The 219,882-nt window shown below is 36.3% G+C and overlaps 3 protein-coding genes across 8 annotated transcripts; 2 read left to right on the top strand and 1 right to left on the bottom strand.

Annotated features, from left to right (window-relative positions):
- The first annotated feature begins 1,354 nt into the window (after window positions 1-1,354).
- On the top strand, window positions 1,355-95,976 carry BRD10 (bromodomain containing 10). Of its 3 annotated transcripts, XM_079112991.1 has the most exons (8): window positions 1,361-3,437; window positions 23,558-23,758; window positions 49,140-50,557; window positions 60,714-60,793; window positions 69,684-69,773; window positions 84,993-85,108; window positions 88,135-88,322; window positions 91,019-95,976. In XM_079112991.1, the coding sequence occupies exons 1-8, from the start codon at window positions 2,848-2,850 to the stop codon at window positions 94,657-94,659; spliced, it is 6,324 nt and encodes a 2,107-aa protein (XP_078969117.1). In that variant the 5' UTR covers window positions 1,361-2,847; the 3' UTR covers window positions 94,660-95,976. The 3 variants fall into 3 exon arrangements, with proteins under 3 accessions (XP_078969119.1, XP_078969117.1, XP_078969118.1); XM_079112993.1 differs by lacking the exon at window positions 23,558-23,758 and having other exon boundaries at window positions 1,355-3,437; XM_079112992.1 differs by lacking the exon at window positions 69,684-69,773.
- Window positions 95,977-104,902: 8,926 nt separating this feature from the next.
- On the bottom strand, window positions 104,903-120,077 carry MLANA (melan-A). Of its 2 annotated transcripts, XM_079113107.1 has the most exons (5): window positions 119,924-120,077; window positions 118,346-118,447; window positions 113,600-113,696; window positions 108,132-108,245; window positions 104,903-106,637 (listed from the first exon to the last, which is right to left on the bottom strand). In XM_079113107.1, exons 2-5 carry the CDS (start codon window positions 118,420-118,422, stop codon window positions 106,569-106,571), a joined length of 357 nt encoding a protein of 118 aa, XP_078969233.1. In that variant the 5' UTR covers window positions 118,423-118,447; window positions 119,924-120,077; the 3' UTR covers window positions 104,903-106,568. The 2 variants fall into 2 exon arrangements, with proteins under 2 accessions (XP_078969233.1, XP_078969234.1); XM_079113108.1 differs by lacking the exons at window positions 118,346-118,447; window positions 119,924-120,077 and adding an exon at window positions 114,881-115,174.
- A 53,991-nt stretch (window positions 120,078-174,068) lies between these two features.
- On the top strand, window positions 174,069-217,779 carry ERMP1 (endoplasmic reticulum metallopeptidase 1). Of its 3 annotated transcripts, none has more exons than XM_079113036.1 (15): window positions 174,069-174,497; window positions 175,923-176,224; window positions 180,564-180,691; window positions 181,311-181,416; window positions 191,410-191,556; window positions 192,241-192,333; window positions 194,137-194,349; window positions 195,823-196,043; window positions 198,966-199,140; window positions 199,602-199,792; window positions 202,582-202,734; window positions 204,634-204,836; window positions 205,346-205,461; window positions 214,960-215,123; window positions 215,203-217,779. In XM_079113036.1, exons 1-15 carry the CDS (start codon window positions 174,163-174,165, stop codon window positions 215,368-215,370), a joined length of 2,715 nt encoding a protein of 904 aa, XP_078969162.1. In that variant the 5' UTR covers window positions 174,069-174,162; the 3' UTR covers window positions 215,371-217,779. The 3 variants fall into 3 exon arrangements, with proteins under 3 accessions (XP_078969162.1, XP_078969164.1, XP_078969163.1); XM_079113037.1 differs by having other exon boundaries at window positions 174,070-174,497; window positions 215,206-217,779; XM_079113038.1 differs by lacking the exon at window positions 192,241-192,333.
- The last annotated feature ends 2,103 nt before the right edge of the window (window positions 217,780-219,882 follow it).

Genomic DNA, 219,882 nt, shown 5'->3' with positions numbered 1-219,882 from the left:
GGGTGGGCTCCAAATTCTTGGGCTTTATTAAAGGAAATGAAGAAGTCCAGTTGGACCCATGTTAGCTCCCTAGTTGCTGAAGCAGGACAGGTCCCTGCCCTTTTTGCCCTGCAAACTGAAGTATGTCTCCAGCCTCTGAGGAATGGCTAATAAATTAATGTCTGATTCACTAAGAGGGGACCTTGAATACCAGATGAACATGTGAGTGTGTGTGGAGGAGGAGAGTGTAAATGCCCTAAAAACTCAGAAGTTTTCCCATTTCAGAATTCATATTTGACTGGCTGGACCCCCACCAAAAAAAATGTGTTTTAAATTTTATCAGTCCTTTAAACCTCACATGAGAAGTAAACAATCTTAAAGGTCAGACTGTCTCAACATTTATTCATATAATTTTACTTTTAAAATGCTTGATTTCTATAATTTTGTTTTTGTACTTAAATCCAAGTTTTAAACGAGTTCTGTGTAATTAGAAATGGTATTAGGTATATCTTTCAAACAGAATGTCAGAAGGTAGTAGTATCTGCTTTTGGGAATCATTAACTCCCCCACACAAACTTATTTTAAAAAACATGTAAGCTAATATAAATTAATGAGAATGTCCATTTTCTAGTATTTAAACAGTAATTTTAAACTGTGTAATGAGGCTGTAAAGTCACGCCAATGATTATTTAATGCTGTACAGCTTAGATTTGAAATAAGAGATGGTTTTTTAGCCTGAAGGATTATTTTTATTAGAGCATTATAGTTATACACAGTAGTTCATTTTGACAAAATCATATATTCATGAAATTTGATTTCAAGATTTCAATCCCTAGTCCCCCTCACTTTCCTCTTTCTCCCCCTATTCTCCTTCCTTTACTGATCTTCCCTTGCTCGTTTATTTATTTTTGATGGGTACTTTCTACATATACTAAAGGTGAAATTCCATGTGGCATATTCATCTTTGGATATAACAATTTTGTTAAATTCATTTCATACTTCCTCTCCGGTCCTTCCTCCCTCTCGATCTCCCTCCTCTACTTCACTGATCTTATCTGTATCCTTCTCTCTCTCTCTCTCTTTTTTTTTTGGGAGGGGGGCATAGGGGATTGAACCCAGGGGCGCTTAGCCACTCAGCCACATTTCCATCCCTTTTATTTTTTATTTTGAGGCAGGTGTCTCGCTAAGTTGCTTAAGTATATTGCTGAGGCCGGCTTTGAACTAAAGATCCTCCTAACTCAGCCTCCTGAGGCCTGGCTCCCAATATCTTTTGAAGGATTTCTTTCTCTTTTCTTTTCTTTTCTTTTTTCTCCCTCCCTTCTTCCCTCCTTCCCTTACTCCCCTTTTAAAAGAAAGTTCCATTGCCTGCCTTCATTCTTAAAAGATCTCAAGAATATATCTGGGCTCGGTGGCGCACACCTTCTATGCCAGTGATTCCGGAGTCCGAGAGTCCGAGGCAGGAGGCTGATGAGTTCAAAGCCAGACTCAGCAATTTACCGAGACCCTGTCTCAAGACAAAATATAAAAAGGGACTGGGGATGTTGCTCAGCGGTTAAGCGCTGCTGGGTTCAATACCCAGTAAGCCCCCCCCCCCCGCATCCCACAATATAGAAAGGGCGGTGATTCTTTTTCATTTTAATGGAAAATATAGATGTTTCCAAAATATGAATTGGTGTTATGAACTAGTAACAGTACTTTCAAGAGCTAGAGTTGTATGAATCACCTCCTTTTCTCTTAAATGTGAACGTATGGTCGAGTCCTTGAAATTCCTTTGTAAACTTTCCAACTCTTAGCTTTATTTTTAAAAAGGGGGGGGGGGTTGCGAAGGGGATGTAGGTTTTACAATGAAGAGGATTTACCCTTGGTGCTTTCTATTTTCCATTAACAAAGTTATCTAACAAATTTCTTTAAGATAAGGTTTAGTTTTTAGGGCTAATATATTCCGTAAAAGAAGTAACCTATCGAAGACTTGCAGGATCCCGCGGCCAATGCTGCTGCGCAGGCGCTCTGGTTCCCTCCATCGCGCCCCTTACCGTCGTCTGAGAGTTGATGACATCATTGGTCCGCGCCAAAGCCCAGCCTCTGGGCCTGTAGCTGAGCTGAAGTCCTCTCTTTCGCAGAGCGGGGCGGGACGCGAGGGGGGCGGGGGATTGTGTCTTAGTACGCATGCGCACCCGGGATGGCGACTGCGCTTCTTTCTTTGCCTTTTTCCACAGCTCTCCCCGGCCGGGGGGGCTGAGTGCCCTCCCCTTTCCCTCCCCGCCCCTCCCCTTTCCCCCTCCCCCCCGCCCAGCGGGGCTTCTAACTGACAGTTGTCGCCGGGCCCCGTCCGTGCGCCGCCTCCTCCTGCCCGGGTCCCCCACAGGTAGAAAGGGGCGGGAGGGGGTGTGAGGGAGAGGAGGAGCCGGAGCCGCCGCGGCCCAGTGCTGCGGCCCACTCCAGGGAGGCAAGAGGAGAACCCCCTTTACTCCTCGCCCCCTCCCAGTCCCCCGCCGGTCCGGGAGGGGGTGGGGCGCCAAGGCCGCGGCCGCCCGGCGGGGCCTGGCCGGTGAAGAGCGGGAGGGTGAGGCGCGCAGGGGTGAAGCCGGCGAGGGCCGCGCGCGCCACCGCCGGGGGGAGGGGAGAGGAGGGCACCTAGGCTCTCCTCTTCTCTCCCCCCTCCCCCGCGCGCCATGTAACCCCGCCCCGCCGGCGGCGAGCTTGAGACCCCCGCACGCACGGATTCGAGCCGGCGGCTAAGGAGACCGAGGCTCGATGCGGCAGGGGCTACGCGGCGCGGCCGAGCCGTGAGGAAGAGGTCCGCGATCACGCGTCCCCCGGCGCCTCGAGCGGCCGCGCCGCACAGCCCAGCTTGGGCCTGCCGTGGGCATGAGCGTGCCCGAGACGCCGGGTGAGATGGAGCCGGCCGGGGAGGAGGAGCGGCCGCCGCCAGAGGCCGAGGAAGAGGATGAGGAGGAGGTGGCAGTGGCGGCCCCGGCCTCAAGGCGGGCGCGCCGGAGGAGTGCATCCTCTCTGGAGGACGCGGACGAACAGGAGGCGGCGGCGGAGGCGATGGTGATCGCGAGCGGTGGCTGCAAGGAGCAGGAGCTGACCTACGAGCTGCAGCAGGGCTACCGCATCCTGGGCGAGTTCCTGCAGGAGAAGCACCGGGGCCTCACCGCCCCTTTCCTGAAGCCCTTGGGGGGCGTTGCCACCGGGGAGGAGGAGGTGGCAGAGGGGCCGCGTAGCGGGGGCCGGGGCAGTCGCACCCTCCTGCAGCACCCGGGACAGGGCATGTGTCTGCTGAAGATGGAGGAGAAGTTCGCCAGCGGCCAATACGCGGGCATCACCGAGTTTGTGGCGGACTTCAGGTTGATGCTGGAGACATGTTACCGCCTGCATGGAGTAGACCACTGGATCTCCAAACAGGGCCAGAAACTGGAGATGTTACTGGAGCAAAAGTTGGCGCTTCTCTCTCGGTAAGCGAGCCCGGTCCCCGGTGGGATTGACAGACTGACACAAACACACCCTCACACGTGTCCGAGGATGGGCTGGGCCTGGGGCCGGGGGGCAGCTCTGATAGGTGCTGAGTCGGGGCTGGAGAACCCCAGGAGGAGGAGCACGCTAGGCCGGGGCCCAAAGGGTTGTGGTGGGTGTGGGCTGAACGCTGCTTACACCCAGCTGAGAAAGAAGCCAAATCCACCGTGCCTAAAACTTTTACCAGAGTCTATAGAGTTTGTAGACGCGAAGTGGAATGGTTCCTGTAAGAACACGTGTAGGCGGAGGAAGAGCTTTGTGAAATCAAAGTTGAACCCACAACTTATAGACTGTTTTAGCAATGCCGTACTCCAGACACTTTCTCTTCGTTTCATCTGGAAAATAATGTTTGCAGTAAGGAAATACATCAGTACAACATTTTAAATAAGTTTAGACATTCGTGTATGTCTTTTCCTTGCTAAACCCAGGGGCCTAGCTAATGCTAGCCAAATGCCATGCTACTGAGAAATCTCCAGCCCTTAGGTTTTTGTGTTTGTGTTTGTTTTTCTGCCAGAAATCATAGGCAGTTAAGATAGTAATGTGGTTTTGGTATACACCACCCATAGATCCAATTCATTTACTTTAGCAAACGAAAATAAACATAGGCGCATACTAAAATAAATGTACTATCTTAAAATTGGTATATAGTTGATATAAACCAAATAATTTCTTAAGCAATGGAAAAATAATTTAACGTTGTTAGAAAAAGTAGTTGAAGTGGAATAAAATTTTACTAGCTGAGGGGATCCGACCAAATCATTTTATCTTTTTGGCTTCATTATCTGTAAAATGGTTATAATAATGGTACCTACATACAGTTGTTATGAGGATTAAATGAGTTTAAAAATGTAATGTCAACAGTGTTGGTCACATAACCCAGTGTAAGTGTTAGCCATAATAGTAGTGGTGGCGGTAGTTGAATTAAATGAGAATATACCTCCTTATCTGACCCTAGGCATTTTACTTGTTCTTTGTGGAATAGGTCCTCAAATTGTGTTAATTTTTTGGTCCTTGATGTATAATTTTAATTTTCAAATAAGAGAATCTCTGTCACTGACCTCCCATATGCTGTTTTCAAGCCTGCCAGTGACTTATTTCACTAAAAGGTTAATAGTAATTTACTTATTAAGGGGAACTCTTTAAGGAACCTCTTCTTTTTAAAAAAAAAGATTTTTTTTTTAGTTGTCTATGAACCTTTATTTATTTATGTGTGGTGCTGAGAATGGAACCCAGTGCCTCACACATTCCAGGGAAGCTCTCCACCACGAGTCACAGCCCAAGCCCAAGGAGGCTCTTAAGTTCTTTCATGAAGTAGAATTATTTTGGTAATAGAATATTCATAAATTAGATTTGTAAATTACTTTTAGTACTTTATTTAGTGAGTTAATACTTATTGTAGTATGTTTGTTACTTATCTCCAAAGTGCATTTTGACTGTGATTCATAAGAAACAATCCATTTACGTTATTATTTTTAAGTAGTAAAATACACTCAAATTGATGTCACAAGATTTTAGATCTGGAAGGAACCTTAAAGTTCTTCTGGTCCATCCAGGTTTACAGTTTTGAAACAGATTTAGAATAAGGCAAGAGAATCACTGAAAGGGCTAAGAAGTAGTGTATAGATTTGACTGAATTATAGATGTTTTCAAAAGCACTGCATTTTAGCAAATCTTAGTCTTAAAAGGGGGCAGGGTGACTTTATTTTTTACATAAAGATTAATTTTTAAATGTGTGGAATCATTTCCAGTGGCTCATGCTCAAACACATTCCCATGTGATTTATTAGTCCTCATAATTAGGAATTGAACTTATTAACATTGCATAGTTGACGTTCCTAGGTGAAGAATGATAAAATTCTTGTATTTGTAAGATGCTAAATTGACTCTTGTTTTCAAGTTTTAGAGATAACTTTATTGCTGCTTTGTGTATTATTGAACCTTCTAGTGAGCAATAAATGAGGTATATTAGGTAAAGAGCATGCCACACTATTATTAGAGAGTAGCCCAATGGCATTAGAACCTTGGACACATTGTATATCTTCAGTCTCAATTACATCTACATGATAAGAGGCTACATTAGTGAACTGTACAAATATTTAAGTATCTGGTTAAATATTTGCTCAATGAATTCCATATTGAGCTAGATGTATTCATTTTTTTTTCTAAAGTGACGCAATATTTTGAAGGGTCTGACACATCTTTTTAAAATTTTAGTATTAAAAATACAGTTGCTAACTACCCATTGCTAAAGATGCTGCTTTCAATTTATATAGCATAACTATTCTCAGAAAGTTACATTTTGAAGGGATTTCATTCATTTATATCAGGCAGTTGAGAAACTACAATTAGATATGGAGAAAATCGCCTAAGTGAAAAGGAATAGAAAGTAATAGGAAGTTATGCACAGATAGTTAGAAAATATCATATATTAACAAGAATTTTAACCTCTTCCCAAATTGCTTTTAAGATGCATATGTTTTTGAAAACTTTAAGAATATTGCTATGTAGCTGGGCCCTGTGGCACATGCCTGTAATCCCAGCTGCACAGGATGATCCCAAATTCAAAGCCAGCCTCAGCAACTTAAGCAGTATTAAAATAAGAAATAAAAAGGGTCATGGGTTGAGGTTGTAGCTCAATGGTGGAGCACTTGCCTAGCATGTGAAAGGCACTGGGTTCAATTCTCAGCACCACATATAAATAAATAAAGGTCCATCAACAACTAAAAATAATTAAAAAAACAAAAAGGGTCAGGGATGTGATTAGTGGTTAAGCGTCCCTGGATTCAATTCCTGGTACAAAAGAAAAGAAAAAGAATATTACCATGTAGCCAAAGGATGTTTTTTCCTGGTTTTAAAAGGTTGTTATAAAAGACACTAAAAGAGCTGAATTAAAATTTTAAGTTTGGCCATTTAAGATAATGTTTTGGTGAAAATAATCTTGAGTATCCTTGTTAAAAATTATTCTTGATTTTCCAGTTAAATTGCTGTTAAAAAGTGGCATGGGTGGGCTAAACGTTCTTTCTTAAAATACAGTTGAATATTAGTTCATAATTGATTTTTAGTGGGCAGACTTATTTTTGCTGGGGATGAGAATACAATGCATTCTTATGAAGCCTTAAAACTAAAAAAGTAGAGGTATCCATTTACATGTAGTAACTGAATAAGAATAATTCTGTAGACAGATTTGAATCCTCTCCTAAGCTAAATTTACATTTTTATTGACTTGCTTACACTCACTTAAGATAAAAACCTAGAAATTAATTGGAAATTTTAGCAAGAGGTTTATTTTTCCCAAGTAGTCTAATTCCTCCCAGCTCCCATTAGGTACTGTAATTCTGTCTCCTTTATATAAATCCTCAAAAATTGGGGACCTTTGTTAGTAGAACTGATTTGCCTCTTACTCAGAACTAGAGAACTACATGATATAAATCCCATATAATACCAATTCTTAACAACAAAACAGTGTTATTTAAAGAAGGTTAGAGGAGTTCAATTAATAAGATATTTATTGAGCACTTGGTTTTTAGGATTTAGGGGACAGTCCCTGTTCCCAAGGGGCTTAAAGGCTGTTAGGAAGAAACATTATACAGGTGTGTTAACAGTAAAATGCATTAAGCTGGGCCCAGTGGCATACACCTGTAATCCCAGTGGCTCGGGTGGTTCAGGCAGGAGGATTGTAAGTTCAAAGCAGCCTCAGCAACTTTGAGGCACTAAACAACTCAGTGAGACCCTATATCTAAATAAAATACAAAATAGGACTGAGGATATGGGTCAGTGGTTGAGTGCCCCTGAGTTCAATCCCTGGTACAAAAAAAAAAAAGTAAAATGCATTAAGACTGTGATTCTTGAACTTGATTCATTTTAAGACTACCTTGGTGTCATGGTACTGTCTACACAGCACCCTGAAACATTGATAATATCTAGCTGTATTAGAGAATTTTTTGCTAAAGGGTCCAAAAGATTTAAAACAAATTATGGGAGGAATCCCTTAATTTAAGTGATTTCATCTAGCACCCCCCCACACACACACACACATGAATTGGGGAAACATGATCACTGTTGAATCTTTTAGAATAAAACTTGGTTCAGCTTATAAAATATTTGTTCCAAAGGAGCATAATCTGAGGACTACTGTGATGAACTATGTTATACAGTATTAGGAGAGTATAGATGGATGATGTATAGATGGGAAGAGCTGAGATTTTAATTTTTGATTAGATTCTACTCAACAGGTTATAGTTTTGGAACTAGGTTTTGAAGATTGGATAGAATACTGATAGGTGAAATTGAGTTTATTGAACAGTTATTTGAACTATTCTGTGGTAGGTAATATGCAAAGCCCTAGAGATAGAATGGTAAGCATGACCTATCCTTTACTTAAAGGTGATAGGTAAATAGACACACACTTGAAGAAATAGAAGTAGGAGAGTACAGAGCATTCTGGAGGAATGGTTCATTCCCAGTGTTTAGAGTACAGGATGAAGAGGACAGAGAGTGGCAAATAAGTCTAGAAAGATAAGTTGAGGCTAATTATGGAGGACTTTGAGTGCTTGTGAGGGAATTTAGGATCTAGGCAGTGTAAGTCTATCACAATTTTGATTTAAGGGAGTGACAGGATGATGTTACTGGTATTTTGAGGTTTGAAGTCAGAAATGAAAGAAGGAAATTAGTTGAGTTTTGAATTGATTCCATCAGGAGATAATAAGCAGTAGGAATAGAAAGATTAATGAGGATACAAAAGAGAATTTTTATCAGTAGGTACATGTGGTAAATGGCAAACTTGGATATGGGGTGTGAAGAAGAGGATGATGTCCAGATAAATTGGATCATTTGTATCAAGGTAGTTATAATGCTGAGGGAACATGAGGCATTCATTTGAAGATATCCAGCTGAGAATCGTTAGAAGGATACATATGGAACTCAGCATAGTGATGAAGACTAGAGATGATTAATGAAGGGTTAACCTGCAGAATGATGGTGATTGAAGAAATGAGATTGCCCAGGACAGAGTCTAATACAAGGGGACCAAAAGCAAAACATTTTATGAGGTGTGTCTTCAAACTGGAAAGAAAAAAAAGATTAGAATAATTATGATTAAACTGTTTGTAATGTACATTAAAAGTTAAACAACTCAATTAGAAAAAGCAACTAACGAAGCTAAAAAGTTTATTCTGGTATAACTAGAAGGCATTCGAAAGACTATAAACTTAACAGACTTTATTAAAGGATTTATTTCATTTGAAAATATTAAATGATTTAGATTGCATATGAAATAAAAATGTCTTAATAGGGTCTAACGCATTTCGTCTCGTAGTCTATTTCTCATTGTATTTGTACCCTTGGATTTATTTTTTTAATGCAGGAAAAAACTATGGGGGATCATGTTTTTGGAGAGAGAATTCAGTGCCTTTCATAGTTGTACTTTGGCTTTCAAATCATCTTTATGCTATCTACATAAAATTAGATTTGCCCAGAATAGTCATTTTCATTTCCCAGGAACTTGTGTGATATTATGAATCTTTAAAATTCATATTACCTGAGGGTTTGATCTTTGTTTTGTTTTTAAGGAGGAAAGACTAATAAGCCCCAGTGATAATATTATGTATCACCAAACCTTTCATTATGTTGTGTTGTTCCACCTGGGACCTATGGATGTAACAATCATGCTTAAAAATCAGGATAGTAAGTATGTACATTTTGAAAAATGACTAAGGAAAACCAACAGACTTTTAGTAGTGGTTATAGCTAAATAGAAAGATAAGGGGTAGATTTCATTTTCTTTATCTTAGATCTTCTACAATAAGCATATTACTTCTATTGTAAAATCAGAGTTTCATTGAAAGGAAGTTAATATTCACAATTTTGAGCAAACTATATAGGTAGAAAAATGACTTAAAACTATGTATCACTAAGTCTATGAAGTAGTATGCCCATATGTAATTAGATAGTGGAACTGTAGAAGATTTTTAATTTTTCCTTCCACTCTATACTTCTAAATTTTTTATGCAGTGATCATGTATTGCTGTTATTTTTATAATTCCATTCAAAATATAAAATCCACACATTTTCTAGGTGTGCTTCTAACTTGCAATAGCTAGTGCTAAGAAATCACCCCAAATTTTAATATTTAAACCTTTTGAGTACAATCATCTGAAAAGAACTTCAGACAAAAGACTCTTCTGATAGCATCTTTTCTGTCTTTTTAAATGTCACCTTGTCTTAGTATTCACATCTGTTCATATCTGTGTAGGTATCCCACTAAAAGATAGAAAAGGTGAAGATACAAAAGATAAGCTAGTTTAAGATAAAACTGCTTGACCATATCAACCTCTTGCTGTGCTAAATACTCTACTAATGTTCTTTTGTGAGAGTTTGTCTTCTGTGTTAAAATCAGTGAAAAAAACATTGCCAGAATATTATGCAGGAAGTGTTTGAGTTGTTATTTAGCGCATGAAATATTTTGGTTATCTTCTCTAAAATATAACTCCCTCCTTCAGATGCATCTCATTTGCTAGATATAAATTTTATTTCAAATGATAACACCCCAATTTATAGTAACTACAGTTTTAATCTACAAAAGCTTTAAAAGTTAGCAGTTTTTAAAAGTAATTATAATTTAGCACAGTACACTGAGTTTTATGGTAATGCATATTCTCAGTCTTTTGAGGTAGATATCAAAGAAAATCTCTGCCACAAAATATATGCTCAAGTAGAATATTATTTCCTAGTGGCATTTCATATTTTTTGTTTTTAAAACTGCTTTTCAATGTCAATGGTAGTTTGCCTAGCAAATACAGTAAGGGATTCCAAAATTTTGCTAAGTGATTCCTAGTGAGGTCAGGGGGTTTCCCTCATATTTGTTCTAAAAATAAAAATAGACTCCATTTTACTTGGAAGGAAATAGACAATCTGTAAAACTTTACATAGAAACATTTTCCATAGAAGCAGTTATAAATATAGATTTTTTTTATATGTTGGTTCACAAAATTTTTGAGGTATCTGAATTTTTAAAATTGGAAGATAAAAATATTAGAAAGTCATCAATACACAAAATAATATACCTCTCATTGGTAATTACCTATCCACTTTAACCTCTTTTGTTTTTCTTTATGACTTTTATTGTAACTAAATATATACTGTACTCCCTCAATGACATTTATGCATAATAAAGTTTGAAAACTGATGCTTCATGGTGTAGTACCTCTTTCACACTTGATTTCACTTTACAATTTAGTTTTCTTTTCATTGAAGTATATTTGTAGCACTACTTTTATGATTGTCAGTCCTTAATTACCTTTGTGTTTTGGATTATAGTTGGAATGGAGGAAAGGTGGAAGAGAAATGAAAAGCAGGTATCTTCATGTGGAGCAGAACTTGAAGTAACTGATAAATAGTGAGGGACAGTGTTTTTAGGTGTGTAAGTCAGGAGATGTGATATGAGATATACATTTTATTCAGGAATTTGGCATAGGCTATGACACAAAGCATTCTGTATTTTTAGAGTGGTTTTACATTGTTCAAAACATTTTTTAGAGAATTTTGAACATATTTTAAAAAGACAATATTTGAACCTTCCTGTATCCTGTACCTAGTCCCCAACAATATTTATGACCAATTTTGCCCCATCTACTCTTTCTGTGTATTTCCCCTGTTGTGTATTTGAAGCAAATCACTGATAGCAAATGATTCTGTAAATGCTTTAGATTATAACTCTCAGATGTGAGTACATTTTCATTTTAAATACAACTGCAATATCTTGTTACACCCCAAATATTTTTCTTAGTAACAAATATACAGTTAGTGTTTACATTTCTAGTTGTTTAAAAAATTTTATTTTTTTATGTATTTCTAATCACAATTTCTAAGGCTACATATAAGTGATTGGTTCGTGTCTTTTTAATACTCTCTCCCTCCCTATCCCTCTCTCCCTACTACCCATCCTTTTCTTGCAACAAAATCATGTTGAAGAAACCAGGTTGTTTATCTAAAGTTTCCTATAATCGTAAAGATTTTGCTGATAGAATTCTGTTTGGTTGTCCTCTGTTTTTCCTACCAGTTGATTTGGTTCTAGAAAATTCACCAAATTAAGGATCAATTTTTGGAGGGAGAGTGGTGGGCAGGACTACTTCCTTAGGTAAGGTTGTATTCATTCTTCAGTTTCTGGGTTTACATTTTAAATCAATTATTAGATTTAACATGATGATGTAATTTTTCTAAATGTGGTGAAATGAAAGGTGAATAGTGACTTTGTAATAAGGTTTTCATTTATTTTTATACAGTTAAAATTCACCTGTTGAACTATATGGCAAGTAATCTTTTCATAATTTCATCCTCCAGTGGAGTTTAGAACATGAAAGTAATTTTCATGGCAGGCTGTTTTATTTATAATGTGAGAAACTGATTTTAATTTAGAATCATATCAAAGCATTACTTCTGAGTAAATCCTGTTACACAGAGGGAATATGTTAAAGACCATTAAAAAATAATAAAGGGAAGCCTTAGCTTAAACTCAAAGATACCAGGCCTTATACTTTTATCCTTTTAAACTTACTTATGTGATCTTACATATTAACTGTGAGTAATAATACTACTTTCTGTTTTTCTCTTTTAATTTTGGGGAGTAATGAAAGAGGCTCAGGGTTAACTGTCATAGTAATACTTTTGCACATTATCAGGCAAAGTTTTGTTTTTTTTTTTTCTTATTTCTGTACTGAGGATTGAACCCAGGAGTGAGCTACATGCTCAGACTTTTTTTTTTCTTTTTGAGATGGGGTCTCACCAAGTTGCTGAGGTTGCTCTCAAACTTAAGATCCTCCTGCCTCAGCCACTTGAGTTTCTGGGATAACAGGTGTACAGCACTGTACCTAGCTTATCAGGCAAAGTGTTATATTTATTGGCTTCAGAGCCCTTTGGATGATTTTTAAATTTTGTGTTTCTCTTTTATAGTTCAGTATGAGTTCCAAGTCTATATGTCTTAAAGGTGTTTATAACCCTTCCTCCCCCCAGATACAGTACACAGTAGTGTGTGTGTGCGTGCGCATGTGCATACATGCACATTTTAATTTTTCTAGAGTGCATATACAAAACATTATTAGGTTATCAGAAAGCCACAGACTCAGAAAAAGTTAAGAGTCAAAGGTTTAGTCCACAGAATTAACAAGTGTATAGTCATGATGATGTGTGGTTACAGTGGAGAAAATTCCATTTAACTAACTGAAGAAGAAATTAGGCCTTTAACAGAAATAACAGAATGTGAATAGTAACTGAAGATAAATATTCTTATATTATGCACATGATTATACCATGAGCTGTTTAGAAAGAGGTTTTGATTCTGACCTTTAAGTGATAGTTTTGCTCTGCATTGTTAGAGGGAAAAAAATTCAGAAATAGCCCTCTTGGCATTCTAGAACTCTGAAAGAATTAATATATGATGTTTTATACTCTAGACATGATACCTTTTTGAGTAAAGTGAATTTAATTTGTTTTGCCAGTGACACTTATTTGTTGAATAAGATAGTGGTTTTCTCTAGAATTCCATTCATTGGCCATTAACTTCATAATACACAAAACAATTTTACATTTGAAGTGTCCTCTTTTCTACTTAGAGCCCCTTTACTTTTTCTTCCTATCTGTAGGTGAATTCTAATCATTTGAGGTTCAACTCAAATGTCACCTCTTCAGTGGAGCCTAATACAGAAGGAATTGCTTTACCCCCCCGCCACACACACACTTTGTACTCTATGATTCTTTGTTTTGCATCTGTTTATAGCACTTAAAATCAAAACACAAAACATTGTATTAGGGGTCAGTCTGTTGATCTATCTGGATTGGAATCTTTAAAGGCAGATGGTATGTCTTATTCATTGTATCTTTTAAGGTTTGTGGAATACATAACATGAAATAGTATTACCATATTAGACCCACATTCCTGCATGTTGTTCATGACTAAACAGAGTTGTCATCTCCTCAGGAAAAATTCTTTGCCCATTTCTGCTTTTCAGCATAGGTTAGGTGTACTCCTTTGTTTATAGAATCTACCATTTGAATGCATATTTGTTTTGAAGTTTTAAAAAGTGACACTGAAGTTGTATGTTTACATTTCTCTTTGCCTTGCTACGTTTTAAGATTTTCTCATACATTTTTATATATGTAGAAACTGAAGTGCAAAGGAGTTCAATAGATACTCCTTGAGTTGAATAGAGACATCATACCCTCCCTTAAAGGGTGGATACAGTGTTCAACAACATAATAGAAGGTAGTAGATGGTTAATGTGGTAAGATAGGTATAGTTCTTATATTCAGCATATTTACAATGCTTATTGTTTTATAGGCACTCTAGGGGAATGGGGAATTCAAAGATAAATATACAAAGACAGGAGTTGATAATTAAGTTAATTGGGATCATTCTGGACAACAACAGTATATTCGAAAGTGCAAAGGGAGAACAGCCTGTATATAGTTATTACTACTGTATATAGTTAGGGAATAGCCAACAGTTAACTTGGCTAGTATAGTTAAATATAGAAGAGTAGTGATAAGGTGTGACTGGGAGGACCAGATCATGGAGGGCCTCCTGTGCTGTGCTAACAGTCTGATATTCCATATCAGAAGTTATTGTATTAAAAGCTTTTAAAGTGGAGAATTATAAGGAGCACATGTGAAATGGAGGAGAAAACTAGCATCAGTTTGGTATTTTCTCATCCCTTAATTTTCAGCATATCTTATTCTTTTGAATTACAAATTAAAAGATTTGCATTTGACTTTCTTAGAATTTGGTGTAGGATTGTGTGTGCAAATGTATCTGGAAATTTTTGTTTCATATATTGAAGAAATCCTGGAGTAGGGATAGGAAAAAAAGGAAAGACTACTTTCCTTTGCTGAAATAGGCAATATGCTAAATTCACATCACTAATTTAGGTTGAACTTAATGGTTTTGTTTCTTTACTTGAATAATTTTAGTCTCAGAAAAAAAAATGTTAAATACAGAATTTTATGAATCTAAGATATTCTATCTGGTTATTCTGTTTACCAAGTTATTTTTCAAAAGCTTTGCCAATAACCAAAAAAAAGGATTATGGCAAAAGGATCGAACCCAGGACCTTACACACACTAGGCGAGCACTCTACCACTAATCCACAACCCCAGCCCCTATAGTTTATTAATTTAAAAAATAATGTGTGCATCTGGTGGCAAAAATTAAACAGTACAAGAGATAATTCAATAAAATATAAATATCTTTACCAATTCAAAGTTTCCTGCTGTTAAGAGGCTACTATTTTTAATAGTTTCTGATATTCAATTAGGTGTCTTATTAGCCATCTCACTTTTAACATGTTGAAAACTGAACTTCTGGTTTGTTTTATAGTTTTTTTTTTAATCCTTAGACAACCTTATCTTAGTAGATTTTACCAACTCCCAGATGGTTCTGGCCATAAAGCTAGTGTTTTTCATTGATTCTTTTACCTTATTTCTCATATGAAGTCTGTCAATTGTGAGCTTTCTGTCTCCAAAATATATTTTAAATTTTGTGTATTTCAGTGGTTAGAGCATGCACTTAGAAAGCCCAGGACCCTAGGTTCTATGCTCAGCACCAAAAGTAAATAATCGTAATTCAATCAGTCTTGTATATTTTTCTCCACTGTCACCACTTGAGTGTAAGCCATTATCATCTGCCTGGAATACTGCTGTAGTTTCCTAACTTATTATCCTGCTTCTCAGTTTTCCTCCAATTCTGTTTTCTACTGATGAGCCAGAGTGGAATTTTTAAAGTATACATTAAAAGAAGTCAGTACTCATCTTAAAACTAAATGCTTCATTAACACTTAGTAAAAGGACTTTGATTTTCTCTTCTTCCTACATACCTGCTAAACCATTTCTCATATCAGGGCCTTTATACTTACTCTTTTATCTAGAATATTCTGTTCTTAAGGTTTTTTTTTTTTTTTTTTTTTTTTTTTTTTTTTTTTTTTTAAATGATCAATTGCTCCTCCTATTACTTCCTCAGAGTAACTTCCTAATTCTTGACTATCCTTCACAGAATGTAACAGTATATAATTTAGGACTTACATATTATGGCCACATTTGTTTACTTGCATTTTGTATATCTTCTTTATTGTCATGTAAACTCAGTAAGAACAGGAGTGGTGCTTATAAATGTTGATGCCAACACCTAGCCCGCTACCAAGGGCTTAATATTTAATGAAGGAATGAATGAATGGATCTGTCTAGAATTTGGGTCCAGAAGTGACCCAGATTCAACTTCATTATTTTTCTCAAATGTGCATCCAGTTGTAACATTACTTTTCTCCATTGTTTTGAAATATCATCTTTAGGATATGTTCCTGGTGTATTTGGATCTATTTTCAAATTTTCTCCATTGTGCTCTTGACCTAAGTATTCATTTTCTGATATTAAATATTTTTATTATTTTTACTTTAAAGTTCATTTTAACATCTGGTAAAGTGAGTCCTCTGTTAAAATGTTCCCCCCAGTTTTTTTCAAGTGTTTATTTTATTAAATATGAGGCTTTTTAATAAAGTAGTAGAATCAACATTGTTTCACCAATGTTTGATCACTGGCATAAAAAATACATGAGAAAACACTAGAAAATACAGATTTGTGGGGAATAAGGATGATATTCTTCCTATTCATTAAATGAGAAATGAAAAGAGAAGTTGGTAACATTACTTTCTTTCTATGGACACCATAACATCCACTTGCCACATCCTCCTGATTTCAAGTATGCCTTTAGCTCTTGCCAGATTTCAGTATCTCTTTGTTAGGATCTGTTATTTCAAGTAGACAGGGGCAAGACTCACCCTGTCTTCCCTGGTTTTCCTCTTTGTGCCATTGTGTGAATCTTAAAGTGTCCTGAATTTACAATTTACTATTTTAGAGCCTTACCTTAAATTTTTTGGCAGATATATAGAGGAGTTGGCCAGAAATAGGAAACCAAAGATATCTGCTTGTCTCCTTTGCACACTTATCACAACTTTATCATCTTGTGAGAAACATGAATATCTGGACAGTGAGAATAACATAGGGAAATTCTGTTCTGCCTGTTCCTCAGAGCTTGAATTTTTCTGTGTGACAAGGTATAGCTGTAGCAGTAATAATAATGTTGAGCAGAATACCCTAACTCAACTAAAAATGCTTACCAAACTTGTCAAAGTTAGTAAGGCACTTTTTAAATACCATTTCTGTGTAAAAAACTTTACATTTACCTTGGTGCCTTCCTTAAATTCAAAACAAGAAAATAGGGAAATAAATATATTCTAAGCAATATATTTGATTTTAAAAAATAGTTCTGATAGTCTTCATTTATTCATTTGGGCATTATTTATTTGATGCCATGTCAGAAATGAACAAAGACTTTGAAATGTTGTTTAACTCCTAAGATTCTTTGCCCTTAATCTCTTACTAAAGTTGTCTTCTTGAATTTTACTAATGAATACCTTTTTGCTCAATCCTTTTCTTTTACTTCATCCTTCCTCATTCTACCTGGAAAATTTAACCAGTTTTGATCACATTAGTACTTAAAACTCTTCTCTTTTGGCCTCTGTTGTGCCATTTCTTTACTTATATTATTCTTTAACTCATCTTTTTTAGGCTTCTTCTTTTACTGTGTTCTTTCTTGTAACTCTCAATAACCCCTAAAATTATATCTTTATATATTATATCCCTGTATTTATTACTCTAGAGATATTTTTTTATCGCCTTCCTTATCACTAACACTCCCAAACCAATATTTTAAGTCCTGTCTTAGTGTTTCACACATCTTTTTTCTTTTCATTTCTTTTTCTTTCTTTCATTCTTTTTTTTTTTTTGTAGTTGTAGATGGACAGAATGCCTTTATTTTATGTTTATTTTTATGTAGTGCTAAGAATTGAGCCCAGTGCACACGCTAGGCAAGTGCTCTACTACTGAGCTACAGCCCCAGTCCTTTCATATTTCTGATGAACAGAAATACGAAACAAGGACTGGGGCTTTTCTAGGCTGTTGTGTAACTCTTACCTCAAAATGTTAAAAATGAAGTATTTCTAACCTAAATATTTCCTAATTTTTCAATTTTTTTTCTACTTAAAAGTTTTCATCAAAGGTAGTGTCATTGTTTCAAGCCAAATATGCTAGTCATCTTGGATGTTCATACTTTTCATTCCATTTGTACAAACTGCCATCATGTCCATTGCTGAATTCCTGTTGCTCAGTCAGTATATTAAATGAATTAATTTATTGTCCAAATGGAAATTTTTGTCTTTATTTAGTAACTTCTCTCTTTCTGCTTACCTAAAACTTTTTTTCTGCCAAATCTAGCACAAGGTCTTAACAAGAGAATGATCAGATGTATAGAGAGGTTGAGTAAAATAAAAGCTTAAAAATATTCCTGGGAATTCATAACTGGGAGATTATTTGGGGAGAATGATTTCAGTAGAGTAGGTGCAAGCAGATGCCACATTATAGTAGATTGAGAAGTGAATGAAAGGTGAAGTGGATCAGCAGTTCAGATGTGACTCTTTTCAAGGGGAATACAACTTGGACATGCTTATATGCTAAAGGCACCTAGCAGTTAGAGAAAGAGAGATTGAAGATGCAGAAGATATTTAATGAAATATAAATTCTGACGACCTGTGAAGTGATTAGTTTTTGATCAGAAGATTGGAGGCACATTTTGCACTGAAACATAAAGTAAGGTTGAGCCTATATTCAGATAATTTTGTGTTTTGAAAAGCAGAAAGTTAATGGAGTTCTTACTTGGGAATGGAGCTCTTCCTACCATTTTTTTTTGTGTACGTGAAATAAATAATGGGCAGAGTCAACTGCCAAATGATGATGGGTAATATGTTGAAGCTTTTTGAATAAGGGTGGTATTAGAAATTGCTGTTCTGGAGGGAAAAAAAGGGAGTTGACCACCTTCAAAGAACTCTTCTTAGGCACAGTTAAGCCCAGTCCTGTGTATAGTTAGAAAACAGACTGCAAGGTGGTTTTCACTGTAGTTCTTAATAATGGAGTTAAAGGAGTAAAGAGACTGAACTGAGATGTAACAGAAACGCTAAATACCTGAGATAGAAAAAGATAATTGGTCAAGGGAGATGAGATAAGTTAGTCAAGTATTGAGTTTCAGCCATTTAAATACATGAATAGCTATAAGAGGCATAATCCTGTTACAGCAAATGAGTCAAAGAAGGAGCTAGAGATGTAGATGAGGACAAAGAAAAATTTCAGAGGTAATAATATCAATTGGAAGAATAGAAGGTAAAGATCTTCTATTAGGTAGAAGGTAGAAGTTTAGTAGTTTGTGATAAATGCTTTTTTGTGGATATAAAACTTTTTTTGGTTATCTGGTAGCTATAAACTACCTGATGAGAGCAATGGTTTCTAGACTTTTAGGATCTGGCTTCCCAAGCAGAAAAAAAAAATTAATATGTATTCCCAGTGCATGAACATTATTTATAAAGTATATATAGGTACTTCTATAAATGTTACTTTTGGCAGGGGCATTGTGATACTTTACTAATTTTGGAAATCTTGGTTTACTGCCTGACTGAAGAGATGTTTGAAAGACTTGTTAGGTTTATTTGGATAGTTTGTTTTAATAACTACTATAGCTCAGAGGTAATAAAGGTAAATAAATCTAGATGGAAGAAGTGCATCAGACTAGGTTGACTATCAAAATGCAGAAATTTTTGTTGCAATCTACCAGTAAAATTTTTGTCTTTCCTAATTTCCTTTAGTTACTCTTGAAAACTATACTAAGGTTGAGGTGCTAATAGTCTTCATTTGCCCATTCATATGCGTTCTCTACTCTTGTACCTTGATTTCTAAGGACTGTATCAATTGGTCTGCCTTTGACCTCTCATTTCTGACCAGGTTCAGACGATGAAAGGTATTGACAGAGAAGTAGGAGTATTTATTTTAATAACTTCATTTTTGCTGGTTGTCAGTAACTGTTCCATCCTCCTATGGTTACAGCTCTGTCCATTGCGCTATTGGGCCTAGAGTGCTAACAGCTCTCTTCTGTGGCTAACCTAGGAGTACTCTCTTCCTAGTTTCTCTTAGCCTTGCCTGCATATTTGTAAATATCCCATCATAAACATCACTGCCTTTTATACATAATCCCTTTCTTACTAGGACCTTGAGGACTATAGGACCATATACATTTTACTATTTTTGAAATTAATGGGTGAACACAATGATTGAAACTCTTCATTTAGAATATTTTTAAGCAGATCAGATAATTGTTTCCAAGTTTTAATTGTGCAGATATAATTTTGTGTTTTTGTTTCTTGGGGATTGAACTCAGGGCCTTTTGCATGCTAAGCATGTGCTCTAACACTGAGCTATAGCTCCCACTCAAAATACAGCCTTTATAGGTGACATAGTTATTTACATATTGTTTTCGATAAAAACAGCAAAATAATGGAAACCTTCCAAAACATTTGTTTTTAATAGGGAGCCAGTGTTAGTTCATGTGTTAACTATAAGTAAAGCTTAGTATCAGTTCACTTCCTTGTTAATACTTATTTTAATAATTTTAAGTAGAATGTAGCCTCTGAATTCTGAAATTCAGAATCTGTTAACACAGAAAAGACTTTTCATGTTTGTAAGAAAAAAGATAGAAATCATGACTCTTAACCTCAGTGAGTCATCCATATTTACTACTTAGTTTTTGTTTATGGTTGGCAGTGTATTTTTCAAAGTATTATCAGGTGGATTTCATGAAATAATTTTCCTCATACACGTAAAAGCTTGAGTTTTAGAAGGGAATAGTCAGTGTATTTATATGGTCATTGATTAATTATTTGACATTTCCTATTTGGAGGTTAGTTGAGATTTGGTTTTTAGTCCTTTTTATTTTCTGATGAATTAAAGAATATTTAACCAGAATTATTTTACTATGGAAAAAATGGTCAGAAACTTTTGTGCATAAGTGAAAAATAAACAGCTTGTCTTGCGTCATACCAAATATTTCCTTTGTGTGTGCATCCATGCGTACACATGCACACACTCATACACACACATACTATAGTTTGGAATCTGATCATACAGTCAATAAGGAAACAAAGTTCCTGTCTTCCTGGAGCTTTTGTTCTGGTTGTGTGTTAGATAATTTAACAAATAAATGGATAATTATATAATGTAATGCCATGATGAATAACATGAATACAAAGAGTGACAGGGTTTTATTAAATATTATGATCAGGAAGTACCCTCAGATTTGGTGGAATTTGAAACCTGAATGAAGGGATAGTGCCTGGCTATGTGGACTATGTGGGGAAGAGTATCTTATAGGAGAGAAATTAAGTGCAAAGATGCTGGGAAATTGATGCATTGGTATAACTGAGAATAACAAAAAGACTTCTGTGGATGGAACACAAAGAGCTACTGTTACAGTGGCAGAAAATGAGGTCTAGAGATGAAGGCCATATTACATTAGGTCTTGTAAGTCATAGAAAAACTTTAGATTGTATTCTAAGTATGACTGGAAGATTTTGGAGAGGACAAGGCAGGGTAATGACATGCTCTGAGTAACTTTTTAAAAGTATTATGTGAGTTGTTATATGAATAGGCTGTAAGAAGATCAGAGTAGAAGCAAAAAGACCTGTCAAGAAACAGTTGCAGTAGTCTAGAGAGTTTGAATCCATATGTACACAAATACACACTGCTAAGATGCTACGTATGTGTGTGTATGTATTTGTATATGATCCTTTTGGTTTAGAAAATATATTTTGTTCAGAAACCTTTTATATTTAGCAGTGTAATGTGGACATCTTTTATAGTGAGTACATACACATGTACCTGCTTCCTTTTTATATATAATATAATTATATATAATATAATATAATTACTAAACATAATTACTATAGATAATCTGTTCTTTATCAAATGACATTTATATTTTCAATATTTTTAATAACATGATACTCTGTGTTTTATTACTTATAGAGGTATGTCTATAGGGTAAATTCCTTAAAACATGAGTAAAGGTTATGTGCATACTAAACCTTAGTGATTATTACCAAATTGACTTTCAGAAAGACTGCTAATGTATGTATATATCCTCTCACGTATGAGAATTTTTCTTTCCTTATACCCTTTCCAACACTGAGTAATAAAAGTCTTTCAAATCTTTACATGTTGATAAGAGAGAAACAGCATTATACTTTTGGGTTTTTAAATTGTTTAATAAATATTAAAGTTTATAAATTTTTATTTCTGATAATAAAGGACATTACATTCTCTGTTCTGAGAAAGTAATGTTTTTAAAAAGTTTGTAACTTTTTTTTTTTTTTTTTTTTTTGGTACCAGGGATTGAACTCAGGGGTACTCAACCACTGAGCCACATTCCCAGCACTATTTTGTATTTTATTTAGAGACAGGGTCTCACTGAGTTGCTTAGTGCCTCACTCATGCTGAGACTGGCTTTGAACTCTCCATCCTCCTGTTGAAGCTTCCCAAGCCGCTATCTTATCCAATTATAAGACTGAATTAGAAGGGTAAAATACCAATGTTGTTTCTGACTTATTCCTCAACTCTCCTTATGCTCAATGTTCTATATACTTACTGGGTCACTATCTGCAGTTCGCTACATGCCTAGTGACCCTCTGAGCTGTCATCACTGTTCAATGTAATATTGTTGATTAATGTTCTCTTCCATTGCTATTGATGAAGAAGTAATTAAAATTACAGAGCTAGTTGGGTTACCTGGTAAGAAGATAACAAGATGAACTTGAAGTTCATCCATTCAGTATCTCTTTTTGGCAGTCAACTGTTTTCCTTTAGCCCACAATTCCTTACTTCCAGCTCTTTTAGCTATCATATTGTTGTATGCTATTGTGCACTAAAGGATCAGTCTGAAACAGGACACCAAATTAGCCAGGATTCTTCAGTATTAATAGAAAACTAGTTTAAAGTTCTTCCCCTACCAAAAGCTGAGTCAATTATAGTGTTACATCCTTATAATAGAAAAAACACAATAGTACTACAGTTCAGTGGAATCTATTCATGGGACCCAGATTGCAGAGAGGGTAAGATTGTTATGAAGTTGTTCTGATTTAGAGTTATACACTACTGTGTACATAGTCTAAGGAGGGCAGGCTTTGTATTTTATGCCATAAAGATTTATGTTTTAGTAGAACTTTAGACAATTTGTAGGAAAGCAGGGAAATACAAGGTCAACATTTAATTCATGTAAATTCCTATCCAGTATGTTGATTGCTTGCTTTGAGTATTGACTTGATTTTGTCACTGTAGAAACAACATATACAAAACCTTCAGAGGCTCTGGCATATCTCACAAAGGTGGAAGAACAGATGTTTTCCCCAAAAACATCTTTTTATAATTAACCCTCATATAATAGATGCTAATTCAAAAATTAGTATTTAGCATGGCTTTTAAAACTTCCCAAGATTAATGCACTGTTTCTTTTTCCATTGTAAATGGTTTTAATCAGTTATTTTAAATTGAGTAAGGGAACTCATGAACAGTTAAGCAAACTTCTAAGAAACTTTTTTATCATTATTCTTAAGCATTAGATTATAACTCAGTACATTAATGAAAACAGGAGACTTTTGTGAGGGGATTGAAGAAGAATTCTAGATTCCTAGATTCTTTTAGTTGAAGGGTTTCCAAATTTCAACCTACAATCATATATTGTAATGTTGTATTTGTTTATAATTTCCTCAAAGTGTTCATGTGTCATGGTAAATTTTCTTTTCCAATATGTTTTTATTATACTTTTTCTCATACCAATGTAGTATGAAATATATCTCAAATAATCTTTTTTTCCATTAAAGAAATAGTATAGTACTTTAAGTCTGAATTTTAATACTTCAGTTTTAATATTTTTTAAATATAGAGAAGAGACTTACAGACCAATTATATGTCATGAATAAAAGAGTAAGAAATTATGTGGGAAGGATAAAAATCTGAATCATGGCTAAGTAAGGTTTTTAACTAAACACTTTTAATGTAGTGAGCAAATGAGATTCTTAAGATGCTGATAAAGGGGGTTTATTGCTTATCACAAAGATTTGACCTTATAAATTGACTTATTCTTCTCCAAGGCACTTGAGAGAAAAGACAACGATAGCAGTTACATCTAGAGGCTATTATGGATTGGAGGATGAAAAGGGAACTGCATGTACTTCAACAAGGCGTCGGTCAACACCTCGAAGTTTGGCAGGCTTGACAAGTGGAGTTTTTGAATCTATAATGGTTCAAGTTTTGAGACAGGAAGAACAGCTGAGAGCAAAAGAAGAAAAAAGGTAAATGTTAAAAAAAAAATGAGTTTCATGATGTTCAGATTTCCAGGAATTACTTTTCAAAGAGGAGTTTGCATAACTTTTCTGTGCCCCTATCAAATTCCTGGGTTCATTTATGTAGTACTCCAAAATGCATTGTCGCCAAAGTATAAATTCATAATGAAATAGCACAGTGAAATTTGTTTAAAAATATAGTTTTACATTTTAAAACAAATTACCTTGAAACTTATACAAAAATAATTTCTATAAAAGATTTCAGAATACTTTCTAGATTTCTCAAAATATTCTCAAGGGAACATTAAATTAGATGAATTTTATGTAGATTTGTAGTTTTAGAATAGAATCACAGACCTTTAAAATTAGGAGAAACTTCAGAAATTGTGTAGTTCAAGAATGACGTATAAAGTGACCTCTGCCAGTTCCTCCATTAATATTATTTCCTGGATAACCTAGCTTATTTTGGATTTATCAGGAAAATGTGTTACACTAAATTAGTGGTACCTTCTAGGTACTGGGAGCATAGAGTGATGGCACTTATATAACATTTTATATACAACAAAAGGAAACTAGGGCCTAGAGAGGTAAGTGAAACTCAAGTTTCTATAGTTGGCTTGTGATTTTTATATCAAATCAAATCTCAAACTATGTTTGGAGTGATTGCTGATGGAATAGGGACTAGCTAATATTTGTCAAAGGCAATTTATAATATTGTGTTGCTTTTCTTTTTTCTTTCGTTTTTTTTTTTTTTTTTGGTGGAGCTGGGGATCAAACCCAGGGCCTAATGCATGCCAGGCAAGCACTCTTATCTTTGAGCTATATCCCCAGACCCAAAGGAAATGTTGCTTTTCTTAATAAATGTAGCTTGCTTTGATATTTGTAGAATTAAAACTCAGCCTTGAAACTTTCTACTATCATACTTTTTACAGCAGTTATTAATTTTGGAACCCTCTATAAAATATTTTATTTCCTTCTGTAGAGCCCCATAGAACTTTCCTGCTGTAGGAAAGGGGAGCAAATAGAAAGGGATAAAAATCTGACAGTAGTATATAATAGATTGGACTGGGAAGAATTGGAAAAATAAAAGACTTATAAGAAGTTTATAGTAATCCTGACCTTTGCTATGGGTTATTGGAAATGGAGAAGTCTGATTGTTCTGGGAACGATTAGCAGGATTTGGGTACCTTCCTTGATATAGGGAGAACAAAGGAAGAGACAACAATTTCTCTGAAAGTATTGATAATAATAATAGTAACAAGAAGATAAAATAATGGTTAACATTTATTTATTAAGCACAACTTTTGGCCAGTTTAACTCTAAACACCTTACATGTATTCAACATTTATCCTGAGTCACACAAAGACAAGTAACTTGCCCAAGGTCAGGCAGTTTTTGAATGGTGAACTTAAGATTGGAACCCACCTTCTAGTAGATCTTGTGCTCCTAAACAGTATACTTTCCTTGTGACTTGTAAAAAAGGGAGAATAGCAAAGAAAATGAAAAATCTTGAAAATGTGAACACATTTTGAATAAGTGTTTTGAAGTGATTATGGAACTATTTAAGCATCTTAGTAGGAATGGCTAGTAGGAAACAAGAAACTTAACTAAGTCTTCTTAAATATATTTATGTGTGCCTTGACATCAAATAAACATGGGAAAATAAACCATGAGAGAAAAGTCCTCCACTAATGTCTTAACAACTATGATAATTTAGTGGATTAATATGAATTGAGCTCTTTTTGTGTATAGTGTTGACTTTTTATTTTTTAATTGTAGAATATTTTAAACATAAAGAGTGATAAATAAGATTATAATAAAACTCTGTGGACTCACAATCCAGCAGTTTTAAAAGAAATTAAGCATAGGTATAAACAAAGCTCCCTATTCTTTTCTTCTGCCCAAGAAGAAACCAATATCCTGGATTTTCATCATTCCTGTGCATTTTATTATTGAATTGTAAAAGTTCTTTATATATTCTGGATTCCAGTCTTTTGTCAGATGTATATGCCTTATAAATATTTTCTCCCATTCATGGCCTGCCTGACTTCGTATTTTCAGTGTTTTTCAAGAACAAGAAGTTTTTACTTTTAAAATTTAGTTCATCTCTTTGAAAACACAGCAACCAACCATTGAACTTTCTAGGACTTTTGTTGTTTATTCTGGTGATAAGTATATTTAGGATATTAAAATTTGGTGAAAAACAAACTTAACAGATTCTTTCACAGACATATGCCTAATGTAATTGATGTAATTTCCTTCTTACAGATCACATTTTGGGGAATATAAAATATATTCTAAAATCAGAGTGCTGAAAAAATATATAATATGGGAAAAAGCTAAGACCCCAAAAAATAATCTGATTACTCTTGTTTTGTTATTTGTTATGAACTTAAGTCCTGGAAGTTATATTTTCTAATGTCAGTGTTTTTTCTACTGTACTTGTCCTGTCTTTAACTTAGGGGACAAACCAAACATTTACCATTTGTGGGGGGGGAGTGTTTTGTGTGATTTTTATAAGAGATTCTAGCTTACCTGGCCACATGTGGTATTGCACACCAGTGAAATGGGAGGCTGAGGCAAGAGAATCATAAGTTCAAGGCCAGTAGCTAGACCCTAAACAACTTAGTGAGACTCTGTCTCAAAATAAAAACACAAAAGAGCTGGGGATGTAGCTCAGTGGTTAAGCATCACTGGGTTCAATCCTGGTACATGCCTCCCTCCACAAAAAGAAATTTAAGCTTACCCAAAGTTATAAAACCCCCTTTTTTTTTTAGGGATGGGGTACCAAGGACTGAACCCAGGGGCACTTGACCACTGAGCCATATTCCTAGCCCTTTTTAATAGTTTATTTAGAGACAGAGTCTCGCTGAATGGCTTAGGGCCTCATTAAGTTGCTGAGGCTGACTTTGAGCTTGCAATCTTCCTGCATCGGCCTCTCAAGCCACTGGGATTATAGGCATATGCCACTGTGCCTAGCCATAAAAATCATTTTTAACCAGACATATCTAAGTTTTGTTTTTTATGGTTATATCTTTCATCTGTTTGGAGTTAGTTTTTGTGTGCAAAGTTCACTTGTCACCAGTTTTTAAAATATTTTGTGTTTTTATGAGCAACATAGGATTTTTTGGTTACCCAAGGTTATGAAAATCTTTTCTCCCACCAGAAATTTCTAAATTTCAGGGTTTTTTTTTCTTACTTTTTATTTTTTTTTTAATTGTAGATGGGCACTTTTTATGTGTTGCTAAGGATCAAACCCAGTGCCTCACACATGCTAGGCAAGCACTCTACCACTGAGTCACAATCCCAACCCCTAAATTTCAGTTTTTATGGTTCTATCTATTATCTATTTAAAATTAATTTGCTTATGTGGTATGAGGTTAGGATAGAAGATTCCCCCCCCCCCCCTGCCCAGGGATATCCAGTATCATTTGTTGGGGAGAAGGGGAAGACTCCCACTGATTTACCTTTGCATTTTTTGTTGAAAATCAATTAAACATATATATGTGAATCTTTCTATAGGTCTGTCTTTATGTTGATAATACTTTTTATTTAATTACCATAGACTTATAGTAAACTTTGAAATTATGATATGAGTCTTTATTTTTTTTTCCCAAATTTGTTTGGCCATATTAAGATCTTCAGGGCTAGAGATGTAGCTCAGTTGGTAGAGTGCTTACCTTGCACGCACAAGTCCTGAGTTCAATCCCTAGCACCACCAAAAAAAAAAAAAAAAAAAAAAAAATTTAAAAGAATAAAAGATTGCAAAGACAACAACAACAAAAAAGATCTTCACAGTTTCTTGTAATTTTAGAATATTATGAATTTATACAGGAAAAAATAAGCCTAAGGGACTATTGATTAAGAAAATATGTGTATTACTGCTTAATTTCTGAGTAATTGTTTTCTTTAGTTTCTCTCAGCAGTATTTTATAGCTTTCAGTGAAACAGTTTTTAGTATATTTTGTTAACTTTTTCCATGCAATTGTTAATCACTTTAAAATTTAATTGGCAGTTATTTATTGGTAATATATACAGAAATACAAAAATTTTAGTGTAGTGACCATTTGTCTATTTTTTTCTCTCAATTCTGTTAGTTTGCTTTATTTAATTTGAAATTCTGTTAGACACAGACATACTTGTGATTTTTTTGTGTTTATTACAGTATATGCTTTAATTTAGTGCAAACATCAGCTTCAAATAATGATACATTCGACTTCACAGTAAGCTTTTATTTCCCACTTCCCATCCATCATGCTGCAGTTATCATACATTTTATTTGCACATGTGTTACAAACCCTCAGTACAGTTACTGTGTGTGCTTTTCAAAGTCATTTACTTATTGAAGAAATTAAGAATGAAGAGAAAAAGCATTTTGTATTTATCCATACACTTACCCTTTCCAATAGTCTGCCTTCTTTTGTATTGATTCTTGATACCTGCTGATATGGTTTTCCCATTGCCTAAAGAATTTCTTTTCATCAGTAAATCCCAGCCATTTGGAAGGCTGAAGCAGTAAGATTGTGAATTCAAAGCCAGCCTCAGCAACCCTGTGAGACCTTGTCTCTAAATAAAATATAAAAAGGACTAGGGATATGAATCAGTGGTTAAGTGCCCCTGGATTTAAAAAACAAACAAACCAAAAGAATTTCTTTTAACATTTCCTGTGATTTGGTTCTATCAACAATGAATTCTGGATTTAGAAGACTTTTTTCTTTGTCTAAAAGTTTTTATTCTGCCTTATGTTTTGAAGGATTGAAAACACACATATTTATGACTCTAGGTTGAGAAATTATTTTCTTTTTTTTTGAGATTAATTTCTATTCAGCCTTGAAACATGACAATTTTATTATGCATTATTTTAGAGAAGTCTGCTGATGCTTCTTCTTTTAAATATTTTTTAGTTGTCAGTGGACCTTTATTTTACTTATTTTTATTTAGCGTTGAGAATCAAACCCAGTGCCTCACACGTGCTAGGCAAGTGCTCTACCACTGAGCTGTAATCCCAGCACATGTTGCTTCTTATCTTTGTTCCTCTGTATGTAATGTAGATCCTGTTTCTCTAAGTGCTTTTAAGTTTTTCTCTTTTATTATTTTTTAGCTATTTGTGCTGTGCACTTGGTGTGGGATTATGTGTCTGTGCATGTATATTGCTTGAAATTCAGTTTACTTCTCTGATCCATAGGTTTTTCAGTCTTCCTTTCTGAGTTAGATTTTAAGATTGATGATCTTCTGCATTGTTCAGTCCAGTGATTTTTAAATTTCATATGTATTTTTTCATCTCTAGAAGTTATCTTTAGTTTTATATATGTGTATGTGTGTGTGTGCATCTTCATTTCTCTCACCACTGTATTCATTTTATGTTTATTTTAATGTTCTTTTCCACTAACTCCATCATCTAGTGATTTCTAGGTCTTTCTACTGACTGACATTTCTTTTGGTCTTACCATACTTCGTGGCATGTCCAGTAATTTTTATTGAAAATTAGACATTGTGAATGCTTCTTTGTTAAGGATTTGGATTTTTTATATGCTCCCTTTACAGAGAGTGGGCTTTGTTCTTTCAGACAGTTAAGTTTCTTGTGGATTGGTTTGATAATCCTTTGAAGTTCAGGTTTTAATCTGTTCCAGGGTGAGTCTAGAATAGCTTTTACTCTAGTTCATCTCTACTACAGCATGATCCTTCTGAGATCTCCACTAAGGGTCCCTTCCATAAGTGATGACAGGTCATTTTTGCCAAACTTCGTAGGGTTTTATGCTATTCAGTCATAGGCTAGTACTCAGCAAAGTCTCATGGGGACCCTTATATAGATATATGAAGCTCTTTTTCTGTTTGTCTTTCTTCGTTTTGGAATTATCTCACAACTTCCAAGTGCTTTGTCCTTCCTGATATCCATCCCTGGAACTCAGCTCCATTGGACTCTGTGTTCCCCTCCCTGTACATAGTCCGAAAAGTACCTTACTCAGAAAACTGGACAATTGTAATGACTGCCTCATGTATTTTACTCATCTTAATGATCACAGTTCTGCTCTGTTTCAATATCTGAAAACATTTGTTTTATGTATTTTATTCATTTGTGGTTGTTTATAGTTGGAGGGTAAATTTGATCCAGTTACTTCATCATGGTCATTTCCATGCACGAAAATGATCGTTTCCATGCATTTCTTATGTTTTGACTACATATGTATATATTCATAGATAATATATAACATTGCTTGCATGTCTTCAATCATTGTATAAATGACAACTGTGTTTTCATTCAACATTTATGTATCTGAGCAATATCCATATTAAACTATTACATTTATTTCAAGTGCTGTTATAATAGTATTACATTATGAGACTGTATCACTGTGTATCTATTTACCAGATGAGATGGACACTTTGGATTTTTTCTGATATTTTGTTATTGTAGAATACCACAATGTGTATCCCTTAAGAATGGATATAGAGATAGATATATCAATGTGTATGTTTGTGTATGTGTGTGTTTTCATACTGGTAATCATGGTTATGACGAGTTCTTTAATGTTTTATGGTATGTTGCCAAAATAATGTGATCTTAGAGTTGTGAGGAAGTTGTACTGATAATGTAGTTACCATCACGTGTTCTGTATAAAATGTTCAATAAATTATAGCATTAAAATGTTTTATTATGCATCTTTGACTTGAAGAGTAAACATATCTACTTTCTTTCTTGAAAATATATGAATCATTGAACTTTTTAAGTCTAGTTACTCATTAGTGCCATTGTTGTGTAATTCCATCTTCTTCTTAACTGTCTAAATGTTGCCACATCTCAAGTTTTTGTCACAGGATCTCCTTTTCCCATGGAGACATATCTTTTGCCCAAATTTCTCCTTTAAATTTCTGACCTACTTGCTTCCCTTCTCTGGATGGGCTATCGGTGTCATATCAGTATCTCACATCTGTCAGAAAACATGTATTCAACTTAGGATAATTCAAGGTTTATTTTTAAAGGGGTTGAAATATAGGCGAACATTAAGAGGTAAGACTGTAACCAAGACAAACAGACGGAATAGTTACTGGTACCCAGAAGAGAGTAACAAAAGAGACTGTTTTGAGAGAATTGCCTTCTGCACAGTGCAAGGCAACCTCACAGAGAGTAAACCCAAGGAATATATACTTCACCTTATTTTCCTGTCTGTCTCTGATCACCTGCCAGGGCTCTCCATTGACTGAACTCAAGGAAAACCAGAGGATGAGTTGTCTTTTGAGACAGATACATTTATACAGTGAAGGGAATAGAGAGTGGATTTGGAGGCAAACACAAGATGTTTGGTACAGATATGTTCTTCAAATTTATCATATCTAAAATTAACTGTGAATATCCAGGGTTTTCCTTTAAGACTTTCTCTTACTTCTGTGCTCCCCGTTTTGGTAAATGGCATCACCATCAGTTGAATTGTGCAAGGTAGAAAACTGGTATTCATCCTTGATGTCTTCTTCTCCCTCATATACGTATCAAATCTATCCTCAACTCCTGACAGCTTTATTTCTTACATCTCTCTTGAATCTGCGTGCTTCTCTCTGTCTTCTGTTTTCATCCCATTTCCTTCACCTCTCACTTAGATGTTTGTGATCACTTAATTGATTTAACAGTGTCCATGCTTGCCTCATTGAAACTAGAGTAAATTTTTTGAAATGCAGATGTGATGTTCCACTTACCTATTAATTATCACCTCCTCAAAACAAAGCAAACTCATACAGAAACTTTAATGACTTAATAGTTTATAAGACCCTACTTTGCGCCTTTTGATCTCTGTCTCTCTAATGTTGCCTTATGTCATTCTGTCCTTCATTCTTGCCATAGTGGTCTAATTTCCCTCTCTTCCATTTCAAGAGAATGTTCTAGATTTTGCATGAATCCAAATTTGGAGTTCACATAAAAGGGCATATATAAAATGGGGACTAGGGTTGTGGCTCAGTTGTAGAGTGCTTGCCTGGCACATGTGAGAAACTGGGTTCGATTCCCAGCACCACATGTAAATAAATAAAATAAAGATCCATCGACAACTAAAAAATATTAAAAAAAATATATATATATATGTAGGTGACAGTTTTCTTTTAACCTGTATGTTCTAATTTTTCTAAAATGAGCATGCTTTTCTAATTGAAAATATACTCTTAAAATCTTAAAATTTGTACAGCGCCACCTAGCTAGTGGGATAGGCAGTTCGGTAAATGTCCTTGAGTCTGTTGTAAGATTTCTTTTGTGACCTCAGAAGAATGTGACATCTAGGCAGCAATTTGTGGTTCGATATATGGGAATGCTAAACAAAGCCTCCCTGCATGTATACAATTACCCTATCATCTGTTGTGGTACCTGAAATTCTGTTAACCTATCAATTCTAGCAATCTCAAGTCAGAAACTAGCTGAAAATTATAGATATACATTTGGATCTGAAAAGAACTTTTCATAGGAAATCATAGGAAAGGTCATATTGGAAAACTGGGAGGTGTCAAAGCTCTTAAAATTACTGTAGTTGTGCTTTAGCCTTGGCTTTTTTTTTTTTTTTTAATTAAAATCTTTGGCATAAGAAGTAAAAGAACAAGTTTTCTTCTTGTTAAATAGGTTAAAATCCCTTTAAAAATTTAAGATCAAGATAGCAAGCTGAACAATTTTTATACAGATGTTAAGATTTAAATATGAGAGCACTTTAATTTCCTTATTGGCATCTGATAATTTTTAGCTGGTTATCTGAGCATACACAAATCCAAAAATAAATTATTTTTAAAAATCTTCCAAGTCCAACAGTTTAGTCTAATGAACAAATTTCTAGAAACATATGATCTTTAAAATCAAACCAGGGGGATATAGAAAACAAACACACCAGTAACAAGCAGTGAGATCAAAGAAGTAATTTTTTTAAAAGCCTTCCAACAGAGAAAAGCTCAGGACCAAAGGGATTCTTAGCTAAATTCTACCAGACCTTTAAAGAAGAACTAATGCCAGTGCTTCTCAAATTATTCCATGAAATAGAAAGGGGTGGAACACTTCCAATTAATTCTACGAAGCCAGTATCACCCTGATACCAAAACCAGATACAGACACTGCAAGGAAAGAAAACAACAGACCAATGAACATAGATTTTAAAATCCTTACTAAAACATTAGTAAACCGTATTCAACAACATATTAAGAAGATTGTACAATAATAGAGTTGATTTCATTCCAGGGATGCAAGGGTGGTTCAACATATGCAAATCAATAAATGTAGTTCACCACACAAACAGAATTACTGGAAAAAAAATCACACAGTCAACAAATACATAAAAAGCCTTTTCAACAATATTCAACACCCGTTCATAATAGAAACACTGGAGAAATAATGATAGGAGGAGCTTACCTCAACACTATAACAAACCCAAAGCCAACATCATAATTAATGGGGAAAACTGACTGCATTTCCTCTAACATTAGGAATAAGACAAGGTAGTCTACTCTTACCACACTCCTACTGAATATAATGCTTGAAATTTTAGCCAGAACAATTAGGCATGAGAAGGAAATAACAGAAATACAAATGGAAAAAGAAGTTAAATTATTATTGTTGGCAGATGATATAATGTTATGTATAGAAGATACAAAAAGCTCCTCCAGAAGTCTTCTAGAACTAATGAACAAGTACAGAAAAATGACAGAATACAAAATCAGCGTTCAAAAATCAACGACTTTCCTATACAACAATAATGAATCCACTGGAAAAAAAGAAGAAATTTAGGGGAAAAAAATCATTCACATAACCTAAATTAAAAAAAAAATAGGAATAAAATTAACCAAGGAGGTGAAAGCCCTCTACAGAGAAAACTATATAACACTGAAGAAAGAAACTGAAGCTATCAGAAAGTAGAAAGACCTCCCATGCTCTTGGGTAGGCAGTATTAGTATTATCAAATGACCATATTTCTAAACACATACAGATTCAATGCAATCTCCATCAAAATACCAATGACATTCTTCACAAAACTAGAAAAAAAATCCTAAAATTCATGTGGCAGGATAAAAGACCTAAAACAGCCAATGCAATTCTAAGCAATAAATCACAATGTGGGAGTCATCACAAATACCTGATTTCAAATTATACTACAGAGTAGTGGTAGCAAAACCAGCATAGTACTGGCATAAAAACAGATACATATAGACCAATGGAATAGAAAAGACAGACTCACACAGATACCGTCATCTGATCCTTGATAAAAACTTCAAAAACCTACAATGGAGAAAATACAGCCTTTTTAACAGATAAATGCTAGAAATCTTGGTTATACATATGTAGGAGAATGAAACTAGAGCATTTTCTTACCCCCTGCGCAGAAGACAGCTCCAAATGGATCAGAGACCTAGGAATTAGTCCAGAAACTTGGCTTCTGTATTTTTGGAAAATAAAAGCTAGCTATGATTAAGTTATTGATTTCCAGAATCTTGTATAACACAAAAATAATAGTGGCTTAATGAAATAGACATTTGTCATTTGTGCCCACCCAGCATTTTGGACAGCTTTCCTACCTTTTGGTAATTTCCTTATTACAAATCCTGACACCACAAATTAGATGCCAAAACATTTATATTCTCATACCCACAGCTGAAGTGGAGGCATATAACCCAGGCAAATACTTCTTACTTGGAATTACGTGGAAACAGTATCAGTGGCAATAGTGGGCAAGAGAGTTTGTCTTTTGATGAAGGGAGAAATAGGAGTTTGTGGTTGTCCTAGGTTCTTAGTATCAGAGGTATTGGCTATCTGGTCTTTCCTGGAGAAGTTCCTAAGTGTGATTGGGAGCATTTTCTGTCTTCGTGTCTTCTAAATTTGTTTCTCTAACCCTTAACAGAGCTTCTATAAACTCCTTAATAATCTTTAAATTACTTTTCCGTTTTAACTAGGAGTTTGTTGGCAGATAAGAAATTTGACTGACAAACTTGATATGAATGGTTGATTTGCCTAAAATATAATAGTATGTATAATAATATGTATTATTCATTTTAGAAAATATAAGTAAATGTCTTAATTTCCTTTTTTTTTTTTTTTTTGCTTACATTGTATTGTTTCCTCAATGGATTATTGTGGATTAAAATCTTTTCTAGATTATGCTCTCTTGTGGGGTTCATGTTTTCTCACTTTTTTGTATCCTCACACGTGGTAAATGTTCAATAAAAGTTTATAAAACTAGTAAGTTAGGAGACTTTAAAGTATAACTTTTTCCAAAGCTATTCACCCATTAACCGTATGCCTGCTGAGTTATATATGACCAAAATAACCTTAATTATAGCTTCTATTCATATTTTACGTAGTGACAAGTAAATGTTCTCTAAGCCAGTAAGGAACACCAAGATGGTGCTCTTCATTTTTTGAGAACTTATGTATTCTATATATTGTGTACTAAACAAATGAATCCCAATTTATAATATCTAGTCTCTAGATATTGAAGAGGCTGCCATATGATAAAAGTAGTCTAGTAAATTAACACATTTTTTACACCTTGTGTTAAAATTCATATAAAGTCTTCCTTCTAAAAAGGACTTTTGGAAGTGAAATTATAACATTACCATGCTGCTAAGGATCAGGAGAGACTCCATATTCCTTTTTCCAAAGGGCTTCTCTGCCTTGGTAGCCTATATCAGTCTTGTACTTTTTCTTTCTCACACCACACCTCTTTACTACCCATAGTCTAAGGCTAGATTACATTATTCTTTCTTGAAAGGCACAGTTTATGAGACATAGCAGTGTGAATAGCAGCCTTTAAGTAACTTGAGGTAGTGCACATAGATGCCAGCATCACATTTTGACTGTGTCATGGTCCTTTCAGGCACCTAACAGAATGTGTGTATTTTATCATTGCCTAATATTCTTCCTTTCCAAGACTAAGCCAATTGGTATTAACTTTGGCCTACAGGCAAACTGTGTATTTCCAGCTTTTACACTGACCTCCTATGAAAGTACAGTGAAGTTATCTTCTCACTCTTTTTCATGTTCTTAGTGTATCTATGACATGATTAGTTTCTGAAATACCAAGTCACTAATCTGCAACGCTCAAAGGTTGCTTATCACTGCTTCAGGCAAAAACAAGTCCATAAAAGTTTTTTCATTTGTGTCAACTTCCCCTTTCATTTTCTTCCCCAAGCATTAGTTACTTTTTCACCTTTGAAAGAAGAAATACTCTTCTCTGTCAGAACATCAAAGTACTTCATTGATATCAGTCATTATGCATTGCCTTTAGAAGCCTAAGATGATTTTTCATTATCCTTTTACCCACTTAATGCTGACTCTTTGTATCTTTTCTAGTATTTGGTGCTTCTTAATAGGTTGAACATCCCTGATTCAAAAATCAAAATGCTCTGACATGATACCAACAAAAGGAAAATTCCATATCTGGTGGAATTTGCTGAGGTAGGAGGATGGAAAGCTCAAGGTCAGCCTGGGCAACTTAGACCCTGTCTCAAAATAAAAAAGAAAAGAGATGGTGATGTAGCTCAGCGGTAGAGTTTGCCTGGCATGAGGCCCTGAGTTTAATCCCTAGTACTGCAAAAGAAAAAAAAAAACTTTAATCTGTGTGTGTAAGTTATACATGAAACATAAATGAATCTCATGTTTAGAGACGGGTTCCACCCCCAAGATCTCTCTCACATATGCAAATGTTCCAAAATCAAAAACACTTCTGTCTCAAGCCTTTCAGATATGGATACTTGACTTATACCAATGAAATCCTACCATTCTATGTATAAAAAGTCTAGAGAAACTCAATTTAATGGCAAGATATGTATTATCTGTTATTCTAATATAAATAAGAACTTTAAATCACTTGACTAATATTCTTTCATTTTTGAAAAATTGATTTAAGGATTTTTAATTTTACAGGCTGTTAAAAGTAAAAGTTAGAAGTTATACAATGCTGTTAAACCTTCTAATAAAAGATAGCAGTCTCATTCCAACTGAACTTCAAGCCCCTGATTCAGAATAATCTATCTTAACTCTTACCTGTTTCTTCTGGTAATTATTTTCACATTTCTAAATAATTACTTATGTTACTGTTTCTTGATTTGTTTTTATTTTTTAGTTTGGCATTATCTATTGACATCAATCTGTGGAAAATGGAGATTTAGTTCTTTTTACAACTGTTTCCACTGACACAGAAGTTACATGCTTTCTTTCTGTTATTAATTTTAGTATCTTTTGCCTCATTCATCTTATATATTTTTATTGATTAATCAATAATTCAGCTCTCATTTTTTTACTCCCAAACTAGACATTACCATTTTTTGTTAATGTAATGTATATCCCTATTTACTCATATAACTAATGATTTGTTTGTTCTCAGTCCTCCTTGTATCTTTCTATGATTATTTTTCTTCCTCAAGTATATCCTCCAGAAGTATTTTCTCTATAGGTTTCAGTTTGAATAGTTTTCGCTACTTTCAAGTTCACTAACCTTTCTTCTTCCATGTCTAATCTGCCTCTAATCTCGTTCTATGTGTTTATTTTTAGTTGTAGATGGACACAACGCCTTTATTTTATTTATTTATATGTGGTGCTAAGGATCGAACCCAGTGCCTCACATTGTGCTAGGCAAGCACTCTATCACTGAGCTACAACCCCATCCCATTAATTCTGAAAAAAATTTGAGATTTTTAAAATCTCAAACATTATAGTTTTCATCTCTAAAAATTCAATTTGGGTCTTTTGTAAATATCTTCTAAGTTAAGTGAACTTTTTTGGCCAAAAAATACTTTAATCAAACAAATTAATCAGCAAATTAATACTACTTTAATATATTTGCTAATTCTAACATCTGTGTATTCTGGGTCAGTTCTGACTGGTTTTTCTCATCAGGAGTCATGTATTGCTGCTTCCTTATATGCCTAATAGTCTTGGTTTACATAACAAACATTGTAAATTTTAACCTTTCTGAGTACTGGATATTTTTGAAGTCCATACATCTTTGTGAACTTTTCTCTGAAATGCAGTTGTTACTTGGAAACAGTTTAATAATTTTGGTTTTTTTTTTATAATTTGTTACTTGGATTCAGAGCAATTCTTAGTCTCCTTCTAATTATTCTCTACTTCCAAAGCAAGTCTTTCCTGAATGTTCTACCCATCACCCTATGACTTGTGAGTCTAGTTTTCTAGTATGACTTATGGGAACAGGCACTGTTTTCTCCAATATTTTGTATTTTGTATGGTTTTCCCTCACCTTACTTTGGATTGTCTCTTTCTCTCTCTTTTTTTAATTATCTGTTTACATGCATGTATTGATCAGTACTCTGGATACTCCAGAGGTGCAGACCCTTTTTGCATCTCTGGTGTTCTCTTTTATGAAGCTGTCTCCTCTTTAATATTAAGCTACTTTGGTTTCTCTAGACTCTTTGCTTCTCAATTCAGAGGGTTCATGGGGCTTTGCCTGGTTGTCTTTTTTTTCTCCTTTTTGGCCTAGAAACACTCTCAAGGCAATGTTAGACTGGGCAATTGATGGACTCACCATGTCTGTTTTTCATCTCTCAGAAATCACTATCCTTTGTTTGATGTTTATGTTCTTATTTTGTTGTTTTCTTGTGTCATTTTATGAACTTTATTGATTGGTGTATTAGTCAGTTTTAGTATTGCTGATGTTCAGGTTCTTGAAAACCAATTTCCATGTATTTTACCCAGCTTTTTGTTTTCATGTTTTTGTTGTTATTTATTTGTTTATTTGTTTCAAGAGGGTATGAATTTGGTTCCTTGGGTAGAAGCAGAAGATACTATACAATTATTTTATTGTACTTGGAAATGTCTTTCTTTTCTTTTTTAATTCTTTTTAGATATACATGACAGTAGAATGTATTTTGGCGTACATACGTGGATTATAACTTATTCTAATTAGGATCCCATTCTTGTGGTTGAACATGATGTGGAACTACCACTGGCGTGTATTCATATATGAACATAAGAAAGTTATATCTGATGCATTTTATTGTCTTTCCTATTCCCATTCCCCCCTTTCCCTTCATTCCCCTTTGTCTAATCCAATAAACTTCTATTCTTCACCCTCCTCCTTATTGTGTGTTAGTATCCGCATATCCAAGAGGACGTTCGACCTTTGATTTTTTGGGATTGACTTTTTTCACTTAGCATGATAGTCTCCAGTTCCATCCATTTACGTGCACATGCCATAATTTAATTCTTTATGACTGAGGAATAATTCATTGTGTATATACCACATTTTCTTTATCCATTCATCTGTTGAAGGACATCTAGGTTGGTTTCATAGCTTAGTTATTGTGAATTGATCTGCTATGAACATTAATGTGACTGCGTCACTGTGGTATGCTGATTTTAAGTCCTTTGGATATGTAGCAAAGAGTGGGATAATTGGGTCAAATGGTGATTCCATTTCAAGTTTTCTGAAGAATCTCTATAACTGCTTTCCAGAGTGGTTGCACCAGTTTGCAGTCCCAACAGCAACGTATGAGTGTACCTTTTGGAAATATCTTTAATTACCCTGATCCATGAATGATACTTTAGCTAGTTATACAATTCTAGTTTGATAATGATATTAAAACAGCATTTAAAGATACTCTTCTTGTTTCTGGTTTATTTTGATGCTATTGGTAAGCCTCTCAGTTTTGTCTGTGGTTTATGTAATTTGTCCATTATTCTCCCTCAGGAAATGTAAAATTTTCTCTTTGTCTATGTTTTATTATCATGGGATCAAACATGGCATTCTTAATTTATTTATTTTCTTGGGCTTCCAGAATTAAGAATTTGTGTCCATTAGTTCTGAGAAGTTCTCAGCCATTATCCCTTCAAATATTGCCATCATCAGTACCCTCCTACCTCTCTTCTTTATTCTTATTTTCTGGAGGTCCAGTTGGTTATATGTTAGATATTAATCTGTCCTTTGAATTTAATATTTCTTCCTTATATTCCATAGTTTTGTCTTTTTTTGCACTGAATATTTGGAAAAGTTTTTTAGCTCTGCCTCTTCCTGTGTACATCAGCTATTTAACCATCCAATTTAGTTTTTTTTTTTGTGTGTGTGTGTGTGTGTGTGTGTGCTTGTACTTATTTCTCCGAGTTCTTTTTCATATCTACCTTGACCATTCTGATGCTTTCTTGATTATTATTTCCCAATTTTTTTAAAAAATATTATTTATATTATATTTTGCTTCTAATAATTTTATTAACTGAAATTAGGTGAAATCTTGCAGTGAAGTCTTGAGGATCTCAGTTTTTCTATGTTAGGAAATTTTTAATTATGTATTTTCATTAATATACGATTATTTAGATTTTCATTCTTTTATCAATTTTGTTAATTTGTGTTTTTCAAAAATATTGTCCATTTAATTTAAATTGACTCTTGGCCTAAGGTTGTTCATAATATCTTTATAAAGTCTGTATGATCTATTAAAAAAACACCTTTTTATTTTTTTATTTTTTGGTGCTGGGGATTGAATTTAGGGGCACTTACCCCACTGAGCCACATTCCTACACTTTTTTTAATTTTTATTTTGGGACAGGTCTTGTTAAGTTGCTTAGGGCCTCAATAAGCTGCTGAGGCGGGCTTTAAACTTGTGATCCTCCTGCCTCAGCCTAAGTTGCTGGCATTACAGGCGTGTGCCACTATGCCTGGCCTCCATTTTCATTTTTGGTATAGGTTTTGTGTGTGTATGCTTTCTTGAGCAGTCCTGCAGGGGATTTATTAGTTTTATTAGTGTTTTATTAGTGTTTTTTGAAAACCAACTTTTTGGGTTTGGTAATTTTTTTGTTATACATTTGTTTTCTATTTCATTGATTGGCTGTGTTTTTTCTACATTTTATAAAAATAAACACATATTGTATTTTTAACTTTTATTCTTTTCTAAGTATACTTTCTTAATCTATAAATTTAAAGGACTACTTTAGTTATATCCAAAACTTCTGACTACAGTATCCTCATCATTATTTTAAATATATACTGCTTTTTCTTTTTCTTCCCATTTGTCCTGTATTTTTTTCTCTTCCCTACTACCTTTTGTTATTTTTACCTTCCATGTTTCCATCTCTACTAATTTGAGTATGTCATAAAGTCTATTTTAGTAGCTAACCTAGAAATATTCACATTCATTGTTAACTTATCAAAGTCTGATTAATATTTTTACCTCTCCCTAATTAATAGGACCTTGAGATGCTTTCAACTTTATAATCATTTTTTTCATCCATTTGTTTGTTGCTGTTGTAATGTTTTTTAATTCTTTTTAAACTCTGCATTTTTATCATTTTATGCTGTCTATATAGTTTAACTTATTTATTACTGCTTTTCTTCTCTTTCCCCTTTGCTCTTTAGTCAGAGATCACTGTCCTTCACTGAAAATAGATTCTTTAGAATTTCTTAGATAAGGACTCTCTTAGTCACAAATATTAAATTTTTGTCTGAAAATATTTTTATCTATCTTTTGAAGATGATTTTGCTCTGAATGGACATTTATGTTGGCAGTTATTTTCTAATTATATTAAAGATATTCCATAATGTGATATCTTTCACTGTTTGCTATTTAGGAGTTATAATAAGTCTGTTCTTTTTTTTTTTTCTTATAATTTCTGGAAGTTCTTTTTAGTTTCTCACTCAACACTTCTATGATAGATACAGTTTTCCTTGTAGTCCCCTAACTGAGGATAGGAGGATGGAAATGTTGTTTCTAGTAAAACCGTCTCCTGAGTGTATGGGCTTTTAGAATCCTAGCTGTGTATGGGAGAAGCCAAATTCTACCAGTCTCTTACCACTCCCAATAGTAAAAAGTAAAATTTCTCAAAATTGAAAGCAGATTTTTAAAAAGTCAAATTTTATTAGGAATGCTTAGACTTGTTTATATCTCAAAATCACTGGTAAAACTTACTTGATTTTATTAATCTTATGTAATGAAATAAGACTGCCTGCTGTATCTAATACGTAAAGTAGCTCCTAACCAAAGTAAAGTATGACCTCCTAACCAAAAACAAAAAAGTTGGCTTGTTCTGTAAGACAGAAAGTCTCAATATTTGCTAAAGTAGTGTTCTTACCATGTATTTGTCTTAATGGGTAACAATAGAATAGTATAGGAAATGTCCCATATTGATTTGTTTACACTTTGACTATTAAGAGTAATACTGTGAACATCCATGTAGAAGTTTTTGTGTGGACAAGTGTTTCCATTTCTTTTGGTTGTATACCTCAGAGTAGAGTTGCTAGATCACATGATAAACCTGTGTTTAAGTTCTGGAGAACTACAGTTTTCTAAAACACCTGTACCATATACAGTGTATGAAGTCTTCATTTTCTCAACTTTTTCACCAATATTTATTATCTTTTTTCTAACAGCCATCCTAGTAGATATAGAGTGATATCTTATTGTGGTTTTGATTTGCATTTCTCTAATGGATAGCACTGTTGAAAGCATCATTTTATATGCTTGATCATTTGTATGTCTTTGTAGAAATGTCTACATAGTTTCTTTTGCCCATTTTTAAGTTGGGCTATTTCTCTTTCTACAAATAAGCCTGTTATTAGATACATAATTTGCAAAATTTTCTCCATTCTGTGGGTTGTCTTTTTAACTTTCTTAATGATATCTTTTAAAAGTACAAGTTTCTGGTTTGGATGGTGTCCAGTTTAGGTGCTTTTTTCCTCTTCCTTGTGTTTGGGTGTCATATCTAAGAAATATTGCCCAATCTAAGATCACAAAAGTTTATACCTTTATTTTCATCTAGCTTACTTTTTTAAATTAGGAAGGTTTTATAGAAGTGCCAGTAAAGAAAATTTTGAAGGAAAAAAAATCATTCATAACCTCATTATCTTACAAATTATGTTTTTTCAATACTATTGTCTCCTTGATCAGCGTTCGCTTATTTTCATTATTACTATTATTTGCTAAATAGATGCTCTGTTGTGTTCTGACATTTTCTGTTTATATGTAATAGTCATAATTTCAGTTTTTAAGACTACCTAGTATTATAACCTGTTTTTTCCCAATTTTTCTAATGTAGTTTCTTTTCTTTCTTGATTATTTTATTTTATTTTTATTATTTAAACAAATGGGATACATGTTGTTTCTCTGTTTGTACATGGAGTCAAGGCATGCCATTTGTGTAATCATAAATTTACATAGGGCAATGTTGTTTGATTCATTGTTTTTTTTTTTCCTTTCCCCCCACCCCTCCCACCCCTCTTTTCCCTCCATACAGTCCTTCCTTCCTCCATTCTTACCACCCTCCTTATCCCTAAACCTAAACCTAACCCTAACTCTAACGTAACCCTTCCTACCCCCCATTATATATCCTCATCCGCTTATCAGCGAGATCATTCGTCCTTTAGTTTTCTGAGATTGGCTTATCTCACTTAGCATGATATTCTCCAATTTCATCCATTTGCCTGCAAATGCCATAATTTTATCATTCTTCGTGACAGAGTAATATTCCATTGTATATATATGCCACAGTTTCTTTATCCATTCATCAACTGAAGGGCATCTACATTGGTTCCACAATCTGGCTATGGTGAATTGAGCAGCTATGAACATTGATGTGGCTGTATCTCTGTAGTATGCTGATTTTAAGTCCTTTGGGTATAGGCCAAGGAGTGGGATAGCTGGGTCAAATGGTGGTTCCATTCCAAGCTTTCTGAGGAATCTCCATACTGCTTTCCAGAGTGGCTGCACTAATTTGTAACCCCGCCACCAATGTATGAGTGTACCTTTTTCCCCACATCCTCGCCAACACTTATTGTTGCTTGTATTCTTGATAATCGCCATTCTAATTGGGGTGAGATGGAATCTTAGGGTAGTTTTGATTTGCATTTCTCTTATTACTAGAGATGTTGAACATTTTTTCATATATCTGTTGATTGCTTGTACATCTTCTTCTAAGAAGTGTCTGTTCATTTCCTTAGCCCATTTGTTGATTGGATTATTTGTATTCTTGGTGTAGAGTTTTTTGAGTTCTTTATAGATTCTGGAAATTAGTGCTCTATCTGAAGTATGAGTGGCAAAAATATTCTCCCACTCTGTAGGCTCTCTCTTCACATTACTGATAGTTTCCTTTGCTGAGAGAAAGCTTTTTAGTTTGAATCTATCCCAGTTGTTGATTCTTGCTTTTATTTCTTGTGCTATGGGAGTCCTGTTAAGGAAGTCTGATCCTAAGCCAACAAGTTGAAGGTTTGGACCTACTTCTTCTTCTATAAGATGCAGGGTCTCTGGTCTGATTTCAAGGTCCTTGATTCATTGTGAGTTGAGTTTTGTGCAGGGTGAGAGATAGGGGCTTAGTTTCATTCTGTTGCATATGGATTTCCAGTTTTCCCAGCACCATTTGTTGAAGAGGCTATCTTTTCTCCATTGCATATTTTTGGCACCTTTGTCTAGTATGAGAAAATTGTATTTATTTGGGTTTGTGTCTGTGTCCTCTATTCTGTACCATTGATCTACCTGTCTATTTTGGTGCCAATACCATGCTGTTTTTGTTACTATTGCTTTGTAGTATAGTTGAAGTTCTGGTATTGCAATACCCCCTGTTTCATTCTTCCTGCTAAGGACTGCTTTAGCTATTCTGGGTTTCTTATTCTTCCAGATGAATTTCATAATTGCTTGCTCTATTTCTGTAAGGTACATCATTGGGATTTTAATTGGAATTGCATTGAATCTGTATAGCACTTTAGATAGTATGGCCATTTTGACAATATTAATTCTGCCTATCCAAGAACATGGGAGATCTTTCCATCTTCTAAGGTTTTCTTTAATTTCTTTCTTTAGTGTTCTGTAGTTCTCATTGTAGAGGTCTTTCACCTCTTTTGTGAGATTGATTCCCAAGTATTTTATTTTTTTCGATGCTATTGTGAATGGGGTAGTTTTCCTAATTTCTCTTTCTGAAGATTCATCACTTATGTATAAAAATGCATTGGATTTATGAGCATTGATCTTGTAACCTGCTACTTTACTGAATTCACTTATGAGTTCTAAGAGTTTTCTGGTGGAATTTCCAGGTTCCTCTAAATATATAATCATGTCATCAGCGAACAGAGATAGTTTGAGTTCTTCTTTTCCAATTTGTATCCCTTTAATTTCTTTGGTTTGTCTAATTGCTCTGGCTAGAGTCTCAAGGACAGTGTTGAATAGAAGTGGTGAAAGAGAGCATCCCTGCCTTGTTCCAGTTTTTAGGGGGAATGCTTTCAGTTTTTCACCATTTAGAATGATATTGGCCATGGGCTTAGTGTAGATGGCCTTTACACTGTTAAGGAATGTTCCCACTATCCCTATTTTTTCTAGTGTTTTGAGCATGAAGGGATGCTGTATTTTATTGAATGCTTTTTCTGCATCTATTGAAATAATCATGTGATTCTTAACTTTAAGACTGTTGATACAGTGAATGACATTTATTGATTTCCAGATGTTGACCCAACCTTGCATCCCTGGATAAAACCCACTTGATCGTGGTGCACTTTTGTTGAGAATTTTTGCGTCGATGATCATTAAGGATATTGGTCTGAAATTTTCTTTCCTCAATGTGTCTCTGTCTGGTTTAGGTATCAGGGTGATATTGGCTTCATAGAATGAGTTTGGGAGGGTTCCCTCCTCTTCTATTTCATGGAATACTTTGAGGAGTATTGGAATGAGCTCTTCTTTAAAAGTTTTGTAGAACTCGGCTGAGAACTCATCTGGTCCCAGACGTTTCTTTGTTGGTAGGCTTTTGATGACCTCTTCTATTTCATTGCTTGAAATTGATTTATTTAAGTTGTGTATGTCCTCCTCATTCAGTTTAGGCAATTCATATGTCTCTAGAAACTTGTTGATGTCTTCGAGGTTTTCTGTTTTGTTGGAGTATAGATTTTCAAAATAGCTTCTAATTATGTTTTGTATTTCAATCGTGTCTGTTGTGATATTTCCTTGTTCATTCCGAATTTTAGTAATTTGAGTTTTCTCCCTCTTTCTCTGTTAGTGTGGCTAAGGGTTTATCAATTTTGTTTATTTTTTCAAAGAACCAACTATTTATTTTGTTAATTTTTCCGATTGTTTCTTTTGTTTCAATTTTGTTGATTTCGGCTCTGATTTTAACTATTTCCTGTCTTCTACTACTTTTGGTGTTGGTCTGCTCTTCTTTTTCTAGGGCTTTGAGCTGTAGTGTTCAGTCATTTATTTGTTGATTTTTACTTCTTTTGTTGAATGTGCTCCATGAAATAAACCTTCCTCTAAGTACTGCTTTCATAGTGTCCCAGAGATTTTGATATGATGCGTCTTTGTTCTGGTTTACTTCTAAGAATTTTTTAATTTCCCTCCTGATGTCTTCTGTTATCCATTCATCATATAATAGTGTTTTATTTAATCTCCAGGTATTGGAGAAGTTTCTGTTTTTTATTCTGTCATTTATTTCTAATTTCAATCCATTATGATCTGATAGAGTACAAGGTAGTATCTCTATCTTCTTGTATTTGCTAACAGTAGCTTTGTGGCATAAAACATGGTGTATTTTAGAGAAGGATCCATGTGCTGCTGAGAAGAAAGTGTATTCATTCCTTGTTGGATGGTATATTCTATATATGTCAGTTAAGTCTAAATTGTTGATTGTGTTATTGAGATCTATGGTTTCTTTATTCAGTTTTTGTTTGGAAGATCTATCCAGTACTGAGAGAGGTGTGTTAAAATTGCCTAATATTATTGTGTTGTGGTCTCTTTGATTTCTGGAATTGAGAAGGATTTGTTTGACCTACATGGATGAGCCAATGTTCAGGGCATAGATATTTATGATTGTTATGTCTTGCTGATTTATGCTTCCCTTAAACAGTATGTAATGTCCTTCTTTATCCCTTCTGACTAGTTTAGGCTTGAAGTCCACATTATCTGAAATGAGGATGGATACTCCAGCTTTTTTGCTGTTTCCATGTGCACGGTATGTTTTTTCCCATCCTTTCACCTTTAGTCTATGGGTATCTCTTTCTATGAGATGAGTCTCTTGCAGGCAGCATATTGTTGGATTTTTCTTTTTAATCCAATCTGCCAGTCTATGTCTTTTGATTGATGAGTTCAGGCCATTAACATTCAGGGTTATTATTGTGATATGATTTGTATTCCCAGTCATTTGACTCATTTTTGTTATTTGACATGATTTGGTTTCTCCTTTATTTGGCTATTCCTTTAGGCTAGTTCCTCCCATTGCTGATTTGCATCGTTTTTCATCTCTTTCTCATGGAATATTTTGGTGAGAATGTTCTGTAATGCCAGCTTTCTTTTTGTAAATTCCTTTAGCTTTTGTTTATCATGGAAGGATCTTATTTCATCGTCAAATCTGAAAGTAAGTTTTGCTGGGTATAAGATTCTTGGTTGGCATCCTTTTTCCTTCAGGGCTTGGTAAATGTTGTTCCAGGCCCTTCTAGCTTTAGGGTCTGGATTGAACAATCTGCTGATATTCTTATTGGTTTCCCCCTGAATGTAATTTGATTCTTTTCTCTCGCGGCCTTTAAAATTCTGTCTTTATTTTGTATGTTAGGTCTTTTCATTATAATGTGCCTTGGTGTGGGTCTGTCGTAATTTTGTATATTTGGAGTCCTATAAGCCTCTTGTACTTGGTTTTCCATTTCATTCTTCAGATTTGGGAAATTTTCTGATATTATTTCATTGAATAGATTGTTCATTCCTTTGGTTTGTTTCTCTAAGCCTTCCTCAATCCCGATAATTCTTAAATTTGGCCTTTTCATGATATCCCATAATTCTTGTAGATTCTGTTCATGATTTCTTACCATCTTCTCTGTTTGGTCAACTTTGTTTTCAAGGTTAAATATTTTGTCTTCAATGTCTGAGGTTCTGTTTTCCAGGTGTTCTATCCTATTGGTTATGCTTTCTATGGAGTTTTTAACTTGGTTTATTGTTTCCTTCATTTCAGGGATTTCTGTTTGGTGTTTTTGCAGTATCTCTAACTCTTTATTGAAATGAGCTTTTGCTTCCTGTGTTTGCTCTTTTAACTGTTGATTGCTGTGATCATTTAATACCTGCATTTGCTCTTTCATCTCCTCCTTCAATGCCTGCATTTGCTCTTTCATCTCCTCATTTGCTTCCCTGATTGTTTTAATTATGTACATTCTGGACTCCCTTTCTGACATTTCTTCTGCTGTGCTGTCATTGAGTTTTATTGATATAGTATCTAGGTTTGTTTGGGACATTTTCTTCCCTTGTTTTATCATATTGGTCAGATGTCAGTGGGACTCTGAGATATTGCAGATTTCCTCTATTGTCTTATAGTGTCCCTGTAGATTTCCAGTGTATCACCTCCCAGCCTTCAGTAGCCTGAAGTCTTGGAGTAACTTGATAATGCAGTGCTTCCGAAGAAAGCTGCCCCGAGCCCGCTACTGGTTCCAGTGCTTGGAGCTGGCTCTGTGTGGAAAGGCTCTCACTGGGGGGCCTGCTCCGAGAAGCTGGCCATATGGGCTGAGCCCACCGGCGGAGTGCGCAGGGCTGCCTGGGGAAGCTGCCCTGGCCTACTCTGCCTCTAGCTACCCTGGCCTACTCTGATAAGCCGCCCCTATTGGGCCTGGGTGGCAGGCCCAGCTTCACCCATTGGGGGATACTCACCCCGTGGCTCTATTTTAGTCCGAGTCTCTCAGTGCCTCCCTTTCTTGAATCCTGGGTTCTGGAGCGACTGGAGATGCAGTCTCCCTCTAGTCCACCATCTTGGATTGCCCCGTGGAAAGAGCCTTGGCCGGAGGGGGCAGGGCCGCCTAGAGAAGTCTCTGGCTGCCCTGCCCTGGTGCCAGAGGCTGCTTGCGGGTGGGAGCTCTCCACTGGTTCAGGGACTTGTGGCTGGCTGGCTCTGTGTAGAAAGGCTCTCACTGGGCAGTCTGCTCCGCGAAGCTAGCCTTGAAAGGCGCCTCTCACTGGAGGGAGCCAGGCTGCTTGGGGAAGTCCCTGGCTGCCCTGTCCTTGTCCCTGAAGCTACCTGCGGGCCGGAGCTCGCCGCGCTGGCTCCGTGACTTGGAGCTAGTTCTGTGCAGAAAGGCTCTCACTGGGGGGCCTGCTCCGAGAAGGTGGAGAAGCTGGCCATGTGGGATGAGCCCACCGCCGGAGTGGTCAGCGCTGCCTGGGGAAGACTCTAGCTGCCCTGGCCTACTCTGATAAGCTGCCCCTATCCGGGCCTGCTGCCCAGGCCGAGCTTCACCCGGTGGGGGAGACTCACCCCGTGGCTCTGTTTTAGTCCTAATCTCTCAATGCCTCCCCTTCTTGAATCCTGGGTTCTGGAGAGACTGGAGATGCAGTCACCCTCCAGTCTGCCATCTTGGATCCGATAATTTTATTTTTTATTGATATATATTATTTAACATTGATAAACATAACCTAATTTAAATTTAGTGTTTTATATATTACTTTCTACTTTAAGTAATAGTATAATTCGTTACTTTTTCTTTAGGCTTCGGGAACAGGAAAAAAAAGAAGCAGAAGAAGCTTGTCAAAAGGAAATAGAAGAATGGGAAAGAAAACTTCTAGCTCAAGCAGCTCCAACTTGTATGGAGAACATGTGGGAAATTCCAGCCATTGGGCATTTCCTTTGTTTAGCCCAGCAAATTCTAAACTTGCCAGAAATAGTCTTCTATGAATTGGAACGTTGTCTTCTGATGCCTCAGTGTAATGCTTTTCTATCAAAAATAATGACTTCTCTATTAAGTCCTCCCCATCGTAGACCTACCTTACATCGAAGACCTACTTTGCCTTATAGGGCCTGGGAAGCAGCACTGAGACAGAAAGTGCAGCAGTGGTACACTGCTGTAGGACAGACTGAAAATCCTGATAACTGTGCTGAAAAACTTGGGTTGTGTCCTCAATTTTTTAAAGTTCTTGGAGAAGTTAATCCATTGGAAGAAAAACCTTTTCACGAACTACCATTCTACCAAAAAGTGTGGTTACTTAAGGGTCTTTGTGACTTTGTTTATGAAACACAAAAAGAAGTTCAAGATGCTGTACTTGGACAGCCTATACATGAATGCAGGGAAGTTATTCTTGGTTATGATTATTTGGAGAACGCTTATGTACATTTTCCACAGTTCTGTGGTGCAGATGTACGGATTTATAAACAGAGACCTTTTCAGGCCCCAGAATTTCCAGTTCCACCCATTAAAATACAAAGAGTACCTCGTATTAAACTGGAGAAATTGAAGTGTGACTATATTAGTACAAGTATTGGAGATTATAAGTGTGGTAGAGAAGGCCTGCCCTCAACCTTCAAGAAAGAGCAGGAAATTAATTGTGATCCAGCTTGCTGCCCTGCTAAAATGAACTTTGATAATCATGACATCTCTGTTGAAATGGAAGTAAAGTCCAACTGTGAAATTAGAATTCACAGGCCCTGTGAAATTAAAAAAACTGATTGTTGTAAAGAAAATTTGGAGAAACCAGGGAGTCCAGGGGAAGTTACTGGCTTTGGAGAGCCACTTAGTCCAGGTGAAATAAGATTTATAGAAAATCAGGAAAAATATGGTGAAACTTCCAAAATAAAGACTGAACCCACTCCATTGAAAGAAAATGCTCTAAAATCTTGCCAGATACACGTGAACGGAAGTCACATTGATCATCCAGAAATTAACTGCCACAAAGTTGTAAGGGATATCCTATTAGAGCAGTCACTGCAGAGCCACAAGAAACTCAAACTAACTAAAATGAGGGCAAAAAAGAAGAAAAAGAAAAAAAAGAAATTGAAAGACGTTTTGAATGAAAACTTACAGAGAAAGCGTGAAGGTCTTCATTCTCTTGCTTTCAAGTCTTATAAACCTGAGATCCAGAATAAGTTATTCATCATCAAAAAGAAAGCAAAACATAAGAAGCACAAATCTGGTAAGCTAACACAAATGGGTAAGAATTGCATTTAAATATAATTCCAGTTCTTTCAGTTACACATCATGGAAGTGCTGCTTGACAGAATGAAATCACATTTGTATGTGTGTAAGGGTAAAGTTTTATTTATTTCCCATGATTATAAAACCCAGAGTAGAAGAGATTTTTATACACTAACAAAAAAATTGGTGTAGTACATTTTAATTTCACTTTGGATTTGAACACATATGGACTTTATATTTTTACATTTCTTTCTATCAGTTTCTCTGCAGTGCTTGCCATCGTTTATGGTAAATGTTTGGGGATTTTTTCTAAGTTAAAGACAATACAAATGTAGTAGAAAAAAAACACTGATATCAGAAGATATCATTCCCAGGACTCAAGTTCATGACAGCTAACAAACAAGGGTAGTAGTCAGATTATCTGAGTCTCAGTTTTTCCCATATATATTTTCAGTATCTCTGTTTTCCATATATATTTTATATCCCCAAAAATGTGAACTCTAAGAAGGCAATTATATTAACTAATAAGGCATTAAGCATATGTCTGTCAAAGAATTCATAAATCTTTCATCAAATTTAAATATCCTATATACTTGTCACCAGCATATTTAAACAACAAATATGGTATAAAGTCTTCAGTGGTTGGTTTCTGTACTCAGTGTTTTTGTTTTTCCTGTTGTCTGTCTTTAAGTCAGTTTATGTCTCATCATTAGGATAGATAAAAGCATGTGGTCAACTTTATTAACCTTAATAAAAAATTGGCTGTATTGAGGAAAGAATAAGAATTGTTTACCAGAATGACTTGTGGTTCATCAGTATTTGTGGATTTTAGGGTTTTTTTTCTTCTTTAAGTAGCAAAGTTAATTAAGATTTAACAATAGTTTGATACAGAATTGGCAAATGAGAGAGTTTTCGTTGGGCTAATAATGTAATTAGTACTCTACTATAGTTACTTAAGTCATTAAATATACTTCAGTATGTCTTAAAACATGCATGTAGTGAATCATTGGCAAAGAAGTACTATCACATTTATTACCAAAAACAGACAATTTGTTAGAGTGAAAATTTCAAAGTGTTCATGTCAACCCCTAAGATAAAAAGTTAGTGTTTTTAAAGTAACTTTCAAAAAGAAGCCTTTTAAATTATACAAGTAATCAACTAGATTTTTATAAATTTAGTTTGATCTGTTTTGCTAGTTCACTTTGAAATGTTCATGTCTATGTCTAATACATTAAATAATATTTTAAATTTTGGAATTTTTAAAAAATTCTAAAGTATATAGTATTGTTTTATTAATATCATTATCACCTAAAACCTTTTGTTAAATGTTTATTATATTGCCATTCATGTGTTCAAAAGCAATTATAACGTCATTGTGTAAGATAAAGTAGTTTTCTTCTACATATTATAAAAGGCCATAAAAATGCTAAATAGTGGGTTAAAATGAATTTATATTGTAAGCAAATAAAATGTTACATTTTTAAAATTAAAGTTCAGGATGTTTGGAACTCAGAGAGAAAATGTATGAGCTTTTCATGACCAGTTCTAGACAAGTGAATGAAAACACTTGGAAGGCGAATATAGCAAGTGCTTGCATGTCCCCTCTGAGCCTTTAGAGAAGGCTCGCATGCATAAACTACAAGAAACTTATGTACTTGTTTGTATACTTTGATTTTATCCTCAGACCAAATTTTAGAAAGTTAAGCCTTCAGTGACTAAAATATTTGGATCTGATACATACAGTTTTCCCTCACTCATTAGTATGGGGTGAGCATAGGCCTATTTCTTGTTGTCTTCAAATATTAAATTAACTCTTAACTAATATAACAGTGTTAAAGTGTTCAAATATACCAACAGTGTGCTTGCTTTAAATAATTTTCAGGCCACTTTTCTTTCTGAGAGTTTGCCCTATACTCTTTGATTAGGTGTTGAGACATTGTGACCTATTTTGTAGTCAGTTTAGGACATACTCTAAAACAGTGTTTCCTTTCTCACAATTTTTTTTAAAAACTGAGTTCCCATGATCATGGGTGTGAAAAATGTACCTCTTATAGATTCACATTGTGTATTAGTACAGATTCACAGTGAATTTTGAGAAATTCATGTAAGATTTGTTTTGAAATTCAAAAATCTTAAGGTTTTAAAAGGGTATTGTGATGTATATACTATATTAAGTAACATCCCCAGTAGTACTTCGGGTAACCGCCCCCCGCCCCATGTAATCAAACACAATTTCTACAGAAAAATATATGGATAGCTGAGGGTGGCAGCACATGCCTATGATCTCAGCAGCTCATGAGGCTGAAGCAGAAGGATTGCAAGTTAGAGACCAGCCTCTCCAATTTAGTGAGACCCTGTTCGAAATAAAAAGAACTGAGAATGTAACTCAGTGGTAGCAACCCTGGATTCAATCTCCAGTACCTGCCCCCCACCCACCCACACACAGTATAGTCAGACTAGATGAAATGAAGATAATTTAAAAACCTCATAACAATTCAGGACAGATTTTGTTACCATATAAATTACTTTTAGGATTTTAATTTTCAGAAATTTTTGGACTTGAGAATTGTGGATAAATGATTTTGGATCATTAAAGAGTCTGAAAATCTTAAAGAAAACTGTTCAGTTTTGTTTAACCTAGTATTTTTTCACGTTTATTTTTACACAGAGCATTTTTTCATGTAATTATTACCAAAAGCCCATGTATTCTGTAGAATGTACTTTTGGATGAACTGTGTCATCCATGACTGATTTATAAATTTGCACTTAGAGTAGATTAAAAAATCTACATGTGATTATTCTGGTTCATTTTATGTTGATTACTACAGGCTTTAATTTTTGGTGGTATCTCTAAATTTAGTAAGATACCTTAGAGTATTGGGAGATGCTTTTTAGTAAAAGTTACAGAGACAGATTGGTTGAAAATGATGTGATAATTTTAGTGAGCTCTGAAGCAGTTTTGTAACTTTTAAGTATTCTAATCTATTTTCCAAAATTAGGGTTTCTGTTTTTTAAATTTTGAATTGATCTTTAGTCATTTAGGCCTTTTACTGTTGGAAGCATTATAGAATAAATAGAAATCATTGGAAATAATGTAATGTCCATCATCTTCTGCTCTATCTTGTATGATTTATTCAGTGCATTAAAACAAGAAAAATACAATCTGGTGATTAGAAATTTTTTCTTGGTGATTTATTTACAAAATGTAAAATTCCTGAAAACTTTGTTATTTTAAGCAAAGCTAACTAGGTTAACTGTGTTTGTAAAAAGAAAAAAAAAAGAAGCCTAAAGTTAAAAAAAATTTGACTCATTTCTTTTATTGCTTTTTCTTATTATAAAAGCAATACATTTTCTTTATAGACTACAGAGCCAAGCTGGAATAGCCCTTTCCTTACCACCTAGTAAATGCTCATTTTTTAATTATTTCCCCAAGGAAATCTCCCATTATCTATTTAAATATTCCATGTTGTGTGTACTTATAGCACCAGGCACTTCTCCTTCATAGTACTTAGTTATTGCATTTATTTCTAGGTTATCTTGGTGGTTTTTGGCCCTCTGTAACATTCTTGAGAACAGAAGGATTATTTCTGGTTTTACATTCCTAGCACTTAGCTCAGTAACTGACACACTGTGTAGGAATCTTTAAATAACTGAACACATATAATATGTTTTGTCCAGATATAACTAAGGTTAGCCCCTTAGTATGTGTCTTTTATATCTTTTTCAAGACATAAATATTTTTGAGTAGAATACTATTTTTGTATACAATACTGCTTTGTTCCCACATAACAGTATATCATAAACAATTTAGTGCAATAGATAGGTCTCTGCAGCATCATTTTAAATGACTGCATGGGATTCTGTTGTTTGTATTTTGTAGTTCATTGAACCAATGTCCTTAGTAGATATTTTGGTCATTTCAATAACATATTTTCATAGACTGCATAGAGCAGATAGAGTTGGCTAAAATTAATTAGAAATGTTTAAATTTGGAGACTTATTATAAAACCTGAAAAAAACAGACATATGATTAAAGATGCATTCACATCAATAAAAGGTTTATGATATTTAAGTTATTCATTTCAACCAGTTTGCTTTGGAGCTTTTTCACCCTCTCATTATTTTCAACCAAATCATTTTATAGTAGTGCCTCTAAACTGATTAAAATAGGAAAGACAAGTGGTCTTATTCTCTTCGAGGTTAAGAAAAGCTAAGGTTCAAAGTGTTAAATAGCCTTCTCAATTTAATAATTGTTAAGTATAGGTAAAGATAACATAATAAAAGGTCAAGTAGAAGAAAAATCAATATACAATGATAGTCTTAGGAGGTTTTACAAAGGATAAAGGACTTTGAAGAGTAATGGGAATTCGATAGGAAAAAGATGATTAATAACAAGCAGAAGCATTGAGATATAATTAAGCTAGGTGTGACTCAAACAATTAGCACAATAAAAATTTTTCATGGAAAAGTTGAGGTTTTAATAGCAACAGAGTGATGAGAGTATGCCATTTTGGGGATATATTTCTAATGTGGTCCTATTTTAAATAACTGAATCAAGAGCCTAATACAAGTACATGAACTTGAATAAGATATATCAGAGGGCTGGGGTTATAGCTAGCAAGTGTGAGGCACCGGGTTTAATATTCAGCACCACATAAAAGTAAATACATTGTGTCCATCTACAACTTATATACAACTTAAAAAAAGAAGATATGTCAGATGTGTAAAAATCAGTGAACTGCTTATTCAAAAATGAATGAGAAAATGTTATTTATATTTGACTACTTCCAGGTCCATATTTGTGAAAAGCTTGTAGTATTCTATATGGACGGCACTTTAGAACTATGATTATCTTTATGAAGGAAAACTTTTGAGTACCAACTGGAGATTCCAAGATATGAGTGAAAGAATTGACTATATTCCATCTCCTTTTATTATTCAATCCCTTCTATTCCCCCCAATATTATATAATGCTTACTGTGTGCCAAGCACTGTTCTAAGCCTTATACATATTATCTCAATCTTCAAAAAACTCTAAAAAGTAAATGCTATTATTATTCCCATTTTATAGATTAAAAAAGTTGAGGTACAGCGATTTATTTACTTTTCCAAGGTTACACAGCTAGTAAGTGGCAGGATTAGGAAAAAAGATCTCACAAGATAATGAGGATGCCATTAAAGAACTATGAAAAGAAATTGGCAGGGCTTAAATGAAGAGATAGAAGATAATTAGGAAGAAGAAATTTAAATTTAGATAAAGAACGATAACTTTTAAATCCATGTAAGGAATGTGACTATTTTATCACATTGAAAGAAGCAAATTCCATTTTAAGAGAGATATTACAACAAGTAGCAGAATTTGGCATCTGTTTTAGTCAACTGTTTCACTGCTGTGATTAAATGATCTGACCAACACAATTGTAGAGGAGGAAAAGTTTTATTTTAGGGCTCACGGTTTCAGAGGTCTTAGTCCATAGACTAAGCCCATTCCTCAGGGCTCAAGTGAGGCTGAACATCGTGGCAGAGATGTGGCGGAGGGAAGCAGCTTGCATCATCAGGAAGCAGAAAGAGAGAGACTCCACTCTCCTTATACAAAATATATACCCCATAGCCCCATCCCGATTCCTACCTCCTCCAGCCATACTCTACCACTTCAATTAATTCCATCAGGGATTAACTGATTGGGTTAAGACTTACAACCCAGTCATTTCTCCTCTGACCCTTCCTTCATTGTCTCACATGTGGCTTTTGGGGAACACCTCACATTCAAACCATAGCAGCATCTGATTAAATATTTAAGTTAAAGGTGGGAAATGGACCACCTTTATGTTATGGAGTTACTGTATTATGTGATAAGGTTGAAGAATTACCAGTATGATGAAAAATTTGCTTATCGACAGGAATAACAGAGAAAATCAACTGTTTTATTGAGATCAAATAGCTTATTAATAGAACATTCCAGAAATTTCTACAGAATGTGTTAGCTCAAGGTATGCACATTAGTAAATAGGGTTAATTATAGACTCCAGTGCTGTGGCTTCCCATCTCTGGCAATTCTCCAATTCACTATTTAATAATACAAGTGCCCTTGAGTTTTTAACAGTAATATCTTTTTAAACTACTTGCTTATTAATATTTCTAAAATAAAGACACTGAGCAAGTGGTGACTGTATTGGGATAATTCTAAAACACTGAAAGCTAAATATCAGGAGGCATTGAAATGGTGGAAGTCTTTGAGTAGCCCCACAGACTGAAGAGTGAAGACAGACAAGGGAAAACAGGTAGAGTCTAGGAATAAAAATGAGAAATAAAGTGAGGAAAGAGAAGTTGAAATGAAGATGATAAGTACCTTCATTTCTGTAATACAAGGCATATTTCCAGATTTTAGAAGTCTAAGGTTTTGTGCCTCAGTTACAGTATAAAATATATTCTTAGCCATGATTTCTTTCAGGTTAGCCACCCTTTTGTTGTAAGCATAGTGTTTAGAAAGCTTTCTTAGGTGTACTTTTGTAACATTAATTACTAAGTTTTTTAATTAATTATTTTAGTCATTAAGGTTTTATGCTTTCCCAAGTACAAGTTGACACTTTTTGAACATTTATGTTTTAAGCTTAAGAGTGGTGTGAGGCTAAAACCTCAAACCTTATACCATTCTTGAAATTCTTATGTTTCAAACTGTTCTCTGATTCCACCACAATTCTAGGTCTGAGAATTATATTCCATTTTAAAGGAGCAGGTGACTTACAGCAGTGGGAATAGAAGACCTAGGGTCTGATTAAGGAAATGGTGGGGTAGTGAAAGCCCACTGGGGGGCAGTATGTATCTTGCCTAGCGTATGTCTTGTCCTGAAACAAAACCAAATTACCAAATAAAGGTTGTGTGATTTTGTAATGTCCCTGTGCTTCATTTCAAAAATAATATTTAATAAAAAGTAAGCGCTGATTTTTACAACAAATACAGGGAAATTCAAATTCAAATTATTTTTGTTTTTTGAGGCTGTAGACTGAAGGTACAACGAATATGCTTTTCTTCTATCCCTAGTCAATAGGAATACTTCGAAGTCAGTTGGAAGCAGTTTGAAAGAATATAGTATTATCATCAAAAAGCACAACTTTGAAGTGAAGACAGATCTAGATTAAAGTATATGCTTTACTGCATATTAACTACAAGTCCTTCATTAATTCCTTTACCTGTTTATAGTTGGTTTCTTTATCTGTGAAAAAAAGAGATAGTATAGTAACCTGTTTTGCTATATTGTTATAAGTGTTAGAATAGCAAATGCTTACAACCTTGCATGTATAAAGCCTGGTATGTGATAGGAATTGAATTGGTCAGGAAATGGTAACTAGGATTTTTGTGAAGTAGAATTATGTAATGGAAGGAGCTTGGACTTTGGATTTAGAATTCCTGGCTGTGGTGCATACTTACTGTGTGATGCTTCAGTACATTAATTAATCTTTTAAATTTTTGGTTATCCCACTCTTCAATAAGGTGTCTCACCTACCTTGGAGGGTTGTTTTGAGAATTAAATGAGATAATTTATATAAATCACTTTAGTAAGTGTCTGGCACACAGTTGGCTCTCAGTAAATGTTCGTCTTCCTACATCCAGTGGTAGGTCATGTTGTAAAACTCTGGTAAATAGTGTAAATTATTTAAGTCATTGTTAAATGTTGTCCTCACTATAAAATGGACACAGATAGATGCAAAGAATTGTGAATAATTATCTTTTTTTTCCTATCCCTAGGCAGGCAAAATTTCTGATAAAAAGTGGGATTCTTGTATTTAAAGAATCACGTCCCAGAATTTATTGTGAGCCAGATACAAAGTGAATAATATGATTTCTATCACCAGTAACTTACAACATAGCAAGGAAGACCAAGATTTAAATAATCTCAAAACTCTGATTAAATGTTACATTCATTGATTTGTGTACAAAGTAGAGTGATAGCACAGAGGATGTATAAGCAAGAACTACAATAAAGGAGTAAGAAAAAAGAATTGAAAAGTTAAGAGATTTTCTGCTTACATTCTTCTTACCATAGCTTAGCTAAAATAGAAACAATAACTTATTGATCATTTGCCATGTGCACAGCAGTATCCCAAGCTCTTTGCATGTTGTAACTTGTTTAATTCTCACAGATTAGGTAATATTATTCCTTTTCTGCAGATGATAGCACTGCATAAAGAAATGAAGCAGCTTGCTCAAGGTCATTTGACCAGTAGGTGGTTATAGCAAATATTCAAATACGTGTAATTTAGTTCCACAACTCAGTCTTAAAACTACTACATAATAATAGAATACTGCCTCTAGTAACTTAATAGTTGAAGTATCCTAACACTGTGGTGAACTAAAATAAACACTTCAGCTTCTGAGCCTATTAAAATAGAGTGGCCGATAGAGTCAACTGAGAATTTAAAGTACCTGAATTTAGTGCCTATGTGACAACAATAAGAAATTCGTGGGACTATCAAGAGTGTCTTTTACTTATAAACAAACACAGAATCAAATGATTTTTAAAAGGTAATTAGAGCAGTACTGCAAGGTCAGGGGGTGCATTGAAGAATTTCCTTTTCTTCAACAGATTGCTATTTTGATTAATTCTTTTCAAACGTAGGTCATCAAGTTCACTAAATCTTTTCCCATATATTTTTTTAAAATGATAAAGGTGGTGTATAGTGAAAAGGTATCCTGACATTCAGATTCCTGAGTCCCCTCGAGACAGCTGTATCATAGAGACACCAACAATTTAATCACTTCTCCCTGAGTATTGCTCCTTTAAGCAACCCACCCATTTACCTATTTTCATACAAGTTTAGTTTTATAATAGGCACAATGTAAGCACAGAAGCAAGTAACAGTGATGAGAAAGGAAATATATGTTGAATTACTTTATTTTAAATTAATTAAAAGCAAATGTCAAATGACAAGTTGATACTTATAAACAAGACAGTAAAATTTAAATTATGTGAATCTCAGCAGATACATTTTGAATCTAAAGTTGGCAATTATTCAAATTATGGTTCTGTGATATGATTAAAAAGGAGTACAGAAAATAGCATGATTATATTGATAGTGGAGTTTTATCAATTGTGTTGAATAAAATTTGCAATAAAATTAACATCTTTCATCTGAAATTGTATCTATTTAGGAAAACTGAAGCTTTAGAATTATGCACAGAAAATTTACTGTTTACTCCTTTTCCCTTTTGAAAAAGTAACTTTTAAGTTGATTTTGACCTACAAATAATTGTGAGCCAATAGAAGCATCACTTAAATTTTTTATGCCCTTGTTAGATTATAAACTCCTAGAGGACAAGGCCTTCATTTTATAATTTCTGATTGTATACATAAATTTTAGTGTACTGTATCTAGTATTTGTTGAATAATTAACAGCAATTTATTATTTAATTTTTCCTAATTACAATGTAGAAAAACATGAAAAATAGATTTTATGTATGTATCTTTTCTGTCCTGTTAAATACAAAGAACCAGACTTCAAATGTATGCTACAAATTGGATTTCTTTAAGAATATGACATTTATTTTCCCAGTGTTTTCTGATTGCACAAATTACTAGGTGCATTTTAAAGGGGGATGTTTACCTTCTTTTTAATCTATGAACATTGAATACTGCCAAGGGAAGCCCATTAGGTGAGTGCAAAGCTAAAGGAATAGAAAAACGTTGTTTCTTAAGCTACTGAGGGGATGTTCACATTAGGTTGACTAGAGACCATAATCTTCAAATATAGTTCTTATGCAAGTTCCTGACTGCAGAAGTCATTATTGAAGGTAAGGTTTTTTTCCCCAGTGTCATCATATTTTAAATTGTGAATGTAGATAGTTACTGAACAGTAATAATGTGGCTTTTTTTCCTTAATCTTATTGCAATAAATTCTGATACTTATATAACACATTGGGGATAGTAATAGTTTGGTTCTTATACAAACAAGACAGCATTTGTTAATGTGTCTGTTACAGGTAGTTATAGTTTAATGTTTGCTTTTGCTGGGCTTGTTTGATTCATCATTTTTATTTGACTCACTAGCAGCCATCTGTTAGTTATAATTTAACTTTCAAGGCTCTATGTAATTTGGTTTTTGTTAATGAAGTGCTGTAAACAGCATTATGAAGCTTTTCTCTTTTAATCTTGAAAGGAAAAAAATCCATATCTAAAAAAGCAATCACAAAGAAGAGGAAAACTGTCACAAAGTCACCTACTGTACCAGAATTTCAGGTAAAATTTTTAACTTTGTCTCAAATTTTTGGTTTAATTTTTTGTTTCAGTGTTTATATTATTCCTTGAGAGATTGGCTGAATTTCAAGAAACTGTAACATACTTTTGAGTGTTTCTGACAATGTCTTTTTCTTTGCAAGTACAGATATGTAACCAAGATTTAATCTGCTAGTATATCAGAGCTTTTTACCTTTTTTTGGTTCTTGATAGTCAAAAAAAACTGTTTTTTAATATATTAACCTATACTACATTTCATAGAAGTAGTTTAATAGAAATATATGTATACATCTGTATATGAATACAAGTACTTTTTCTGCATATGTATTAAGCAAATATGAAAGTGAAAGTCAAGAACAAATCATAACTTGTACACGATAATATTGCCTAGGTAATCCATTCTTATTTCTTTGGGCAATATGGAATAGTTGATTTATTAACTTGAAACACAAATATTTTAATTCTTGACTGTATATGAGCTTCAAAGAGAAAAGTAAAGGTTAAATGAAATGGTCTTTAAACTTTTCAAAAAATAATAATTGTATGTACTGCCATATGAATATATGAAGTTTTTTGTTTGTAGCTGATAGTAAAGATAACCAGAGAATTGTGCTTTAATAAAATATGCTTTTATTTTCTATTTTATTAAAAATGTGTTTTTTTCAACAAACAAGTTTCTTAAAAAATTTCTTTGTTGTAGTCTGCCTAATCCATTTCCTAAAGTTTTATAAGCTCATACCTTATTACCAAAAGATAATGAATGCTGAAATGAATTTATGGGTCTCAAGTCAATTAGAAGTAAAAATAAAAAGGCAGTAAGTATGAAAATATTGATAATATTATGTGAGTTTATCAGTTACATATATTTAGAAAATGTGGACAGCTTTTTAAAAAAATTCTATTCGGGAGAAGTTGCTAATTGGTAAAGATGAAATATATTTAAATAAACAGTGAAAGAAAATAGACTATTTTATTTTTAATTTTTCAATTTTTTTTTCATTTTTTATAGTACTGAGAATTGAACCTAGGGCCTCACTGATCTAGAAAAGTTCTCTACCACTGAGCTACATCCCCAGCCCTAGACATATTTTTAATCTCAGTATTTTAGGATAAAGTATTTTAATGACTTTAAGAATATAGTATTTTTAATATTTGAATGAATTACAGATATTTCTATAAAATCTTCTTATATATAACCTTGGTTCCAGCATAGTCAATAAAAAATATGATTTTACTGTTTACTTAGAATCCTTTCTACCATTGATTGCTTATAATATTTAATGCCCTCGTGCTCTATCATTATGCTTGCACTTATGTCATGCTGCCTTTGCTATTTCTCCCTTTTATGTTTTCCTCAATTCCTCAAAATATTAATCCCAGAAATATAGATCTTAGGATACATCTGACCCAATTTTGGTATTTTCTCCATTTGTATGTTGGTGGGTAGATGTTTTTACACTTAATAAGTGACATAGATTGCATAGGCAATGCTTTTTTTAAATTCCAAGTGGTATTTTTTTTAATGATTCATGAAGTCAATGCAGTGGATTGCATGACCATTATTTCTCCTTTAAGCTAACAGAATTAAAATAGAAATTATCAGTGTATTGTACTTAGTGTGTCACATGTATTCATGTAAATATGTATAGTTACATTGTTTTATGAAACTGGTTTTAGTTATGTGTGTGTACACAGTGACATGCATTGTAAAATATATTTTTTTGTTTATAGGTCATGGACAAAAAATGTTTGAAAACCAATCTTTTAAGTGATGCTTTTAGTTATTGTTCTTTTGCTTATTCTCAGCAACTAAAGGTCAAAAGTACAAGTTTTTTCTAGATTGAGCTGTTCAAAATAAATAGTCTCCTTCCTGATTCTTAAGGTTGGGCAGATAGTAGGGAAGGTGTGCGTTTGACTGGCAGACTGGCTGGCTGACTGGCAAGCAAGCTGAGGTGGGGAATAATCTCTTGAGAACAAGACTTCTTATGCTGAATTTACAATATGAGTGCCATTAAGAAAATTTGGCAACTATCTCCTGTAAGACCAGGTCATTTGCTTCAAATAAACATGTTAATAGAAAATGGTATTAGTCATAGTAAACTTTGCAGACTGCAAAACTTTTACCCTCATATTAGAATACCAATTATTATTGATAAAGAAGTGAATTTATCCTTCTCAAAAGCTCTAGTAATATGATATTTAGAACCTCAGATTATACTAAGGACTCATTTTAGCTGTTATTTTAAATAGCTCATTTCTACTATTAAACAAAAATATAGAAATATTTAACTAGAAGATTTCCTTTGTACTATCCATCCTAATTTTTTTTTTTTTTCTCATTGTGGGCGCTGGGGATGAAACCCATGGCTTTGCATATTCTAGGTGAGCTCTTTACCACTGAGCTGTATATCCCCAGTCCTCTAAAATATATTATTGCTTATTGCTGAAAATAATGAAACTGTTGGTGAATATATAGTAAATCCTGATACTCTTTGAATTGACAGAAAATAAACTTAGGAACAAGGGATGAAATTAGGAAGTTTATTTTAAAATCCTAATACGAAATAAAACCTGGCTGGGATGCATGTTTGTAATCTTAGCTACTGGGAAGGCTGAAGGAGAAGGATCACAAGTTAAAGGTTAACCTGGACAACTTAGCAAGACCCTGTCTCCAAAACAACAACAACAACAAAAAACCAAACGAAACAAAAAATGGCTGGGGATGTAGCTTAATAGTATTGCACTTGCCTAGCGTGTTCAAGACCCTGAGTTCAATCCCAGTACCACTACTACCACCCCTCAAAAAATATAAGACCTGTTTTGACCTCATTTTGAAAATGTTTTTGTTGACTTTTTAAAAGTTAGAAATCAAACTTCCCTGCTTATTTGCTTTAGGAAGAATTCATGTTCATAAACACACCTAAATCTATACCTCATTTTAAGAAAATAATTATATCACTCCTATTTAGATGATGGATTGGATTTATTTATTTATTGTGTGTACTGTAAAGGGACTAACAATATTCATACTTTCTCCTGAGATCTGTCAGGGGTTCTCAAAACTGAAGTAATATAAAAATAATCCAGAGCAATATTAAAAATGAAGATTCCTGTTTTTTATCCTCCAAAGACTGTGATTCTTTGAATTAGATGGGTACCAGTAATCTGCGTATGGTTGAACATATGATTTCTGGAACCAGACTATTCAAGTTTGAATGCCAGCTCTACAGCATACTTACTAACTCTAACCTTGAGTAAGTTAGTTAACAACTCTGTGATTCCAATTCCTCATCTGTACAGAGGTGGATAGTACTTACTTTCATAGAGTTGTGAAGATTAAATTATATAGCTAACTATTTTAGCTATTCTTATTATTTATTTTTTTAAATAAGCATGCCAGATGCTTCTGATGAAAAATGTTGTTACAAGTTTGAAAATCAATTAAGAATTGACTTAAGAACATCTGTTACTGACCTTAGCACTTTTTCCAACTAATGACCTTGAATTAAATCTTGGATTTGGTCTTTAAAATTTAATGATCTTTAAAAGATTAAACAGTGAAAAAACCAATAATTTATTTGACCACATAGTAAAAACTTACGCTTATCTTTAGTGTTATGATAAATTGTGAGTTGGAATGTAGGGGAAATTATTGGGTGTTTTTAGTCAACAGTGATTGCAAAAAATAGGAAATATATTCATTTTGAATGTTTAGGATATTGGTGGTTTAGACTTTTATAGCAAATTAACAGTGATGATTTTGTTATATTGACTATATTATTTCATTATCAATTTCTAATATTAAAAAATTACACTGAAAAGTAAATGTCAGTTTTCCTAATAAATTTGTTTTTATTTATCCCAAATTATTTTCTTTTAATCAATCTGTTTAATATTTGAGAAATCTAATATGAATTGTTTTGTATATAATGATGACAGAATGTCATAGAAAGTATTTTATAAACTTAGTGTATCAAGTCCCAAAAAGACAAAATTTTTCAACTTATTAATGACTTTATTTACTGTGGTTCTATTTTTCATTGGTAATCAAATATATATCCTTGATGCAATGTGTACCCACTCCTGTTCCATAATATGTTCCATATTATTCTAAATGCTAATTTGCAGAGGAAATCCATCCAGCTGCCAAAACTTATATAGTAGTGTTATTTTCAAACATCAACTCATAGATCCTTAACATACCTCTGAAAAAAACAATATTTCTTCATCTAACTAATGGAGGAACTAAAGAATAAGAAGTAAAGTACTACCCTCCATGTAACAAACTGGACTAAAAATGAAATTAGAGTTTCTAACTATTTCACTGTGTTAAGGGCCTTTGGGTTATGTCATTATTTTGAATTGCTACCTCTTAAAATGAGTATATTTGATTTCAGCTTTTTGTTTCACTTTCAACAACAGGGATTTTTACTTACCTCTTAAAATGCTTCCCATTTTTAAAATACAGTGCATTAAAAGAAACATCAGGTCTTGTTTGTGTGGGGGGGATTGAACTCAGGGCCTCATGGACACTCAGCTAATACTCTACACCAAGCTACATCTCCAGCCCAAAACATCAATTTTTAATCATGTGGTAATAAAAAGTTATTTTAACTTGTTTGTTAACAAGTTTAATGCCACAGTGATATCCTTATTTGCAGGTTTGTATATTATTATTGCTGGTATGGTGCTCTTAAGAAATATTTTCCTGTTTCATAGTTCTTTTTGTTCTTTGGTTTGTTTTTTGGTTTTTTTTTGTTGTTGTTTTGGATTGGTTTTTATTTGTTTTGGGGGTTTAATACTGGGAATTGAACCCAAGGGTGCTTTTATCATAGCTCCAGTTCCCCACTACCCCACCTGCCACTTTTTTTTTTTTTTTTTTTTTTTTTTAAATCGTCTTTTTCAGTTCCCCAGGCTGTCCTGAAACTTGCCATCCTCATGCCTCAGCCTCCCAACTCACTGGGATTACAGGTGTGCACCACCATGCCCAGCCTGTCTGCATAATTTTAAGAGAGATTAATATAATTTTAATTCAGATACAGTGTAAATTTTGAATTTGCATTACACATGTAGTGCTTACCATTTTTATAATAAATGATCTTTTTATTTAGAATGGAAACAAGTGTGATCCATTTTGTTTGGATATAATTTTACTTTACATGGTTTTCCTTTTGCTTTCAAATAAAATCTACCTTGTTGTTTGTATTTTTGTGTGCTACCTTATATTCCTTTTGGAATGAATAACCTTTAAACCTATTGAATTTCTACCCAAAGGGCATAATTTAAGTAATTTAAGCAATAATGTAAGGAATTATTTATTATATAATTTTTCTGAGATGTGATCATGGTATTCATTTGATCTCTATAGGACTTCTCCCCTATCATATTCAATTACTGTTAGATATTTTTGTTTATTTTGTTTCATTTAGAAAAACCCCTGAAAGAGCCAGGGGTGCAGTGGCACAGCATGTAATCCTAGTGGCTCAGGAGGCTGAGGAGTTCAACGTCAGCCTCGGTAACTTAGGCCCTAAGCAACTCAGTGAGACCCTGTCTCTAAATAAAATATAAAGAAGGACTGACAATATGGCTCAGTGGTTAAGCACCCCTGGGTTCAATCCCCAGTTCCAAAAAGAAAAAGAAAAACCCCTCAAAGAATATAACAGAATAGAAAGATTAGTCTTGAGTTTTGTAGTTTCCTCTACTAGTGTGTCATCATAATGTGAATTGGAGATAACAACTTTTTAGCCTAGGCTAAGACTTGGACCAAATTTTGTATTTTTGGTCTCTTTCAGCTCTAAGATTTGTGATTGTCAAGTAAAAGGTTTACTTGAGAGACAGTGTGAGATTCTTCTGGGGATTCTGTAACCTCTGCAGTATAACTTGAAACCCTCCTCTCATCAGTGTTGGCAGTGTGACTTGACTGTAATCTGAGCTGCTGTGGAGCCTTTCTTTTTCGCCCTGGAGGTTCTATACCTGAGTTATATTTTTCAAATTCTAGCTAATGAGGAGGTATTTATAAAGTATTTTGCTTTGTTCCCAAAATGCACCTGTTCTCCTTATTAAGGTGAACTTTACTTATTTGATTCTGTTTTTAAAATACCATTCCAAATTGTGTTGAGTTTAAAGGCCACATGTATTCCTTATTTTTTAAAACAGAGGGAATAGAGTTGCATATGACATAGGACTGGCATAAATCAAATTAATTATGTTCCTATATAAGAATTTTCTACTTGATTCTATGTATCATGTGTTAGGTATATATTAAATATATTTATAGAGAGAATATATATTAGCATATAAACAAATTGCTATGTAAATAACAAATATAACAATACAGATATATAAATTGTTATGTAAATATTAAGCCATTTTAATATAGCTTCAAAGTAAATATTGTTAAAAACATTTTGGCCCTCAAAAAGAGTCATGTCATTTATTTTAATATTTGTCCTGTCATTATGCACTTAATCCAATATGCCATCCCATATTTGGAAGTTAATCTTCTCAAATTTTCCTATTCATTAGCTCCATAGTACCACAATGTTTCAGTAGCCATATTGACTTATAATTCATAATCATTTGGTACCTTACTACACAAAAGTGTGATCTACAGACTATACCTAGGAGCTTGTTACATTTGCAGAATGGAAGGTCTCACTTGAGACCTACTAAGTCAAAATGGTGTTTTGAGTTCTATGTACAGTGAAGTTTGAGAAGCACTGATTTAGTACATCTTATTAACTCCGTAAGCTACTTGAAAGTGTTATTTTGTATAGCTGTTAAGATAGCAGTGCTGTCTGTTCCTTTGATGGAAGATAAATACTTGTTGATTTCGTGATTGAGTAAAATGTCTAAACATTTTTTTAGGATGTTTACTTATACGAGTACATTTCTATTGTTCCTGTAAGTTTCTACAAGCTACATGTAATATAAGCCTTTATTCCTTGTATAATGAAGCAACTAAGATGTAAGTAAAAAAATTCTCTGAGCTTCTATGTGCAAGTGAGAAATTTATGCTATCATATTAACTAGTACAGCAAGTTCAGTGACGAGATAGAACCATCTGCAGGTTCTGAGACAAATTTGACTTAATCATCATAATAAAAGATTACACTACAAGAAGTTTAGTCCTCACTGAGTAATTACTAAAAGCCTGCTGTAGGGCCAACTTATTCTATGCTTTTATTGATATGATAGAAGTTGAAGACATTATCCAGGTCTAGAGGTGCTTACTTAATTGGCCCATCCACTGCTTGACCATTAACATTTCTTTCACAACCAGATTTGGCAAATTGGAATATGTGGTTTTTAATAAATATCAGCTGTACTTTCCTACTACATTAGTGTGTACTGTTCTCTATTCTAAAAGTGTTTAATTTGTTTTTCAGGGGGGGTTGTTTGTTTTCCTGTTTGGGTTTTTTGTGTGTGTGTGTGTGTGTGTGGTCTTGGGGATTAACCAGAGCTTCTTATGTACTAGGCTAGTGCTCCACCACTGAGCTTCATCCCCAGCCCTGAAATTTTTTCATTTGTATTACTTTAGTACATATTTTCCCTACTTTGTTAGGTGTGTGAGTTTGAAATTGTATAGATATTTCTAATAAATAATTATTAATACTAGTTATAATGATATCTGTGACAATTTTTTTAATCTATGAGGTTGAACTGTGTAGCCATTTTTAAGATTAAAAGTTTATCAGCAATTATATGCTTTAACCTAATAAATAATAAAGGGAATTTAAGGAGCTTCCTGTATCCTATTTCTGTCATTCTGTAGCCAATAGGAATTAACTTGTTGTAATCCGCTTTTGTTGTTTTGTTTGTTTGTTTGTTTCTCTAATAATAAAGTATGCCTTTTAGGAAAACAGTGCCCTTACATAGAAATTAATGGATGTAACAAAAAAGTTTATGGTAAAATTAATAATTTATTAGTACAGCATTTAAAAAATTATTACATAATATAAACATTACAACAAGACTTTCTTTAATCTGAAAATTTTCCTCTCTATGGTTGCAGTTTTGTTTCAGAGATGTTCTATTTGTTTTTCATATCAGATGCTTTCAAATGGCTTAAATCACTTTGGGGAAAAAAGTTAAATATATTGAACTAATGAATAAACTCATAATTTTTACAAGAACTAAAATGTAATTACTAATATTTTTGTTATTGTTGCTGACACTTCTCTGTATAAAAGTTCAGTAATTAAACCCAGTTAGTTTAGTTTTTAGTAACTAAGAACTAAGAACTTTGGCTATTTGCCAAAGTTATCAAGGTAAAACAAAACGAGCCACACAGTTATGAAAAGAAATAGATGTTGTGAGGGTGATTATTAAAAACTACTAAGTTTATATTAAGAATGTGTGTTTAATATTGTTTACATCTTTGAATATGTTACACGAAGTAGCAGCCCTTCTTCACAACTACTCCCAACAGCAGTAACTAATGTTTGTCAAATTATATAGTTAGCAAACCAAAGTAAAGTTATAATGACAGTTCTCCAGGGGTACATTTAGTCACCTACCCAGAGACTGCCTGATGAAGTACTTCTGAAAGGTGATTCAATAACCTGTGAAATGTAGGGTGAGTTTCCAGATCTTTGTCATTCTGGGCTGAAAGTTAATAATGTTTAGGAAGTGTCTGGATTATAATGCAACCTGAGAGGTGGGGATATGGGATGAGATCACTAATGTTGAGATTTCAGCTTACTTTATACTAAACCTGAAGTTCCTACATCATAATAAGTTAATATCTCTTAAAATATAAACTGCAGAACTTTCACTATTGCAGAGAAAAATAATTTTGTGAATTCAGTGTGTGTTAAAACAACTTCTGTTACCACATTTTGGGTGTTTTATATTATGTGTTATCAAGCTGTGTTTTTGTGTTTTATTTTAGCTTATTTGCACTAATCTTGATGAACTCAGGGAATTAATCACAAAAATCGAGAATGAACTCAAAGATCTGGAAAACAGTAGAAAAAAATCGGTAGGTGTTAATCCGAAAGTTCTGTGTATTATTGTCAGCGTTAAAATTTATTCCTGCCTTTTTTCTAAAGCCTTTTTAAAATTTTGTTCTCCTGGATTACATGAAAATTTGCAATGAAAGATAGAAACATTATTCTTTTATTTCTCCTGTGGTCTAGTTTTCATTTTTAATACACAAAAATGGTGCCGGGGCAAGTAAATTAATTTTGTTTGCCTGGTCTATACCAGGTGTAGATTTAGATAACTCCCAATACACTGATTGTTTTCTAACTGATAGTGTTTTAGATAATGCTTATCTTGCAAAATTGTTAATTAACAATTATATGCTTTTAATGGAAGTTTATTGCAAACTTTTAATTATGGAACATGAAAATAGGTGTAAATTGTTTTAATTGGGCCTCAGATAGTTTTGATTCTTACCAATGTGACTTTTTAAAGAACCTTTATCAGCTGAAGGTTTTTTAAAATTAGCTTTCACTACATATTCTAAATAATCTTTACTTTCTAATTTTTTTTATTTATCTTAAGAAACTACAGTATAAGGGCATTATGTTTATTTTCCCAACTTGGTAAAACACTTGTTATTTATTAAATGAGTAACACCTATTTAACTGGAATTTACTTTTGGATTATGTCATAGATTTGAAACATATACCAATAAATAAATGGGGAAGGTTTTAAACATTGAAGAAAAGTAGTCATAATTTAAACAAACAAACAACAAAAAAAAACCTTTAAGTCTTAGGAATGTCATGAAATCTCTTCTGTGTTTTTGTTTAGAACCTGTTAATGTAAATATGTATAAAATATGGTTAATGATTCAGCAAATAGGATATCAGCAGATTTGTAGTAATCACTTTCCTACTACTAGGAAAACCATATTGATAGTCTGAAGGGAGGAGACTGAAATGCCATAAAAGTACAACCTTTTGAGTTATTTAATATTAGAGTGAAAGAACCTTAAGCATTTCAGAAGTCTCTCATGGGATACCTCTGAGAGTATTACTTTAAGAGGTAAAATAATCTTTATAAGGATAATCATAAATTAGCAAGAAAACTGATATACTGAAAATGAGAAAAACTGTATGCTACATAAATTATTTCCATTAAAAATGGTTTAGACCCTTGTATTTTCATATATACTTTAGGTATCTGGAAAGTTTCTTGATGTAGAGGACTGTTTCAGTAAAATTAAATTTACTGCTGTGATATATTCCTCAAAAAAAATTTTGAGAATATTTTCTGTGCAGCCAGAGAAGTTTTTAATGTATTTCATGTTTTATATTCATAAAAGACTGATTATTTTCTGTAGTAGGAAACAATAGTCTCTAGTAGGAAAAAGTAGTCTCTTTTTCTAGTAGGAAAAAATAGTCTCTTTTTAAAATGAGGGTATAATTTGTAGTTTTAGTAGAAATTACTTGTTTTTAGTTGTCCATAATTCATGACTAAACAGAATTCTATTAAACTTGCTAAATTATTTATGCTGCAGTTAAACATAACTTTAATTTATTTCCACATTATAATTTGAGTTTTTATTTGTTTTTAATGCATAGTTTTAAGCATACATTAATTACTTATTTATAGCATGTTTAGAAGAGAAAAAGACTTGAAAACATCCTAGAGTTTTTCTATAAAACCATCCACTTCATTTCATTGGTGAGGTACAAGTGAAGTATAAGCATGTTGCCTTACTTCAAAGACTCAAGTACAAGAAAAATAAGAGGAAACAAACTACAAATACTTGACACTGTAGTCCTTGAGGGCATGTTTATCAGAAAATTAAATAACATATGGAGTGTAATTGATTGGCTTTTGTGTCTCCAAACAATTTATTCATGGCCCCTCGTACTTGCAATATTCATTTTAAAATATGTGTTTCATCATTTGAGAAATAGAAATTCTTGGAACTATACTTAGCAGGGATAATTTTATTGAGATTACCAACATGTGAGCTGTTTCCCTTTGATGTAAACTTCCTAAAAGATTATTTACAAGAACAGATTATTTCAAACAATGTGAAATGGCCACATAGCATAAAGCAAATAGGCTATAAAAGTTGGATCTCAGTAGTATTCCCTATTTTTTTTTACAGAATCTAATACTGAGTTCGTTGTAGGAGTTAACTTTATTGTTTATGTTCATATTTAATACCAGTTTGGCATCATTTGGAAATAAGGTATTTCACTTAACTGAATTTTCTAAATAACTGAAACTTAAACTTTCAATACTAAAATCTTTATTTCAATCACTTAACTTCTTTGCTTCTTTGTACTATGTTGAACACAATGTAAGCAAGCCTTTCTTGATTACTAAAGGTCATCATTATGAATATCAATTCTATAAATTGATATCAGCAGGGCTCTGTGGCGCCTGCCTGTAATCCCAGCTATTGGGGAGGCTGAGGCAGGAGGATCACAAATTCAAGGGCAGCCTAGGAAACTTAGACCTCATCTCAAAATTTTTAAATTATAAGGTTTAGGGATATAGCTTAATGGTAAAGCACCCCTAGGTTCAATCTCTAGTACAAAAAGAAGAATAAGAAGAAAGAAAGAAAGAAAAAAGAGAGGGAAATCTGTTGATATCAGTAGCTCTAATTCGGCATTCATCAAAAGACTTTTATCCTGTGTATTTTAAAGGATTTTGTATGTCTCCATTTTTGGCTTTTGTTCTGTCTTTCTTCATTGCCAGACTGTCTGTCAGTTGTCATCTCTTGTTGAGTATATATATTTGCCCTAACTGATACAGACTCACAGTGAGGACCCTGAGGAATTTTCTTAATAATAAAATGTATTAACTCAGTGATAGGAATAATTGTTTTGACTGATTTCCTGGTCTTGTGGGCTTCCTATACTATTGCTAAATAAATGAAGTATTAATATTGCCCTTCATTAGAGAATATCACTGTCAAAACTAAAATACTATTTAAAGCTTAAACAATTCTGTTATTCATTATCACTTTTCATATCTGTAATAATAGCACCAAAAACAAATAATATATATTCCATATAAATTTTGATTACAGATGTCATTATTACAGATAGAAATTATACATGATTGAGAATTTAATAGTGTCATACAAATAACTAGCTACTTCGGGGGGCTTCTTTTCTGCAGGGCCTTTCCAGATAGTTTTTCCTACCAAAGCAACAAGGAAGAATGATGCTGTTTTCCCTACCAGGTCAACATTCCGTTTAAAAAGTTGTCTTTGTTTTTTCATTAACAGACTTTACATTTTAAAACAGTTTTATGTTAACATTAAAAAGCTTTTTTAACCTCTAAGAAACTTTGTAATGGAAGATGTACAGTTTTTTAAAATCTAGATTGTTTACTCATTCTTGCAAGATGGCTAATTCCTTTTATGGTTAATCATGTAAAGAGAGAAAAATGCTATAATTTTGTTTGAGCTTACTCAGTTAACCTGATCACATCACTTAATTCAGAAATGACTCAACATTCTTTAGATCCTGAAGTGCTATACTTGATTATCTACCTGAGAAAAAAATGAAGCCTCTGGATGAGGTAAATAAAGATATTGTGACAGAGTCCTTTAATTTTTCTCATCATTCTTTAGATCAGGAGTCTTCAGATATCTAAAGGATAAATCACGTTTTTTTGTTTTAATTGAAATAAAATTTGAATTTTGCTTATTTGGAAAATATCCTTTTCCAGTCTAGGAAATTTTTTGTTTCCTAGAAAGATGGAAAACTAAGGTATTGATAAATTTACGTGATGCTATTGTGTTTGACATTTATTAGACATTATTTCTTTATAGATAGTAAAAATTGGAAGATTTACCAAGCTTTTATTTGTTTTGCATGTGAGCTTGTTTTTCATCTTATCTGCTTTACATCATAGTTTAGATTTTCAAAAAGTTTTCAATCTTCTTTTCTTCAATAAGGAAGGATTCACGTAGAGATTGGTTGTAAAGAAAGGTTAAAATTTGGCAACAAGAAGATGTATTTATAAGAGAAGAAACCATGTCTGGATCACATAATGATAATGAAAGTGTAGATATCAGTATAGATAAATTAAGATTTTAAATATCAGACCATATCTTTTCTAATACATCTTTTAACATTCAAGGACCTCAACTTTGAATGGTATTTAAGGCAGATTATAATTATTTTTAAATTTTATTATCAGTATGTTAGAAAAGCCACAAAACTGCCTTTGCTTTTTGATACTGTGATAATACTTGGGATCTAATTCTATTCTTTGCATTTCTTCCCTCCCACCCCCAGAAGTAATATACACAGTGATGTTTAACAAACTACCTTTAATAGTGGAAATTTGGAAATATCCCACGTGTCCAGTAGTAGGCAAATGATTAACCAAACTATAATATTAATACAGTGGTATATCATATAACTAAAAAGATGAAATATAGGTGGGACATTGTTGCTACATGAAAATATTTGTGAAATGTGGTATTTTAAGAACATACAAAATAATATATGCATAATGATTATAGTATGTATGTAGAAAAGTATGTTAAAAATTAAGGATTTCAAATGAATAAAATTAATATTACATTCTTAAAATAATTTAAGTTCATAAAACAGTAAACATTAGAGAAGTTAGAAGATTAGGTAAGAAATGGTGGCACCCATTTCTTGATCACAGAGTTCTGTGTAAGCCAGCAGTTATCAATTAGGGATGAACTTGCCTCCTCCCCTCACTAGGAGACTGTTGGCAATGTCTAAAGACAGTTCTTGGTCATAGCTGAAGAGGTGGTACTGACCTTTAATGGATAAAGGCTAATGATACTGTTGAATATCCTACATAATGATCCTACAATGTATATGACATTCCCCCACAACAGAAAATCATCTGGCCCCAAATGTCAGTTGTCCTAAGGTTACAATACTGTAGTATAATCCTGTATTTGCTAAGTACCCTATTCTTTCATTCTCTGTGTTGCTGTCAACTTATTATGGGAAGATAACAAATTGATGTTAGTTTAAGTTAGGCAGTAATCAGTGAAATAATACCACATTTGCGAATGAGAGTATTCTATTACATCATGTACTTCCAACTCGTATTTGTATTTGATGAAACTTTCTAATGTCAATATTATTTTTTTTTTACTCTTCATGTTTCTATAAGATAGTTTAGAGGGATTCTTAACCTTAGCTGTCTTCAACCCATTATAATTTATGACAAATAAGTTCACTCTTTATCTTTTGGTTTCCTTAGTAGAGGATTCATACTTATAAATAATATGATTGTATATGTATTTTCTTTATTCATTTTTAAAATATGGTATAGTTAAAAACTGAAAATGTAGTGAGGAATGATACACAGGTAAGAAAACTATTGTCAAATTATGTTAAACTCAATTACATGAATTTATATGCACTCAACATGTAGTATACTATTACATATATGAAAAGCCTGATATAAGACAAGGAATTATCAAACATTAATCTTATTTCCTATCACATAAAAAAATTTTAGCTCTATTATAATGAAGGATTATGAGATTTTCCCCTTTATATTATATATATATATATTTTTTTTGTATTGGGGATTAAACCTGGGGTGCTTAACCACTGACCCACATCACCCCCCTTTTAAAAATTAATTAATAAACTAATAAATTAATTTATGTACTTGTTTATTTTGAGACAGGGTCTCACTAAGTTGCTTAGGGCCTTGATAAGTTGCTGAGTTTGGCTTTGACCTTGTGATACTCCTACCTCAGCCTCTGAGCCACTGGGATTACAGACATGTGCCACCACACCCAGCTTATACATTCCATTTTTATGTAGTTAGGCATCAAATCAACATTTTGTAGAGAGTACAAAATCTATTTTACTACAGTGTAAGGAACTTTTAAGTACAATCACAGTCCTCAAAAAACCCTATTGACTTTATTTAATGACTTTGGTTTTAAATGTGGTTGCAGTAATTGCTAAATTATTCTTAAATTTGTTTTATTTAAGGTTTCTTTGCATTTTTTTTAGTTGTAAATGGACACAATACCTTTATTTTTATGTGGTGCTGAGGATCAAACCCAGTGCCTCATCCATTCTAGGCAAGCAGTCTACCACTGAACCACAACTGCAGCCATATTTAAGGTTTTGACAGTTACTTCACTGTGTATAGTATTTTCTTATTGCAGCTCTTTCTGGTAAACTAGTTAATGGTTAACAAAACCAAAAGCCATCTCAGCTATAGGAGGAAATCACTTTGTCTTTAGTCATTTAAATCATCCCAAAATTTTAAAATTACCTTTTGGAAACATTGCACTGCAGATAAACTAAGTTTTCTTACTTTAGTTACAGATACTAGTCTTATTCACTTGGCAAATATTTCCTGAATATCTTCTGAGTTTTGTATAGTATAAGGAGTTTGATAGGAATCTAAAGATTAAAAACAAATCCTTATCTTCAAGGAATTCACTTATAGAGTTTAGGATTTTATCTTAAACCCTGGGGATGAGTTTTTAATTTTAATTAGGGTTACTTGGTCTAGTCCCTGTTCTATTAATTTTTTTCCCAGTAGACAGTGTTCTACTGTGTTGCCCAGGCATAGCTTGGACTCTTGGGTTCAAGCAATCCCCCTGCCTAAGCCTCCTGAGTACCTGAGACTACACGTGTGAACTACTGTACCTGGTTCCCTGTACTTTTAATAAGACTTAATTTTTTTGTTTTCATGTTGTGTTTATTCAGAAGTCACTAAACACCCTAGTCACTTGTTCACTGCCCTTAATTACCTATTTATGTGTTTTGATGGAATGACCAGTAAGCAGATGAATTTTATGAACGATCAAATTAACTTACATGTTCAAAATTATAGAAAGGAAAGCTAGATGACATGAATTGTCAAGCAAATGACTGGCAAGGAAAACAGAATTTTAATTAACTCGTTACAGAGTGATTTGAGCATGCATTTTCTTATTTATCTACAGTAAGTCTTGCTTTGGGGTATTTTTTGACATTTAATAACTACCCTGTTCAATTAAATGCCAGATTTTAACCTTTGTTAATAGAGACCACTGTTACCACTTACTGCAATTTGCCATAGTTTAAAGTAAATGGATGAAACTGGAGACTCTCATGCTAAAAGAAATAAACCAGTCCCAGAAACTCAAAGGTGAATGTTTTCTCTGATATGTAGAAGCTAAACCAAAATGAGGGAACTGTGGGGTTAAAAAAAACAGAAGAAAGATCAGTGGAGTAGACAAAGGGGAATGAAGGAAAGCAAAGAAGAATGGAATAGGGAAAGATAGTGGAATGAATCTGCCCTAACTTTCCTATGTACATATATGAATGTACCACAGTGAATCTAACCATCATGTATATCCACAAGACACTATTTAAAAAAAAAAAAAAACCTAAGTAAATAGAAAGATCAGTAGAGTGAAAGGAAGGGAACAGGGAAGAAAAGGGGAAGTAGAACAAATTATATTGCATGCTTTTATAATTATGTTTAAATGAATCCTAATGTTAGGTATAACTAAAAAGAACCAATAAAAAGAGAGAGGAAAATTATCATGAAAATGACACTCAGAAACCTTTTTTTTTCCCCCAAAGAAACTTCCAGTTATAAGGAAAGGAGATTGTGTGATATTACATCAGGCAGAGACTAAATGCTGTATATTCCCAGCTTGAAAAAGGTTTGAGAAGAGTTGATCCAGGTGGCAGATACTTTTGTAGGATAGAGCTTTATAATGTGGCTCTTAAAACTTTCATTAACCCCATCTGAATTACTAGTCACACACACTTATTAAAATATAAATAACATCTTAAATGTTGTTTATTTTTCAAAGTTCTAATAAATTTGAATTGTAACAGTTGCTTTATTACCTCACTGTTCTGAAAGTTTTAACTTAAATCAATGGGAGTGTAAGGCCAGAAAATGAACTTCACATCATTCTGACATTTTTATTATAAATGATGAGAAAATTCATGGAAAAACCTTTTATGAATTGGGAAATAATATAAAAAAAACTGAGAGGAGTTAACACTAACAAAATTTTCCTACCATTTTATCAGACTTTTTAGAAAAAGAAAAACTGCTGATACATTGTAATATTGAAGCAAAATTAACCCAGAATCCAGCAAAGAAACAAAAGGATTCTAAATTGAGTGTGGTGTCCACATGTAGATGTTCTAATACCTTAAAATAGAAAATGGCTTCCATGGAACCAGTTTCTTTTAATGTAGTTGTGATTCTAACAAGTAGTAGCAGCTGCTTTTAATTAGGACAAGCGATACTTAAAACAGATTTATAGATAACATGAAACACTGATAGTTTTTTAAGGACTTTAAAAAAACTACAAAAACAGATCTTAGAAGTCTAATTTAATATAGGAATAAGGGTAATAACACAAGAAACCTTAACAGTGCCTGACAGTCACTGTGGTAAAACATAACTTGTTCATAATGATGACACAAGTCCATCAAGAGTTAAATTATATGCATTGTTGCCAGGAAATCTGAAAAATATGTTTTAGGAACACTTTGATCATTTAAAAATCTTTTGTATCTAAGAAGCACACCTCAGGTATCTAAGGAATTTATTTACGTAGTTGAATACTTTTTATGGTAGACATTGTGATAGAGTATAAGAAAGTAAAACTAAGTAAGACACTGACCCTGCTTATAATATCAGGCCAGTTGGGCCTTGTGGTGTACATGTGCAGTCACAGCTCCTGGGAGGACTGAGGCCAGAGAGTCATAAGTTTGAGGCCAATCATGGCAACTTCTGGAGACCCTCTCTCAAAATAAAATGAAAATGGTTGGGGGGTGTATCTTAGTGGTAGAGTACTTGCCTAGAATGCAGACGGCTCCTGGGCTTAATTCCCAGTACAGCAAAAATCCACATTTCACTTAATGTGGAATTTTCTGTCCAAATAAGCATAGCTTTAGTGATTTAGTGAGTTGATTGAGAGTTGCTTGAGAACCCACCTTGCTAATAACATGTATAGGTTTGATAAAATCCATCAACTTTTTTACTACATTATCAGTTTACTGAAAAAGATCGAACAAATTTGTGGTTAATTTCTAGCCCAGGTTTCTTTGTTCTTTATAAATGAAAATGGTAGTTTATCGTGTTAAATGAGTATTGTTAGATTTTCTTCTCCAATAATACTGAATTACCTCACTAGGAATGTGATGTTACCCAGTTTTTTCCATCACACACAAAGCCAAAAGACAGGGAAACTTGCAGTGTTATCATTATAGTGCTAGTTGTGTGCCTTCATACATTCTATTTCAATGCTAATTAATAAATATAATGGGGCTGGGATTGTAGTTCAGTGGTAGAGTGCTTGCCTAACATATGTGAGACCCTGGGTTCGATTCTCAGCACCACATATACATAAATAAATAAATGTCCCATTGACAACTAAAACAATTTTTTAAAAAAGAAATATAATGGAAATATTATACATATTATCCAGTTTAAGAAATATAATAGAAGAATTGTACATGCTATTTAGTGTATTCATTGAGATACTTATAGAATAAAATGCAGATATTTTCCTACTAATGTGAAAATTGGTGAGGATAGCTCAAGAAAAAATAATAGCTTATTGTAGTACATGTTAGAACCTCTGAAAGTGTTAAAATGCTTTTTAACTTTTTCTATATTAAATACAAATATTTCAGTATACTGTCAAAACTAGCACTTTTTCAAGGGACTATATACCAACAAGATTAATGCAATGTTTTATCTCCTAAACTGTGAATATGAAGAAGTATGTGAATGTGGTAGTAAATTCTCTAGGTAAGAAATTAAAAAAGAAAAGGTAATACATATTAAATATAGTATTACTTTCCATTTAATATTATTTAAACTAACAGTGTCAAAGAGTTTATTAAAATACTTAATTCTCTTTGTATTATTTTTTTGTACACGAATTTAGATTATTTACAAGTTGCCTTTGGATGTTATTAGTGATTTTAAATGAGATATTGTGTAGGGATCATCTTAACTTTCCTAAAAGCTATTTGTATTTTATTTGAAAAGCATAATATATTGATATTTAATCCCTTCTCACCACAGGATTTATGTGTGTGAAAAGAAGCAAGCCTATTTATAAAAAATAATTTGTTTTGTGATCCATCTTTTTGTGCCCTAACATCTGTAAACAAAAACATAGGAAAGTAGCATTTATATTTTTATAATATATGTCATATTTGTATACTGTTATTTTTATTTTTTCCAAATTGTTAAAATGATATAATGTACATCATAATGTTCTTTTTCATAAAATATATTTACCATATCCACATTAATACCTTCTCAATTTAAAAAAGTATTTTTTGTGTATTTATATATGTATGATTTTAATTTTGTCAAATAACTGTTGAGAACTATTTTATTTAACTATAACATCAAGAAAATTTGTATAAGTAACTAGATGGTTTTTTAAGCAAATGACACAAGTTTAACAAACAAAGCATCTAAATTTATTAATGTACAAAATATATCTGTGCTGATGAGACACTTAATAAGTCTAGAATTTATTTATTTTCCTCTTTTTCTTCCTTTTAGGTGTCCAATGTCCCCAGCATCAGTAGGTTGCCAGCTCTCTCTCTCTTTGCAACACCCTCACCAGCATTTTGCTGGTGCTGTCATACCCATCCCAGATTACTGCAGCAGAATGGAGTTGTTCTTTAGTTACAAGGTAAGTTCCCCCCACACTCATTACACACTTATCAAGATGAAGTTTTTCATTTTACAATATTGTGTAGTTTTGTAAGTTTTTTTCCCTTATAACTTCTTATTAATTTATCATACCCCAAAACTTACAAAACTGCATAATATAATAAAAGACTTAATCTTGTGATCATAGATCAGCTCCTTTTTGTAGTAATCCCCATGGGGTTATAAAACCTCCGTGGCTTAGTTGGGGCATCTAATGGAAAGGGAGCTGGCAATCTGCAGCTGCTATGGACATTGGATGAGAAAGCAATGAAAGGTAAGCTTAAAATTTAGAATATATTGGATGCTTTTGGTTCCATGGTACATATTTAAAATCCATACTTCGTTGAACGTTTTAGTAGATTGATAAAAGTACAACTTTTCTTTAAAGTGACCTTTGATAAATGTTTGTTTAATAACTATCAGGTTCACATAATGCATTGAAATTATCTTAGGAAGATATTTTTATCCCTGAAAATGGTGAAAAATCTAAAGATAGTTGATTTGTCCCCATATTCATATACCTGCTTGTAAAGTCAGTACTAAAATTATATGCATAAAAATTATTAAATATATTTTATTAAATTTATTTATAGCACTGCTTTGCAAATGATTTTTACTAATTACCATCTTTATCTTTAATTCTGTATTATTGTAGATAAATTTTGTAAAAGTCTTTCTTTTATTATGTCTTTTATGTTTATTATATCAGTATTCTTTGTATTTGAAGATGGAGCTTGCTGTTTCCTTTTGTTTTAATTCACTTTTAAACTTTAGGTCACTACAATTTTAATTACTATTGTAATTTTTAAATAAAATAAATTTTAGAGATTTTGATTCTTGCATTAGAAAGATATCCGTAAGTAAATATAGATACTTACACAATAATCTATTTCTTCTTTAGGAATTGTCTTTGTGGGGTTCAAGAGCAACAACATTGTATATTAGAGGGAGAGTGACTTTTACCATGCAGAAGGTGTAGAATTCTGGTCTAAAGTCTATTTCTGTCCATGAGTAATAAAGTCTATTTCTTCCCTTTGTGACTTTAGACAGTTTTCTTTTAGAAAATTATGCCCTCTGAGTTCCCCTTTAACTTCTAATAAATTCATCTAAGAAAAAATACAATGGTTATTCTTGGTTTTCCCCTTATCTGTGTATGTAAGTAAAGTTGATCAGTCACTTTAGGTAATGACCTGCTTTAAAGTTCAATAAATATTTGTTTGGTTTTAAGTAGATATTTGTATTAAACCCACAATAAGGCAGATAGTTACCAACTCTAATTTGTTTTTAAAATTCACAACTTTTCTTCTCTTTACTTTAGTTCCATTGTATACTATGAAACTCTGAGATCACAACTTAGTAGAAAGGGACAGTGTCATCATTTTAATTCCATTTGGGTTATAAGCATCATGTTTTGACCAAAGAAGATGATACATGAAACAAGCAGTGTGAGTTTCCCTTTTACTATCAGTAGTTAAAGCACCTTGCCTTAAATACTAGTCTCAGAGCAGTGATTCTCAACATTTTTAAGCATATGCACCCTTTAAATCAAAATAAAAATATGGACTCACATACCCATGGCAGGCCCAGGGTGCCCTTGTTGAGGTCATAATATTCTTTTTATGTATCTTCTGGGCAAAACATTTATCTTTATCAATTTTTACTTTCTATAATTTGTGTTACAGAAATAATAAACTTTTTGGTTCATTTTTCCAAATACAGAATGATAAATGTACATTTTCAGATTATAAATGATACCATATCATCACTACCTTGAAGAGAGGATAACATAAAATAAAGAGAGGGAAGAACCAGAAAACATGTAAAGTTAGGCCATAGACATTTCAAAACAGGTGGATCAGACAGTTATGTGAAAGATAAAACTATATTCTCGAATTAGGATTTAAAAATGCCTTCTTGCATGTAATATAGTCTGCTGGTTCAGTAACATATTTTCTAGATGTTCGGTTAATTAAAAATTAACCAAAATGTGAAATCTTGATTACTTTTTAAACTCTTTTCTGCAAAAATTAATTTTGTAATTTAGCAGAAACACAGCTACCTCTGGCATATGTCTTGAGATGACATTGTCCAGCTACAAATAGTCTACCCTTCCTATTCCTCATCTACCCAGACCTAACTAAAGTCTTCTGCATCCCCTACCCCACCACCACTATGCTAATCCAGATGGTAACCATACAGCCCAGGTTAATTCTGCAACTCTTTTCCTCCTCATAACCCTCAGTAAAGAATTCAGCATATTTGTTGCTTCCTGGTCTTCTTTCTTTCTCTTTCTTTCTTTCTTTCTTTCTTTCTTTCTTTCTTTCTTTCTTTCTTTCTTTCTTTCTTTCTTTCTTTCTTTCTTTCTTTCTTTCCTTTTCTTTTCTTTTCTTTCTTTCTCCTTAGTCTCTTTTTTTTCTTTTCCAATTAATTTTACCACAGAGGATAGTCTCCCTACCTTTGTACCTTTCTTCTTTTTTCTCTTATCAGTTCATCTTTTTGAGCCAAATGATAGTTGAGGAGTAGAAAAGGTTATATGCCTTCTTGAAGGGAAAAATCTTACTGAATTTAGGATGGCTGTCATCTGTCTGCCTTTTTGTCTTCCTCAATTGCATTATGCTCTCCCTTAATAAAGGTTATTTCTTGCTCAGTTTTATTGGGTATCAATTTAATAGTTTTGTTTTTATGGATTAGAATAAGCTCTTTATATAATCTCGTAAAATTTCTTTGAGAAAAACAAACTTTTAAGGTATGACCCTTTGTTAACTTAGGGTCAGTGTGTACATTTAGAACACATTTAACAAGAAAGAGGTCTATTTTGCTTAGTATATTATATGAAATGGAAATTACTTTCCTTGAAAATTTTTTAATATTATAAGTTATCATGCTAATAGTTAGAAGACAAGAAATAATGAGTAGATTTCATATTCATTATGCACACATGCACATATATTCCATATCTTATTATCCTTTTAATAAGTAATTCTCCCCAGCAATTTAGCAAGGCCCTATGCTGCATAGCAAGACCCTGTCTCAAAAAACAGAAAGAACTGAGGATGTAGTTCAGTGGTAAAGTACCCCTGGGTTCAATCCCCAGTACCAAAAACAGAAAAGGAATATGGCTGTTTATGTTTATATGTATAAAAATTCTGTTAGTTTAAAGCACAGAATTTTTTTGAAGAAACTCTCCTACTAAACACTTGGGCTTATGTATGATGAGATTTTCTGTGACTGAAGTATTGAAGGTTTTATATATGTAAAACAAATTCATGCACACATTTAGAGTGTGCATTTTGCTCTAGATAGAATTTTTCTTACTCTTCTGTATATGTGCCAATTGACTCACTGTAACAGTTCCTTATAGGATAAAGTCTAATTTTATGCATGTTATCCATATGTGATCCATAACATATATAATTGTGTGTTTTGTTAGAAATAAAACATGTGAATTGTATGGTATGTGGATTATCTTTCAAAGCTATTATAGAAAAATTTACTATATGGTTATGTTACAGTAAATGAGGTGATGATGATGATGATGATAGCTCTGCACTAACCTTGTAGAGAAGCAGAGGTTGACTTAACTGCCATAAATTTGTTTCTATGGCATTCATTTTTCATATACTGGTGAGGCATATCTCACCAAATCTTTTTATAACCTACATCAGGTTATAAATTTATGAATTTCTGTGATGCAGTTTTTTAAGAGGTAGTAATACAGTTCTAAGAGCTTGGACTTAAGAATCCAGCAGCTACAGGTTCAAGTCATAGGACCCTACACAAGTCATTTGATCTCTCTGAGCCTCACTTTCATCATTTTTAAAGTGAATATAACAATATACACACCAAATGCTAGAGTCAGTGTCTCTTGTGTCTTTCACTCTCTGTCCCTCTCCTTCTCCCCCCCCCCATTTATAGGTAGATATGTAAAATACCTAAGATAATATTTTGCAAATGACTGGGTGTCAGTGATTATTAATTCTTAGTGTAGCATTGTGATATTGAAAACAGTTGACTATTATGTTTGCTTTTTATACTAGTCTCTTAAAGTAATTGTAAATTTTCCTAAGAAGTTTATGAAGAAGACAGCTTTTAAATATAATAACCAACCTAGCTTTTCTTACTTTTTTCCTTACTCTTTGGAAAAATTACAAAAACTTTATTAGATGAATCATATCTTTTATTTATATAATGAATTTATGTACATTCTGCATCTTTTATGATTTTTGTTTTGTTTTGTGGCACTGGGATTAAACCCAGGGTCTTTACCAGTTTAGAAAATGATTTATTAAAATGTTTACAACTGACACAATTAAAATTTTTAAAAACTTTTTGTATCCTGGTTGGATGAAATGGGTTTCAGGTTTCACCTGTAGAAATGAAAATTATTAAATATAATAAATAAGATTTATTGTAGGATATTTCCCCCTTTCTGCAATTTGAGAAAAAATAATTTTTTGATGAACTATTGGCATTTTGTTTTATTTTTTACTCAGAAGATAGAGCTTGACATTGACTTTCAGACTAAATCTAAGGAATTTACTATAAATTTTTGTGTTTTTAGGGCAAATGGTATCAACGGAGGCAAGCTGTAAAAGAATTACATAGCACATTGATACGTCTTTTAAATGAATTGCTGCCATGGGAACCAAAGTTAATGAAGGCTTTTCAAAGGAACAGGTAATTAAAGCTTTATAATCTGTTTTAGGACTTTTAATTTATGATTTCTGGGAAGATTTCCTGGAATCACTTAGTAGTTTTCCATTCATATGTAATTCAGCAGATAATTTTGGTGCCCACTGTGTGCAAGGCACTTCCTATCCAGAAGAAAAATGATAGTGCAGTGCAGATACCAATGAGTGGCTGGATCCTGTATATGTTTTGAAAGTAGGAATTTGCTGAAAGTTTGAATATGGGGTATAAGAGATGAAAAATAAAATCAGTGTGCCCAACATTTTCACTCTAAACAGTTAGCATTATGGATTTGCTATTAAGGAGAGAATGACAGAGCAACAGATTTGGGAATAATGGGGATTGAGTAGTTTGGATTTTAACACATTGAGTTTGATATACTTTCTAAATATCTAATTGTTGATATTAAGTAGGTAGTTCAATGTATGAATCTGATTTCAAGGGAGTCAGCCAGACTGGTGGTGCAAATTTGGGAGTTATCCATGTACTGATTATATTTAAAACCTAGAGACTGGTAGAAGTCATGTGAACACTGGACATTCCAACATTTAGAGGTGAGATATATGAGTAGGAATGTCTCAGAAGAGATTCTGAAGTAGTACTTAGCAAGATAGGAGGATAACCAAGGAAGAAAGGTGTCCTAGAAACCAAGTAAAGAAAATGTTTCAAAAAGGACTGCTCATGATGTGTTGTAGAAGATAAAGAATAAGAGTTCATTATTGAAGGATTGGGAATATAGCTTAGTGGGAGAGCACTTTCTTAGCATTTGCAAAGCCCTGAGTTCAGTCTCTAACACACACACAAAAAAAGGAATTCATTATTGAAACATGGATAAAAATCTTAAGAGTTTATTCAAGAGAATAAGTGCAAAAGAACTAAAGAGTCCTCATTCATGGTATTTTCCTGTGAAGAGGAATAGAGAAAAAGGGCAGTAACTGGAAGGACATGTTTGGATTAAGAGAGGAGTATTTTGGTTTTTGTTAAGTTTTATTAATGGAGAAATAATGTTTTGTAATTGATAGGAATGATCTAATAGAGACAAAAAATCAACTCAGTGAAGGAAGGTACATTTAATAGAATGATCCTTGAATAGAGAAGAAAGGATGTGTTAACATATAATCAGAGGTATTCACTTAGATAGGGAGATGGAATATGAGTACAAATTAAGGTATGTTGCAGATGATGTGAGCAAGTAAAATTTTTCACTTACTTTCATTTTCCATGAATAAGGAGTAGTCATTAGCTGAGATCAAAAGAAAGAAGGAAAGCACTTCATATTACCCCCACATAGATATTCCTCCATTCCAATCTTTTGTATTGAAAGGGAAATTGATTTTATTGTTATATTTTGGTAACGCATTCTAGTATCTCACAGCCCCATAAAATCCTTGGGCAATAATTCAAAATCTAAATCAATTTAACTAATATTCATGTGCCACATATACTGTGAGGGTAAGTACTGTTATCATCACCACTACACAATTAATAAAGGGATGCCCTAGATTAAGGAATTTTCCCAGTCTTAGAACTAGTAAGTGATAGAAGTAGTACTTAAACTTTAACATGCACAAAGAAAAATTTGTAGCAAAAATAAATTGGAGAATATATGTTCAGATTTCTACCCCCTCACTCCCCCTGCAGTATAGGTAGTCAAACCCAATAGTCTCCCAGTGAGCTCCATTCCCAACTCTTTTTGAGACAGAGTCTTGCTGAATTGCCTAAACTGGCCTTTGTGAACCTCCTGCCTCAGAATCTCAGGTACCTGGGATTACAGGCATATGCCACTTATACATGACTCCGATTTTTTTTTTTTTTTAAACATAGAAATTGAGGGTAAAATAGAAAATTTGGTTGAAAGCAAAAGGAGAATAATAAAGGATCTCTAAAATACCACATAATCATTTGAAAATAGTTTCTCCATAGTTTCTCAGAATTGTAGCTAAAATTTCTGTGAAAGTTATATTACTTTTAAGTTTTGCTGCTCTAAGCTTAATGGAGTAATTCTAGTAAGACACAGACACCTATTATTTCCAGTATTAATTTATTACAATCTGTATAATAGTCACAATAATCAATTTTGTTGCTTAGAATTTCTTAACTTCTTCAAAATAATCTTAAACTATAGTACAATTAGTAATTTTAAGACTGTCTCAAATCCATTTTCCAATTCATCTAGGAAAAAAAATAGCTTTCTTTCATTTGATAAGCCTGACAGCAGCCTTTACAAAGACAAACAAGGTGATTTATTCAAATGGTATTCAGAAATTTGCACATATTACCCTTTAAATTTCTTATTCTTATATCCCAAGTTTCATCTTCTTGAACAATTTATTTTTGGCATAACTGAACTAAGCATCTTAGATACACTTAAGATTAAAGCATTATTTTTAGTGACAACTAAAAAATATTTCAATACATAGCTTAAAATGTTAAAAGTTAGTTTAGCATGTTTGCGTTAGCACCACATATGCTAAAATTGGAACAATACAAAGCAGATTAGTATGGCCCCTGCAGTATGACTGGCAAATTTATGAAGCATTCCATATTTTTTGAATGTTACTTCTCATATGTGGAAGCTAGAGAGAAAAAAAGAAATAAAAAAGAGTATCTCATGAAAATAAAAGAGAGGGCAGCAGAGTAGAAGTAGGGAACTAAAGGTGAGGGAGGAGGGGGAGGCAAAGGGGAAGCACTGGGGAATAAAGGTGTCTAACTTATGTGCATGTTTGAATATATCACAGTGCATTCAAGTTTTATACATAATTATGATGCATCAATTAAAAAATAAATAAAAAGAAGGAAGACCAATAAAGTAGAGGGAGGAATCTGGGAGGAAGGAGGGAAGGAAAGGAGATTGTACTGGGGGCTGAAATGGAGAAAACTATTTTATATGTATTTATGAATATGTCAAAATGAACCTATTATGTATAGTTATAGTGCATTAAAAATTACAAAGTTAGTTCAGCTTCCAAGAGTCGAATATGTATGTATTCATTATTTTGGATATTTTATTTAAGGAGCCGCCTAAAGAAAGACTATGATGATTTCAGAAGACAACCTGATCATGATAAATTTACTAGAGAACTGTGGACTACTGAAGAATGTGAAGGAGATCTTGGTAAAGAATCTCCTAAAGTAGAAATCAGTAAACCTATTGACTCAACAGAGCCTCTAGATATCCTGGAAAAAGATAACTTTATTTCAGGTATGCATTAAAACTTTTCAAAACCAACATTAAGTGCACAAAGAAAAGTTTCTGTGTTTGTTGTTAAAGGAAAACATAATCTGGCCATTGTATATCATTTGGGGAAATCTGGAATGTTCTGAAGAAATACTGTCCAGGTCTTTACAAGAAATTTCTTGGGAGTGATTATTACATTTCTAGATGTTTCTGGAGCCAATTCCTGACTCCAAATATAGGCATATCATTGCTATTGCAGACCATACATCCTTAATCTGCAGTCCCTTTGAAATTCTTTCATTCTCTTATTTTTTTTTTATTTATTTTTATTGTAAACAAATGGGATACATGTTGTTTCTGTTTGTACACGGAGTAACAGCATACCATTTGCGTAATCATACATTCACATAGGATAATGAGGTTTTTGATTCATTCTGCTATTTTTTCCTCCCCCCCCACCCCTCCCACCCCTTTTTTCCCTCTATACAGTCCCTCCTTCCTCCATTCTTGCCCCCTCCCACCCCCCATTATGTGTCATCATCTGCTTATCAGTGAGATCATTCATCTTTTGGATTTTTTAGATTGGCTTATCTCACTTAGCATGATATTCTCCAATTTCATCCATTTGCCTGCAGATGCCATAATTTTATTATTCTTTATAGCTGAGTAATATTCCATTGTATATATATACCACAGTTTCTTTATCCATTCATCAATTGAAGGACATCTAGGTTGATTCCAAAGTCTGGCTATTGTGAATTGAGCAGCTGTGAACATTGATGTGGCTGTATCTCTGTAGTATGCTGATTTTAAGTCCTTTGGGTATAGGCCAAGGAGTGGGATAGCTGGGTCAAATGGTGGTTCCATTCCAAGTTTTCTAAGGAATCTCCACACAGCTTTCCAGAGTGGCTGCACTAATTTGCAGCCCCACAAGCAATGTATGAGTCTACGTTTTTCCCCACATCCTCTCCAACACCTATTGTTGCTTGTTTTCTTGATAATCGCCATTCTAATTGGGGTGAGATGGAATCTTAGTGTAGTTTTGATTTGCATTTCTCTTATTACTAAAGATGGTGAACATTTTTTCATATGTTTGTTGATTGCTTAAGATCTTCTGTGAAGCGTCTGTTCATATCCTTAGCCCATTTGTTGATTGGGTTATTTGTATTCTTCATGTAGAGTTTTTTGAGTTCTTTATATATTCTGGAAATTAGTGCTCTATCTGAAGTATGAGTGGCAAAGATATTCTCCCACTCTGCAGGCTCTCTCTCCACATTGCTGATAGTTTCCTTTGCTGAGAGAAAGCTATTTAGTTTGAATCTATCCAAGTTATTGATTCTTGCTTTAATTTCTTGTGCTATGGGAGTCCTGTTAAGGAAGTCTGATCCTAAGCCAACAAATTGAAGATTTGGACCTACTTTTTCTTCTATAAGATGCAGGGTCTCTGGTCTGATTTCAAGGTCCTTGATCCATTGTGAGTTGAGTTTTGTGCAGGGTGAGAGATAGGGGTTTAGTTTCATTCTGTTGCATATGAATTTCCAGTTTTCCCAGCACCATTTGTTGAAGAGGCTATCTTTTCTCCATTGCATATTTTTGGCACCTTTGTCTAGTATGAGAAAATTGTATTTATTTGGGTTTGTGTCTGTGTCTATTCTGTACCATTGATCTACCTGTCTATTTTGGTGCCAATACCATGCTGTTTCTGTTACTATTGCTTTGTAGGATAGTTGAAGTTCTGGTATTGCGATACCCCCTGTTTCATTCTTCCTGCTAAGGATTGCTTTAGCTATTCTGGGTTTCTTATTCTTCCAGATGAATTTCATGATTGCTTGCTCTATTTCTCTCATTCTCTTATTTTTTATTACTACTATTTTTGAAACTGTGTTTCTGAAGTTTGCTTTAAATGGAATTTGTCACGTTCCTAATATTATGAAGTTTTTGTTTTTGTTTTTGTTTTGTTTTGTTTTGTTTTTAATGAGGAAAGACCAAGGCTAATGAGACCAGAGTAAACACATCATTCTAATAAGGCTGGGTGGTTGGATCAGATTAAATGTGTTTCATTTCAACTCTAAATGTAGTTTAGTGATTTTCTTTAATTCTATAAAAGATTAATATGAAAGTTTGTGGTTAGAGATGTATTAACCTGTTTTATTCAACAACATAGAATAGAAAACTATCTTTGTTATCCAGGTTTCTCTGTGTAGAGGAAGAGAACTAGTAGACTAGATTCCTTTCCATGTTGAACTCTAAGCTCTAATTGTTGTCTTGAATATCTCTTTAAAAGATGAAAATTTTCCTTTTTTACTTATGTTTGCAGCAGAATTAAAGAATTAGACCAAAAGTAATTTTCTCAGTAACAGGTTGTTATTGGGCATAGTTATGATATCAGTATTACCATGTCAGGGGTCCCCTTGCCTTTTATCTCTATCAGTGGTGCTGAAGCATTAGAACCATCCTACAGATTTCTTTTTTTTTTTTTAGTTAGTTGTAGATGGACACAATACCTGTACTTTATTTATTTATTTTTATGTGTTGCTGAGGATCGAATCCAGTGCCTCTCACATGCTAGGCATGTGCTCTACCACTGAGCTACTACCCCAGCCTTAGTAGAGTTAATAAATTTCCAGCTCAAAGATTGACTTTCATCTTTATAATTGGTGCTGTTGCTGTTCAGCTGCTACTTTCTATAAACAAATTACTTTGTTTTTATAATTTTTCAGATGATATGAAATTGTCAGAAGTAGATTTTCCTATGGCTAGAAGCAAGCTGTTGAAAAAGGAATTGCCTTCAAAAGAGGTACTGAAGACACTGCCTAAAACACTTAAACGACAGTCCAAACAAACTAGTTATCTGGATGATAGCACAAAAGAGCTTTCCCCAAGAAAGAAAGCAAAGTTAAGCACAAATGAAACAATTGTTGAGAATTTAGAAAGTGATATGCAGATTGACTGTTCGAATGAATCAAGGAATACAGAGCTACCATTTCCAGAGTCGTTTGCCTCAGTGGATTCAGTACCAATGTCTACTCTCCAGAAAGGGACCAAACCTATTCAGGCCTTGCTTGCAAAGAATATTGGGAACAAAGTGACCTTAACAAATCAGCTGCCCCCTTCCACAGTTAAAAGTGCTCCTGCTGTGGAAAAACCAGTTATATCTCCTCCAGAAGCAAGCCCAGTAAAGCCAGCATTGACCTGCCTCAACAGTACAAAAAGTCCTTTACAGATGGTATACAAAGTGCCCTGTACTCAGTGGTTGCCAATAGATGTTCACAATAGCTCTGTGAAGATTCAGGTGCAACCTATGGTGGATCCTGTAACAGGAGAAAAACTTATGCAGCAGGTTCTTATTTTGCCTAAGAATTTTGTGATTCAGCACAAGGAAGGAAAAGCAGTTGCAAAAGATAAACCACCACATCAACAAAAAGGTTCAGAACAACATTATTCATCTTTACCACAGACAACAAGTATAAACTCTTCTTTATCATCAGTTCTTGTCAACTCAACAACTGTTTCTGCCCAACTACCTATTTTCAACAAGACAATTACACCTTTATCAAATGTGAGTAATGCTAGACCACAGCCTTTGTCACCTGTAACCTCAGTAAGTAATTTATTAACACCACCAGTTAAGACTAGCCAGAGTGAGGCAGGAAAAGTCAAAAATGCAGTTTTAACAGCCACATTCCCTCAGCCTGTTGCTTCGCCCATCGTTTCCTCAACAGTAACAGTTCAGCCTCTCTTATCAGCAACGACACTAAGTGTATCTACAGATCCTGGTAGTTCCCTCAACCCTTCTGCACAACAAATTGCTGATTCTTCTGAAGCAAAGCAAGAACTGAAAACTGTGTGTATAAGAGACTCACAGTCAATTCTTGTTAGGACACGAGGTGGGAACACTGGAGTTGTAAAAGTACAGACCAATCCAGATCAAAATTCACCCAACAGTTTATCTTCAAGTTCAGTTTTCACTTTTGCTCCTCAATTTCAGGCATTTCTGGTGCCAAAATCAATAACTTCATCCTCCTCTGCTTTTTCACAAGTAGCTGGAATGACTACTACATCTAGTCTCCCACCTTTCAGCCAAACACCAACTTCTGTTTCCATTCCATGTGGCTTTAATTCACCCATAGGTAAAAATCTCAAACTTACCTTAGGCCAACCTTCCAGCAGTGGTAATATGGGCCACATGAGAGAGAAAACTTCACATATGTCCTCTTCCCCCTTGAAGTCCTCTGTTTCTTCCAGCACTCTACTACCATCAACAACAACTAGTTCAGTAAGTGTAATTAGCATATCAACGGGAAACTTTGGACAAACCAATACAAATGTTATTCATACTCCAACTAAACAGCAACAAGTAGATTGTATCACAAAAAGTTACCCTGTTACAAGATCAGAAGCAACAACAGCAACAAATGGAGACGTCATCAGTGCTACTCCAGTTCAAAAACTTATGCTAGTATCAGCCCCATCTATTCTTCCTTCTGGCAGTGGAACTGCAATTAATGTGACACCTGCACAGACATCTACAGGTGTTTCTACCCAGAAATTAGTTTTTATTAATGCTCCAATTCCTAGTGGCACTTCAACCCCAGCTATTGTTGGAGAATCATTAAAACAAACGCTACCTCCCACCTTGAATAAGACATTTGTAAAGACTCCAGAGCAACCCCAAATAGTACTAATTCCATCTACAGTGGGAGCACCAATAAAAATAAATGCTTCACCAACTGTGTCTCAGATAAAAGATGTGAAAATTGGACTAAACATAGGTCAAGCAATTGTAAATCCTTCAGGCACAGTGCCAGCTATGCCATCAATTAATATATTGCAAAATGTAACCCCAAAAGGAGAAGACAAAAGTAGCAAGGGCTATGTTTTGCCATTGTCATCAAGTGGTAATTCAGTTCCAGTAAGCTCAAATTTTGTGAGTCAAACTATTACTCCTGTTAATGAATCAGTGGTTTCTGCAGCAAAAACAATAAACATGTTTTCAGTAACAGGAGCAAATGTATCTTTGGGTTCTCTTTCAGTGACCTCATCCTCTGGTTCAGTTGGGACACGGCCTCCTGTTTTAGTCAGTGGAAATGATACCTCCTCAAGAAGTATGCCTATCTTGTCAAATAGATTTGGCACATCAAATCTAGGAAACACTGTGGCTATATCAACTGTGAAAACAGGACATCTTGCATCATCTGTTTTGATTTCAACTACACAACCAACAGTGTCTCCTAAATGTTTGACATCAGCTTTGCAAATCCCTATTACTGTTGCCTTGCCTACACCTGTGACTGCATCCCCCAAAATGATCAGTACAGTTCCACATTCAGCAACAGTACCAGGATCCACACGTTCTGTATCTCTTTCTAAAAGACAATCTCGAACTTCCCTTCAGTTTCAGTCGCAAGGGATTTCAACTACAGTGCCAACAAATGTAAACACAAATAAACCTCAAGCTGAATTGTCATCTGTTTCACCAAGTCCAAGTAAAATAATTAGTATTTCCAATTTTGCTTCTCTTCCAAACCAGCAAATGTCCCCTGCTTTAGTAAAATCAACTCCCAGTTACAGTTCTGTTCCAGGTGGCTCTGCCATTCACACTGCTACAGCAACATCAAATGTAACTAGTCCAGTAGGGGGTCCAATTAGTGAACCTTGTATTCAGCAAAAAATAGTCATCAACACCAGTACACCTTTGGCACCTGGCACTCAGATCATGATTAATGGAGCCCGGTTTATTGTTCCACCACAAGGTCTTGGAGCTGGCAGCCATGTTCTCCTTATATCTACTAACCCAAAATATGGGCCTCCCTTAGTTCTTAATAGTGGCCAAGGCATCCAACCTACACCCATAGATAATGCTGTGCAGAAGATCACACTAGCATCAAACAATTCTTTAAGTGGGCAACCTGTAAAACATTCTCTAAGAAGCTCTACAAAGATTGTAAATTCTCTCGGGAATGTAAGTTGCCTACCCACAATTCATACGACATCACAAATCATAAACACAACTGCTAAAATTTCTGTTCCACTTCCTGCACCAACAGTGTCATTGACTTCAGTAATTAAGCCTCCACCAGCTTCACATTTTGCTAAGACATCTTTGGTTTCTGCCATTTCTTCCAGTAATCCTCCACTGCCAAGTAGCACTTCAGTATTTCATTTGGACACATCTGTCAAAAAATTGTTGGTTAGCCCAGAAGGAGCCATTTTGAATACCATAAATACTCCAGCATCTAAGGTTTCTTCCCTCTCTCCATCTCTTTCTCAGATTGTTGTATCTGCCAGTCGAAATCCAGCTTCTGTCTTCCCTGCTTTTCAGTCATCTGGTTTAGAGAAGCCTGACACAGCTGCATCTTGAATTTAAACGAAACGAGCCAGTTTTTAACTAATGGGGCATTGTTTTAACTCCCATAAAAATTTTAACTGTTTATTATACTGTTGAAAACATACTATACATAGGTGTGTGTGTGTGTGTATGTGTGTGTGTGTGTGTGTGTGTGTGTGTGTGTGTTTTAATGTATCTTTTCATTAGCTTGCAACAAGACTTTCTTGGGGAGGGAAAAGTGTGTTCCATTTCACTCATTGGTATGAGGATGTTTTCAAAAGTTCTTTGTTTAAAATACATGGTCAAGATTTACCTGTCTGTATCACATAATTTGAACAAAGTCAAGTTTGACTAGTTTAGAGTAAGCTAGCCTTTTGCACAGTTACATTGACATGTTTCTTGAATTTGGACTATTGCAGCGTGTCTATGCTATAGCATTCTGTGTCATTAGTGAAATCTTATTTTTGTTTCTGTAAAAAGAAATATATATATATATATTTATGCATTGTGAAAATGCAGTCAATGGTGTAAAATTGTACATATTCCTAAATCCCTAACAACCTGTACTAAATATATGTACAAAGAACTATGCTGTCTTATTTATGTTTTGTTTACATAATGTATAGTTTTTTAAGTATTTTAGTAATTTTGGACCAGTGAACTGTTAGCAACAATGCAGAAGAATCTGCATGTAATAAACTGAGTTGCTGTATTTCTTTGTTTGAATACTATTTTTAAAGTGTGTTCTTGTTCCATTAAAAGAATACATGATACAAATGAAAATAGTCCTTTAAAAAAAGGAATTAAGGCTGGGAAATTTGTATTACTAATAACTAGTGTTTGCACAAGGCCTTACACTTTCCAAAGTTTACTTGCATATATCTCTTTTGTTACTTTCACAGTATTCTTGAGGAGTTCAGTGATACAACCAAGGTTACCCAGCTAATCTGTGGTAGAGCCATTCCTTGAACCTCATGCTATAAATCCTTTTCCCACAGTTCTACGTTACTTTTGTTAAAAAATTTCTTTTTTTCATTCTAGATTTATGGTTTTAGATTTCTCTTAGAAATTCACCACCAAATTTTCACATTGGCCAAAATAAGTGAATTTTTTTTCAGACCAGTATACTTGGTCTGTCTATATACCCCAAATACATTTCTTAAAGCTCTTAAAATTAGTTTAGGTTCACAGGAAGTTGTAAAGATAGTACAGGGAGGTCTTATGTGCCCTTCTCCTTGCTTACCCTAGATGTTTAATATTAAGTTGAAGTATTGGTTCATAGTGACTGATTTTCTAAAATGATATATAAGAAAATGAATTTTTTTAGTTAGAATAAAAAGTGTATATGGACACCTGTCCTCTTTCCATTTGTTTTTATTCCATTACAGAGCAATTACTTATATTCTGTTGTAAAGCAAATTTGGGGAGTTCATCTGAGTCTCAGGATTTGACTTTGTAGCATTTCAAAACCTGCCTCATTTTAAATAAAAGGTAGCTTTTATATTTATTGGATCTTTATAACTATTATCTTATTTGAGACACCAATTGTATGTACATTTTATTCTTATTGTTAAACCTCATCTCAAGGAGTTATAATTTGAAGCTGAAGATGTTAGGAAGAGTAGACCTAAAGATTTCCTTTGAAACTAAGTCAAAATGATATTATCAAAGTGAGAAGGCAGTGGGAGTATTCCTGAAAAGTTACTCCAAGCTCTTAAAAAATGTATATTTGTGCTCTAAGACCATACTTTTGCCAGTAACGTCTATGCTCTACTCTAGTCTCTCCCAAAGCCCAGATTTTCCCTGGTTAGTTTAAAAGACGCTTGGATTTCAGGGGTGAGTGATAGTTAAAGTGCATTGTGTAGCACATAGGGGTGCTCAATGTAAATGTATACTCAGCCTTTAAAACAATGTAACCTAGAGCTGTTCACCTTTGGTCTCAAAAGGATTCTCTAAACCACTTCCAGAAATTAATTTGCTGAATTGCTCATGACCTAACTTTAATCCCAGTGAAGGACCTAAACTAAGTAACCACTAATTCTGTTCTAACTCCTAAATTCAAAATCCTAATGAAGTCTTCAAAGCTCTGTGTGAGCTGGTGAACCTTTAAGAGTGAAGCATCCACTTAATGTTTTAAAAGCTCTTCAGTCTGTTCCTGCCTTCATTTTAGTCTACTCTCCCCACTTGTTCAGGGCACTTTGAGACACATCAAGGTCTTCACCCAATGTCCTCTTGAATTTAATGTTTCATTATAGTTACTCACTATATGTCATAACTCTCATTGCCACATCCAGCCAGCAATATGATGTAGTCACCAATTGTGAGGAGGACATAGCCCTTCTTCACCCCTGTAATATAATTATTTGTTTGCTTACTTAATACTTAGGTTACTTACTTAGGTTACTTAGTACCTATCTTTGTTTTGTTTTTACAACCTTGTCAGTCATCTTTATCATCCCAGCAGCTGGTGCGTGGTATTCAATATATATATTTGCTGAATAAGTGAGTGAGAAATCTAGATAGCTTCTTGTATTATTTAAGGTCTAGTTTACTTAAAAACTAATAGTCCCTATTTTTCACTAGGAATTTAAATTAATGAATGTACAGATTGAAAAAGCCAGATTTTTTTCCTTTGTCTTCAGTTTTGTAGATCATGTGGAGCTCTGGGGTCTTAGTTCAAGAGTACAAAGCCTAGAATCCCAGTTCTTTGTGCCCAGTGTTACCATTAAGTATCATTAAAAGTCATCTATAAAGACATATATATAAAGGAAGAAAAGCCACCACAGTGCTACGTAAAAGGGTTTATAGTACTAAAGGTCTGTGTTTCTACACTTTGTGTAGAATTATGCCAATGTGAATGTCTCCCATTTTAAATACTAAGTTAAAACATGCCAATTTATGATGTGTTAGCTCTTCACTTTCCTCTCATTTCATATATTTCTAAGTGACTTTTTAGTTCCCTGTTCCAATTCCAAGCCCTCCAAGTCTCTTGTATTTAGTAAGTGACATCAGTAGTTTTATGATTAAAGTAATGATGACTATAATATGTACACTAAGGTCAATGAAAATGTTTACTTATTCCAGTAGAACATTTAACTTATAAAATACTGAATTTGGAAAAGTTTAATATTAAAAGCTTGAGAAGGTGGCAAGTTCTGAAGTAAGCTAAGAAATTTGATGGGGATTTTAACTATCCAAACTTAAACTGTTATAACTTTAAGATGATAAACCGTTTACCATTAAGTCTTTCCAGAAGCCATTTTACCATCATCTGAGCCTGAAGCCTTATTGTGGCTATAGAACTTTTAATTATCCATTTATTATTCCTCATTTATTCAATAGGTATTATACACGTCATGGTGCTTAGAGAAGCTCAAGGCATGGAATAGTTTTTAAAGGTCCTCTTTAACTTAGAGAAAAAGATCTGAATGTGAACAATCTCTACAGTTAAAAGTAATATGAAGAAGTGCTAGAGACTCAACAGGGTGTATTTTTATGTATGTAAAAACATCATTTTTAAAATAACAACGTATTTTCCAAAATTTTAAAGTCATTCTACACATTTACTGAGAACTACATAATGCAGAAGATACTGAAGGAACAATATAAATGAGTAAGATCCCATTCCTGTACCCAATAGGAAAGAATAAAAAAAATAAAAAGTTAAAAGTAAATATCAGAGGAATGAACTACAAGAGTTCAACAGTTAGTTGGAATTTGTGATGGGACTGAAAGTTTGTGCATAACTGAACCTGCAAAGACAGTCTCAGAAAAACTCGAGGAGCAGAGGCACAAATCATTGAGATTGAATGGAATACTATAGGTTAAGAGTGCCAAAGGGGAATGATTGAAAAATAGAGTGAATGATAAAAGACTAAAAAATACTCAAAAGTAATTACAAAAGCTACCAAAATTTCTGAAGAAAAGGTAGTAGCATTTACATACAAGATGGAACAAAGTAACCTTGCAATGTTGCTATGAGGATTAATGGTCTTTACTGATGTACATGTCTCTCCCTTTACTGATTTACTTTTAATGGATGCTTAATAACATTGAAATGAGATAATTTATGTAAAATAGTTGGTTCAGTGCCTAGTAAATAATAAATGGTGGTTCTGTCAGTCACCTGACTGGGGACAGGGAACCTAATTAGGATGTCAGGTGTGAAGACTTGATATATGGTAGTGGAGAGATGAAGAAAAAATAAAACTTAAGAATAAGGATAGAGAAAGAAATTTTTAAAGGAAAATTTACTTTGCATAAAATTTAGAAATTTTTAAAATGTCAATGAGAAAAGTTATCTCCCCCTAAAATTAACATATGAATGTATCACTAAACTTATAAAATATGAATAGATTTAGTTGATATTTGTTTTTGGTGGGGTTCTTGTATTGTTTTTTAAACCAAAATTTATTGAGATAAATGCTAAGTTGATTTTACAGAGCTGTAACAGTTAATTTAACAGTTAATAGTACATATAAATAATTTTATTGATTTACATCTCTCCCTGATCATAAAAAATTCAGTTATGTGTAATAGTAAGAAATTTAGTTCGAAGTATAATACTTACATGGATCTAATTCTGAGAATCTAATGAAATTATCTAATCACCATAAAAATTTTTATTAAAACCATATAGAAGCTGGGTGTGGTGGCCCATGTCTGTAATCCCAGTGACTTGGGAGGCTGAGGCAGGAGGATTGCAGGTTTAAAGCCAGCCTTGGCAAATTAATGAAACCCTGTCCCCAAAAATAAAAGGGCTGAGGATGTAACCTAGTGGCAGAACACCCCTAGGTTCAATCCCCAGTATGGGGGTGGGGAGGGGGCGCATATAGATTCACCATCTACCATTTTAGGAATTATAATTCTATCAGACTTCAATTTAAGCAAATTTAGTACCAGTTGAGAAAAAACAGTAAAACCAAAAAGATTACATTATATTTAAAGAAAGAAAAGAGATGTTCTCCAGTTGATATTGGGAGTTGGTTGTAAACATCAAACCTGCAGTGACCCAAGCACCTGAGCCCTCACAACTTAACCCTACAGCTTCCTTGAGGAACTGATGATCTAAGGAATTCTCTAATGCTTTGGGGTCTCTGCCCAAGGCTTCATGTGGAACAGCAGGGACCACTTCATGAAACCTGGAATATAAAGTTTGCTTTAGCCAATTTTCTCTTGTAATCATTTGCTTTTCTTAGCATATAAGCTTTGTCTCAATCAGTTAAACTGCCAACAACTTTCTTCTGCTTTATTTCTCATGGGAGATGATATTTGTATACTTTTATGATGTTTTGATTCATGAATATACTGGGTAGTGATCAACTGAGAATAATTAATATATCCTTTATATTAAAGTGTTTTTTTTTGTTTTGTTTTGTTTCTGGTGCTGGGGATTGAACCCAGGGCCTTGAGCTTGAGAGGCAAGCACTCTACCAACTGAGCTATCTCCCCAACCTAAAAGAAAGGATTTTTGAATGTACTCATTGTAAGGCAATAAAACTTTAATATAGGGGCTGGAGATATAGCTCAGTTGGTAGAGTGCCTGCCTCACAAGCTCAAGGCCCTGGGTTCAATCCCCAGCACTGCAAAAAAACAAAAAAAAAAAAAAAAAAAACAAAAAAAAAAACCCTTTCTTTTGAGGTAGATGATGCATTATTGTTAATTCACCTTACTGTGCTGTAGAACACCAGAATTTAATATCCATGCTAGATAAGGAACTGAACTCAGTAGCAAAACAAATAACCCAGTTTTTAAAAATTGGTTAAAAATCTAAATAGACATTTTTCAAAAGACAAATGCAATTGGCCAACAGATAAATGAAAAGTACTCAATATCATTAATCAATAGAGAAATGCAAATCAGAACCACAGTGAGATAGTGCCTCATCCCAGTTAGAATGCCTATTACAAAAAAAAAAAAAAAAAAAATTTAAAACTAGTAGGAATGTGGGGAAAGGGGAACACTGTTGAGGGGAAATGTAAAATAGTACAGCCATTATGGAAAATAGTATGACGTTTCCTCAAAAAAAAAAAAAAAAAAGCTAAAAGTGGAACTACTCTATGATCCAACAATCTCACTCTAGGAATATGCTCAAAGGAAAGAAAATCAACATGTTGAAAAGACAACTACCTTCCCATGTTTCTTGCAGGACTATGCACAATAGTCAGGATGTGGAATTACCTAAATATCCATCCACAGCAGAATAAAGAAAATGTGGTACAGCAAGGCACGGCAGCTGAAGAGGCTGAAGCAGGAGAAATGAAGTTCAAAGTCAGCCTCAACAACTTAGCAAGGCCCTAAGCAACTTAGAGATTCCCCATCCCCCAAAAAAGAGATGAAGATGTGGCTCGGAGATTAAGCGCCCTTGGGTTCAACCCTCGGTACAAAAAGAATCAAGAAAATATGGTACATATACCATATACACTACAAGATACTATACAGCCATTAAAAAAAAAAAAAGCCTGAAATCCTGTCATTGCAACTTGGAACTGGAGGATGTTAAGTTAAGGGAAGGAAATAAGTAAATTCCAGAAAGATAAACACTGCATGATCTCACATGTGGAATCTAAAAATGTTTATCTCATAGAAGTTGAGAGAATAGCAATTATTAGAGACTGGGGAGAATAAGGAGCTGGGGAGAAGTCAGTCAACAGGAATATAATTTAGCAAGAAGATGTTCTGGTGTCAGATCTAGATTTAAGGGCCCTTGCACATGCTAGACAAGTTCTCTACTATTAAGTTACACCCTCAATCTGGAGTCATACTTCTGATGCATACATCTAATGTTTTCATGCTTTGGGAGATTTTTTCTAATTTCTAAGCAAATTCCCTTGATTGATTTCATGAAAATTTGCATTACAATTCTCCACGTAGTTCAAGCAGTAGTAAAATTTTAGAATCTCACTTTTTAAAAAATATACATGTTCCATATGGTTTTTCTCCCCCCAAAATTGTGAGGAATTCTTTTACGTTTTTGCAAATCTCTTTAATGTTTGGGTTAATAGAAAAGAGTTAGATTCCCATATTTTCTTCTGCATTCAATCTGTTGTGATATGTTGTTTTGACTGAAGTACTGTCATTCCTACATTATCTGTAGGGGTGTAGTTCTAGGACTTTCCCCAACTCTTCCCAGTGGATACCAAATTCCGTGGATGCTCAAATACCTTATATAAAATGGTATAGTATTTGTATATAAAATACACATTCTCCATGTACTTAAGTCATCTCTAGGTTACTTATACTTCATAAAATGTGAGTAGTTATAATGTATTATGTAGGGAATAATTTTTTAAATTTTTATTATTTTTAAATAGTACAATCTGTTTTGATATATTTATACAAACATGGAATATATCTTATTAGGATCCCAGCCAGTAGATGTACATGTTGTGGAGATTCACTGTGGTGTATTCATGTATGTACATAGGAAAGTTATGTCAGATTCATTCCACTGTTTTCCTATTTCTAACCCCACTCCCTTCCCTTCTTTCCCCTTTTTCATCCAATGAACTTCTGTTTTTTCCCTCCTGCTGCCCCTTCTTCTGAGTTAGCATCCACATTTCAGAGAGAACATTTGTCCTTTGGTTTTTGGGGATCGGCTTATTTCACTTAGCACAGTAGTCTCCAGATCCATCCATTTACAGGCAAATGTCATAATTTCATTCTTTATGGCTGAGTATATTCCATTGTGTATGTATACCACTTTTTAAAATTCATTAATCTGGTTTTAAAAAATATATTTTAAGTAGTAGATGGACACAATACCTTTATTTTGTTTTCGTTTTTGTTTTTCAATGGGGTGCTGAGAATGGAACCCAGTGCCTCATGCATGCCAGGCAAGTGCTCTACCACTGAGCCACAACCCAGGTCAAATCCATTCATCTATTGAAGGGCACCTAGGTTGGTTTGATAGCTTAGCTATTGTGAATTGAACTGCTATAAATATCGATATGGCTGTGTCATTGTAGTATGCTGATTTTAAGTCCTTTGGGTATATGCCAAGGAGTCAGATAACTGGGTCAAATGGTAGTTCCATTCCTAGTTTTTTGAGGAATCTCCATACAGCTTTCCAGAGTGGTTGTAGCAATTTGAAGTCCCACCAGCAATGATAAATGTACCTTTTTCCCACATCCTCACCAACATTTATTGTTACTTGTATTCTTGATAATTACCATTCTGACTGGAATGTTGTGAAATCTCAGTGTAGTTTTCATTTGCATTTCACTAATTGCTTGAGATGTTGAACATTTTTTCACATATTTGTTGACTGTATTTCTTCTTTTGAGAAGTGTCTGTTTAGTTCCTTTGCCCATTTATTAATTGGGTTATTTGTATTTTTTGGTGTTAAGCTTTTTGAGTTCTTTGTATACACTAGAAATTAATGCATTCTCTGAGGTGCAGGTGGCAAAGATTTTCTCTCATTCTGTCGGCTCCCTCTTCATGCTCTTGCTTGTTTGCTGTGAGGAAACTTTTTAGTTTGATATCATTCATTTATTGAATCTCCTTTCAATCAAATTCTTTCTAGAAGTTAAGCTAGTCTGAGTAACTTAGTGAGACTCTGTCTCAAAAAATAAATAAAAGGGCTAGGGATGCAACTCAGTGGTACAGTGCCCCTTGGTTCAATTCCCCCATACCAAAAAAAAAAAAAAAAAAAAAAGGTAAAGTAAACCCTTTGCAGTCTACAGTGACACTTACTCAGTTTGGAAGCCAACTGTGATTCACTTTATTTTCTTGACTTTTTAAATAGTCCTTATTTTTCTCCCTCAAGCCTTTTCAAGGAAACATTTAACAGCATCAATGTATTTCTTCAAATTGACTTGTTTGGCAGCCCCAAGGCTCTCAAATTTCCGGTTTTCTCTTGGTCTAATTTCAAGTTGCCACCAGCAGTGTAATTTTTTCTAAAGAGGGCAGGCAGATTTACCATCTTTGGTATTTTCCCCCAGCCACTGTAAAGGGCTCTATCATTTACTTGATTCAAATTTTCAAGTTGTCGGGCTTTCTTTAGATTTTTCTGTTCCTTAATTTTCCACACTTTTTCTTTCTTCTCACCGTTTCTTGGGATAGCAGTTTTAGATTTTCTTAAAAATGAATGTTTTCATTTAAACCATCCAAGAGGAAAATTCCTCTGAAGTTCTGAGATACTTTTTAAATGTTCTTGGCATCACTTGAGATTGAGGAATTTTGGATGCCTCTTTAAGTGACTGAGCCCTTGAAGTGAAGTCATGAAATGAAAGTTTAGGGGATTCCTTTCTGGTTCTTTTAGGAGAAAGTCTGCAGGATTCTCAGTGGACCTGTCCAGATATTTACTAAATGCTGCCAAACTCAGTGATTATAACTTCAGAAGGTAACTTTCAGGTATCATCAGTGTGTTAACTAGTCTAACTTTACTGACTTTAATTTGGGAAGAAAGTCTTTTGGCTAGTTTTTTCCCCTCCTTAAAGTATACCTGCTGTTTACTATTATAATATTCACAAAGGCTACATCAGTGTCTCCAAGAGAAATCCAAAAAAAGTCTGAGTCTTTATTCTAGCATCAGACAACACCACTGAGGGTGATGGAGGAGGGGGCAAATTAAGTTCTATAAAACAGCGCTAACTCCTTTCTGCTAACTGCACAGATAGAAAGTGAGATTTGTACAATGCATTTGGGCAAGTGGAAAATGCCAATTATAGGCAGAGGAAGACCAATCATGAGTTCTGATCATATTGGTCCCCATCTGGCCCTGTAGGAGGCCCAGAGTATTGCCATGTAATCCCCATTCTCTGCCCAAAAGCATGGCAGGGCAGAAAGGTGGGCATTGCTGCAGTTAAGGATTCCTGTACCCATGTGTATAGGGGAGGCTCATTTCTGAGTTCAAGTTTCCTTCAACAGGGAAACTTGATCCTACCTACAAAGGTCACAAGGATCCCCCTTCCATGAGGACTGCCCTCCTCATTTCTCTTGTCTGAGTTCAGCAGCAGGCATAGAGCACTAAAGGGCCTCAACAGATGTATAAATAGCCCTGGGTTTCCATATTAGAATGTCAATGTCTGAACTTTTCAAGAATTTTCTGTGAGACCAGTTCATCTCCTGCTTCAATCCAATCATTCCTGGTTTAGGAAGACTCTCCTTCAGTGGTCACTACCAGGCTCCTTGCATCATGCGACCTTTCCATCTTTAGCTTGTGCCTTTCAGGGTTGGTTGCCTGGGGCTGCCTCTGTGAGGAGAGCTGGTCTTTCTGAATATTGCACTTCCTTTTCCTTCCAACAAAAATCTCACTCTCCTAGTTTTTCTCTGGCAGACTCAGCCTGGTCCTCCATGTCCATCGCCTGGAACACTGTTTAATGGACTCTATAAGACCTTCCACTTGAAAAGGAGTGAACCATTGGTGGGTGACGGTCTGGGAGTGCTGGAGAGGGCTAAGGCTCAAGTCACAAGTTCCTCTGTAGATGTGGGGATTGAAGCTCGGGTGAGGGCTTGCAATGAGGGGAGGAGGTGGCCAGATGCCTGATGAAGTTTTCTCCATTTGGAATTTTTATTTTTTAAAGAGAGCAGGAGAAGAGAATATTATTAAGTGATAAGATGACAGAATCAGGAATAGTTGGAAACATATTTTCATATTTGTTGAATGTCATTTTTTTATTCTGTTATTTTCCCTCAGTCTAATTTCTTTGGTGGAAAATAATGCAGTTAATGTTATGTTGTGTTTCCAGTGACACAAGATGATTTTAGGTTAGCAACTCAACATTAAATAACATAATGTATCACATAGTGAGAAAGCCATTGCTTTAAAACTTGCAAGCCTTCTGATTATGTCAACAGGAGCATGCAAATTTTCTCTGATTTTTGCTTATCTCCCTCTTTGGCCAAGAAAGCAGGTCTCAGGTTCACAGCGTTCTACAACCATCAGTGTCTTCCTAGGTTTTAATAAAAATAATCTGCTTTCATTATCTTCATTTTTATAGTTATCCTCTGCTTATGGAAAATGATGCTGGTTTTCCATTTAGAGTGATGGGTATAAATTTTAACCAGATATTTCATTGATTTTTTATTTTGTTTTATTTTGGCCAAATGTTTTATTTAATGAACTGACTAAAAAAATTAGCTAATAAGTAGTGTAAGTGATGTGGATATGTAAAAAAAGCAAATTGCACTGTTTCTATACAAACAGTGATACAGCTCCAGAATCTCTTATCCTTTATGGTTTCTTCTGTATATTCTTGTGGAAGTTATTGGAAACTGAAATAGCTAAACTGCCATGGGGAAACTAAAAACTGCATACAGACATCAGTCAAACTTAGTCACTTTTGCTTTTTAAAATCCTTATACCACTTTCTGGCTTAAGAGAAGATTATTATCCTTAATTATGATAATATTGACCCTTTGAGTAAAATGTAATTAGAACTTCATTATATATATCACTGAAGGTACAGGATCTCTAGGGTATATTGTTGTAGTATCACGGAACTTGAAAATGAAGAGGTATGATTGACATGGTCCAGATCAGATAAATAAGACTATTGACTCTTAGTTTTAAGCTTATAAGTGTCCTTTGTGAGCAGTCTAACACCTGCTACAATTCTGTATACAGTTCATGATGGTCAAGAGACTGCTACTTTAAAAATCTAAATAGAAGTTTATAAGTTAGCCACATTTCAATTAAAAAGGAATCAGATAGTTCCAGAACACCCACTTGAGTTCTATTACTCAGAAAATTATGAATTTAATAGCATTATTACTAGCAGAGACAGAATGAATTATAAGGTTCATTGATGAAGTCTTCCCATTTTAACATTTCTTGTCATTAGTACTGCTAGTTGTCCTGTTAAGAATGTAACACTGGCCTATTGTTAGAGATGTACATTGTTGTACTTTTCAAAGTGGAACATTAGATTTCAAACAGTAAGTTAAAGCAAAAGTGTAAGGGAAAGCATTTTAGCATTTCTCAGGTAGCTTGCTGGCTCTCAGGGTGAGTAAGGTGGAGGTGACTGTCCTGCAGAAAGTCTCTCATAAGCAGGTGGAGCCTCAGGGACCTGTGAGGATGAGAAAGGAAGAAAGTGGGCTTTGGCAACAATGTCTATGTTTCTGGGGAGGCATTAAGTGAAAAGAGCATCGTGTTTACATGTTTTATTTCTACCATAGACTGAAACTTCTGAGTGTTCACATCTAATTTCCACCATAAAGGGTAGCTGTTAAATCTCACAAAAGTGTAAATTGAAACATTGTCAGAGGGAAGGATAGAAAAAAAGTAGAACTAAGGGGTTTTCCAAAACCTAAAAGTGTGTTTATACCTGGATAGTTAATGTCAGTAGAAGTCCTGAGGCCTAACTAATAAATTCTTGAACCCTGTTTACAGACAATATATACTACATCTTTGCTTCTTAGATCTTTGTAGTTTTGTCTAAAGGTACATTTATATATCAACTGGGCACAAATGTGTCAGTCCTTTATTTCATGCTCAACATTCTAGGAAATGCTGCAGAGTGGGAAACTGAGGCACAGAGAAGTTACTCATGCAAGATCACACAACTATTAAGACATGAAGCTAAGAATCAAACACAGTCATTTGGCTCCAGAGTGAGTGCTTTCAACCATTATGTTCTGTTGCTTCTATACCAGTGCCATCCAATAGAAATACAGTGCAAGCCACATATGTCATTTTAAAATTTCTAGTAACTACATTTTTAAAAGACAAGTAAAAATTAATTTTAATAAAATAGTTTATATAACCTACCATATCAAAATATAGTCATCTCAATATGTAATCAATATAAAAATCATTAATGAGTTTCAAATACATTTTGAAATAGGGTATGCATTATAGTAGCCTAATTCAAATTACTATTTCAAACGTTCCATTACAATGTGTGACTAGTGGCTACCCCATAAACATAGCACAGCTCTATACAATTAATAATAGGTACTTTTTCTCCTCCCTATATATCTACATTAATGAAAAGGGCAAATGTAACTAAAAACACAACATACAACAAAAGGATATTATATCTAAAACCAAGTTCTTCCTTTGGATTTTATGTGTAGGGCTCTCATTATTGACCCTGGAAAATCTGAGTATGAAAAGATACAATTTAGCCAGGCATGGAGGGGCATGCCTGTAATTCCAGTGGCTCAGGAGGCTGAGGCAGGAGGATCTCGAGTTCAAAGCCAGCCTCAGCAACTTAGTGAGACCCTGTTTCTAAATAAAATATAAAAGGTGCTGGGGATGTTGTTCAGTTGTTAAGCACCTCTGGGTTCAATTCCCAGTACAAAATAATAATAATAATAATAATAATAATAATACAACTTAAGGAAAATCTCTGTGTGTCACTTGGTTTTTGTTTTTATGATTATTTTTATTGTGGTAAAATATCTTAACAAAATTTACAATTTTGACTACTTTTAGATCAACAGTCTAATAGCACTAAATATGTTTACTCTGTCCTTGCTTTTTCAGTAGAAATCATTTTGTTCAGTTCAGCTAAAATCAGCTATCTGTGAAAATATCCAGATGCATGAACTTAGCCTACCTGAGGGTCACCGTTTTGGTTTTGAAAAGACAGTTTGCTGTCCTGATGACCAAGCCCCTCACATGGGCATCTTTCCCTTGAGTTACTTCGAGTTCCAACATGAAGATTTTTGTCCTGAAATATAAATTCATAAAAGTGAATGGGTAAGATGAAATAACTGAGTCCATTAAAGAAAAGATGAGGCCAAATCTTAAGAATAGGTTTTAATCTAGGTTATGCAATTTACTTGCTCTGTGTCCTCAGGCTAGCCATTTTACCTCTCTGAATTACAGTTTTTGCATCAAAAATAGGAAAATAATACCACCTCTCTCTCAGAGTGGTGGAAATTAACTAAAGGTAAAGTACTGGTGAAGTGCTTGGCACCAGGTTGTTAATAGATGAATATTTTTTTAAGGAAAGGAGAAGATTGAATCTATAAAATGAACCTCTTATGAAATTATCTTCAAAAATGAAGGAGAAATAAAGACTCCCTCAGGCAAATAAAAGTTGAGGGAATATGTTGTCAACAGACCTGCCTTGCCAGAAATGTTGAATTCTTTAGAAAGAAGGAAAATACAGACCAGAAACTCCTATCTACATAAAGAAAGTGTTACGGTTTAGATGTGGCGTCCCCCCAAAACTCACATGTGAGACAATGCAAGAAGGTTTGAAGGAGAAATGATTGCGTTATGAGAATCTTCACCCAATCAGTGAGTTAATCCCATAATGATGGGATTAACTGAGAGAAAACTGAAGTGATAGGGTGTGGCTGGAGGAGGTAGGAATCAGGGTGTGGCTTTGGGATATATATTTTTGTCTAAAGAGTGGAGTCCCCTACCCTCCCTCCCTCTCCTTCCTGACGATGTGAGCTGCTTCCCTCTGCCATGCTCTTCCACCATGATGTTCTGCCTTACCCGGAGCCCCAAGGTATGGAGCCAGCCTTCTATGGACTAAGACCTCTGAAACTTTGAGTCCTCAAATAAACCCTTCTTCTACCATAATTGTGCTGGTCAGATCATTTGGTCACAGCAGGAAAAAAGCTGACTAAAACAGAAAGGAAGAACATTGAAGAAAGAATAAATGAAGATAAAGTAAAAACTTTTATTTTTCTTATTCTTAATTGATCTAACATAGTAACTAGTTAGAATAATAATATATTTAATTATGTATGCTTATATATAAGTGAAATGAATGACAGCAATGATGCAGAGAATAAGAAGGAAGAACTAGATGAAGGGGACTAGAATTAGTTGTAAATGTGTATTTTAAACTAGAAGGCAACCACTTAAAGTTAAATTTAAAAAGTATATGCCAAGAAAAGAAAGAAAATGAAGTCCTATAAATTGTTCAGTTAAAACCAATTAAAAGAGTGGAAGACAAAAATAGGAATAAAGAACAAGGGCAAAAAATATATAAAACAGTACAAATATACTAGATATTAATCCCAAATATATCAGTAATTGCTTTAAATGTCAGTGGATTAAGAAATGCATCAGTTAATAGATGAGATTGTCAGAGTGGGTCAAAAACAAAATTCACTATAAACGACGTATGTACATGAAAAGTAAATGGATGAAGCGAGATATACCATGCTAACACTAATCAAAAGAAAGTGGGAAACTGGAAATAATGACAAATGCCTGTAAGTCCAGCAAATCAGGAGGCCAAGGCAGGAAGATCAACAAGTTCAAGGCAGCCTTAGCAACTAAGCGAAGTCCTAAGCAACTTAATGAGACCCTGATTCAAAATAAAAACTAAGAAGGGCTAGGGATGGGGCTCAGTGGTAAAGTGCCCCTGGGTTAAATCCCTAGTACTGGAAAAGAAAGGGAAGGGAAGGGGAAAGGGGAAAGAAAAAGAGAAGAAAGAAAGAACATGGAAAACTGGGAATAAAGGTACACACCCATAATCCCAGGAACTCCAAAAGCTGAGGCAAGAAGATCACAAGTTTGAGGCTGGCCCCAGAAACTTAGCAAGACCCTGTCTCAAAATAAAAATAAAAAGGCCTATGGATGTAGTCCAGTGCTAGAGCACTCTTACCTACAGGTACAAGGTCCTGAGTTCAGTTCCCAGTACCACAAATAGAGGAAAGAAAGTGGACATTCCTATGTTGATTTCATAAAGAGCAGACAACACAGTAAAGTCATGGATAAAAAGGGACATTTTGCAATGATAAAGGGCTTCATTCTCGAGAAGACATAAAACTTAACATGTGTACACCTAATGAGAAAGCATCAAAATACACAGGACAAAAACTGATAGAACTTCAAGGAGATTCCACTGAATCCACTATGCATTTAGAGTTATAGTTGGAGACTTTAACATTCCTCTATCAGAAGTGGATGGTCCAACAGGCAAAAAGTGAGTAAGGACATAGTTAAACCTACCAAAACTGTCCACCAAGTAACTATGATAGAGGTTAGATGCTACTATATGCTCTTGTCGTCCAACACAGCAGAATACATATTCTCAAGCTCACATAGAATTCACCAAGGTTGACCTCATTCTGGGCCATAAAACATATCATAACAAATTTAAAACAATAGAAATAAGGAGCCAGGCATAGTGACACACACCTGAAAACCCAGCAACCCAGAAGGCTGACATATTGGATCTCAAATTCAAGGCTAGAGATCCTGTGTCAAAATAAAAAACTAAAAGGGGCTTAAAATGTAACTGAGTGGTAGAGTATCTTTAGGCTCAATCCTTAGTACCACACACAAAAACGGATAGAAATCATGCATGTCTCTCTTAGATCTAAACAGGATTAATCTAGAAATCAGCAACAGAAAGCTGAAAAATCCCCCAAATTTATTTACTTGAAGAATAAACAACACACTTCTATGCAGCACATGGGTCAAAGAACTCTCAAGAGAAATTTTTAAATATTTTGAACTAAATGAAATTGAAAATACAACTAATCAGTTTGTGAGATGCAGTGGAAGCAGTACTTAACTGAAAATTTATAGCATTAAATGCATACCTTAGAAAAGAAAAAAGAATCTAAAATCAATCACCTAGGCTTCTACCTTACAAAACTAGAAGGAAACCAAATTAAATCCAAAATAAGCAGGGGGGGAAAAATAAAAGTAGACAAGAAATCCATGAAATTGAAAAACATGAAAGAAATAGACAAATCTTCTCTATCAAAAGCTGTTTCCTGGAAAAGATTGATAAAGATAACCCATTAGCCAGGGTAAGGAAGAGAAAGAGAAAACACAAAGAAAGAGGACATCACTAAAGATTCCATGGGCTGTAAAAGGATGATCAGGAAATACTGAGAACCACTCTATGCCCACAAATTTGAAAACCTAAACAAAATGCACCAATTCCTTGAAAGACATAATCTTTGGATACTCACACAAGAAGAAATAAACCATGTTAGGCCTATATTCATCATAAAAATTGAAAAAATAATTAGTTGCCTTCAATAATAGAAAGTAGCCCAGAGGGGTTCACTGTTGAATTCTACCAGATATTTAAGAAAGAAATTATTTCAATTCCCTACAATCTCTTTCAGAAGACAGAAGCAAAAGGAATATTTCCTAACTTTCTGTGAGGGCAGCATTGCCTTAACACCAAAGCCAAAGATATAACAAGAAAAGAAACTAGAGCTCATGAACATGGATTCAAAAGTCCTCAAGAAAATATTGGCAAATCAAACTCAACAATAAGTTAAAAAAAAAAAAAGTCAGACACCATAAACAAGTGGATTTACCCAGGTATACAAGCAAGTTGATTCAGTTCATGTAATCCAACACATTAAGAGGCTAAAGAAGAAAAATCATATGGTCATATCAGCAGATGTGGAAAAAGCATTTGACAAAATTCAATCCCCATTCATGACTGAAATTCTGAGTAAACTAAGAACAGAGGGAAACTTTCTCAACTTTGCTAAAGAAACAAAAAAACACAGCTAACATTATACTTAATGATGATAAACTTTAAATTTTCCCACTGTATCAGAAATAAAGTAAATATGTCCTTTCTCACCACTCTTTTTCAACATTGTACTGGAAGTTCTAGTTAATGCAACAAAAAAGGGAAATAAAAGGCATACTGATTGGGAAGAAAGGAAGAAAATGGCCTTCATCAATTATTGATTTTTTTTTCCTTCTTCTAAGTCCCTCACCTACCATAGAATAGAAGTGGGGTTCACTCTCTCAGTTCACTATCAATTCTCTGCATATCATTCAAACTCAGTGTGCATGTTAAAATGCAGACTCCTGGACCCCACCACCACAGATGGTCCCCAAATTTGCATTTCAGTGAGAATCCCAGATGATTCCAGGTGGGTCCGGATCATGCATTGATACCTTCTCCTCTTTCCCACTAAATGTGAACACACTAGAGGGCTCTGCTTGGTGATGTCAGCCCCCCAATTTGCCCAGTTTTTCATGGTTTGTATTTGGAAAAACGTTGGTAAGAAAGGTGTTAGGGAAAAGAAGATACAAAACTGCCCAGTGTCTAGGCAAGGAAGGAAAACGTTGGAACGTGCATCTCTTACTTTCTCCTTTTCTTTAGCCTGCCAAGCTGTAGACCTCCCCCAACACACACCAACCCTAGACTCCTTTACACAACCTTTTCTGAATGAAGTGTTTGCTGAATGAAGAATGGGACTTTTCAACATCTTCTGAAAAGACAACATTTTTCCAGAGCTTCCAGATGTATAACAAGAGAGGGAGAATTGCAATTCTTCTTTCATCTATCACAATGAAGAATGCCTTTGGGTGCTACCTGGTTTTGAAGAAAGGTTGCTAGAATCTGTAGTTTTTATAGTGTATAGACTCAGTTGATGTTGCCCACTCATGGAAGAGGTACCCAGTGCCAGAAGAGTGGACAGGTTGTTGTGTTAGCTTCCTGCTTCTTTGGGTAAAGAAGAAAAAGAAAATATTAAACCAAATTGATCACCTAAAGAGAATGGAACTTGTTAAAAATAAATAATAAAACAGGGATGCTTTGAACGGCTGAGAGGAGTATGATCTTCTCACTGCACTGATGTCCAGAGGGATTTTGGATTTCTGGGCTATGTAGTAAGAAAGTTAGAAGAACGTGGAATTTCCTAGGATGAAAGATGTAAAAGAGGCAAGGTGGGAAAATGGGCCACTACAGGAAGTAACAACAGGAGAGAATCTCCAAAGGCACTGGTAAAAGCTGAGGAGTCTAATGTTCTGCTGTTAAGGTGATCACAATCTCTTTTCCATGGGCATCACCAAACACCGGTACTGAGCTACACATGGCAGCCAGATTCTCAAGTTTGCTTCAAATAGTACCAAAGAGATGGGGCAAGTTTCTGGTTGGAATTCATGCCTGGGCAGAAGCAAAAGAAAAGTTGCCAAAAGTGCAATGTATGGAAAGATTTATCAGAAGCAGGAATCAAAGCTAGAGATGATTATGAGAATATTTTATCCCCTTCCCCAAAAAATTCAGAGAAAGGAGCAGATAGGGAGTCCTGGATCTGAAAGAATCCCAGCAATGGGAACTCTACCAACCGTCAAGGTTCTGTATCCACTTCGTCTTCTACAATACCAGCAGCCGATGAGCAGTGAAATTCCCAGGATCACTATCAGGATGCCAATCCCCGCAGCCCTGGCCCAAGAGATAGACAAGTCCAACTTGGCACAGAAACATTATTTCAGATTAGAATAAAATGTAAATCACTCTTTTTTCTTCATATGGGCTTTGATAGCCCAGAGAAACACCTCTTGGTCCTCAAGTAGTTTGCCATCCCCTACACAGGGCACCCCCACCAGACCTCCAGCTCCTGTATCAGGGACCGGGCGGTCCAGTCTGGGAGCCTCTCAGCTGTGTTCCCACAGGAGTGCTGCTAACTGCACAGCCCACACACCCAAGTTCCAAGCGTAGGAGGTGCCCTAGCAGTTATTCCTCATGTGGACAGTATGCTTATTGAGGCAGAATTATCTTTTCTTCTCATCAGAGCTGGTTTAAAGCATTTCCTCCAACTCAGTCCAGAAAAAGGGAATATAAATTAGCATTGACTAAACATCTACAATAAGCCACATGCTGCACTGAACATCCTATGTGCATTAACTTTTATTATTATTATTTTAGTTGTTGATAGACCTTTATTTTGTTTATTTTTATGTGGTGCTGAGGATTGAACTCAGTGCCTCACATGTGATAGGCAAGTGCTCTACCACTGAGCTACAATCCCAGTCCTGCATTAGCTTTTTATAATTTTTAAAATTCTCATAATAACCCTTTAAGGTAGATGCCACTTCTCATCCCTGATTCATAGGTGAGAAAATAAATGCAAAGTTTAAATGACTTGCCCATTGTCATCCAGAGAGAACAAAAGACAAAGCTAGGATTTGTACCCAAGGCAGAGACATCTACCCCACACCCTCCCCTCACCCGCTGTGGCCCTGGGGAGAGGGGTCTAAGCTAAGCCTAGAGCAGAGCTTCGTTGCTTATGGAAGGATCTGATCCTAAGCATAGAATGTCAATCTGGGATTCAACTAGCCTGTGGGCCCTGAGTCCAGTGACCTCCAGGAACCATTACAGTTACCACAAAGGCAGTGGAAACAGGGCCTGGGGTTGTGCACTGCCTGCATACATTGTCAGTTAGCTAGTAGCCGCTTGATTTTTGACACTACAGCATGATCAAAGTTGAGAGTACTGTGTGTTACTTGTGGTTATAAACTTGCTAGGAAAGTCTCTGTGGATCCGGTGATTTGCATAAATTGAGCAGCTATAGGAGGAGGAAGGTTAAACAGAGGCTTCTGGAGAGAGTTTTTCCTAGTACCTCCTACCTGGTCACCTCCAACTCCAAGTTGCTGGAGGTATCAAGCATATCCTGTCCATCTCCAAAAGGGATGCAGAGAACCATACAATTGCAGAACTAGACGCAAGCTCTGACCCAGTTATGGAGGCCAATCCACCCTTTTTCTAGATCATGAAACTGAGACCCACCAAGATCTCTCAGCATCACTGCCACCCTAGTGACTCCTCTACCATCCATTGAGCGCCAGTTTGTGCCTGGCTCTATGCTAAGCACCCTGCAAATATGCTTTCCTTTTATTCTCACATCAACCCTCTGAGGTAAGTATGACGTTTGTTTTACAGCTAACATCAGGCTGATAAAATGCCCAAGGTTGCACAACCAGTAAGTGCCAGACTCAGCAGTCACAGTAACTGGCACTAGACACCCAAAGAAGGAACTCTAGAATTTGGGCCAGACCCAGATTTCCAGTCTCTTAGGCCAGTATTCTTCCTGCAGAAATCACTTTTTCCTAAAATGAAGCTGTCACAGGAGTGTACAAAGTGCTCTCGTGACTGGAGGCAGCTGATCAAATTCCCAGCGTGTCTGTGCTCTAACTTTACCCTGTGGTTTCCCCTAGAACATCCCAAAACAGACAGAGCTCTGTTCCAGCTCTTTATACACAGTCACACTGTACTCACAACACTCCCAGGTGACTGAGAGCATAAAACAACAAGGAACGACAGGAGAACACTGCTTAGCAGGGCTCCCAAGTGTCACCCAGATGCCACCACCTGTAGTAGAATCACCCGAGATTAATTTAAAAGCAAACTCTGTAGAGAGCTTATGCCCACTCAGTTGTGAGAACTTTTGTCTACTGAGGTTTCAAAGAAGTAGTTAACACTCAAAGCAGGTGGGTCGCCCTTTCAGGTTTGCCCTACTTCACATTGTTCTTCCTCATTCTGTCTAGTGGTAAGATTGTGAGAAGGATAAATATTCTCGGAGAATCTCAGAGGTGTGTTGCTCCAGTACAGCTATCTGTATTTCCCTACCTCCATTCACCTGTTTACATGGGAGGTCAGCTGAGCAGGGACCTTTCATGAGAGGGTAAGTCTGACGTTGGTGGCCTTATGCAGAAGAGATTAGTCTTTCACTACCCTGCACAAAATCATGATGTTCTATGTACTCAAAGGTTCCTACCCACACAGACTGAGGTTAAGAGAGTCACTTTGTGGGAGCTTTGGTCATCTGAACTTCATACAGACAGCAAAATGTCAAAGGAAATGACATTCTGCTTGTCAAGGACCACTCCCACACATACGGGTCAAATGGGGTTTTGGGGGTTTTGTTTGTTTGTTCATTTGTTTTTAGTGCTAGAGCCTGGAGCTCCCCTGTGTTCTCATGGAAGATGCCAGAGAATCCACCCAACCCTGCATTAGTGCTTTGTTCAGGATGCAAGACAGAAAGCTCAGGCCTTCAGTCAGGGACTCCTTCATATGATGATGGTTATAAACTCTATATGCCTTTTATTAAGCTATTGTTCCCTAACTTCAAAGCCATTTTCTGTGCTTTGCTCTGGGGTGCTGGTTTTGAACTCTACAAAGTCCACTTCTCTTTTGCTCAGTGGCTCCCATTAGCACCTAGAGAGAGTCCTCTAGACTGAAAGAGGGAGAAGGAGATGCTCCCTCCAGTCAGTATAGCCCCAGCAGCGGTTCTTCACACCATCAGTCCCATTTATCAGCTCTACTTCTGGCACCCCAGGACCAGCCTTGTTATGCCCCTCACCAGCTGATCAGTGCCCACCACAAAGATCTGAGCATTTAATCATAGGCCCCTCCTCTAAGCTCCTGAAGCACCAGGACCAGCTAAGCAGAAATCCTTCCTCAGAACTGTGGGTCCCATTTCTGTGGCGTCCCTTCTCTCTGCTCCAAGTTGTGATGGTCCCACACTTCCCTTTCTTCACCCAGCCCCAGGGGTGGGAGCAGCCTCCTGCAGTTACTGCCTCTGGGTGCCCTCTGGGTCTCCTTTGCTTCCTCAGGCCCAGTTCCTGGTTAACCACCTCTTTATACCGAAGTTGAAATGCCCACTTGGTTTCTGTCTTCCTGATTAGACCCTGAGAGCAATTCTGTTTGGGCTGTGGATGCCACCTGGCCACTAGCTCCCCCAGCTGGGAGACATAGCACTACACAGTAAAGAACAGCTCATTTCCAGCCTACTGAGCTACCCATTTCCTGCCTCCAGCCTTTGGCTTCATGGTAAACATTCTGATCTCTGCCCTAGCCTCTTGTTGGATGGGATTGTGCAAATATTTGTCTCTGCTGGCCTGCAGCATAGTGCCTCATAGGCAAACAAACCTGGATTTAAATCCCAACATCATGTTCAGCTGCACATTTCCAATTTTCTCTAAGTCTCTCCTCACTTACAGCACAGCAAAGATGATACCCAAAAGGGTGAACCACGTGGGGTGGGGGGTGAGCAGAGAATGCCTTTCACTTGAGAGGAATGGCCCTAGGCTTCCCTTCATCTCCCCCTTTCTATTGGTAAGACAGAGATGATGACACACCATTTTTAATCATGTAGACAAAAGCAACATCCAAGGGGAGTAACCAGAGAGAAGTACACCGATCAGCTTGAATTTCCTACTACGTGAGACACTAACAGAATTACATTTTAAAGAAGAGACCCGGGCACAGTGGGGCATGCCTGAATCCCAGCGGCTCCAGAGGTGAGACGGGAGGATCATGAGTTCACAGCCAGTCTCAGCAATTTAGCAAGGCCCTAAGCAACTCAGAGAGACCCTGTCTCTAAATAAAATACAAAACAGGGCTGGGGATGTGGCTCGGTGGTTGACTGCCCCTGGGGTTAATTCCCCAGTATCAAATAAAAAAAAAAAAAAAAAAAAAGGAGAAGAGGCTGTCAAATCATCTTAAAGCGGCTGAAACAATAGCCTAACTAATTCCATGTGCAATTTACCTTCTCCACCCTCCACCTCGCACTTGGAGATGCTAATCATATAAATACTTATTTTTAATTAATGCAATACCAAGCCGCTTTATGTAGGATAAGGCCATGATGCAAAGGTTATGGCCACCGTCTTCATCCTGGAGTCAGTCCACACACCTGCCCTTCATCCTCATGGGCTCTTTGGCAACTCAACTTCATTCTGCCTGCAAAGCACCTTCAGGAGTCTGAGTGGAGTTGACAGAATAAGATTTGAGGAAAAAAGCATCTTGATCCTGGACAGATGTTTTTCAGTTTGGGAACCTACAATTAAGACCCAGTGACCCAGAATATAGACAAGAACAGACAGATCCACCTTTTTCTCCTTATCTCCCTGCCTGTTTAGCCCCAGAGAAGCTTGAGTGAGCCCTTTGTAGGACCCTAAGTTCTCCTCTTATTGTCAGGGTGTTTACTCTCTGAGGGGATAAACACAGGGAGATGTACAGACAGTCTTGTGTTAGTGGAAGTCAGCAGGATGGCAAATCGATAACCCTTCTGGGTCTCATTTTGAACTTACTCTTCAGTTGTAATGTAAGAGTGACTGTGCCTCTTCCTGGGGTAATCATAGGTGAAGAGAGCCTCCTCTTGTGGCATCTCGTGGGGTCAGAGCTCAGGACACCTAACAAAGAGTCACATGGGCATCATTTAGTGTATCCAAAGTGTCTTTATGCATCATTCATAAAGATCCACAAAGACATTATTGCCAGGTGACCAGAATTGACAGGTGGACCTTCTAGTTTCTCTCTGTGAGAGGATTTCTACCAACTTCTCTCACTAATATCAAGGACTTTGGAAATTGCTGGAACTTCTAGCTAATGGAAAATTAAGCTTGAAGAAGAAACTACCCATGAAAGCCAAAAATATTTCAAACTGAATTATTATTGGGGGATGCTCTTCAATTATCTTCAGTTTGACTGTATACCATAAACTTATAGTAAAAGAAACAACACATTTCTATTCATTCTCTACTTTCCCTGACCCAGGGCATTGGTTAATAAAACAATAAAAGTTATTTCTCTCCAAAGTTACTATTTGATATCATTCCCTAGACAGAGGCTAGGATGAGATTAAATGTATTTCCCTGAGCATTCCCTGCCCAACTAGGCCATGGGTGTATAAGGCAGAGCAACCAAGCGTAGAGTCTTCCAACTCCACATTTCAACAAAGGAAATACCCCACACACGTCTTAGCTTGTCCCTGTGCACATCACCCAAAATAAGCCAAGGAAGCCCGGGACCTGACTTTGTCTAACAATTGTCTTCCCTTACACCTAAACCAATTTTTGCTTCCCTCTAGTTCACATTTCGTGGATGGGGGTCAAAACAATTTTTTAAAACTGTAATATATACAAAGGAACAACAACAAGCTCATGAATTACAATGATCATGATTAAAGTGAGCTCATTGAAGACCAATATTGGAAATGTCTCTCCTTGCTATTGTGTATTTTTCTTCCCTCTCACTGTTCTGTGAATATCAAAGGCCTGATCCCCACAGAGTTATATTAATGAGCTCCAGTTTGAATAACGGAGCAAATGGAGAGCAGAGTGGGGGTTTCACCATGTGACTCCTTTCCACTGGAAGCATTTTCTGTGTGATTTGCCCTTCCCAATAGTAAAAAAGAAATTATAGTTGAACTCATTGATCACCTCAGGTGGGTAATGTGGGGGTGAATGCTCTTCAAAATTGCAGACAAGAAACCCAATTAATTCTGCATTAAATTGTTTTTGTATATCATGCTCAGAGCCTCGGCAAAGAGCACAGGGACAGCAAATGCACCTTGTTCTGCTGAAACCCCCAGATGCGGTCCTTTAAGTGACAGGAGAGTACATCCAGCACAGGGGAGCTACTTGTTGCCAGCAGACTGTCTTTCACCCCAGGAATAATCACCATTCTCAGAAGTTGCTGAGGACTGAGAGAGGATCTAGGAGGAGACTGTGAACACCCAGAAGTTGGAGATACACACATTGAGGAGAAACCCTGCTATCTGTTAATCATCAGGAAGGCAACAAGGATGGCAGAGAGGTCCACCAGCATTTCTCAGGCCCTGTTCTGGAAGACTAGGACACCATGACAGTGAGAAGAAATGTCCTTACCGTCCTTGACGAGCGAGTCCTTCGCCTACTCACTTGCTGTGTGTGTGAAGATTGCTTCTCTGGCTCTTAATCTTTTTAACAATTTTTTTCCTTGATCTTGAGTCCCATGATAGTCACGGGTTTGAATTCCTGACGGGGTCATCTGTAATTGCTTATTTGGCATGAAAGAAATTGACTTCATTACACCTTCAAAAAAACCACAGTTCACTGTGGCCTCTGTTTTCCCCAGTCTCAGTGCTTCTTCCTCGAGAAGTCATTTATTTTAAATGCTGGCTCTCTGTAGGGTTACTAGATAAATATAGAATACCCAGTGAAATTTGAATTTCTGATAAATAATATTTCTGATGAATAATATTTCAGGTCTCATGTAATATTGTTTAGTATAAATATGTCCCACGTATTGCATGGGACATGTACTAAAAAATATTTTTTGTTTATCTGAAATCCAAATTTAATTGGGCACCCTAGACCCTCCCTCATCTCTGCCTCAAAGAGTTGAAGAACCTGTAGGCTAACTTCTGGAGATCATCCAGTCCCACACTTTCATGTCCAAGAAGAAGAATTAGAAGATTTTAAAAGCCCCTAAACTGAGCTCCTTGAGTTCTCTGTGATGACACTGGGGTTAACTGCCTACAGGGGACAGTGAGTTTCCATGCATTTACAAACCTCAGATGAAATTTTCTTTTTCAAGGTGGAATATGACCTACTTAGATCTGACTAAAACCAGGATAATTACACTTAACATCATAATCTACCCTGTGAATCAAATGTGTATAGCCCAGAAGTATTTCAGTGGGACACCGTAGTCACCTTTGCTAAGTGGCTCCCCATATCCCTCAGGGACACTCAAAACGAAACAAAAATCCCTCCAGAGTTAAGGAATGTGAGAGTTCTCATTGGCTGAGAACTTGGGTTAAGTGACCACAAAACTCCCATCCCCCTAACATCCGAGCCCCCTGACCTCATTCCTTTCAGATCCTTTGCCTTTCCAGTTTGCATGTTGGTGTGTGGGCAGGAGCTGCCCTGTGTGAGGACAGTATCACCCTACTGGAAACTGGATATTTGGATATCCATCACTGGACTTGGTAAAGAGAGAAACAAAACAGAGAAAGAAGAGTTGATCCTTGTTAGGCAAAACAAGGAAAACCTTTATGAAAAGAGGAAAAAATTAAACAGATCTAAATGACAAGGGATCAACCATGAAAAAATGGAGGAAGAGGGACTGGAGATATAGCTCAAAGGTAGAGTGTGCTTGCCTAGCATGTGCAAGAACCTAGGCTTGACCCCTAATGCTGGAAAAAAAAAAAAAAAATCCTAATGGAAAAACATTTTAGCACAACCAATGTAAATGCCCTGAGGCAGAACAATAGACTATGACTTGGTCTGGGTTTCCAGAACTGAGGCTGTCCCAGGGGATTTTGTACAAAAATTGGGAAGAATACAAGCCCCTGGTGTCAGTGGACTGGGGAGAACAATTTTAACCTGAACCTCAGAGTTATGCCTGGTAAACTCTCAGAAAGTTCTAGTGGTGATTGCTAGTCTACAAAGAAGGCTGCAGTTCTAAACTGAGAAGCCCAAGGTTTGTGCTAGGCTGAGCTCTACAACTACCCTGGGCCCCTGGATGACTGGCGGCACAACCACAGAGGAGAGCAGTGCCGACCGGGGCATCAGAGCCAGGTGAAGTCCCAGGTCTCACCAAGCCCTCTGGTGATGGGAGCTGACTCAAGAGGTATCCTTCCAGGATGGAGACTAGAAGACTACTGTCACTTCTCCTCCTTCAAAAAGGGCTCCGTGTCTAGACACTCTGCAGGCAACACTATACTCTATCAGGGGACCTACTCTTCAGTGATTTAAAAAAAAAAAAAATTTTTTTTTTAGTTATAGATGAACACGGTACTTTATTATATTTATTTATTTTTATGTGGTACTAAGGCTTGAACCGGTGCCTCAAACATGCTAGGCAAGCGCTCTACCACTGAGCTACAACCCCCGCCCAGGGATTTTTTTTTTTTTTTTTTTTTAACCTCAGGGAGGGAGGGAGTCCTGATCAGAACGTTCACAGAAATTTATCTCCTTGTTTTTTTTTTTTTTTTTTTTTTTTTTCTGGGGTTGGGGAGGGAGGGGGCAGGGTTTAGTTCCAGGGATTGAACTCAGGGGCACTCAACCACTGAGCCACATCCTCAGCCCTATTTGGCATTTTATTTACAGACAGGGTCTCATTGAGTTGCTTAGCAACTCACCATTGCTGAGGCTGGCTTTGAACTCAAGATCCTTCTGTCTCAGCTGCTGAGATTACAGGCATGCTCCAGCCTTCTTTTTTGTTGTTTTTTGTTTTTTGTTTGTGTGTGTGTGTGTGTTGTTATTGTTTTTTGTTTGTTTTGTTTTGTTTTGTACTGGGGATTGAACCCAGGGGTGACTGACCACTGAGCCATACCCCCGGCCCTTTTTATTTTGAGACAGGGTCTCACTGAATGGCTAAGTGCCTCACTAACTTACTGAGGCGGGCTTTGAATTTGGGATCCTCCTGCCTCAGCAGGATTACAGGTGTCTGCCACTGGTTCCAGTCTCTTTGAGTCTTTAAGTAGTTCATGGCTTCTGAGTGCCCAGTCATGCAAGGTTACATGACCAGGATAAGCTGAGTAGAGCTTCTTCAAATAAAGGTTCACTGGGACCCTCAGTCTGAAAATCTTACCACATCCTGTTTCCTGGAAGTCCCCCAGAAGTTCCCCCTGACTAGGCCTCTTAGCAACTGTCCTTGGACTGGCCTCAGCCTCAGGCTCCACATCCAGTTAGCCCAAGCCAGGCCCTACCTGCCCTAGCCTCAATACTTTCAAGTGATTGCCTTTCCTTCCTTGGCAGTACTGTCCTGGGAAGGGGCTCTAGCCCACCTGCCTGCACTCCATCTCTTTAGTTTGCATGAACTTTGGCAAATCAGAAACCTTTGAAATTCTCAGTGCATAAATATAAACAATGGTGTTAACAGTATTCACAGGCTCAAAGATATAATGCTTATCAAGTGCTTGGAACGGTATCTGACACCAAACATGCTTAACAACGACAGAGCGAATCAGGAGATGGATGGCTATCTGTTACCCCTTGGTCTCAGTTCAGACCACTGCTGCTCCCTGCAGCTGCCCCAGGGTTAGAACTTGAACACTTAATAGGGTGCTGGCTACTACTGGCTCTCTGCTGCCACCTAGTGAGTATTGTGCTCTTTGCACCACAGGCCCATCTCACGAAGGGTCTGGAGATGTCTGATTTTTTTTCAAAACCCTCTTGCTTATGGTGCTCAGGGACCAGAATTCTCTTTACTTGTCTACCTTGGGGCTAGAAACTCTCAGTGCCCTCTTAAATATTGTTAGCACACCCCAGAGCCATTGCTGTCAATATGGATTGATGCTGCCGACCTTTTGCAGAAGCTGAACTGAGCTGAACTATGGAAGGCAGAGAAGGCAAACAGACAGATCTGTGGTGACTGTGGCTGCAACAATGGTCCCTCCCTATGCTGTGTAATAACCTTGAATCCCTTATTTATTACTTGTGTGACCTTGGCAAGTTACTTCACCTGTGAGCTTCAGCATCCTGTGAGCTTTAGCATCCTCATCAGCAAACTGGGGAATAAAGAATAATTACAAAACTGCCATGAGAATTAAATGAAGTAATGTATATAAAATCATCTAATGCAGTGCCTGGCAAGTAAATGAAGCTAGAAAAAATGACTAGTACCTTTGTGAATTTCCTGTGAACGGAAGCACCTGGAAAGAACTGGCAGACAAGCCTAGTAGCTCATGACCACTGCTAAGTGCTAACAAGTTACCCCCTTATGAAACCTGTTGACAGTGTGACTTCTTTGTTTGGCCTGCATATAAAAAAGGCCTATGGGCTAATGGGGGCTAAGTAGGAGACTACAGTGGAACTGGCTGGGGGCTAAAGCTGAGGCTGGAGGCTGTTACCACCCCTGAATATAGCATGTCTACTGTCCTAACTTCATCTTGAATCTTCTACCTGCCAGGACCCCAAATCTCTTTTCTGAGTCTGAGCCCCGACACAAGCAGCTACTGCTGGGTTCATTTTGATCCCTCTCAAGAAGGAGAAGGGGAGGGCTCCATCAGTTCCCACTCCACTAGGAAATTTGCTGCAGGTGAAACAGCCTCCACCTGGCACGCGTGTACAGAAGCTGGCTCACGTGTGCACATGGCCCAGTTCCCAAGGCTGTTCAGGTGAGCAGAGAAAAGCACAGTCAAACTATGTGGCCACTTGTGAGCAGTCACTATCAAGAAGGACTGGATTTTCACCTTTGGAGTGGAAAGATACTGAAGGGGTCAACCTCAATGTTTGCTGTGCCATCAGATTATACTAGGCCCCCCCACCCCCCCCCCCGAGTCCTGCCCAGGCTGTGGTGCGGGTACTGCTTCTCAGTGGGGGGAGAAGGCAAGAAAAGTTCAAGGGAAGAAGGGTTTCGCTGGAGTCTAGAAAGGTAAGCAGGGGTTCACCAGGTATGAGATGGGAGTACTTCCAGGTGGGGGATAAACAGGTATTCTTCGCCAGTCAAAACTTGGGGTGAGGGTGAGGAGGCTAGGTCAGGAAGAGGGGGGCTCAGAGGCATGGAATGCCCAGTGGGTTTGGAGAACTGAAAGGAGCTCTCCATGGCTGCAGCTCCAAGTACAAGAAAGGGAGCGGCTGGTCCTTAGAGGGCCTATGCCATGCTGAGGCTTTTGGACTGACTTCATGGGTTGTTTGGAGTCACAGAAAGGTGTGAAGGCAGGGGGAAAGTGGGTTGTCCAGACTCTGGGTCAATCTACTTTTCAGTTTCATGAAGATGCCTACTTTCCAGGTGGCGTGAGGACCACCTGCATTGTTGTGTGTGAAAACATTTAGTAAATTGTAAATCATTTTGATGTGAGACTATAGAAGCAGTGGCTTGTCCTTGATTGATAGGGGATTGGATTTATGATATGAAGGATGAATAGGAGAGAGATTCTGATCCTGATCAGATGCTCACTCCAGCACTGTCTTTGAGTATGCAAAACTCTCAGCATCTGTCTCTTAATTGCAAGAAGAGGACTCAGGGTCTCTTGGGAAGACTGATAGGTGAGCTAGTATGCCTGACATGGAATAAACTCTTGTATTAGTTCACATTCTTTGGTTACAAGCAATGGAAACTGAATCTGGTATATATATAAATATTTGTAGACACAATGCCTTTATTTTATTTATTTATATGTGGTGCTGAGGATTGAACCCAGTGCCTCACAAGTACTAGGCAAACACCCTACCCCTGAGCCACAACCCCAGTCCTAGAATCTGGTTTTATTTCTTGTGCTTTAGGAAAACTCTTGTTAAGGAAGCTGGTTCTTGTGCCAACATATTGGCGTGTTGGGCCTACATTTTCTTCTAGCAACTGCAGAGTTTCTGATAAAATTCATGGGTCTTTGACCCACTTTGAGTTAATTTTGTGCAGGATGAGAGACAAGAAACAAGTTTCATTCTTCTACACATGGATTTCCAGTTTTCCCAGTACCAGTTGTTAAAAAGTCTCTTTTTTCTCCAACATATGTTAAGCACCTTTGTCCACTATCAGATTTATGTGATTTGTCTTTGTTCCATTGGCCTTCATGTCTGTTTTGGTGCCATGCTGTAACAACAGATTTGTAGTATAATTTGAGGTCAGGTATTGTGAGCCTCCAGTATGGTTCTTCTTGCTTAGGATGGCATTGGTTATTTGGTCTTTTTTCCTTCCAAATCAATTTTGAGATTTTTTTTCTAGTTAAGTGAAGAATGTCATCAGTATTTTGACAGGGATTTATTGAATCTGTGTAACATTTTTGGTAGAATGGCCATTTTGACAATATTAATTCTGCCTATACAAGAACATGGGAGGTCCATCTTTGAAGGCCTTCTTCAATTTCTTTCTTCAATTTTTATAGTTTTAATTATAGAGGCCCTTTATCTCCTTCATTGGATTAATTAAAAGTATTTTTAAAATTTTTTTGAAGTTATTTTGAATGGGATAGTTTTTCTGATTTATTTTTCAACAGATTCATTATTTGAGTATAGGAAAGTGATTGATTTATGTGTATTGATCTTGAATCCTGCTACTTTACTAAATTTGTTTATCAGTTCTAAATGTCTGGTGGCATTTTTGGGGTCTTCTAAATATAGTATTATGTCATCAGCAAATAGATAATTTGAACTCTTCTTTTATATTTGTTTTCCTTTAATTTCCTTCTCTTGCTTCATCACTCTGGCTGGAGTTTCAAGGATGATGTTGAATAGGATTGGTGAGGGTGGACATCCTTGTCTTGTTCCTATTTTTAGAGAAAATGCTTTCAGGTTTTCTCCTTTAAGTATGATGTAGGCCTTGGGTTTGTCACATATAGTCTTTACAATGTTGAGTTAAGTTCCTTCTATCCCTAGTTTCTCTAGAGTTTTAAACATGAATGGGTACTGTACTTTGCCACATGCTTTTCCTGCATCTATTGAGAGAATCATGTGATTACTTTCCTTACCTCTATTTATGTGGTGAATTATATTTATTGATTTCTCTATGTTAAACCAACCTTGCATCCCTGGAATGAAACCCACTTGATCATATCTTTTAAATGTGTTTTTGTATGTGTCTTGCCAATATTTTATTAAGAATTTTTGCATCCATGTTCATCAAGGATATTGGCCTGAAGTTTTCTTTCCTTGATGATATTGGTTTCATGGAATGAATTTGACAGTGTCGACTCCTTTTCTATTCCCTGGAATAATTTTGAGGAGGATTGGTATTAGTTCTTCTTTAAAGGTCAAGTAGAACTCTGATGAGAATCTGTCTGATCCTGGACTTTTTTTATGTTGGAAAGCTTTTGACAGCTGCATCAATTTCATTAGTCAGTATTGTTCTGTTTAAGTTTTCTATATTCTTATGGTTCAATTTGGGTAGGTCATATTTCTGTAGGAATTTGCCAGTATCTTCAAAACTTCCTAGATTATTAGAGTATAGATTTACAAAATAGTTTCTGATGATCCTCTGGATTTCTGTACTGTCTGAAATTATATCTCTAATTTTGTTAATATGAGGCTTCTGTCTCTTTCTTTTTGGTTAGTTTGGCTAAGGGTTTATCAGTCTTGTTTATCTTTTTGAAAAACCAACTCTTAATTTCACTAATCCTTTGTATTATTTATTCTCAATTTCACTGATTTGGGCTCTGATTTTAATTATTTCTTCTACTAATTTTGGTGTTGGCTTGTTCTCTTTTTGCTAGTTTTTGAGGTATGATGTTAGATTACTTATTTGATATCTTTTTTAATTTTTTATTTTTTTTTTGTAAATAGATGGGATACATGTTGTTTCTGTTTGTACATGGAGTAACAGCATACCATTTGCATATTCATACATTTACATAGAGTAATGATGTTTGATTCATTCCATTATTTTTCCTCCCCCCCACCCCTCCCACCTCTCTTTTCCCTCTAAACAGTCCCTCCTTCCTCCATTCTTGCCCCCCTCCCACCCCCCATTACGTGTCATCATCTGCTTATCAGTGAGATCATTCATCTTTTGGATTTTTTAGATTGGCTTATCTCACTTAGCATGATATTCTCCTATTTCATCCATTTGCCTGCAAATGCCATACTTTTATTATTCTTTATGGCTGAGTAATATTCCATTGTATATATATACCACAGTTTCTTTATCCATTCATCAATTGAAGGGCATCTAGGTTGGTTCCATAGTCTGGCTATTGTGAATGGAGCAGCTATGGACATTGATATGGCTGTATCTCTGTAGTATGCTGACTTTAAGTCCTTTGGGTATAGGCCAAGGAGTGGGATAGCTGGGTCAAATGGTAGGTCCATTCCAAGTTTTCTAAGGAATCTCCACACTGCTTTCCAGAGTGGCTGCACTACTTTGCAGCCCCACCAGCAATGTATGAGTGTACCTTTTTCCGCACATCCTCTTCAACACCTATTGTTGCTTGTATTCTTGATAATCGCCATTCTAATTGGGGTGAGATGGAATCTTAGGGTAGTTTTGATTTGCATTTCTCTTATTACTAAAGATGGTGAACATTTTTTCAATATGTTTGTTGATTGCTTGTAGATCTTCTTTGGTGAAGTGTCTGTTCATTTCCTTATCCCATTTGTTGATTGGGTTATTTGTATTCTTCATGTAGAGTTTTTTGAGTTCTTTATATATTCTGGAAATTAGCGCTCTATCTGAAGTATGAGTGGCAAAGATATTCTCCCACTCTGTAGGCTCTCTCTTTGCATTGCTGATAGTTTCCTTTGCTGAGAAAAAGCTATTTAGTTTGAATCTGTCCCAGTTATTGATTCTTGCTTTAATTTCTTGTGCTATGGGAGTCCTGTTAAGGAAGTCTGATCCTAAGCCAACAAGTTGAAGGTTTGGACCTACTTTTTCTTCTATAAGATGCAGGGTCTTTGGTCTGATTTCAAGGTCCTTGATCCATTGTGAGTTGAGTTTTGTGCAGGGTGATAGATAGGGGTTTAGTTTCATTCTGTTGCATATGGATTTCCAGTTTTCCCAGCACCATTTGTTGAAGAGGCTATCTTTTCTCCATTGCATATTTTTGGCACCTTTGTCTAGTATGAGAAAATTGTATTTATTTGGGTTTGTGTCTGTGTCCTCTATTCTGTACCATTGATCTACCTGTCTATTTTGGTGCCAATACCATGCCGTTTTTGTTACTATTGCTTTGTAGTATAGTTGAAGTTCTGGTATTGCAATACCCCCTGTTTCATTCTTCCTGCTAAGGATTGCTTTAGCTATTCTGGATTTCTTATTTTTCCAGATGAATTTCATGACTGCTTGCTCTATTTCTGTGAGGTACGTCACTGGGATTTTAATTGGAATTGCATTGAATCTGTATAGCACTTTTGGTAGTTTGGCCATTTTGACAATATTAATTCTGCCTATCCAAGAACATGGGAGATCTTTCCATCTTCTAAGGTCTTCCTTAATTTCTTTCTTCAATGTTTTGTAGTTTTCATCGTAGAGATCTTTTACCTCTTTGGTTAGATGGATGCCCAAGTATTTTATTTTTTTTGAGACTATTGCAAATGGAGTTGTTTTCCTCATTTCCCTTTCAGCTGTTTCGTTGCTTGTATATAAAAATGCTTTAGATTTATGTGTGTTGATTTTATAGCCTGCTATTTTGCTGAATTCATTGATGAGGTCTAGAAGTTTTCTGGAGGAGGTTTTTGAATCCTCTAAATAGAGAATCATGTCATCCTCTTTTTTTTTTTTTAATATATCATTTCAGTGCCACAAATTTTCCTCTTAGAACTGCCTTCATACTGTCCCAGAGATTTTTATGTTTTATTATTTTCTCATGTTTTTAAGAATTTTTAAAATTTTTCCTGATTTTTTTCTGCTACTCATTAATCATTCAAAAATGTATTATTCAATCTCCAAGTGTTAGAGTGGTTTCTTTTTTATCTCATCATTGATCTCCAATTTCATTCCATTATAATCTGATAGGAGGCAAGAAATTCTCTCTGTTTTTTTGTATTTGCTAATATTTGTTTTACGACCTAAAATATGGTCTATTTTAGAAAATGTTCCATGTGTTGCTGAAATGTTGATCCATGTGTGGATGAAATATTCTATAGATGTCTTAGGACCATATTATTAATTGTATTTTTTAGAGCTGTAGAATCGTTACTTAGTTTATGTCTATATAATCTATTTAGTGGTGAAAGAAGTGTCTCCAAGTGTTATGGTTTAAATATGAGATGTCCCCAAAAACTCATGTGAGACAATGCAGGGTTTAGAAGTGAAATGATTGAGTTATGAGAGCTTTAACCCAATCCGAGAAGTAATCCCCTGATAGGGATTAACTGTGAGGTAACTGTAGGTTGGTAGGGTGTGGTTGGAGGAGGCAGGTCATTGGAGGTATGCCTTTGGGGTATATATTTTGTCTGTTAGTGGTCTCTCTCTCTCTTTCTCTCTCTCTCTCTCTCTCTCTCTCTCTCCTTCCTGGAACAATATTCTGAGCCGTTTCCCCCATCATACTCTTCTGCCATGATGCACTGCCTCAGTTCAAGCCCTGAGGAATGAAGCCAGCTGTCTATGAACTGAGGCCTCTGTAACTGTGAGCCCCCAAATAAACTTTTCCTCTTCTAAAATTATTCATCAAGTCTTTTGGTCACAGCAGCAAAAAAGGTGACTAAAACCGAAATTGGTGCCAAGAAGTAGGGTGGTTAATGTGACTATCCTGACTATGTGGTTCAGAATTTTTCGGAGTTTTTTGGAATTTGTGGGAGGAATTTTGTAAAGTTTAATGATGCAAGCTGCAAAAGCTTTAGAATGTTGTAAGTGGAGTTTAATGGGCAATTCTGGTGTGAGCTCAGAAGACCATGGTGTCAGTAGGACTGTAGACAATAAAGACTGGACTCAAGAGGTTTCAGAGGTAAAGGAAGATTCTATTGGAAGTCGAAATAGAGAACATTCATGTTATGTTCTGGCTAAGAAGTTGTCTGCGCTTTGCCCATGTACTAAGACTTTCTGTGAGGCTAAATTTAAAGGTGATGGACTAAATAATATGGCAGAAATTTTTAGGCAGAATAGCATTCAGGCAGTGGCAAGTTTTTTTTTTTGTTGTTGTTGTTGTTGTTTAATTTTGTACCAGGGATTGAACCCAGGGGCACTTAACCACTGAGACACATCTCCCACCCTTTTTTATATTTTATTTAGAGACAGGGTCCTGCTGAGTTGCTCAAGGCCTCACTAAGTTGCTGAGGCTGGCTTTGAACTCATGATCCTTCTGCCTCAGCCTCCTGAGCAGCTAGGATCACAGGCATGTGCCACTGTGCCCAGCTAGTGGCATGGTTTTGATGGCAGCTTTTAGCCAAGTTTATTGTGATAATCAGGAAGAGAAAACAGAGCTAAAAGATTTTTTTAAATTTCACTTTGACCAAAAAATTGTGAGGAAAACTGGGGCTAAGGAAGTTGTGATAGTTAAAGAGATTGCTGCCACTAAAGAGAGGCTGCCAAGTACTTTACCCAGAAACATTAGGAATGATCGCTTGAGGGCATCTTAGCAATTGGCAAGACCTCACTCATCTCAGGCTCAAGGGTGTAAAAGTAGAAATTCTTTTGAGAAGAGACCAGTGAGGCACCCTGCTTGCACTCAGAGACTGCTACTGCCATTTTCCCTGAAGACATGACGACTGCTTATGATGGTGGCAGACCTTAGTCAACAATGTGGTGCTGGTTCTGCAGGAATGCAGGATGTTAGCATTAGAGAGGGTCATGGAGGCTTCCACTAAGATTTCAAAGGAAGGCCTGGGAAATCAGGAAAAGTCCAGCAAGGTTGGAATCCCTGAGGGCTGCCCCTGAGAGAGTGATGTGTGGAGATGTGAGAAGAAAGCCAAAACTGCAGCAGAGGGCCCTGAGATGATGAAATGCCAGTGCCATGGAATGTCTGCTGAGGAATGCTGAAGGAATCGAGCAGAGACAAACCAAGAAAGGTCACATGGGCTGCAACCAGCAAAGCCATAGGTGCGGAACTACACAAGCCCTTTGGTAAGGACATCGCAATGCCACGTGCCCCCAGTGCTGGACGTGAAGCTACAGGACTTGTTTGCCCAGCTGGATTTCAGTTTTTCTTTGGTTCCCCCATACCTTCTTTCTATGCCCCTATTCCTCCTTTGTAGAATGGAAATGTTTACTCTGTGCTGTTTATGTATAGGTTATACGTAACTTGCTTTTGACTTTTACAGGGGCTCATGCTGAGAGTTTGCCTTGAGTTTCTGAGAAGACTTTGGACTTGCATTTTTGGAAAATCCTGAAACTGTCGAGACTATGGGGACCTTTGGAAATGAACTAAATGTATTTTGCATTGTGAGATAGGCATGAGCTTTGGGGGGGCCAAGGGAAAAATGTTATCATTTAGATATGAGTTGCCCCCTGAAAGATCATGTAAGATAATGCAAGAAGGTTTAGAGGTTATTAGTGAATTAATCCCCTGATAGGGATTAACTGTGAGGTAACTGTAGGTTCTTGGGTGTGGTTGGAGGAGGTAGGTCCTGGGGGGGTGTGCCTTTGGGGTATATATTTTGCCTGTGGAGGGGGGTTTCCTTCTCTTGCTGCTTCCTGGTGCAATATCCTGAACCACTTTCCTCCACCATACTCTTCTGCCATGATGCGCTGCCTCAGTTCAAGCCCTGAGAAATGGAGTCAGCTGTCTATGGACTGAGGCCTCGGAAACTGTGAGCCCCCAAATAAACTTTTCCTCCTCTAAAATTGTTCATCATGTCTTTTGGTCACAGCAGTGAAAAAACTGACTAAAACACTCAGTGTTATTGTATTGTGGTCTACTTGATTCTTAATATTGGAAGGGTTTGTTTAGTGTACATAAATGTACCATTGTTTAGGGCATAAATATATTAAATCATTCTGTCTTGTTGTTGGATGATTCCCTTAACCAGTACGAAGTGCTCTTCAATCACTTCAGTCCATCTATGTGCTATTCAATCTTACTAAAAGCAAAAACAAACAAAAAAACCCACACAACAACAACAAAAAAAAAACTTGTTGATATTGTTCTCCACAGTTCCTCTAATCCAGGTATAAACTTGTAAAGTTCTTTCAGATCAGCTGTTCCTTCACTGCCTCCTTCCTATGTCATGGGAAGATCAGGAATCACTGCCTAGCTCTGTTCTGCTATCTTCTGAGACACTCCAAATTTTTTATTTTGAGACAGGGTCTCACTGAGTTGCTTAGGACAAAGGTAAATTGCTGTGGCAGTCCTTGAACTGCCATCCTCTTGCTTTGGCCTCCCAAGTCACTGGGATTATAGGCTTGTGCCACCAGGCCTATCTATTTCTTCTTCATTCTTGAAGAAAAGTTTTACAGGTTATAGAAATCTAGACCACTAAGGATTTTTTTCCAACACTTAAAATATTTCACTTTTTCTTCTTGATTGCATCGTTTCTGAAGAGAAGTTAGATGCAATTTCTCATTTTTTCTCCTCTTCATGGTAAGTGGGGTCCCCCCGCACCCCGGCTTCTGTTAGGATTTTTTCTTTATCTTGGATTTTCTGCAGTTTAAATATTATATGCCCAGATGTAAGTAGGTTTTTTGTTTGTTTGTTTGTTTGTTTTGGCATTTATATTGCTTGACATTCCCTAAGCTTCCTGTATGTGTGGTTTGTTGTCTCATATTAGTTTGGGTAAATTCTTGGTTATTATTGTTTTAAATATTTCTTTTGTTCCTTTATCTTTTTCCTTCTTTTTCCATAGTTCAGTGGTTAACAAACTGTAGTCCCCAATAAGCAGCAGCAACAGCTCCTGGGGACTGGTTAAGAAAACACTAGTCTGTTTGGTTTTTTCAGCCCTTTTCTCTTTGCTTTTTAGCTTTTGAAATTTCTATTGACATATCCTCAAGCTCAGAGATTTCTTCCCTCAGCTGTGTCCACTCCATCAAAGACATTATTCATTTCTGTTATTGTGTTTTGATCTCTAGCATTTACCTTTTATTCTTTCTTAGAATTTCCACCTCTCTGTTTACAGTACCCATCTGCTCTTGCATGTAGTCTGCTAAGAGTCCTTAGAATATTGGTCATAGGGGTTAGGAGCACATCTCAGTGGTAGAGTGTTTGCCGAATGTGCTCAAGGCCTTAGGTTCAATCCCCACTAAAAAGAAAAAAAAAAAAGGAATATTAATCATTGTTGTTTTAAGTCTCTGGTCTGACCTGGCACAATAATGCATACCTGTAATCCTAAGTACTTGGGATTACAAGAAGGATCACAAGTTTGAGATCAACCTGGCCAACTTAGTGAGGCCTTGTCTCAAAATAAAAAATAAAAAATGATGAGATGTAAATCAGAGGCAGAGCGCTCTGGGTTCAATCACTAGAACTGCAAAATATAAAGTAAAATAAATTCAGGTCTGATATTGCAACATTCTTGCTAAATCTGAATTTGGTACTAATGTTTGTGTCTTCAAATGATGATTTTTCCTTTTTTTTCTCCTTTTAATATGCTCTATGATTTTTTGTTGTAAGGCGGAATGTACTGAATGAAATGAACTACAGTAAGTAGGCCTTTGGTGATATGACAGGGAAGCGTTCTGTAATATGGTACTGTCCTAGGATTAGGTCTCAGTGTTTTAGTGGGCCTGTGCCTTGGGGCTGTGACTTCACAAGGGCTTTCAGTTTCCTGCCCTACTACTGTGGGATAAGATGTTAAAAGGGGTCAGTTGAACATTTCCTTTCTCCCAGGGCTTTTAAGCTCTGATAAAATAGTTTCTCTTGAGGTCAGCCCTTGTTGTGAGGAACAGAAGGCTCTGGCATATTTCAAAGCAGTTTCTTTCCCTTCCACCTCTTAAAGTATAAGGGATACCTTCCTCTCCCAGTCTTCATTGTAAGAATTTGTTAAAGTTCCTGTAGGTAAAACTCACAAATTGTGTGACTTCTTGGTGTTTTTAACTCAAACTGTCAACACTGAGCCTCCAGCAATTTGTCATTATACCCCAGGCTTTTCCTGCCCTAGCACTGGTTCCTGCAGATGTTTTTGCTCCTGGATTTCTGTTCCAGTAAGTTGTGAGTCTGTATCTGCCTGTCTGATAGTTTGGGGGGAAGCAGTTTACCCTGTATCTCACTTCTCTGATGAATCTAGGGAAAGCAGTTGAATTTTCTGTTTGTTTAGCTTTTTATTTTTTATTAGACTAGAGTGATGCTTTCTAAATTCTTTACAAGGTGGACTAAAAATAGAAGTCTCTTCTTCACTTTTGAAGGATAATTTCATTAGGTACAGGATTCTAGGTCGATGGTTCTTACTTTTTAACAGTAAATAGTTCACCTTATTCTCTTTGATTATTCTACATGTGTAACCATGAAAAACTCATTTCCTCTCTCGGGTCCCAGTTTTTTTCATCTGTAAAGTGAGTAGAATCTGGTGGAGAGGGTTGGAATAGATGATCTGTGAGGGTCTTCCTAGCTCTAACACTCCTTGATATAGTCATGCAGCTATACAGCATCAGGGCTAGATGTGCCAGCTGTACCACTGCCCACTTCCAATCACACCATGTTTTTGCTTAGAGAAGTCATGGTAGGTAGCACTTGTAATAAGATGTGCGTCCACATTTGGCCAGGCTTCAAAAAATAGACCCCAAGCCCTAAAAATCAAAAAAATAGAAGTCAGAATGCCTATAATCCAAATGTTTTTGCCTATATTCAAGGAGGAAATTTAAAAGGAAAAGAAACTTTAGTGGGGCACATTAGTGTATTCCTGTAATCCCAGTGACTTGGGAGTCTGAGGCAGGAGTATCACAAGTCAAAGGCTAGCCTGGACAATTTAGTGAGACTCTGCCTCAAAAAAAAAAAAAAAAAGGTGGGGGCTGGGGGCTAGAGATGTAGCTCAGTAGTAAAGTGCCCCTGAGTTCATCCCAAGTACAAAGAAAAAGGGGGGGAGGAGGATCATCACCCTATATTATAAACAGGAAGAAACTAGGAAAGACCCAAAAGAAGAATGTTCTGCCCTAAGGCCTCAAGCAAAACTAGGACTAAGTGCCTAACTCCCAGACTCTTCCAGGGCATGGATAGGTAGCACCCCAAGTGGGAGGCAGCCCCAGGTTCCTTTTGCAACTCAATCTTTTAGAAAAAAGAGACCAATTTAGGCACAGTGGTGTACAACCGTAATTCCACAAAGGAGGCTGAGGCAGGAGGATGGCAAGTTTGAGACAGCCTGGGCAACTTAGCAAGACCCTGTCTCAGAATAAAAAAATTAAAAGGACTTGGGATGTAGCTCAGTGGAAAAGCACTTGCCTAGCACGTGTAAGGTCCTGGTTTCCGTTCCCAGCACTGCCAAAGAAAAAACCAAGAGGCCATTACCATTTCCTTTCTCCAAGGAATAGCACTTCCTTCTGAAAACCCCTCTCCACTCCTTGAGGATGATGTGGAGATTTATATTTGTGTAGAATCTGCCATCCATCCTGGGTTGGTTAGTTAGGTGGTACAGGTGTAGGTATCTAATGGGGGAACTTCTGACATCATTTGCCCCCTACTTCCTGTTTCTCTTGAGGCCCAGCTATATCTCTGACCTGTTGTGGTTTGGTTACAAACTCTTCCTTTATCTAAAGAGTACATTTGAGAATCCTCCAAAATGACTCCTCCTTTTGCTTGAGAATGGTTGAGATAAGTTTCTAAATGGAAGGCCAGGAGCCCAGAGAACAGAATCCCCCAAATTGGCAACCTACAGAAAGGCCCCAGGTGGGCAGCAGAGTTTTCAACCTATCTTCACTGAAAGTCTCAATATTCAGCATTGTATCCTGGTAACGATTTACTTGATCTGTTCAGCTATCTCCATCTTCCTCCCCCTAAATTCCAGGGCCCTGGAGGGAGCTATAACTTCTTTCCAATGGAGAAGAATGTAGAACCTCAGTAACTAGTCCATGGCAGGCTTTTAACTTGAGAATGTAATCAGAAGTGTACACATAGTCTGGGGTTGTTCCATTACAGCTGTAAAAAGCCAAACTACAAATAACCTAAATGTCTAATAATAGTGCAGATATTTATGGCCCAGCCATCCAACAGGAAGCATATGGCTATTAAAAATGACTTATTGAAGATTATTTAATGACACAGAAGAGTGCTCATGATATGTAAAAGCCAGGATATACAATTTAATACGCTTTAGAACCTCAATTGTGTCAAGTTCAATAATATTGTGTGTGTGTATATATATATATATTTATATATTTATATATGTGTATATATATATTTATATATATATATATATAAATCAGGTGACCAAAAAGAACCACAGAAAAATGATAATTTCATTTTCTTCACTATATTTTCTTATGTAGTCAAAATTGTTTAGTATGAACGTTTTTTCCTTTTTTTTTTTTTTTTTTTTTTTTTTCCAGGGACCCAGTAATTACCCTAGCACTGTACTACATCCCAATCCCTATGACAAGCACATTTGATTTTGATTTTTTAATTTTGTTATTATGTTTAGGCATAACCTTCTATATTAAATAATACATAAAAGATCAGTACTTCATTCATGGAACATTTTTTGCTATTAAAAAAATCAGATTTCTTTCTCTGCTATTAGTTCTCAGCCTTTAGCAGTAACATGACCAGCAGGCATGATAAGGTCCCACTTCCTGTCATGTTCCTCCATCCAGAACGTGTTCTCAGGCTGCCTGCATCTCTGGAATGCTCTGCCTGGCTGACTCAGGGGGCTGCTGTTTCAAACCCCAGGGCAGGGTTGTTTTTTAGCTGACTGCTGACTTTCAGTATCAAACTAGTATCCAGCCTTTCATATGAGCTAATTCACAGTCTCCAAACTACCTGAGGTAACTGCAGATCCTGTTCCTTGTTTTATTCCAGGAGAAAAAGAGAGCTATAGACAGATCCTGGGGTCCCTAGCTGTGACATACAATTAGGGGGCTGATGTCTAACAACCAGGACAGAACTTTGAACTCACCGATGTAGCTACACAGGGGCACCAAGCACCCAGGGGAGGAGCCAAGGTCCCCAGCCTCAAAATGTGCAATTTCAAACACCTTTTCTGACCTAAACTGTTGGTTTGTTCTATAGATCATAACTGATAATAAGAGCAAAACTGCCTGATGCAAGACACAGTTCTTAATGCTTCCTCTATATTAACTCATGTAATCTTCAGAACAACCCTGGAGATAGGTACTATTATCATCACCATCTCTCTTTCATGGAAGAGGAAACTGAAGCACAGGGAGGCTAAGTAACTTGCCCAACTGCAGACAACTGGGATGTGGAGGGACAGGGACATAAACCCACCTGAAATGGCTGTTGAATCTAGGCCATTAACCACTCCCTTCTATTGCTTCTCAGTGAAGTAGGTTTCAGCTCACCTTCTCTTCATTCCAAACTTAGCCAGAGGTGGTCAGTTGACTGCAATGACTCATTGGCAAAATGCCCTGTCCTCTAGGTGCCCAAAGTTAGCCCCTGGGGCCCCTGCTCTATACTTCTTCCTTCTCAACTACCCAGAGTGGTTTAGGCCCCTCTTGCCAGACAGACTCCATAAGATAAGTCAACAGGGCTCCCTGCCCTGTTGGCGCCATATTTTGAAATAAGAAAATGTTGTTTTCTTGTTTTTTACAGAAAATAAGAAATATGGCTGGGTGTGGTAAGCACAAGCCTGTAATATCAGCAACTCAGGAGGCTGAGGCAGGAGGATAGCAAGTTCAAGGCTAGTCTGGGCAAGACCCTGTCTCAGAATAAATAATTTTTAAAAGGGCTGGGAATATAGTTCAGTAGAAGAGCACCACAGGGCTCAATACCCAGTGCCATAAAAAAGAAAAAGGAAAGAAAGCAAAGAAAGATGACACTCATCATTTAAATAGCACACTCTGCACATACGTACATGTGTTATTTCTTCAAACAATCCACTCTTATTACTAGACCCATTTTACAGAGGAGGCCAAAGAGGCTGAGCGAGCTCATAAAACTTAAGTTTCTGCAGCTAGAAAAGGAATAGGAAGCACAGCAGAAATATGCCTACCTTGCCCTCCAATCTCCACCCTGTACTCACACATCTGGATGGTTATCTCATCCCTAGACCCCTCATCACCAGGCACATTTGTGGAAAACGTTTAAATAATGTTATCAATTCAGATCAAGTATTTTGGGTTTGAATATTTTTTCAAATTTTATTACAGGTTTCCTTAATTTCTTATACTTCCAGTTCTATGAAATCACAAGGTCAACCATCCCTAACTGGAATCAGCCTTTTAGAGTGGTTGAGAGAGAGGTGAGATAATCTATGTACAAAGGATTTTGAAAAGCATCAAGCCATCTGCTATTCTGGACTATCACTTTGTCATCATCTCTAATGAGAGTGTTTTCTCGTACTGTCTGGGTTGTGTGAGGAGCCATTCTGTGAAGCCCTGGAGCAGAACAATATTATACAACCTAACATGTTCTGTGCAGTTTAAAAGTAAAAAAAAAAAAAAGTACTGGGAAAGTTCAACAAACAACATAGTCCCAACACTAATGCAGATTGACGTGAAAGAAAGACTCACCCAAACTGAAGGACTTTCACTTCCACGAGCTCCCTCTGAGTCTTTTCCATATGTAATGAATATGGATATGTGTGTGGCATGCTTACATTTCTGAAATATGTTTTTATTTATTTATAGTCTACAACAATCATATAATGATAAAAATAGTCATAATCTCTTTGAGTAAAAATTATCCTAAAAGTAATTGTCCAAAACTTCAAAATTGCAAAAAAGAATAAGGAAGAATATTTGAATCCCTGTTAATATCAGGACCTATCAAAACAAACCTCATCATAACACACATAGGAAATCAATAATTATCAGGAAATTTAACAGATACCTTCCAACTGAAATTCAGAACTGAGGCTCAGGAGGTTCTGGAACACAAGCCTCCTTTCCAGTGATCACCTCCTAGCTGCCCAGCCACCTCCTGGTAAGGAGGGTGCATAGAATTCTCAAAGGTTGGCTTCTTCCACCCCAAAACATCTCTACCATCCCTTAATGAAGGCCTGCCATGTTGACAGCTTTGATATTTTTTTTCTTTTAAATGATCCTGGAAGACCTTTGGTCTTAAAAAGGAAAATTTTGTGCGTGAGTTTTAAGTTGAGTTTTGTTGTGTTTTGGAGGCTTTTATGTAAGTCATTTATGTGGAATTTTGTTTTATTTGTTTTTTAATTTTTATTTGTTCTAATTAGTTATACATGATTGTAGAATGCATTTTGACACATCATACCTAAATGGAATATCACTTCTCATTCTTCTGGTTGTACATGATGTAGAATCATGATACATAATGGGGGTAGGGGGTAAGAGAAGAATTAAGGAACTTTGGATTCTGTAGAGGGAAATGAGGCAGGGAGGGGGTGGGGATATGAAAGATGGTGGAATGAGACAGACATCATTACCCTATGTACATGTACGATTACATGAATGGTGTGAATCTACATTATGTACAACCAAAGGAACAAAAAGTTGTACCCCATTTGTGTACAATGAATCAAAATGCAATCTGTAAAAATTAAAAAAAAAGATTCACAAACATTATTACCCTATGTGCATATATGATTACATGACCTGTGTGATTCTACATTATGGACAACTTTGATTCTTAACCATAAGACTTTTAGAGGTTTTAAAGGAAACACCTGGAAAGGGTAACTCAGCAAACCAGCTATCAATCACTTCTCCTCTAGTATCAATGAGCTTTCAATTCTTTCTCATTGGCAGGTTTTAAAGGGTAACAGAAGGGACACTACACCACGAGGTGGGAAAATGGGATCCTAGTAAGGAGTTTTGTCTGCTTTGCAATGTTTCTCCAGGTTGGCCCTGTCTGGTGCTGAGTAAACACAGTGGTGTCCCCTAATAGTAAATGTTAGTAGAGGTTGGTGGAACTCTGGGAGATACTGTTTCCTTTTGTAAATGGCCTCAGGCAACCAGTCCATGAGGTAGCTGACCTTATTGGTCAATGAAATGTAAATTAAAAGCAATCAGTTACCAATTTCCAACAATAAAATTGGCGTGATATATGCTGAGAGTGAAAATGTACCATTCTGGAGGGCAATTTGGCAATATCTATCAAAAGTCTTTTTTAAAAAGTGGGCACAGAGGGTTGGGGATATAGCTCAGTTGGTAGAGTGCTTGTTATTGGCATCAGATCTGCTATTTTGCTGCCACCATTATTCTGTCTCCCCCACACCACTTTACAACCCAGATTGTTAACCCATGAACTCCCTAGTCCGTCATTGGTCCATGGTTATTAACCTGCAAAATTCCACTACTTAAGAATGGCTCCACTGCCATTCTTTCTTTCTCTCACTCTCCCTCCCCCTCCCCCCTCTCCTCCTAACTGTCACTCATTTTCTCTCTCTCTCACTCACTCTCACTCTTGTGCTCTCTCTCCCTCATTTTCTCTCTCTGTTTATCACTCTGTAGGCAGACACTCTGCCTGTCTGCTTAATAAAATCTCTTATGTGAGTTCCTGTGTGCAGAGTGGTTTCTGGGTGCTTTTCATTGGTGCCGTGACTTGGATGGGCTCTTCTACCACCATTTAGGTGGGTGAAATCCCATCTGTCACCCCAAACCCCCGAGATGCTGGTCTCACTTTCCATTTGCCTGGATGCTCTTCTCCACATCCATCACCAGCTTTAGAGTGCTGAGTTTTCCCCTAGGTGGACTCAAACACTCCTCAACTGACCTGAGACGTGACCATTGACCATCCGGCGCCCTTGAGGCGGTTGAGGAGTGGGGTTTCCCCCAGCCATGACTTTTACAGTTATGGCTGGACCCCTTAGTTGACTTTATCTGACAGGCCGGTTCCCAATCTTTATGGTGGAGATTCTCTCTCAGGGTTGAGGCTCCTCTTCACTCTCTCTCTTGAAAATCCTGACATCAGGTTCTCAACTCTCTTGGCTTTTGCCCGGCACACACTGATGATCAGGTGACCAGCCTCATCACTGTGCTGCCTTCTCATCTCCAGCTAACTAGTCTGTGACCTCGGGATGCCTTGGACACTGACTCAGCTGTATCAGCCTCCACCATGGGATCTGGGTCCTCCATTCTGGCATATTCAGCCCTGGGGTGTCTACTAGACAATCTTAAACCCCTTTACCTGACCCCCAAGCCTAAAACCACCAAAACTTATCCTTGAGATAATCAATCCAAAATGGCCACGTAATGGTATACAACTTCTGTGAGTGAGTGGGCAGATGGAAAGGGATTCCTTATCTTCAAGCTTTCTTTCTTGGGGACTAAACCTGATCTTCATTCTTCCTGCAAACCCGAACACCTCCTTTTGGCTTCTTCTCCCCCTCTTAGCCTCTCCTCCTTTTCCAGCTTCAACTTGGCTAACAAACCATTCCTATACTGGCCCCTGGCAGCAGATGTTCCTCCAGCCCCTGCTCCTCCATCTCCTTTAAAAAGCCCTAGGCAATTTCCCCTACCTTGCCTTGCTGTAGCCTACATTGGAATGTAGACTGCAGCAGGCTCAGTGAGGGACCAACCTGAGACTGGGAAAAAAAGTGTCCATTTTAAACTTTTCCTGGGCTGCAACACAGAAAAATGGTTTTAAGAAAATTACTGTGATCTCAAACAGAGGATATAATGTATAGCTCAGCTGAAATTCAAGATAGCTATTACACAAACTAAATGTTTTACTGTTAATTCCATTTTGTATTTTCCTTGTAGACTCTATAACTGTTGCCTGATTAGTGTTCTGCAGAAGTACTACTTCAAGAACAAACAATTTAAATTAATTTGAGATAATAAGCCATCACCTATAGGACAGATAATATAGACCCCAAGTAAATAAAAGGAGGTAAGAAACTGTACAGTTGTAAACTTTAAAGTTAAAGCCTAGTACTCTTACTTTATGACTGGTGAGACTGGCTTGCTGGGTGTTTAAGATCAAACTTAAGAGATTGAGATTAAAATGCAGGGGTCAAGAAAACAAATATTTGGTTCTTGCCCTCTAAGTCAGTTGGAACCCAGGGAACGAGAGAACTTCTCTAAGGAGCTTTGCAACTCTGGGCCACATGACCTCCTGATCAGGGAAATTAATGAGACCATTAGAGGATAAAAAGCCAATCAGTGCACCTGCTGCAAAGAGAAGGGTCACTGAAGAAGGGAGACATCCCTGATGCTTCCAAAGGAAGCCACCTCATCAAGGAGATCCTACCTAGTGAATGGCACTAAAGGAACTAAGAAGCTGCTTAAGTTCTCCATGAGTAACCCCTGTGGGAACTCAGGTGACCATTAACAGCTGATAGGAACAAGGTCAATTTGACCAGCTTGGTCTTGAACACCTAGCAAAAATATTTATAACCAAAATACAGCCATAACTGGGTTTAAAAGGAAAGACAGTATTTCCTTTTTTGCAACTTAAGACTTACACTTGTGTTAAGCCCCAAGAATAAGTAAGATTGGAGGCTACTTAAAGAGATTCTAGGCAGGAGTGCCTGATAACCATCTAGAGAAACTGACAGAGTCAGAAATATTTGGTTGTTTTAAGGTCTACAGATCTTCCTGAACAGGACCATGCCTGCTGAATTGCCTACAGAAGTTCCGACAAGATCAGATACACAAGTTCCAGAGCTGGCGGACACACCCAAGTTCACCAACCAATTGGTCAATCAACCGCTTCTCCTTCAAAACTACCAGTCCCTGACACTCAAAGCTGTAACCTGCAATTCCCTATTGACACCTCTGTCTCCAAAAACTCTGCTCCCACCTAAAACTCTCCTTAATTCCCCCTGCCACCTTTTTTTTTTTTTTTTTTTTTTTTTTTTTTTACAGGAATGAGACTCTTTGCCCCTAACCAGCAGGAAGAAGCTATAGAAGAAAGACTATCGTCCCACCCCCAGTATCTATAAAAACAGAAAGGGAGGAATATTGGCATCAGATCTGCTATTTTGCTGCCACCATTATTCTGCCTCCCCCACACCACTTTACAACCCAGATTGTTAGCCCATGAACTCCCTAGTCTGTCTTTGGTCCGTTGTTACTAGCCTGAGAAATTCTGCTACTTAAGAATGGCTCCACGGCCATTCTTTATCTCTCTCTCTCTCTCCCTTCCTCACTCTCCCTCATTTTCTCTCTCTGTCTCTCACCCTGCAGGCAGACACTCTGCCTGTCCGCTTCATAAAATCTCTTGCGTGAGTTCCTGCATCCAGAATGGTTTCTGGTTGCTTTCACTTGCCTCGCATGCACAAGGTCCTGGGTTCAGTCCCCAACAACACACACACACACACATACACACACACATACACACAAAAGGGGCATAGATACAGAACAGTATTTTACAAGGATGGCCATTATAGTGTTCTTCATAGAAGTGAAAAATAAGTAGGCTGGAGATGTAGCTCTGTTGTAGAGCACTTGCCTAACCTGGGTTCTGCAGAAACTGAAGGAAAAAAAAGTGAAAAATTAGAAATGAATCTAAATACCTGATAAAAGATTTCAAATGAAGTGCAATAGATCTAAACTACTGGACTACTCACTCACTAAAAATGATAAAGGTAAAAGACAGTGGAGTGATTCTGACATAACCTTTCTACATACATATGTGAATATACCACAGTGAATCTCCACATCATGTACAACCACAAGACTGGGATCCTAATTAGAATAAGATGTAATCCATGTTTTTATAAATATGTCAAAATATACTCTACTGTCATGTATAACTAAAAAGAACAAATTTAAATGAATACATAATTTTTTAAATGATATAGGTTAATATTTGTTAAGAGCAATAAAAACAGCCATACTGTATTAAGTGAAATAAGCAAGTTATAATATAGCATGATCCCATCTTATAAAAACAATACAAGAAAAACATATATTTGGAAAGATGTAATTAGCATGATAAGTTTTAATGATGAAAAAGGATGGCTTCTATGATTAAAAATTTATTTTAGTTTCTGAAGGCTCCAAGAAGCTTCCCCAGGTCAGGCATGCCCTTGACCTCCAGTAGATAGTTGCATCCAGCCAAGGCAGAGCACTGCACCGGCCCTAGGCAGACCACGTGGGTGCTCTGCTCTCTCCTGAGCTAGACCTTTCCTCGTTGTTATCGCTGCTGGGTGGGGCAGGCTTTTGCTCCTTGTTTCTTACCACTTTCATTTTCTGATTTCCTCTAGGGCTTACCATAAAAATGTGGTGGTTATGGAAACACAGTCGTTGGAATTTGTCAGATCCCAGTTTATGGTACAGTGCGTTTGACAGTCATTGGCAGCATTTGCAGACTCCTATTGCCTTTAAACTTCCCTGCAACTGCCAAGGGCAAAGTCACTGAGCTGCCCAGTGCCAGAACTGTGACATTTCTACCATTCCATGTCTACCAAAGCCTTTAAACTGGTATTAGTCTAAGACAATGGGGTGGTGTCCCTCTCCCTGAGGACACTGAATTTCTCACTACCATAAGGGGATTTCCAGTGTCCCAGAATCTGGGATTCTCAACTCAGAGCAGAAATAGGCTCAAAAGAAGATTTCTCAGAATCCCTGTGCTGCCAGAAACAGATGTTTGGGACTCTCTTTCTCTTCTAGACAAAACTCTTCTTCACTGACTCACATTTAAGGGAGCCAATCAGATTTTGGCTTTCTCCTATTGCATTTCATTGAATTGTCATGCAATGTCTTAGCAGGGGTGTGTGTGGGCCTCTGGAATATGACCCTTTATAAGGCATGATCCCCTTTCGTGGCCCCAATAAGGAAACACCCTTAACAATGAGAACTTGCTTTGGTCAGTCCGTGCCCTGAAAAAGTTAAAGACATGGGCCCTAATGATTAAGATGGATATTCAATCACACTTCCTGATTACAATATAAGAGTTTGGCTTTAGGTGCCAAAGTTCAGTATAAATGAAAAGTTTTTTAACTATCTCTATATTTTTAAAGGATAGATGGTTGGCCTATGTCTCAGTGGGCAGTTCCTGAACATCTGGCCACTTCTGATAATAGGAAGGATGACATCCAACTGCCCCATTAAAAAGACAGGTGCCAGGATCTTTCTCCCCAGAATGGCCACAGAACAGAAGATGCAGTGTCTCTCCCCTGCCACTGCTGTTTCTCCTAATGAAATCCTTTGACCTTGAGCTCCTTTTCCCCTAGGCAGAGCAGGAAGGACCTTCATCCCTTCTCCAAGGTCAGTACTGAGCTCTATGGGCACTAGGAAGAGGAGAATGGTTGACTGCTCACTGGCTCAGCACCTCCCACTGCCTTCTCTCGCAGGGTCTCTGAGTCTGTTCTGTGTGCTTGAGGTTCCCAACCTTCCACTTCAGTGGGGAAGGAACCTGCTTTTAGTGCCATCTCAGGAACTAGACAAATAGATTTTTAATCAAACTGACACACATAGCTTCTGCTTCGTCCTCATTAAAAGTTATACTGAAAGTAAGGAGTGGAAATAGGAAACTGATTTTACTGAAAGTAAATCAGGAAGTATGATTTTGAAAACTCCATCATATACCTTGAATAGAAAAATGCTAGAATCTGTTTCCTTAAATCTTTTTTTTTTTTTTTTTTTGCTCAAATCCAACACAGCCTAAGGCCAATGATGTCATCCTGGGAAAATACTCTTGAGTTATTAACTCATTTTTTTTTTCCTCTCCCACTGCTTTACTTTTTGGATTTTACACACACACACACACACACACACACACATACATACATACATACATACATACATACATACATACTAGGCCATTGTATATTCATTGCCTCTCAGGAAATGCAAAATCATTCTGACAGCATAGCTTTTTACTAAGCCCCTGTTTTGATCTGGTTTGTGCTATCACAGAACACCACAGACTAATTACGGTGACCAGAAATTTATTGGCTCACAGTTCTGAGGTTCAGTCCATTGTTGACGTGCTGCCATCTGGTGAGGGCCTTCTTGTTTTGTCATCGCAGGGCAGAATACCAGGGGTAAGAGAGCGTGTGAGAACAAGTGGGGGAGAGAGAAGGCACCAAATTCTCCCTTTGACAAAGAACTCACTCCTGTGGTAATGGCATTAATCCATTTGCGAGGGTAGAGCCTTAAAAGTCTAAATACCTCTTAACAGTTCTACCTCTTAATACTAGTATAACAGCAATTAAATTCCAGCAAAAGTTTGGTTGCTGTTCCTTTGAGGTAGGATCTCACTTTATTGCCCAGGCTGCTCTCCAAATCCTCGGCTCAAGAAATCCTCCTGCTTCAGTCTCCCAAGTAACTGGGACTACAGGTGTGTACCACCTCAACTGGTTTAATATAAGTTTTGGAAAGGACAAACATTCAAATCATAGCAGGCCCCAAAATAGAAAAGATTCCCTGACCTAAAACAGGGGTCAGTGGGAGGTAGGGAGTGTAAATGGCAGAAGGGAAGTGATGAAGTGAGTTGATTCTACACAGGGACCTGGGCAAAACCTCCAAGAGGGGACCACTGTGGAGGTAGTTCAGGTACTTTTAATGACTCCCCAGAGGCACAAGAAAGCAGGACTCCTGTGTCCCACAGCATGACAGACTGGGAGCAGAAATATCCTCAACTGAAGGTGCCAGGAAGGCAAGAACCCACCTGAGCAGCAATTGGCAAAGACGTGGTGGCAGGGCCTAAGGACCTGTTTAATGGGGTTATTCACAGTGCTCTAGGAACAGGGCATTTGAAATAGAAATTGATCCGAGAAACTAAAAAATGGTATTTCTTGCTGCTTAAGTTAGTGCCTGACACACCCTTCATCACACTATCTGTCCTCCCAACATGATTCCATCCTAGGATCACATGTAGCCCTGCAGAAGCTGGAGAATTCCATGCCATTCCGTGTTGTTCAGGATTCCCATGTCCTGGTATTAGGATGTCCCTCTTCCTGTTGCTGATGCCAAGCAAAACTCACGTTTTGAAGTCAGTGCCTTAGGTGAATTTGTTCTCTACTCCTCTCACCTAACACCTTGGAGAGCTCAGAGCCCCACATTCTCCTTCCCCTAGGGCAGAGGCTGGTGCTGCACATATAACAGCCTGGGATCTGAACATGAAGAATACTTTGACTTTGGGGGCATTGTTCAAGACTCTTTGCTCTTTGACATTTTTAACTACCTTTGCTGCATCCATGTACACAGAAAGCTGCCACCATTAATATTATCCCAGAAGTCAAAAGTGTCTATATTAACATTTTTTTTTTTAAAAAAATTGTGGACCGGCTGGGTCGAGGCCAGCCTGGACAACTTATGAGACCCTGTCTCAAAATTAAAAGAAAAAAATAATTAAGAAGGGTCACAGCTGTGGTAGAGTGCCCCTGAGTTCAAACCCAGATACATGAAGAAGAAAAAAAGACCATCTTTGCCAAGGAGAGAGTTCCATTTAGGCCTCTTTAGGACAGAAAATATTCTATCTCAAAAGCACTTCCTTTTTACTAGTAAGGAAAAGAAAAGGAGGAAGCAAAATGGAAAAAAAAAAAACAAAAACAAAAACAAAGAGAGAAGATGTGACTGAGAGTCAGAGGTAGTAGATTCAAGTTTCAGTTCTGCCTCTTGCCAGATTCTGTATTTTCCAGGAGCTCTGGAATATCTTACTGGTTCCTCTCAGCATGATCAAATCCTGCTCATCCACATAGAACCAGTTCAATACAATTTTACCCGCTTGTGAGCTCCTGAAGTGCTCTATCTGTCCCTCTCTTTGGTACTTTTCAGTACTGGTTCTTGTAATATAATCATATTTGTGCCTAAACTTGTGCCTAGACAGACCCTTATCTCTCACCATAGAACTTGGTCCTGTAACCTTTTTTAGAACTTTCTTACCATACACATCATGGTGCATGCCCTAGAGCTAGGTGCTCAGTAAATGCTGGTAAATGAATGAATGAGTGTCTTTTAAAATGGGCAGATCCCTTAAGGATCTCAGTCAAGACTACAAATAACAGGGGATGATATGCTGAATATATTCTAGATCCCCATTGGATCCACACGCCACTCTTGACCACCTGCTCAGTGCTCAGGAAGTTGACCTTTATTGGTCTGCACCAACAGGCTTTTGTGCTCTCTGGTTGGGTTCAGTCAATAGAAGGCACCAGCAGATCAACAGGGAGGGAGAAGAGTAAAGTCTAGAACAGTTGATTCGCATCATTTGTGGATTCTGTATTTGTGAATTTGGCCACTTATGAAAATCTATCAGTAATCCTAAAATCAGTACTACTCAGAGTGCTTTTGGGATCATTCATGCACATAGCCCTGAAAAAGTGGAGTCATCTAATGGCATGTTCCCAGCTGAGACTGAACAGCCAACACTCTTTGTTTCTGCTCTCCTTCTGCAAAAAATTACTCTTTCCAAGATCTACTTAGTGCCACATTTTCTGCTTTCCATTGGTGATTTTGATGTTTAAAATGGCCCCCAGAAGTAGTACTAGTTACTGAAGTGCTGTCTAGAGTTTCTAAGTCCAAGAGGGCTGTGGTATGCCCACAGAGAAAATATGTGTTAGATAAACTGCATTCAGGCATGCACTACAGTGTAGAGGACAGGAACTCAAAGTTAGTGACTCGATAATATATATCAAAGTATCTTAAAGCACAAAACCATATGAAGCAAAGTTATATATTGATTGGTTATGTATGGATGAGACCAAAACCTCACAGGAACCTAACCCTGTGTTCCCCATAAGCACAATGGTTCAATATTCAATAATTCAGTGTTTACAATGCCTTTATAAAGCATAACTACTATAAAGAATGAGAATTAACTGTATTTATTGTCCAGGCAGATTCCACATAATGAATTGACATGAGTCTAACTCCATCCATTCACCAAAAGGCCATCGTGTTGCTTCTCTAGAACTACAGCTATTGTCTTGGTATTCTGGTAATCTGTTCCCTCTTGGGTCCCTGTAGGCCCGGAGGTGGTAATAGGCTCCTACTGTTGATAACCCCAGATGCTTCATCATCTCTTACTGCTTTCCTGCATCCTGCCTATACCTTTGTAAATAGTCCCTTTATTAAGACTCCTTTCTTACCCTTTTAGAAAAGGCACCATCTGTTTCCAGCCAGAATCCTAATATAGACAGTTTATGGAAAACCTCAGCTGTATTCTCTCTAGCACCTACATAACAGACACAAGCATGGCCCCTCTTCCCACCCATCCGCAGTGAAACTTCAGCACTACAGCTTCTTGCTCCCCACTGTCTGCTCCACTAGAAGATGGACAGTCCTAACTAGGACTGAGCTTCTTGATTGGGCCCCCTGATCAGTAGCAGGGTCACCTCTTGAGAGTTTATTAAAATGCACATTGCTGGGCATCCTAGATTTAGTAAAATTCAGATTTAGTAAAATCTGAATCTCTAGGGGAAAGCCCTAGAATTTATGTTTTCATAAGCCTCTGTAGTGATTCTTATACACCCTCAGGTTTGAGGCTACTTCCTGGAACACTGGTGGGTGTAGGAGTGGGATGGTGGACATAAGGCCGTGTTCAGGACCTTGCCAGGGCCTTTAACTCTCAACTGCCTGGTTTCCCATGGTTTCCTGGCCCTTCTGTCTCCAGGCTGAGCCATACCTGGGAACGTGTACAACGTGGATGGCAGAATCCTTTGCACTCTATCTAGGTGTGGCATTTCTTAACAGCAGAGCATGGTGCCTTCTAGAGTATACATGGCTATTATGGAATCTCAGCACTAAAATGCCAGGCTTCTGTGAGCTCAGCCACAGGGCAAGAGAAGATAAGCCAAGTGGTGAAGGCGATCAGGATATACCATCCCAAAACATGCCACTTAGCATATTGATTATTTTGAGCTGAAGGTGATTCAGAAACAGCAGACACAGAGCTCTCTGCCCTCCTCCTTTCTGCCTCAATGTAGGACATAAATTTCCCTGTGTGAGGGGGCATAAATTCCCACCCCTTTCTTGTGCCGTGATAAGGAAAGTGATCCTATCATGAGAGCCAGAGAGCCACACTGACATGAGTGTACACAAACAGACCTGTGAAAAAATCCTATGTTCCATTCATTCCCCCATATGTTTCCCAGCTACTTTCTTATAATTCATCACACCTACAAGCCCAAACACCTTTTTCTTTGTCTATTTACTTTTCTTGTTTATCATCCTTTGTTGAAATGGTGTATCAGCCCCGAAATCTAACTGCTGCTTTATCTGTGAAGCTCCCATGTTTGGAACAATATTGACATCCAAATGTGTGACTCTTTCCTTGTTAATTTCTCTTTAGTCAGTTTAATTTTCAGGCCCCCAGTCTACTGAACCTAAGAGGGTAGAGAGAAAGAATATTTTCTCCCTCCCCAACAGTGGGAAGAAGCGTTACAGGTCTGGGACCTTCCCAGAAACTGAGGCAGCATGAAGACCACCCACCCTTCAAATCCCAATTCTTGCAATCAAGTCAAAAAGATTTCAGACACATTGCTCAGAGTAACAGGCATGAGTTTATAAAGGAGATAGAAAAAGTGAAAGGGAATACTCTCAAGGGAGAGAGTGAGTCTACTCAGAGAGGAGAGGGATGGTGTGCCTCTTCTGCACTCCAGTTTTATTGGGGATCCCAGAGAAGTTTCCAGAGAGACCCACTCAGGTCCATCTCTTGACTTTCAATTGACAGAAGGATGACATTAGACTTTCAAGTCCCCATTACCATGACAACTCTAAGTCACTTTGGCCCATGCTGACCAGTTCTAATTGGATTCTTAACCATAAATTCTTACAAATTTTGTGGTTAGGAGGAATTACCCTTATCTCCTTAAGTTTTAGGATTTGCTCTGTGAAAAGGGTCACAAAAGTCTCCCCCTTCAGCGTAACTTGGGTTCCTCTTATTGATATTATTTGGGGCCTGCATTTCTCCTGCAGATAACAGGTGGTTTGCTGAGGAATGTGATAAATCCTGTCCAATTAAGCCAGGCAGGACTGCAGGTAAATTGCTTCTTGGAAAAGAAAGCATGTGGGGATCAGCACAGAGGGCCCATTTGACAGAATTATTCCCTTAACCTCAGGTTCCCAACATATGCATCTGTCTGTCCCCTATCATCTCCACTCAAGAACTTTGGGTCCCTAAACTATTTTAGGGTATTCTGACTGCTTCCTGCTGAGAAAAGGCAAAGTTGTAGAAAAGTGATCTGAAGTCCTTGTACTCCATCCGGTGGGACATGGACAGTTAAGGGTATTTAACATCAATGTAGTCCAGAGGTCCACGGCAGCAGTTGGTAGATGACTATGTGAGGTGTACATAGGACAGGAATCATGCTAAGACAACAATAAACAACAAGAATTAGCACAAAAGCATTAAGTATGTCTGTACAAATTATGTAGATGGTAACTTATTAAAGCTTCAGGTGGGATCCAATATGCCATTGATTTGTGAGTGGAGGCCATTTAAACTTTAGAAACTTTAGCACAGTTGTTAGAAACATATATACAACACTTAGTTTTTTAAAAATATTGTTTTAGTTGCTGATGGACCTTTATTTTTATTTTTTTATATGCAGTGCTGAAGATTGAACCCAGTACCTCACACTGTTAGGTAAGTGCTCTACCACTAAGCTACAAACCCAACCCCAACATTTAGTTTTTATAATGTCACAGATGTCCCCTTGAGTTAAAGTTATAACATCTAATGCTATATGATTTTTTAAAAATAGCTATTAGCATTACCTTTGTGTTTAGTAGAGAGATCCCTTTAGCTGTGCCATTTAGGGATTTCTTGGTAAAGTTAGGTCTTCCATGTGCCACTTTATATCTTTTAGACCAATATGAGGGATAAATGTCAGGGTTAGATAATCATATCAGCAAAACACAAAAACATAGATCAAGTCTGTGGATTTTAGTTGAGGATTTTAGGTCTCAAATTGACTCAGAAAAAAAAATTGTGATACTGACGGTCTTTTGTGATAGTTATCAGACACTCCTGCCAATCAACCTTTCCTTTACAGCCTCTAGTTTTATGTACTTTGGGTAGGGTTGACACAAGTATACATTTTTTATAATATTTTTTATTGTTCTAATTAGTTATACATGACAGTAGAATGCATTTCAACACATCATACATAAACGGAGTATAACTTCTCATTCGTTGGGATGAACATGATGTAGAGTTACTTACACAGGTCGTGTAGTCATATATTCACATGGAGTACTAATGTCTGATACATTCTACTATCCTTCCTACCCCTATGTCTCTTCCCCTCCCTTCACTTCCCTAAAGTCACATTAAAAGAACCATTGCCTTCCTTTTAAATGTTCATATATGACTGTGCTTTGGTTATACTCTCCTACCAGGTGTTTAAGACCAAGTTGGTAAAAATTTTTGTACCTATCTACTGTTAAGAGTAAGATACCTCAGGGAGCCACTCTTGGGAACTTGCAAGAAGCCTCTTAACTGCTTTAGCTTTTCCCCTACTAGTTGTGTCATCTGCCAGGATGTGTCATGGCCTTGCTGACCACATGTGGCTTCCCTTGGAAGCAGCGGGACATTTCCCTCTCCAATGACCCTTCTCTTTGCAGAATGTACACTGGTTGACTTCCTGTTCCTTAGGGTTCTCATGCTCCCCTGATCAGGAGGGTCAGGTGACTCACCAGAGTTGTGGGGCACTTAGAGAGGTCCAGCCATTTCCTGGGTCCAGGCCTTAGAGAGCTAAGGGTCAAAATATTGGCTGACTTTTCCTTGGTCCTTTTACTTTGACTTTGGTCTTCAAGTTTTGGTTTCAAATATCTGGCAGTCCAGATTCACCAGTAGTAAAATAGTCATACTGGATTTTGACTTTAATAGCTATAGTCTATAATTTTACAGTTACTCCTCCCATGTAATTGGGGTCAGTATTAGTACTGGAAGTCAGCCTTATGTCCTATCTGTCCTATAGTTTATGGCTTATTGTCTCAAATTAACTCAGCTTGTTCTATTAGAAGTAGTAATTCTGCAAAACGCTAACAGGCAACAGTTATAAAGTTTACAATGAAAATATAAAATGAAATTAACAAAAGCAAAAACTTTTTCAGTTTTCATAATAGCTATGAACCAAGAAATAAAATTTTTATAATCCTAGTCATAATCTTTAGTTATATATCATATTCCCTGTTTATCTTGAGATCACAGTAATCTTTTTTCTTTTTTAAAATTACTTTTTATTTGTGAGATCACAGTAATCTTTACAACAAAAATTTATCTTTTGAACTTAACTTTAAATAAGTTTAATTCTGGCTTATGTTGAAACCATCCTAATATGGCATAAGGTGGGAGGTGGAGTCTTAACTCAGGTGAGGTAGGACTCTTGACAAATCATAGGGCAAAGTGTTTTATTTCTGATCTTTGTTTCTTTCTTAAATATCATTTTAAAAAGTTCTCATATGTTGTTTTCTGAGTCTATCTGAATATCAGTTAACATAACACAATACATTTGAAACACAGATCAAACAAAAGTGAAGACAGCATCTAATCTTTTTATGGAAAAAGTGGCAAGATGTTTCCATGTATCACATTGTCAACCTTTAAACAAATCAGGTTCTCCTTGTTATCTTCAAAAATATATTTAAACTGGGTGTGGTGGCACACAACTCTAATGCCATTGACTCAGGAGGCTGAGAGAGGAGGATCACAAGTTCAAAGCCAACTTCAGCCCTAAGCAACTTAGCAAAGACTTGTCTCAAAATAAAAAAGGGCTTAAGGTGTGGCTCCATGGTTAAGCACCCCTGGATTCAATCCCTGGTACCTCCCTGCCCCAAAATTTAAATTCCCATCCCAGTGTAAAGAGTAACACAAAAATTTATTTGTAACTTACTACTAACAGGTTACCTTTATCCCAGTTACAAAATATTAAATAACATAAATAAATCACCAACTAAATTTTTCATTTTCATATAACTCTGAAAGAGACTATTGCTGAGACAATTTTAGTTTGGAGCATACCAGCCTGGTAAAGTGCTCTCCTAAACTTTACATTTTAAAAAATTGTACTGGAGAACAGGAATACATCTAACATACAAAGAAGACAGTAACAGCATCACAACTACAGTGATACCCTTATATTAACCATGTTTAATTTTTAAAGAAAAATTTAGAATCCATAGTGTAGGATAACTATAATCACAGATCTATATAGGTTAGCAAAGCTCACAAAAATCAACGTATAACTTTAATTCTCTTACATTTAGGTACAGTGTTGATGATCAGAAATGGACTTATTATCTAATGTATAAATGCACCTTGTTTTTATAATAATAAAATATTTATGCAGTCAAAACAAACAGATGTGACCCAGGTTTTGAAATGGTAGCATGGCCCTTTTCATTTCAGATACAATGTAAAACAGAGAGCAGTTATTGGTTCCCTTGCCTATACTAAAGCCACATAGCTTTCTTTTATTTTTTTCTTTTTCTTTTTTTTTAACATAGGTTTCATTTTGTGATTTTCAATTTACATTTTATGATTTTCACATAGCACTTAGACCAAGCTGGAATGAACATATTTAGTTCTTAGTTGTATCTCTAGTCACATAAATTTCCATACCTAGAATTTTCTTAAATCTCTTTCCTGGTTGCTGACCCTTTTTAAAATTTGTATTCTGAAACAGTCCTTGTGAAATTTTTGAATATTTTTGCCAAGTACTCCTATTTATAAGGTAAAATACTTTATGCTTTTTGTATTGCTTTAATTGCAACAACTGAAACTTTTTATAATATTTGCATATAGAATTACACCTGTTAGAATTTTAACTCTTAGTAACCTTGCTTTTAGTGAAGAACCAGAAATAAACTGGCTTTCCATTTACCTAATTTATAAATTTATAGATTATAAATTATTTACTAATTTAAATTAAATTTACTAATTTATTAATTTTAAATTTGATTTACTAACTTAAAATTAAATTTATAAATTTATAATTATTAAATTACACATTTAATAAACCCAAATATGTTACCTTATGAAATTCAAGAAGCCAAGAATACTTGAATTTATATTTAGCAGTTAAATGTTTTAGTATTTTAACTTTGCAAGTAAATTAGATGTCTCCTCTAACAAACACATTTATGAAGATTAGTTCCATTTATATTAAATCAAATGTACTCATTTTTAACTGTCAACTTTAGGATACCCATGAAAACCAAGATATCAGACAAGTGTAGTTAACAGTATAAGCCATCTTTTACCTGATGAAGAAAAATCCTAGAAGCAATAGACATTACACTTTAAACATTTTATAGAAGCCAACACTATTGATGGCCTGATCACATAGAAAAATGTGTGGCTTAGTAATTTTAAGAATATCTTTACTCTTATCTGTTCAATCAATTTAAATTGAACTTTTTATTAAATGCTTAAGTCATGTGAACCAAAAGGCATTTGGATCCATTCCATTTTAAATTGTTTTAAATTTATGAGTACTCGTTTATCCATATGCCAATTTTGGTTCCATGTAAGCAATATACTTGTAGACACAACATACAATATACAGGTGTGCACACATTCATAAAACCCAACAGAAAATAAATATTTTAGAACTTTTCCTTAAATAATTGCTCTCTGAATAAAGACAACTGGGAAAATAGAGGGCTAAAAAACTCCAGTTAAGCAAAATAAGACTACTCAAAACAAAATATATTAATTTAGGCATGCAGGGCATGCAGGGCAAAAGGAGAATTCACCAGGAAAACCATGAGTGCAAAATAATAATAATAATAATAATAATAATAATAATAATAATAATAAAAAGAAGATACAGCCATACGGCCATAATTACCCTAGTAAAGGAGAACATGGAACATCTATATCAGATTCAAGTATACTTTTGGATCAGATTAGAAATAGTCCAGATATTTAAAGACTATGGGAGCCCATGAGTTCTCAAGATAAAGAATTATACATATGGGATCTTTCCATTTTCCTCCTCTGTTCCCATCTGTAGAAAAGAGGAAACCCCAAAGAAGTAGGGTATCCCCTGACATTCCCAGGCCTGTTCTATCAGCTTCCTAAAGCTGAATCTCTGTGATTTGGGGTAACACCTGCTGCATTCTTCCCCAAACAGAATGTAGGCCTTTTCAGAAGTCTAGGACCAGCCATAGCTGACCTTTCCAGATTCCCTTCCTGTGTCTCTCTTGTTTTCTAGCTTTTAGGGAACTTATTGGGAAAGCAGAATACCAGAGTATAAGAACAGATAAAACAGCCATTTATGTCCCACAGTGACTTGGATTTAAAAGTGACACTTTTCCCTCTGACCTTGAAACAGTTTTTAACAATTGCTTAAATAGCTTATATTCCAGATGCAAGCCTTGGAGTGATGGGACTTTCTGGCAGGAAACTAAGGAGTAAGGAAAGCTGCCATTTTGAGCATGAGAGACAAAGGACATTAAATAGGGCATCTTGATCCAAAGAGATGGACAGCACCCCTTTACCTTGGACACGAATTAGGAGCCTTGAGTGAGGTCCCACAATGTTCTGTTGATCCCTAAGGACTACAATATCTGAATTTCAATCAAGAAACATTTTGGTCTTTACTAGAGTGTGCTCTAGCCAAAAAAAAAAAAAAAAAAAAAAAAAAAAAAAAGAAAAAAGAAAAAAAGAAAAACATAAAATAACAAAAAACCAAACAAACAAAACCCATTAATTATCTCAAGATTTTTCCTCTAGTCACCAAGAATCAGAGGTGGAGAATAGTGATTCAGAACTGAGAAAGCAACCAGAAAAGAATTGGAATAACTGAAGATAACAAATATCCAATGATAAAGGATGATTAAGTGGGCAGATAAATCAAATGTTGTAGAGCTGGGAATTTCTCAGAGACTGAGGCAGCATAAAGACCACCTACCCTTCAAATCCCAATTCTTGCAATCAAATCAAAAAGATTTCAGACACATTGCTCAGAGTAACAGGCATGAGTTTATTGAAGGGATAGAAAAAGGGAAAGGGAATACTCTCAAAGGAGAGTGTGAGTCTACTCAGAGAGGAGAGGGATGGTGTGCCTCTTCTGCACTCCAGTTTTATTGGGGATCCCAGAGAAGTTTCCAGAGAGACCCACTCAGGTCCATCTCTTGACTTTCAATTGACAGAAGGATGACATTAGACTTTCAAGTCCCCATTACCATGACAACTCTAAGTCACTTTGGCCCATGCTGACCAGTTCTAATTGGATTCTTAACCATAAATTCTTACAAATTTTGTGGTTAGGAGGAATTACCCTTATCTCCTTAAGTTTTAGGATTTGCTCTGTGAAAAGGGTCACAAAAGTCTCCCCCTTCAGCGTAACTTGGGTTCCTCTTATTGATATTATTTGGGGCCTGCATTTCTCCTGCAGATAACAGGTGGTTTGCTGAGGAATGTGACATATCCTATCCAATTAAGCCAGGCAGGACTGCAGGTAAATTGCTTCTTGGAAAAGAAAGCATGTGGGGATCAGCACAGAGGGCCCATTTGATAGAATTATTCCCTTAACCTCAGGTTCCCACCACATGCACCTATGCATCCCTTATCAGAACCAACAGTTGAGATGGTCCTGTGGTTTTGAAAAAGAATTTTCATCCAACTCTCAAAAACCCATCTTAAGAGTTCTGAATGGAACCTCTTATTAATTTATTAATATTTATATATCTTCCCTGATTTTCAAAAGCAAATTTGAAGCAGCTTATTAATATACATATAATACAAAGCTAAAAAATAAATAGTAGCCTCTGGGATAAGCAATCTGTTTATTGAAAACATTCTTAAAATGATTAGCTTCTGCAGATATGGTAGCAAGCAAATATTTCAGTGTTTGAAAGACTCTGCTGTTTATATATACCAGGAATAACAACATCTAAAACAAAGACTTACAGGCTGGGGATATAGCTCAGTTGGTAGAGTGCTTGCCTACCATGCCCAGAGTGGTAGGTTCAATCCCAAAAACCACCAAGAAAAAAAAAAGTGAAGACTTAATAAAAACTTAGTAATGACTAGATTATCCTTAGGAATATGCATTTTCTATACAGTTTCTGCATTTTTCAAAAAATAGCATATTTGTCACAAAAATTTAGTTAGCATCTTGGAACTGAATAGGCCTGTGCATTGTGTGTAGCAACCAGAAACTTCTATATGATCTAGAATTTAGTTTTTAGTTTGAAACGGGAGCTTTTCATTTATAAGATCATAAAATGTGTTTCCATTTGATTTTTCTTAACAAAAGACTTGCTAAGTCTATATGAAACCAAACTCTCCAATTTCTTTTCTATTTTTTTTTTTTTTTTTGCAGTACTGGGGATTGAACTCAGGGCCTTGTGCTCGCGAGGCAAGCACTCTACCAGCTGAGCTATCTCCCCAGCCCCCCAATTTCTTAATAAATTACTTCAGGGCAGTTAAATAAAATTGGTTTGAAAATCATTTTGGATTCAGTATTATAACTTTTTCTCAAAAAAAAATTATTTTCAAATAAATGTGTGTGTGCGAGCATATGTGATGGAGTAAGGGGTAGGAGAAAGGATTTTTTTTCTTCTAGTGCTGAGGATGGAACCCAGGGTTTCATACATGTGAGGCAAGTGCTGTACCACTGAGCTCTGTCCCCAGCTTTTTTTGATGACTCACAGTCACAATACCCAGTATTGCAACTGCCAGGGTGCCAGGCCTTGGTACTGTAACTCCTGTTTCCACAAATTTAACAGCCTGTCTGGTTTTGAATAAAAATGAAAACATTAAAGGGTTTGACTATAAAAGGAGGGTCCTTTAAATCCTTGTGAAATACCTAGAGATAGATAGATTCATCTTTGGAGACCATAATCCCACAGGCTGTGTAAGGGTCACATGATCTCCAACCCTCATCCCTGCATACATCTAAAGATTGTGCACAGGGGCTTCCTCTCTCAATCTTACTTTCATTCTTTGACTCAAGAGTGAGAGAAAAAAAAGCATATTAAGATGTCTTTCATTTATTCTTTATAGCATGTCAGAATAAATGAAAAGAGTATTTGTCTGGCAAAACTAAACAGAAACAAATGAAAGAAAAACTATGGAAGAAAATAAGATGTGGCTCAGAGATAAAGTCATACCAAATGTATACCATGTCATAAGGTGCTGTATAGCAGCTGAAAGCAAACCTCAGATTTGGCTCTGAGATTTGCAGCTGACAGAGCAAAGAACAAATCAATGACAGGATTCACTTGTCCACAATTTAGGCTTTACTTAGCAGAGAGATATCTGAGACAAGTTCTGAGGGGCCTGAAAGAGTTGGATCACATTTGGTGAGACCTTCGGGGTTTGGGTGCTTTTACCCCAGTTGATTTGTGAATGAAGTTGCAGATCCAATGCTCTGGGGTTCTAGGAGGACCTAGGCTTGCTCCTCTTCATTCTTCTCTCCTAAGCCCTGCACTACCTTCTCATAGCCAGAGGGTTGAGTTGATTTACTTAGGGGTTACCCTGACATGCAATATGTGGCCTTCTGTGTCTGACTTCCTTCACGTAGCATATTTTCAAGATTTATCCATATTATGTCAGTACTTTATTACTTTTTCAAAATTTTTATTATGTTAAAATATACATATTACAAAATTTACCATCCTAACTATTCTTTGCGGTGCTGGGGATCAAACCTTGTGCATGCAAGGCAAGCACTCTACCGACTGAGCTTATTCTTTTTTTTTTTATTTATTTTTATTGTAAACAAATGGGATACATGTTGTTTCTGTTTGTACATGGAGTAACAGCATACCATTTGCATATACATACATTTACATAGAGTAATGATGTTTGATTCATTCCATTATTTTTTTCCTTCCCCCCCACCCCCCCCACCTCTCTTTTCCCTCTATATGGTCCCTCCTTCCTTCATTCTTGCCCCCCTCCCACCCCCCACTATTCACATTGGCTGTGGGTTTCCAATTTTGTTTGCATATTGGAATTATTTAGGGGAACTTCACAACCTTATATAACTGCCTGGGCACCACCCAGATTAATGGAACATGGGCCAGTTGGAAAGGACCCGGGGTTCTGTATTTTGTCTTAATGCTCCATTGAATTGTAAGTACAGTGGGAGTAGAGAATGACCAACAGCTGGGCATACTCCAAGGTCTACAAAGCTTGACTGTTGGTCAGAGTCACTTGAGCTACTTGTTAAATGTTCCCATTCCTCAGCCACTCTCCCTCCTAGTCTCTCCAGCTACCTGGGGCCAGGAATTCCATATTTTTAAGGAGAACTCCAGGGAATTCTGATGCAGCTGACCCACAGACACAGGAGTCCACAAAGTGTAAAGGAGACTGGGCTCCAGCCTGATCTGACCACAGTGGGCCATGGGACATTTTTGGCCTATTAAGTGCTTTGATTTTGTTTCCTTGCTGCTGAAATGGTTAGAGAAATATTCTGCTGCATCCTACATCCCAGTGGTTGTAAAGATTTCTGGTTCATTCCCAACTAGAATGGGGATAGGGCTGGGATGTAGCTCAGTGGTAGAACAGTTGCCTAACATGTAGGAGGCCCTGGGTGTGAGCCCTATCACAGCTTAAAAAAAAAAAAAATGCAACTCAAATGGTAGTTCCACGGGGTTGGGGCTCAATTAATTTTTGTATCCCTGGCATGTAGATCAGTGCCTGGTACATAGTAGGTACTCAACTAGATTGGAAATGAACTCATATTTGGGAAACCAGATTAGAAAGGATTAAATGTTCATGGTACCAGATATGCATTCTTACTTGAGGTGTGTGCACATGTGTATGTGAGTGTACAGGGAGAAGGACTGAAATTCATGGTCTCATCATAGATATCCTGGGTTTCTAGGTTCATTAATTGCAAGTCTATTTGCTGAGAGCAATGATGCATGTGAGTTTGGGGCCTGATACAAGAGTACCCTTTGGCCTGGTTTCTACTATCTTGTTTCAAAATGTAGGTGGATTTATATGTGATCCAACTAAACAAAATGGCACCCAGTGCTGAGATGAGGGAAGTAGGCTAAGCAAGGACTGGACTGGGCTGGGCTGGGTGCACTGTGTGCCTCGGCCAAGTCAGTTCCCCACCCAAGACCAGGTTCCTCAGCTGTAAAGTGACAGACTGAATGATTATCTGCAAGGTCCTTTCTCTCCCTCACAGGCTGTGGAAGTCTGATTATAAAACTGTTAAACCAGAATTCTGGCTACAAAACACTAAGAGGCCTTTTGTGGGGTAGAGGTGGAGAGAGGTCATTCAGCTTAGTGGTTGAGTTCAGATTCTGAACACTAAAAAAGTAATTACACTTCCCTAAATCCACTTGGAAAACCAGAAATGTCTAATAGCAATATAGAAGTGAATCACTGAGAAAGCTGCTGATACTTTTTTCTTTCCATTACTACTTAGATCAGGATACATATTAGTTTCCTATGACTGCTCAAAGAAATCACCATGAACTTGGTGGTTTAAAACAACATAGATCTATCATCTTGCAGCTCCTGAGATCAGAAGTCTAAAATGGCTTGGCAGAGCTGATTTATTCCTGGAGGTCCTAGGAAAGAATCCCTTTGCTTGTCTTTTCCAATTCCAAGAAGCTGTCTGACCTGTGGTCCCACGTCACCCAGCTTCTGCTTCTATCATCTTCCACTCCCCTACCTCCTACTTTCCCTTACTAGGACCCTTGTGTTCACATGAGACCCATTTATATATAATCCAGGATAATAGCTCCATTTTAAGGACCTTAAGTTAATCATGTCTGAAAATTCCTTTGACTGACATCCTAGTGTCCTTGTGTTAAGTATAAATATTCAGAATGACAAATCAGATGTTGCAAAACCCTAATCTTCAAAAAATAATGTTGCAAAACCCTAATCTCCAAAAGACATTAAGTAATTCTTCAAGAAAGTCTTCTAATTAAGGTAGTACATTGGAGAGTGATGTTTTATAGAGACCTTTTACTTATAAGAGTTGGAAAGATACATGACTCAGTGGTAGAGCACTTACTTGCCTAGCATGCCTAAGGCCCTAGGTTTTAATCCCAGCCTACCAACAAAGCCAAACAGATGATAACAAACCCCTTCAAAACAAAAACATTTTCCAGATGTAACAGCAAGTTGAACAGCAAATTCCACCTCTCAGGGTTCCTTCCCTCCATCCCATGGACTTCTAAGTAGCTGAGGGCTGCCAATGAGATGTCTTTGTGTTGTGCTGAGCAGATGCAGATGACCATATGCTGAGTCTTGTGGGAGGGAGGCCATCGTGCTCTTTGAAGGAAATAAAAATAGACCCTGTTTTCAGGAAGTTGTATCTACAGTGCATCTTTGAAGTCTATTCATTTTGAATTTCCCAAATAAAGGGCCTCCCATTCCATGTCAAACAGGAAAATCAACTATTCTGCCCAAGGGTGTAGGTGAAATGTGAGTTAGTCCAAAATAGAAAACGAGAGTTTCCATCAAGTGGAATGAGTCCCTCACCCTTTCAGGGAGGATAATCATCCCATAAAACAAGTGAAATGACTGACGTTGAACCACAGCGATGGCAAAACCCCTGGGATATGGACTAGTCACAAAAGCTTTGAAGGATAAGGAAATAAATACAGGTTCTTCTTCTTATCTGCTCACTCAGTTCCCTGGGAAATGTAGTTACATGTAACCATTACTCATATGCAAGTGAAACTTTGCACAGAAGAAAAAAATTTGACATAACCATAGGTTACATTTGTTAAGTTCTTTGGTGACTTCAAAGAACATCCCTATACATATTTTATTTACTTCTCACAATAATCCTTTGAAATGTTTGATAGGCTTTTAAAATGTGTTTACAGATGAGGAAACTAGCTCAGAGGGATGCAATGACTTTCTTAAGGTCACACAGAAAATCAGTGACACAGCCAGGATTTGAACCCAGTTCTGGTTCTGCTTTTGACTGCCTCCCTATAAGACTGTCCATCAGTTGCCTTAATGCTGACATGGACATACACTGTTATTATCTTCTGTCTCCTGCCCCCTGCCTCACCTTCCAGCTATTCCTACTTTCCCCCAAACTCTACCATCTTACTTCACAAAGTGTGGCTAACTAGTGTGGTTAAGCAGGAGCACAAGTGTCCTCAGAGAATCTGTCAGAAATGCCACATCTTTCCTACCTCACCTCCAGCCTCAGAGCCCAGGTAGTTCCCGTGCACAACTAAGTTCAAGAAGTACTGTTTGATCAAATTTGCCCATGCAGGCCTGATGGATATTCCCAAGTGGCTCCTCCTCTTCCCTTCTACCTGCATAAACATGGTGAGAGCCCGAGCAATATGAGTTCTACTCATTTCCTCTCTCTTTTCAGAACTTTCCCTTACAGGTCACTGGTTCCATAGCTTCAGAACTCTTCATTCCCCTTCATTTTCCCTTGAGGCTTCTCATGCTGGCATCTGCTCCTTGTAGCAGAGTCTACTCTGGGAAGTTTCCTCACCAAAGTCCTTGGCAGAGAATGTTTTCCTAAGAGGCTGGATCTGACTACATTGTTTGCTCTAGGAGGGGAGTCTGCAATCTCTCTTGGGGGTAATCACAGAGAACCAATTTGTTGTTCCCTCCCTCAGTTATGAGAATATGGGGCAGTAATAACAAGAGACACTGGCAGCAAAGGGAGGGAAGGAAAATATGGAGTCAAAAAGAGCCCAGATAATCGGTCAGTCAATTGGGGTTAGTTTTGTAAGGGAAAAGAGAGCAGATAATTAACTTGGAAAAGTTATTCTCTCACTTCTTGCTTTCTCTACATTCTCATCTCCACACCTTAACCTTAAGAAACATCATTTTTAAAAGCACAAATAATTGTCAAAATCTCTCAGGTTCACAGGTCAGAAGCATTACAAATTAAAAAATGAACAATGATTTAAAAAAAAAAATTAAAACCACCACAACAAGAAAGTATGCTGAAAGTTGCCTGATGAAAACAGAAACTAAGAAAACACCATGCCACAGGTTTCAGACCCAGTAAGTGCAAGTTTAAATTTCAAAGGCCATGCAGGGTTCCAAGGAAGGAGTGGTAGGGGGAGGGCATCCCTGGTCTTGTTGTCAGGAAACCTACCTATACTACCAGAGGGGTCAGGATATGTTTTACACTCTGGAGGAAACCAGAAGGCCAACATACTCAAACCAGTCCTAATTTATGGTAAGTCAGTTGGGAAAAATGTGGTATTTGTTGATTGTTATTTCTCTAAAGGATGGTGTCTTTGGAAGAGCTGGGTTGACACAGCCAGAAATTTTGAGTGTCAACTTGGAATATATTTATGGCTTCCTGCAAGGCTGATAAACCACCCATACATAGAAGGGGATGGGGGTGTATGTCATTTACCCAGGTTTCTTCTAGGGGAGTCCTTCTAGATTGATCCAGCAGCTCTTTGACTAGTCTCAGAAGGTTGGCAGTAGAGGTGGCTCTTTAGCTCTCACAACTGAGCTTGATTCCCCCCTCTGGGAAACCTGTGACTACTTACTTGGCTACTTACATCTGAGCCTGGGCAGAAAGAGCTAGAAGAATGCAGGAAGGAAACCTCAGGATTTAGGATACCAGCATTTGGGAAGACAGGGAGTCTAATCTTAAGAAGGAAGCTTTTTCCTTAATATGGGAACTGACATGTAGGTTTTATTGTTTCACCTCCTGGCAATGCCATCATAGTTTACAGGTTACTCCTCAAATCGAGAGTCTGTGCTATCAGGATTGGCCCCTGGGTGAAGTGCTCCTTGTTCTCCATAGGTGCCGGTTTTATTCTAGGCCTCTGTACTTTCCCCTCTTCCCTTCCTTTCTCCCCACAGGACACACAAGTAGAGTAAATACAGCTGCTTATTCCAGGCTTGGCCCCAAGTCTAGGGGGTTGGGATGGGGCTGAAACTCTGTGCTTCAGTTTCGGGGACCCAGTGTGTTCCATCCTGTCAGTGTTTGGGTGGAGTGAGAGGGAATAATCCATTTCAGAACATTCGTTGCAGATAGAAATCTTTAGCTCTGCATCAGCACAAATGTCAGAAAGGGCTCTTCTACTCAATCATTGTTCATGCAAAATACACCGAGCAGTGCCACAGAGGTGGGAGGGGAAGGAGGCATTTGACAAGAGTCACCTTCTACCTACCTAGAGGAGGAAGAGAAAGAGACCTGGCTAACTGTATCTGATAAATTCTAGCCCTTCAACTTTCCCCCAAATCCAGCGATAAGAAACCTGCCTTTAACCTGATTCTCATACACGGAAATATTTTCTTTTTAGCAAGTGTGTCCTTGAGGGCTTAAAGGTGAGGGCTCAGAGGTTTCAAACTGGCTGCTGGTGGGTGGGATCCAGTTTGCAGACCTGTTTTGCTTGGCACTTGCAATGGTTTTCTCTTTTAAAATTAGTTTCCAACACTAACAGAGCAGAAGGTTTCACATGCGTATCTACATTACTGTCATTTCTTGAGGAAAAAAAAAAAAAATCTGGTTCCTATAAGCCCCAAATTCCACAAAGTTCACACACACACACAGAGCAGATGCACCTGTCCTCACCACTCCTCACAACCATAAACTGACCTGCTTTATTCTCTTACCTCATCTGTCCATATCAGGAAATGATTGGTAAATGCTCTGTTCTGTTTCCTAAATAAGTCACAACTACTTTGCTGACACACTTTGGATTAACAGAAAAACATGCAAAAGTCTGTTTGTCATTTAGACTTTTGTTCTGAATCTCTCAATTCAGGCTCCCAACCTTGCAGGATTCTCTCACAGATCCGCCTTTCCTCTGGCTAGGATGCTGGAACTATGGAGGAGTCTGGGAGAAAATGGTTCAAAAAGTTTAGGCTATGAAGTAAGACATTTCCTTTGCCTTTTCTAAAGACTCAGAATCTCTGCCACAGATCTGTTTATTGATTTTTCTTTTAAAAACTAAGGAGAAAAATTCTAATTTAGTTCTTTGAATTGTTTGACAGTAAGAGGTTACTGAAACCCCAGGCATTTATTATAATTACAGTTTATGATAATAGCAACAGAGTAGCAAATTGCTTTATTGAAAATGGACTAGGGCAAATGTCTATCTCTGAAATTAAGAATTCTTTAAAAATTCGACCTAATACAGTCAGCTATGCACACTATATAGTGAATAAGTATTTTTCTTAAAATTTTTTGTAGTTGTAGATGGACAGCATACCTTTATTTTATTTGTTTATTTTCACATGGTGCCTCACACATGCTAGGTAAGTGCTCTGCCACTGAGTTCCAGCTCCAGCCCAGAGAATTAGCTTTTTAAAGGTGAAATTTATATAATATAAAATGTCCAAAGTAAACAATTTAGCAGCATTTAGTACATTTTAGTCCTGTGCAGAATACTTCCTCTATCTAGTTCCAAAATACTTTCATTACCCCCAAAGAAATCTTCATACCTGTTAAGCAGTTGATTCCCTTTTCCCCTCCTCCCTGTCCCTGGTAACAACCATCCTGTGTTCTCTCTCTGTGAATTTACTTGGATATTTCATATGAACGTAATCAGACAATACCGTGACCTTTCTCATCTCGTTTCTTTTACTCTGCTTAATGTTTTCAAAGCTCATCCTCCTTACAGCATGTATCAGAACTTCATCCCTTTTAATGGCTGAATGACATTGTGAATAAGTTTTAATTAAAAAACAGAGAGTCTATTTTTGGTACTCTGGCTTTTTGTTCATTGATTGCTCATGTACCAAAGGGAATTAAGACTTGAAATGATAGAGGAAAACAGGTTCTCTCTTTACGAGGTCTCTCACCAAGAAGGTATAATTAAAGAGACATACACAGGTAGGGACATGAATCTATTTCCAGGAGTGGAGAGAGCACAGTAGGAAGAAATACTTAACAATTAAATGATTGCCTTTACTTAACGTAAAGATGCAAGTTAAGTTTCCCACAGGCTTATGCTGCTAGTTGCCTTTCAACAACTTTAAATTAGGTCAGTGTGCTGGTATACACCTGTAATCCCAGCAGCTTGGAGGCTGAGGTAGGAGGATCACAAATTCAAAGTCACCCTCAGCAATTTAGAATGGTCCTAGGAAACTCAGTCAGACCCTGACTCTAAATAAAAAAATAAAAATTAAAAAGGGCTAGCGATGTGGCTCAGGGTTAAGTACCCTTGGGTTCAATCCTTCATACAAAAAAAAAAAAAAAAAGAAGAAGAAAAAGAAATTAAGTTGGTGTAAAAGCACTATTTCTTCATACCTATCTAGTCAACTGCAGGGGGGTTGGAGGATTTGGAATATGGTATCTTTCCTAATGCCATGCAGTTTCCTAATTTACATGAAAATGAAGACTCCAACCACAGAATAATAGCAATGAACACATCCTGAGCTTTAACCAGGTCTCTGGTATAGGGCCAGTAGCCCCACATCTCAGATGGAAACTGAAGCACAGCAAAATTAAATAATTTACCAGTGTAACCATAGCAGGTTAGTGGTAGAGTGAAACATACTAAAGTAGTTTGAGGGCAGAGACCATGCTGTGAACCACTGTATCTTTGTTTTACAACACGTGTGGCAAGGTACTATGTGGTTCTGACCATTAGGAATGCGGATGGGGAGGAGATGACAATGCAGACCTGCTATTCATAAAGCTGAAGGAAGGGGGATCTGGCCCAGGTTCCACCACAATTGCCTCTGTGTCCTCTTAGACATGTGGACCAGATGTGGAAGAAGCCCCTTGATGACACCATGGTTTGCCATTTTAGCCTGCGTATGAATCATAGGTTACAGGACCCTGACGGCAGAGAGTCTAGTGCAGTACGTGGGTAGAACACAGGGAGGTGATTTTCTGTAGGTCCCCAGGTGATTCTCATATTATGTGGTCCTCAGACTGCATTTATTTACTTATTTATTTTGGCATTGGAAATTGAATCCAGAGATACTGTTTCAGTGAGCTACATTGGCAATTCTCTTTATTTTTTTATCTAGAGACAGGTTCTTCCTAAATTGATGAGGGTCTTGCTTAAATTGCTGAGGCTATCCTTGAGTTTTCAATCCTCCTGCCTTGGCCTCCTGAGTTCCTGGGATTACAGGTGTGCAATGCCGCACTTGGCCTCAGATCACATTTTGAAAGAGATTTGTCAGTTTCATGGATTCACTGTTGTTTCTTTCCTCTTTAGAAAAGCAACAGCTGCAGAGGCTATTTTGGGCCAGCAAAGACCCAAAGAAGGTCACAGCTCATAGGACAAGTGAAATCAGTCCGGAGTAGAGTGTAGGAATGGGGTTCCTGGTGGTGCAGGAAGCGCTTAGCTACTTAGAAGGGGGTAGGGAAGAGATGGGCTCCCTGGACCTGCATTCCTAAATGCTTCGAACTCTGGCAATGCATACCCTCATGAATGTTTTAGTAGACTGAAACAGCCAGTTTCGGCATGGAGCAAATTCTCGTGAGTCAGCTTCCCCAGCCCCCAAACAGCTGAGTCATACCCTCTTGTCCTAAGTCACCTGCCCCAGCAGCCCAGGGGAGAAATGCAAACAAAGCCCTCAGTGTGTGGCCTTGAAATAAGTCCCCAGAGATCTTCAGGTTCCTGGGTTCTTCTCTAATACAAAGAAATGTGCTATGAAGGAGGAAAAGAAATTTCAGAATCTGAAGCCATTTAAAAGTATGTGCACTGACTCTTCTCCTATGTCACAGACTGAGTTTAAGAAAAGATAATTAAGTAAAAATTCTCTCGAAAATTTGTTGGTTCAGCAATTGATTAATTACTGAAATCTGTCCCCTAAGCTTTTTAGTAGAAATGTGCTTGGAGCTGGGATGTAGCTTGGCAGTAGAGCACTTACTTAGCATGTGCCAGGGTCTGGGTTTGATTCCCAGCACCTGAAAGAAGGAAAAAAAAAAAAAAAAAAAAAGAACATGCTTTGAGGAAAATCAAAACTAGAGATTAACTTTTTGACTCTATGCATCCATGTTGGACCTAATTTATAAACTGTCTTTCTAAGGATTAAAATGCCAGTGCTCAATAGACAAGTGCTTTCTTAGGCACAGAGTTGCTGGAGTCTGAACACAGGCCCCTGGCTTTTAAAGGAAATGCTGAACTCAAGGTAGAAAAGGTGGAAAAGAGAAAAATGAATAAAGAGGAGGAAAAATTCCCCAGAGATAACCACTGGTATTGTGCAGTGAATTACCTGCCACATATTTACTATTTATATAATATACTCTTATCTATTCAATTTTGTACCTTTATTTTTTCTTTCTGTTAGTATTTATAATGTGAGTACTTCCCCCACAATACGGAACAGACTTTGGTAATACTGTATTTAATTCTACATGATATTCCTAACTCTGAATGTACTATAATTTGACCTTTTCTTTCTCCTTCTATGCTAAAGTCATTTCCACATATTTGATTTTTATAGATGAACATCTTTTGCATTTTTCCTTTCTAGCTTTCACATGTGAGAGAAAACATATGACCTTTGACTTTCTGAGTTTGGCTTATTTCATCAAACATAATGTTGTTCAGTTCCACCCATTTACCAGCAAATGCCATAATTTCATTCTTCCCTATGGCTGAATAAAACTCCATTATGTATGTAGACCACACTTTCTTTATCCATTCAATCACTGATAGACACCCAGTCTGGTTCCATAGTTCAGGGAGACACAGCTGAACTTGCTTTCTAACTCCTCTTGCCCTCCTAGATACAGGGAACTAGACTGTGGGGGTCCAACTCAAGTTTGCAGAGGAGGTGAGAGTGGTGTGCTTAGGCCCTGTGGACAGTTCAGCTCATGGGGGGCAGGTAGCAAACTTCTAAAGAGAAGTCAGATTTGTAGATCCGGCTCTGTGCCTTTTGAAATGCCCCTTCCTGCTGGCTCCTAGGCAGCCTGACCTGTTGGGGTACTCCCTGTAGTGGACAGATCCTGAAAATTTAGATTCATAGTTAGGAAGATCAATTGTCCAGTACCACCCTGAGACCTCAGCTTCAGCCTTAATAGATCTAAACCAATCAACCAACCAAAAAATGAATGGTGTTTCCTGAACCAGTTCCATCCCTGGTCCCTTAAACCAAGCTAGTCCACCCTTATACTACCTAAAGCACATTAAACCCAGCTATGGGCAATAGCACCTGTCTACAATATTTACACAAGATCTTACTTGCATTTGTAGCCCTTGCTCTTCTTGTTTTTGCAATCTTTTGACTCACTTTGTCTTTCACTTTTTGACAATTTTTACATTTAGTTTGAACTCTCTTCTCACTTCTTGGCTTGGAAACTCACTTAATTTCAATGTAGGTGTATATCAGGTAAAAGGCTTCAGTCCCAGGGAACTTTACCAAGTGCCCTGGTAGGCCCTCTTCCAAGGAAGGAGGCACGTAGGCTGTGGTTTCCTTCCAATGCACATCAACTGTGGAATGGCCTGTGTAGGAGCCAGAGGCTGGCAATTCACCTGAATTCTGATAGATCACATGCCTTTCCACTCATTTTGGCTAAGTTACTAGGAAATATTCAAGAAATGCCAAGAGGGAAGGGTCATGGGGCATCTCTATGCCTGTCAGTCAGTTTAGTTCTCACTTTGTCTTGAAGGGACACACAAGAAAAACATATTTGTCTGACAAGCCAAATGAATTGATTCAGCTTCAGTGATCAATAGTTCACCATGTGGGGCAGCCAGATCCTTCACATCCATCTTGTCCTCATCAGCAATTTTATATGTGGGAACTAAAATGTACATTTCAATACACTGTGGTCATCTTTCCACACACAACTACAGATCAAAGTGGACTCAAAAACTTCAAAGGCCAGACATTTGCAAGGTCTATTAGCCTATGTGATCTAGGTGTGATCATTCTGCTGCGCTGCCTGGGAATGAGACTGAGTGATCTTAGGAAACATCATTTAGAGCACAAACGTTCACTGCTCAAAACCACCCCAAAGTCCTTGCTGTGACCAGGAGGCTCTCCCTGCTCTGGTCCCTGTCTGCTGCTCTGACCTCACTTCTCCCACTGGCCCCTGTGACTTGGTCTGTTTTCATCACAGGCCTTTCTTACTGTTGCTTCTGAACATACCAGCTCATTTCCCTCTGCTCAGAACAGTCTCTCCCAGGCTTACGTGGCCCTGTTTCTCACTTCATTCAGGTCACTTCAAATGTCATCTACTCAGAAAGACCTTCCCTGATCACTGAAATAAAACAGCAGCTTCTGTCATTCTCAATTCCCTGCTTTCTTTTCCTTGTAGTACTTTGACATTTTATTCACACACACACACACACACACACACACACACACACACACACACTTACATACATGCTTATTCTTACCTTGTTAGAACATAAGCTCTGTGAAGGCAGAAACATTGATTTGTTCTTCTGTTTCCCCACTTTAATCAGTAACAGACAAGAGTAGATATCCCACATATGGTAGCTCAAAAATATTCAGATATGAATGCCATAGTATAACTAAGTAAGAGAAAAACTGCCTTTTAAGAACTCAACTATGGCTTTATTTGCATTACCCAGGGCTCTATGATTACCTGATAGGAAAATGACTTTTAAACTATAAAGGATTGTTTAAGGAAAATTCTTTAAAATAGTTTTTAATGAGAATTGTGTGAGAATTGTTCACATATATTAGCTGATTAATCCTCCTTGAATTCCATTAAGGCAGGTATATCCATTAGCAAAAGTAAGGACACCTGGTCTTGGTGAAATTATAACTTAAATAATGCCATGTGTATTGAAGGTACTAGATCCAGGAACTCAGATCTTCCTGAATCCAACAGCCAAGTTTTTTCCATTATGACACAGTCTCCCATGGAATATGGCAAGAGATGTTTACCATACAGTATTCATTTAGAAAGAGTGAGCTCAAGTGATTTACCCAATCACATAGCTCCTGCAAGTTACTTTGTCCTTAGATTTCTGATACCAATCAGCCCAGCAAGTCAGCAAGTGATGGCACAAATAAGTAAAGCAAAAAGACTGAGACATTTGTGATCTTCCTCTAAGTACTAGAAACTCCACATCTTGTTATACAGTGGATGCAGTTGATTTTGAGGTCTTTCAAAGAAGGTAGAAAGTTTAGGTTTTGGGAGAAGTTAATAGCAAAAACAGCTGGTTCTTACAGAAGTCAATATATACTCATTCTCTTGTTCAATAAATATATATTGAGTGTGACCATGGGCTAGGCACAGAGCTAAGCACTATGGATGTGGTGATGAATAAATAAGATGGACATTGTCTGGCTTCATGGAGCTTACAGACTAGAAGAATCTCAAAGAGCTAAAGTTATGCTGTTGCCATAAAATGGTTGTTTTCATTTATTCATTCACTCAGTAATTATTGTGTTGGGACTGTAGCTCAGTGGTGGAGTGCTTGCCTAGCACGCATGAGGCCCTGGGTTTGATCCTTAGCACCACATAAAGATAAACAAATGAAATAAAAGTATTGTGTCCATCTACAACTAAAAAAATTGTGTTAAAAAGAGAATTATTTATTGCTGGGTGTGGTGGCATACATCTATAATCCTGGTGGCTCAGGAGACTGAGGTAGTAGGGTTAGTAGGATTGTAAGTTCAAGGTCAGCCTCAGCAACTTAGAAAGACCCTAAGCAACTTAGTGATATCTTTTCTTAAAACTAAAAAAAAAAATTATTACTTATTGACTATGTACTTCATGTCAATTTTGTGTTAAGAGCAGACAAGTGAGCAAAAAGAGACAGGATTCCTGCCCTAGACTTATAGTCTAATGAGGGAGACATTAAATAATCCTTTGTATACCTGGTGCAAACAGGGAAAGCAAGATAGGCTTACTTTTTTGGGGTGATTCTTGTTTGAGCGAATACCACTTACACGGAGGTTTGAAGGACTGAGTAGAAGTTAACTAGGCAATGGGGGAAGGGAAAAACATTCTAGGTAATCCAAATAGTATGTGAGAAGATCCTGTTGTAGAAGGAAAGATGGTGAGCAGGAAGTCTGAAATGCTAGTGTAGTTGGGGAGCTGGGAACAAGCATTTGATGGCAGAGAAGCCTGAGAGGTAGGCTGACATCTGTATTAAGTCAAAACTCATTCAGTGTGCTTTCCCAGTTGGTTCTAGGTAAGGCTCATGTAACTGCAGCAACTGCATGCCTGGGACACACAAATAAAGCAGAAAGCCTCACTGCACCACAAGTGGGAAGAAGACTAACCTCTAGGATCCACACCAAAGCCAAGGATATCCTTCTTACCACAGAGGGTGACACTGAAAGAGGAATAACTTTTCTGGACCTTCTTTTCCGGAGTGTCATGTGTAATAGAGGAACAGAATGCTGTTTGGGGAGCTCACGTAGATTTCAATTCTTCATCTGTTGCCTCTAAGTTCCTCAGATATAAATAAGAATAGAAATATTTCCTTTTCTGGGTTCTTAGTAGAATTAAATAAGACACTGTTAAAGCACTTAGCATAGTGCTTGGTTCACAGCAGGTATTCCTAAACAACACGGGGTTAACAAAGATCTGATTAGATTATTCATGTGAAAGCAATAGGCTGGGCCTTCTCTGCCTAGTTCTATTAATCATTTTAAGAGCCAGGGACCTACTTTTTTCTGAGCCTGTTCTAATGTTCTTTACGAAAGTCGGGCCATTGTTTCCCTCATCCACCTGGTGCACCATAAAAGCCACCGGCATTCTTTTAAAAGAGCTCTCACTCTTCTTTTGTTTGGGGTTTCACGTTTCTAGGTTTATGGGAGTTCTTCCATTTGGAAATCTCTGTTCCGCATCAGGTTGGGAAACCATGCAGGAGAAGGTATACCTACCACGCTCAACTTGGGCCTGCCCTACCAGAGATCTGCCCAAACAAACTGGTCGCGACGCGGCCGGACTGGCCAATCAGAAGAAGTTTGGCCCTCTGCAGTTTCCGTCCGCTCACTAGGAGGCGCTGCGGCGGCAGCGGCGGCGGCGGCGGCGGCGGCGGCGGCTGCCCGGGCCGTCGCGGGCTGGGTCTGTTGGGCTGGCGGCTAAGGCTAGTGACCATGGACCGGAGCTCTGAGTTGACTGCTGTGAGGCGACATCGCGTCGGAGTCGAGCGTCGGGAAGGACTGGCGGCCTCTCCGCAACCGGAGAGGGAGGCCTTGGCGCAGGAGTCCCTGGTGGACGCGGCCGGAGGCCCGAGGACGCGGAAGAACAGCCCCGGGGGTAGCGGCGGCGCCAGCCGAGGCGCGGGGACCGGGCTGTCCGAGGCGCGCGCAGCGGTGGCGATCGCGCTCTACCTGCTAGCTCTGCGGGCTCTTGTACAGGTCTCGCTGCAGCAGCTCGTGCTGCGGGGGACCTCTGGCCACCCCGGCGAGTTCGACGCGCGCCAAGCCAGGTACCGGCGGTTTAAACCTGGCACGGCCCGCGGGCCCCTTTGCGTTCCCTGCAGGGAGCCAGTGCAGGGTACCTATGTGCATCCGACCTTGCAGGTCGCGGAGGCACGTGGGAGGGGGTTGCCTTGGGTGTTCTTCTTCTGGGGTCCGAACTGCCGGGATGGACACCTGCCTGATCCCCTGTTTAGCTCGTGGTGCAGAGTGGGGGTGGCCAGGTGGATTGAGCCTCCTTTTTCACTTATTTTCCTCTCCTTGCAGATGATTGGTCGTTAGTGGTATCCACATCTTCTGGAGCAACTTCCACTTTTTGCCCTGATTAGCTTTCCTACTTTTAAAATGAAATGAATGAGAATGAAATAATGTGTTCAGACTGCACTATAAATTGGGTTTTTTGGGGAGGGAGGCAATGTTGGAAGGGGCTAGTGTAGTGTTCTTTCTGAGGTTCACAGTCCCCAAATCTGAAATTTATGGACTCTCAGTGGAAGATCCATTCGAAACTTTGCACATAATTTCAGAAGTTCTCAAATTGTCTTTGGGGGTCCCCTAGGTTAGTGACTGTAAGTCTTAACCTTTTGTTTTTTAAAAAGACCTTTATGTATGCTGGAAAGGTGATGAGGTTGAAGGTATTGGAACTTAAGTGTCTGAAAGCTCACAAAATCATAATTCAGCAGTTTTCAACAATCGTGCTTTAAAAACTTTTTCTTTGAATGCAAAGTGCTGAAAGCTTATTAAGGACTCTCTGGAACACCCCTAACCTCCCCTCTTTTTTTTTCTTTTCTTTCTTTTTTCTTTTTTCTTTTTCTTTTTTTTTTTTTTTTTTTTTTTTGCTTTTTTTCTTTCGTATTTGTAGTGCATTGAAAACTTTTTTTTTTTTTTTTGGTAGGGTAGATTTGTTGTGGCCTGAATTGAAGTTATTAGGTCCTGTGTGCACAGTAGGAAGACTGAGTTCCTCACCAAATGTTTTTCTTTGCTTATTTACCCTCTTGACTTACTGTCTTTGCTCATTGATTTCTGCCACTTAGAATTGGAAACCCAGAATCAATAACCCTCAGGAGTGTGGCACCCTGAAGTTGTATTCCTTCCTGTCTCACATTTTGAATATAATTCTGTCTTCATATTGATTTGTTATGGGAATTGGGAGAAACTGGGAGCCAGATCGTGTGGAGAAAACTGTGAAGACATGAACTCTTGGGAGGAAAAATGATGGAATTTTACAAATGATTTTTCTACAGGGTTCTATAGCTCAGTGGTGGAGTGCTTGCAAATAAGTGCTTGATTTAATATCAAGGCAGTCTTTTTCTTTAATAAGAGAAGTCAAAGAACTAAACTTATTTGGGGAAGAAGTTTCATGTAGTAGAAAAGTTGCTCTATGCTGTTATTTTTAAGCCTACAAGTGATTGTCACTTCATTCTTTTGATTGCTTCCAGGGATTATCTTGAACATATAACATCCATTGGCCCCAGGACTACAGGAAGTCCAGAAAATGAAATTTTGACAGTGCACTACCTTTTGGAACAGATTAAACTGATTGAAGTTCAAAGCAATAGACTTCACAAGATTTCAGTAGATGTACAGCGACCCACAGGCTCCTTTAGCATTGACTTCTTAGGAGGTTTTACAAGCTACTATGACAACATAACCAATGTTGTGGTAAAGCTGGAACCCAAAGATGGAGCCCAGCATGCTGTCCTGGCTAACTGTCATTTTGACTCAGTGGCAAATTCACCAGGTATGTACCTGTTTTGCAGTAATTTTAAGATATTACAGCTAAGAAAGTTTATTAACAACCTCAAGATGTTTGGGCAGTTTTGGGAACTATTTTCTGGGACAATCCTTTTTTTCATTGTGATGGAAGGCAGGATAATTAGTATCAGTTTAAGATATAGCCATTCAGTTTTCTCTTATGTGCTTCATTATTATTACTTTTTTAATGTTAATGCTAGTAGCCCAGTCATGAAGTGTTTTAGGTAGACTGAAGCAGCCTTATCACTCTTACCATACGTGTGTGTCTTGTGTCCTGGAGTCAGGTTCTGCCACTTCAAGTGTTTACTCAGCTAGGTATTGTAAAAGCAGTGGGGACATTTGGTAAAGAACAGTCTTTGCCTTTAAGGGATTCATGGTTTAGAGAGTACGACTTTGGCAGTTTCTGTTGACCCATAAAATGAGAATTTTGATCCATTGGGAGTATGCCATTGCTGTTAGAGTACTCAGTTAATTTAAAATCTTGCTTTGAAATACTTGGCAAAATAGAATACTTGATATTTAGGACAGTGCCTGATATATATTTGCCAAATGATTGAGAATCCCCTAAATTGAACTTTCATTTTGTAAAATAAAATTCCTCAGAAAAATGTTTTCAATAGTTAGAGTAGGAAAAGTGGATAAATAGAAAATAACATTACAATGTTATCATTTCGAATGTACTTTGCCTTTCCAGAAATCAGTATGCATACATTTGTTGTGTGAAAGCAGAAGTACCTTCCTTTATGCTGGGAAAACCAGTAGTCTTATGTCCAGAGCAAAAGTAGTAATAAAACAAGCATCACCCCCTATTAAACATCAGTTTTCAGAAGGGGTAAATAAATACTATAATTGCTTAAGGACCTTATATAAGAAATACGTGTATATAAGTAAATGTAGACGAAGAAAAAATAATTTTCCTGCTATCCTTCATAGTTCTTAGATGGATTGGATCCCTGTAATTACAAAAACACTCTTATTTATTTATTTATTTATTTATTTTTGGTAGTACCGGGGATCTAACCCAGGACCTTATGAATGGTAGGCAAACACTTTGCCACTGAACCTTATCCCCAGCCTTAGAAGATAGATTAAAAAAAAAGAAGTTTATTACCATGAATATAAGGGAGGTACCCAGGAAAAACGAGTAAATATGGAAGAGGTGGCTTAGAACTCTAACTTATGTAGCATCTTCAACAAAAAAAGGTGCCTTTTGAATTAAGACATAGGAAAAGGACTTTGAGTCTTGCTAGTCAGCAAATTGTTGGAAGGCTAATATATTGTAGATAAAAGCTAATTAGTAAAGTTTGTCATCTAGATGTCTCTGCTGCTGTTTCTAGGTTGGTAAGGGTTCTAGAATTATCTTTGGTGACCAGCCTTTGTCCTTCTTAGTAGAGAGGGAAGGTAGAACTCCTCCGTAAATTTATTTTCTGCTTTTAGGCAAATAGGTGGAAGGCAAGGGAGCTTTTATCTACTTCTCAGTTGCTTTCAACTCAAAATAATCCATATGCCAAAGTGGCATGTTTTGGGGCAGTGTATTCTGTTACTCTTGGTGCCAGGTGTTACACAGTGCATATGTAATTAAAGAATTACATATAATGTAATTAAAGAATGATATTTTTGTGAACCATTAGAATCCATTTTTACCTAAATTTTTATAAAAATACCCATGCCAATAGTCTCAAGGAAATTTCTGTCAAGAAGTTGTTAAAAATAGTGTTTTGCACATTCATCAAATAGGCTATTACCTGAATTATTCTTGTGCTATGAACTAATTGAAGCATGAGGGTTTGTGTGTGTGTGTGTGTGTATGTTGTGTTTCTGGTGATTGGACACAGGACCTTGAGCATGCTAGGCAAGTGCTCTACCATTGAATTATACCCCAAACCCCATGAATATTTAAAAGTTCTTCTGAGCAGTGTTTTGAAACTCAGGAACTAATATCAATTAGGAGTAATTTTACCCACAGAAAAGTCTTAATTGTCTTTTTGAGTCTGCTATGAGGTTCTAGGTCATTGGTAGAAGAGTTAAGTTATTTTGAGGGTGGCTTCAATTTCAGAGTTAATTCTAAATGGAAAGGGATGTTGGTCAACTACTCTCTCTTCTAAGATACCAGAATCATTCAAATAAGGGAAGATAAATGGACAACTTAACTTCTTAATCCACCCTGTAATTTCCCTTTTACTTTTAATGAAGAAAAATTTTATTGTCTGCTTTTTATTTTAAAAAGATTTTCAGTCTCAAAAATAAATGTTTTTAAAAATTATTTTTCTGGAAGGTGGTTCTTTTTTTTTTTTTTTTTTTTTTGGTTAGTACTAGGATTGAACCCAGGTACACTCTACCATTGAGATACATTTCCAACCCTCATTTTTTATTTTTATTTTGAGATAGGGTCTTGCTAAATTGCCCAGGCTGGCCTCCAACTTACTATCCTCCTGTCTCACCCTCCTGCTTATAGGTTCCTGCCTCCATAACTAGCTAAAAGGTGGCACTTTTTACTGATGGCTGCATATTCTTGCTGAATAGTAATTAGATAACTATTACTTTGTTTCACTTTGATTAATACCACAATTCACTAATAACTACCAAGACAAGAATTGTTAATAGTGTTTCTTCTTGAGTAGGAATTGGATTTAGAATTTAACAGAGCCCAAACATTTTTATTTAACTAGCTTTCTTAACCCACTCTTTGTTTCATTTGTTTTTAAGTTATAAAAACTTAAATTGAGCAACAAATATACCACTTATGGCAACTTTGAAATGATATTTGAATATTCTGTTCCCAAAATTGAAAACTTGGAACTTAATGAAATAAATTTACTAAGAGAAGGAAAAATTAATATGGAAGGCCTCCCAGGTTTTAGATACCAGGTTTTTCTTGTATAATCCTCACAACAAATCTGTGAGGTGGATGTGATTAGTCTTCTTCCTATTCCAGAAAATAGTGGAGTAAAGCAAGAGCTAAAATTTATTTCCAAGTCTTCCTTGTTCTAAAATATCCATTAAACTGTAGCACCCTGCCTCCCAGTACATAGATGCAGAAATGCTATTGCTTGGGTTATGATAGTGTTTATTTACTTTGAATACTCTCTAAACTTACTGTTTTTATTCATTTATTTATTTATTTTTGGTACCAGGGTTCGAACCCAGGGGTACTTAACCACTGCCACATCTTTAACCCTATTTATTTTTTATTTTGAGACAGGGTCTTGCTAAGTTGCTTAGGGCCTAAGTGGCCGAGGTTGACTTTGAATTCACATTCCTCCTGCCTCAGCCTCCCCAGCCACTGGGATTACAGGTGTGTGCTACCACCCTGACTCTTTAAACTTTTTATTATGGAAAATCTCAAATACATTGAAAAAGAGAATGTTTAATAAACACCAGTGTACCTATCACTCAACTTTAGAGGTCGAATCCTACTTTTCTGCTTCTACTCTTCTATTCATTGATGATTTTGAAGCAGATCTTAGCTATATTGGTTCCTCTATTTTTCATTCTGTATTATTGAAAAATAAGGACCCTTTTTGACATGATCACAATACCATGAGTTACCTCACCTATAAAACCTAATTCCTGAATATTGTCAAATACCTAGTTAGTTCCTTTAACTACCCCTTATAGTGCTTTTAAAAACAAGGCACTAGAGTCCTTTTTATAATCTCCTTTAATCAACATATAAAATTTCTGATATAAGAGTTTAGAGATTTGACTAAATCCTCTACTTTGTCAGTACTGGGACCAGGGATACAACTGAGGTAATTAGTCTACTGTGTCTACTAGACAAATGCTTTCATTGTGCTTTTCCATCATATGATTGATTCACTTGGAAGAACTTTAAAAAGTACTACACCATCTAGACTGTCCCCTTTGTAGGTCTGGAGTGATTTGTAGCTTTTATGATTTTGGCGGGAAAATAAGCAAGAAGGGTGTTGGTGGCAATGGATGAAGGAAGCAGTAGGTACCAGAAATAAGAATATTAGAGAATGTAGAATAAGGATAAAGAATGACACAGATAGCCTTGGGTTGCTGGGAATACCAGTTTTCAGTACGACTTTAGGTCTCATTTGTTTGCTCTATTCAGCAGATACTGTCTACTGTGAGCCAGGAATGGTTCTAGTCTTTGTAAGTCAATGAGCAAACTAGACAAAGATCCTTGTGAGGTTTATCTGTAGTGGGGATAGTGGTCACCTGACAATGACAGAGTTATGCTTCTGGTCATGCAGCTTTTGTGATGCTTCTCTGAGGGAAAAATTCCATTCGTAGTCATTACAGTTATAATGTAAAGGTCCTAAAATCTGAGAAGCAAAATCTGTTTTTCTGATTTGAAGGTGCCAGTGATGATGCAGTTAGCTGTTCAGTAATGCTGGAAGTCCTTCGTGTCTTGTCAGCATCTTCAGAATCCTTACAGCATGCTGTGGTATTTCTCTTCAATGGTGCTGAAGAAAATGTCTTGCAGGTGAGAACTATTTTAAATACCATTATTATTATTTGAATAATAATGAGAATAATAATAATAACACGTATGCATTTTTATTATTCATTTGAGTAGTATTATAAAAAGGTATGTAAAAGACATACCATAACTGATGTTAACACGTTCAGTATCTGAAGAACTCAACTCAGAATAGTTCATCTTGGCAGTGTTTGATTCTTATGAGAGTCATAATTCTTATGATGCTAATTACTTTTATTCAGTTTTCTTTGGAGTTTCAGAGATGTTTTCAGACAGGCATATAGCATGAATGCCCCGCCTGAAAGAGATAAGAATCGTCTCTTCCCTACTACTGTTCTCTTCTTTCTTTTGCACAGCCTCACACTTGCCAAGGATGTTGTTTGGCACCACTCATGGTGATCAGACTGCTTTTCTGATAGATGACTTTCTAAAACTCAACAAACTGAACACAGCCATTAGACATAGAGAAACAAAGATGTCTTCAGAGACTGCCTTTGAGAAATGATTTTTTTTTGTTCTCATATTCTTTACCTCATGAAAATAGCCATTCTGTGCTTTAAATAACTACAGTAAAAACTTTGCTGAGATCATTTAACCTATATTTACTTTCCTTCTCATTAAGGCCAGTCATGGTTTTATTACTCAGCACCCCTGGGCCAGCCTGATTCGTGCATTTATTAACCTGGAGGCAGCTGGTGTAGGAGGGAAAGAACTTGTGTTCCAAACAGGTATGCAAGACTGTGTACTATTTTAATGCAATTCCGAGTTTTTTGAAAGTGGAAAGTTTTTGAACTTAAGTAATTCCTTAAACAATCTTTTTTTTTTTTTCGTTTTTTGTTTGGGCTCAGCAAGTGCTCTTATCACTGTGGAACATACCCACCCTCTTTGATGAACAGTATCTTGAATGAGCATTCTTAATAGAATATAAAAATGTATAAATTGCTTAAGTTTTCACAGTTGATAAATGGCAGAGCAGACTTGAATATAGGCAGTTCAGGTTCAGAGAGTTTATTTTTTATCACTAACCAGAATGTCATGTAGGTAGTGAATGTTCTTTTTATCCATTATGGATGATTATGATATAAATAATTTTAAACGAGAATCATTTCATGAATTAAAATGAGGAAATTTACCTGTAGTTTAAGGGATTTAAATTTATCATTAAAATAATTTGAATATAAAAAGAAATCCAGTAATTTTTAATCTACCAGAGAAATATTTAAAAATTTTATTATTATTATTATTATTTTTTGGTACTGGGGATTGAACTCATGAGTACTTTATTACTGAGTTACATCCCCAGTGCTTTTAATTTTTTTTTTTTTGACATAGGGTCTCAAAACTATGTTGCCTAGGGCCTTGCCAAGTTGCTGAGGCTTCTCCTCAGACTCCTGAGTTACTGGGATTACAGATGTGTGCCACCATACCCAGTGAAATATTTTAAATAAGGATAACAAGATACAGTTGATAAATATCAACTTAATTATCATCTCTCTTAATTCAAAGCTCATAGGTTTACTTAGTCAGGGTCTACTAAAATCTGATACTGGAAGTTCCATGCCTTTTCCCTGCTCTGTTAGAAATTTTGGTTGTACATTTTATCCAGACAAAAAACATTTGCCTTAAGTTTTAATATTGAGTACTGTGTTGGGTGAGATTGGTGAGAGACATGGTATTAAGTTATATTAAATGCTAAGTATGTTTTTGTAGCCTGAACAGTACCATACTTATTGTTCATCCAACTTATTTTAAGTTTTTATGCTTCCAAATGGATATGTTTTTTACTTCAGCTAAGCCTTTGAGAATCTCAAGGTCATAAGGTTAAAAGCAGCAAGGTTTTTACTCTCTTTTCAGCTCTCAAACCTTATTGCTTCCTCTTCATCTAACTAATAAGAAGCTGGACTCTAACATAGGAGTAAGTAGTTACTACATTTTATTCATGCCCTCTAGGATGTCATTCAGGGTAGGACGAACACATTCAACTCTGACTAAATCAAAAAGCAGTAGGAGAAAAATTGTAAACAAAGAGGACTCTGAGTCTTTGCTCTTGTGAAAATCTCAGGGCTTCACATGGGCAGCAGCATGTCTGTATTTTTTCCTTGTCGTAAGTATACTGTATGCTATGTGCCTTTATATTCATTCTTGTAGTTATTATCACAGCACCTTGTCCCCATACTCCTATCCAGGTATAAATCCAGTTTTATATGCTAGTCTGTAGCTTTCCTGAATTTTTTTCTGTATGTATATATATTAGCATATTCTACAAATGCATAGCATAAACAGGTGAAAGCACATTTACCTAGGGTTAGTCAGGTTCAGTCCCAAGTCATTTCCTTTATTTATTTATATTAATTGAGTACTCACTGTTGTTAGGTCTGACTAGCCCAAAGTCTTTACTCTTGATTTAATGTATGTATTTTAGTTAAAAATTCTGTAGCTACCTGAATTAGCTAGTCTATAGCTTTAGAAATAACTACATTTTCTGGAAGGCTGTAAATAAAGTTACTAATGGTCACAATTAGATAGTGGGGATTTGCTGGTGGAACTAGGTGGTTGTGCCTGGAGTGGAGAAGGGGGCAAAATGTAAAAAAGCAGTTTGAGATCTACCTTACTTTATGAAATTAAGACCAGAATTGTCACTACCACTTTACTTATTTCCTTTATGGTTTCTGAATTGTTTAAAAAGTTTTGTACTGCGTATGTTACTTTAATAATACAGTAAAGGGGCTGTAGTTGTGGCTCAGTGGTAGAGCGCTTGCCTAGCATGTGTGAGGCACTGGGTTCAATTCTCAGCACCACATATAAATAAAAGAATAAAATAAAGATCTACCAACATCTAAAAAAAATTTAAAAAAATAAAAAAGTAAAAAGTGACTTAAGAACTCAGTAGCAGAATATATATATATTGTATGTGTATATAATTTAAATGTTTTACTCATTCTAAAACCCTCATATTTCTAAATTAATATTTTTCTGAAGAATCATCAACAAAAGACTTGGATGAAGTATTTCCCCCCCTTTCTGAAATTTTATACTATTTCCCTCCCTCCCAGTTTTGGAGCTTATTTTTGTGGCTGAACTGCATACCTGAAAACTTCCTGGATACTTTCTGACATTCCAGTACCTTTCCCAGTATTGCTTTCACTTCTGATCCCAGTGCCTACGAAGACTAGCTTCTGTAGTATGTCTTTCTGAAAGCTAGTTAGTGTTGTTTCCATGTTTGACTAAAAGAGGATAAATCCTCCCCACCCCCCTGCCTGCCCCCTGACATTTGGAATTGTGCTTGAAAGCATAAGGCAGATGACTCTGTCCTTTGCGTTTTAAACCAGCCCTTTTTCTGTGTGGTAATACATGTCCTGTCCTGGAAACTTTTCAGTTAAAACAATCTTTACTCTTTAGTTTCATTGTCACTTCAGAGAGATGTTTATTTGGGGGTTTTTAGTGACTAGAATAATCATTACTACTAATTTTTTTTTAAAAGGGCCAGAAAGGCTGATTTATCAGAAGAGTGATTTAATGAGTTGGGAAGACTTGATTAAATAATTGTGGATTTGTTATAAAATCCAACCTTTTAAAATTTAGACAGATTAGTTCAGTAATATAAGTTCCTTATTGAAAAAAAGAATTTCATATACTACCAACTTTGAGTGCAAGAGAGTCCGTAAACAAAAGGATCACAGAATCTTTTATTTTTCTCTTGTGAAAATATTCATGTTTCTGTGTTCCTACCACCCAGAGCAAACCAATGTAATTTAGTCTACATCCTTTTGGAATACCTTAGTGTGTGTATGTATATATTTGTGTGTATATATAATAAAAAATAGGATCATACTCTATCTTTCTTTAGAATGCATTTTTTTAAAAAAAATGTAGCTTTATTGAGATATAATTCACAGACCCCATAATTTGCCATTTTAAAATGTAAAATGGAGTGGCTTTTAGGTATATTCACAAGAGTTGAGTGATCATCATCATAATTATAAAAAAGTATTAATCACCCTGAATAAAACCCCTGTCCTTTTTAGTATTCATTCCCATTTTGGCCTAAATACAGGCAACTACCTATCAATTTTCTCTTTCTACACATTTGTCTGTTCTAGATATTTCATATTAATGGAAGCAGATAACATTGTGTCTTTTATCTGGCTTTTTTTCCTTAGTATGTTTTTGAGGTTCATCCATATTATAGCATGTATTAGTACTTCATTTCTTTTAAATGACTGAATAACCCATTGTATATGGATCTATCACATTTTGTTTATTCATTCATTAGCTGATAGACATTTAGAGTGTTTCTACTCTTAGGTTGTTATGAATACTGCTGCTGTCAACATTCATGTGGAAGTCTGTGTGAGCACATTATTTCCATTTCTTTTGTGTAGATATCTAGGAATGTGATTCCTGGGTCATATGGTATGTTTAACTTTATAAAAAAATGCCTAAGTAATTAAGTAATTACTAAGTAATTACTAAGTAATGCCTAAACTAAGTAATTAAGAAGAATTGTAAATTCGTGTAACAGAAAGATTTTTTTTTTTTTTTAAATTTTAGATTGGCAAAAAAAGTAAATAAATGATAAGGATGTAGCTGTAGCTAATGAGTATAGAGAAACAGACATCTTTATACACCTTTGGTAGAAATGTAGAATGATGTATTTTGGCAATGTGTTACTTTTTTTTTTTTTCCCTTGGGTACTGGGGATTGAACCCAGGGATGCTTAACCACTGAGACATGTCCCCAACCCTTTTTATTTTTTATTTAGAGACAGGATCTTGTTAAATTGCTTAAGGACTTCGCTAAGTTGCTGAGGTTAGCTTTGGACTTGTGATCCTCCTGCCTTAGTCTCTGGAGTTGCTGGGATTACAGGCATGTGCCGCATGCCTATGTATTACTTTTTTTGTTGTTGTTTTTAGATATACATGACAGTAGGGTATATGTATTACTTTTTGAAATGTAGATTCTTTTGTCTAACTGGTCCATTTCTGGGAATTTATTTTATAGAAATAGTTGACATGGACACATAGAGCTAAGTATTATATAGTCTTACTTACTTTTTTTTTTCTTTGGTACTGGGGATTGAACTTAGGGGCACTCGACCAGAGCCATCCCCAGCCCTTTTTTTGTGTGTGTTTTATTTAGAGACAGGGTCTCACTGAGTTGCTTAGGACCTTGATGTTCCTGAGGCTGGCTTTGAACTCTCTATCCTCCTACCTCAGCCTTCTGAGCTGCTGGGATTACAGGTGTGTACCCGCCACCGTGCCTGGCTTCTTCACTTTTTTTGAGAGGAGGTTTTACTGTGTTGCCCAGGCTAGCCTGGAACTTACCATCTTCCTGCTTTAGTTTCCCAAGTAACTGGGATTATAAGCATGTACCACCACACCTGGCGTGGCTTTTTATTAATGAGTGAAACGACTTCAAGGTTCATGAGTAGGAGACTGACTATATAGATGGTGACTTAAATTTTTAATTCTCTTAAGTTCTTTTTTGTTTTTCATCATTCATTTTCCCTTCTCTGCAGAAATGAACTCTTTCTCCCATCTTAAAGAAAACCACTTTTCCTTCTAACCTCAACTACTGCCTTATTTCTCTGATCATCTACTGCAAAATTCTTTGAGACTGATCTATAATTGTTTTTTTCCAAGTGTCTTTGCTTCTGCTTCTGTCAGCTTTAACCTTCCCACCAAAACTGCTCTTGTTAATAAGGTCACTGTGGCATAGTCAATGGCCAGTTTTCAAGCCTTCTTTTTTGGCTTCATTAATAATATTGCTAGTTTTGCTTCTTATTAAGTTTTCCTTTTTTGTTTCTTTTGAGTGCCATTGCTACCACCCAAAGGTGGAAAGTGGTAGAGCTGTGGGACTGATGTGGCTCTGCTTTCTCTCCATTGTAGGCAGCTTTGACTTTTCATTCTTTTACTGAATTCTAGCTCCCTTTAACAACACACATGCCTATACTTTTTGCATGAAAAAAGTGACTCATTATTTTCTTCTGGTACTGGGCATTGAACCTAGGGGGGGTGCTTTACCACTGAGCTACATACATAGTCCTCTTAAAAAAATATTTGTTTTTGAGATAGAGTCTCGCTAAGTTGCTGAGGGTCTCTATCCTTCTGCCTCAGTCTCTCGAGTCACTGGGATTATAGGTGTGGGCCACTGTGTCAGGCAGGGGCTTATTCTTTAAAAAGTATTTAACAGATACACACAACCTGGAAGCATGGTAGGATTTAGATGATGGCAGGACATAGAATGCAAATTGAAAATGTTTCTAAATGTGTCTGGCACCTTTCTCTTAGGATAACTAGGATAAAAGCTTTTAGGGGGGAGGTGAGATAAGGGAGTGATGAAGAGCCCAGGTTCTGTAATTAAATAACATAAGCTCAAACCTCACAACCTTAGTTGGCAGCAAGCTCTAAGCACTGAACAAGTTATATAACTGCTTCAAGCTATAGTTTCTCATCTGTAAAACTGGGATACTATTTGTACCTACCTCTTACGATTAATAACCATGTAGTATAAAATCTTTAGGTATATATCATGTAAGCACCACCCAGATCAAGGCAGAGAATTTCTCATTTAAGGGGCTCCCTTTTGTTTATATCGTGGGGATTATGTTACTCAGGAGCTGAGCTGTCTTCGTCTACCAGTCTCTCCAACCTCCCTTTTTGTACTGAAAGTTTACCTGTCCACCTGTAGACTTCAGTGGATGATCCATGAAAAGCTGGAGTAGGGGGCTAGAATACTTGGATATTGCAGTGAAATCTCTATACTGGGTTAGAGAGGAGATAGTGAATTTTTAAAACTGTAAATCCCTTTCCTACTAATGGGTCTTGTGTTTTTCTCAAGTAGTTTTTATTGTAGAGAACATAAGATGAAATTTTAAGATTATCTTTTGGTATCTTTATTTCATCTCTTATTATATTGTAAGAAAAACTCACAGCTTAGTGAATTTAAAAAATGCAATATACTTATGTAAGCACCACCCAGATCAAGGCAGAGAATATGATAAGTACCTTGTGGCCCTTCCCAGACATTTCTGCCTCCAAAGGTTATGAACATATCAACACACTTGATTTAATTTTACTTGTATTAGAACTTTATATAAGTAAAATCATATATTATGTTTTTTGTGTATGACTTTTTTTCACTCATCATTCTGCTGTAAGATTCATTTATGTTTTGTTTAGCAGTAGTTCATTGTTTTTCATTGCTGAATAATATTCTGTTGTACAACTATCTATTCATTCTACTGATGACATTCATTTGTTTCCAGTCTTTGCATCTTATTCATGGTGCTGCTCTAAGTGTTCTTGTAAATGTGTTTTGGTACACATGTATGTGTATGTGCCTTTCTGAATAGAATTGCTGAGTTATAAGGTATGCATGTGTGTGACTTTGGTGGAGGTTTTTGGGTGTATAACATCAAACTTTGATGCAAATGTCCTAAATAATTAACAAATTGAATCCAACAGTTTATACCTACAAAAAAGGTACTTTCCAGCCAAGTTGAGTAATGAGATGATTTATGTTTGAAATATTTGAAAATCTATATAATTCACTGCATTTTCAGAATAAAGGAGAAAAATGTCACTTGGTAATCTCAGTATTATATCAGTAAGTAAAGAATAGGATATCTTCTATAACAATACATTTATCACATTTAAGAAATGTAACATTAATATAAAACTATTATCTAGTGAAAATGTATTTTCAGTTTTCTCCAGGCATTCTAATACTGTTTTAATAGTTTTTGTTGTTTTAATCTGGGTTCCAATCTAATATCAAGCATAACATTTTATTATAATGTATTATTAAATATACATAGTCATTGTATAACACACATACATAAAGTGTAAAAATTATTATAAGGTAAATACCCTTCTAACTATACCTCATGACCAAGTGTAGTCTCTTGCCACTCTTCCCCAGAAATTTTTCACTTCTTCCTCTTAAATACAGTTCCTTCCTTCCTTTCATGCTAGAGATCAAACATAGGACCTTCCTCATGCTAATCAGGCATTCGGAACTTTAGTTCCCTCCCATCTAAGAGTAACTTATTTTGATTTTAGTGATGATCACTTTTAAATTTTATGGTACAACTTTACCTGTTTTGCATTATAATTTTAGTTACCAATATCTAATTATAATACTAATAATGGTTTAATTATAATAGTGTTTTGATTTTTTAAAAATATTTTTTAGTTGTCAGTGGACCTTTATTTTATCTATATGTGGTGCTGAGAATCTAACCCAGTGCCTCTACCACTGAGCTACAACCTCAGTCATGTAGGGTCTTGTATGTTTCCCAACTGTTGCTTTTCTTTTTCCATTTGTATTTTTGTCCATAGTGCATCACATCTTTTTGTCTTACTACTGATAATGTTAACTTTTCATCATTTGATTAAGGTATTTGCTAGGGTTTTTCAACTGTTGTTCTCTTTGTACAAATTGTACAAATTGTAGTAAGTACTTTGAGATTATGTAAATATCCTATTTCTCATCAAACTTTGATCCTAATTTTAGTAATCACTGATAATTCTTGCCCCAAGAAATTTTTACTACTTGTACTACCTACTGGGTTTTTTTTTTTCTTCATCATTCTATCTATAATAAATAGTTGAAATTATACTAGAAGGAAGGCTTTCCTTTCTCTGTTGTGTCTGTGTATTTATTTCAGTATTTCATGTATTTTGTTTTGTAGACTACATGTTCTGTTACTGTCATTACTTTTTTATTTTATTTATTTTTAAGGTACAAGGGACTGAATCCAGGGGTACTGTACTACTGAGCTGTGTGTCCAGTTTTTTAAATTTATTTTTTAAAGTTTTGAGACGGGGTCTCCCTAAGTTGTCCAGTCAGGCTTTGAAATTGGAATCTGCCTGCCTTAGTCTCCTGAGTCTGGGATTACAGGTGTGCACCACTGCACCTGGCTATTATTACCTTTTAAACATTGCTTCTGCTCCATTTTGTCTCCTGTTCTTCTAGAACTGTAGGTAATCATGCATTAGATAGACTTTTCAATGATCCCATAAATTTCTTATGTACGTTTCTGTATATTCCATTCCATTCCTTTTTCTTTTTGTGCTTTTAGCATATTAATCATAATTATTAAAAAATCTCTGTGATAACTCTAGTATGAATCTCTTCTGTGTGCCTGTAGTGCTCTTCCCCATTTTTTGTCATTTTTTAAATGAGGATAACCTGTTTATAAAGCTATGAAGACAATATTCCCAGATGCCCTGACATAGTTATTTTATCTGTGAAACCAATATATTGCTGAGTTTTGTAATAGGAAGCCTAAAATCTCAGTGATAAACAATAGCAAAGGCTTATTTTTTGTTCATGTCACATTTTCATTTTTGGATATCTGTAGTAATATTCCATGATTATTATGTTCCATGTGTCTTATTCTTTCTGGGATCCAGGCTGAAGGAGAGGCCACCATCAGGGATGTATTGACCTCATGGCTAAAGTTAGCAGAATGGAATGACTTTTAGGTTGCCTGCTATGTTGAGGGTTACGTCATTCCTGCTCACACTCTGCTAGCCAGAGCAAGTCATGTGGCCAAACCTGTAGTTGATAATGTGGGGAAGAGGATGTACCTAATCCACAGAGAGGCATTACAAGTTATATGTACTAAGGTTAGGAATATGTAATTCTTTTTCAGAGAAGGAAGAGTGAATAATTATTTGGAACAATAATGTACTTTATCCCATAATCCTAAAAAAAAACTCCCAATTTTGAAAAAGGTGTTTATGTATGATTATATGAATACAGAATTATTAATTATGATAAATTATAAGCAGTAATAAGGAACTTTATGGCATATTCAGTAAAATGTTATAGGAATTATTAAAATGATTATTGTAATATCTAGCAACATAGGAAAATTCATGATACAATGTTAAGTGAAAGAGCTATGTACAAAGTATACCCTTTGACTCTATACTTTGTTGCTGTGTATACACATTCATATATTAGAAAACTGAAGATGTAAAATTGATAGTAGTTATCTTAGGATGATAGACTTATAAATGATGTTTCCATTTTCAGACTTAAACTTTTTCTTTTTTTTTTTTCTTTTTTTACAGTAGTGGGGATTGAATCCAGGGATGCTCTACCACTGAGTCACATCCCTACCCCTATTATTTTTTGAGACAGAGTCTTGGCTAAGTTGCCCAGGCTGGCCTTGAACTTGCAATCCTTCTACCTCAGCCTTCTGAGTAGCTGGGATTATAGGTTTGTACCACAACCCAGCTTCAGACTCAAGCTTTGTGTAGTGTTGTTATTTTATGATTTAAAGTAAGTTTATCTTTATAAAAGGTTATGTTTCATTCTAAAACTCATATGTGTATATGTGTGTATGTGTGTGTGTGTGTGGGTGTATATATATGTGTATATATATATATATATATATATATAAAATAAACGTTTGAAAATACAGAAAAGGGATTAAAAATAAATTTTGGATATATTTACAAAGCCACTACTGTTACTTTTTTGGGCATGTTAAAAATATTACTGCTATACCTGGGGATGTAGCTCAGTGATTGAGTGCCTGCTTAGCATGCCACTAGGGCCTGGGTAGAATCCCTAGCACTGCCTCCCCCGATCCCCCCCCAAAAAAAAAAAAAAAAAAAAAAAAAGAGAGAAAATTGGTAATCTATGACAAAAGAAAAAAAAAATACTAGGTTACCCTTGAATTGTGTTGTCATATTTCATTTCAGGTCCTGAAAATCCTTGGTTGGTTCAAGCTTATGTTACAGCAGCTAAACACCCTTTTGCGTCTGTGGTGGGTCAGGAGGTTTTTCAGAGTGGAATCATTCCTTCAGATACTGACTTCCGTATCTTCAGGGATTTTGGGAACATTCCAGGTATTTTGTTAATGGTTATAGGCTATTGTGCAACACTGATTTATCAAGGGCAAGCTTTACCTCTTGAAAGATTATGAGTAAGCAACATTTTCTGAGAATATATTCTCTGTGATTTGTGCCTTCTGACTCATTGAGTTCTTAATGTTTTCCTTTTAAAACTTAATACTAATTTAAATGTTTGCCTCCTCTAGAATATATCATCTTGCCCCATAATGTGACAGAAGAAACAGGGGGAACTATTTAGCACTTCATTCCCAAAAGATGGTAATAGATTCTTCAGGGGTCTTTGACTTTCACTGTTGTCTTGCTTTGCCAACTCCCTTGGAGACTTACACAGTTATTTGAAGTTAAAATTTGGCTTTGGCCCAGCAAGGATATAGATGGCAAAGTTTTGATGACTGCCCAAACTCAGTATTCCTACCTCCTGCTGTGTGACTTATAATGCCTTCCTATGGAGTAGTATACTTCCTCAGTCATTATGTATTGAATTATGTACCATATATACAGAGTTTTTAAGAATGTAGAAGAGAATTTATATCATTCATTAATAAATGTGACAGAAGCATTCCATCCCTTTGATGTTTTGTCTTTTAGAAATTTAATATGTTAAACAAATAGGCCTAAAGCAACATTGATATTTAAAACAAAATGACCTTTTTTTTGTTGTTGTTCTTTATGTCTTAGGAATAGACTTAGCTTTTATTGAGAATGGATATATTTATCACACCAAGTATGACACAGCAGACAGAATCTTAACAGATTCCATTCAGAGAGCAGGTTGGTATTCCAAATTCTACTTTCAATGTGCAATAAGATGAAATATTAGGGATGACCTGTAAAACCTATAAATATTATGTGGCCTGAGCATTAGAGAGGCAGTATGTGGTAGAATGGCTAGGGATTTGAAATTGGAGAGATGAGGACTTGAATTTTAGTCCTGCTATCTGGTTTAGCAGTTAAGAACATAGAAATATTCATTGCAAGGATTTGCAAAGGGAGTTGATACAGGGTTATGGTAAGGTTACTGAGCAATAAATCTGTAGCCAAAGTGGGTGAAAAACTATAAATTGGGGGTGGCATTAGGACATAGTTGTGAGCAGCTTGCCCAGTGTAGAAAACAGTTACTTGGATTCATGATTTGGGTGGGTAGTGCATGTAGGTGAGAGGCTTAAAAGTCAGGGAGTTAAAGTGCTTTCTGGAAAGATCCAGAGTGAGAGGATACAAATCTGAGGCTGACCCATAGAGTTGGTAGGATTTGGCCTACAGAGAAAAGAGGATGTTCCAAGTAAGCACAACATGAGTGGAATATGTTTGTGTGTGGGATGCTGTTGGTGAGGAGGCTATCAGACTGGAATGGAAGTAGTATTTTCAAATAGAAATAGGGAGATGAGGTAAAGTTTATGAGAGAGAGAAAAATTGTAGGCTTTTTAAAAATCAAGAAGATCCCAAAGGATGAGGAGTCATTGAAGGCCTGAGTTCATGAATAAACTCATTAAGACAGTTTTAAATGTTGCTGATCTGGTGATACATTATGGATAGTGTGAAGGATCCAGGAGATGAACTGTTTGGACAGTGATTTTCATGTGGAATGTGGAGGACATAGACTATGGTGTTGACAAAAGATAGAAACAAAAGGGGAAGGATAGAAAATTAGTTGCATTTAAAATGTAAATTCAGCAATACTTGACAAGTTGGATAGAAGGGATAAATCAGGTGGACAGCAGCAAAGATGACAAAGTATAAAGCCTAGCTGATGGGAAATGTGGTGCCATTGGCTACGGTGGGAGGTGAGAAAATGATTCTTATTTATATTGGCAGTGGAGAGGGAAAGCAGTCCTTGAGTTCTGAGAGATAAGTAAGATGCAGGGGTCTCTGAACTAGCTTGATGAAACAGATTTGGTGTTAGAGCTTTTTGCAAAACTGAATAGTTCTAATAGAAGACAAAGACTGCTTCCAAATTCAGAGGCAGGGAATATGGGCCTTATTTGAGAAATTTATTAAGAAAAATGGGGGAGAGCAGTAGGATGGTAGGAAACTGTCTATTCACATTCATATCAATTCCTTCCTTCCTTCCTGCTTTCTTCCTCTTTCTCAGTGCTGTGGATGGAACCCAGGGACTCAACATGCTAGGCAAGCATTCCACCACTGCACCACATGTGCCATCAGGGTCTTGAGACAGGGTCTTGCTGAGTTGCTGAGGCTGGCCTCGAACTTGTGGTTCTCCTGCTGTAACCTCTGGACTGGAGTAGCTGGGATTACAGATGTGTGCACAGCTGTTTTTTTTTTTTCTTTTTTTTTTTTTTCTTTTTTGTGTTACCGGGGATTAAATCTAGGGGCATTCTGCCACTGACCTACATCTCAGCCCTTTTTATTTTTTGAGACAGGGTTTTGCTAAGTAGCTGAGTATGTTCTCAAACTTGGGTTCCTCTTGCCTCAGTTGCTAGGATTATGGATGTGTGGGTCACAGTGCCAGGCTCCTAGCTAATTCATTATTCAAATAATAAGATAACTTATTTCTGCTTTACATTTAAATTGCTTTCAAATAGTTGATTCAACTTTTTAATCTTTCTTTACTAATAGGTGACAACATTTTAGCAGTTCTTAAATATCTAGCTACATCTGATATGCTGGCTGCTGCTTCTGAGTATCAACATGGAAACATGGTCTTCTTTGATGTACTTGGCCTGTTTGTCATTGCCTACCCATCTCGCGTTGGCTCAATAATAAACTACATGGTGGTGATGGCTGTTGTTTTCTACCTTGGCAAAAAATTGTGGCAACCCAAACATAAGAGTAAGTATTTGCCTCTAAAACTGCAAATACTGTTGTAGGATTTGCTTAAAGTTGTTTTTAGTTACTATGCTTATATCTTTCCAGGACATTAAAAATCTTAAGAAAAGGGGCTGGAGTTTTGGTTCAGAAGTAGAGCACTTGCCTGGCATGTGTAAGGCCCTGGGTTCGATTCTCAGCACTGCATATAAATAAATAAAATAAAAGATCCATTGACAATTAAAAAAAATTTTTAAAAAACCTTAAAATAATGCTTAACTTATATTATGAGATATCTAAGTAGATGTTAAATTGATATTGCTAATTATTACTATTATTGCTAATATCGATTGCTAATCGATATTGCTAATTAATTGATATTGCTTTTAAGTCTTGGTGAAGTACATTTTTACTCCATAAACGTAATCTATAAAGGTGTCACATAGGAGCTCTTAAAAAATGATTTGTTGAAATTGACTTATTTTTTGCAATATTGGGGATTAAACTCAGATCCTTATGCATGCTAGGCAAGTGTTTACCACTGAGCTACACTCTCTGCCCTTTTTATTTTATTTTGAGACAGTGTCTTGGTAAGTTGCCCAGACTGGCTTCCAGTTATATTCTTCTTGCTTCAACCTCTGAGTAGCTGAGATTATACATTATATGTGTGCCTCCATGCCCTGTTTATAGATTTACTTTTAATGAAAAGTTTCATTATATAAAAAGTCTTTACCACACTGTCAACTAACAGTATACTGTTCTGAAGTGTGAACAAATTATCCTTGGTTAAATTGGTTCCTTCTCATTGAAATGTTTCTGTTTGAAATGTTTCTGAGACTAAGGTGTTACGTACTGTTACAAAATAAAATATTTAGCAACAATTTAAATAATTTTTTATTATTAACTATTTTCCCATACTATTTCCCTTTCCTTTGTTAGCTTTTTTAGCCAAATTTTATATGGAACTTTACTATCCTGGTTAATATTTTGGTACACAAAGCATCCCTCAGGTGTTAAAATATTAAAACAAATTGCCAGGCACAATGGTACACACCTTAATCCCAGTGGACTCGGGAGGCTGAGGCAGGAGGATCACAAATTCAAAATAAGCCTCAACAACTTAGTGAGGCTTTGAGCAATTTGGTGAGACCCTGTCTCAAAATAAAAAAATCAAAAGGGCTGAGGATGTGGCTCAGTGGTTAAATGCCCCTGGGTTTAATACCCAGTTTAAAAAAAAAAAAAAAAAAAAAGATTAAAACGACCTATTTCCCTAGTAAGGGTATATATGAATCTAGAAGATATCTGATTTGTTGATGATATTCTTTGATCTTTTTCCCAGTTCTAGTATTTAATTAACAGTCCTCAACACTAGGACATTCCAGTAATTTTCACTCATGGTGGTGAATTTTTAAACATTTGCCCCTTTAGCTTGCTAACTGGTTATGTAATTGATTTGATGAAGATAGTGACCTCAACTTTTTGTTTTCTCTTCATTAGCTGTGAACTACACGAAAGACTTCTTGTGTGGACTTGGCATCACTCTCATTAGCTGGTTCACTAGCCTTATTACGGTGCTCATTATAGCAGTGTTCATCTCTCTTATTGGACAGTCTCTCTCATGGTATAACCACTTCTATGTCTCCGTTTGTCTGTATGGAACTGCAGCTGTAGCCAAAATAATATTCATACATACCCTTGCAAAAAGATTTTATTATGTGGTAAGTGTTAGGCATATTTATTGATTTCTTTTTGCTGCTTTCAGGAAAAGAAGACAAACTCAAGTGGGATTCATTGTTTGGTCTTTCAAACTCTCAGAAATTGTTCAGCATGGTTACAGAAAATGTTTCCACAACTGTGTTAATTTGCTAGAAGGTTTTTTATTCTAATTTGTACAGAATTCAGATGAAAGCTGTGCCATAAACAGTGTTTAGGATGGTGGTGACAACAAGGCTTGTTTGCACAGCACTCTGTCTCTGTTGCATTTTCTGCAGTTTTTGTAACTGTGCTCTAATAGCTACCAACCTGTCCTGGGCTCACCAGTTGTGGTTGTTTGGATATCTCTGTTCTCCACTGAAATGTAAACTTCACGAGGGCAGAAATTGTTTTATTCATTGCTGTTTTCCCTGTGTTTAGGCAGTGTCTGACATACAGCATTAACATACAGCAAGTACTGTTGCCTAAAAGTGTTGCACCTAAAGTTTTCATTTTTTCCTTCTTTTTTTCTTTTACCTGTATGTTGCTGATGTAAAATTTTTAAGGCATGCATGTATGTTATCAGAGTTAAAGACACATTACTAATGGAAAAAGTGGGAAGGGAAATAGGTTCCAAATGATTTATACAGATTTTAAGAGAAAATATTGTCATATCGTTATGGTTTCCAATGTGTAAATTTGGTAAAATGAGAATTAGGATTATGAAATAACATTACTAAAAATGAAGTACAGTGAGAGTCATGGTTTCCGATTTTCTAAGTGTATTAAAGGGAAAAAAATCTTAGCTCCTTTATTTTCAAGATAACTAGTAGATACTGCTTTTTTTTGTTTGTTTTTTCCTTCAGTTTGTCTTGGTGGGGGATTAGAATAAAGATATGTAAGACTACAGTCCAGGAGCCTTCCACTAGGATGTCTGTTTTCTGAACCTTGGCCTGAGTTTCAGTAAATGTTGTGAGATGGTCTGAGGAACTCTTCCATGTTAGCAGGGCCTATCGAAGAAAGGTTCTTTGAAGCTAGCCATCTGCTTACAGTTGAGCTCATGTTTTTGTCTTAGTGGTTTGGTTTCCAAAAGAATCATACCATGGGGCTTAGTTTCACATTCTTATTCTTGGTGCTGGTGTGTATAACCAGAGTATAGTTGAATATTGTTGATTGGGGCAGGAATGGGATAGAAATGCTTAATAAGAGTCTATTTACTTTCACTAATTTCAATGGTCTGATCATAATATTTGATGCTGAAAACACAATGGAAGAATAATGTATTTCATTTTCATTTCACTGATATTCTTTAAGCACTCAGTGGGCATAGTATCATACTGCTGCATGGTGATGTGGAGATTCATGAGAATGTGATGTTTTTCTTTGAGGAGCTCAGTTTTATGTGGGAATAGATGGGGACTATGATTGCAGTCCATTGTGGGACAAGGTGAAATAGAGTGACAAATACAAAGTGCTAGAAGAATACATGGCAGAAGAGATGAATTTTGCTTGTAGAAGTCATGAAGGAAGTCATGACATTTGAATGAGGTTTTTGAAGCATGAGTTGAAGTTTACTAGATAGTGAACAGGTTGATGAGCACACAAAGATGGGAATGACCTGATAATTTGGGTCACCGTAAAAAGTCCAGTGTGGTGAAGAGAATATTACAGCATAATGACTGAAAAGTTGGCCAGTGTGAAGTTGGAGCATGACCCTAAAAATCAATGTGACCACCATTAAAATTTTCTTAGCAGGACAGAGAAATTTTGTGATTTAGGAAGAAAATTCTGATTGACAGTATATATAGTGGATTGGAATAAGGCAGGAGTGGTAGTGAAAAATAGAGGTGATGATGAAAATAGATTTGAGGGATATTTGTTTTATTTTTGGTAGTTTAGGCACTTACTGTAAAATATTTTCAGTTATTTCAGTTTTCATTGCTTAGCTCTTTGATGTTTGAGTGGCAGTTTCAAATTGAATTCTCAGAATCATTTCCTTTTTTTTAAATGCCAAGTCTCTTGATCAACACTGTTAAACACCTAAGTCTTCAACAACTATAGCCTATCTTCTTTTGCAAGAGGGAGTTGTCAAATGAACCATAATTTCTTTGGGAAACATATGACAGGAAATCTTGAACTCTTGAAGGTAGGGTCCCTTAAAACAAACATGCTCTAGGATAAACAGAAATGAGAAGGCAAAAAGAAACTTAAAGATAGGTATTTTCATTTTGGTAATTATGCACTGGAATTATAATATTTTTGTTGCATTAATAGAATCCCTCTTGCACTCACTTTTAAGTATTAAGTTCATAAGGAAACCTAAAGAGTGCAAGGTGTTGTATAGGAGTCCTGGGACTTCAAGTCTCAAGAAAATGTTAGTTCAAATTTTATAGTGTAAAATCATCAGTAATACAAGAAGGGGCAAAGGTGATAAGTTGGAAATAGAAAAGACTCAGGAAAATCAAGGCAAACCCAACGTGGCTATTGCTTCAAAGGGCATGCAGTTTTCCAAGTGTGCTGTTGGTGGTGCTGCAGCAGTTGATAATATTCCTTGGTAGGTCGGTCATTTCTCTAGTTTGCCTGAAACAGTTTTTGGAAGTTGCATGAACAGGAAAAGCTTAGAAAAATGAATGTTTGCAGGAGATATCTTTCTTGAATTCTGGAAAATTTCCAAACGTTTTATTTGCCTGGTGGAAGAAAAGCACAGATTAGATACGAGGAATAGTGCTTTCACTTCATCTTGTTAAATTGCCCTTTCCTATGCAGCAATAATTTATTACTCCTGGTAGGAGGGACCTTTATCAATGTTTTTGAGTTTAAAGAATAGACCCTGCTTAAAACAAAATGTAGCTCTCTGAAGCAATAGAAGTTGTATTATAATAAGAGATCTTTATGAATGACTCATGAATGAGACTACTAGTTTATTATTATTGTTTTTTTTCTTTCAGAATGCCAATGACCAGTATCTGGGAGAAGTGTTCTTTGACATCTCATTGTTTGTGCATTGTGGTTTTCTCATAACCCTTACTTATCAAGGACTTTGCTCTGCATTCATCAGTGCAGTCTGGGTAGCGTTTCCATTGCTCACAAAGCTTTGCCTGCAAAAGGACTTTAAACAGCATGGTAGGGTATTTTTAGTTTTAATACAAATGGGAAAATACCTTAAAATATATAAAACTTTCAGAAACTATTTTCTTCTTTTTTTTTGTCTTAGTGAATAGGCTTTTCAAGTGGTTACTATCTTTTAAAAATTTCATACCACTACAATGAATCAAAATGCAGTCTGTAAAAAAGTAAAAATTAAAAAAAAATTTCATACCAGGCAAATTTTTATTTTATACCTTATACCCCAACCCATTAGCATGTTTATGAACACATACTAATATATTACCTGTATATTTAAATACTTAGGTGTATTTTATCTTGAGTGAAAGTGTCTTGTCTCAGTAGATAACATGTACCTAAAGGATAAGATTTACAGCTAATCTAATTTGTTAGGTGCCAAGACGTACTAGTACTATAAAATCTCTGCATCTCACTTTACAGTTTCATAGATAAATGTTTTATTTCTCTTTTGCCCCTAGGTGCCCAAGGAAAATTTATTGCCCTTTACCTTTTGGGGATGTTTATTCCTTATCTTTATGCACTGTACCTCATCTGGGCAGTATTTGAGATGTTTACTCCTATCCTTGGAAGAAGCGGTTCGGAAATACCACCTGATATTGTGCTGGCATCCATTTTGGCTGGTTGTACCATGATTCTCTCTTCGTATTTTGTAAGAAAAAAATGTTTACTTTTCTTCTTTATTTTTTATGTGAGAATATGTGATGAGTTTAGTCATATTAGATTCTGTGAAATAATGTTGCTTATATTTTGAGAAAGATCTTAGGCAAAAGAAATGGTGAATGGCTATGCATTTTATGGTAAGAAAATGTAGAATGGGCTAGGCATGATGGTATGTACCTATAATCTCAATGACTCAGGAGGCTGAGATAAGATGATTGCCAAGTTTGACACCAGCCTTGACAATTTAGTGAGACCTTGTCTTTAAACTAAAAAGGGTTGAGGATATAGCTCATTAGTGGAGTACCGCTGGGTTCAATTCCTAATACCACCACCACCACCACCACCACCCTGCTGCTCTGTGATGCCTTGGGTTATCATTCTCTTCATTTTCTTGTGTATTATCAACAGTACTAACAACAGTAGCCTTTGTTTTTTTTTTTTTTTTGGTACTGGGAATTGAACCCAGGGGTGCTTTAACACTGAGTCACATCCCAAACCCTTTTTATTTTTTATTGTTATTTTGAGACAGGGCCTTGTTACGTTGCTGAGGTTGTTCTTGAACTTGCCCTCCCAAATCACCTGGGATTATGGGTGTTTGCCATCATGCCTACTGTGGCTTTTTTTTTTTGGTAGTGCCTTATTAATAGAGAATTTATTCTTGATTAATGGAGAATTGAACCATAGTTCTTATTTCAGAGAACTTTTCTTTCAGTCCTTGGGGATTTAATAAATATATTTTAGGAAGCAATTAAATTCCTGTCAAGTGATGAGTTAATATATTTCCTAAGGTTACACTTTGCTGTGCCCCTATAGTTATATTGATTGGATGGGAGTGTAAATGGGATGCCTCTAGGAATGGGATCAGAAGGAGACTTAGAAACAGCTTAGTCATCAGCACACATTTGACATTTCAGGGTCCTTCTTATGCTTGTTATTTTATCTTGTACCCATTTAAGATCCTAACGTGACATACAATGCAGTGTTTAAGATAGAACTGTTCAAGTTGATTAACCATGAAATCCAGACACATTTGGATTTCCTCCTCTTCTTTCTTTGGTGATTGCCATTCCATTTACTGTCATGATGAAACCTCTTCTAGAAGATGGGGAACCAGCCGAAGATGAACCTTGTGATTTGGGCAAGAGGGAACTTGAATGTGGAAATGATGGCTTAAAGTGAAGTTTTAGGACAACTTTGGTAGTAGCTGACCTGAGAGTGGCAGAAGCCACAGCCACAGGGGGGTGGGGGGAGTTCCAGGAGAGGGAAACTTGTTACTTGGCAGGATATTTGAAACTTTCTAAGGAAATGCATTTTACATATTGTTGTCTCTTAGGTGGTAGAGGAGCAAACAGGGTTACAAATTGTGTTTTGCTAGCTTACTGCTTTAATTCCAGGGTGCTTTGTCTTACTTCTGTACTCACAGTATATAAACAATTCCCTTCACCTGGGAAAGGAACTGTTTTGTTGGAAATTACCTTGAATGGGGTATTGGAATACCATAGAAATGAAAATTCTTCAACTCTGCCTAGTAGATTATGAATGTTTGCTTAATTTTTCTTTATTTTTTAAGGCTTTTTTTTAACGATACAGGAGATCGAATCTAGATCTTCATGCATGCTGGGCAAGCACTGTAATATCACTAAGCTGAACTTACCTACTCCCAAATACTTGAATTAAATTAATCACAAAGTCCTCTCACTTCCCCTTCCCCAGTACTGGGCATGGAACCCAAGGGTGTTCTATTAAGCTATTTCCTCAACCCTTTTGTTTTAATTTTGAATTTTGAGACAGGTCTAAGTTACAAGGCCAGCTTCAAACTTGTGTGCCTCCTGCCTCAGACTTTTGAGTCACTGGGGTTATAGGCATGCTTCACCTTGCCTGGCCTTAAATTTTCATTTTCATCTGAACAAAAATGTTTTTACTCTCATGTTTTTCCCTACTTACTGAACCTGGAGGTGGGCAATAAGATGAATAGAGCAAAAGTGACAGCTGGGTTTAGGTCATTGTTTCTTCACATGACTTTTAGACCACTTCAAACCCCTGAGGGAATTGTGGACCTATCTGAGTCTCTGTGTTTTCTGTAGTTTTTCATTCAGTGACTTGATTAAAATGAAAAAGCTGTTATTTAGTATTTTATGGATGCCAGCTTTAAGACTGAGCCATTCACTTTTACTGCCCAAATTCAGATTTGTTGTTTTGTGTTGAAAAAAACAAAGGGACAGAATTGCTTTGTAATGCATTTTTCCCCCTCAAATGCAGGTCCTTGAAGGTACATCTAAATACTATTTTATGTGAATCTAGCTCTTTGCTACATTATGAAAGCATTATGGGTGGAATTTGAATTTTATTGAAACTTTACTTAATCTTATAAAGCTTATCTTTGGTATTTTAGTGAAAGCCTTGATACCATAACATTTGGTGCAGTTCAATGGTGTCTGCAGTGCAGTGTTAACTTTTACAGGTCATTCATAGACTCAGAAATAAAATAAGGTACTGACTTGGTGAGTGTCAGATCTACATTCTCTTGGCTTGATTGAGCACAGGAACACCGCTCAATCTTTTTCCTATTGCTTTCTAGTTACCTGTCAAAATGCACCATCTTGGCTAATTGGAGGCATCTGTTCATTTTCTAGGTTTTGACTTGTGATGGAATTCACTAGAATTCGTGTGTTAGAGTGTGTTATCACTTGCTGATAAATTTTCTTCATTACAAAATACAGTTAAAAACACCTTTCTGCCAGTGATATGAATTTTTAATTTTTCTATTTTTGTTTTCAGATTAACTTCATTTACCTTGCCAGAAGCACAAAAAAAACCATGCTAACTCTAACTTTGGTGTGTATAGTTACCTTCCTCCTTGTTTGTAGTGGAACTTTTTTCCCGTACAGCTCCAATCCTGCTAATCCAAAGCCAAAAAGAGTTTTTCTTCAGGTAAGAACAATTTTGCACAAATGGTGTGAGTTTCAGGAGAGGAAATTCACGTTGTGTGTTTTGAGCTTCAATAGGGAACAGGAAACTCAACTGACTTCTGCTATTGACCTAATTAGTTGTTCTTGACTTTGGTGTATTTGGTAGTGAGGAAAAGACTGACCATCGAGGGGCATTCTTATTAGCTAGATTCTCCTAAGAGGTAGAATTGTAAATGCTTGCTTGTTGTTTTTATTACTATTCAAATTGTAAAACTACTCAAAAACAAGCAAATATATATCAGAATAATGAGCTTTTAGAAATACAGATTGCAAAAATGTCTACAGGCTGATTAAAACTAAACTCTTTTTTTTTTAAATGTATTTTTAGTTGTCAGTGAACCTTATTTTATTTATTTATTTACATGTGGCACTAAGAATTGAAACCATTGCCTCACGCATGCCAGGAAAGTGCTGTACCACTGAGCCACAACCCCAGCCCCTAAAACTAAATTCTTAACTAGCAAAATAAAATAGTTAAAAATTGCTAGTAAAGTTGAGGTTAAATAGCATTCAAAGTAATATGTAATGATGAAAATATAATAACTTTGATATTATTAAATTGAAATTTAGAATGTTCTTAAGATTTCAGGTTTTTCTCTAAACTTTTTAGAGCTTGTAGTATAAAGATTGTAGCTTCATTTACATGTTCTCTGCCTTAGAGGTTGTGGAGTGACTGAACAGAATGCCCTTGGAGTCACAACCTGGATAATTATTTAAGGACTGGAAAAATTAAAATTACTCGAAGTTAGAGAGGAGATTTTTAAAAGGGGTTGAACATTCTTATTTTTATAATCCTAATGGGCACACTGATGGATTTTTATATGAATTTTGCAATTTAAAATATTTAGTGAAGAACAAATAATTTTTAGGGAGTTCATTGTGGCTTTCAGTGACATGCTTATTTTTATAATTATGTCAGTAGTATTTAGGAAAAACCAGATTTTTATTTTTAAAAAGTCCTGCTGCGATTCATTTTGAGGTTCTCTTTTCCCTCTGCTAGAAGTTGGTAGACTTTTCCTATGAGGGGCAAGTAATAAATATCTTAGGCCTTGTCAGCTACATAGTCTCTGCAGCTCTTCTGTTTTATAGAACAAAAGCAGCTGTACCCTAAGCTAGTGAGTGTGACTGTTTCCGTAGAACTTTATTTGGTGGTTATTTTTACCCATCAGCTGCAGTTTTCACCCTTTGCCCTATGCAACCCTTTTTCTTTCCTGTTTCATATTCTTTAGGCTGGTTACTGCTATTGATAGAGCTATTCCAAATGGAGAGTGGTGCTCTTTCATGGAATTTTATTATGCACAAGCTTGTCATCTAGTGTTGAGCTATGATTCTTGTTTTTCTGTGTGCCCGAATTAGCTTCATGTAACACACTGAGGGAAATGAGTGTGGATGTGGATGTGCTTAGGATGTACTTGTTTTAAATCCTTTTCTAAAATGAGTTCTAGTAATTCAAGTCTTTTAAATCTGAAATAGGTTAGAATTTTTGTTTTGTTTTTTGAGACTGGATCTCATTATATTGCCCAGACTGGTCTTGAACTGGTCTGAAGTGATCCTCCCACCTAAGTCTCCTTAGTAGCTGGTACTGTAGGCACATACCATGTGCCCAGCCAAAACATTTTTAATGTAAAATTTAATTAGATAAATGTATTTGTAAGATACAATAAAAATCATCTAAATATTCATCATCTAGTTAAAAAAAAAAATAGCAGTAACTTAGTAACCCTGAGCTCCCTCACCCCTCTGCAGTGTTTTTGCTACCTATATTTCTTGGTATGGTCATACTTAATAATCTTTATTAATTTGGAGTGGGAATGTGGGTGAACTATTCAAAGAGTTTTCTTATAAGTCTTGTTCTTTGCAGCATATGACTAGAACATTTCATGACTTGGAAGGAAACATAGTTAAAAGAGACTCTGGAATTTGGATTAATGGGTTTGATTATACGGGAATGTCTCACATAACCCCTCATGTTCCTGAGATCAATGACACCATTCGGGCTCACTGTGAGGAGAATGCCCCCCTTTGTGGGTTCCCGTGGTATCTTCCAGTGCACTTTTTGATCAGGTTGGTTCATTACTTTCCTGCTTAAGTAGGGGTTAGTTTGCTCTCAAGTCCTGTCAGCACCCTGTTATAAACTTTTATCTTCAACCCACAAGTCAAGTGCTATTTATACTATTTTTCTAGCACTATAAAACTTCTCTATTTCTTTAGTCAAATTTAAAAAGTTTAGAAATGTGAGTAGTTAGAAAAAGGGTGACCCTTCTAGTTAATTTAATAGATAGCAGTTAAGTATCAATCTCAGATTTTATTTCTAGGAAGTTTTTGATTTGGTAGGAAAAGATTAGAAGAAATAGGATGCATCATGGATTCAAGATCAGCTACGTAACTCCTCTCTTCTTATTTTTGGGAAAGTTTTATTATATAATAATCTGGGTTTCAGATGAGTTGGTGTATCATATCTTTCATTTTTTCCCATACCTAAGGATGTGTTCATATATTATGAATCCTTCATGAATTATAGAAGCTGTCAACTAGTAAGTCATGCCAAATATTGAAGCTCTCTTTCCAAATAGGAAAAACTGGTATCTGCCTGCCCCTGAAGTTTCTCCAAGAAATCCTGCTTATTTCAGACTTATATCCAAAGAACAGACACCTTGGGATTCTATAAAGTTGACATTTGAAGCAACAGGTAAGTCAGATTACAGTTTTTTTCTTCTTTTCCTTCATTTCTTAAGTTTTTTAATAAGTTGCATGTATATTTTCCTTTCAAACCCAGTGGTGCTGTACCACTGGGATACACCCCAGCCCTTGAGACAACGTTTGTTGACCCCATTTGTTACTTAGAAGTATGTTCTTTATTTCCAAATAATTCAGGAATTTTCAGCTGTTTTTCTGATATTGATTTCTAATTTAATCTCATTGTGATCTGAGAGCATACTTTGCATAATTTCTATTCTGAATTTGCTAAGGTGTGCTGCATAGTGAGGATGTGGTCTTTTATGGAACACTCCAGGTGTGCTTTAGAAAGAATGTATTCTACTATTGGTTGAAGATTCTATGAATGTCACTTAGATCTATGTGATTGCTGATATTGTTCAGTTCAACTGTATCCTGTCTCTCCTATTTTGATGCTTTGTTGTTAGGTACATATACATTAAGGATTATGTCTTCTTATAAAACTGACCCTTTATTATTACATAATGCCCCTATTTATCCTTGATAATTTTCCATGTGCTGAAGTCTGTCTAAACTTAATATAGCTCTCTAGCTTTCTTTTGATTAAAAATAGCATTGTATATTTTTCCTATTCATTTACTTTTAATCTATTTGTCTTATATTTTATGTGTGTTTCTTATTGGGTCTTGTTTTTTGTCCATTCTGAAAATCTGTTAATTGGTACATTTAGATGATATTCAAAGTGATTATTGATATAAATATAATATTGTTACTGTTTTATATTTATTGCCCTTGTTCTTTGTTCCTGTTTATGCCTTCCATTCTTTTTTTTTTTTTTATATTTTGCCTTATAATGTTTTAATTTTTTTATTTTTTAATGTGGGTCTGAGGATTGAACCCAGTGCCTCACACGTTCTAGGGAAGCGTTCTGCCACTGAGCCACCATCCGACTCCCCTTAAGTGGTTTTAATTTGAGCTTTTTTTTTTTTTTTGCGGTGCTGGGGATTAAACCCAGGGCCTTGTGCTTGTGAGGCAAGTACTCTACCAATTGAGCTGTATCCCCAGTCCCAATTTGAGCATTTTATATGATTTCATTTTCTTTTCTGTCTTAGCATTCAGTTGTACTTTTTTTTTGTACTGGGGATTGAACTCAGGGGCACTCAACCACCAAGCCACATCCCCAGCCCTATTTTGTACTTTATTTAGAGACTCACTGAGTTGCTTCATGCCTCACTTTTTCTGAGGCTGGCTTTGAACTTCCAATCCTCCTGCCTCAGCCTCCCCAGCCTCTGAGATTACACGAGTGCACCACCATGCCTGGCTTCAGTTATACTTCTTTTTAAGCTTTTTTTGGTGGTCGCATTAGTGTTTACCATGTACATTTACTGCTGATCCAAACCCACTTTCAAATAATATTCTACCAAGCCATGGGTAGTATAAGTATTTTGTAATAAAATAATCCTAATTTCTCCTGTGTTTCCCCTGTATCATTTTTGTCATTCAGATGTAATCATGTAACCATACATAATAAAATATATTGTTGCCACTATTATCTAGAACAAACTATTATCTGTTATTAAACTATTTATCTGTTAGATAAATTAAAATAAGAAAAATGAGAAAATTTTTATCTTCACTTATTTCTTTTCCAGTGCTCTTCCTTTATGTTACTCTAAGTTACTCCTATATTATACCTGTCTTCTGAAGTTTTAATTGAGCATTTTGTATTTTCTGTTTTTATTTACTCTCTTAGAATATCAGTTATATCCATGTTAATTAATGGTTGCTGTAGAGCTTGTAGCAAGTCCACATTCAAATAACACTGGACTGCTTGGGTAGCACCGATGCTTTATAACATAGCATTCTTGATTCTTCCCTCCCTGGGGTTCTATGAACTTGACCTCTGAAGCAACAGGTAGGTCATATGACACTTTTTTCTTCAATCCACCACTTAAACTTTACAGTAAGTTGCATGTGGTTTTCCTCATCAAATTTATTACAATAACTGGCAACTTAGGAGCTTATAATTTTCCTAAAAGAAAATGAGGTTAGTTATGACTTTTAGGGAACTCTGTTGAAAAACTTTGTAGTGTCAGATATTGGTTCATTGTTAGATCCATAATAGCATTTGAATTGGCATAGGTAGATATTATGACTTTGTTTACCTTTCTTGGTACATTTTTTTCCCCTATTCCATTTTTAAAACTAGTAGTTAGCTCTTTCACCTCCTCTGTTGATGTTTTTGCTGGCAAGTCTTCTTGCAAGGATATCCTTTATGGTGCTGACAGTTTATCCTTTCAGAAATAGATTTGATAATGTTGCTTCTTTACTTAAACTTGAAGTTCCATTGCCTGCTGAACAGGTTGAAATTCTGGCAGTTCATGTCTTTAGTAGACTGGTCTCTGTGTATGTTTGAAGTTGCGCCCCCCCCCCCCCCCCCCAAGACCCCAGTGAATGATACTTTCTTGGTAGCACCTTTTACCCCAATTCTACCCTTTCTGCTTTGTGGAATATGAAGATGTCTCTGGTCTTCCTCTCTATCAAAGTGAGCAAGTGCCATCCTTCCATTTTTTCTTCCTTTTGTACAGTTCTGTGGTAGCACTAATTATTTAGTTTGTGTTTTTGTTTTCTGTTAGAATTCAAGGGAGGCAGATATGGGTGGTTTCTCTGTCTATTCTTGGCATCCAGTTAAAGGGTACTCCAGTTAGTTAAAGGGTACTCCAGATGCACTGAATAATTTAGTTTGGCAGTTTTATTTTCTTAAATAAGCAATCTACAGGAGCATTTTTCTCTTAGTAGGGAGACAGATACTTGAGAAAGAAGAGAAATATATGACAGGAAATATGTCTCATCTTCAGAAGCTGACAGACTTTGCATGACTACTAGGTATTTTTGAAAATAAGCAAACAAGGATTGTTTGTTTCCCTTTCTAGTGACTTATCTTTGGGAAGTGTGACAGTTAACTTTATGTGTCAACTTGGCTAGGCCATGAAACCTGAGATTTGGTCAAAGCTCTTCTAGATGTTTCTGTAAAATAAATAATTGTGATAAGATTAACATGTAAATCAGTGGACTTTGAGTCAAGCAGATTGACTTCCATATGTGGGAGGACCTCATGCAATTAATGAAATCCTTAAGGAAATCACTACCAGGGAATTCAGCCAGCAGACTGCCTTTACACTCATACTGCAGCATGAATATGCTGGGGTTCCTGCTGGCCTTTCCTGCAAATTTTGGACTTGCCAGCCTCCACAATCATGTGAGCAAATTTAAAAAAAATAAGTACCCACCTCCTTGGCCTCTATATACATTCAGTTGGTTCTGTTTTTCTAGGATCACTTGTAATAGCTGTTTACTCTGTACTTCCTTTTCTAAGTTTTGCAATGCTGGCAATTGATCCCAGGGCCTCACTTATGCTAGGCAAGCACTTTACCACTGAACTACATCCCCAACCCTGCTCTGTACTCTCTTTACTGAGTACCACTCACATGGTAGAAAGTTGCCTTGTTATGTATAACTAGAAAGTACCAATTAAAAAAAAAGTTGCCTAGAATATTCATGATTGAAAAGTATTTTCAATTATGACTTTCTCCTTTATTTATATGTATTTTCAAGATCTGGTTTACATACAGTAAAATAATCTTTTTTATTGTTTGTTCCTATTTAGTTATATATAACAGCACAATGCATTTTGATTCATTGTACACAAATGGAGTACAACTTTAAATTTCTCTGGTTGTACACGACGTAGTCATGCCATTTGTGTAATCATACATGTACATAGGGTAATGATGTTTGTCTCATTCCACCATCTTTTCTTTCCCCTGCCTCTTATTTCCCTTTGCACAATCCAGTGTTCCTTCATTCTTCCCTTAACCATTCCATATCAGCATCTACTTATTAGAGAAAACATTTGGCCTTTGGTTTTTTGGAACTGGCTTATTTCACATAGCATGTATTCTCTAACTTCCATTTACCTGCAAATACCATAATTTTATTCTTCTTTATGGCTGATTAATATTCTGTTTTTATATATACCACAGTTTCTTTATCCATTCATCTATTGAAGGGCATCTAGGTTGGTCCCACAATCTAGCTGTTGTGAATTGAGCTGCTACAAACATTGATGTGGCTGCATCACTGTAGTATGCTGACTTTAAGTCCTTTTGGTATAAACTGAGGAGTGTGATAGCTGGGTCAAATGGTGGGTCCATTCCAAGTTTTCTGAAGAATCTCCATACTGTTTTCCAGAGTAGCTGCACCAGTGTGCAATCCTACCAGCAATTATGGGTGTATCTTTTCCCCCAAATCTTTGCCAACACCGATTGTTGCTTGTATTCTTGATAATAGCCATTCTAATTGGAGTGAGATGAAATCTTAGAGTAGTTTTGATTTGCATTTCTCTAATTACTAGAGATTTTGAACACTTTTTTATATATTTGTTAATTGAATGTATATCTTCTGTGAAGTGTCTGCTCAATTCCTTAGCCCATTTATTGATTATTTGTATTTTTGGTGTTAAATTTTTTGAGTTCTTTATAAATTCTGGAGATTAATGCTGTATCTGAAGTATATGTGGTAAAGATTTTCTTCCATCCCGTAGACTCTCTCTTCACATTATTGGTTGTTTCCTTTGCTGAGAAAAAGCTTTTTAGTTTGAATCCATCCCATTTATTGATTTTTGCTTTCATTTCTTGCACCTTGGGAGTCTTGTTAAGGAAGTCTGATCCTAAGCTGACATAATGAAGATTCAGGTCTACTTTTTCTTCTCTTTGGTGCAGGGTCTCTGGTCTAATTCCAAGGTCCTTGATCCATTTTGAGTTGAGTTTTGTGCAGGGTGAGAGATAGGGGTTTAATTTTATTTTGCTGCATATGGATTTCCAGTTTTCCCAGCACCCTTTGTTGAAGAGGCTATCTTCTCCATTGCATGTTTTTGGCACCTTTGTCTAGTATGAGAAAATTGTATTTATTTGGGTTTGTGTCTGCGTCCTCTATTCTGTACCATTGAACTACCTGTCTATTTTGGTGCCAATACCATTGCCATTTTTGTTACTATTGCTCTGTAGTATAGTTGAAGGTCTGGTATTGTGAATCCTTCCTATTTCACTCTTCCTGCTCAGGATTGCTTTGACTATTCTGGGTCTCTTTATTTTTCCAAATGAATATTATGATTGCTTTCTCTATTTCTATGAGGTATGTTATTGGGATTTTAATCAGAATTGCATTGAATCCATAAAGCACCTTTGATAGTATGGCCATTTTGACAATATTAATTCTGCTTATCCAAGAACATGGGAGATCTTTCCATCTTCTAAGGTTTTCTTTAATTTCATTCTTTATAGTGTTCTGTAGTTTTCATTGTAGAGGTCTTTCACCTCTTTTGTGAGATTGACTCCCAAGTATTTTTTTTTTTTTTTTTTGAGGCTATCGTGAATGGGGTAGTTTTCCTAATTTCTCTTTCAGAGAATTCACCATTTATGAATAGATATCCATTAGATTTATGAGTGTTGATTTTATATCTTGCTATTTTACTGAATTCATTTGAGTTCCAGAAGTTTTCTGGTGGAATTTTTTGGATTCTCTAAATATAGAATCAGGTCATCTGCACACAGTGATATTGTGAGTTCTTCTTTTCCTATTCATATCCCTTTCTTTGGTCTGTCTAATTGCTCTGGCTAGAGTTTCAAGGATGATGTTGAATAGAAGTGGTGAAAGAAGGCATCCCCTGTCTAGTTCCATTTTTTAGAGGGAATGTTTTTAGTTTTTCTCCATTTAGAATGATGTTGGTTTTGGGCTCAGCATAGATAGCCTTTACAAGTGTTGAGGTTATGTTCCTACTATCCCTATTTTTTCTAGTGTTTTGAGCATGAAGGGGTGCTGTATTTTATCAAATGCTTTCTCAGCATCTATTGAAATAATCATATGATTCTTAACTTTAAGTCTATTGATGTGATGAATTACTTTTATTGATTTCTAGATGTTGAACCCACTTTGCCTCCCTGGGATGAACCAACCCCACTTGATCATGGTGTACTATCTTTTTATATGTTTTTGTATGTGATTTGCCAGAATTTTGTTAAGAATTTTTGCATTTATGTTCATTAAGGATATTGGTCTGAAGTTTCCATTCCTTGATGTATCTTTGTCTGCTTTTGTTATCAGGGTAATACTAGCTTCATAGAATGAGTTTGGAAGGGTTCCCTTTTCTATTTCATTGAAATACTTTGAGGAGTTTTGGCATTAGTTCTTCTTTGAAAAATATGAAGATTTTATTCAGTTTCATTAGTTTTGGTAAAAGCATATATTTACTCATGAAACCTTCATTCCCATGAAGATACAAAACATTCCCATTGCCCAGTTCCTTTAATGCATGTTTCCAGTCTCTGACCCTTTGTAATGCTTGTTATGATTTTTACCTTCATAGGTTAGTTTGGCCCATTCTTGAACTTTAAATATAATCATTCAATATGTAATTCTTTGGGTCTAGGTCATTAAGCAAAGGCTTTTGAGGTTCAGCTATGTTGTTTAATTTTCCCTTTCTGTTGCTGACTAGTTGTCATTGTACAAAGGTCTCATAGTTTATTATTCCCCTGTATTACACACTTGAATTGTTTCTGGTTTGGGGTTAATGCGACTACAGCTATTAATAACATTCTTGTAAAAGGCTTTTGTGGGGGAACAGGTGTTCCATTTCTTTTGGACAAGTATGTAGTAGAATTGCTGAGTTCATAAGGTAGACTTATGTTTAAATTTTTAAGGTTGTTCTGTATTTCACTGCCACCTGGTAATATATGAAATTTCACCTTTCCATGATCTTTTTCAGTTTATTATTTCTAGTGGGGGGTATGTCTTGCATTTTTCTAATAATAGTGTAGAACATGTTTTCAAGTGCTTACTGGCCATTCATATACCTTGCTTTGTTTCTTCATGTCTTTTCCCATTTTTGAAAAATTATGTTGCTTATTGTAAGACTTTGTATTTTCTAGATAAAAAGCCTTCATGAGATACACAATGTTGTGAAGATTTTCTTACTCATTTTCTTAATGTTGTCTTTAGATGTACAGACATTTTAAATTTTTATGAAGTCCAATTTATCAGGATATTCTCTGGTAAAAAAAAAAATGTGCCTATTCAGAGGCCATGAAGATAGACTGTTTCTCCTAGAAGCTTTATGGCTTTAGCTTTTATAGGCCTCTGACCACTTAATTTTTGTGTATGGTGTGAGGTGTAGTGTTCAAGGCCTTTTTCTCTATGGATATCTAGTTGTCCTAGCACCATTTGTTGAAAACACTTTCCCCATTGAGTTCCTTTATTGCCTATATCAACAATTATTTGACTGTGTTTGCATGGATCTAATTGTGCACCATTTATCACACTTTTAATTATAGAAACTTTATAAAGTTTAATGATTAGAAAAGTTATATTTGTTTGTAGTTTTTTCCCTCATTATTTTCCATGCTATTTCTGCATGTTTTCCCACATGAACTTTAGTAATAATTTGTCTAACTCCAATATAAGACTTATTGCTTATTGTTATTTTTTAGAGTACTACGATAAATTCATAAATTAACTTCAGGATAACTGATATTGAGTCATCCTAGCCATCCATTGGGAGTGTCTTGTCCTTTGTTCAAATCTGTTTTTATGTCTTACAGGAATGTTTTAAAAGTTTTCCTCATCTAGATTTTGTTGGTATTGTTAATTGGGGACAGTCTACTATTATGTCCTCTCACGCTGTTTTTTTTTTTTTTTTTTTTTTAAGTATGAAGGCAGTTTATTTCTGTCAGGTTTATATTCTCACTAAGTTGCTGAGGTGGGTCTTGAAGTTGCAATCTTGTCTCAATCACTTGAATTGCTGTGGTTACAGGCCTGTGCCATAGTGACCGGTGAAAAACAGTTTTTTGAAAACTAATGGTTTTGCTAGATTTTGTCTCTAGGTCTTTCAATCTGGGTTATTATAAGATTATCAGTAAGATCTTTTAATGTGTAAACGGTCTATTTCTGTGAAGTTTTCTTGGATTATAGATTTGAATATTGGTTATGTTCCATTGTTTTGTTTTTCTTCTTAGTGATATAAATTAAATGAATGTTGCTTCTTTTTGACCTGCTTTCCATCTTTACCTCTTTGACCTCTGTTTCTTGCTTTTCCTTTTCCTTTTTCTTAGTACTTTGCTACCTTTCTTTCGATTTGGAGTCGGTTTTGCATTGGGCATGTTGTAATTTAGTCTAACTTTTTCTTCCATTTCTTTTTCTAGACCTTAGAAATGGAAGTTCAACAATTTTTAAATTTTTCCTTGTATTTGTATACTTCTAAAGTTTAGAATTTCTGATTTATAGTGTTTTTTTTTTACAGCTCCAAAATGTGACCGTATTTAGAATGTTGACTTAGTTTTCTTTTACTTAATGGTTGTTTTGAGCTGTGTCCTCATTTTTTTTTTTTTTTCTAATAGCTGTATAGACCTGTTTGTCTTTTCCTTCCTTACTTTTGTGGTTATTGGGTAAAATTCCTAGCCAGTGGGTTCCTCTTCTGTCAGTATAACCCAAGTTTAAATTCTTTAGTAAAATTTTAAATTTGTTTGGTATGGATGGGTTTTATTTCTTCCATTTTTTTTTTTTTTTTTTTTTAATTTTCCCCCTTTGGTTTTGCTGGACCACAGATCTGCCCTTTTTGTTTATCTTTTCACCACCACCCTCCCACCCCTGCATTCTTTCTTTTTTGCTTTATTTCTCCCATAGAAGCTTTGCTTTTGAAAACTGATAGTTTAAATATCAGTTCAAAAATTAAGTAGCTTCCCCATAAACCTTGCTTTAATTGGATATGTGCTCTTCTCAGATTTAGGGTGGACTACTTGGCCTACCTTTGCTTGCCACAATGACTTGCAGCAGGAACAGGGCAGGCATGAGCATGTGAATTTATTTATTTATTGTTATGTCAAATTTGAGTTGACTTTATCTTCACGTTTGGCTGAAGGGATAGTTTTTAAGTTTTATTCGTAGTTTGAGTTTGACAACCACTGTTGTTAGTTTCTTGGAAGTACCTGGTGCTGTTCCAATGTACTGCTTAAGTGGAAAAATTAGTATGAACTATTTTAAAGTATTAATATCAACTGCCTGAAAATTACAACTCAATTCATAATTGCCTCACTCAGTACTTTTATAGCACTTTGCAGTCTTCCCAACTTTCACATGCTTTTTCTAATATAATCCTCTCAAAAAATAATAGATGAAGAAATTAAGCGACTTCCTAATGTCATGCAGCAGTTGACAGTGTCAATATGTAACAACAAGCTTTCTTGTTTAGATTTTTTGTCCTTCCTTCTGTGCTTCATTTCTTAACCTTATTGATAACATCACATGTCCAAACGGGTAGGCCTCCATTAGGTCTGTAGTGAATACACTTAAAGTGATACAAGGCATGCATCTTTGTAGTATGGTTTGGGAGGTGGGTTAATTGCTTTTTCTTGATGCTTTTTAAAAGATCTAACCCTTCTTTTTTCCTCTTCTTTTATAGGACCAAGCCATATGTCATTCTATGTTCGAACCCTCAAAGGGTCAAAACTTCTTCAGTGGTCTCTTGGTAATGGCACCCCAGTCACAAGCAAAGGAGGTGACTATTTTGTATTTTACTCCCATGGACTCCAGGCCTCTGCATGGCAGTTCTGGATAGAAGTGCAGGTGGGAATTTCCAGATGATATTTAACAAGAACCTTGAATTCAGTAATCTGGCTTCAAAGAACTAACTGGTTTTCTTCAGCAGGTCTTAGAAGAACAGCCCGAAGGAATGGTTACTGTAGCCCTTGCTGCCCACTATCTATCTGGGGAAGACAAGAGATCCCCTCAGTTAGACACTCTGAAGGAGAAGTTCCCAGATTGGACATTTCCCTCTGCCTGGGTGTGCACCTACAGTCTCTTTGTGTTTTAATCTTGTGGATGAGCTCTAAGTACATGCCCAGGGGATACTCCATGTGACAGTTACATGGATATTTGTAACGTAAGTCAATGAATTTTAATGAGCATATGTTCAAAAAGCTTTTTGGGTTAACACTGTTTAGGGCCAAGCACTCTATGGGTTAAACTGGGATGGTGAGGTGTATCTATTTGATGCTCAAAAATGCCATTTTCTGGTACTCACAAGTGGGTATAGCCACTACACACATAAAGTCATTTTATATGACCTTAAGGACAAGAGCCAACAAACCAGTTCGGTAGCTGTCCCTCTAGGATCAACAAAATTTAGACTCTCAGACTCCCTGTTAATAAGACAAAAGTAATTTCTAGTTAAAGCCCAAGATCATTTGTTTTATGAGTGGAGGTGGGTAAAATACCATTCATTTTCGTAATGACTCCCACAGGACTGTAGAAGGGTGGGACTCTGGAAGCCTAATTAGTGTATTTCTTCAGGCAGCCTCTAGAGTGTGCTTTGTGTAAGTGTGGAGCCCTAGGCTGAGCTGGCCAAACAGAGCTGTTGCCTTGTTACTTTCCTGAGGTGGTTTCCTATTGTCTTCTGGAATGTGTTCCCTGCCTTCATCTTCACAATTTGAGAAGGGGAGCATCTGCTGTAGGTTTTTATGGGTTCTTTTGGTTCAGAAAAATTGTGGAAGTATACAGCCTGAAATATCCTTCCTCAGAGCACTGAATTGCCCATGTAGCCTGGGGTGCAAGCTGTGGGGAGAGTGGGGAATTGTGGTATTTTACAAATATTCTGTTTTGTAGGAGTCTTCTGTTATACAAAGTTAATCCTTTAGGATGATTTTATTGATACACTGGGTCCTTTTTGTTTTCTAGTCAGTTGCATAATTTCCTGATAACTACTGTCCAGTGAGACTGGCTTTCCTGAGACTTGAAGTTGTGGCTTATAGGGAAATGAGACCACTGTACCTAGAGCTGTTAGTGTTCAAATCCTGTATCATGGCAGCACAAGGCCTTAAATGTGCTTTTCATTTTGAAGACGGGGGGTGGTCTACCTTGTGAGGTATAACACAGCAGCAGTAGGGTTTGGTGAGATCACTGGTAAATTAAAAGCTTTTTTCCATTAAGACATGTTGGACAAATTCTGTATTAGCAAGCACAGGCCAATACCAGTTGAAAGAAAAGCCATAGTAAACAAAGAAGAAACACTTCTCAGGTGATGCAGGAACAAGAGGAATGCTTCTTGAAAAGTGGCCCTGAGATTGTCTGAGTAGCAAGTACATACCAAGTGTGCATCACAGATGACTTTCTTTGAAAATGCTTGTGTGAGTGTACGGTATGCTCTCTTAAATCATGCTCCTCATATTGTCTAATTTATGACTTCCTAAAAACTGTGCCCATGCAGACAGCAGGGCTTTGGCCAGAACTTTCATGTGCATTAACACTGGAGTCATTGCCTTTCCTGGACTTAGTAAAAATCATTTTATCAATATCAAGTGCTAGAAGTGTCTGGCTGCTGCATATGCCATGTAGTACATAAGGTTTGCAGGGCTTATAGCTTGTATAGAATCATAGTGTGGAGAAAAAAAATAATACAGTAATAATATCTCCATGAATTTCAAAATAAAGTAGTCTGTCCCTGTGGTTAATCTGAAATAGATTAATATTAGAGTATTAGAAATTATTTATAGAAAAAAGTAAAACACCATGTTGAGGACACTATGAATTGTTCTCTGTGATTTCCCCTCCCCTTTGGGAAGGCTACAGATTCTCCTTTAGTAATAATCATGGTTTTTCTCTTTGCCTTGGAGTTCTCTATGCAAACAATTGTTTCATTTAGCATTATGAAACTCTGATATTGTGCACAGCCAGGAACAAGATGCTCACTTAATCTTACTGCCTGCTTAATATTCTGGGAGGTTGTTTTAATGCCAGAAATGGTTAAGTAATTACAGTGTTCATGGTCCTGTTAGTAAACATAGTGTATCATGTTAGCAACCTCTGGGACTAATAAACTTGTTAGATCCACTCCTGCCTTTATCTGATCAGTTGAATAACATTTCTAAAAGGGTCTTTTAAAACTCTAAAAAAAACCATTTTCTACAGAACTTAAAAGTAGCACAGTATTGTAACATTCAGGGAAAGTGTGAAGAATTGATTTCAAAGTAGTTCTTACATGATCTAAGAATGACTGTTGCATGGTATTTGCTCCCCCAGTTTAGCAGATATAATTAAACATGGTAGGATACTCTAAGATGTTACCACCAAGGGTTGGGGGTGGGGTGGGGCACACAAGCTAGCCTGCTGACTCAGGAAGCTATAGGAAGAACGACTGTGTCTGTCCATGTTTTTTGCTGGTTTGCTGACTTGTTGAGGATTAATTGTTGCCTTACAATGTTACTGAAATAAACTTTTTAACATACTGGTTGGTATACTTCTTAACAGAAAAACATCTTTATTAATTGCTTATGCTTTATCCCCATATTTCATAGTTATTTCATGTTTATATAGCCTTTTAATTACTGCTGAAAGACCTAGATGATTTATGTGGATATAACTGCTATTTCAATGAGTGATATGAGTAACTCCATTTACTTCAGTTGAAATTTTTATATCTTGGAATGAAGGTGCATCTGAATTTCATAGAAACTGAAATGACATTATTTGATAAATGTTGAATTGTAGCATATTTAGGAGCTTTACCTCCATTAAGAAAAAAAAATCATGAAAGGGCGAATGATGGTGGGGAGGTAGGGCTAGGAGAGAGGAAGAAATTGCTTTTCAGTGAAAGTAACCCACCACTTAACCTCCACCCAAGGGAAGGGTAGCACCACTCACCAAAACAGAACCCACACTTCTGATTCAAAGAACTCTATTCAGGTTTTCCAAGTGTATTCCTTCAAGGTGAAATGGCCAGACAACTTTTTTTTTTTTTTTTTTTGGCGGTGCAGGGGATTGAACCCAGGGCCTCATGCTTGCAAGGCAAGCACTCTACCGACTGAGCTATATCCCCAGCCCAACTTCTATTCTTAATTAAAGTCAAGATGTACTTCTGTCTTGTATCTGTTTTTAGTTGAAATATTTATGGAATTTTGAAGTACATCAATTTTTTTTATTTTACTACTTCCATATTTGATTCGCAAAAACTCCATTTCTTTTATCTAATTTGGCTCTACATCATGACCAAGTAGGAATACAAGATTGGTTTAATATTCAAAAGTCAAATCAATATAATACACGAGTAAAGGGCAAAACACATCATCTCAGTAGATACAAAAATGTTTACAAATGTAAAATCCTGCCAATGATAGAAAACTGCCAACAAACTCAGGAGGCAGCTCAACCTGGTAAAGTCAGTTATAAAAAACCTGCAACTAACATGATACTTAATGATGAGAGACTGAAATCTTTCCCTGAGATCAGGAAGAAGACCAGATGTCCATTGTTGTCTTGGTGGCTCTAGCCATGGCTATTTGGCAAGAGAAAGAAAGGCATCCAGATTGAAAAGGTAGAGTTAAAACTAGCAGCAAATGATGCAATCTATATAGAAATCTATCTAAGGAATCTACATACATACACACACAAATGGAACAACCTTATGGTTATTAGATAATGCACCACTACTGACCTCAACATCTCTTTCTATCTATACATATAAACAAAAATGAATTCCATTTACAAGAGCATCAAGAACAAAACCCTTAGGAATATGTGACAAAAGCACAAATCTTTTAAACTGAAAACTACAAGGTATTGCTAAAAGAAACTGAAGACCAATATTCCTAAACTGATTTGTAGATTGAATATAACATCTATCAAAGACTCAGCTGACTTTTTGTTTAGTGCAGAAATCACAAGCTGATCCTAAAATTCACATGGAACTTCAAGGGACCCAGAGTAGCTGAAACAGCTTTGAAAAAACGAATTTAGGGCTCACACTTTCAAAATTTCCTAGAAGGCAAGAACAGTCAAGAAACCATGTTACTGTTGTAAGGATAAACATTTAGATCATTATAACACATAGATCACTGTTAATTAAAAGTCTAGAAATAAACCTATGCATTTATAGTCAATTGATTTTTGGCAATTCACAGAGAAAAAAAATCTTTTCAATAAACGGTGCTCAACTGAATATCCACATGCAAAAATGAACTAAAAATGGACCAGAAACCTAACTGTATAAGCTAAAATTATAAAATTCTCATAGGAAAACCTAAATGCAACTTGAGTAAGGCAGTGGTTTCCTACCTATGACACCAAAAGTACAAGCAACCAAAAAATATTGAACTTAAAGCCTGCTGTTTCAGAGAATACCATCGAGAATGGGAAAAAGAATGAGGAGATATTTGCAAATCATACACCTGATAAGGGCCTGATATCCAGAATATAGCAAGAACTCATGCAATCCAGTAATAAATGACCTTTTCATTTTTCATCAATGGTACCTGATTTAAACTATGTTTTTTCCTATATACACACACCCATGATAAATTTTAATTTATAAATTAGACACAGTAAGAGATTA

Source organism: Sciurus vulgaris (genome assembly GCF_902686455.1).
Source record: "Sciurus vulgaris genome assembly, chromosome: 15".
Lineage (NCBI taxonomy): Eukaryota > Metazoa > Chordata > Mammalia > Rodentia > Sciuridae > Sciurus > Sciurus vulgaris.
The sequence above is the reverse complement of the archived record's forward strand: the minus strand, read 5'-3'. Positions and strand labels throughout refer to the sequence as shown.

Excerpts from the sequence above, each read along its gene's own strand:
- BRD10 (XM_079112991.1), top strand. The coding sequence starts at position 2,848 with ATGAGCGTGCCCGAGACGCCGGGTGAGATGGAGCCGGCCGGGGAGGAG. Across the intron at positions 85,109-88,134 it reads AAGGCTTTTCAAAGGAACAG|GAGCCGCCTAAAGAAAGACT; the intron begins GTAATTAAAGCT and ends ATTTTATTTAAG. Across the intron at positions 88,323-91,018 it reads AAAAGATAACTTTATTTCAG|ATGATATGAAATTGTCAGAA; the intron begins GTATGCATTAAA and ends ATAATTTTTCAG.
- ERMP1 (XM_079113036.1), top strand. The coding sequence starts at position 174,163 with ATGGACCGGAGCTCTGAGTTGACTGCTGTGAGGCGACATCGCGTCGGA. Across the intron at positions 180,692-181,310 it reads CTGAAGAAAATGTCTTGCAG|GCCAGTCATGGTTTTATTAC; the intron begins GTGAGAACTATT and ends CTTCTCATTAAG. Across the intron at positions 196,044-198,965 it reads CAAAAAGATTTTATTATGTG|AATGCCAATGACCAGTATCT; the intron begins GTAAGTGTTAGG and ends TTTTTCTTTCAG.
- MLANA (XM_079113107.1), bottom strand. The coding sequence starts at position 118,422 with ATGCCACAAGAGGAGGCTCTCTTCACCTATGATTACCCCAGGAAGAGG. Across the intron at positions 113,697-118,345 it reads TCTTACATTACAACTGAAGA|GGCTGCGGGGATTGGCATCC; the intron begins GTAAGTTCAAAA and ends CTCTTGGGCCAG. Across the intron at positions 108,246-113,599 it reads GTGGATACAGAACCTTGACG|GACAAAAATCTTCATGTTGG; the intron begins GTTGGTAGAGTT and ends TTTATATTTCAG.